This window comes from Chrysemys picta, chromosome 23 (genome assembly GCF_011386835.1).
Source record: "Chrysemys picta bellii isolate R12L10 chromosome 23, ASM1138683v2, whole genome shotgun sequence".
NCBI classification, from domain to species: domain Eukaryota; kingdom Metazoa; phylum Chordata; order Testudines; family Emydidae; genus Chrysemys; species Chrysemys picta.
Genome location: NC_088813.1, coordinates 16,477,430 through 16,714,906, shown reverse-complemented (window position 1 = coordinate 16,714,906; position 237,477 = coordinate 16,477,430). Strand labels below are relative to the sequence as shown.

General features: G+C 45.9%; 8 protein-coding genes and 2 long non-coding RNA genes across 38 annotated transcripts; 7 read left to right on the top strand and 3 right to left on the bottom strand.

The window, feature by feature from the left end:
- Positions 1-5,643: 5,643 nt before the first annotated feature.
- NCDN (neurochondrin) lies at positions 5,644-15,438 on the bottom strand. Its single transcript, XM_005298389.4, has 7 exons — positions 15,130-15,438; positions 12,811-12,950; positions 11,302-12,297; positions 10,163-10,404; positions 8,732-8,956; positions 7,734-7,876; positions 5,644-7,412 (listed from the first exon to the last, which is right to left on the bottom strand). The coding sequence occupies exons 2-7, from the start codon at positions 12,934-12,936 to the stop codon at positions 6,976-6,978; spliced, it is 2,169 nt and encodes a 722-aa protein (XP_005298446.2). The 5' UTR covers positions 12,937-12,950; positions 15,130-15,438; the 3' UTR covers positions 5,644-6,975.
- Positions 15,439-15,447: 9 nt separating this feature from the next.
- KIAA0319L (KIAA0319 like) lies at positions 15,448-67,832 on the top strand. 2 transcript variants are annotated; one of them, XM_008167124.4, is made up of 21 exons: positions 15,448-15,750; positions 18,231-18,376; positions 37,010-37,734; positions 43,364-43,658; positions 45,787-45,888; positions 47,694-47,791; positions 48,982-49,069; positions 50,804-50,896; positions 52,473-52,605; positions 53,795-54,023; positions 54,520-54,643; positions 54,938-55,070; positions 56,078-56,226; positions 57,712-57,863; positions 58,094-58,232; positions 58,715-58,874; positions 59,063-59,205; positions 60,059-60,181; positions 60,977-61,067; positions 62,096-62,187; positions 64,047-67,832. In XM_008167124.4, the coding sequence occupies exons 2-21, from the start codon at positions 18,256-18,258 to the stop codon at positions 64,232-64,234; spliced, it is 3,378 nt and encodes a 1,125-aa protein (XP_008165346.3). In that variant the 5' UTR covers positions 15,448-15,750; positions 18,231-18,255; the 3' UTR covers positions 64,235-67,832. The 2 variants fall into 2 exon arrangements, with proteins under 2 accessions (XP_008165346.3, XP_065432987.1); XM_065576915.1 differs by lacking the exons at positions 15,448-15,750; positions 37,010-37,734 and having other exon boundaries at positions 18,251-18,376.
- A 6,670-nt stretch (positions 67,833-74,502) lies between these two features.
- Positions 74,503-100,067, top strand: LOC135972086 (interferon alpha-inducible protein 27-like protein 2B). 6 transcript variants are annotated; one of them, XM_065576917.1, is made up of 8 exons: positions 74,503-74,814; positions 75,996-76,178; positions 82,858-82,963; positions 89,962-90,087; positions 94,566-94,803; positions 97,559-97,609; positions 98,530-98,691; positions 99,759-100,067. In XM_065576917.1, exons 4-8 carry the CDS (start codon positions 90,082-90,084, stop codon positions 99,854-99,856), a joined length of 555 nt encoding a protein of 184 aa, XP_065432989.1. In that variant the 5' UTR covers positions 74,503-74,814; positions 75,996-76,178; positions 82,858-82,963; positions 89,962-90,081; the 3' UTR covers positions 99,857-100,067. The 6 variants fall into 6 exon arrangements, with proteins under 6 accessions (XP_065432989.1, XP_065432993.1, XP_065432990.1 ...); XM_065576921.1 differs by having other exon boundaries at positions 74,506-74,814; positions 94,606-94,803; XM_065576918.1 differs by lacking the exons at positions 74,503-74,814; positions 75,996-76,178 and adding an exon at positions 76,355-76,371.
- A 515-nt stretch (positions 100,068-100,582) lies between these two features.
- On the top strand, positions 100,583-109,061 carry LOC135977231 (interferon alpha-inducible protein 27-like protein 2A). Of its 3 annotated transcripts, none has more exons than XM_065576927.1 (5): positions 100,583-102,509; positions 106,021-106,073; positions 106,795-106,833; positions 107,621-107,782; positions 108,716-109,061. In XM_065576927.1, exons 2-5 carry the CDS (start codon positions 106,067-106,069, stop codon positions 108,787-108,789), a joined length of 282 nt encoding a protein of 93 aa, XP_065432999.1. In that variant the 5' UTR covers positions 100,583-102,509; positions 106,021-106,066; the 3' UTR covers positions 108,790-109,061. The 3 variants fall into 3 exon arrangements, with proteins under 3 accessions (XP_065432999.1, XP_065433000.1, XP_065433001.1); XM_065576928.1 differs by lacking the exon at positions 100,583-102,509 and adding an exon at positions 104,368-104,759; XM_065576929.1 differs by lacking the exon at positions 100,583-102,509 and adding an exon at positions 105,074-105,127.
- Positions 109,062-109,213: 152 nt separating this feature from the next.
- On the top strand, positions 109,214-116,192 carry LOC112059393 (interferon alpha-inducible protein 27-like protein 2A). Of its 5 annotated transcripts, none has more exons than XM_065576922.1 (5): positions 109,214-110,322; positions 112,016-112,081; positions 113,201-113,239; positions 113,677-113,838; positions 115,983-116,192. In XM_065576922.1, exons 1-5 carry the CDS (start codon positions 110,202-110,204, stop codon positions 116,060-116,062), a joined length of 468 nt encoding a protein of 155 aa, XP_065432994.1. In that variant the 5' UTR covers positions 109,214-110,201; the 3' UTR covers positions 116,063-116,192. The 5 variants fall into 5 exon arrangements, with proteins under 5 accessions (XP_065432994.1, XP_065432996.1, XP_065432997.1 ...); XM_065576924.1 differs by lacking the exon at positions 109,214-110,322 and adding an exon at positions 110,347-110,917; XM_065576925.1 differs by lacking the exon at positions 109,214-110,322 and adding an exon at positions 110,347-111,040.
- A 6,606-nt stretch (positions 116,193-122,798) lies between these two features.
- Positions 122,799-183,703, bottom strand: ZMYM4 (zinc finger MYM-type containing 4). Of its 8 annotated transcripts, XM_065577026.1 has the most exons (32): positions 183,440-183,703; positions 179,643-179,940; positions 172,715-172,843; positions 170,340-172,627; positions 165,960-166,002; positions 165,309-165,833; positions 163,553-163,620; positions 162,700-162,870; positions 158,474-158,552; positions 157,807-158,059; positions 155,625-155,799; positions 155,313-155,525; positions 153,499-153,649; positions 152,055-152,170; positions 151,662-151,937; positions 151,017-151,167; positions 150,605-150,777; positions 149,811-149,961; positions 147,707-147,847; positions 147,316-147,353; positions 146,215-146,359; positions 144,912-145,030; positions 143,857-144,028; positions 143,407-143,460; positions 143,135-143,314; positions 142,444-142,538; positions 141,646-141,817; positions 139,631-139,782; positions 138,235-138,346; positions 136,277-136,525; positions 134,210-134,339; positions 122,799-132,213 (listed from the first exon to the last, which is right to left on the bottom strand). In XM_065577026.1, exons 4-32 carry the CDS (start codon positions 170,340-170,342, stop codon positions 132,006-132,008), a joined length of 4,515 nt encoding a protein of 1,504 aa, XP_065433098.1. In that variant the 5' UTR covers positions 170,343-172,627; positions 172,715-172,843; positions 179,643-179,940; positions 183,440-183,703; the 3' UTR covers positions 122,799-132,005. The 8 variants fall into 8 exon arrangements, 7 of the variants coding, with proteins under 7 accessions (XP_065433098.1, XP_065433097.1, XP_042709937.2 ...); XM_065577025.1 differs by lacking the exon at positions 179,643-179,940; XM_042854003.2 differs by lacking the exons at positions 170,340-172,627; positions 172,715-172,843.
- Positions 183,704-183,760: 57 nt separating this feature from the next.
- Positions 183,761-188,083, top strand: LOC122174062 (uncharacterized). Its single transcript, XR_006175362.2, has 3 exons — positions 183,761-184,536; positions 187,180-187,312; positions 187,961-188,083. It is a non-coding gene; the product is annotated as an uncharacterized LOC122174062 (long non-coding RNA).
- On the bottom strand, positions 188,063-192,094 carry LOC101950790 (uncharacterized). Its single transcript, XR_002888681.3, has 3 exons — positions 191,727-192,094; positions 189,606-189,728; positions 188,063-188,203 (listed from the first exon to the last, which is right to left on the bottom strand). It is a non-coding gene; the product is annotated as an uncharacterized LOC101950790 (long non-coding RNA).
- Positions 192,095-203,985: 11,891 nt separating this feature from the next.
- On the top strand, positions 203,986-220,491 carry SFPQ (splicing factor proline and glutamine rich). Of its 10 annotated transcripts, none has more exons than XR_010594618.1 (14): positions 203,986-204,705; positions 205,183-205,371; positions 205,472-205,773; positions 205,958-206,053; positions 207,350-207,546; positions 208,126-208,210; positions 208,609-208,726; positions 208,949-208,997; positions 209,074-209,207; positions 212,093-215,495; positions 218,784-218,831; positions 219,324-219,399; positions 219,567-219,845; positions 220,392-220,491. XR_010594618.1 is itself a non-coding variant. In XM_042854017.2 (11 exons), exons 1-10 carry the CDS (start codon positions 204,073-204,075, stop codon positions 218,805-218,807), a joined length of 1,827 nt encoding a protein of 608 aa, XP_042709951.2. In that variant the 5' UTR covers positions 203,987-204,072; the 3' UTR covers positions 218,808-218,831; positions 220,392-220,491. The 10 variants fall into 10 exon arrangements, 1 of the variants encoding a protein (XP_042709951.2); XR_010594614.1 differs by having other exon boundaries at positions 203,987-204,705; positions 219,327-219,399; XR_010594617.1 differs by lacking the exon at positions 212,093-215,495 and having other exon boundaries at positions 203,987-204,705; positions 219,327-219,399.
- A 9,769-nt stretch (positions 220,492-230,260) lies between these two features.
- On the top strand, positions 230,261-235,659 carry TMEM35B (transmembrane protein 35B). Its single transcript, XM_005298398.4, has 3 exons — positions 230,261-230,514; positions 233,459-233,639; positions 234,035-235,659. Exons 1-3 carry the CDS (start codon positions 230,407-230,409, stop codon positions 234,163-234,165), a joined length of 420 nt encoding a protein of 139 aa, XP_005298455.1. The 5' UTR covers positions 230,261-230,406; the 3' UTR covers positions 234,166-235,659.
- Positions 235,660-237,477: the final 1,818 nt, after the last annotated feature.

Genomic DNA, 237,477 nt, shown 5'->3' with positions numbered 1-237,477 from the left:
TCCTCATCTGCTGTGCCTAGGTGAGCAGCTCACCTGGCTTTGTCCAGCCCCTCACTGGCGCCTCCGAGAAGCCACTGCATATGGAAGCAGCGAGAACCCTCTCCCTCCGGCTGGAGTTCCCCTATCACTGGAATTGCAAGCTGCACATTCCATTCCCTTCCAGCCTACTGCACTGTCCAGGCACTTCCATTGCTGCACTGGTGTCACACCACTTCCCAGGGCGCTCTGAGCAGGTCACACAGAACTTACACGACGTGCAAGACTTGCAAGAGTTCCCATCGGCCCCTCAGGACGGCAGATTTATTTAGAGCATTTTCCAACAGCCATTGAAGTGCATCATTTAAACCAAACTTTAAAAACCGTTTGCTGCCCCACAGGCAACAGCCAGATTTCAAAATGTCGATGGAGATTATTATTTATGACTTATCCTATTGTGGAGTCCAGAAACCCCCGTCAGGGTGACGGCCCCATTGTGGTGAGTGCTGCACAACACACATGGAAACCCAGGCCTTGCCCCAACGAGATCACAATTGAATATGCTTCATTTTATAACTGGTTCAGACTGCCAAAAGCAATAGGACAGTATCATTTCAAATATCTCTGTCATCTAACTGCGGGTGTATACATTTCAGTTACACAACAAAGAGCCACATGTGTGTGTGTGCGTACACACACACACACACACACACACACACACACACACACACACACTGCAGTAATTTTTGCATTGGAAAATTTCCCTATAAGCAAAGGGCTCACTAATAAACAAAACTGCAATGTGCATGTTGTGATACATTGAACCAGCTGGGACTTTGATCCTACCAGTTCCAAATTCACTGTACAAATGGATTCATGGATACAAGAGTGAAAATGTGTCACCCTCTGCTGAGACCACCATTTACCAAGGTCCCATTGAAGTCAATTGGAATCTTGTTCACTTGTGAATATTGGCATCCAAATTAGCAATCCCTGAAAAACTGGTCACATAGTGGAGCTGACAGAAAGTTATCCCCAGCCAGGTCTGTTTACCCCTTGATGATGTATCACCATTTATACAGCACCATGCATGTGTGTGGTGCTTTATGCAGTCTCTGCTATAGGGCGTTTGCAGCCTAAGTTTAGACATGTCATCACCAGTGAAAACAGCTGGCTGAAATTGGGGGTTAGGGGCACATAAATAAGACTATATGGTCGCTTGGGTTTTCCTACAAAACAATGAGCTGATTCAGCCGACATTGATTCTCTGCCATTAGGAATCCTGTCCCAGCTCTCATCACATACGTGGGTGAGTCCTGGGCTGTTCCCACAGTGTCCATTTCAAAGATATATAGAGAATAAACAAAGCTAAATAATGACAAAGTTCATATGGGGCTTGAGAGGACTGAAAAGGGTTCAGATGAGAGGCACTTGCTTAACATGAGAGCTACCCCTAGAGGTGAGCTGGAATCAGTGCAACTCCTGGCACCACTGAGCCTCGCAAAACTAACCAACTTCATCACATTTTGCAGCCAGCCATTTGAACAAATGCCCTGGATGATTTCTGAGGCGGTGCAGCCGCCCAATAGCAACCTTATGAAATATTTAGTTTAATCACCAGTGCTTTTAGGGTGAGATGATGTGATATGAGTAAGCACTGTCGGATAACGTATGTTACTGCCAAACTGGCGCTGCACCTTAAGCTATACACATAAAACAAAACAAAACCTGCAGCAGCTCACTTGAGACCTTACCCCGTGTGATGGGGCCTTTAGAGTGCTCCTAGCATACAAAGATTCCCAACTCCGCCCCCTGTGCTGTAACCACTAGAAAACACCCCCTTTGTATCATCAGAGCACACTGGGCCAGGGAAGAAAAGAGCGACCTTTAAAGGCGTATTGCATCCAAACCCGTGTTATAGAAAGCCAGATCCCGGGATGGGGCTGCAATAGTATTTCACAGGCAGCCCAGTGGCTTATGCAATGTGTTTGCCCTGTGCAATAAGTCACTGTCAGGCATTGAGCCCCACCTCCTTCTAACCCCCAAATGACTACCGGGGATAGCTCTCTTTGCTGTCGGCTCATGGAAAGCCAGGGGGGTATATTCACTCTTACGCATACGTGAAGAAACATGTATCTTTTAAGCAAACTGGGGACTGCCAATGGCTTGAGCTACCACCCCCCTCTTTCGAGCAATGGACATTCATTCCCACATCCTGCCAGAGCAACAGTGTGCCTTCTCTGGGCTGCGGAGTACAGGAATCAGGAGTGTAGGGGACTCAGACACAGAGTTTAAGGGACTACTTCTAATCTAACGGGACTGATAGTTCCACAAAGTCATTGCCCTTGGATGGAGCAGTTAAAGGGCTGGTCTGAATGGAGACGGCGGCTCTTAGTATTTTTCCAGGTGGCACAAGTGTCCATATCACAGACATCACCATTGCCGCCAGCTACTGCCCTGGTTGGCATGAAAGGTTAAGGATCAAATGGGTCACAGGGACTCGATTCCCCTCCCCCTCTTAGAAGGGAATCCCACTAGCACCCAGCTAGGGCTCTGTCCAGGCACCGTGCGTGGGAAGTTTCCAGTCTCTGGGGTCATCAGGCTGGCACTGCTCAGGAGCGGGGAGGCGGAGAATTCTAGCACTGAGCTGAGGGGTCCAGTCTGCTGTGGGTGCAGGCACATACCTCCTATTGAGGATATCCTCTGCTAATGGGTGATCCAGGCCTAGTGACCAGAGGTGGAATAGCACATGGAATATAGAGCAGGAGCCACCTTTATGAAATCATTTGGCAGGTTTTGATGATCTGAAATGCATTTTAAAATATTTCAATTCCTTTTGCTGGTCCTCTTGTTTGCCGAGGGCCAGGCTTTCTTGGCAGGACGTGGAGCTTCACCTAATCAGCAGGGCCCATGCTAACACAGTGATGCACCATCTTTATCCCTGGCAGATTCATCCGCTTGCTGGGCTTGGACGATCATTCCTAGTGCTGCTTGCCTTTGTTTTGACTTGCATTCGGTTCCAAGCTAGGGAGATCAGAAGATACGCCTCTGAACGGCAGGTGACTCCAGGCAGCAGACGCCATTGCTTTGATTATGAAAGCAAATGCCTTACATAAGACTGGGAGTTTGAAAAAAACAATCCAGCTAAGACCTTCGTCCAAGGAAGCTCCTCTCTTCTTGTCCTCTCTATCCCAGGAATCTGACAGTGCCCCCTCACCAGGAGTTTTCAGGGCACAGCCACCCTGAACAGTTTGTTCTCTCCTCTTTGAGAGTGGCAAACACTAGCCGAAGAACTTTTTTTGTTAAAAGCTCTTAGGGTGACCCCTGGTGGTCATGCCTCAGAGTAGCTGGCTGGCCCCTGAACAGAGAGCTCATCTTCACTAATGAATTTTCTTTGGATAAAATTGCATTTAACTGGTCCATCTAGGCTATAGGTTTTTTATCCCTGGACTGATATGGTTATATCAGGTTAAGCAGCAGCATGGGCTAGTCTAACAGTAACAGCATAGAACTGAGCATCAGGAGAGCTGTGCTGTACTCCTAGCTCTTCCATAGCCTTACCTTGCTGCTGTGTGCCTTAGTTTCCACTTCTGTAAAATGGGTACAATACATTCCTCACCTCAGAGGGAAACCCTGAGGTTAAATTCACTAACATCTATAAAGTTCTTTGAAATCCGTATCCAGGGGGAGCAACAGAAGGATAAAGGACTTGCTGGTCCAAGAGCCCCTCCCTTAGCATGGAGAGAAAAGATCCCATCATCACAGATATATACAAACAAATAGCACACTGTCCTGCCTGTGAGTAGCATTGGGGTTTTATAGGGACAGCCTACGTGATGGCATAGGGTGCAATCAAGGGTTTATTGGCAGGAGTTTGGGACAACGTTAGTCACGAGCTGTGAAGCTGTGAATTATGCAAGTCACCTGACAGGGTGTCTACAAACCCTTTGTCCTGCTTCACAGCAACAGGGATTTGTTTTGTGTCACATTAGAGAGAAAAGTTATGAGGATTTTTGAGTTTTAAAAAAACTTTTGTCGTTCCTAGTTTTCCATCTCCTTCCGCTCATAAGGTCAAATCACCTCCATAACATGTACAGGCCCTGGAGCTACAGAAACACGAGGACACATGTTTAAACAGACTTCTCAACGTGGGAAGCTATTTTAGGTGGGCTGAATGTTTTTGAGTGTGAGGTCTGCTATTGAGCTTTGCAAGTTACAAATAACACCCCCTCCTCCAGGAAGCCCCTTTTTCCATAAGGCTAGAGCAGATGGTTTGATCATATCAGCCTTTAAAAGGCACTGGTCCAGCACTGAACTGGGGGGTGGGGGGAAGTTTCAATATTTGGTGGGGAAGGAAACTTTCCTGTGGTATTATCAGAAGTGCAGTTATCTGAAATAGGACCAGGATGTCAGAAGCAGCACTAGCAGAGACGGATCAGAGGGCAGGTGAGCCGGCAAAACAAACAGAACTTATCTCATGGCTGCAGAAATATCGTACAAGCATTTGTCCCGTAAATATAATTATCACGGGGTGACATAAAAACCACACAAACACGCCTTCCACCTCTTAATTCAGCCTTGAGTAAATTTGATCATCTAATTTTATCAAACAGCCAGGAACCAAATCATTTGAACTAACAGTCACACCACTCCCGCTCTTCACCTTGATCACTTTTGAACAGCATTGTTGGATCGGTCAGTTACTACCAGGCATTTCATTACTCAGGGGCCAATATACTGCATGAGACAGAACGAAGAAAAGATACGCAGGGAGCTTCATGTTAGTAAAAACCCCACCTGCGCACTGGGCTATTCATGCTGTTATTAGCAGTCTTGTCTGCGATGAAGTTGTGCTCTGCACCCTAGTGGATAAAAAGAGCAGCTGCTTATTTCAATGAAACCAGAGGAACAGGTGAAACTGACGGAGACCCACAGTACTGTACTAGCTGTTAAGGGAACCCCCACATAGAACATGAAACACGCAGTAATAAAGAGATTATTTATTAGTTCAGACAAGCAGCTCTGCCCCGCTGTGGATATACGGCTAGATTGTGTCGAGGGTTTCTGGGGATAAATGGATCTGAAGGCCAGAAGGGACCATTCCAACCATCTCATGCGGCCACCGACAGAACACAGGTCAGAGAATTTCACCCGGTGATTCCTGCATCCAGCCCACAACTTCTGGCTGAGGTAGAGTGAGTCTTTCAGAAAGTCATTCAGCTCTGGATTTAAAGACGCCACACGATGGAGAATCCACCATATGCCCTAGATAAGTTGTTCCAAGGACTAATTACCCTCAGGGTTAAAAATAGGCTCCTTTTACAGGCCCCCATGTGGTAAGAAGCTCTGGGTGGCATAGGCGTCCATCAGCGTAATGGCCCTTGCAAGGTTGGGTCCATACTTGGTTAGGCGGCCTGGTGAGGTCATCAGAGCCTTGGAAATGTTCGGGGGGTAAAGGGTAGGCGATTTTGGGGGCCCCCTAGCCTTACTCATCTTTGGAGCTCTCCAGTCCTCTTTCTGATCTGCTGCTGTAATCACACGCATGGTGACTTTAGGAGGCCCTGCAAAGTGAGTTCAAAGGAGAAAGGACGAGAGAAGCTCACCCACTTTCATAGAATTAAATCTCATTAGCAAAGGGCTTTGCAAACTGAAGCAACAAACAAATTCTTCTGTTGCAATTGGGCTTTTATTAAAACACTTTATTTAACATTTGAAATGCCAACGGCATGAGAGAAGGTCAAGCTCTTCTTTGGTTCTTTTGGAAAGGGCAAAGCCATCCCGCACATGGGAACACAGGGTTTATAGGCTGCATTCAAGAGCCCAGGGAGAGACAAATAAAAATCGTTTGGTCAAGATGAGAAAATATAAAATCAACATCCTGGGAAGTTGAAATCCCAGGATTCCATGTATCCATGGCCTGGGGGTGCTCTCCAGTGCAGTGCCTGGTTTAATGGGGAGATAAACGTTCATTCTTATAACAACGAAAGAGACCTGCCAACAATGACAGACCAAAATTAACTGCAGCTTTGACCCTTTTGAAACAAAAGCTGAGCTGCACTATGTACAATCACACCGCTTGATCTGAGAGCGTGCAGTCATTTCACCACCAGCTCCCAGTGCAAGGCAGGCTCAGGTCACAAGGGAACTGACTTCTGGCAGTCTTGGATCTGGGCCCCAGTGGAATTTTGCTCACATTGCATCATGGCACCATCAGACAATTTGACACAAGGGTGTCCCTGTTGCTCAGCTGAGACCTCAGGACTAGAATAGCAGGTCAGGACTGAGAGGGGGGCTTCATTTTAGGGATGAGATGCATTGGTAGGGAAGCCCCAGCTTGGCAGATCAGGGGAGGGCTGCAGTTCAGGGTGGAGGTATGTTAAGAGATCTGCGTGAGATCTCAGATTTGACCAGCAGGGGGTGCTGCTGGTCACAGGAGAGGTAAAGCCGTGTGGTGGCCCAGGACTGGAAAGCTGTAGGCCTGCACTGAGGTGTGCTAGCAGAGCTCTGCAGAGCAAGCTTGCTCAGTTCCTGGCTCAGGTTTGAGAGAAGCTTTCATTGGCCTTATACACAAACCTCCTTGGAAACCACCCCCAGAACATGGAATCCATGGAGAGTTGGTCAGCGGGCCACTTCCCCAGCAATGCCAGAACCTCCTTAGTCCTGAACAGAACACCATTTCTAAGGGCACCCTCACATCGGCCCTCTCTCCCGTTGGGACCCAACTCCCCCTCCCCTGCCGCCCGCCCGAATCTGTGAATGCAGAGAGCCAAAACGCAGCCAAGCAGCAATTATTCTGAACAGCAAGTGCTAGGCAGAGCAAACCCTGCTCCTCCGGGCCCTGCTGAGCTCTGACTGCACCTCTCTAATTTTACGAGGTGTTTGGCTACTTAAACACCTCTTGCCCACGTCCTGGCAGTAAACAGTTGAAAGGTGTGTGAGGAGCTAGGAAAACACCTGGCTTTCTTCCCCGCAGCGCGCGGCTGTGGGAGGAGGGGCCCTTCACCGCTCACAAAGGCACTGTTCTAATGCTGCCATGCCATAACGGTTAGCCAGCTCCTTGCCCTGCTGTAAGACCATCACCTCTCTGCATTGCTGGCTGGCTCTGTCCAGCTCCAGCAACACGCCCTGCAATGCCGTAAGGAGATCAAAGTCCACTGAGACCGGGGCAGCTTGGCCCAATAACTGCAAGAGGTTGTCTAACCAACGTGACTGGAGGACCGTTTGGGGCAGCCAGGGAAAGAGCGGCACGCAGCTGGCAAAGGCCTGCATCCCCAGGAACCACAGCTCACTGAGGTCCGCCCAGGCCGCCTCATAGGCTGGTGACACAGCCAGGACCAAGCACTGGCTGGTGGGATCTGCCCGGGCAGCATGGGCCTGAGAAAGGAAGCAGATAGCGGCTTCGAAGAAGTTCTCGGCTAGTGGCGTCCCCTGGAGACCTGAAAAAATGGGAAATGAATTAATTGGCCAGGCCAGCTTGGCATGCTCCCAGGAGTCAGCTTGCTACAGGGCTTTCTTCAGCAGGTGCAGAATAGGTGATAGGGGAGTTCCTTAATCCACGCCTTTCCAGCACCTCACAGGCGTACCGCATGTTCTTTGCTCCATGAGGTTTTGGTTTGTTCACTCAACACATCTTTCCAGGAACAGGACTCCTGACCCCAAACTGGGCAGGTCACCCCTGCTGTGCAATCTCCCCCGAGCCCAGTCCCGTCCCATTGACAACAAAAGTGCTCAGCTTCGTCACCAGGATCACTTCTTACCTGGAGAAGTGTCAAGGATCCTGGCCATCATCAAGCCCAGCGTGGTAACGTTGGCTGCTAGAACAAGGCGATCTCTCTGGGGCAGCAGAGCAGGGAGAGACTTCAGCAGCGCATCCATCAGGGAGGAAAAGCATCTGTCTCGCCTAGAGAGAAAACCAACCCAGAGAGATGTGCGCTGAGCGGAGCCGGAAGCACCCAGAGGTGCCAGGCTTAACCCCGAGGCAGGGAAGCAACACTGTCACAGTGGGAAAGTCCCAATCCTAAACCCTGGAGTCCTGGGCAAACCGGATGCATGTTTTACAGCAAAGTTGGTGCCAGAAAGTGGCTGTAATCAGGACTCCAGAGGGCGGTGACAACTCTAATTCTTTCTCTCAGTGATGTCCCAAACGATCACACTCCTGTTACAGGTCAAAAGGCAATTTCTTTCCGTCCTCGCACCACAAACTGCACCTGGGCCCTGAGGTGCCATCAGAGCTCTTTCTACCTCAGAATCACCCTGCTCATTGTCTATGATGTGGAAGGAAGAACAAACTCTGGCTTGTCCCAGTGGCTGGGTCTGGTCTGCAGGGCTAACACGAGCCCACGCCTGTTGGTGGCTGACCTGATTCACACATGCAGAATGTAGAAACCTGAGTAATGAGGCACCCTTCTAAAAAATCCCTTTTGGACGAGGTCTGCATTTTGAGGACCCAACTCCTTGCCCAGAAGGGCTGGATTCAGCTCTCTCTAATGCAGCTCAAAGCACTGGGCAGCGTAGCGCTAGAGCAGCCGAAGGGAAACCCTAGCTCTGTCACATGCCTCCAGCCTGACCTGAGAGTGAAATTCAGTGCCATGGCACATGGAGTTCTGGCCTCTCTTCTGAGCCTGCCAGTGGGGAGCCAATTAGTGACATGCTGGGAACTAGCCTGAAACCCACCAAACTCCTCTCTCCTGGCACCTTCTTTCTTCTTACTAAAGATCTTAAAACAAGTGGATTCCTGCAGTTCCAGGTTTGTTACCTGACCAAGTCTGGAGCGGTCACCACAAGGTTAAGGAAAACTCCACAGGTGGTTTGCAAACTGATTTCTATGCTGTCTGGAGGAGCAGAGGTCTGGGGGTCAGAGGCCAACAACTCCCACTGGTGCAGGAAATATTGACACAGCAATGCTGGAGCCCCCTCTGAGATAAGGATTTCCCGAGGTCGGTCCTCTGCCGTCAAATGGCACAAGCCAGGTAGCAGAAATCTGGAGAGGGGACGGGGTGGGAAATACAGTAAAGGAGATGCAGTTAGCTGGTTACAGGCTGACATTTCAATCTGTTAAAAACAAAATGAGTGCATGGGAGAATGGAACATAGGAATGATCAGACTGGATCAACCCACAGGCTATCTAGTCCAGTGTCCTGTCTCCAATAGGATGCTTCAGAATAACATGCAAGAAACCTCACAGCAGGCAGATGTGGGAAATCTGCTCCTAGGACGGTCTCACCCTAACACCTAATAGCTAAGCTCTGATGCAGGAGGTTCTGGAACCCTTCCAGAACTCTTTGCTGCATTAACCGTTACAACTCTGGCTAGTCTTGTTATCGGCATAATCAATCAATCCATCCCGGAATCTTACAAAGGGAGTTCCAACTGCCTCGAACAGCAAACGAGGAATCCATGTATGCCGCTGAACTACAGTCAAGCTGTGAAACACAAGGCTAGAAGCCTGGTGTGTGCACTGCAGTGCCGTCCAGGAGACCCAGGTTCAACTCCCTGTCCTGGCCCCTCGCAGTCACAGACTGGCTGGAAGTACTGTCAAGTTTATGGCATTCTGCCGAAGGTCCCCATCCCTGTGTGCTACTTGATCTCCAAGCGCTAGGATCACACCAGCAGGATTATTCAGCTCAGAAAGAAAAGGTGCTTTGAGACTACAGTGGCATGTTCTGTACAAACCCTACGACTGAAAGAGTGGGGTTAACAAGAGTGAAAAATACAAAATCTGATCGGCCCCCTTTGCTTTGAACAAGGGGACACTGGAAATGAATGGCTGGGAAGTTTAGAACAAAAGGAATGCTAGTTCCCACTGAATGCAGTCAACCTGGGGAACACTATGTTGCAGGAGGGGATGAAATCAAATATTGTGGCAGGACTCCTAAAAACATATGAATGATGATCTTCTGCAGTTCTGCTAAGACAAGAAGTGTCAGCTCTCATGCTCCAAGACATTGGCTGTTGCCCTGGGGCTCAAGAAGGGATTTCTCTAGCCACCTCATGCAGAGTTGCACAAGTACATAGATGTATTATGGGCTTTTTCCTTCCTCTGAGACATCAGCTGTGGGCTGCTGCTGGAAGCAGGATACAGACTTGATGGCCCCACAGTCTGATGTGAGCTAGGTTTCTGTGCCAAGATGTAGGAGTACCTCAGGCAGCAGCATAACTGTGTCTATCCTGTGCTTGAGATACTCACCTTAGAGCGTCTCTGGGCCACACAGAGCCCTGAGGGCTGCCCAGTCCAGCCAGCTCCGCCGCATGCTGGGATGGGCTCCTGGCTTTGTCCCCCTCTTGGAAAAGCGTCTTTGCGTACTGAATGAGGAAAGGCAGGAGGTCACAGATTTCCTGCTTGAGGGAGGAGGTCTCTTCAGCCAGCCAGGCGCCGAGGATTCGAACAGAGGCAAATATGAAAGGATCCTTCAGCTTCTGCTCTCCCACCTGCCCAGGGAACAAAACAGGCATGAGATGACGCTGCAGAGGGGAGCTCTGGGAGCAGAGGCTTTTCCCCATTTCAGCCTCCCCTATGAAGTGAGGCAGGAAACCCTGGATGGCCCTTCCCCTCGGCGCTGAGCAGTTAGTAAAGGACAGGAAAACACTGCAGGAACAGCTGGGCTCTGCAGCTCACTCCAGTGAGGTAAACTGATAAACGCATTTCAATTGAGACATACTTCCTTTCAGCGTTAAGTCTTGACACTCCCCCGAAAGCTAGCGAACTGGGCCACCTTGCCCTTCAGCTACACAGGGAATGAAAATTACACTGCTCCTAGGTCCAGGACTTGCTGTATTCAGTCCTGGACCAGAGTCAGCACTGCTAGACCAATGGACCAGGGACAGGTTTACAATCTCCTGGGATTTCTGATGCTAGAAAGCATTGATTCCTGATTCTGGCTGGTCTCTAGACAGCAGCTGACAAATATCTTTTTCCTTTGCAGGGAAAACGGAGGCACCAATATGAGGATAATCACAGTGTTCATGATTCTGAATGTCTCGTGACCTGTCAGATCTGAAAACACTTTGAGAAGACCAGTACAGATGTTTTTGGAATCAGTGAGAACTGTTCCAAGCGTCTGGGTGATGGGAACAGGGAGCAGAAAGGAGCACCTGGGGAGGGGATTATGTCAGATAGGGAAGCTGGGGATACAGCTTTTAAACTACATAGAAGAAAACAAAAACACGTAGAGGCCAAAGCAAACTCTCCCTGACTTCCATGAAAACAGGCATGGGCCTGTGTGCATTTGGGATCTCCCAAAACCCAGCAACAGCGAGATCTCCCAGTGACTGACCCCACAAGGCAGGCATGCCAGGGAGGGGGGCTATTTCCAGTCATAGCTTTACCTGTCTCAGGTAGTGTATTACAGCCCCAAATGCCTCCTCCATGATTCTCACTAGTTGCAATTTCTGCGCCTCCCTCAGCCGCGGTTTCTCTTCTTTCATGCACTCCAGGATCCCCAGCTCAATAAGGGTGTAACAGCCTGTTACCACCTCCTGCTTCCCATCCACATCTGCCGGGTCCAGCTCCTCCAGGGACAGACGGACCTCCACACAGGCCAGGTTCACCAGCAGGGCCAGGAACTTGCTCCCGGCCCTCTCCGTTGGGATCCATTCTGAGCCACAGGCCTGGGTGAGGCAGGCAGCAAGCTTCAGTGCAGGGTCTCGCTGGGACTGGCTCAGTTTGCTGCTCAGGATGCTAGCCAGGCCTCTGTAAAGGTTGCAGAGGCACTCGGAACCCTGTCGGTCCCGGGCGAGCAGCAGCGCTGGAGATACAAAGTGAGGCAGAACATCACACAGCTGGAATTTGGTCATGTCTTCAGCCTGGTGGAATTCCTCACTGAGCCTGCTCAGCACAGCCATGAGGTCAGGGGTGGCTCTCTGCCAGCACTTAGTCTCTGCTATGGCTAGAAGCCCCAGGAGCAGCTCAAGGGCGCGGTCACAGCCGTAATTGCGATTCACGTAGGCCTGGCACAGAGCTGACACGGTTCCCTGGGATACCAACTCTTTGGGGCCCCTGGGAGTGCCCATGACAGCGCCCAGACACTGGTAAACGTCATCGATCATGGAGCTCGCGGACAAATCGTCTGGATCAGATGGGGAAGCCAGGATGTTGTTGAAGGTCGGGATTTTGTTAAGGATCTGGGAATGGCTGGCTAACTCCGAATCAGTGCAGAAACATGCCAGCAGAGTGAGGCCAAGTCCTCGGAACATGTGCTCTGGACAGCCAGTTGGGGGCTCCCTGGAAGCAAGAAGCCGGTTTGGGAACGTGAATCCAACTGCATCAAAGATCCGGCGACGGGTTCTGGAGTCGACATCTCCCGCTCTGACCGCTTTGGTCACCTGCCAGACAAACCAGGGATCTGTGAGCAGCACAAGCGCACGGGCAGAGGCCTTGCTAGGAGCTCTTTGCAGGGCGGAGCAGTTAAAAAAAGAGACCAGAGGAACTCGTTCATTTATACAGTGAATATACCCCAACCATCCAGCTGCCCCGAGATCTGCACAGCAGCCTGGGCACCTGGACAAAAGGTACAGCTGTGAACACTCACAGCATCTTCCAGCTGAGCATCTCCGAGTGCTCTGCTAACACCCATTAACTCTCACAACAACCCCATAGGGACGTGTTTTACCCCCATTTTACAAACAGGAAGGTCAAGGCATAGAGATTTGGAGGAACTTGCCCAAAGTCTCATTGCAGGTCAGTGGCAGAACTGGAAATAGAACCCAGGAATCCTGACTCCCAGTCCCCTGCACTAACAATTCTCCCTGCAGGGACATCTAACCGATGGTGGCTGTTCCTACGTTTGTTTCTGAAGTGGCTGCACTCTATTGTGCCAGCCGGAAATGGACTCTTACCAAGAGCAGGGCTGCAAACTGCTCACTGTCATGTTTTGCGTCTCTGAGCACACTCAGGCACCGCTCCAGCGTTGCATTCCTTGTGCTTTCACTGGCCTCGGGAGAAGCTCCTGAATGGGAAGTCATGATGCCAAGTCCACCTGTGAACACAGAAAGGCAGCGTTTACCAGACCAGAAAGCACTGGGATGGGATGGGGCTGCCAGTCCCAATGGAGAAATCTGGTATGACGGAGAGACGCTCTAAGTAAGAAGAAGAGTCAGAGGGGAACGTGACCGAGATGTTTAAGATCACTGAGAACTAATGAGAGCCCCGTCATCACCCTGCCCCATAATCAGAGAACAAGGATTAAATTAATCACAAAAAGATCTAAAAGAAAAGGAAAATGTCCCTGCCCATGTGCTCAGTCTGTAGAATTCCCCACTGCAGACGGTCAGCATCTCAAATGCAGTGGCTGGATTTGAAAAGGAGCTGGGTTATTTTATGGCCCATAATAAAATCTGTAGTCATGTAAGCTACCATAAGGGTAATCAAACATCAGGCTTCAGGGCATAAGCTGATGAATGTAGGAATCAGGAAGGAATCTGCAGCATGGTAAAATTGGCCAGGTGTTATGGTTGTTGCTTTGTGCATTTATTTGAAGTATCAAATATTGATCACTGCCAGATCAATGGACTGATTTGGACTACATGGTCTATTCTTATTTAAATAAAGAGAGAAGAAATTATTAAAAACCATTTCAAACTAAGGGATGCCAACTTTTGCTCATTTCGAACCAAATTTATTTCTAGCTTAAATTGTAGGGTGGCGCCTTTCTCAAATGCGTATTCCACGCAGGCTGCTGGCAGCTTTCTTTTGTTTGGATAATTACATACCAGCAAGCTTCCTTAATTATAGTACGTATTCGAGTGGCTGGACTCAAGAATCTGTCATCAGCATTTCCATTACAAACCACAGTTTCAGAGAAGTTTATTACTCGGCTATAAACATTTGTTCCAGGCTCAAACATGGTACAGTGCTTCCAAACCCACACATGAAAAAAGCTTTTAAACCAAATTTGGTTTAAATTGTTGAGGCTATTTTAAAATTACAGAAGCACTAGACAAATAGAAAACAAGAGTGTGGATATTTTGTATGCGTGCTTCCACTGCTCAACAACAAACTTTGTTTTTTCACAAGGATATTTTGCAGAGTTGGATTCTTTTTGGCATTTCACATCAAAACAGCCACAATATTTGGGGGATGAAATCTGTGATTGTACCCGAGTCACTTTGCATAAAGCTTTTTAAATAGCCATTTGGTATTATGGTACCACAATATGTAAATCAGCATATACTAACATTAATGTGTATTTGCATATTACAGATGTACCTCCTGAGTCATAAATCTGCCTATTAGACTAAATGAAGGAGTCCTGAAACTACATATTACTGGAAGCCTGACTAAATTAAAGTGTGTGGATGGGTGAGAGAGTGCTAGTTTTAGCAGTTACATTTCCAGAGCTCCTCTCCCTCTGGAACAATGCGCATCACTTTATAAACTATTATATAGACATCATCCACCACAGAAATGCAGCCACCTCTGGGATGGCAGGCAGCCAGCGTTTCACAGTGCACAGCAATGCTATAGAACTGTGTCATGGTAGTAGGTGAATCCAAACCAAGGGGGTGACATTGTCAGAGGCCATAAAACAATTGCCTGTGTTGAAATTAGACCAGCTCTAAGGATCTTAATATGCACAAGTAACCAGGGCCTCCGCTTCGTGTCCCCCCCATAACGGTGGCACTCCCAGCAGCACAGAGTCCCTCGTCCCATCCAGCACAGATTCAGAGGGAAGGCTGTGCCATGACAGGCCAACACCACGTCCTGCAACCCCTGGATCTCCTGCACCCTGCAAGTTTGGGCATCACGACCCAAGGCTTTATGCATCGCCATGTGGCGGCATTTCCCAGGGCCCTATTAGTGGGCTTCTGGGAGTCAGTTGCCTTGTTAAAAGACTGGGGCACGACCCCCCAAAAAACTGTAGGGGTGGGTAGAAAGAGTGACCAAGCTTGACTGTCTGGTGAGATGGGCTCCTGTCCCTGGGGGTATCCTGCCTGTCCTCCCCCCATCCAGATGTGCCTGTCAACTCGCTTACATACCATGCCCCCCCATTCATCCAGGCCCTGGCCGGCCGGCCAGCCTCCCCCCCCCCCCGGGATCTGGTCTCAGAGGGGGCTGACTCGGAGGCTCCCTCCATTCCCCCAAAGTTCCCCTCATTCACAGCTATGAGAGCCTGAACACGCTGCCCTCACATCAGCCGCCAGCCCCAGGGCCCTCACCTCACAACCGTCAGCCTCTCCCTCCAGCCAATCAGCGAGCCCCACGCTCCCGCTCTAGCCAATCGCGTGCTGGATTGTTAGGCGGCGGGTGATGCAGCCGCCGCCATGCCGAATATGGGCAAAGTCCGGCGGTAGGACTCCCCCGCCGCTCTCCGCAGGCAAGATAGTCCCGCGAGGCCCTTTCCTAACCGGGCGGCTCCTACGGGGCAGAGGCGGCAAGCCCACGCTAGAGACACAGAAACCACCGCTCTCCGGCGTCGCCGCGTCTGTTTCCGCTTCCGGGTACCTGTGTGTGGGGGGGGTGAGGTTGTCTTTCCGGGTCAGAGGTGAACGAGTGCCCGCCCCCCGCCTGCTGCTGAGTGAAGCCGAGAGAAGGAGCCCAGTGCACGCCCAGCTCCTCGGGGATCTCCCCAGCCCCGGGCCCCCCATGGAAGCGGGGGAGGAGGCTGCGCGGCCCGCCGGCGAGAGGCGCTGGAGGCCTGAGCCCCCCCTGCCCTGCGGGGAGCGGCGCGGGTGAGGGCGCGGGGGCCGCGCCTGGGGCTCTCGGCGTCCCGCGCGGCAGCCCCGGGCCCGGGCCCCAGCGAGAGAGCCGCCCCTGGAGCTCCCGGTCATGTGCCCGTGGTAGGTACCGGCTTGTTAGGAGAGCCGCGGTCCGCGTGCTCGGCGCTGCGCAGAGCCAGTGGCCGGGAGTTCCGCAGGCAGCGGCTGCTGGGCTCGCTCCGCCCCGGCACCGCGGCGCCCCCTCCCGCCCCCGGCTGGCCGGGTTGGGCTGGGGGCCGTTTCAGTTGGAACTTGGCGGTGGGAGAAAGGCTGCGGGACTTGGGCTCGCCGGCTCGGGCGCTGATCGCACCGGTTCTGGGCCGCCTGGGGTGCTAGCCCCGGGGATGCGTTGCCAGTCTGAACGCTGAATTATTATTTTTTTAGTCGGTGTTCTTCAAAATAAAACGGCTAAAGGGATGTGCCTGAGATTAACTCTTTCCAGGACAAACGAATAGTGTCAGTGTCAACTGATCATCTCCCCAGAGCTCTCATTTGACTCTCCATTTTTTTCAGGAAATTATTTTCTCCTGTACAAAGCCAAGCTGGCTTTCGCATTCCTAAGAGTCAGGAAGGTATGCTATCTAGAGCTGCATGCAGGCGAGAGGGAAAAGGAGCAAACATTTGTTTTGTTTCCCTTCTCAGTTTGGAGTGGGGGAGAAAGCACTGCAAGTGAGATAATTTCAGGCTTATTCGGAGAAGTGTTACTTTATTTTGTACAACAACTTTAGGATGTACTGTTCCTAAATTATGTACAATTGCATAGTAGAAGGAAAAAACAAATCAAGAGACCTAGTAATGGGATAAAGCCTGTCAGATGAAAGTAGACACTGTAGGTATTTTCATTATTGAACTCAGTATCTGTGTACCAGTGTGACTGCCCAGACAAAGCTCACATGGTAATGTTTTGTAAAGTGTTATGTTTTATTTTATTCTCTTTCATCTGTTAAGAATAAGTTGCAGTTACAAACGCTCCCTGAAACATAACATTTTAAATACATATGCAAGGCAATGTATACAATTACAAGCAAAATATATACTTTAAAAGGTTATCTATTCAGTGTGTTTACTAGGTTGTCCGAGTTGTTACTTAAACAAAAAAAAATCCTGATTACTCAGACTGAATGTCTCATTTCACTGCTGTTACGATGCTGATCAAACACACTTTATTGCTGTGTACACGAACAGACTGCTACGTAGCTTGCAGACCGGATTATGACACATCTTCATCGATCTAAAGACGTTTTAAGTAAACATTGTCCCGTGATCCATGCAGAAAGCTGCAGCAGCAGAAATGGAATTTTTGGTTTTGGCTGTGCTTGTAACACGCAGGACAGAAGTGTTGCAAACTTTCTTAGCTTCCTAATGGTTAAATCCCCTCCCTCCAGCTCCCTTTTCCCATTAGTTACCTTGTGAAATTTTGTTGTTAAAAACTATGTTGGCATCAACAAGAATTATCTATTGTCCATATTCCTGTCTGCTGCTATCGGCCAGAATTCTCTCCCTAATTCTATAGAAATTTCCTTAAGAATATACTGATACTCAGCTCTATAATAATGATGATTATACTACTGAATCTCATCTGAGGAATTCAAGGTGGCTTACAGACATAAACTACATAAGCATCACAATACCCATATTCTGCCTTGTAAGGTAGATATTTGATATTATATTTTAGATCATTAACTTTTCATGTCATTCACATTTCTGAGCAATACATCTGATAGTTTCTTCCATTGATTTGGACTTTGATAACATATGATGTTATGAAAGGACTTGAGTGACAGATCTCTTCAGAGCTAGGTAATGTTACATCTGGACTCTTATTCTCAGTCTGAGAATGAGGCTAGTCAGGGATCGGAAGGAAAACTGGTCAAACTCCAGTTATAACTTGTTTTTTGTTTTGATGCCGCCCTCGTTCTTGGCACAGGTGAGACCTGGAAATTCAAAAAGATTGAACTTCTGGTTTGACCATTAGTGCCATCATCTGTGTCCTTAGAAGCAAAATTGGCTTTTAATTGGCTGTTTTATCAATGCTGCTGAACTTTGGTCTGTCTTTGTTTCTGGCTGGTACCAGCCAGCACAAATAGCCAAGTGATGACATTTTGTGCTGCCCGCCTGGCAGATGTGCTGGGCTTATTGGTGTTTGTCTTATCCAAGCAGCTCTGGCTGGGTTTCAGCTGCATGTTGCAGATTTGAAAGGGAAGTTTCCAGAGTGCGCGCACAGAATCAAATGGATTATAATGATGCAATTGGGGATTTTGCTTTTCATGCTTCAGAGATGTAAGTGATGGTGTCTAAAGGGCTTGTGAAGGAAAACCAAATTTCTTGACTTACTGCAGTACAAACACAAGAAACGAAGAGCTTTTCTGCTACTGTTGGTTTCATTTCAGATCTCTCATAATACTGGCAATTACTTCTCTGCAGTTGGTCTGAGTCATGATAGATAAGATTGAACACTCCTTTCCTCCCCCAACTTCTTTAGTGCTTTCACCTTGTCAGCTTCATGAAGAACCACCTATAAATTGTTTGGTGCATGATTTCTCTTTCTTGTGTGTTTATAGAGTCCTGGTTCTGCCCACGAAGGCCATGGAGAAGAGGTTGGAAGCCAAGTTCAGCATTAGCTTCTGGATTTTATCAGGACGTTGCCTGGGAAGTTTTCACCTGTTCTACATGTGTGCCTGCCTCTGTGCCCTCTCTTCATCTACAGGTGAGTATTCAGTTCTCTCGCTGAGCTATTTCTGTGCCTCAGTCTAGATTTAGCCCCTTGATTCATTTTAAATGTTTGAAGGGTGGGGTGTGTGAAATCTGTTAATTACCAGCCAGACATCCTAGCTAGTGAAATAGCCAAAAAACAACAACCCCCAAAACAACCCACACGCAAGTACCTGTGAGGAAGGGGGGGTTAACCACTGGTCTTCCTAGCAAAGTATGTCCCTAAGCTGTTAGAAAGGTAGGCTGACCAACACATTTTGTAGTAAAATGGTGATTTTACTAACCCTTTCTACAGCACTATTTTATTACTCTAAGGGCTTGTCTACAATTAAAACGCTACAGCAACACAGCTGATCCACTGCAGCACTTCAGTGTAGACGCTACCTATACCGACTGGAAGGGTTCTCTCTTTTGGCATAGGTAATCCACCTTCCCAAAATGTGGTAGTTAGGTTGACGGGAAGAATTCTTCCATTGACTAGCACTGTCTACATGGGGACTTAGGTCAGTTTAACAGCACTGCTCAGAAGGGTGAATTTCTCACTCCCCTCACCAAAGTATTTAAGCCGACCTAATTTTCTAGTGTAGACCTGGCCTAAGATGACCGTGCTGCTGACCTGATAATCTTTTAAATAAGGTAGTCAGTAGCAATCTCTCTGTAGCTCCCAGGCTACTAACAAAATTCTCCTTCAACCTGAAAAAAAAATTCTGTTCTCCACCTAGCTCATATGCATATGTGTGTCTGTCTTGCTCAGAGTTAAGAATCTTTTCCAAAAGAGAGGAGAAATGATACGGTGCAGAATCCCTTCATTTGATTCTGGGTTGAAAGCCAAAAAAGTTGGTTAACCTCGTAATGCTTAAAATCTCCACAAAGACAGTAAATCAGTTCAGTGACCTGAATTTACTTATAGAATCAAAGCAATGTAAGTTTGGAAGGGACCTCCAGAGGGTATCAGGTCCCACCCCCTGTATTAAGGCAGAACCAAACATACCTAGATCATCCTTGACCGTTGTTTGTCCAGCCTATTCTTAAAAACCTCCAGTGGCGGGCATTCTACAACTTCTATGGAAGCCTATTCCAGTACTTAACTATCCTTGTAGTTAGAAAGTTTTCCCTATAATCTAACCAAAGGCTCCCTTTCTGCAGATTAAGCCCATTACTGTTTGTCCTACCTTCAGTGGACAGGGAGAACAAGATCGCTCCCCTCTTTATAACAGCCCTTAACTTATTTGAAGACTGTGATCAGCTCCCACTTCAGTCTTCTTTTCTCTAGAGTAAACATGCCCAGTTTTTTTAACCTTTCCTCATAGGTCAGGTTTTCTAAACCTTTTATCATTTTTGTTTCTCTCCTGTGGACTCTCTTCAGTTTGTCCACATCTTTCCTGAAGCGTGGCATGCATATTGGACCCAGTATTCTAACTGAGGTCTCATCAGGTGCCAAGTAGAACAGGACAATTCCCTTCCTTGTCCTACATCTAACAGTACTGATAATACACCCCAGAACTATATTAGCTTTTTTTGCACCTGCATCACATTGTTGGCTCATGTTCAATTTGTGAACCACTATAACCCCCAGAACCTTTTCTGCAGCTCTGCCACCTGGCCAGTTATTCCTATTTTGTAGTTGTGCATTTGATTTTTTTTTTCCTTCCTAAGTGAAATATTTTGCACTTAACCTTTATTGAATTTCATTTTGTTGATTTCAGACCAGTTTCTAATTTGTCAAGGTCATTTTGAATATTAATCCTGTTCTCCAAAGTACTTGCAGTCCCTCCCAGCTTGGTGTCATCTGTGAATTTTATAGGCGAACTCTCCACTCCACTATCCAAGTCATTAATAAAAATATTGAACAGTACCTGACCTAGGACTGATCCTTGGGGGACCACATTAGATACGCCCTCCCAGTTTGATAGTAAACCATTGATCACTACTCTTTGAGTATGGTATTTCAATCAGTTGTGCACCAATCTTATAGTAATTTTATCTAGATCATATTTCACTATTCTGCCTATGAGACTGTCATGCGGGACTGTGTCAAAAGCCTTGCTGGAAATCAAGAACGTCACATCTACAGTTTATCCCCATCAGCTAGGCCAGTAACCCTGTCAAAGAAGAAAATTAGATTGGTTTGACAGTATTTGTCCTTGACCATGCTGGCTATTCCTTATAACCCTATTATCCTTTAGATGTTTACAAATTGATTGTTTAATAGTTTGTTCTAATATCTTTCCAGCTGTGGTTAAAAGGTTTTTGTTCTTATTTCCTGTTCGGACTTGGCCTCCCAAAACCCTGAAAATGAAAACTAAATTAGTTACTTGTGCAGGATTTTTCATTTGATGGGTTTTTGTGCATGTGTGTTTAAGATTCATGTTTGAGATTTCTAGATCGAAGCATTTTGTTGCATTTCAGGCTTTCCTGTTAGGAGTTTCCTGTTTTTAATAAAGTTTCAGAACCCAAAGCTGTTGATTCTGTATTGCTCTGAGCTTCGGGTACAGCATAGCAACATTTAAGGAGTAAATAAGAGTGTGTCTATATGAGACAGTGTTAATAGTATAAGCTAAGGTGTGAATTTAAACTGAGAGTTGTACCAATATAACTCTGCCCGCTGTGACACACTTTCTGAGGAACAAAAGTGCATTTTTTTCAGTTTAATTTACACACTTTGGAAGGGGTTTAAGCTAAATCAAACAAATTCACACTCACCCAAATAAGTGTTCACCTAATGAGTTATTGGTATAACTATACTGGTATAACTGGCAAACTTTTTCCATATAGACAAGCTCTAAATCATTAACCTGAACTTCAGTGTAAGAAGAAAAATCTGAGTGTGTTGATTATCTAAGTACCCTCACAGGATTGTAGAGCTTAGTGGCAATGGGCCCCCAAAAAAAAAAAAAGTCTAAAAGAGTTAACTATTATCTGGTATTTTTATAAGATAAAAACACTGGTACCTAAAACAGTTAAGAAATATTTATTACAGGGCTTGGTAACTTTAGTAGAGATCTACTAACTGTGGCCCCAGTTCAGCACAGCACTTAAACACATGCATCTGTGCTTTGCTGAATTGGGCCCTGGAGGACTAAAACCAGCAGATAGATATGAAAGATGAAGTTGGGGGCTCCACCAGCAAGGTCCAAGGGCAATGGCCTGTGAGAAGGCCAGTTTTATTGCCTGTCTTAGCTACTGGGAACGTAGAGGGTTCTTGGATTTTTAGTAGCCTGCTGTCTCTGGAGCCTGCTTGGGGGACTCCATCTTTCAAATCCAGCCTTTATCTATTTAGGGGTGTGATAAATGTAAATCTTCTCCCTATTCTATCAGGTGGATCAGAGAAAAGAAATTTCTCTCCCTTCTCCTCCACCGCACCTCCCCAATCCCAGAGCTTTCTGCCTGTTTGATGAGGTGAGGGAAAGTCTTCACTACTCTACCGTACCCCTCAGCCTCTTATTTTTTGTGCATTATCCTCCTCAGTAAATAACTCCAATACCTGCCTCTGTTGCCACTCACAGCTCTTCCTAGCAGCAGTATGAAATTGATATGGTTCTTGATAATTTCACACTAAGGCTGACTGACCAGTCAGTAATTTTACGCAGTAGAGATACTGAAGCTGTCTGTCTGCAGACTCTGGAGCGTAGCCATGGTTGACATTTGGAAGTTTGTGTTTGTAACCGTAAGCACTAGATGTTGTTTTTTTTTTTTTTTTTTTTTTTAATGACTGAAAGCTTAAATTTTGAATAAATTAATCCTTGTTCATCAGGAAGAACTTCCAATTCTACACTAGTGTATAGGCAATTGCTTGCTTTCCAGCTCCATTTTATTGCAATTAAAAAAGCAACAGCTCATTGTTAAGAAATGATTAAACAGTTGCAATATGTAATTATTGATAAGGTGCTTTTTATGGTGCCACAGTAGCTAGTTGTAGTTGTGCAATTACAGCAAGGTGTGAGAGGTGGATTTTTGGTTGACATCAAGATAACCTGAACAGTTTTCCTCTGGACTTATCTTTCTGCGTGTGCAGCAGATTGGTTCCAATTAACATTATTGTATCCCAAGAACATTTGAATTAAATGTTTAGCTGACTCAGCACCAGCAAGCAAAAGTAAATCTTGAACTAGTTCTACTGGTCCTGCTCATGCATTACTCCAAACCACTGCACTTTGACTTGATTGGCATTCCCTATTCAAGAGAAACCAGGATTGGAGTAGAGGGGATGCTGTGGGTCAGGACTGTAGAGCAATTGCAGTTGTGTGCAGTCACTTGACTGGAGTAGCAGAAAATGCTGTAGGTCAGGTTTGAGTTATTGCAGGGCGGTGTGAGCAGAATCTCGCAAAGCTCTATCCATGGTATAGCTGGTTAAACCAGTGCTATTAGTTGGTTACTGATTTACTGTACTGACTTTGATAGTAATCTGATTGCATTCAGACTGACCGTTCCTTTAGGGGATTCTAAATGAGGTCTCTAACAAAGAAATGGCTAGGGCCCAAGTATTCCCAAACAGGAGAGAGCCTATATCAATGAGTTCACTAATGTCAACAATTAAAGCACAGAGGGTGCACTTCTAACTCGTGGCCTTGAAGTTCCATGTAAACGCTGCATGTTCTTAGACCTCCTACAGAATTTGATGTTGTGTGCAAAGATTTGGTGTAAGCAGTGCAAAGTAACTCATTGTTGCAAGAGGTTGAATTTTGATAAACGACTGTTTAAGTAGTTTAACAAAAGAGTTCTGTGGTCAGGCTCAAACGCTGCTAGAGATCATCTAAAATCTGAGACTGTCTCTTTGGCTAGCAAAATACACACTTGGCTATTCTGTAGTGCCTTTCCTTGCACTATTTCAGAATAATTATTGATGGGCTATTTGAGGCAGCAACAGCTGTGACTTGCCCAAGGCCATTGGCAGAGTCAGCATTAGAATCCAGGACTCCTGATTCCCAGTCCTCTGTTCTGACCACCAAATCCTACTGCTACAGATACACACATGAATGTTGTTCTACAATGTACTAAGATTTTAGACGGCCAATTAAAACTCTTCTTGTACCACAACATGAAATTTCTTCTGTTTTTGTTTCTGTATTTCCTGCTCAGCTGGAGATAGTCTCCATGACTTCCCTCTGAGGGGAAATTGGAAAGACTGGGACTGTTCAGAGAGAGGAAGGAAAAAATGAGGTATAGCAAATAATGAATGGCATAGAGCAGATGCACAGGGTAAATAGAAGCACCCATTTATATAATGCAAGAACTAGGGGGCATCTAATGAATTTGGAAGGCAACACATTTATAAACAAACAAAAGAATATTTGTTCACATAGGCAGTTTATGGACTTCATTGCCATGCGATCTTGCTGAGACCAAGAGCTCAATAGGACCAACAAAGGATTAGACAAGGTGTATGGATAAGAAAATTCACAGGCTAAAAAAGCTATAAGCTAAAAAGCACGCGGCGCTGAGCACGCGGACCGCAGCTCTCCTAACAAGCACCCAGCTGCAGGCAGGCGAGGCCAGGGAACATGTGTTCTGTTTTCACTCACAGTTAAAAGCCAGGTAAGAGCCTAGTTTAGCCCGACTCCCTCCACCATCCACACAGAAACCTCTATCCTGGGTTTGCAGGTACATTACACCCTTCCCAACTGGGGAGGAGGGAGCTAGAGCGGGGTAGGCAACCTACGGCACGTGTGCCAAAGGCGGCACGCAAGCTGATTTTCAGTGGCACTCACTGCCCGGGTCCTGGCCACCGATCTGGGGAGCTCTGCATTTTAATTTAATTTTAAATGAAGCTTCTTAAACATTTTAAAAACCTTATTTACTTTACATACAACAATAGTTTAGTTCTATATTATAGACTTATAGAAAGAGACCTTCTAAAAACGTTAAAATGTATGACTGGCACGCGGAACCTTAAATCAGAGTGACTAAATGAAGACTCGGCTCAGCACTTCTGAAAGGTTGCCGACCCCTGGGCTAGAGCCTGAGCTTCATTTTAATTCAGGCTGGAACCTGCCCATTTTGCAGTGAGCATGCAGGCCAAGTCACTCAAGTGTTGGTAGTCCTCCAGCGCCCCTTCCACAATTCCCCCGAAGGCCAGACACATTCTCCCACAACTGACTTGGAAAGAGTCCTAGGAAGTCTCAGCACAAAGGACCCTGGCATATGCCCCCAGACACCACAGCAAGTGCAGAAACAGTGAGGACACAGTGACGTGTATAGGGCTGTGCTGAGGGAACACTTGTACCTGGGCTAGGCTAACCTGGGTGCCAGTCACCTAAGTTAACTGCAATGAGGACACACCCACAGAGACAGACTGCCGTGCTCACAGCAGGGGCTCTCGCTTTCTCCCAGCCAGAGATGGGGTTAGCTGGGCTGAGGGGAATTTACAACATCTGTCGAGGAAAGATCAAGGTGTAAGGAAGACCCTGATGTATTGGCCTTTTATTGTTTTTACCCTTTGCTCTACAAGCTTTGTATCTTTGTATCTTTGTACAATGCTTTGTTTCGAAGGCACTGTTTTTGAATCATTTTAATCAACTCCCTGGTCACAGGTCCCTGGAGTGAAAGGGCTGACCGATACCAAATGCAGTTGGGCAGGTGACATTAACACGGTTAGGAAACTGGGGCTGTTGCCCAGAGACCCAGTCCCAGAGTGGGTGGACTGCATGGGTCTGCCAGAGTGAGGTGCAGGAAGCCCTAATTTGTCACCTAAGAGGTGCACTTGAGAGGGGCTAAAAGTGATACAAGGCACAGTTCATCTTGTAACCATGACAGATGTAATTTCTTACGCTGAGGCTATAAATCAACCTCCAACTATTGGGGAAATGGAGACAAACTGCAGGGTTTCTTGTCTCTTTCTCTGAAGCAGCTAGTGCTGGCCACTGTCAGAGATAAGATACTGGGCAGATGCACCCCCGGTCTGATCCAGTCTCGCACTTCCTATGTTCCAGTATTCCTCTACTGCTGCCCAGTCTTGCATGGCAATCAGCATAAGGAAACTGGCAGGCGAGCATTACCTGGAATAATTTTGCCTGAAAACAGCTGGGTAATGCAAACATTTCCTGTCCTTTCCTCCGCTTTCTCAAATTTGGCAATACTGTTATCGCCTGCTGAGTGATGCTATAGTGAGGCTTTAGTCATTTACACAACAAAATGGTCATTGAATTCTGTCAGTATCAAACTCCAGTAACGGTCCAAAACTTGTTATGCCACAATTTAAATTGGCTGTGTAGGTTTAATAATATTTGCAAGAGACTCTGTCTGAAGAAATCACTGAGATCTGTTGAAATGAACCGTAAAAACTGGCCATCAACCCTCTCCGTTCAAGACCGATGTTGTCTGTTTTAAGTGCACTTCAGGAAAAGCTTCAGCTTTTAAGTCTTTATTGTAGTTACCATAAAAATACTAAAATTCCATTTTCAGTCGAAATATCAGAGCTTGCTCAAAGATGCCGGTACATTTGTGTGTCATGCGGAGATGTCATGACAACTTTGCGCTATGGGTAATGAGTCTAATTTCATTTAAAGCTTGCTTTAAATTACTAGCACCTCCGTTTCTTTCCAGGAGCTACCACAAAAAAGAAAATGGGTTAATGAGAGAGCCTTTTAATTGTACAATTTACTTTGTTGGATAATGCGTTTTATATTTTAAAGGACCAGGTGAGATACCCAGAAAATATCCTGCAGGAAATAATCCTGCATTTGCCACATGAAGCTGGACTAGACAGGATCTAATAGATCACTTCTGTGATTCTACAAACCTCATCTTATAACATGACACGTTGCTTGTGTGCATGGGTTTTGTGAGTCTCCTCAAAGATCATGAGAATTGTATAGTTAAAAACCCAGTATATTTCTATATGCCCTTTGCACTGTGTAGAGTACTGTAAATGCACTGTTTCACAAATGCAAGCTCTTTCCATGAGCTGAGTAAATTGGGTTTTTAATTATCCATGTGCAATAGTTGGAAAGCTGTGTTGGGTAACCTGATGCTGATGTCGGGTAAAATATGGTGCAGGTGAATATTAGTAGAGCTCTGAAAATTAAAACTTGACCAAATGCAGTTTTAATCTCTGCTTTGTATTTCTGCACCTTCCAAGTGCCAGCCAATTAAAAAGAAATGAAATGCTCTCTATGCAGTGCCCTGGGGTCATCTATGCTGACGCGATTGCACTGGTGTATCTAGGAGACGTTTATTAGGATTCAGACATGAGTTCTTAGAGGAACGTAATTTATTTTTTTTAGGGTGATTTGCCAGGGGAGATGTTTTCTCAGGAACCGTTTTTATTATGTTTGTTATTTTTAAACACCTACTGTTCATTCAGCTTTGGCTCAGGCACATACAGGAGTCTATGGACAGATACCCATGGATTTTTTTCAGTGGGCTTTGGTTAAAGCCTGAAATTCCTAAGCACAAATTTTCCCCTGCAGAAGTCCCAGTGAGCTAGGGATAAGATCATCCCAGGATAGGGATAGGTGAGCAATGTACAAAGGGGATGTGGTGGAGGGGTATAGTCTTCCAGAGGCAGGGAAAAAATCCATTGCTGCCCTGCTTTCAATTCACTTAATGGTTCTTTGGCTTAATTAGAGAGCGTTCTTCGCTTCCAACAGCAAGTGTATTTTGCACAGTTAAATAAAAAAGCCCTCAAGACAGGCAAAATTCCTCTTGATATTCACAATGATGGTTTTAGTCTTTAATCTCTGTAGTACAAATCAAAGGACTGAAAGCTTTGTGCTCGCAATAAACTTGTGAGAGCTGAGAATTGTCAATTTCAGATTTTAATGTGCATCCAATCACCACCCTCTTCTCCCCCCACACATTATAAAAAAAAAACTTTTTTTGCTCCCACCCTTCTAACATGACGAACACTTCAGGTTACAGCGGGGTCATTTCCCCTGCTAGACTCCCATGATTCCCTGTCAGTGTGATCACCATCCAAGCACTTCAAAGTGTAATGAGGTCATATGTTTCCCCCAGGCAGGCGGCTGGTCTGCTTGCTCTTTGAGAAGGGACTTTATGTTGATAAAGTGTGACAACAATGATGCTGGTTTAAAAGGTACTGTTGTCAATTTAGCCTTCCGTTGCATTTATTCAGTGTTTCATTTAAAAATAGCAATTGGACTCTGCTTTGTTAGAAACCTTCCCCTCCCCTTTTCTATCTTCTAAATGGAGGGTCACCCCAGAGTTGCTGCCAAAAGAGATTTAGAGCAAATTCTGTTGTCTGATGTTTTCCTTCACTAGTCGTGCTGCCCATTTATTTTCAATTTGCATTTGCTGGGAAGACAGTAAAAATAAGTTGGAAATAAAACAGCCTCTTCGTTCCTCCCTACCTTTGGAGAACAAAATCACCTTTCAGTTGGGTTGTTTTTAGATTAAAGTTACCATTTGGGGGGAATGGACTATTTGTTTGGAGTAACACATCCTTTGAATAAAACATTAACCTCTGTAGAGCAGAATTTAACTTCACTTGGTTTACCTATAATTCCCTGTTTAGATTGTGTGGAGGTCACTGTGACCAGATGCTTTCAATGATTGACATCATAACTGCAGAGTTGCTGCATCGTCGCAAAATTGCATGCACCCAGTTACTTGGGACAGTTGAGAAAAATATAATTCCCTTTATCATTGGAATAAGACTTGCCAAGGAGACTCTGTGCCTAGCTGCTAGATTTTCATGGTGATTTTGCAAGGCTGGGTTACTAGCCCTCTCAGTTAAACTGTAGTTCAGGACAGGGGTAAACTTCAAATTTTAGCACCCAAAAAAAAAAACAAAAAAAAAACCAACCCTTCTCACACACGAGTAACTTTGGTGGCTGTCCAGTATGTGGAATTTAGGTTTCCCTATACTTGTGGCTTTGAACATGACCCAGGTCAGCAGAAGGCATCAAGGAATTCTAGTTAGAACAAAGAAACACATGACACTTCATGTTTGTTTGCCTCTCTCATGCAAGGATCACAGAGCATTTTACAAAGGTAGATAAGAATTATTTTCATTTAATAGCTAGGGAAACAGAGGCACTGAAACTTGAACTCTTCTTCTCCCTTGCCTCAAAACACACACATTCTACCTGAAAAATCTTTGCCAAATGTAAAACCCTTGTTTTCTTTGGAGTGGAAAAGGAAGGGGGATGAACGTTTTACATGGGGGAGAGGAGGAAATATTTTCTAACCGTTCCCTTTTAAGGGAAGTTGAAAGCAATGTTAAGGATGGAGTAGTAGCCTTCTGCTTGTCGCAACTTTCCTGCTTGTCTAAGTTGCATCTATAACAAGCATCACTGTGTATAACGCAGTACGACCGTTTCTCATTTCTAAAGTGTCCATCCCTGTAGTAGCCACACACAATATGCAGATTCATTAGACTGTTAATATGTAACTCACACTCTTGTGTTCATATTTTAGGGAAAAACGCAGAATTTGTCATCCATTAAAAGAAACAGAAGTTATAAAGTTTCCAGCAGTCAAGAGGACCTTGCCAGAGAGGCAGGGAGCCTGCTTTTTGGGGTGTGTCAGTCTTTGCACAGTGACATGGTTTGTAAGGTAATCTCCCAGTGACCCATTATCTCTGGGGCATTGTCACAATCCCTTAGGCCATTAGTCTATTTTAGGGAGTCCTTAATCTGCAGAGCTTTGAGGATAGGGAGCCTTTAATCCATTGATCTGTGCATGCACTCTTCAATTTTTCATGCTAAAAACATCCATAGGCAAAGTAGTGTGTTGTGCGAGCTGTGTGTACCTGATCTAAGGATGAAATAACTTGTCTTTTTAAAAACACTTGAAAGAACCACAGTAGTTTACAATGTGGAATAATCACCTGTACAGTCAAAGTCACATAACTGCAATAAATAAACCCTGAAACTAGAAAACTGAGGCTTTTTCCTCGGCTCAGACTAAAAATTGGTCAAACTGACTTTCCCCCCTCCAAAATTTGATAATAAAATTTTGCTCCAGTGATTTAAACATCATAAGTCAGGTCTCAGCCTCAGGCAATTTTTTTTTATGACACAGAACACTCTGAAACGAGAGGTTTATAATGGGTAAGCTGACATAACCTTTACTATAGTGACTCTAGCTGCTGGAATCACACGTCCTGTTACCCTCTGAGGTATTTCCTGTATATTCCAATTTACTGCCACTTCATTTAATCCAAAAGCCCTATAAATGGGTCCGTTAAATAAATAGTTTTCAAACAAGTCTTACAGCCATTCATTCTCCAACTTTTTAGTTGTAATGTGCAATTATAATGTACACCTATGGCTTTTATCTGCCTTTATAAAGGGGAAACTAACAACCAGTTGGCTAGTGGGTAACTCCCAATAAAAGCCAGAAATGACAGATGATAGTTTATTAGGATTTCTTAAATCATCCTTGTGTTTCCTTCTCTGCAAGATTTAGGGTTTTTGTTTGTTTGTTTGTTTTAAACAACAATTCAACACTTTAATTTGAAAGTTGATTTTTTTTTTTTTGGCACATTACCAATACCCTGTCTTCACCATTCCGTTTTCACTGCAAGTAGGTCAATGAAAAAACTTTTCATATTTGGTTTCTAGTCTTTCTTTTTGTGGTTCGCAGTACTTCAGTGGTTAGGTTTCTGGTTGCTGTTTAAGAGAGGTTAACGTCTAAGGGCTGGTCCCCACTTAGTCCGGACTTCGGACTAAGGTACGCAAATTCAGCTACGTTAATAACGTAGCTGAATTCGAAGTACCTTAGTCCGGACTTACCGGGGTCCAGACGCGGCCAGAAGTCTCCCCCCGTCGACGCTGCATACTCCTCTCGGAGAGCTGGAGTACCGGCGCCGATTGTGGGCACTTCCGGGATCGATCCGGGATCGATTTATCGCGTCTTAACCAGACGCGATAAATCGATCACAGAACATCGATTGCGTGCCTCCGGACCAGCCGGTAAGTGAAGACTAGGCCTAAGAAAGCTGTCTTCATTAAATTAAAATATGTAATGCAGATATTACTAGTTCATTTTGCAGAATGTATTGTTTAAATCTAAATTTTAGCTATAAATTTGTGTCCTTTTATACATGTAAATACTCATAGTTGTCTTCATATAGGTTATTTTTTAAAAGTGCTTTCTTACTAGAAGCCATCATATTGTATAGTACCTAGTACCCTCTCATTTTAGAATTAATCCGGGTTTTTTTTGGTTTTTGGCAAAATCTTGTGTTGAAATCTCTGTGGTTTAGTTTCTTTAACAAATGACATTTTAAAGACTTTAATAAAATTATTCTTAATCATGCTTATTACAGCAGTGTCTAAGGGACAACCAAGAAAGGGACCCCATAGTGTTGAGTGGCGTACAAATTAGAGTACTAAGTGGTCCTTGCCCTGAGGAGCTTACAGTCTAATCAGACAAGGCAGACACAGGCTGGGGGAAGCGACAGAGGGTCCTGTGGCACCTTTAAGACTAACAGAAGTATTGGGAGCATAAGCTTTCGTGGGTAAGAACCTTGGGGGAAGGACTAGAACACGCAAGCAGGGTGAACTATGTGATAGTAGCAAACCTCATGTTAGTTTTGGGTGTGGCTTGATCTAATGGAGTTGTATGTGAAATAGAGATGAAAACCATGATGGACTGTCCCCCTCGCCGCATAGCCTCAAGAAAAGGTATTCATCTACTCCACTTGGAGAAGAAAATCCCACCTGCTTTAATAATTGCCCTCTGAAGCTGCTTTAAACATCGTAGCGTCCTCGAGGTTTAGACAGGTGGCTTTCTTAAAACATAGCTGATACAAGTCATTTCCATTCAGAAACCTCTCGTTATGCGTGAGTTATTTACAAAATGCTTCAGACTGAAATGTGAAAAACAAGGTCTCAGGCAGATGCATTCTTTATATTAATTTTTTCACCTTACCAAAATCAATATTTGTTGTTTTTAAATTGCGTGAAGGGGGAGAGGGACCGCCTCACAGACCTGTTGGTGGCAGGCAAGCTTTACGGTTTGTGATCACCAAGTTATGAAGTTCTTTGGGCACACTGCTGGAGAGGGATGTTGCCCCAAGTGATGAGCGGACCAGTCACAGAGAGACAACGGGGACTTAAACAGATACTGGTTCCTAATGCTAATTTGAGTGGTGGTGTGGGGTCAAAGGTTAAGTCTAAATCTTCTGTTTCCCATAGAGGTGGCGAGCATGCAGAAGGCGGTGCCTTGTCCCAGCTGAGAAGAGGAGTGTTTCATGTTGCTACTGTGGTGACAGGCATGCTGTCTAATTGAGGGAAGAATCAGCACTCCCAAGGGTCCTCCGCATAGACATGGTGTTACAAATAGCCTGATACAGGGTGGGACAACAGTGCTGATGCTGTTCCAGGTCAGGAAGGAGCAATATGTTAGGAAGGGGAAGATGGAATGTGTAGCCCGTTAAAAGCGGATCCCTTGCGGCCTAAATGGTATGCTGTCCAAACAGGAGGACATAGAGAGGTGGAAATCAGTTTGTGGAGGCCTTGTCTCCCCAAAAAAGTGAAAATTCCAGATCTCAGACGTTTCCCCACTTTGCTCATTTGTTTCCTAGCGTTGACCTGAATTTGATGGGTTAGTTGATCTGGCTCGCCACTGATCGCATCCGACCAGAAGATTGATAGGTTCTTGTCCAATTCAGACTACAGAGTCTGAAAACTCAGAGTTCTATGTCGGGAGAGGACTCTCAGGGTGCCTGGCAAAAACACTTGCACTGAGGACAGTACCAAATTGATAAAAACTTTATTGAGATTAACAAAAGGATAATGCTATGAAACTTATGACTGCAAAGCAGTAAAAGAATTCCAAAACTCCTGGTGGTAGCATTACTATTATAAGTACCTTAACCTAACAAACTCTCACCCTTCCTTGAGGACCCGGTAATAGGAGGTGAAAGACCAGCCTTACTCCTGGCGTGCCCGATAGTTAGGAATGTTGAGTAGTTATACTATACTACACAAGCTGAGCTGATAGCATGATAGAAGATAGAATGATAGGTAGATAAAAATATAGTCTATAGAATATAGGAGAACAAAGAAGAAAAAGCCCCCTAAGATATCCTTACATGGTACTTTATAGGATCCTGACGCTATATAATTCAGGCCCAACCTACTATATCTAAATCTTATTTCCGTACCCTAAGAAGTTTATGGGTACGCTTATCCTATAGGTTAGTGGATTATGACACTTACTTTCTACATATTAATAAGGATTATTTTACTCCAAAAACTGCCAACCTAGGCTTTCCTGGCGACTTCCAGGTTTGTGGTATACCCTGCAGTTACCAACCGGTTGCAGACGCCGGATAAACCTGTTCAGTGTTGTGTGTAGTTCCTCTCTTTGGTTCCCCAAAGTTCAGGGATCGTTTCTATCTGTGCCAAAGATTGCCAGCTTTTATGCTGACTTACTCTTAACGGATTAAACTTTTAGTTATTTAGCAGATCTTACCGGATACAGGCCGGTAGGCTTCTTGCATTTCAGCAAAACTTATTCTATGTATAATTATTAGGAAATACATCATATGCCTCGACACATCCTAAGTTCATAGGAATTACTACTGATAAAATATAAGAATCATGTATGAAATGGATTAATTCAGAAAGAGAAACATATTGTGTGATACGGCTGGCTGGATTAGTAGGATATAATAGCTAGCAAAGTAATCCTATGGGCTACACTAGTTAAAGCCAAAGTGGTTTTAATCAACTTCCATGAGGCTCTCTTGCCTCCTTTTTTTTTTTTCCTCTCCCCAGGGAAGCACAATGGGTGACTTTGCTAAAATGACTCAGTCCGACTTGAACCACCCATATCCGAGCAATTCCAAGTATCGATTCACACGCTACTTCTTTATTTTATTGCTTTGCATCAAGGAGGGGTCTGAGTCTTTGCTTAGGATTTTTTCCAAATCAGACCTTCTGAATGCAGGTTTCTCACAGTGAAGTTCTGCTTACAAGTCTTCTGTTCTCCCTATAAAAGTCTTAGTAAAAGTATCCACCTGCAGCTGTTGGAAATATTCCAACATGGCTTAGATGTGAATTGATAAACACTGGTGTGTCTGCAGCAACTTGTATTTTAACTTTGCTCAGTATGTTTGTTTCAAGGCAAGTGAAAGTCTGCGGGGACTTGGATAAATGGATTATTTTTGTTGTACCTGCTGCAGCTCTTTTGTATCAAATCAGAATCTTAGTTATCTTCAGTACTAAGTTCTGCCACGACACCTGAGAGGGACCAATGTAGGGTTGTTCCCTATCCTGTATTTTCTAGTAGATTATCCATTTTAATATTAGGTATATTTTCTTTCTTTTCTCATAGAGCTGGAAGAGACCCCAAAAGGTCATTGAGTCCAGCCCCCTGCCTTCACTAGCAGGGCCAAGTACTGATTTTGCCCCAGATCCCTATGTGGCCCCCTCAAGGATTGAACTCACAACCCTGGGTTTAGGAGGCCAATGCGCAAACCACTGAGCTATCCCAACAAGAGGTCTGGTCCTTCCCATGTGTAGAACTGTTCTGGATGTACTTGATTTTCACTTTCACAATTTCATTCCATTACTGTTTGTTATGCTCCCTTGAATCACCCTTCATAATTCCTCTCCATTCTCTTCAAATGTGTTCAGCTGGCTGTCGGCTCTCCGTTTGCATGCCTTAACTACGCTGTTGTTAATTGACATGCACGTTGAGTCCCTGAGATGCATTTTCGTAAAAAGCTAGCCCCTTACCATTTTTAGCAATATTATATGATGTAAATGGTACACTAGAGGAAGCTATTTCCTTTTCAGTGAGGGAAGCACTTTGGTGTTCCAAGACCGTGACAAGTTTCTGGCCCTCTGTATGTGATGCCAACCTACATTAGAGAGTTCAGCAAAGCATGTTGCCTGGCAATCTTTACCCTGATCCCAAAGCCTGGAAATCCATACACATTACCAGCAAACAATGCGCTCTCTAAACCTTTTCAGCTGCTGGTGGCTTTCTGAAAGTATGTGGTCCTTTCCCCATAGCAGCAAACTGTGCATAATCCTCAGTCATAAGTGAATACCGGCATATGGGGGTCCGTATATAAATTTCTCCGTATGTGTAGACTGCAGAGCCTGATGGTTTAAATCTAATCGACTATTCTCTAACAGAAAGTGCCTTCTAGACAGGCTAGTATATGATGTTTGAATCCTACCATGATATTTTAATCTTCAGTTTTAATCATTGTTCTGCATGAAGAGATGCAGACTTTAAGTTGTTGACTCAACTGTTGTCCCCGCCCTCCCATACAGGAAAATGTGACCGTCCTCTGATAACAATTGATACACAACCGTACCACATCCTTCTTGGATTACCAAGCGACTTTGTTTAGACAGTGGAACCTGCGCTTGCTCATGAGGAGCAGTGATTCTTTCACGTGACTTTGTATCTGGGATTCCTGTGGTTTTATTTAATAGAAATTTCACACAAATGTACTTGCAATAAAGCGGCAACCACTTATTACAAGAGAATACACATCCTAGAAGAAGGCAGCATGAACGCCAAACTACCTTGTGTATGGGGGAGAGGAGGTGAGGGAGGAGGTGTGGGAGTAATATTCACCACAAATGCATCTGCTCCCAGTAATCATCCAGAAACTGCTTCCAAATAAAATCATAACTGGGAATTTTCTCGCCATCTTGGCCTTGTCTAATGGAGCATTAATCAGCACCTCTAGACAACATGTCTTCTCTACCTCTTCATCAGAATAGACCTTTACTCTCTAAATTAAAAAGTTTGCTTCTGTGAAAGTGTAAATTTTGCAACATTTCTGCAAGTAATAGCTCCCCTGTGGGGAACCTGAGCCACAGATAAATGAAGCGGACCACAGAAAGAGTCATGGCACAGCCAGAATTAGGACTCTGAGAATCTGGCTTCCAGTCCCATTCTGAGTCCACAAAAGCACATGACCTCTCCTGAATACATTTTTATACATCATGTAAAGCTAAACCTATTTCTCATGTTGGCTGTAACTTTTTCTTTTTTTTTCTTTTTTCTTTTTTTTAAGTGAAGCTATATAGTATCGCTTATTTTTATTAGAAAAATTTAGCAAGTGTCTCCTTGTTACTTATGGTTGATGATGTCACCACACTGCAAAGTGGTATAGTGGATGGACTGAATATTTTGCACCTATTGTACTTGTCAAGTGGACTCAATGGGGCTGACAACGGGGAAAGAACTCAGTGGCCCAAGGTGCATTGTGCGGCTGATAACCTAAACTTAAAATATTTAGTCTCTTCAGTACAAGGTTAGAACATCTCATTAGCCAAGGCTTGTGCTGCAGTCAGCCAACCTAAACATTCTTGATGCAAAGTATCTGCAGCAGGAAAGCAACTTTGCATTGACTTGGGCTTCAGAGTCCTTATACACTGAGGTACCATATATAAGCATGCAGGCAGATCTGGATACAGAAGAGCCCCCATGTGTTTAAAATGTTTACAGTGCTATTGCCAGAACTGAATCTGTTTGCTACAGGTCACGCACCTCAGAAGGTGAGGGACATGAGTGTGTACGTCTTCATTTTGAGATGCAAAAGAGAGTATTAATCTTATTAATACTTATGTGGTGCTTTACAAACATTATTATAGCCTTAATGCACCTGTGACCTCGGTAAACTCTAATGCTGTTTTGCAGAAGCATATATTAAGGCACCGAGATTGAGCAGTGAATCCAAGGTTATGCAGCAAGTTAACAGCAGATCCAGGAATGGAACCCAAGATTCGTGACTTTGGTCTAATCACTAGACCACACTGCTTCTCATAACTCAACTGTCCACATTCTTACTCAAAGCAAATATCAATTGGGTTGAGAATGAAAGGTCATTTCAATTCTTTCTACCCCGTGCTATGCTGAAGTCTCAGAACTCAGCACTAGTTACTGTGGTTGAAGTTCCCTCATTCTGACAAGAATCTCTGGAACATGGCTGTATCCTCCACGGAGCAGTGGCCTGGCCAGGTTATCCCCCCAGCTTGGTTTGTCACCACATTGCCTGACATGACGATTTATAAAATCCCCTTCTGAGTTCTAACTTTTTAAGTAAAATGGTCTTTTAGAAAATCAAATGGGTGGGGAGTTAAAAACCCAGGGATCCTTAAAATAATAGAAGCTGCTTTTATACATCAGCTGTCAAAAGTGATGTACTCAGCTTTGCTCAGTCTACGGGGTTTTGCTGTTACGTTGGTGCAGCCCATAGCTGGTGGGGGAAAGCTTGATTCTGATGCTTTTGGTGACCAATAACATTTGTATCTATGTGCTGTGGGAGTTTTTTAATCCAAAAGGGGCCTCGGTGTAGAGAGCTGGACTTACCAGCCCAGACTGAGCACTGAGGCAACTCCAGCTCCTATCAGAAACTAGATGTGCTGCCTAGCATTACTTTGCCCTTCTGTGATACCTTCCAGAGAGTTACAAGCAAAGGAATTTAACCTCATGATGACCCTGTGAATTGAGGAAGTTGCCATTTGGATTTAGAGAGGGAAACTGAGGCACAGAGATGAAGTGACTTGCCTAAGGTCATATGCAGTCAGTAGAGCAAGTTCTAGAACCCAGGAGTCCTGCCTTCTGGTTTCTTGCTCTGACCCCACTCCTGTACTCTGAATACTCTTTGGAAGTGCTAAGGATTAACTGTTAGTCACTTTACAGCATTTTGAATTGTCTTTTCTTTTCCACTCTGCCTCCTTCCCAGATGCAAACTGGAATAGAGCCGTGTGCCAGCCAGAGAAGATCCTGTTTGGTGGCTATTTGAGATCATGGAGAGATCACCAGCTACAGCTTGTGGAGGGATTTCACACTGCCCAGTCATGCCAGGCTGCTTGCTGCCAGAGCCCCAGCTGTGATGCCTTTTGGCTGTTGGAAAAGATGTGTATCCAGGTGAACTGCATGATTCCCCATCAGTGTCAGGCAAGCAGGACTGACTCCTCAGATTCCATTTTGGTGTTTCTAAAGAAATCGAAAACTACAGAGCACTCCTTAAGCTCTCAACGTGACGGCGAGGTGGAGACTCTGCTTCACAAGTTGTTGGATTGGTGCGCGCCAGTCCAAGCCAAAAAGAGACTGCGAAGGTCCTTCCGGGAGCTGTTGACACAAAAACAGCACTTGGCAAATGTCCGGAGGGGCTTGCTGAAAAGGGATATAACAGATCTCCCCACCAGGGGGAATGTTGAAAATCTGCCAGCCAGTACCTTGGACAGCGCATCTAAGAGCAGCTTGAGTAATAATGGTCTAAAGGATAACTTGGAACCTAGGCCTTCATTGAGTGAGGTGTATGTTCCCAGTGACCATGCAACTCAAGAGAAAACTTCACTGCAAAATGGAACGGACTCAAGAGAACAGAAAAACAAAAGCCCTGCCTCTCCTGAGAGCCACAGTGTTAGTGGACTGAGTGATCCAGCTGGTAGCGGCTCTCTAGGGGTAAGTGTATGGAACGAAATGGGGACGTGAATGGACTGTCTGTTGCTAGTGTCAATCTTAACTTTAATCAGTTGAACATCCTTCTGGTTGTCATTTTATTATGCAGGCTTCATATTAAGAACACTTAGAAGGCACTTCAGAAATGTGCTTTCAGCCTCTTTGCAGGGAGACGAGGCAGTAGTTTGACTCTGAATTGGGGTAGGATTTGATTTGATTTCATTAGCCCTTTGGCTCTTGGAAAAAAGATGACTGGCAGACTGCTTCCTGTCCCGTATACTATGCACCATAAAAGTGAGAGGTAAGGAGGAGAGATGTCTGGTGGGTGTGAAGTAACCAGCAAAAGGCAGGGGAGTGCACGGGTGTTGGAGTCAGTTACCCATAATATGTCTGGTTTACCCACAAAATAAATTAAGTAGCTTTCTATAAGCAGAGTGTTGAATTCTGGAGCAATTCAGCATATTACTCTACAGACCTATACTATTTTGTCATGTATCTTCAGATCAGCTTTGCTCTGTAACTGATCTGAAGTCGTAAATTTTCTTTTTGTTTTAAGACTCATTCATACTCTGAAGTCCATAAGGGTTTGCATTAGCAGTGGATAAATGAGGATCATTTGGGTTTCTATTAAAAAAAAATAGGAAGTCAGTACAGTATTTCCAGATGTCTGATCTAAACAGAAATAGATGTGTTTGAAATACTAGGTGCTCTTTGTTATATGTGCAAAGGGTCTGATCATAGGCATTGTAGAGTCCCTAATAGGAGTGGTGTTGCAGAGTGAATCCTACGTTAGGAAGCTACGTTGCTTGAATATCTCCTGTCCTATTTCAAGGATTTGGGATTATTGCAGTGGGCTCCTTTCTCCTGTAGTTACATTCTGGCTTTGGAAAATTAAGAGAATCTGTTCCACTCCAGCTATGCAAATCTTATGGTGCTAGGTAGTGCTGTGATTGTTATCAGCCACTAGCTTGCAGAGCAGGATGTGGAGTGGAGCCAAAGGACACCACTGAGAATTCCAGAGCCAGGTGTGTGTGAAACAACATTGTGGTTTAACTTTGCATTTGCAAAGGTTTGATCTCCCAGAACCTCATGCTACTTAAGAGTGACTCATGAGTTTCCTTTTGTTTTCTCTCTCTCCTGCAATATTGCAGTATTTCTGGTCTGCCTGAAACCTTTCTTTCATCTAGCATTTCATAAGAGATTGAGACTTAAACAGTGATCTCATTCTCCCATTCCATATGCACCTGACTTCTGGGGAGACTTCACTACAGCTGACCTTAAACTTTTCTTGCCTCTCAGGCCTTGTCTACACTGGCAAGTTTCTGTATACACTGCCAAGCCACGTAGTGTGCAGAAACTGCGCACTTGCAACGCTGTAAAAAACCACCCCTATGAGAGGCGTACAGCTTTCTGTGCCTGGGCTACAGTGCCGCGGTGCCAGTGTAGACACCCTGGTTGATTACAGCGCTGCAATTGGCCTCCGGGAGGTGTCCCACAATGCCTGTTCTCGCCTCCCTGGTCATCGGTTTGAACTCTACTGCCCTGCCCTCAGGTGACCAACCAGGAGCCCCACACCATAAATTCTTTGGGAATTTTGAAAGTCCCCTTCCTGTTTGCTCAGTGACACATGCAGTGGTCTCAGCGCATCTTTCCAGGTGGCCATGCCTGCTCCATGTACCAGGCGATCTCCCGCTTGGAGCATTGCTGAGCTCTGGATCTCATCAGCATCTGGGGAGAGGAGGCTGTGCAGTCCCAGCTGCGCTCCGGCAATAGGAATTATGATACCTATGGACAGATGTTACGATGCATGACAGAAAGGAGCCATGACCAGGAGCACTTCTCTGCCCCGGAGGAGGCTAGCCAGTGTCGGAGCGTGGCAAAATGCAAACAGGAGACGAGGCCCCTAGTAAGTGACTTTGATTTTGGGACTCACTGAAGCAAGTTGTTGGGGGCAGGAGGGTTGCAGAAAGTAGGCTTCTGTCTATATGATGCACGTACCACCACATGCCTAGTCTGAGCGGCGGAACAGAGTGTTGATTGACTCCCTCACTTCACGGGAATCTGCCTCAGATCTCCACAAAATTCTCATGGAGATACTGGGCAATCTGCTGCCACAGGTTCTTTGGCAGAGCTGGTTTGTTTCTTGCCCCATTAAGGGTAACTTTCACGCACCACTCTGCCATTACTGGGAGGGGGACCATTGCTGCACACAGGCGAGTCGCATAAGGGCCAGGGCAGAAGCCAGTCTTGGAGAAGACCCTCCCTTGATTCCCTGCTCACCCTCAGCAGGGAGATATCTTCCATAATGAACACAGCCTGTGGAAAATGTGGGGACAGTAATGATTATAAGGCCCCACCCCCAATGCTTGCTCTCTCCAAGAGAGCCCAGTGTACAGTAGGGTCCTGGAACACTGATTTCCCCTGCCCCTAAGTTACTCACCATTTTGGGGGGTCTTGTGGCTCGTGTGTGTTTGCCTGGGGTAAGCCAGTTAGTGACAGGTCTGTGAATAGTGGCTGTGTTTTAAATCACTGAATCAGTGGTCTGTGTGTTGCAAACAATACTGCTTCTGTAAAATGTTGCATTTTGGCTTCACACATATGACCTTGGGGGCCCAGCCTCTCTCTTTGTTATCGCCGGCTGAACAGCTGTGCAGAATTAGAAAGCGGCCATGAAGAACTAAAGAAGACTTTCTGCATGATGTCATGATGCACTCCGCGGACGAAAAACAAGAATTGAAGGAGTGGCGAGACAGCGAGAAGAGGGACCAAAAGGAGAATGCAGTGCGCCAGAGCGAAGCCACGGAACGACTCTTAAAGATTATGGAGCGCCAAGCAGACACATTCCAGGCACTACGGTACTAGCACTGCAAACTGAGCAGTTGCGTGCCAGCCCTCCCCTAAAGCCGCTGTCACAAAACTCTTTCCCATGCACTCCCCAGACACCGCCAACACGCTCTGATCAACCTCCTGACTCCAGTCTATACCTGCTTCATTCCATCCTGCCCCATCACAGTCCAGCCCTGTGGACTCCCAGTACCCAGCTCTCTGCAGTGTAGCCCTGCTGAAGTACAGTACCCGCTGCACTGTACTCCAAAGGACAAGGTTGCATACGATACCTGGACATACACAAATCTTCCCGGGATCCCACCTCCTACTGGGACCCTCCCTTCCCCCGTTACCGTGCTGATGTGCTTTTTTGTTTCTCTCTCTCCTCCGGTTGTTGTTTATTAATAAAAGAATTGTTTTGGTTTGAAAGCAAACAGAGCCCTGCAAAGCAACAGGCAATTTTCTTAAACCTTCACAGTGCATCGTTTGCACCAATCACAATCACCTCCTAGCATTACAAGCACTGCACTCCCAAGCACAGCAACAAATATTAGTGGCTTTCAGCTTCAAATTGCTGCCTCAAGGCATCCCTGATCCTTATGGCCCCACACTGCGCCCCTCTAATAGCCCTGGTCTCTGGCTGTTCAAATTCAGCCTCCAGGCACTGAGCCTCAGCGGTCCAGCCCTGAGTGAAGCTTTCACCCTTCCCTCCACAAATATTATGGAGCATTCAGCCTGTGGCCATATGCATAGGTATATTGTCATCGGCCAGGTCCAGCCTCGCATAGAGACAGCGCCAGCAGGCCTTTAAACGGACAAAAGCCCACTCAGTGAGCATTCTGCACTTGCTCAGCCTGTTGTTGAACCGCTCCTTGTTGCTGTCAAGGTTCTCCATGTATGGCTTCATAAGCCACGGCATTAAGGGGTAAGCAGGGTCTTCCAGGATCACAGTGGGCATTTCGACTTCCCCTACCGTGATCCTCTGGTCCGGGAAGAAAGTCCCTGCTTCCAGCTTCCTGAACAGGCCAGTGTTCCGAAAGATGTGTGCGTCATGCATCTTTCCAGACCAGCCTGCGTTAATGTCCGTGAAATGCCCACGGTGATCCACAAGTGCCTGGAGAACCATCAGAAATACCCCTTCTGCTTATTGTACTAGGTGGTCTGGTGCCAGAATTGGAATATGCGTGCCATCTATCACTTCCCCCTCTTCCGCCCCCCCCCTCCCCCCTGCAGTTAGGGAAGCCTATTTGTGCATGTTAACAGAAGCTCCTGCTGGCCATGTTCAGACTGTTAATGAGGACTGTCCCAAGATTTGCCTGCTTCTTTAGTGCAAAGAATCTATAGCTTCACCAAAGCACGAGAGCCCATTAACTGGTAAGAAAGTGGAGAGAATCCTCCTTTGCACGTAATATTAATAGTGCTTTACCCTTGTATCTTCTGTCAATGGCGCTGAAAGTACTTTAAACACATGAACAAATATAGTTCTTCACCCTTGCATTGAGGGAGAGGAAGGACACTGAGACAGAGCAGGTACAAGTGACGTACTCAACACTGCAAGGAGTGTGTGTTTTGCAGAAAAACCTGAACCACAAGGCCGAGCTTCCTCCCCCGGTATTAGCATTGGCTGGCTGTTTCGGTGTGTATGTTCAAGGGCTTCGATTTTACCAGTGGTGTTAAAATGTTCTGTAGCCTAATCTAGCTACTAGGACATGTGGCAATGCACTTCTGCAGCATCCATTGCCCAGACTGAATGCCAGTGACGTGGTATGAAAGTCATGAGTGCCTTTCTTTGGTTTGACCTTTTGACCCAACTGTACCAGTAGAATTGGTGATGGAGTAATTCAGTTACAAAACCGATTCCAAATCAAAGATGGAGAAGTGCTGCATTGTAAGTGTTCAGCAGATATTATTGAAACAGCATTTGCTCAACAAAATATGCTGTGCTGATGTACTCTACAGATAAACCCAGTTAAAGTTGAAATGTCCGGGAGTTACCCTGCAGGCTACTACCCAGAGTGGAGCTAGGTGCTGTAGAAGGAATTTCTGATGAAAGAAAGGAAATTGTGTTTGTCTGCTTTGATTATTTGTAATAAACTGACTCATGCTGCATGGTATGCAGAGGGGGAATGTGTACACGCTTTCTGATTCCCTTCCCCAAATAGTTTGTGTTGTGACATACACTCATATAGCTGTTGGAGTGCCGGTCATTCAAGGCACGGGTTGTCTCTTTTAGGGGCGATCTAAAATCAATAACTCCCTGCTGCAGTGAGGGATTCTTAAATCAAAAAGATGCCGGTAGGATCCTCCTCCTTCATACCTGCCCACATCACAGCTTCAGAAATAGGACTATGTGACTGACAAATTACCAGAGGGAAATCTGGTTCCCTGCCTTAGTGTCTTTGGCGTGCTCTGCTCATTGAAGTGTTGCAGGCGCCCCAGCATCTTCTGTGGAGCCTGACATAGCCCCTTATATGCCGCCATGGCTGAAGTATTTAGATCTAAGGGGACTGAGCGGTATGCAGCTGAGCTGGAAACAACCTAGCTGTTCTGGAGAAAGAGCCAGGGGGAAGTGCAGGGTGGGCAAAAACAGATAGTAGTCGTGTTGGAAGAAAGAGGGAGCTGCAAAACTTCCGATCAATAGGAGAATAAGTATGGGGGGCTTCGTTCCTCCCTAATTTTAGGAGGAACGAGTGACTATCTTGTAGACATTTGATGCTGTGCAGAACTGAGGGGAATCTGGGGTCAGTTTGAGTTTAAAAACTAAGTTGGCATCCACTTTCAGACTGAGACGTTCTCTTCTTTCCAGGCTCATGCAGGACCATCCACGTCAGAACTCCCGGTGCTGGCTACGTTCTCCAGCCCCATAGCACTGGGTTTGACTGCCACTGGCAAAGCTGAGAAACTCAAGCAGTCAAACAACACTTCCGTCCAGCCTCTTTCCTTAGAGGAGATTCTCCCTACGACCAGTGCTCTGCTGGGGAAAAACACGATGAAGATGCAGACCGTTACCGCGGTGCCCACGGGTGTTCCCACCAATGACAGCGTTACCACAGTCCAGGCTATCCCTGCCACATCATCAAGCACCCCTACACCAGTGCCAGGTGAGTGTGTACTCCGCAGCACCTTCCAAAACCAGAATATCCCATTGAGAGACTGGTGAGACATTAAAGCACAGTAAAGCCACCACCGTGGGACAGCACCTGAATACAGTTTCTCCAAGAGAGTATTGAGGGGGCCTCTTCCAATACGTATGTCGGTTGGGGCCTTTGGCCCATCCTGGGGGTCCTGGTATGGGGGCTGGGATGGGTCTCATACCATAAACCAGGGATCAGCAACCTTTCAGAAGTGCTGTGCTGAGTCTTCATTTAGTCACTCTAATTTAAGGTTTTGCGTTCCAGTAATACATTTTAATGTTTTTAGAAGGTCTCTTTCTATAAGTTTATAATATAGAACTAAACTATTGTTGTATGTAAAGTAAATAAGGTTTTTAAAATGTTTAAGAAGCTTCATTTAAAATTAAATGAAACTCCAGAGTCCCCTGGACCGGTGGCCAGGACCCGGACAGTGTGAGTGCCACTGAAAATCAGCTCATGTGCCACAGGTTGCCTATCTCTGCCATAAACCATCCTGTGGGCTTCTGGTATAGGCCCATGACAGTCCCTGTACACCCCACTGGGGCTCCTGGCAGAGACCCTGAAGCTGTGGGATGGGATCCTGTATTTGGAATTGCAAATCTCTAGATGTCTAATGAAGCTGTTCTCCAAGTGCAGCTCAGAAGGAGTGATAATGTCTCCGGTACTGTAATGGGATTAGAGATCTGACACAAGATGTAGTGGCATGAAACCTTGTTTCAGCAACTATCTACAGTACTCTGCCCTCCACCAAGCTGAGTGAAAATCTCTCATTTTATTTTGTAAGGTGGTTGCCTATAATGGGGTATGACTTCCCCCCCCCCCCCCCCCCCCGGAAATGTCAATGTATAGTTCAGTCACGCAGAAACAGTACGCTTGGCCATTAGCCATGTCTCACTCTGCCGCAGAGTGTCATGTTTCTATTCACACCGGTGTTCCTAAAGGTGATCATTACAGAATGTGTAAAATAACAAAAGAACCACGAACAACACTAGGATAAACCAAACTTCACTCACTAGCTGCTTCTGTGAGGATCTGTGCATACACGCAAGGCGTGTTGCTCACCTAGTGTGACTAGCTGCACTATAACAAAATTCACTAAATTCAGTTCTTGGAAAGCCCCAAAGCTGAATTCTTGTACATTTAGGGTATATTTTGCCCCTGAAAATGGAACAGATGGTTCAGTGGCAAGGAAATGCTGTGTACTTCGACACTTGGCAGAAAGCCAATCGGCTATCTGAACTAACCAGTTTGCCAGTCCTTTTTTAATAAATTCCTCCCTCCACTAGTGTTGGAATTTATATATTAATAAATGTCTTAAAAGTGACCTTCATAGGCAAACATTTGGCTAGCGTCTCACTGCTCCTCTATGAAGTATAAAGAAGACCTGAAAAGTTATTTTCAAAAAAGGATTGGAGGTTTTATCTAATTGTTTTTTTCTGTTAGAAATCCAGATCTCTTTTTCCCTTGGGACACTCTGTGTGATTGGAGCACTAGTAGAATTATAACATCTCAAGAGGTTGAGTAATTGAGAGGGGAAGGAAGTTTTAATCACTCTTTTAAAACTTTTGTTCTTGTTTTCTTTGGTTAACTAAACTCCCATCTGTTTATTAAATATTCAGCCTCCCTAACTTTTTAAAATAGCTCCCAGTATACCTCTCTGAGATCCCAATAAGGTCTCGGGGAAGACAGACTTCTTATTTTTCTTAATGTTTTTTCTCACTCCCCCTTCTTTCCTGAAAACCTATCTGCTGAGTCCTTCTCATCCCTGCCAGACTGGGTTGAATAGAGGCCTCTGTACAGGGCAAGAGGGTCCCATTTCAGCTCTTCAGAAACGCAGCAGAAGTTACACAGCCTCTCCAAAGAGAGGGAGGTAACTGAATAATTCTAGGCTTCCCTCACACTTGTGAAGCCCCATTCGTGTTTTTGCATTCAGTATTAGACAGAAACCCGAAACGACACTGAGTGATGGGACGTTAGCAAAATACAGCCATTTCGTAGCTGGCTTTTATTCCACAAGCTCAGAAGCCAAAGTTCTCTTTATGTATGTAATTTTTTTGCTGTTCCTTTTAACGCTGTAATTCTCCCTCCCTCACAGTTACGAAGGAGCTGGTAGTTTCTGCAGGAAACAATGTCCAAGTGACCCTGCCAAAAAATGAAGTTCAGTTAAATGCATTTGTCCTACCTGAACCACCAACGGGTAAGACTTCACTGGGAGCTCTAAACGCACGGGATGATGAAGTGACAAACAAGAGATAAGTGCCTTGTTATATAGGGAAAATCTTGAAAGTCTCTCGCATCCAAATGTAGTCCTTCTCTCCAGTTCACAGGGCAGTATGGGCTGGGTCAGAAATGAGGAGACGAATGCAGTATGTTCTGCTGAGACTTGTTTTTGCTCAGCAGAAATGAGGACGTTCTTCTTTCTCCTGAATGTGTGGCAACCTCTCAGAGAAGACCATTGTTTTAAAGAACTGCTGTGCAGGCTAGGAAAACCGGGTTTCAGATTAATAGTTTTCCCCTTCAAAGGACAACGTGGTTGTTAACTTTTGCTGATTGACACACAAATATGCCTGTCACAATTTTCTCTTGTAGCCATACAGACTTAGGAACAAACAGCTGAGCCAAGCCTTAGGAGTAATTCAGTGAAGTGACAGGGTTTTTGTCATTTAAAAGAATGAGAAGGCAAGAAGCCACGTCTCATTTTCAGTTTAAGGTCTGATGTACTGATCAGGAATTTTTAATACGGGTCAGCAATTTACCCCGTGGGCAGTGAAGATATTTTACTTGTCTGGGCTGAGTTTTTGTTGTCCTGGGCTGCGAGACTGTAGGCCTTCCCCTAGCTGACTGCTGACATTACAGAAAACTCTGGAAAACAGTTAATCCAGAGAGTATTTTGCTGTTCACTGGGATGGAAGTTTGCACAGAAACGGAATCTTGCTTTCCTCAGAACTCGTTCTCCACTAAACTGAAGTCCTAAGTCTCTGACGACATAACTTTTACAGAACTCTACTGTGACATTGCATTACAGTGTTTGCAAACAGATAAGAGACGTGCTCCTTGAACTCAGCTGTTCTTGTTTTTCCCCACCTAAAATACAAACATCCTTTGTCCTAATAATAATAATAATGCTTTGTGCATACATATTGTGCTTCAGCTGAGAGTCTGAAAGTTCTACCTAAAAGTGATGCAGTTTCATCTCCATTTTACAGGGGAGTTAGCTGAGGCACAGAAAAATACAATTTGACCATGGTCTCTCAGTGAGTCCCTTGTCCTAACCATTAGACCTTGCTGCCTCCTATAATAGCAAGGGGCAGAAATACAGACACTACAAGTGTGTAGTCCCCAGAGAGATCAGGTTTGGGAGCCATTGTAACTTCAAAGTTTTCCATGAGGGGTTAGTGGGTCTTCAGTGCCAGCTGATGACCTGTGCAGTTAGGAATTGTACCAGCTTGTAGCAACTGACTACTGATTTGCTGGACAAGGCTTTGGCTTTTAGGGATTGCTACGCTGAGAAGGGGGAAACTGAGAAACCAAAAAGCTGGAGAGTCTGTTCAGCTGTGTGTTGGACCTAAGAAATGCAAATTCTTCTGAGCTTGCTTGTGATATGCTCATTTCTAGCCCTACCCACAATGACAGCAGGGAACCTGGAAGCAGAAATAGAGTGGGACTTTGTGTGACATGTGAAATAGAAAATGTTTCTTGTTTATGATGCCAAGGGTGAAATTTTCAGACAGGTGCCTACAAGATTTGAGAGCAATAAGTCTCTCTTCTTCCCTAGTACTCTGGAGTTGTGATCATTCTAAGCCTCCTTAACCCCTTAAAGAGGTGTGAGGTATCGCTAGCTCCCAGAATGAGTGTGGTGTTGAAGTGCAGACCAGCACTTCCCCATAGTGCAGCCGCAGGGACTGATGGGAATCTGAGCACCTGCTCTTGTCTCTTTTTTTTTTTTTTTTTTTTTTAAATGCTCCTTTAATTGTGTGGTCTCTGAAATTCTCCTTTCTTTAGGAACCAGCTACACCTATGACTGGGGGCTGATTACTCACCCAAAAGACTACAGTGGAGAGATGGAAGGCAAACACTCCCAGACCCTCAAGTTATCTAAGGTGAAGCTCTGATTCATCCTGCTGTGTGTCATGCAGGGTGACTCTCTAGCAGAGAAGGCAGAGACCTTGTCTGCCACCAAGGACTTGCGTGCTATTTCAGAATGCATAGGAAATGGCATGACAGGCAGGCTGCTGGTGTTTCAGCCAAAGACTTTTAGATAAATGTTTTATAAAGAGCTGAATGTAGTGCAGTAAAACCTGGGATGAAGAATGGACAGACTTAAGAGCCTCAACGCTGTCTACGAGCAGTATGTAAAACCCTAAAATGGCAGCTAACAATAACATTCAAGAGAACGCCTTGATTGCTTTTCCCCTGAAGCTGGTCTGTGGTTAGATTGTTTTTAAAGCTCCCTTTTACACACTTCCCCCATCTTGCCAGGATTTGGGGTGCTGCACAGTTGTTACTCATGACACTAGCTCCCTGGCCTTTGCTTTTAAGGTGTTTTTATAGTAGATTGAAAGGATCATTCTTTTCCACAGAGATGTGGGGAATTTTTAACAAGAGGGTTAGTTTAAACAGTGCGTGAAAATGTAACACGGCTTTTACTGGGCGATTCCTGTGAGAAACATCCATTCTGCTCCAACACTGCACTCAGAAAGACTAGAGCTTTAACCATAGCAGCATGCAGGGTCCCTCCCCGTCCCTCAGCCCCACAGTTGCCATCCAGCATATAACCTCAGCATTCAACCATCTCTGCTCCACACATGCCTGCAATTCCAGACTTTTGGGGGTTTAGAGAAGTGAAGGGACCCTTGGCTGAGCCATATTATGGGCAAAATCCATTTGTCCATGAAGGCTGAGTGGAGGAGATCCTCTATGTGAACTTTTTCTCTCCTCTTAAACAGGCCCTGTGTTTTGGCCAGGAGACCTGGACTGAGCTCTGTAATGCTTCTTCTGTTGGTCATCAGATGTTGCCAGAAAATCTAGCCTGGCTGACAGCCCTAAATCATCAGTAGCAATGGGAAATATCAGCCTTTTAATTTATGATGGAGTTGTTGAGACGAAAGATGCCTCAGGTTGCCTTGCAGTAGAGACCCTCCGCTTTGCATGTATGGATCAGAACAGAGTTTCCTCTGCTCTGTGCTGCTAACAGTGTGTCAGGATGCAAGATGGTAGTCTGACCTCTTAATGGCTCCTGACGGATTGTCACTGCCTTGAAGTTGTGTAACTTCTTCCATTTCCTTTCCAGCTCACCGTTGGTCTGTATGAATTCAAAGTGATAGTTGATGGGGGAAAAGCACATGGGGAAGGTTACGTGAATGTGACAGTGAACCCAAGTAAGTTCAGTGGCTGGATGGTTTCCCTACAAGTTTAATTCAGCAGCTGCATTATGGTATTTTGTTTGCCGGGCTTGGTTTTGGCTTAATATAGTAAGGTGTGTGTGTGTGTGTGTGTGTGTGTGTGTGAAAAATTACTTTCTGAAATGAAAAACGACCTCCTGTATACTTAGCTATGCTATACTGAGTGCAAACCTATTGAAAACTAATATCCTACGATGAAAGTACTGGAGTACTGCTGCAGAAATACTTAGCAAACACATGCTCCTGGGAAAAGCACCATTCCAACAGAGACTAGTTGCACCAAGAGAAAACCCTAGGGCAGCAGGGATGGGAGATGAAGGGAAGCTTGTGCTTTGAAGCTCCTTGGATTTTTCCCTTTATAGTAATAAGTATCAGCCCTATCTGCAGTCAGTTTAAATCAAATCTCATTCTAGGCGGCAGGATGCTTTACAAAGATTTGTTTTTGCAGCGGGCTTATGTTGTGTATACAGTAAACTCTGAAATATCAATTTCCAGATAAAGGGACTGCTTACGGGGGGGGCGGTGAGAAGTGGAGGGATGTTAGGTTGGGCTTCTGCAGATCAGAGTTTTGAACTTCCTGACCCATTCTTGCAAGTGCATTGAGCATTTGATGTCTCCCTTGTTTGTACAAGAGAACCTTTTCTGGAGCTTTGAAGACCTTTTTTCCTTGAGCTTTGTAAGAAAAAGCAGCATTCTCGCCTTCCCAAAAATGTGCAAGAGGGGAGATTTTGGGTTTTAAATATTGTTGGATGTCTCCTTAGACCAGGGAGGTCTCAACCTTTTTCTTCCTCCCCCAAACATGCTATAAAAACTCCATGGCCCACCGGTGCCACAGTAGCGGCTTTTCTGCACATAAAAGCCAGGCCTGCATGCCACAGGAGGCACCGTGAAGCTAAGTTGCTCAGGCTTCAGCGCTCAGGGCCCCAGGCTTCAGCCCCATGCAGTGGGACTCCGGCTTTCTGCTCTGGGCCCCAGCAAGTCTAACACTGGTCCTGCTTGGCGGACCCCGTGAAACCGGCTTGTGGCCCTGGACTCCTGGTTGAGAACCATTGCCTTAGACTACATATTTGCTCAGGTCAATTTGAGTGTAAACAATGAACCTGTAGCTCGCCTAGCAGATTTGTTAAATTGCTCCTTTTTCAGAGTAGTGGCTGAACTCTTCTGAGTGATCGCAGGTGCCAGCCTGTTAGAACACATCACAATCTGAATGCCTGATGCCCTAGAGGTGACAGTGACAAGATGGTATCATCATCCCTATGTGAGCACTGGCTTGATGTCATAGTCTGCTTGTTCCCTTCTTTACTTTAGAACCCTCCACCTGTAGCACAACGCCTCAGGTTGATGTGTAACTAATTGGATAGTGCCGTGTCCAATCCCAAGGAAGATCAGGGCTGGGAGCTGTAATCATTGCAGGATTATCACAGACCCGTTGTTGTTAACAGCAATCTAGGGGAGTGACCTTGCCTCGCAACTGTACTTTGGACCTCTCTTCTCTTGGTCTTTCTGAGGCTGGACCATAGAGGCAATTCTAGCCGCAAACTGAGCGGACTGGGCATAGGGTTGCAAAGAGTGGAGGGAATGTGCTGCATGTATTACTTTAGCAACCCCTGGTGGACAATCTGGACAGTTTTGCAGAGTTCCTTGGCTTATGTTTGTACCCTTGATCTGCCTGTAAACAACATTGTCACAGCGCTGTTGTTGTTGTTGCAGAGCCTCGTGTGAATCAGCCTCCTGTGGCTATTGTGTCACCACAATCCCAAGAGATTTCACTGCCGACCACCTCTACTGTCATCGATGGCAGCCGTGAGTACCCTAATCACATGTCATCCAGCGAGCTGAGGCTGCCTGGCCACCCTGGCAATGATCAGACTCTGTGTCACATTAAGATGGAATAGATGTGACCCTTTGTGCCACCTTTCTGTGGAAAGAACCAGTTCACAACCTGGGGACTTGGATAACTCATCCTAATTATTTTTTACGCTTTCCCTATAATTCCTGTTAGCTTGTGGCAAGGACAGCACAGCTACTGGTCTTCATTGCCGATTTCTCTCTCCATTCTGCACACATCAGCTTACATACAAGGTCCCCCTCCTGGGGGCACGTGCCTCGTGAGTCCCCTGAAACAGGAAGACCCGGAAGAGTTACAGCCCAACTAGATTTGCTGGTTTCGACTAAAGTACAAAGAATCAAACGAGTCTATTCAAAATTGGTGGTCTTGTGTGTTAAGCTGCAAGCATATCAATTAACCAGCAAAAGATCTATTGATTTTGTTGTTGTTGTTTGTCGTTGTTGAAGCTCTGCCAAGCTTTTCTTTTAAACTTGTTCAGTTTTGTCTCATTGTCTGCCCCAAACCAGTATCTTTTTCCTGGGAAAAATGGGATGTGTGTGTCTGCAAAAAACCAGTGTATGGCAGGGGTGGGCAAACTTTTTGGGCTGAGGGCCACATCTGGGTGGGGAAATTGTATGCAGGGCCGGGATTGGGGTGTGGGAGGGGGTCCAGTGTGCAGGAAGGGGCTCAGGGTAAGGGATTTGGGCAGAGGAGGGGTGCGGAGTGTATGAGGGGGCTCAAGGAAGGGGGTTGGGGTGCAGGAGGGGAGCGGGGTGTACGAGGGGGCTCAGGGCAGGGAGTTGGGGTGCACAGGGGTGCAGGGTGCAGCAGGGAGCTCAGGGCAGGGGGTTGGGGTGCAGGAGGGGTGCGGGGTGTACGAGGGGGCTCGGGGCAGGGAGTTGGGGGGCAGGGGGCAGGCGGGGTTCGGGCTCCGGCCTGGCGCCCTTACCTAAAGCGTCTCTGGGGTGGCAGCGATGTGCACCGGTGCCAGGGCAGACTCCCTACATGCCTGCCCTGGCCCCGGCCCAGCGCTGCTCCAGGAAGTGCTGCGGCCCCTGGGGGAGGGCGGGGCGGAGGGATCCGCGTACACTGTGCTTGCCGCGCCTCCAGGTACCTCCCCCAAAGCTCCCATTGGTTCCCCGTTCCCGGCCAATGGGAGCTGCAGGGGGGGCGGTGCCTGGAGGCAACACACGAGCCCTCTGTCCACTCTTCTCCCCCACCCCACCCCCCACCCAGGGGCCACAGGGAAGTGGTCCCGGCCGCTTCTTAGAGCGGCAAGGGGCCTGTGGTGCCACGGGGAGCAATCCCGCGGGCTGGATCCAAAGCCCTGAGGGGCCGGATCCGGCCCGCAGGCTATAGTTTGCCCACCCCCGGTGTATGGCATACACAATTTGACCAAACCAGCATAATAGAGAGAGATCTGCGGCTAGGGACTTGGGACAAGAAGCTCCACTCTCCAAACTTATGTGTAAAGAACAAATTAAAGCTCTTTATTTGAAATGTGGCTTCATAAAACCAGATTCCTAATGCATATTTTTTTAATTGAATTAGAAAGCACTGATGATTATAAAATTGTCAGTTTCCATTGGGAAGAATTGAAGGGGCCGCTGCGGGAGGAGAAGGTATCGACTGACACTGCCATATTGAAACTGACCAACTTAGTACCTGGGAATTACACATTCAGGTAAGTTTTGCATATAGCAGTTCATTAGTCCAGGTTCCATGTGAATCTCTTTAGTTTTATACCTGATTACATCAGTCTGGGTTGCAAAAGATAGCAGAACAAATCCTGTTTTGTGGTTTTTCCCTCTCTTGCTCCAGGAACTTTCTGGTCAGTTGCTAATGGAGGTTTATACTACGTTTCACTTGAGTAAAGATTAAAAAATAACTGGCTGACTTTTTTTTTTTTTTTTAACTTGTAGAATCAATATAAGACAAATGGCAGAAAAAGGAGAATTTAGTATAACAGAGATACTAAAATGTCTTTTAAAATACCAAAAATAGATTATTCTACATTCAGGAGGAAATTGATTGTTTAAATATTCTACTCTCTACATGTAATGTGTTCATCACCAGTGAAATTGTTTTTAGAATTAAGTATTTATACAAATCTCTGGATAGTTACGTAGCATTTGATTTTATTTTGACATCTGCTTGGAAAAAGGAGGGTATATTTATTTCCTCTGATCTGTAATTTGCTGTGGTGTCAGTGCTAAACACAGCAATGAATCTAATTAAATGACATATGATATAACTCATACGCACATGAACAGAACAATACCTTTTATATACAGCGGTGTAATGTGTGTTACCTGGTACAAACTGGGGTTGAAGGTTTAGTAGAAGACCGTCCCACTTTGAGCTTTTTTTCTGCTTAAGAAGGAATGCTGTCACCACAGGATTAATGATGGGGTGTAGTGATAGATACCTGAAATGAACATACGCTTTTAAAAGTGGCAGGAGCTCTGGATTTTCAGTACAATGGGTTTCAGAGTAGCAGCCGTGTTAGTCTGTACAATGGGTGTGACTTTAACAGGGAGTTGGAAAAATCTTGTTTCATGGGGATTTCTTTGCATTTGTAACTAGCTGATAGATATTAGGAAGGTGGTGGATTTGGTTGTGGAATGCCTTGCTCTGCCCTTATAACTACACAAGTTTTTGTGATACTCATTTTGCAAGTGCACAATTGACTTAAACTGTGTTTTCCCCACCACCACCACCACCATCCGCCCCCCAAGGGCAAACACTTCAATCCCATACCAAGGTAATTCTAGATTTCTAACCCCTCAGTTAAATTCAGACTGTTTCATCCCTTTGCATTTGAGCTCTTCGCTCATAGCCCTAACCTTTCCGTTTTCATTTTTGGTCTTTAGCCTAACAGTTGTGGATTCAGATGGTGCCAGCAACTCTACCACTGCCAGCTTGACTGTGAATAAAGAAGTGGATTATCCTCCAGTGGCAAACGCAGGCCCAAACCAAGTGATCACTCTTCCCCAAAACTCTATCACCTTGTACGGGAACCAGAGCACTGATGATCATAGCATTGTCAGCTACGAATGGTTACTCAGCCCCAGTAGCAAAGGAAAGGTGATGGAGATGCAGGTAAGTGGAGGTTTCCCACTAATACCCTACATGATGCTTATCCATTGTGCTGTGATGTTTGCTAGTAGCCATCTAAAGGTCTAGCTTGTATGCAGAAATGTGTCTCATAATCTGTTCAAGCCTATGTGTTGATTAGGTTTAAACATTTATTAATATTTAAATGCATTTTAAGATCACGTCAGGTTCGGTGATTGAACAAACAGCCAAGTTTAGCCTAAATCAAGTCTTCCCCGTTTCCTCTTGGTATGTCGCTCTACTACTATTCCATCGTGCTCTGAGGTGTTGAGGTTATGTTCACTTACAAGTTGGACACTACATATCCTTGGGCACTACGTATCTGTTTGATGCCATGCATACCTATGGCCCCATATATGTGATTAATTATAATAAACAGCCAGTTTCTACCCAGGATAGTTAGTTCTGGTTCTGGCCCTTCATATCTCTGATCCCTTCAGTGTAAGGAGTCATCATAATGCATTAACTTGCTTTCTCAAAGGGTGTGAGGACACCAATATTACAGCTCTCTGCAATGCAAGAAGGTGATTACACCTACCAGCTAACGGTGACTGATTCTGCAGGCCACCAGTCCACCGCTGAGGTCACAGTGATCGTGCAGCCTGGTAAGTTCCCCTTATTACTAAGCCGTGCTGTTGCAAGGCATGGCAGGCAAGATTGCTGTTGCTAACTCTCACCTCTACCAACATACTTCTGATTTGACTGTCACTTCCCCACCACTGTGTGCTGCACTTTCTCCCAGTGTAAGATGGGGATGATACTAGCTATCCGGCTATCTTGTCTGAGACGTCTATTCAACTGCGTATTTCTGGGGAAACAATCCTAAACTTTGCCTCACAGAACAAGCAGCATGTTTAATTCCATCTCCTCTTCTTTTGTTATTCACAATCCCTTTCCAGAGAATAATAAGCCCCCCAAAGCAGATGCTGGCCCAGATAAAGAACTCACCCTCCCTGTGGACAGCACCACTCTAGATGGCAGCAAGAGCTCAGACGACCAGAAAATAGTCTCCTTCCTCTGGGAAAAAACACGGTCGGTATCACATCCCAGAGCCTTCTGCTGGGAGTATCTGTGCCTTTAAACTGTAGTTTAAAAAAAATACCGGGGTCAAAATCTTGGTCCTATTGAATTCAGTGGGAGTTTTGCCAATCACTACAGGAGAACCAGGATTTGGCTATTAATTGGAGGAGAACCCCAATATAGCACTTGCTGGAGCCCTAAGCATAAGTAACATATGAGCCAAAGGACTCCAGCAAGGCCTACGCCAAGTTTTGTTTAAGCGTTGGAAATATCCTGGCCTTAGCGTTAAACTCTTTCAGCCCGATTCTCATGTATACTACGGTTCTGGTAGTGTAAAGGGACCTCACCCACTTCAAAAAGCCCCTTTATACCGACAGTGTCAGTGAGAATCTGGGATAACAGAAGTTCCTTTTTATTTTAAATGGGGTCCTCTTGCAACACAAGCGTGAGCGGAGATAGCATTTCTTCTCCTGCAGCCCTGTTAATTTTGATCATTGTGTCAGGCTTCCCCTAAGAGGCAACGATAACTTTTTGGAATTTAGGGCGAAGCCTATGGACAACTTTTAAATGTATAACTTGGTTTTGCGTTAGCCCAACAATGCAAGCTGTGTGCTAAGTTTCTACTGTAAAAAGAGCTGTAATTGCTATAATATTTTCATTGTTGTTGCTCATTGTGCAATTACCATGAAGCTGTTTTTTCTAGCAGTCCTCTGCATTCAGTAAATACTAATAAAGCACTTTTGGCCTAGGGAGTGTTTGGCACAACATTTAATTTGCACTAGACCCCCACAGACTGTGCAGAATATACTGCATGTAGGATTTACCCATTTTAGTGTCTTATTGCCTGAGTTTGGAAGAAATAAATTTTCTTTGTGCTTGGGTAGCTTGTCTCCTTCTGAGGAGCAGGGATATTACCTGGTAACTACACTTACTGTTATTAGTTTAACTCCGCTGTTCATTGGCATGAGACCCGATCCCAGGTCCATGGGCACAGACTAATGCTCTTTTGTTTTGGCTAGGGGCCCGGATGGTGTAAAACTGGAGAATGCCAACAGCAGCATTGCTACTGTAACTGGGCTTCAGGTTGGAACATACGAATTCACACTGACTGTCAAAGATGAAAGGAGCTTGCAAAGCCAGAGCTCAGTTAATGTCATTGTCAAAGAAGGTGTGTCCAGTTGTACTCAGAAGTGAACTGTAACATCAGAAGAAAGACCTGTGCAATCACGGAGTGCAATCGGTGAAGACCACTGCCCAGTGTGCAGCTGTGCTTTAAAAAAAAAAAAAAAAGGGGGGGGTGGGGGGGCAAACAAAGTGCTAAGGAACGGGATGGAGAATAATACAGGAAGTGTTCTAATGTCATTATACAAAGCAGTGGTTTGCCTTCACCTGGCATACAGTAGGCAGCACTGGTTACCCCATCTGAGAAAGGATATTGGAGTTGGAAGGGATTCAGAGAAGGGCAAGAACTTTTTTTGTTCTCTTTGTACAGCACCTAGCACAGTGGAGTCCTGGTCCATCTTAGGCACTATGATAATACAAATAAATGTCAAGTATCAGGGGGTAGCTGCATCCGAAGAAGTGAGGTTTTTACTCACGAAAGCTTATGCCCAAATAAATCTGTTAGTCTTTAAGGTGCCACCAGACTCCTTGTTGTTTTTACAAATAAATGAAAATAGTAAGAAGAAGAAAAGCTTAGGGGCCTTAAAAAACTCTCATTTGAAGAGATTGAAAAACATGGGAGTGTTTAGTTTAGAGAGGACTATAAGGGGGCATGATACAAGCCTATAAAATAACGAATGGCCTAGAGAAAGGGAGAGCAGGAACTTTTGTTCTCCCTGTCTCCTAATACAAGAATGAGGGGACTTCAACTGAAATGAAAAGGACTCGAATTCAAGCCTGATAAAATATTTTTTTCACACAAGGCATAATAAGACTGGAATTCATTGGCACAGGATGTCATTGAGGCCAAAAACTTTAGTAAGAGTCCGAGGGATTTATACAGATAACAAGAATATCCCGTTAAAATAGTTAATGCTATAATGAGAGGTTTGGAAGGGTAATGAAATCTCATGCTTGGTCTTAAGCCAGTCTCTATCTTGTAGGGGTTAGGATGAGACCTTTGTGGGGCAGATTGTCACCTGCCTACTGGGGGGTTTCCAGAACCTTCCTCTTAAGCATCTGGTGCTGGCACCTGTCTGAGACAGGATACTGCGCTAGATGGACCATGGGTCTGATCCAGTCTTGTAATTCCTGTTCCTGTAAATCAATATCCGTTTCTCTTGCTACTACTTAACAGAATTCACTTCCACAAGACGTAGTATATTGTTCCGAATTTGGCCAGGACCTTGCGGTTAACACTTATTCTTACAAAAATCGCCCTGGGATCATTAATATGAGCATAGTCAGGAACTCCTGTGTGTCATCTGAGCAGCACAGTGCCCCCTCCCAGCACCATACTGGGGCACAGATTCAAATCCGACTGAAGGAAGAACAAACTGCACTGAATCCTGCAGTATCTGGGTGAACCCCCATTTAAGCCTGGGTCCAGCGAGACCCTGCAAGTTATGGATGCCTGGATTACAGCATAGCTCCTGGTGCTATACTTAAGCGCTAACAAATTCTTGTAACAATTTTTCATCTACTTGTTTAGAGATGAACAAGCCACCAGTGGCAAAGATTGCTGGGAATGTTGTCGTCACCCTGCCTACCAACACAGCAGCCCTGGATGGGTCCAAATCCTGGGATGATAAGGGAATTGTCAGCTACCTGTGGACCCGGGACGAGGGGAGTCCTGCAGCTGGGGTGAGTGCGGAAAACGTGGTCTCTGTAATGGGAATATGCAGCATTGCACAAGTATGGAAGATGTAGTGGGGTTTAGCTAGACTCTTGGCAAATAGCACCTGGGAGAGTATAACATTGGTTCCTGCACACTGATTGCTGTGTGGCGTGATCCAGCTCAGTATGTGGTATAGGGGTCAAATCTGCAGCGGCCTTGTTTGTTTCTTAATATTAGTTTTGTTCCAAATTCCCAGGAGGTGTTAAATAATTCAGACCACCACCCTGTGCTTTTCCTCTCCAACCTGGTGGAGGGGACATACACGTTCCATCTGAAAGTGACGGATGCCAAAGGAGAGAGTGATGCAGATAGGACCACTGTGGAAGTCAAAGCTGGTGAGTCCTCGTGCTCTTTGCACTATGGAGATTCTTTCTAAACTGGAGTGTCCATGAAGGCACCTTTCCTGGCAATGGCAAAAGCAGGTTGCAATACTCAGGATCTTAGTAACAGTGAAGGATTCTCTCTGTACCCTGCAACAGAGGGTCCTGTGGCACCTTTAAGACTAACAGATGTATTGGAGCATAAGCTTTCGTGGGTGAATGCCCACTTCGTCAGATGCACGCATGCGTCTGTATTTGGAATGCGCCAAAATCCATCAAGAGCAGGAAAAGTCCATTCTCCATGTGGAGAGCCCCACTGCAAAGAGCCTTACTACCTGCCATTATGTATAAAGACCATGTCATCTCTATGATCCCCTCACTATTAGATGCTGCACTTTGTGTCCCAAATAAGTGTTCTAGGGAGGTACTAAAAATCAAGATTTTTTCACCCACGCTGTCATTTGGAAGCCCATGTGCTTGTTCTGTGTTCGTCCTAGATCCAAGGAAAAGCAATCTTGTGGAGATGATACTGGATGTTAATGTCAGCCAGCTGACGGAAAGGCAGAAGGGTATGTTAATCCGTCAGATAGGCGTTCTGCTGGGCGTCCTGGACTCGGACATTACCGTACAAAAGATCCAGCCGTACACAGAGCAGAGGTAGGAGCGATGAAGGGGTATTAAAGCAAGATTCACTTTCCAGTGGGAATCAGAATGGATAATGATGGCATGCTGAGATGCTGCTTAAATGTCTGGTTACTCTCTCTTTCTGGAATGTAGGGATGAACAGTTGACATGTAATTGTGGCCAGATTCTCTTGGTAATGTTTTCTCGTGTCTGATTTGCAGCACAAAGATGGTGTTCTTTGTGCAGAACCAACCACCCCATCAGATCTTCAAAGGGCACGATGTAGCATGGACACTCAAAAGTGAACTCCGGAAACAGCAGTCGGACTTCCTCATCTTCCGAGCACTAGAAATTAATACAGTCAGTAAGTAGGAGTAATGGTGGAAGGAGCTAACATCTGTTCCTCTCCCTCTACAGATGCTCGCGGGACCAGGGGGCCTGGCACAGGTTGTTACCCCCTCCCATCACCCCTCCCCCAAGAAAATATTCTAGGTCTAGCTCCAATAGTAAATGAAAGTGTAACCCATTGGGCAGCGAGTGTTCTGTCCCCGCCCGCGTGCACACCTGTGTCTGCTCCACAGAGCCTATTACAGCTCTCAGCTTGAGAGCTTGGCTCTTTAGCTGAAGTTTGGAGACACTTGTGCTTTTAGATCTGGAGCTGCCAGGTTCAATCCCCGGTGTTGGCCGAGAGGGTGATCATCACAAATGCATCCCCATTCCTACTCCAGGTAAGCTGTCCTGGGAACCTGCCTCTTCCCTTTTGGCCTGTTTATGGGAGAGCACTGCAGCACCACAGGGCAGCTTTGCTCTCTGCTTAACATGCTTGAAAAAGAAGACACGCTTGGCATCCATCTCACTAAAGCCACCTAGGGAGAGGGTTAATTATCCTTAACTTTCTCAGTGGGTCTGGAGAGGCTCAGACACAGCTGATCTGTTTGCAGCTCTAGCTATCTGATCTAGAGAGAATTTTAGCTCAGTTTTCTTAAGAAATGAAAACCAGAAATGAGAAATCAGGTTGGTTTCACAAGCCGATGAGAAAAGGGAAAAAAATACTTATCGGGTGAGTGGATTCAAGTTTGATCCCCATGGGATTGGGCAGCTTGGGAACTGTATTATATTCGCCATTTTATTCTTTTGTACTATACCAGTTCTAAATCATGTGCTGTCTGTTGCTTAAGTCTCAGTCTAACCTCACTCTCAGCCATTCCTGTCCACAGCATGCCAGCTGAATTGCTCCGAGCATGGGCGCTGCGATTCCTTCACCAAGCGCTGCATCTGTGACCCGTTCTGGATGGAGAACTTCATCAAAGTGCAGATGGGGGAGGGCGAGAGTAACTGTGGTATGTGCAGTCTGGGGGGTGCGGGGGGAAGGGGGATGATTTCCTTTCTTGAAAAGGGCTGCGTGGAAGGAGCGGAGTGCTGCCTAGTTGAACAGATGGTGCATGAAACCCCTGGCCGTGCTGAAGAGCAGTTGTCTTCCAGCGTTAATTCAGCTGGGTTTTTCCTAACATCCAGTTATCTGGATTTGGGGCCCAGTGTGGTTAATGGCAAAACTCTCATTGATTTTAATGGGAGCAGAAGCAGAGTCCTTATCCTGGTCAGTGAATATTTGGTAGGGAAACTGATCTCCAAAGCCCTCAGATGATAAACTCCGACGAGAAGAGTTGAGTCCATTTTCAGCATACGGCTAGCACCCCGGTCCTTTCCCTGGCTCACACAGCAAAGTGGACTCGCTGCCCATGCTTCTGCCTCCATTAAAGGAAGTCTAATGCCAACCTTTTGTGTGATTATGCTACAGAAGCAGAATTCACTGTTAAACCAGACCGATGCTTCCCTGCCACGGAGGACTAACTTTTTAATAAGTTAATACATAGTGGGAGAAGTGTCTTGCAAGTGGCATGGGCAACAGAGACACGAGCAAAGAGAGGGCCTGGAAAATCAGCTCTGAAATGTGTCGTTTCCCTAGAGAAGTTAGTGCTAGAGCTGGCAATAGAATGCTGGTCTCTTGAATGCTATTAAGTGATGAGGCTCCTTTTTGTGATGATTGACCGTCTACAGGAGGTCTCACCTAAAGTCCCAGCTATGAACTTCGTGAGATGCTAAGCTGTGTATCTCTTGGGTTTTTTTGGTCACAGAATGGAGTGTGCTGTATGTGATCATTGCGTCCTTTGTCATTGTGGTTGCCTTTGGAATCTTATCCTGGACTGTGGTCTGCTGTTGTAAAAGGTAATAACTTGAGCCCTTAAACCAGGGATCTCAAACTCCATTTACCTTAGGGCCAGTGCCAGTCCTCAATCCTCTCAGCGGGCCAATAATGTCACTCATGGCCCCCAAAACTTCACACACCCCCCACCTGCCTAAGGCTCTGGGAGGGAGTTTGGCTGGGGGAGGTCATCTGGGGTAGGGGATTGGAGTGCAGGCTCTGGGAGGGAGTTTGGGTGCAGAAGGGGTGAGGGGTGTAGGCTCTGGGAGGGGATCGGGGGTGTGACGCTTACTTGGGTCTCCAAGGCGGGGTGGGCCAGGGGGCTTCTGAGCGCTGCTGCCCCCAGGCCCTGCCCCCACAGCTTCCCGTTGGCCGCAGGGGCGCTCAGGGTGGGGGCAGCACGCACTCCGGGGCCGCAGGGAAGGGCTGGCAGACACATGGAGCGAGCAGGCAGACGCCGCTTAGCTCCACTGCGCTGCCGGGGCCCTGGGACATTTTAAATTGCCTGTGGGGGGAGCGCCCGGGGGCGGCAGGTGGGGCTAAGGGAAAGACCTGGCCCCAAAACTGCTGGAGCCATTGGGGAGGTTCGCTGGCCGCAGGTGGCCCGTGGGCCGCGAGTTGAAGACCCCTGCCTTAAACCCTCATCTCTGACACTTCAGTGCATGTAGCTGCCTCCTGAGTCCGAGGTCTTGCAAACGGATAGTCTAAGCAGTCACTTTACATAGACTCTGTTATTCCCGTATCTAAAAGTGTGTCATTTGTTTCCAATTTAGAAAGAATGGAGTGTGAACAATGGTGTAATGAGGGGAGAGTAGGGCGGAGGGGTACAGGTGAAACATAAAGGTCCTAGAACTCAAGATTCAATTTGAATGCAAGATTTTGATTAGCGTAAAATTGTGCGACCAAAGTAACTTTTTTAATATAGTGTTCTCTCCTATGGATAAAACTGGAAACAGGTTACACAGCTCTTACGTTTAGATCTTTTCCTGTTTTGGTTTGTCTAAATATGAACTTCAGCCTAACTTTTTTCCTCCTCCCCCTCCCCCTCCAGGCGGAAAGGAAAACCCAAAAGGAAAAGCAAATACAAGATTTTGGATGCCACAGATCAGGAGAGTCTGGAGTTAAAACCAAACCTCAAAGCAGGTAAAACATGACAGAAGATCTTAACGTTTGCAGAATGCTGACACGTACGCGTTGCAGCTGAGAAATGGAGCGGCATACAGGGTTTGGACTGGCCAACGAACAGCAGGAAGTAATTTTATTTCTCAAAAGGCTCCTGCACAGCCTGGTCTGTTCTTCTGACGATAGGCTCTGTGATTTTTCTCTCTCTTCTCCCCGCCCCCCCATATCCTCCAGCCTAAAATGTCCATTTAAAAATATCCCAAGAGTCTACGTCGAAGTTAATTGTTCCCTCTTGTCGTTGCCGTAGGACAACTAGGCAATGGGGCTGTGTGCAGAGAGGTTCTCGTAACTGTAGTGTGAGTATGAACTGGGGTGGGTGGATGGGAAGGGGCCTAAGCAAAGAGTTTTTAAACCTCTAGATTCCTTGGGATCACAGGTTTGAAAGCCTGCCATGCTGGCTAGGAAGACTGATGTCCCCCAGGGGAACAAGAGCTTTTAAAAACCCAGGTTGTGCATGCTCTGTGTAAACACAGAATCCATTGGCCTTTTCCACCAGGACAGGGTTCGTCCCTGTGTCCTGGGCCAGTATTTCCCTCCCCCCTCTCACCTGGTGCATCCTGCTGGTTGTCACCGTCCACCCCAGAGATGGCTGCATTTGTTATGCAGGTGATCAAGAAATGGTGTGTTTTGTATCTGTAGAACGCCTGCACCGAATCATTGCTGCTGGGGAATGTGGCTGAGGGTAGGAGGAAGAGGTTGCAAAGCATGTGTAGAACTTACACACACCCTCCAAAGAGTGAGAGAGATTTTAGCTCTTAAAATAATTCTTACTAATGAGACTCTTCACCTACTGTTTGTATGAAAGGGAGAGGTTGTTTTAACAGTGCATGGAAAATAGTCCTTAATCTTTGTTTGCTAGCTGAAAATAATTGCTCATCCTAGTATTCTCCTACTTAATGGCATTCCAGCAAAGTGAACAGTACCTAATGACGCAGTGGAGGGCCTTGCCATGTCTGTGGGAGCAATGCATCCTGAAAGCCAGTGAAGAAAGCGGGTGCTTCCCCCTCCCATAACATGCCCACCCAAGTTAAGTCTGACTATCTGGCAACTAGCACCGAAGAGCCTGACCACCAAACAAAGGGCTTATTGTGCCACCATCACTCTGTGGCAAATGTACCTCAAACTTTTACTTTTCACTGGTAACTAAATTCCCTCCTTGATGCTTCAGATATAGTCTGCTAAGCAGAATGTCTCTTTGCCCAGTTTACATATGGGAACGTTCCCACTTCCAGAGCAAATGTTGCATTTCACCATAAAGTAAAAGCTGAAATCTAAATTACTTCCTCTGTTGACAGTATCAGTAAACGTGTCTCTCCTCCGCCCTTGTGAATTTAATCTTAATTCAGCCCGTTAATTTACCTTCCTTCCCTGGCAGGCCAGAGGAGAAGCAGTGATATTCCGTCACACCCCTGCCTACTCTTTACTACAGCCTCTAACCCCAATAGAACTATATCTAGGCAGTGCCCTCTCCCAAGGGCAGTGAGGTGTGACAGCCCCAAACACCTCTCATCCACCCTGACAACCTCACCAATTTCTCTGCATGTTGTGTCCTGGAGCATCTCAACATGAATGTGTGACCCTGATTGTGTCACGATGCCTGAAACACATTCAGGGGTGGTTTCTTGTCCCGCAAGCTCGGTGGCTCTTGGAGGGAGTTGGGGGATAGCTCCAGGAGACTCCGCTGAGTTCTGGACGGATGATCTGTGCCTAATAGCAGCACCGAGTGAGGCTGCGATCCCTTCTCCTGTTCGCTCTAGTGTATGTTACTGAGAACGTTGAAAGTGTTTCTAATGTGGGATTCTCTTTGGCTTCTTTCAAAGGCAGCAGACAGAAAGCTCAGGTCCTCAACACCAGCCTGATGCACTCCGAATCTGAACTGGACAGCGACGAAGCCATCTTCACGTGGCCGGACCGAGAGAAAGGGAAACTACTCCGGAGTCAGAATGGCTCCCTGCGCAATGGACAGGTGCTGCCCAAACCGAAGAACCAGAGGGAAGAGATCTTATAGCCAAGCCCTAAGTCACCTTTAGCTAGGGGACCGAGCGAAAAGCGGGGCAACTCCATTCCCCTGTCCCAGGGGGGCCCTTGGAGACCAGCTGGATCGTGATAGGTCAAAGCTGCTAACTTATTTCATGGAAACTACCTTTGTTTTTGTGGTTCGACTAGAACTGGTTGTACTTGAATCCTGACTTCAAGGGAAATCAAAGGGAGGAAAAGGAACTATGAAATACAGACTACCTGGCATCTGGAATGCAACAGGACAGAACCACTTACCACAGCTGTGAAAGCACAGAGCCACCCCCCTCCTACTGCAATGGAGGCAAAATTCCCATGGACCTTCAGTCTTCTCCCCACTGGAGGTTTCTTCTCTCTGAAGGAGGGTCAGGGAGAACCGTGCTTTGGGCTCCCATCAGACCACCACAGCCTCCAATAGTGATGGCACACTGACTGACTGACCTTTTTAAAAAAGAAAAACAAACCTAGCTCACATGCTACTTCAGCTGCAGAAAAAGCTTTTCCCCCCTCTCTACCCCACCCCCCTCCACTGATTAAGCACCATTTTCTAAAAAATTAACCTTGTCCTTTCACACCAGCTAACCGCGTGGAGTGGGGGACATTCAAAATACCGCGCTCACCCAGAATGGGCTGCTTCCATTCACAGCTATGAGGGAGTTGTAATTGTTTTAAATTGTTAGTCTTGTCACTGGGAATGGAGATAAAATGGCACCTAATCAGATGCCGAAAACTTAGCTGGAGTGAACAGCCCAGCTCCAGAGTCTGTGCTAGCCAGCTGAATGGGGCACCCCATCCCTGCAGCCAGCCCTTCTGGGTTCGTACCAGACCCTGGGGATCATTTGCTAATGGGAAGGAGAGTGCCTGCCTTTCTGGTATCTGTGACTAATAGCTTAATTCCAAAGCCCTGAGATGTTTATTCAGCTCCACGGCACACTGTGTAGATTCTGAAACGCTTCTACGTGTGCTCAGTAACACTGTAGAATATCAGTACTGCCCTCCCTACTGTAAGATGCCATGACGCTGTCCTTTCTTCTAACACTTACACACGTCAAAGACAAACATGGGTGGATACCTTCACTCCCTGATGGCTGGACGTCCCCCTCCAGCTGGCACCTCGGTAGCCTTTTGTTGTGCTGTCATTGAGTAGCCCTGTGTATGCTCCTAGCATTGAATTGTTTTGACTGACGGCTGACATGCACACTTCAAATTTATTAACTGACTGAAACAGGGACCATTCAAATCCTCTTTGCCTGAATATCTGCAGGTGGCTCCCAGAGGCACGTCCCGGTATGGAGTGTGTCCTCGGTGGGCAGCGTGGTTCTGGACTACAGGCCCCTTTCAGTCAATGACAACGTGGAGTTGAGTGATTGTGTGTGACGCTCCCTCCCCATTGCCATGTCTGTCTCAACATGCTGCTTTCTTGAGCCAAACCTCCATCCTTGGCAAGTGTTTGCCCTTTTCAGTGGGGTGTCAGATGCCTCTGCCCCTCTAGGAGGAGTACTTAGTTCATGGCCTTTCTTTGTGTTTAATTAAACTGGTAACTTGTTTCATTGGCTTCCTTTTTTGGATACTGAAAGACAAAAGGCTTTAAACTCCTAAGTTGTATTTATATTGCTGCACTACTGACTTGCGTAGATTAAAGACACTATTTAATTTGAGGGAGTGTTCCCCATTGAATGTAGTCATGGCTGCTGCTAACTTAATGTTTCCGTGCAATCGGATGTCTTCCTTAGGCACAAGTGTTGGATTCTGTGTTTATTTCTACTTGGCTAATAAGACATGAGCATTTTGCCCAATTGACTTAGGCCAGCCGTAGTTCTTGACCTCACTCGATAGTGCACTGTAGCGCGGACTGCACTTCTAGCACACAGCATGTGTGCGCTCCTGTTCCTCTCTCCAGACTTCTGTGGTGGGCTCAGCCTGGCTGTTCTCCCCCTAGGTCATGGGACCCCCAACATGTTGCCATAATCCCACATCCACTCCTGCCTTTCCCCCACCACGCAGGGCGAAGGTAACACCAGACTTCTCCATTTAAAGGGACACAGTCAAGTTAAAAATCACACTTCTGTCTGAAATGTACTGTTGCTGTGAGTAGCACTGAAACCTATGGGCAGGGTGTCCTCCATGAAACTCTTTTAAATTGATGGTAGATATCCCTTTAATCCTTTGGGCACATACTTTAAGCTTGTCACTCCCCTTTCGTCCTGGGGAGGTCCTCCCTGCAGGGAATTCTCAGCCTGTTTGCAGCAGTGAAGCTTTTAGGGATTCTTTTGCTGCAGAAATCAGTACCTCTCACAGGAGATGCATGGTGTGCCTTTACACTGGCGCTCTGCCTTCCTGTGTCGGAAGGGGGAAGCATTCAAACCTGTCCAGCTATTACTTGACAGCACCTTGGTTTTTTCCTTCCTCCCGTTTCACTGTGGGAACTGACCACTTACACTGAAGTGCTTTAGTTGGCTGACTGCACCGTTGTCGATAGAATAGTTGTTTCCTGCCTGGCATGGAGACGACATGCATTTTGCAGAAGACGATAGGCCTTCTACCGACTCCTTGCTAACCAATTTTGGTAGGAGAGCTTCCTGTCCTTAGTCATTTGTCATCTCAAAATGCAGGCTTATGACCGCAGATCACAAGTCCCGAAAGTTATATTTCCTGCTTGCCATTAGTATTCTTTTATTGTGCAACATTTCCCCCTGTGCAGGAAACACCCCCTCAGCCACCTCCCAAAAAAACCCTGTTCTGCACTTCAGATATTAACCCTTTTGTGCCTCTAAATTGTTTCACCCTAACAGAGGTTACAAAGAAGTATGTACAGTACATACACATGCCCTCACTGTGCACTGATAAGTGTGAGAAGCTTTTCATAAATGAATTTGGAATCTAGGAGACTGTCAGTCAAGGGACAAGAGGTCAGTGAAAAACCCTGACAAGCAGGAGATGGAAGCATTAGTTGCCTTGGTGTGAAAATCTCCATTAGGGTGGAAGAGGGTGTGGGCAGATTGTCTGCTTGGAAAAAGACAACAGCCCATGTTAGAGAAGATCCTCCTCTGATGTAGGAGTGTGTACAACGAAAGCATTAGTTTAAAATCCTGTAACTCCCTTTCCTCCTCCCCCAGGGTTTTATTAATATCATTGCTCATTTGTTACCTAAGTACCCTGATCCTAGTTTGACCTTGCAATAAGAAGTCTTCTGCATGGCTATGCATTATAATTTCACAGTTAGAGACTCTATGGCTACAAGTTACCCATGTGTGGAAGTTAAAAGCTGAGACATCTGGTAGATGAACCATCCGCTGAATTTGATTTTTTTCCTCGCTCTTCAGTGTAAATGTACTTCAGACACACACTTGTGTTTAGTAAAGATGTTTGAGTCAGAGGCCAGAATCTCTTGCAATGTTGAGATCCAGTTTTAAATAGTTTGTTCTGATTTTTTTCCTTGTTCTGTACACTGGAGCTGCCCAACCTGTCTGACCGTTAATTCCATGTTTGTTTGATTGCAGTGTCACTTGGATCAAGACTGGAAAATGATTTTTTAAAAACCACGTTTCTTGCAAATAAAAGGGGAAGTTGTTTTGCTGCTGCTTATTTTCCTTCTGGCTCCTGTGTCTCTCTAGATATACTTTGAGGGGGTGTCTCAACCAGGCATCCCAAATGTGGGGCTCTTCCATTTGAAAAATACGCTGCCTACAGTCACTCAAATATCCTTTTGTTCCCTTTTCCCTGTCTGCAGTGTCCGCAAAGCCCTTTTGAACCATTAATAACAATGGTGCTGCCGCTGCCTTGCCCAGCTGAGCGTTGTATTTGCAACTTGTCAAGAACTGGATGCAATATTCTAAATGTGCAGATGGCAGAAACATGCTTCACCTAGAACTCAGAGGCTGCTCGAGACTGGCTTGGAGCATCCTGTGCTGGGTCTTGTAGGTCTTGCCTAGACACGGTTCTCTGTGTTAGCCAGGGAGGGCCCAGAGTCCGCAATATAAAACGTCATGGGTTTTATGAAACCCACCAAAGATGCTTTGGGTGCGTGCCCCTGCTTTAGTGCCAATAGCTACTGTCTGTTCATGAGCGTGACAGAGCTGCTGAGAATGATCTCTTCAACTCCCACCTCTTGTGCTAACTTTCCATCTGTTTCAGGGCGGTTACCTTGAGAGACAACCCCACTAACTGCTCTTGACTCGACTTCTTGCTTTTCAGGCTAGGACTGAAGAGGAAATTCAGTAAAGACAAACGCAAGCTACTGCTTCACTTAGGAAGGAAAAATCAAATGCACAACTACACAATGGGGAATAACTGTCTAAGTGGTAGAACTGCTGGCAGGGACCTGGGGGGTTATAATGGATCACAAACGCAGTACGAGTAGTCAGTGTGATGCAGCTGCAAAAAAAACCGTGACTATGATTCTGGGGTGTATTAACAGGAGTGTTGTATGTAGGACAGAGGAGCTAATAGTCCCGTTCTACTCGGCACTGGTGAAGCCCTAGCTGGAGTAGTGTGTTCAATTCTAGGGCCACACTTTAGGAAGGATGTGGACACTTTGGAAAGAGTCCAGAGGACAGCAACGACCATGATAAAAGACTTATAAAACCTGACCTATGACGAGAGTGTTTAGAAAAAGTTTGGTCTGGAGCAAAGAAGATGGAGGGGTGACGTGTTAAGGGCTGTTATAAAGAGGACAGTGATTAATCGTTCTCCCTGTCCATGGGAGGTAGGACAAGAAGTATTGGGCTTAATCTGCAGCCAGGGAGATTTAGGTTAGATATTAGGACTAACTTTCTAACTCTAGGGGTAGTTTGGCTCTGGGACAGGCGTCCAAGGGGCGTTGTGGAATCCCAGTCACTGGAGGTTTTGAAGAACAGGTTGGAGAAACACGTAACAGGGCTGGTCTGGGTTTACTTGATCCTGCCACCTCTCTAGGTCCCTCCCAGCCCCCCATTTCTGAGTCTGTGATTGCTCAGCCCTCTGCTGTGGTCCTTGTCTATTAGAGGACACTGCTGATCTACTCCAAAGGCAGCCTCTGTGCTGGTGAGCAATGCGGTGGGAGTTGATGCTGGTGGCACACAGGCTCTAGCCCTAGGACGCCCCCTCCCCCCCCCATCTCTGACATCCAGCCGTGTGCTTTAGCCGCAGAACCAGCCCTAAGTGCAAAGGCTGCCGCAGTCCCTGGCAAAAAAGCCCTGACAACTAAGATTTCCAAGGCTGGGCGTGGAGGGAGAGAGCTTCATGTGCATCCGCTGAGGGCTGCTCTAAGGAAGCAGGAGGAGATGCAAATGTGGACTATTGATTTCACTGGAAAGCAAAATTGCTGAAGCTTCAGGGATCGAGCTTCAGCAAAGTGTCCCGGCGCACGGGCTGTCTGTACCTCCTGATGAAGCTGAGGAAGGTTTATTAATTAGTGCAGTCCTTGAAAGAGATTAACGGGGCTGCCCTGCTGTCCCTGAAAGGAGTTGCTGTAGAGATTGCAGCAGCCGGAAGGAGCCTGTGTGACATTAGGGGGCTGGTTTGTTTCAACAAGTGGAGGGAATTCACCTCTTTCCCCCTCGCCAACCAGGTTACTGTACAATTTATAAACCGTGCACTGGCGTATACGCGCCTGCTGCTGCCAGCAGTCACTCCAGGAGATGACCGGGCCGTGCACTGTGCTATCTGGGCACAGACCCTGCTCCTGAGGGCAGCCTCTTCCCTCCCTTTGCTGGCTTAGGCTCAATTTCCAATTGGCTCAAAAAAAAAAAAAAAAATTAAATTTCTCTGATTGTCTAATGGTTCCAAATGGCCCCATCTGCCCCAGGCCCCCTTCGCTCTCCCCATCTCCTAGTCCCTGGTGCTATTGGGCAGAATCTGGCCACCTGAAAGCCAGATTGTTACCACGTGGCAACGGCCCTACCGCTTTTTCACCGTTTTTAAGTTACAGCTTCCTAAAATGGCCACCGTCGGTACTGGGCTGGCAAGTTAAAAATCACTTAGAAAAGTTAGATGCCTGCAAGTCACCCGGGCCTGATGAAATGCATCCTAGAATACTCAAGGAGCTAATAGAGGAGGTATCTGAGCCTCTAGCTATTATCTTTGGAAAATCATGGGAGACGGGAGAGATTCCAGAAGACTGGAAAAGGGCAAATATAGTGCCCATCTATAAAAAGGGAAATAAAAACAACCCAGGTAACTACAGACCAGTTAGTTTAACTTCTGTGCCAGGGAAGATAATGGAGCAAGTAATTAAGGAAATCATCTGCAAACACTTGGAAGGTGGTAAGGTGATAGGGAACAGCCAGTCTCAACTTTTTCCGCTCCAGGATCCTCCCTGCCCATCTAGCCAGGATCCCCCACCCACTTAGCACCATGGGCTGGCCATGACCCTGAGACTGAGTTCATGTTCTTACTCAACCCCCACCTGGGGTCCTGGCTTTTTACCTTAGGTGGGGAACAAACCACCCCTTAGCTCTGGGGCGAAAGCTTTGTAGCCAGCACTGCCCCTAGTGGAGATTCATCGGCATTGCACCCGGTGAGATCAGAGGTGGGGTCTAGTGGTAGCCTGCTGGATGAATCCCAACCCTGTCCTCTGTGCATTAGGCCATGCTGCCTCTCCCTAATCTAAGCGTCCAATGAGACAGCAGGTGCCTCCTGCTGATGAAGAGAGCTAGGTATTAGTATCATTAGCCTGTGGTGTGCATTGGGGCAGGGACTGACACTCTGTTCTGTTTGTACAGCGCCTAGCGCAAACGGGGCGTGGAACTCTGACGGGAGTCCCTAGTGCAACCTCAACACAAAGGAAGAATGACTAACCCTGAGGCTCTGACACCTTCTCTGCTGGACTGTTCATTGCACCAGTGCGGCCCCATTGATAGAGCTGCACCCTCTGCAAGCCCTCGGTATGGGGGTAAGCTGCAAATTGCAGGTTATTTTTTGCCCCAAGGCAGCAGCGCTGCACAAGGGGTCTGCACTGGCCCCAACCCCCCTCCTCTTGGGATCTTCAACTCAGCATCTGCTCTCCCCTCTCTTGAGAGGCAGCTACAGCTCACGTGGGGATGCCGTTAGCCAAGTCCTCCAGAGACCCTGCCATGGTCCTGCAGCACCAAGCCTGCCTCTCCTGATGTACCAGGCAAGGGGAGGAGCTATCCAAGGCCCAAACTGACAATATCCCTGGGGGGGTTGCACTCTGGTTCTGTCACCAAAACGAAAACCACCCCCTAGCCCTCTGCAGCATGTTTGCTGGGCTCCCTTGCTCTGCCTCTAGGGATGTGTGTGGTGCTGAGAGCCCGGTGTTTAGGGTAAGGTCTGCCAGCAGCCCCTTCCAGTTTTGCAGGGAGGCCAGGCCAGGAGAAAGCCCAAGGCCTGGCAGTGAAGCAGCCCCGAAGACTTTTCTTTCCCTGAGGGAAAGTTTAGACAAACATTTAAAAATCTTTGTACCTAGAGACGCTGTAGTGGTCATCTTGTCAGCAAGGTTCAATGTACCATCTCCCCCTGCCCAGCTCGGGGGTGCCCAGCTGCAGTTAAGACTCACCCTGGTTTCCACAGTCCAGGATTGCCTTGCTATTACCTTGGACGCTAGGTGGTGATTTAGCTGCACTTGCTAATGAATTCGCACTGACACCATTAAGGTTAACGACCTGCTCATTAACAAGAGAAGATGGATTTGAAGGGGAAATTATTCTAATAATTGTTGTAGCCAACTCCTGTGAATGACAGCGGCCGGTTGTACTGCGCCGGCTCCCACCCGCACGTTACATTAACAGCAGCGTAACACCAGCACTGCCAGCTGCTTCTGGAGCTCTTCAGATCCAGAGGACGGTTGTTATCCCCCCTGCATGGATGGGACGCGAGGCCCAGAGAGACGCAGCTTTCCAGGGCTGGTGCAGCCAGTCTCCGAAGTGGAGAGATTTGGACTTCGCTGCCCCAGGGTGCCCCCAGCAGCACCCGCCAGATTTGCCCCTCGCATGGGGAGATTCTGCTGCCCAGTGAAGCTTTTCCCCACGTGTCCTCCTGGCAGCACGGCTCTCAAGGACCTGCCCTGTCCTTGCACTGAGGCGGAGCTGGGCCCACATGCACAAGGCTCCCCTGGGTGCAGATTCCAGCACTGGGAGAGGCTCCCCTTAAATTCCCGCTGACAACCAGGGCAGCAGGAAGGGAGAGGCCCTGAGAAATGCTGGGGTGGGGAAAGTGCATCTTGGTATTTAACTATAATTCATTCATTAATTAGCGCCCCAGCTCTAGTTGTTTGTTATCTGCTCCCCTCCCAGCCCAGCCTAACAGGTGCTGAGACCCACCACAGCTCAGTCTCCTCTGCCTGGTGCTTCCCAAAGCCTTCCCATCGCTGCTCCAAAGCCGGGACCCCTCTGCCAGCGTCCCCTGCCCCAGACGTGCTGGATGTGTCACACCCCGGTGTGGTCAGCCTCTGGCTGCCACAGTCCACCCACAGCACGTTAGCTGTCCTCCAGGGGCAACTCTGGGCTTAGGAAGAGGGAGCTTATCACCAGCCTTGGCAGAGGGAACCCCCAGGACCCCGCTCTGCACAGCGGAGACACAGGGACTCAAGCAGGTGCAGAGGCAGCTTTCCGACGATACGTCCCACGGGGCCCCTCTGAGTGAGTCTGGACTGTAACGAACTGGCGTTCAGGGGAGCTCACGTGCCTGGGCACCGTGGCCCGCTCCTGGAGGGAATCGGACTGTGTCTCATAGGCCCCGTACTGCAAACAGAGTCTCCTTTAGCCCAGGAGCCTGTGCTTTAGGGGCAGGAGGATCTGAGGTCTCTCTACCCTTCTCTCTGTTGCTGTGATGTCCTGAGCGGTCGTGATGTGCAGTACAGGGCATGTCCTAAGGGGACATGAGGTTGGCTGTGAGTGTGGGACATGCCTCACATGCAGATGCTTTGCCATGCAGAGGGGGAGGCCAGGTAGGGCATTGGGGCTGGGCGTAGGCATCCTGCTGCTGGGGACGTTTCACTGGGGCAGGTGCAGATAATGCTGGTGATCAGTACAGCCCTGGCTCCCCTATGCTGTGAGAGCCCCATGCTCCTTAAAGACCTGAGCTGGGGCTGCCAGCCCATGGGATAGCACAAGGGGGCTGGTGACCCAGGTGTGTGAAACCTTCCCCATCTCTTGGGCTAAAGTGGACCCTGGAATTAATCCTATAGCAGGTTTCAAGCCCTTTAATTTCCTGGCATGTTTGCTGTAGTTTAATCTGGTATTTCAGGTGACTTTTGTTATGTTCACAACCCCCACACAGAGAAATTAGAGAAAGGCCTACACATGCTGGCTGGAAGGCTGCAGCGCCCCACTAGATTTCTTAGCATTCAGAATGATGATACTCGGGAACCCAAAAACAGAGAGAGACAAAGCAGGCTGCTCCCTAGGCAGAGAGGCCCAGCTACTCTGATCACAGATTTCCCTACAGAGTCCCCTAGGTTGCAAGCAGGACCAGGAACACATCCAGGTCTTAAAGTGAGCTTGCAATTCCAAGACAGTCCTCCACACCACAGTTCTAGCTGGTTTAGGGCCTAGTTTTCAAGCCCAGGGCCCCAGCTTCCCCTAGCGCATGTGTACACAAGTTGTTTGTGTGTGTGTGTGTGTGTGTGTGTGTGTGTGTGTGTGAGAGAGAGAGAGAGAGAGAGAGAGCGCACCTGCCTGACTCCTTGTACATCCAGGTGCAGGCAGGACATGGGTAAACATTGCTGTTTGCTTTGAATGCCCTCATCCGGGAGGTCTGCCGGGGGCTGCCCATCTGCCTTTGCTACTGCCTTGCATACTTGGCTAGCAGCATCCACTATGGAAACCAAACAGGGTGTTAATTACCGGGTGCGGTTTGGGGCTAGGAGTTAAGGCCAGAATCTCCAACAGGGCCCAGAGCTGGGGCCCGATTCCGCAGCCTATTGGGTGCTGAGCGCACCTGGGGGAATCCAGCCCTCGTTTGGGTTCCTGAAGGGGAGCCAGGCGGTGTGGCTAATCTCCCATGAAGCCCTCGCAAGCCACACGCGTGCCCGCAGCCTGGTGAGCAGCCCAGGGGCCTGCCAGGGCCTGCGCAGCCCCCGAGCAATGTCACCTTCCCACGTGCCAAGGCCCCGCGCTAGCTAGCAGTGAGTCCGTCTTTCCATTGTTCAAAACAATCTCTTTTCCACACCCGCTGCCAAAGCTTTCCCGCTTTCCCCGGCTCCGCACGCTCCAGTATATTTAGCTGCCTCTAGCCTGCTACCTTTCCTTATATAGCAGAGGCCAAACGAATTTCTCACTCTCATTATTAATAGCCTGTGAGGAGTTCTGAGGAGGCTGCCAAAAATAGCAGGCAAACAGTGCGCGGCCGGCCGGGAGCGGGGCATCAGTGCTGAGGGACGGGCGTGAAGGGCCCTGCCAAGGAAGTGCATTCTGCCGGGGGGAGACACGGGGGGGGACTCCTTGTTTTTCTCCTTTTCCAGTTGGTCACTAGAACAAGGTGTCGTGTGTCCCCCTCACCCGTCGACCTCCCCGATACTCCAGCTCGCGCCTGCGGGTGGCTGCAAAGCCTCCTCCTGCGTCTGGGACGTTCTGCAGCTCGGAGGAGCCAGGCTCAAAGCCCAGAGGAGGATGCTGCCGAAGGGAGCCGGTGGAGGTAGGAGCTTGGCTTTAGAGGCTCTCTAATCACTTCGCAGGCGCAAGGCTTTTCACGAATGGGGGGGGGGGGTCAATATACTAAGAGCAACCTGCATGGCCTGGGACAGCTTTGAGATGGGGGGTCGAGTCCTTTCCACAGCCCCTCCCCATTCCCCCTTCTCCCCACTGCTTTTCCGCCGAAGGCCGACGGAGCCCTGATCAGTGGGGCTTTGGCATGTCACAAATGAGGGGTATTTGGCCTCCCCACATCTCCCAGAGTCTGGGTGTCAGGGGCTCCAAAAGTCACCCCAGCCCCAGGCGAGCAGGCGGCCCCAGTGCCCGAGGAGCGCAGGCAGAGGGGACCCAAACCCGCCGACACGTTGCTGCGCACGTCAACTTGGAAAAGCCAAACTGAAGTCCAGAGCCGCTGGCGAGAGGCGAAATGCTCCTTGCAGCAGGGTCAGGAGAGCGGCAGCGCACGGCGGGTTCCCTTCTGGACCTTGCCAGCACGCGCCCGGCTACACCGCTGGACCCGGACAAGTCCCCCAAATCCAAAACGACCGAACCCTCATGTCTCCCCAGCGCTGATCAGCCAAAGGTTTTGGACGTCCTCTGACATTCCTGGACCTGAAGCCCTGGCTGCTTTTTGCCTGTCGTGCCGTGGATTGGTTTGATGGCAGCGTCTCTGGGCCCCTGTGGCTGCTTGTGGCCAGGGTCTCCTAGGGCTGCTTCCTGGCCTGCTTCAGCCACTTTGCAGCTCTCCGTGGGCGTGGGAGCGGGGCGAAGTCACTGCTGCAGCAGGGCTGCGGGGGGCTCAGAACTGTCCGGCCTGGACTTCGCGTCTGCCGGCGAAAGGGGAGAGGCACAGGCCTCTTGCAATTTGCTCACCCGTGACAATATTTACTGGTAAATAAAGAGGCTGGAGGATTCATTAGCGTCGATCTGTGCAGCTCCCTCGCCGTCTGCCTTGCAGCCGGGCATGGTTGTGTGTGTGTGTGGAAGGGGTGGGACTCGGCTCGGGATGGGGAGGTGAATTCTGCCTGCAGCAGCAGAGGAAGGGGAAGCCCCAGCAAGGAACGAGGCTCCTTTATACAGAAGAGGGGAGCATCTTTACCTATGTGCACCTGGAGGTGTCTGCAGGCCAGGCCGGGGCTGCCTTTACATCTCCTCTCTCCCCTCCCTCCCTCCCTCCCTCGCAAGGAACTTCTCAAGCTGAACTGCGAGGACGCTGCATGCTCCTCGGGAACAGAATGCAGACAAGCTGAAGGAGTTCTGTGGCAAAGTCAAGATGAGCAGGCAAGTGCCGGGAACTGGCAGGCGACACCACCGCTCCCGGGTGCCGGCGCTCCAGCCCCAGACAGAAGTGGAATCACCTTCAGGACAGTAAGTGGCTCAGCACTGGGGAGGGGGCCAGAAATCGGGATGCTGGGGACTGCAGGGCGGGGGAAGCTGGGTTTCCCTGTGCTGAGCGTTTAACCTTCACTAGAACAAGGCTGGTGCCTGGGCTCCCAGCTCCCACGCCGGAGATGCCTTTTGTTATTTGCAGCCTCTGCGCTAGACACTGATCATCAGAACCGTAATCAGCATTTTACTTGGGCTTTGACTCCTTGCAGCAGCTTTGCAGAGTGTGTGTGTGTGGGGGGGCTGAGTCTCAGCCGTGCGTGGGAGGAGAAGGGGCTTATAGTCTCAGCAAATGTCCTGCAGGGTTAGGGGTGGCTGCGGTCCTCCTGCTACCCCACCCCCTAATTTGCTTGGGCCCAGCGGAGGTGCCCTGGGATCGGCACCCCTGGCAAAAGCAAAGAATCAGGGTCATCGGCAAACTCTCCGCAGGAACGGGGGGCTGCAGGGCAGCACGAAGCGGGCTCCGCGCCACCCTGGCGCTCGGGCTACGTGTGCGGGCCCCCATAGTGTCTGCACGGAGCGGGTGATAACGGGCAATGCTGCTGTGGGGCCGGCAGCCTGGTCTTTAGAGACCCTGCGCCCGTTGTGGGGGAGAGAGCCTGAGCCATAAATTACCCGCCTGCAGTCAGCAACACGGCGGGGTCCCCCAGAATGGGGTGCGGGGCAAATCCTCTGGGGGCCAGGACAAGGAGGAGCATCCTCTGCGTTAGCGAAGGGATCCCAGCTCTAACTTCTGGGCTCCTGATCCCCACATTCTGCACACGCCCACGGAGGATTGTCATGGCAGGATGGGGCTCCTCCGGGCTAGCCGTCAATCAGGCCCCACCGTCGCATTGTCACGTTGGTTTGAAGCAGGGGGAGGAGGGGTTTCTCCTGCCATCGGCAGGTCACTTCGCAATTTCCTAGCCAAGCTGGTTTCTTCGGAGTGGGGGCAGAGGACCCTGAAGTGAGCATGGGGGAGGGGGGTGCGCCCGGGAAGGAGCTAGCCCTCTCACCCAGCACCCAGCTCCCTGCTGGGTTGTGTGTCTCTCTCTTTTTAGCCGCTTGCTCTGACGAAGTGGCTAATGCAGTTGGTTTACAATGGATCGATGGCCGGGGGAGGCGGGGAGCGGGGCCAAGCCGGAGCCGTGAACAGTCCAACTTGGAACCGGCTGTGTTAGGAGCGCCTGCCGAGCACGGCCGGGCAGCACTGGGGAGAGAGCAGAAAAAAGACACTTCCTTTTATAGGCCGGCTGGGGCTGCGCTGGCCCCGCAGGGAGGGTGGCTGGGTGCATGTGAATCCCCACATCAAAGCCACTCCTGGCAGCCTCCCCGGGCCCTCCATTCCTCGGACTTGTTGTTGCTCTCGCTATGCAATGGAGGCCTCAGGAATCCCCAGGGGTGGCTGCTAGCTGGGAAGGGGGGTGGAGCTCCATGGAGGGGCAGCAGCCGACAGGGGCTGAAGATCTGGCCCACATATGGGGGTTGGGGTCGCTCAGCAATGGCTCCCCCGGCCCAGAATCACAGGCTGGGCACGCAGACGTGCCAGCTTCCCCCTCCAGGGAGTGGCCAGATATGTTTAGAGGGTCAAATAAAAGGCACTTTGGAGCAGTGGACCTGGCCCCAGCCCCCTGGTTTGTCGGAGGGGGGTTGAAATCTGGCCATGGGGCTGCAGCCTCCTGCGAGTTTCAAACTGCAGCCCCGGCTCCCCCGGCGCGGTGCAGAGCTGAGCAGCTGCTGGCTCAGACACTCGTCTGCACCCGTCAAGGCGGCTCCAGCCCAGGAGGAACGATGCCACCCCAGAGGGGCTCAGGACGGAGCCCTGGCCAGAGGGAGGTTGGCAGAGAGGGCTGGGGCTGGGGCAGTGGAAGGCTGCCAGATGCAAACATCTGGCTTTGCAGAGTGGGTGAGTTCTGTGCTTAAGTCTGGGCAAGACCTGCCTGGGGGCCAGCCCCCTGCAAAGGATGCCACATCCCTGAAAGGAAGCGAAGAGCCCGCGCTGCTCCTCAGCTGCCCAGCCCAGCTCTCCTAAGCCACTCGGCCCAGGCTCCTGTCCCCTCCACGGTCACCAGGTCTCACCCCTGCTCCCACAGCCAAGGTCAGAGCAGGATTCCTCTGCATGGCCGGTGCTGGGCTCCGAGGGATAGCGGCAAAGCTGGGACAGCAGGCGGCTGTGGGTCGGGAGTGAGGGGCGACGGCAGAGGCGCGGGGTGCGGGTCAGGACTGAAATGCACTGAGCTGTGGGGGGAGCCCATGACTGGAACGAGAGGGGATGCTGGGGATCAGGAGTGAGGGGGCTGGGGGCTATGGAGGCCTTGTCTGCAGACTGTGTGGGGAGGGAGGGGCATTGCCACAGCTGCGGGGAGGAAGCTCAGGTTGGCCCTGCCCAAAGCGTGCCTGGCTCCCCCAGCTCTGGCTGCTCCCCACGTAACAAATCAGGTGGGGAACAGGGTTCAGGCCCAGTGCCTGTCAGTGACACACAGGCGTCTCTGTCCCTGTGGCTTTCCTGGGCCCCTTACAGAGCTGGGTCGAAGGGCCCCAGCTTGCAGGAAGCCTGTGCCAGAACTGAGCTCCCAAGTCCCAGCTCAGCCCCTAACCCTTGTTCCTCCGTGAGCCAGGCACCTAATTGTGGTGTCACATTCCCCTAGGCACCTGCTGCCCCTCTAGCCAGAGCCCTCTCGGGGCAGGAGCATGGCAGAGATTCCTGGGGCGGGAGGGGGCAGCCATCCCTTTAGCAAAACAACCGTGATCAGCTGGGGGACGGAGCTGTGAACAAATGGAAAGAAAGCGCAGAGCTCCCCAAACCAGGCTTCAATGCCCGGGCCATTTCCAGTGCCAGCTGGGCCATTGGGGGTGCTGTAGTGAGCAGACACAGAGACATCCCTGCCGTGCACTGCGCACACAGCGTCACACGCATGCGGGTACACCGACCTGGCCACTCGCGGCAGTGTCTCAAATGCACGCCCACCTGCGTCCACTAGAATCAATTAGCCACGGGGATCTTCACTAGTGCGCTCAAATGCCCTGGGCTGGTTCCCCTCGCACTCGCACCCAGGGAGACCTGCTGCTCACTTGCGTGTGCCCTGTCCTAGGCATTCTGGTATCACACCCTCCTCTTCCTCGGCCTTTGCAGCGCTCCTTTCCTGGGGGAAGGGCGGTGAGCTGAGGGCCTGATCCAGGGTGTGAATGGCTGCATTGAGGTGGAGGGGAGGGTCTGGCATTGAGCCTGCCGCCAGAGCAGTGTCAAACTCCCAGAGCTGGCGGCAGAGAGCTCAGCCCAGTGGGGCTGGGGAGGAGAGGGGGTGCACTGGGTTTGCTGCAGGCTGCCGTGTGTGTGTGTGTGTGTGTGTGTTGTGGGGGCAGGTGCTGGCGATGCAGGGCGGGAGGTGCTCTCCTTCCTGAGCGGCACTGCAGAGGCAGGCCAGCGGGAAGGGTTAAGCTGCTTCTGTCTGGGCAGAGTCAGGCCCAGGGGCCACTCCAAGGTCACAGCGTGGATCTCTGCCAGTGGGGTAGGGTGACCATAGGTCCCGTTTTGGCCAGGACAGTCCCTTTTTTAAGCCCTGTCCCGGCCATCCTGACTTTTGGCAAAAGCAGTCATTTGTCCACTCCATCAGTTGGGAAGAGCAAACAGGACCAATGCCCCTTTTTTATCAAAAAAATGGGGTGCGGAGGAACGGGGGGGAGCGGTGATGCCAGCCCTGTGCGGGGGGAAGGCAAAGCTCGGGGGGGGCAGGTAGGGTTCCAGCAAGCAGCGATGTCAGCCCCAGCCTCGTGCAGGGGGCAGGCAGAGCTTTGGCGAGCAGTGACGCCTGTCCCGTGCAGAAGGGGGGCTCGGGCCAGCCCTGTGGTGGGGGGGAGACCTCAGGCCAGCCCCATGGGCCAGCCCCACCACGGTGTCCTGTTTTCCCTTTGGGAAATATGGTCACCTCCTGTGAAGGCAGGAGAGGGGGAGCCTGGAGTGTGCAGGGCACCCCAGCCCCTTGCCTGGTGCAGGAAGAGCTGCCCCAACCCCTCTGCAGCTGGGGCTTGGGCCAGGCTCAGATTTCAGTCCTGGGAGCTGGGAGCCAACAGCCCAAAGACCACAGGGACTGCAGCCAGAGAGAGCCAGATCCCTCCCTGGGGTAACGCCAGCCGCTTGGGGCGGGGTGCACTGTCGGGATGGCCCTGGCTCCAGAGGCCGAGCAGCGTCTTGTCTGCCAGAAGCTGCTGCTCTCCCAAGCTCCCGGAAGCTGGGTCAGCCGCGCAGTAAGTGCATATTTGGCACCCGGCAGCTCCTTGCAGAGAGATGCAGCACGTGTGGTCACTGTCTGCCCGGTGCTGAGTCACTGCTCGCCTGAGGCCGCTCCGCCTGCTCCGGCGAACGTGCCACTGGGACCAAACGGTCTCGTGGGCCCACCTGCCCCGTCCCCGGAGTCCAAAGGGCTGCAGCCCTGGCTCTGGGCCCGGGGGGCTGTGCTCTGCCCATCTTCCTCAGCCAGAGCCACTGGTGCTCCTCATGGGGCGCTTGAAAACCAGCCCCATCAGACACGGGCCCGGCCAGGCCTCTTTGCAGGGGGAGGAGTGGGGCCTGTGTTTGGCTTGCACCCAGCGCTCCAAGGGTCTGTTCTCCAGCTCAGGAGAAGGGGTGTTTAGGGGAAAGCTCCCCCGTTTTGGTGCCATTGACTCAATCTCCCCTCCCCCCAATTCCACCTTGACTCTGGACCCCGCTCTGCGGCCTCCCCCAGATCCAAACGCCCCCTGCTCGGCTCCTCCAGGCTGGGGCTCAGACAACAATCCCCAGGCACCCAACTCCTCCAGCAGCCGGAGAGCCCAGCTCCTCCTGCTCCAAGGGTGGGGGCTGGGAATCAGGACGCCTGGGTTCTATCCTTGGCTCTGGAAGGAAGTGGGGTCTAGTGGTTAGCGCAGCGGGAGCTGGGAGTCGGGACTCCTAGGTTCTATTCCCAGCTCTAGCACCAATTTGATAGGTGACCTTGGGCAAGTCACTGCCTGTCCTTGGGAGATACAATGGCCAAAGAGGGGCCTGGGGTGACCTGCCATCTGGCAGAGAGCCCTGGCCCAGCAGCTGGTATTGCCAGAGGCTCCCTTCTGCCCGCCCAGCCTCTGTGAAGAGCCAGCTTCTGCTCAGCTAATGTGCACCACAGCTGAGAGCAGGAACCAGGGTGCAGGGGGAGGCGGCTCTCGGTCAGTGCCCTCGGGCAGCATGGCCCGCGCTGAGGGTGACAAGCCGTCCCTCTGCAGCCCTCCCAGCCTCCCCGCTAACTTTGGCCCTTCCAGCATCCCTGACCCCAGAGTGCCTGAGACCAGGGCTAAAGGCGCTGTTGGGGCAGGGAATGGGTGGGGGCGCGTGTATCTCTTAGTGCCGTCGCCTCCAGCCCCTCCTGGCCCGTGGGGAATAACGGAGGGGCAGGACCCCAGCAACCCCTCCCCCCATCCCGGACCTGCCCATGCTGGGGAGCGGGGGAAGTGCAGGCAGCTCCGGGCCGGGCTTGTGGGAGCCCACGCTGCACAGCGTTGTACCTCGTACCAGCCAGGAAAGCAGGGCGAGACGCTGTCCTGAGCGGGGAACACGGAGCCAGAGCCCTCCGCACCCCCTTTGCACAGGGGGGATGGGGTGCCAAGGGGAAAGGAGGGGGGCAGTGGTGGGCCCAGCTATAGCAACCCCTTCCAGCGAGAGAGAGACACACACACACACACTCAGTCTGACACACACTCACAGAGCTCTGCAGAGGCAAGGGCAGTCTGCTCTGACTTTCCCTTGCTCCAAAGTCCTCTGTGCCCTTTGCTCAGCGCTGGCAGGGGCCTCGGGAGACTGGCTCGGGGCAATGCGCTGTGTGACGAAAGTGGCACCTCAGCCTCTGCGCAGGAGCTAACGTCACCCATCGTGCCTTGGAGCCAGGGATTTATTTGCAAGGGGGGAGCGCTGGGGTAGGGGGTCCATCCCAGCCATCCATTCCCTAGGTCCAAACATTCCCAGCCCAATGGGCCCAAATCTCCCCTGCAATCAGTGCAACCTCATTGGCTCCAGCAGCATTATTCCTGATTTACACCAGGGTGGGAACAGAATTGGAGCCAGGGAGCAGGTCCCTCCCCCAGTGATTTCCACCAAGTTGCATGAGGCCCCCACCCCCTTGACCTTGCTCTGCTCTGTGGCTCCAAACCCTTTCCCCCCCCGCGCCGCCCCGGATGGCAGCTCCCCCTCCAGGAGTTTCATGAGCTCGTCAGTGCTCAAACAAATCCAGCAAGTGGCCCCTGGACCTGATCCTTGGCTGGTGTAAAGCAGTGCTGCTCGGTGGATTGCAGATTTACACCCACTGAGGTTCTGGCCCTTAGGGAGGAGGAGGCGTGTGAGTCCCCGGGATCTTGCAGTGCCCGATTGTCCTCGCGGCTGAACCCCAAAAGGCCGCACTGGGTCTGCAGAGGCAGGAGGGCCCAGTGGTTAGGACTCTAGCCTGCATGTGGCAGAGCAGCAGTTAGATCCCTGCTCTGGCCTGTATATGGGGTAATAGCACTTCCCAGCCTCATGGGAGGAGGGCGGGGCTGGGAGGCTAAGGCTGGGAGGGGCTCAGAGACTACGGTGATGGGCGCCACATTGGGACCTTGGCTAGCGTGGGATGTGGGGGGAGCATGAGCCCCTGGTGCCGTCCCCAGCCTCAATATTGAACTCCAAATGTTGCTTTGACAGGGAGAAGGCTCGAGAGGCCGAGTGAGTGGGGCCATGATGCTCGCGCCCCAGCTGTAAGAGGATCCCACAGTGCATTGGAACCGAAGTCTCAAGTCATCCCTGAGAGGTAGGTGTTTAAGTCATTCCACCACCACCCCACCCATTTTACAGCTGGGGAAACTGAGGCACAGAACAGGGCAGTGGCTGGGGCACAGGGTGACACAGCGAGTGGAGGCAAGGGATGGAGCTAGAAAGGCTGTTGTGAAACTGATTTTTTTTTTAAATGAGGAGTGGGTGTGACAGCGTGACACCAAGGTCTTAGGGTCGAGTCTATGACAAACCATGGAGGTCTATTGTCTACACAAACGTTAGGGGTAAACGGTGCAGCTGGTTTTCTCTGGAACAAAGAGTCTCTCGATTTGTCTGTCTGGAGGGTCACAGGGTGCTGTGGATTTCACGCCTAGTTCCCAAGGCTCAGCACAGATTTTTGGGAAAAAGCCAATAGACTTTTTGGGGGAAAAGCCACAGGGATTGCAAATGCCTCCAACTGTTATTTGTATTACAGCTGCGATCAGGGCCCCATTGTGCTAGGTGCTGTACAGACAGTCCCTGCCCTGAAGTGCTTACAAGACAAAGGAAGAACTAGTATCCCCATTTAATGATGGGAGAAACTGAGGCACAGAGAGACCAAGTGGCTGGCCCAGGGTGACACAGAGAGGCAGTAGCGGGAATTGAGCCCTGATCTCCTGAGTCCCCAGGTAGTGTCTTAACCACAAGCCCAGCCTTTGAGCTAACACAGCTCTATGTCTGAGCCATGTGACTCACAGGAACATTTGTTGTGCTCCCGGCAGACAGCACTTGGCCAGACTGAGGCAGGATCTCTCATAGTTACCAACTGAGGCAGAAAAAATGACCTGCGCTAGGAGTTAATTGTGCAAAGAAAGAGGAAATGTTTTGGGCTTTGAATTCTGTTCTCCTGGCCTGAGCGCCCCGGCTGGCAGAGCCAAGGTCTGTGTTAGGATAATAAACACACAATTATTGGGGGTTCTGCTTTTTATAATCTCACAGCTAAGGGAAGCTAGAAATAGGTCCCCAGCCCTGTTAAACGTGTGCCTTTCGCCTCACTAAGGCAGCCTTAAGAAATATGAAATATTTCCTGCACCCACATCCTGAATAAAACAGAGCCGGGGTAGGGGGTGTTGGTTCTTGGTTTTGTTTGTTTACTTTTAACCTTGCAAGCAGTGAAAGAAAGAAGGCAAATGAATCTCCCACCCCATGTGCCCCGCCTAGGCGTGATGTCAAAGAGAGAATTCAAATTCAGTATTTCAAAACTTCCTCAGCTGTGGAAGCAGGAAGAGCTGATTTAACACATGAGTCTTGGGTTTCTAGCGGTTCAGGAATCTCGGTGATTTGCACAGCTCAGACCGTAGATTCCTATCTAACTGGGCTCTGATTTAAGGCCAGCAGAGATCATTAGATCTCGTCTGATCTCCTGCATAACCCAGGCCAGAGGATGGATCTGACCCTCACCACCGTAGTCTCTGAGCACCTCACAATCATGCCCAGCTTTCACCCGTCCAGCAGCGTCCTCCCCATGTTACAGACGGGGAACCCCGGCACAGAGAGGTGAAATGACTTGCCCAAGGTCACACACAAGAGTCTGTGGCAGAGTTAGGAACTGGCGCCACATTTCTTGAATGCCCCTCTGGTGCTTTCATGACTAGCCCATTCTGCCTAGCTAGCCAACGAGAGAGAAACCTGGGTTGTGGGTGCAGTTTGGCAAACCAGTCTTCTGCTCGGTGTTGAGAGCAGAAAGGGGGGAGGTGGGATTGCTTTTCAGCATGATGCCTGCATCTGAAACAACCTTATAAGGAGGTGCAAATTTCAGTTAACATAGAAGCCTTCCGGTATGCAACATGCCAGGAGTACGCTACTAATAGCCCATGTAGTAAATCTCTGGATGTGTCTAGACTACAGACACGGGGTGTGACTGGAGTGCAGGGTGACAGGCCCGCGCTAGCGTTAATCTAGCTAGCTCAGGTAGTGGAGCAGTGCGCGGGCCAGCCCTACGAGTTATTAGCCAGGGTTCCGAGTGGGTTGAATCTCCTGTTGCTGTAGCTTCTCTGCTCCGGGCCCTGAGCTAGTTGGATTAAAGCTGGCTCTGGTATGTCGCACCCCGGGACCCCAGTGTAGGCGTACCCATGTTTTCCTTCTTCAGTCTGCAATGCAAGCAGTGGATAGATCTGGGGTCCTTGTTCAGTGGAACACTAACCCTACCCAATGCATTAGCACGTGGGCCAGATTTCCCAAAGAGTCCAGCGCATTGGGCGCACGCCGGACGTGGGGCTCTTGTGAAAATCTGCCCCAAAGTGTCACAACAGGAGCGTCTGGCTGCTGAGGGCGTCAAAACTCAGCCCAGAGGAAGAGACGCTCAGCTAATGTGAAGCAGCGGAGCTCCACCGGCGCCGATGGAACTCGGCTGATTCACCCCCGCTGAGGAGCCAGTCCATAAATCTGTCTATAACGCCTATAGAATCAGCGGGGGGAGGGGGGTGTTCATCGTTGTCATGTCTGAGCAGACAGTGACCCTGAGGTTGGATCCTGGAGGGGAGGGATTCGCTCCCCTGAACCTTCCCCTGGGCTGAGGTGTGACATTGTCCGATGGTCATCTCAGCCTCTGGGTTACAACTAGGTAACTCTACGGTGCTAAATATCCTAAGGGCCCTGTCTGATCCACACAGGAGAACCCAGTTCCCTGCTCCAGCTATTAAACTTCCCTCCTTCCCTGAGCCAGAAAAAAAGAACCCAGGAGTCCTAGCTCCCAGATCTGTGTTTTAAGCATCAGACCGGCCTTCCCCTTTATGAATAAGCAGCAGTGAGACTGGACAAATCCTGAGTGAAAACCTCCAGGAGAAACCCAGTGGCGCTGCCACCAGCCTGGGGATCTCGCTACAGCTCTGCTTCGGCCCAAGGGTCCCGGCACAGGACACAAATGACACACGGTACAAAGATTCCTGAGCCAGGAGGGGAACCTGGAGGAGCTTGTCAGCTCCGTGCTGGGCTCAGAGACAATTTGGGGTCCAGTCAAACAGGTGTAAACTGGCTCATTACTGGAACCAGGGAAAACCCCTCCCCACCCCCGCCTCCGAGGCTTGACGGGAGCTCCCAAGTCACCTCTGGCTCCTGGTTGAAACAGAGCCTGTTTCTCTGAAGTTTAGCGCTCGCCAGGACTTTCTAGGTCCCTGCTCCCTCGCTCGCCCTCCCCAGCCAGGGGCTGAGTGCAGGCTTGCATTTCGCTTACTCTGTGCATTAGGGAAACAAGGGAGCAGTTCTGCCGCATCCACATTTTCGTCCTGCTCTCCTTTGCCTCGGGGAGAGGAGGTCTCATGTGGGGATTAGGCCATGCAGGGGGCGAGGTTATCGTGTATGATAGCAGAGGGTGTTTGCCGGGCTCAACCAAGGCCTAGTGGTGGGTTTCTCCCACCCCTGCGGAACGGTGAAGTTCAGCAGGATTCCAGAGGTGCCCTGAGAGGCTCCAGGTTGGAATAGCAGGGGCTGTAGGTCAGGACTGAGGGGTATCAGCAGAGCTGGGGGGCGCAGGACTGGGGTCACAGGGGCTGTAGGTCAGGACTGAGGGGTATCAGCAGAGCTGGGGGGCGCAGGACTGGGGTCACGGGCTGTAGGTCAGGACTGAGGGGTATCAGCAGAGCTGGGGGGCGCAGGACTGGGGTCGCAGGGGCTGTAGGTCAGGACTGAGGGGTATCAGCAGAGCTGGGGGGCACAGGACTGGGGTCACAGAGGGGTGTGGGTCAGGACTGAGGGGTATCAGCAGAGCTGGGGGGCACAGGACTGGGGTCGCAGGGGCTGTGTGTCAGGACTGAGGGGTATCAGCAGAGCTGGGGGGCGCAGGACTGGGGTCGCAGGGGCTGTGTGTCAGGACTGAGGGGTATCAGCAGAGCTGGGGGGCGCAGGACTGGGATCACAGGGGGCTGTAGTCAGGACTGAGGGGTATCAGCAGAGCTGGGGGGCGCAGGACTGGGGTCGCAGGGGCTGTAGTCAGGACTGAGGGGTATCAGCAGAGCTGGGGGGCGCAGGACTGGGGTCACAGGGGCTGTGTGTCAGGACTGAGGGGTATCAGCAGAGCTGGGGGGCGCAGGACTGGGGTCGCAGGGGGCTGTAGGTCAGGACTGAGGGGTATCAGCAGAGCTGAGGGGCGCAGGACTGGGGTCACAGGGGCACTATGGCTCAGGGTTGAGGGGCACTGGCAGAACTGGGCGTGAGGGGAGCCCAGGGGCTGGAATAAAAGGAGACTAGGGGTTGGGATTGAGGGGCATTGGCAGAGCTTGCCAGCACACCCCTACTCTGTAGCTGGCTCTGTCCCTTGCTTTCGGGAGAACTGAATTCATCCCTTTGCTTTCCCGGGGGTCACACTAGCCCCTGCTCCAGCCCCCGGCTCCTTGGCTGCGCAGGGAAGCGCAGCTTCCTCGCACTGTTTGTCCTTCCCTGAATATACAGTATCTGCTGCCCCTTAACCCTGGCCTGCTCCCCCCCCCCCCCCCCGCGCATTCTGTAAGGAGCCAGGAAGAGAGAGAGAGAGCAAGGCCTGGAACGGGGGGAGCCCAGCTAACGGCAGGGGCAGGCCTCCCCCTCCTCTCCCTGGCTCGGGGAAGCAGCTCCTCCTCCTGCTGTGGGGAGAGACAATTTGCTTGGACCCTCAGCCAGTCCAACGGCAACCCTGAGCCCTCGAGCCTCCAGGAGTCTCTTTGGCTGCCCAAGCTGTTCCTCTGCCATTTGAGTCAAACGCAGCCAAGGCCCCTCGGCCGCCCCCGGCCCTGGACAGAAATGGACGCGGTTTGTTTCTCATGCCGATGAGCGGTGCCAGCCCGGCAACCCCAGCTCTGCAGGTGCAGTCGTGGCAGGGACAGTGCAGGCCACTCACCCCTGGGCCAGGAGGCAGCCCCTTTATGTCTGGCGGGAAGTCCAGTCTCTGGCTCAGTAAATTCACAGCCTCTCTGCTGTGGCAGCCAACGGATGGGATGGGCCACTTCGAATTGCATCCATCTCACAGAGCCACGGCAGCCAGCCAAACAGCTCCGGCTCCCCTGTCGTTTCTAGAAAGTCCATCTCTTTACTTCCTGTTCTAAACCACTGAGCGGGGGTGCCCTGTATTGCCAAGCTGCTGCTGTGTTCTTCCCCAGAGGTGGCCGCACTCACTGCAGTGTTGGATGAGGCCTACATCTCCCTGGCAGGTGTGCTGCAAAGCTTAGTTTGTTAATGACACAGGCAAAGTGCTTCGAGCTGCTCCCATGAAAGGCAGAGAATTAGCGTGAATGACAGTGAAACAGGCACTTGAGAACACCCTGAAAGTAACCGGGTGTCTGTTGGGAGTCCCCGCTCGTTATACCAGCGCCTAACGGACCGGACGGCAAGTCTGATTGGCCCCCAAAACCCAGGCACTAGGCTGCATGTTCCAGAGCGCCATCTGCTGGCACCGCGTCTATTTACAGCTGCGCAGACGGAGCACGCTTGTAACACTAGCATAAGCCACCTGCCCAGAGCCCAGTTAGGATGACCCTCCTGTCTCCACTAAGCGCCTCATTTTGCACGCTCACTGGGGTGGTACGATGTTCCAAGCTGCAGCCCACTGCTGCATTTGAACTCATGACCGAGAGCGTCTCTGTAGCCAGTCATTCCCCACCCCTAAGCCCTTCCCCCCAGCCTCTCCCACAGACAAACGTCAGACTCCAAGCACGTCTCACCGCCAAGCCCATCCTGCCCCCCTCGTCCCCAGGTGGGTAACGTAATCGCCTTGATGTAGCTCCAGTTACAGTCAGTGCCGCTTGGGCCAGAGTTGCCCTGGCAGCCTGGAGAGGTTACGCAGGAGACATTCCCTCTTTCTCTGCCTTTACAACCCGACTCGCTTGTCCTCCCCGCTCCGCCACCGGGAAGGAATCAATAGCATTTAGAGCTGACAAATGAATAACATTCCTGAGCGGAGAGGAGCTGGTGGGACGTGGAGCTTTTAGCGTGGTTGGTAAAAACATGTCGTCGTCCCATGAAAAATGAGGCTGGTTCAGAGAAGGGTTTTAATGTAGCCGGATCACTTTGGGGAAGTTACGTTGAATGGAGATGGTGGGGAGAAAGTAACACACGTTGCAACCAATCTCTGACCGGTTCGGGACCTTGGACGCCATCCTGGGCATTGCAGCTGCTCTCAGAGTCGGGGATAGAACTCAATCTTGCTCTGAAAGTGCAGGCCTAAACATCTTTGAGTGTTAGCGCTATAGGGACAATGAAACACATTGCAGCAGTCTGATTCTATTCAATGGGGGGCAGCGGTGCACATTTCCTACACATCCATGCACACGTGTGTGCACACACTGACACACCCACACCCATGGCAGCAGCCAGGCTGTAGAACTCCTTTGCATTTGTATAACACCTGCCAGCAGAGGATCCCATAGTGCTTTGCAAACGTTGAAAGAAGCCTGACAAAATACCACTTGGGACAGCAAGAAACCTATGATCCTCGTTTTACAGAGAGAGAAACTGAGGCACAGAGAGGGGAAGGGGCTGGCCCCAGTGGGCAGACAGAAAGGAACATGGGATGGAGACTGGGAACGAGGGATGGGCAAAATTGGCGCAGCGAGGCTCCCTAACCACAAGTACTTTGGGAGGAGTTTGGAGCAGGGTCTCCAGGGCCAATTCCCTTCGTTATTTGCCCTGTTTCCTAAGCCTGGACCCTCTGCAGCTCCCTCATCCTCCCCAGTGCAGCCCGGAGGCTGGCAGCCTGGCAGAGTGAATCAGCACCACAGGGTGGAGCCTGATCAGCCAGAGACATGCCAGAGCCAGATCTGAGGGGCACAGGCCCTGGGTTTGCCCCTCAGTCTCCCATGTGGCTTTGTTGAGAGCTTTGTGCTCGAGGGGGGGATACAACAGCCCCAACACCCCCCACCTCCAGCGTGAGCCCAAGGGCATTTGCCATTTCAGGGTGGGGGCAGACCCGCCATCAGGCGCTCCCGGCTCCCTCCTGCCCCGGGGGTGCTCACAAAACAGGGCAAAGGGACAGAGCCCCCCCATCCCCCCAGTCTCTAAAGCTGCTGTTTCGTTGCATTCTCTTTTCAGGGTCCAGAACAGGCCTCCCAGGGCAGGAGCTGGAGCAGGGGAAGTGGGAGCAGCTGCCTCGGAGTCTCCAGGAGATGGGGTTTGTCCAGACCAGGAGGAGCACTGGAAGGCAGCCTTGAGATGGTGGTAGGTGCTGATCCTGGGTGGCGAGCCCCGTGCATGCTACAGGGAGCCGGTACACGTGAGGGCTTGCCCCTCGGAGCATCAGCACCCCAGCAAGGGCCCAGAAAATGATTTTCATACACTCCCCCCCGCATCCTGCCCACGCAGCTAGAGGCCCGACTCACCCAGCTTAGGGGATGACAGCAGCAAACCAAGCACCAACGGGGGCTGCCGGGTGCACGGCCTGGAGGAGCAGCCCCTCCCTCCCAACCCTACATACTTCTTCATATGCCCATAGGGAGTCAGCCGGCGTTATGGAATGTTAAGAAGTATGTATCCTTGGGCTGGGGTCCTCACGTCCTGCAGGCACCGGCTCAGGACAGGGTCTGCACCCCGCCACTGGAGGAAGACCACGGGCTCATACTCGTCTAGTGGGGACAGAAGCCCCGACGTGGGACTGGGCCCTGGAGAGAGTGTGTCCCTGGGGCTGGTAAAAAGGAACCAGATCAACTTGGAACTGGATTTGGTCCCCTTCAACCAGCTGCAGTGGCGCATACGCCAGCCTCACCAGGCGACGGACAGCACGCGTGTGCGGCATGCAATGTACATGTGTCTTACGGGCCTGCTATGCTTGGGAAGAACCAGACGTGGGAGAATGGGGCAGCTTGGCGGCACCAGGGTATTTTAATAGGATCCAGTTTGTTCGCCTTCCCCTGGGGCAGGAAGACAGGAGCGCCCAGAATCATTGGAGGACAGTGGTTTGGGGTAAGATCTCTCCCTTTGCCAAGGGACCCCTCCTCTGGGACTCCTTACAAAAGCTAAACCTATGTTGAGGGGCGTGTGCAGGATCAGGGTCAGTAGCTAGCTTCAGCTTTTGACCTGGGAGCTTGGTTTACCCAGGATCTCAAACAGGGAAAGCTCTAAAGGAATTTAATGGTGACCTGCAAAGGGAGTTTCAAAGTTTGGTTTATGTTCCTTTTTCAGTTCTTGACAGTGGATAGAGATGGCCTGAAAGGATTCTCCCCTACTCCGTCTGCCCGCCTTTTATTTTTAACCTTAGAAATATCAGCCGTGTCAAGATCGGCTGTGATGGTATCACTGGAGGACTCCCTGGGGCTCTCAGGGATATATGCTGGGAACTGCCTCGTGTCTTTCGTTCAACACTTAATTGGACTGTGGAACTCACTGCCACAGGAGGTTGTTGAGACCAGGACCCTCACAAAGGATGATTGAAACAAAAATCTACAGAGGTAACATAGATAATGCTAAAACGGAGTTTTGATAAGAAAACCTCCTGCTTCAGGGCTCAAGCCAGTCTCTAACTATTAGGGGTTCGGATGAGAACTTCCTGTGGGGCAATGTATCCCACATCAGCCTGCTACAGGGTTTCTTGTCCCTTTCTCTGAGGAATCTGGGGCTGGTTACTGTTGGAGACAGGATACTGGACGAGATGGACCATGGGTTGGAGCCTACATTTAACTAAAGAGGTGGGGGTGCTGAATCTTTAAAGATGTCCTTTCTCCAAAGTGCTTATTGGACAATAGAGTTAAATAGAGAATTAACATCAAACAAAGTCTTAAGCAGTCTGACTTGAAATCTTTTCCTCTCTTGATTGCTAAACGGTTGCCCTCTTGCACTGTCACCTTTTCACTCATTTTCCAGTTGCACGTAGGCTAAACAAGACCTTAATTTCGAACGTAAAAAAAAAACCATGCAGAATTTGTAATCCTCTTAGCTCTTTTTATCCACCATAAAGAATGAAAACAAAGCACCATGTTCCTTTTCGCTTTGCAGGCCACCTTTGCACCATGTTTATTGGGCAGACAGCTACCACCTTAATCACTCACTATATAGTGCCCAACCTTGGAATTAAACACCTGATTAGAACATATATGGACTATACCATCTGGTCACAGGGGGGAGAGGTTCGAGAGGGGAGGGAGGGTTTGTGTGCTAAGGACATTAATGATAAATAAGTCCTGATAATTCTGTGTAAAGCAGGGAGAGGTTAAAGGGGTGGGGTTCCCTAATGATTTACTTGGCCTTCGGGATGGGTTGCGTATTCCTCTGTCCGTAGACTCCCACATAAAAGCCGACTCCCTGTAGCTGGGTGCTGGGCTCCCTGTATATAGCTGGAGTGTTTTCTCTTTAGTGACCAGCTGCTCCAGCGGTAAGTGAAATTTGCAATGATCAAGTGGCCTAACTAATTCCATCTGGGGCTGGGGCATCTTCTGAGCAAGGCTGTTTGGAAGGGAGACTATTTTAAACAGAAATGGAAGGCAAACTAACTGTCTTGTGTGAAAGAAACCCTCTTACACCTTATTTTAAGCAGACAGATTTCCTTATCCCAAGTTACTAATACTGCCTTTAATTATTAAACCTGAAACAGCGTTTTGAATCCAGTTCTGCCTTGCATTGGCTGTACCATTTCCTGTGTGTGTTCTCCCCTGAGATGGGCTGGGAAGCAGGAGCTAATGCAGTCAGATTTGTTATCAAGGCTGTAGGGTCTGTGCAAACTTCTCCAATGGGCTTGGGTTTTGTAGCAGACTCTGGTGTCTACCCTTGAGGCCAAACCTGAGTTGTGACACATCTCAAGGATCCTTGTGCTGTTACAGGATGTCTATCTCCTACACCCACCCATCCACCTCTGGCTTTTGGCGTGGACTGGTTGTCCGTGTTTCACTTGCCCTGATGAAACTGGGTTGTGTAGGGTTATTTTTACTCCATGTGGATTGCAGGCAGTTTGCAAATTTCATCTTAAAGGCCTGGCTTCCTGCTGTCCCTTTAAAGTGCCAGAAGCAGTATGAAGTATCAGAGGGGTAGCCGTGTTAGTCTGAATCTGTAAAAAGCAACAGAGGGTCCTGGGGCACCTTTGAGACTAACAGAAGTATTAGGAGCATAAGCTTTCGTGGGTCAGAACCTCACTTCTTCAGATGCAAGTAATGGAAATCTCCAGAGGCAGGTATAAATCAGTGTGGCGATAACGAGGTTAGTTCAATCAGGGAGGATGAGGTGCTCTGCTAGCAGTTGAGGTGCTAAGGAAGCTTTTTTTTTTAAAGCTCCTTGTTCCAGCCTTGCCGGGCGTGTGGGAGCCCAAGCACAGCTGAGTCACGTACCCAGGGCTGGGCGGGGGCCAAGTGCCGCCCTGGTTGCGCAGTTGAGATGTCATGAGCACCATGCCCAGTTCACGCACCTGCTGCTATGCACCTGCTTGCGAATGCCACCCGTGGATGGGAGTGGGGGTCATTCCTTTCTCTTGGGCTGCCCTGCTGAAGCATCAAACTGTAACGTGTCGCTTTGTCCTGAAATGTTTTTCTAAGCCTAGCAGGGAGAGAAAAGAGCAGAAAGGAGGGGGGCTGGGGGTGTTATCAGAGCCCCCTCCAATAGAGCTGTGGTTCCTTGCAACCAGATGGCACTTCACTCTACTAGCCGTGCCAAGCATTAGCAGCTCAGAGGCTGGACTATGATAACAATGGGCTGGGGCAGGGAGTTGTGCAGGTAGAGCTGTGGGGTGCAGGTGAGCTGTCCTAGCAACCTGCAGCCTGAGTAGGCGGGTTAGCCGTGCCAATGCCCTGTTGTGATAATAGCATTGGTGTGCGTGGGTGCCTCAGAAAGCACGTACTCGCTCAGTGGGAACTGACGGAGCTGGATCCTGAGAGACAGGGACACTGAGGTTGGATCCTGGAGGGGAGGGATTTGCTCACCTGAACCTTCCCCTGGGCTGATGTGTGACATTGTCAGATGGATCTCTGTCTCACAGACACATGCACCACTCGTCACTTTGGAAAGTGGAGGGAGTGGTGCACTCCAGCGGGATAGCCTGGGTTCATCATCACGTTCAGGTTCCGCAGGATATGTTTGCAGCCTCGGCCATGCATCTATTGTGTCTCCTCCCTCCATTCCTGCTGCCTTGTAGAGTGTGAGGCTCCATTAACAAGGTGTTAACCCTTGAGGGCTCAGCCGAGTGCTAGTTCATCATTTAGCAGTAAGGCATCCCCTGGGAAATATCCCACCCTCTGACTTCACCACCTCAACCAAGCTTCACAATCAGCATTGCTGTGTACAGTATTAAATGGTTTGTTTAAAACTTATACAGTGTGTGTGTGTGTGTGTGTGTATATATATATATATATAGAATGTCTTTTGTCTGGCAAAAAAAAATTTCCCTGGAACCTAACCCCCCCCTTTACATTAATTCTTATGGGGAAATTGGATTCATTTAACATCATTTTGCTTAAAGTTGCATTTCTCAGGAACGTAACTTCAACATTAAGTGAGGAGTTACTATAGCTTGTAGGCGGCCAGGATGCCTGTGGGCCCAGCAGAGCACCAGTGTTGCCAAAGGTTATCACCACAACTTAACCATTGATGCAAAGCAGTCCTCCCATGCCTTCCCACAATCCCGCTGGAATCTCCCCACTGGCCTCCACTGATTCCCATTTGCAACTTGCAAGTGGTGACCCTGCCTTGAAGTTCACAACCAGGTCATGCTGGCCATGCAGGTCCTCGATCCTCAGCTGCCAGTTCTGGTTTCTGATCCAGAGATGGAGGCCAAGGCGGGTGAATCACCATGTGCGGAACTGGCACCTGCTGCTTGGGCCCTGCCTTGGTCTGAGACGGGATCGCCTCCAGCTGGAGATCCTTCCCAGGAGGCAGAGGAGCTGTTTGAGCAGGCGCCGAACCAAGAGGAACAGGCTGAGACGGACACAGAGGAGAAACCAGAATCAGAACCAAAGCCCAGTAAGTCCCCGTGCTGCCCATGCCTCTGGGGGACGTGCACTGGCATTACTTGTTATGGGGGTAGGGGGGGCGACACTATGAACTAAGAGGTGGGAATAATGACTTATGACAGATACAGCTTCCCTGGTGGGCAGTAACTTCCAGCTTTCACCCTCTCCCCCTCCAGCGCGCACATCCCCAGATGGATTTGAAGTGGGGTGGGGTGGGGTGAAAAACCATTAGCAGACTGCAGAGGGCAAAGGAGCTCTGGTTCAACCACAGTATCCTGCTGTGAAATTAGCCCCCTCAAAAGCAGGACCCAGTTGGATTGTCTCTTTATAGCACACTAAGCAAAGCAGTGCAGGGTTTTTGCATGTTCACCAGTGCACAGTTAGTTATTTAATCTCTGCTCATAAACCAGGCACCCATCATGTATCCACATGTCCCCGTAAGCGTCCAAGGTTAGCCAAGCAGGCAGCAGAAGGGAGCATGGCCAAAGGTCAGGAATGAGGCAACACCTCCCTGGTGCACAACACGTTAGTCCTGCTCCTATGACATCCCCTCTGTGCTATGAGGAAGGCAGATGTGCTAATGTCACAGCAGTGGTACCCCATGCATTCACGCCCAGTGCAGGGGAGGGAAAGAGAGACCTTATTCTGATGTGTAATTTCACTACCGGTATCTGATTAAAACACCTACTTTCTGTCACATGCTCCATGCCACTTGGTGTTGAGAGCCGGGTGGGTTTCTCAGTATCCTGGCAATTCAAAAACTCCTTTTTTTTTGTTTTTGCTTTGGGAGAAGGGTTTGAGCCAAAATCCAGGTGGTGAGTGGTTTGTTTTTCTTTTGTTGTTGTTTTTTTTTAAATATCAGTGAATTTAAAAGTTGCAAAATTTTTGTTTTCGGGATGAATGAGACATTTGTTCTGATTGAGTTTTCTTTATATTTTTAAACAAACAAAATTGTGTGGAACTAAAAAGTCAAAACATCTTTGACTCTTGAAACTTTGACACACACAATTCTGTGAAAGCCACACAAATCTGCACATTTTAGCATGGCCAAATCTGCTGCTTTTTTTTTTTTTTAAATTGTAAAATAAATAATCTTTGGCGGAGACATCTGCCAGCTGCATTTAGCACACCAGTGCCTGTCGAGAGCTTGACTTGCAGAATTCAGCAAGAGCATTCGCATTGCTGCTGTCAGTGAGTAACCACCACTAACATTTAAACTGCTCCTTCCCTTTCATCTGGTCATACTGAACTACCTGGCACTTTTCAAATTCTGTTGCATATTGACGATGACAATCCGGCTGCTAATCCTTCACTAGAAAGGGGTTTTGAAACATCCCTCTCCAGGAAGACCTCACATTTTAGAAGAAAAAAAAATTGGCTTTTGCATGTATTCAATTAATGAGCTTTCTTATGCTGGTTTGTTCGCGAGATGTACCAAAACAGAGCCGTTTGCCCCAGCATCTATAAATCACTAGTGTCTCCATCATACAAAGCAAACGGGAGAGTACAGGTCACCTCTCAATGCCAGGGTCTGGAGGTCTAGTAGAAAGTAGCCTGTAAAGATTCAGATTCTTGAACCCACTCAGTCTAAAGCATTCCCCTTTATCTTCTTAGTTCTCTCCTGAAGCTCTGCGTGTAGCTGACACATTCTCCTGTCAACATCACACCTGGCCATTCTCTGAGCAAGACTGTTACTGGGACACCTACTGCTGCTTTCTGCTGTACCTGCTTCTCTTGCCTCTCGCCAAGACGTCAGTAGCTCTATAAAAACTGCTACTAGTAGCAGTGTGTCATTGCTCTGTGCAGGATCCATGCCACCACACCTGCTGGCTTCCTGGAACTAGGTGGAGCTTGGGAGTTTCCAGGTTTTGGATCTTTGCAGTCTCTGATCCCTGCCTGGCGAGGAGCAGAGTTCTCCCACAATGCCTAGGGAGAGCGGTGCAGTTTGTAGTGATGCTGTGAACCCTGGGACACACTCCCAGAAGCCTTAGCGTAACACAAATGGATGCAGTGCTAGTGCGGACACAGGGAGTCACAGCCTGCCACAGCACACACTTGTTGGCTTATGGCATGGTCACGTTGTCGCATGTTAGCCTGAATCAGGAGAAGTTCACTGAGATAGGGTCAGTCAAGGCAGCTCTGTAGAGTAGATACACTTCCACAGCAGAAACCAGTGGTGGGGTGAATTTGTTGGGACAGCTGGAAGAAAAAACATTCTAAGCTGGTCTAAGTGGATGGTTACTTCACCCCTCAGAGCAGACAATACTGAGGCAAATCTGCTTTAAGTGTGTAAGGACAGAAGGCCTCCGCTCCGAGTGGTGTTCATGGAGAGTGTGCTCAGTATGGGTTAGAATCCAGTGCTACTGGTAATGTATTTTCTGCAGCATCTGAAACTCTCTGCCTCTTTCCTCTGCTGTTTTTACCTGGACCACCGTTTCTGGAATGCCAGTAGAGTACAATCTTCCCACTCCTGCTGCTCCAGTCTCCTCCTCTGGGCTGGTCAGAGACCTTCCTAAACCAAGAGGACAAAGGAACCCTTCAGGAAGTGGATCTGCTGGGTAAATGTGTGCTGTTGGAAGTGCCTGCTTTGTGTGGAAGTACTTGCTGAGCATTGTAGCGGAGCACATTTAGACAGCGATTTAGAAACAAGCCTGGACCGTGGAGGTGGCTGCACCAGGAGCTGGCTTCTTCCTCCATGTGTGTGTGTGTGTGTGTTTAAAATGTGCTGATCTCATTGTAGTGATGCAAATCTTCTCCTTCCCTAGAATCCAGCAGCAAAGCGATGAGAGCAGCAATTGGAGCAGGTGTCGGAATAGGTAAGGGGCTAAGTCAAAGCACTTAATTCATCCAGAGTTTTGTGGCACAGCTTCTCCCCCTGCAGGCAGTGCAGGTGTCATGCTGAGTGATGGCAAAGAGACTCCAGATGCGTGAACATGCTGGCCTGTAGGGAGCAGGGACACCTCATTGGCTGCTTGACTCTGTCCCAGTGAGTGGGCAGCGGCTCCGGAGGAAGAGTGGGGTCACTGGCCGGGGGAGCAGAAATCTGCATTTGAACTCGTGTGTGTGCCCATGGGGGGGCTGAGTCTATTCTGCAGAACTGGACGGCCCTCCAGGCATGGGGTGTCCTAGCCATGCTGGTTCTAGTGATCTGCCTTGCCTGGGTTGAGTCTCCCTGTAGCCCTTCCTGGGAGTCTAGGTCAGGACATGCAGCTTGGTGGGAGCTGTGGGTGGGAGCTGGTTCATGGACGTTCTGGCTGGAGCCAGTCTAAGGGCTTGTCTACACACACACCGGTGCTGCTGTAGCGCTTTAGTGAAGGTGCTACTACACCGACGGGAGAGCTTCTCCCATTGCCGGAGTTCACCCACCTCCGCGAGAGGCAGGAGCTGTGTCGATGGGAGAAGCTCCCCTCTTGACATAGTGCTGTCTACAGAGCTGGCGTTAGGGGGTAGCAAGCAGGGCAGTTGCCTGGGGCCCCACGCCACAGGGGGCCTGGCAAAGCTAAGTTACATGATCGGGTTTCGGCTTCAGCCCCGCATGGCAGAACTCGGGCTTCGGCTCCTTAGCTTCTGCCCAGGGCCCTGGCAAGTCTAATGCAGCCCTGGCTGTCTACGCTGGGGGGTTAGGTCAGTAGAAGTACATTGCTTAGGGTGTGAATTTTTTTATGTAGTTATACTGATTGTTAGACCTGGCCTACCAGCCACTGCTCCGCTTAACACGGCAGTGTCTCTAACGCAGGAGTTGCCGTCATTGGGGCCCCAGTAGCAATCTGGGCAGCAGGCTTCACTGGAGCAGGCATTGCAGCCGGGTCGTTCGCTGCCAAGATGATGTCATCAGCTGCCATCGCCAACGGAGGAGGAGTGGCTGCTGGGAGCCTTGTGGCAACACTGCAATCAGCGGGTAAGCCTACGAGGTGAAGCCTCATTCAGACCCGTGTCTGGTGCTCTCCTGCCTTGCGATCCTGCCACTGCCACACAACCTCTGACTTTCCTTTAGAAGGAAGAGCAAAGTCTGTCTCTCTAGTGTTTCACCAAATGTGTTGCTAACATGTGACCGGCTGACTTTGCTAACACGTGACCTGCAGGGGCAGTGCTGCATGTACTCAACAGTATGCTGGTGATGGTGGTGGTCTGGGTAGCCTGGGCCTGACCTCATCGAAATAAGTAGCATTGATCACGTTGTGTATTCAGTATTTTACCAAGTATAGCTTTATAACTTCTGTTAAACTGTCAGGCCAGGCCCCATGCTCCATGCCTTCCAGCATTTGCATCTAAAGGTGGAAGTCCCGATTACCATGGGGGTGGGAGGGATGGAAGGGAGGTGCTTTCTTGAATCCACAGATCAAGCCATCAGAAATTAAGGCAAGGATGCTGTACGTATCCCAGCATTGCACTGGGGTGCGTGCTCAGGTCACCGCAGGAACAAGAACTAACCCACATGTTTGGGTTTAGACACTCAAAGGATTGATTTCCTCTAGGAAGGAGTCGTGAGGGGGAGAGGCGAGAGCTAAAACCCTGGCAGGTTTGTAATAAATACAGTACTAGGGTCACTGTACCCCTGATCAGGGACTCCTCCAATAATGGGTGATGCAAATGAACCAAGGCAGAGGCGCAGTGATCAACAGGTGATCAACCCACACGTGTCTTGCAGCTCTTGGGAAGAAGACTGCACCCAGCGGCCTTAAAATAGCAGAGTCCGTTGTGTTAGTGCAGAAAGCATTAAGGGTTAATTCTCAGATTTCACTGGCAGTCTCTCCCTTATCAGCAGAGGCCAGGGGCAGGGGTTAGCTGGTGGCTCTGGGCTAGATTCTATTCTCAGTCATGCTAGTGCAAATCCAGAGTGACTCCACTGATCTCTGGAGTCTCTCTGGACTTACACTACTAAGAGCAGTTTTCACTCCTCTAGGAGAGTCCAGGGACTCGTGCAATGTAGTGATCCTGACTAGCTGTTCCTCTGATTCCTTGCAGGTGCTGTAGGACTCTCGCTAGGTGCTAAAGCTGGGCTGGGCACTGCACTAGGATCTGTAGGGGCAGCTGTTGGCTCCTGGTTCTCTAAGGATAAATGAAAGCTATGCAAGTCCTGCTGGCATCTGAAGTAGACACTGACCAGTCCTGGAAACCCTTAAGCTGCAAAGCTGGGCCCATGCAGCAAGCTGTGTGATGTGGGGGGGTAATTACTTCGTTGTTGCCTGGGAAAAGCTACTGCAAACGTGTCGCTTGTTCTGCCTTCTCTTGAACGGTTGTTGAGCTGCTCTGATTATGGTGGGGGGGTGTGTGTGTGAAAACAATAAAGCTGGTTTTAAATGGACAAACTGGTTAGTTTGAAATTGATGTGGGGAGAGTCAAAGCCCTGGGGAGCGTCGGAGGTGGTGATAAGCATCTCCCTTGGAGTGAATTCTGTGCCCAATCCTACCTGGGTGGCAGGTTGCTGTATCAGCGGATCCTCCCGGTATCTTTTCCCTCAAGCACACCTAGGGTGACCAGACAGCAAGTGTGAAAAATCGGGACGGGGGGCGAGGGGTAATAGGAACCTATATAAGAAAAAGCCCCAAATATCGGGACTGTCCCTATAAAATCAGGACATCTGGTCACCCTACGCACACATATGCTGTCCCCTGGGGGGGGTTTGAGAAGAGCCAATATGCTGAATAGAGAAATCTCACATCAGATGCATTGTCTGCTCCTGAGTGTGGATGCTGCCAATCCCTAGCGAGCCCCATCCCTCGCTCTCAGCCAGCCTTCAGTCGCCCTCCTGGGTTTAAGAGTTTCTATCAATTTTACTCTCTTGCTGCACTTGAGTCAGCTATTTAGCCCTCCTTCTGAAATGCTGATAACACTGTTCTTGTCGGTAGCCTGCTAAGATCAAATCAGTCTGAGTGCCTGAAAACTGCTCCCAGCCCGTTAGACTGGCTAAGCCAGAAGTCTCTAGCTTCTTGGGCACTGGCATGACAGAAGAGAAGCACTAACCCCGTGGAGAAGAGATCTGATTCGCAGGTAGAAGTTAGTTCTGTGATGTAAACAGCCTTTGTCAGATGTGTTCATCGGGGCTGGTGTGAGAAACCTTCCTCTGAAGCACAAAGTGTTGCTTAGCTCACGCAGCTGTCCAACGTGGCAATAGAAACGTTATCCACGTCTACCCCCATATAACACGAATTCGGATAGAACGCGGTAAAGCAGCGCTCCGGGGGGCGGGCGGGCTGCACGCTCCGGCGGATGAAAGCAAGTTCGCTATGACGCGGTTTCACCTATACCACGGTAAGATTTTTGGCTCCCGAGGGCAGCGTTCTATCGGGGTAGAGGTGTAGTTGCAGTTAGTTGTCTGCAGACTGAACTATGTGGAAGTGGATCCGTGCACACGGGGAGCTAGTGTGAATATTCAGCCACCGCAGCGTGCTTCATTTTGGCTCTATTCCCACTAGTCCGACAGCCCCATGCCGCAACGGGAGAAGGAGCTAGAGTCCATCTCCACCTTGTGCATCGTCCACAGACTTGCTTACTGCGGTCCAAACAGTTGCCTCTAGGAAACCGGTTGAAGACGGACGGGCTGCATACGTGTGACTGGGGGCAGAACGCCACATGTGGCAGCAGTGGCTGGTGAGGACGCAGACGGAAGGGAGGTACAATGGCTCCCGAGCCGATGCTGTTACGCTGGTGGGTGTGGAAGACGCGCCAGGCTCAGCCTCTCACTGCTAGTGCCTTGCCTTCGGTTGGCTTTAGTGCCCACTATACAGTGAGGTTTAGTTTCAGTTCAGATCCCAATGGACAGTTCCCTGCATCCCGCAACTGCATTTAACTTGCTTCTATCCCTACCCTTTGGGGGTAGTTGCAGCAGAGAAACAAAGGACTGAACGGACCTCAGACAGGTTTCTGAGTAGCAGCCGTGTTAGTCTGTATCCACAAAAAGAACAGGAGTACTTGTGGCACCTTAGAGACTAACACATTTATTAGGACCTCAGACTGCGCTTCCCTCTCCCTCCAGCCCAGGTATGTTGGCAGAGGGTCTGCTATGTGAGGACAGCTTCCAATCCAGGGCTGCCAAGCCACTAACCTGCCTTTTTACAAAGGGCCCCTTTTCCTGTCAGGGGAAGAGAAAAGAGGAGGGGGGGGGACGACTGTTCAGGGAGACTCAGGAAAGTTTCCGTTTTAATTCTGCCACGTTTCTCTTGAGGATCGCCAGTCAACTTGCAAACCAAGGAAGGAAACCTCACCAAACCTGTCCCCGTGAGGCCGGGGAGGTGTCATGCCAACAGCCCATAGAATAATCTTTTGAAAAGGGTTTTGGGCCCTTGGTTATCCACCAGGAAGCAGCAAAAATAAAGAAAGAGGCAGAACTCGAGTGGCGTGTTTGCTCTGGGCCTCCTTTGGATAACCTTTGTCAGACAGGCAGACCCATGAGCAGGACAGGAAACTTTCAAGAAAATGTTTTTTGTTTTGCACACAGACTGTACCATCTGGCTCTGAATCGCAGGGGCGAGGATTTGGAGGGGGAGCGAGGGGTTGAGCACACTTGGACTGCTCACAAGTGAATCCTCCCTAAACCTGTGTTTAGAAGGGAGCGTGGGGACCTTGGCATTTTCCCTGCCTTCGGGGTGGGCTGCTTGTCCTGCGGTCTAGACACCCACCCAAAAGCTGGTTCACTGTATAAAGCCGAGTCCAGTGCTCCCTATATATAGCGACGTCCCTCGGAGGGTGCACCAGTCCTCTGTCCCAAGGCTGAAGGTAAGCTGCTGCTCTATTGATAAGAGAATTTTACCTTGCAATGGTGGGAGGTTGCATTTGCTAAAAACAAACAAATTGAAAATGACAGGAACATGCAGCTCCATAAATTTTACTCTTTTCCCCCATAACATAAGTAACATTTTTAACTTTGCCTGGGCTTCAGGTGCCTCCTAACTAGGATTGGAAGGGTTAGATTTTTATTGGTAAATGTGGATTGCCTCATAGGCACCCCCATCAAAAATATTTCCAATAACTGAAGTTTATGGATAGGCAAAGTAAGACAAATGCTGCTGGAGAACTTAGAGTTTGAATGAAGGATATTTATTTACTTTGTATACACCTCTACCCCGATAGAACGCTGTCCTCGGGAGCCAAAAAACCTTACCGCGTTATAGGTGAAGCCGCGTTATAGCGAACTTGCTTTGATCTGCTGGAGCGCACAGCCCCGCCCCCTCCCGAGCACTGCTTTACCACGTTATATCCGAATTCGTGTTATATCAGGTCGCGTTATATCGGGGTAGAGGTGTATTTTGATATGTGATGTTGACAATTCGTCGTAATGGTTATAAGGCTTTAACTTTTTGAATTACGTCTTCTGCCATTAAAAAATTATTGACACACATACACACACACACACCCCTACCCCAGTTGCCTGCCCATCGCCAATAATTTTCTGCAACGGTGAAAATTAAAATCTATAAAAATGCTTAAAACCCACAATTTTGCACAACTGTGACCATTTAAATAGACACATTTAAAAAACAATATTGTTTGTTAATGTATTTTTAAAAATTTAATTCTGCCAACCTTATCTCTGTGATGCTCTCCCTGGGGCAGACAATATTTATAACAGATGTGGAAAGAAGGCTTCCAACAAAGTAACTTCCCCGTTAGTAATCTGATTTCCTTCCCGTGCTTAGCCGCACTTCTAAGAAACCTTGTACAGTAGAACCTCAGAGTTACGAGCTGACCAGTCAAACCGCACACTTCATTTGGAACCAGAAATACTAGGGTTACCATATTTAGTGCCTCCGAAAGGAGGACACTAAAGGGGCCCCAGCCCCGCCCCCGCCCCAACTCCGCCCCCTCCCCAAAGTCTCCGTCCCCTCCCCTGCTTCCCGCGAACATTTGAGTCGCGAGAAGCCTGAAGCAGGTAAGGTGGGGTGTGGGCGGAGGAGGCGCGGCCCAGGCTGGCCCCTGGCACCGCAGGTCCCCAGCCCGTCCCCCGTCCCGTCCCCCGAGCCCCTGGCCCGCCCAGCACCGCCGGCCGAGCCCCTGGCCCGTCCCCTGAGCCCCCGGCCCGGCACCGCCGGCCAGGCCCCCGAGCCCCCGGCCCGGCCAGGCCTCGCTCCGCCGGCCCGGCACCGCATGTCCGATTTTCCCAGACATGTCCGGCTTTTTGGGATTTCCCCCCGGACGGGGATTTGGAGCCCAAAAAGCCGGACATGTCCGGGAAAATCCGGACGTATGGTAACCCTAAGAAATACGCAATCAGGCAGCTGCAGAGACAAACAAAAGCAATTACAGTACTGTGCTGTGTTACATGTAAACTACTAACAAAAAGGGAAAGTTTAAAAAACAAAAAAAATGTGACAAGCTCAGGAAACTATTTCTGTGCTTGTTTCATTTAAATTAAGATGGTTAAAAGCAGCATTTTCCTTCTGCATAGGGACGTTTCAAAGCTGTATTAAGTCAATGTTCAGTTGCAAACTTTTGAAAGACCAACCGTAACGTTTAGTTCAGAGTTCTGAACGTTTCAGCGTTACACACAGGCCCCGTTCCCAGGGGGGTCGGAACTCTGAGGTTCTACTGTATTTTTTAAGTCCAAGTTTGCTTTTAGTTTCGTTTCTCGCAGCTTGGGCTGGGAAATTGAAACCTAGGGATCCTCTTTCACCTGCCTGTCCTCAGTGATTATGCAAACTTCTCTAATGCTCTTGAATTGTGGGGTGGGGTTTGGTTTGTTTTTCTGCGGGGCGGGAGGAGGGAAGGGTTGTCTTTGATTTTTGGGCCAAATTTCACGTGAGTACCCCCTGAAGAGCCTCCCAAGTCTAACTTAAGTGCAGAGAGCTTTGAAAATTCTTAGTGGATGCATTTGAGTCGATCTCAGACAATCTTCTGGGACTGGGAGGGGGCAGTGAACAACACTGTTTGAAAAAATAGTCTGGAAGGGTTCAAGGCAGGGGGATCTGAAAGCTGTTTCCTTTGAGTCTCTCGCTAATGCACAGCGGAGGGAGAGCACGGATGGAAGAGGTTAGTACAGCGAAATTGCAGGGCAGTTAGGGCAGGGGTGAGCAAACAATGGCCCGCGGGCTGAATCTGGCCCGCCAGCTGCTTTAAGCCGGCCCTCGAGCTCCCACTGGGGAGCGGGGTCTGGGGCTTGCTCCATTCCGGCACTCCAGTCGGGGAGCAGGGTCGGGGCCGCTCCACATGGCTCCCAGAAGCCGCGGCATGGCCCCCCTCCGGCTCCTACACGCTCCAATGGCCCTGCTCCAATGGCCCCTCCAGTGGGAGCTGCAAGGGCGGTGCCTGTGGACAGGGCAGCGTGCAGAGCCACCTGGCCACACCTCTGCGTAGGAGCCAGAGAAGGGACATGCCGTTGCTTTCGGGAGCTGCTTGAAGTAAGCGCCACCCAGAGCCTGCACCCCTGAGCCTCTCCCCATGCTCCTGCCCCAGCCCTGATCCCCCTCCTGCCCTCCGAACCCCTAGATCCCAGCCCAAAGCACCCTCCTGCACCCCAAACCTCTCATCCCCAGCCCTACCCAGAGCCGGCACCCCCAAACAGAGCCTGCACCCCTTCCCGCACCCCTTCCCACACCCCGATCCTCTATGTGCCCTCGGTCCCAGCCCAGAGCACCCTCCTACACCCCAAACCTCTCATCCCCAGCCCTACCCCAGAGCCCACACCCCCAAATGGAGCCTGCATCCCTTCCCACACCCCAAGGCCCTGCCCCAATCCCCCACCTACCCTCCAAACCCCTCAATCCCAGCCTAGAGCACCCTCCTACACCCCAAACTCCTCATCCCCCAGCCCTACCCCAGAGCCTGCACCCCCAGCCGGAGGGGAAATGTTCAGCAAGAATTTAAATTACAATCTGCCCAAGAATGAGAGGGGTGAGAGGCAACCCCCTTAGCATGGCGCAGCGAGGGCAGGTCTTGCATGGGTGGGGACAGTCTGGGCAGAGAGCGAAGCTGGATGTGTGCTAGCACAGAGCGATGCATCCCCCACGTGCAATTGGAGGGGTGCACTCAGGAGAGCCAAGCGGGGGGGTGGCTAGGAGGGTAATGGGGTTTGGCGAGACAGCTTGCAGATCAGCTGTGAGAATGGGTTACCCCTGGACACTAGCTCAGGCTGCATGTGGGGAAGGAGCTGAGGTCTAGTTAGTGACACTGGGGCATGTACAAACACCAGCAATTACACGGGTAGCCCCACACCCACGGCACTGGCCCCCAGGGGCTGTATTTGGGAGGATGCTCGGAACTGGACTAACTGCGTTTCCCACTTTCTGTGCAGGGCCAACGATACCCAGGTGACAGACTCAGAGCCACACGCAGCAAACATGCTTGGTAAGAGCTTTTTATTTACCTGCGCCTTGAACAAGAATTGCTCCCCGACGAAGTCCCCATGCCGTGCTGGCAGCCAGCCACTCCTCGAAAGCCAGAACAGGGGGAGGCCCTGGACACTTCCCGTGCAGCCCCAGCGCGTGAGGACGTGTCTGCCTGTGGCATGAAGAGAACAATTCAGAACTAGCCTCACTGGCTGGGTTCCTTCTACCTGGCGCTGGCAGTACTGAGACGAATCTGCTGTGGACTCCTCACCACCACAGGGCAAACAGCCTCCAGGGTGGCCCTGCTCCCACGGATGGCTGGGGCGGGGGCCAGGATGGGATGGAGACTTCAGAGCCATTTCTTTTTTAAATGCTCCTTTTGCAACAGACTGGAGCATCCCCAAATCCCTTCCCTCTTGCTCTGCTATTCTGAGCCTTGGTTACATTGTGCTGAGGCTCTTCATGGCTTCCCTGGCCTTGGCCGCAGCCTCCTGGCCAGTGAGATGCTGCTTTACAGAGACAGGGAACCCATCAGGGAATTCCCCAGCCTCGCTCTCCTTATCAAACCCTTCACATTGGACACAGGCACTCCAGCTGCTTTAGATGCAGAGGTTCAAATAATAATAAAAAAAACCCTGGGGCTCACTAAGGGCACCGACCTCCCCGGCTTTGCATGGTTACGGGTTTATAGCATGCGAATGTCTTTGCTGGGCCACTAACATGAGATTCTCATTCCCTAGACAGTCTTGTTACTTTGGCTGGAGCAGGCGTTGCAGCAGGTAAGGGGCTAACCCATGGCACTGATTGGTTGACACTTCACATCTGTACTTATCAAAGACTTATTGAAGGGGGATGGACTAGATCCCTCCTGAGGTCCCTTCCGACCCGGAGATTCTCTGAGTCTATTCGGCCAGGGATTCTCCTGGCTCACCAGCTGCCCCTGCAGTGCAGGGATCCCTCCTAGTGCGAATGACCCTCAGGAGTCAGGCATCCGTGTGGAGAGCAAGAACTCTGCCCCTGTCTGCTTGACTTCTTCCCCAGCCCACATGAGGCCGCAGGGTCGCCGTGGGAGCAGGGAAAGGGGCTGGAGACAATCCCTTTGAAACCCTGCAAGCCCACAGTTCATTTTGCTGGTGTGAAAATGGAGAGCTTGTACCCACTGGGCTATACTGAGCCTAGGCCTTGGTGAGAGCTCCATCCCCAGCCATCGCCCCGGTGCTGTCCTTTCAGGGGGCAACCGGCCCCACGGGGATACGGCAAGGTCCTGTAGCATCAATGCACTCTGCTGAGCAGAGCTAGGAAGGCAAGATGCTGCTTCTGAGCTCCACTTGTGCACCCTGCTAGGGCTTGCTTTGCAGATTAGCAGAAGTTCAGTTCAGGGCGTGGTTCGCATATGGCTCTGACCCTGTCGCCCTTCCTGGTTGCTAACCACACGATCCATTGGACCACCCAGGAGAGGAGCTGGGCGGGTGGACGGATGCAGGTCCATGGAGGGCTGGATCTGGTGCAGAAGCAATTGCTGTAGGAGCCTGGACTGTGCTTAACCTCGCTGTGTCACGAATGCAGGCGTGGCATGCGTTGGGATCCCGGTAGCACTCTGGGCAGTCGGCTTTACTGGAGCAGGCATTGCAGCTGGGACCCTTGCTGCCAAGATGATGTCAGCAGCGGCCATAGCCAATGGAGGAGGGGTAGCGGCTGGAAGTGCTGTGGCAGTGCTGCAATCCATTGGTAAGTAATGGGGAGCTAACCTTTCATTGGAATGCATGTGTGTCTGGTAGTGCTCTCCTGCCTGCATGGAGAGAGTCTGACTTTCCTGTGGTGGTCCTGATTTCTCTTGCCTGTAATGAGGAATAAGTCTCTCCCCTGACTGGCCAAACCTGCTCCCCACAGACCCTGCTAATAAACTGCTAAGCACTTAGATGGAACATGCTCTAGTTTCTCTCTTCACTATCCCTCTGGGCTCTGGCTAGCTGCTCACTCCGGACTCGCTTCCATTGTTGTAGCGCAGGGGTAGGCAACCTATGGCACACGGGCCGAAGGCGGCACGCAAGCTGATTGTCAGTGGCACTCACACTGCCTGGGTCCTGGCCACCGGTCCGGGGGGGGCTCTGCATTTTCATTTAGTTTTAAATGAAGCTTCTTCAACATTTTAAAAACCTTATTTACTTTACATCCAACAATAGTTTATTTATATTATAGACTTATGGAAAGAGACCTTCTAAAAACGTTAAAATGTATGACTGGCACGCGGAACCTTAAATTAGAGTGACTAAATGAAGACTCGGCACACCACTGCTGAAAGGTTGTCGACCCCTGTTGTAGAGGAACAGATGGGATCTTCAGAGGCGCTCAGGGTTCACCCACCTCACTCAGTTCTCCCTGGGGATGCGCCCCATTGACTTTAAGGGGAATGGTGTTAGTGCCCTGTTTGAAAATCCCACTCCTGTTCAAGGCTGCACCATCAGGGCAGGTCAGCAAAGTACAGAGCTGGCCTCTTGGCTCCTGGTAAAAGGGACTCTACCAAGCACCAGTGTAACCTATTGCATCCATACAGAAAGCACAAAGAGTCATGACTTCTCTGGTGCCAGGACATGGGAGGGGGATAACTGGCCTGCTAGCAGCGTCGTGATACTGACTAGCTGATTCTCTGTTTCCTCTCAGGTGCCGCAGGCCTTCCTGCAGCTGCCAAAGCTGTGATAGTAGGTGTTGGGGCAGCCGTCGGTGCCTTAGTCTGAAAGCTACAACTGCTCCTTTATGCTCTAGAAGACGCAACGACTCGTCCGCTGGCAGTTTTTCAATTGCACCATCAGGCTAATGCAACAAGTAGCAAGTTAGAGAAATGGCTTTGTAGTTGAATGCAAAAACAAGTGGCCTGTAGAAACCACTCCCGCACGTCTGTTGCTTGTTCTACCTTCTCAACAACAGACGTCAAGTTCTGTTGGGATTATGGCTGAATTATTGCTGTTGGCTGAAATGTGACAAATCAATAAACTTTTGCAAATTTAAATGCCCTGAGTTGTTATGGCTGAAAATGGTTGATTGTGTGTCAGTGAAAAATAGCTCACCGAATGTGCGCACACACTTTCACGCCAGTGTATTGCCAGGACCAAGGCAAAGTGTTGTCAAAGTGAAAAAAGAGCTAGAAGATCTCGGCCTCTGCCAGAGGTAGATCCATCCAGTATCCTCCTCTGAGCCGGCTTTGCAATAAGCCTGGGGTTTAATCTTGTGGCCACTCACCATGGCTACGGCTAGCCATTCCTAGCTCAGGGGCAGGTTACTCGGTAGAAAGCTGCCACCTCTGCTGACTGTCCTTCTTGTTTCTTGATGACTCAGCTCTAAGACACGCAATAAAGCTCTAACAAAAGCAACCCCTACTACTAGGGCCCTCGGGGAGTGGATTGCTGGAGCCGGTCCTCCAAGCCCCCATTACTGTGACAGGTTCAAACCAGGATGAAACCATTCCCTGTCTAGCCTGGACATCAGAGTTACGTGGGCATTAAAATCAAATCGGAAACAGAGTTTTGGGCCATGTCACTAAAAATCCTCCTAATTACACACCTTTCAGCCTCTTGTGATGTCACCATTTCACTTGCGTCTGAAGAAGTGAGGTTCTGACCCACGAAAGCTTATGCTCCCAATACTTCTGTTAGTCTCAAAGGTGCCACAGGACCCTCTGTTGCTTTTTACAGATTCAGACTAACACGGCTACCCCTCTGATACTTAACACCATTTCACTAGTTCGCCTTGACCACTGGATCGTCTAGGCTAATGTAACAAGCAAAAAAACCCCAACCAAGCAGAATTTTAAACCACAGAGGTCCCCTTTATCCCCTCTACAGCCGCACAGAAGAGGGCGGCACCGCGGGGGGGTCCGTTGTTTTGCAGCTTATATCTACAGACTGTTTCTTGGGCCAGGAGACGGGTGGGTGGGACTCTGCCCGGCTAGGATGTGGCAAGGACGGGGTTTGCTGTCTTGGCATAGAAGGACTGTACCACCTGGGTCTGGATCACAAGGGGAGGCACTTCAAGTGGTTTTATCTATTTGGGCCCTAAGAATGTTAACATGCAGATGCTCCGGAGTCCGTGTGTCCAGCGGCAGGGAGGTTAAAGGGGAGCAGGGCGTGGGATCTTGCCATCCCGGCTATTAATGGGGGATGCGACGTCCTCTCTGCACACACACCCATGTAGTGGCAGATGCCTGGAAACTGGGCTCCTGATACAGCTGCATCACACAGCAATCAATTCATTCTGCTCACCGGACGCTGGAGGTAAGTTGCTGCTGCTCTGAGGGCAAGAGACCCTTCATTGTAACAGCACTGACATACCTCTTCTACATCTGCTCAGGGCTAGGGCATTTGCATGCAGTGGGTGATGAGTCAAGGAGAAGTGAGGGGATGTCTATAAATGACATAAAGCATTGGGGGGGGGGGGCCTTAATTTTGCTTGTTTGTTTCAGTGTTACAAGGGGTGGATGGGTCAGTGGGTCTTGGCAAAAATCACCAAACTATGTTGTGTCATTTATAGACAGTCCCTGAAAGACGAACTGCCGGGGAAGTGACTGATGCCTTTAAATGAAATCCTAATTTGACGGCCCAGCGTTCCTGATTCATGTTACTAATCGGGCTTTGGAAGAAAGATTCTTTCAGGGCTGAATAAAGTCCAGCTTGGGCTGGAAAATAGAAACCTAAGAAATCAGTTTCGTTTCCTGTGTTGTTTGCGCACATAGCTGTAAGCGGGCCATCTGTTTGGGCCAATCAGCGTAGAGAAGCCCTGTTAGAGCTTGCGTAGCTACAGCCGAGAGGGGGGCAAATCCTTCCTCAAAGCGTCTGAATCTGTCTTCTACCAGCTTTTAGGGGAGACAAGGTGGGTGAAGTAATAGCTCTTACTGGCCCAACTCCTGTGGGTGTGAGAGAGGAGCTTTCGAGCTACACAGAGCTCTTCATCAGACCTGGGACAGGTACTCCGAGCGTCACAGCTAAAGGCAAGGTAGTACAGATTGTTTAGAATACGGAGTTGACACCTAGTCTAAAGGACCAGTCCAGGTGATGTGGCCCATTTAACACCCCGGCAGTCATGGGACAAAGGGGTGAGTGGGTTACGGATTGTTGTCATAAACCAGAAATCCAGTGTCTTTATTAAGACCAGGATTTTTAGTGTCTAGCAAAATTATGAATTTCAGCTTCCAGGCTTGTCTTTTGAGGGTGCTGGTTTCCTTTGAGGACAAGGCCTGAGACAGAGAGATCACAACAGAGGGAGCCTTTGGTGAGAAGTGTTTGCCCCCCGGGTGATAGCATGTTTTGTCTTTAATCATTTTCATGTGTGAGTCCATTCGAGAGCGCAGCGACTGGCTGGCTTCACCCACATAGGGACCGGCAGGGCTTTTCCCCCAGCTGGCTCGTTATATGGTTTTTAGAAGCCTCATCCCAGTTTACACAGCAGCTGCTATAGAAGGGGAGGAATTCACACATGCCAAGGGGGCGAGGGAAGGAGACAGGGGCAAAGACGACCCTATGCTGAGGTGGTGACAGTCCAGGCAGGGGAAGGGAAGAGCAGACAGAGGGGCTGGGATGTGGTTGTTACCCTAGAATTTTTTTGATGCGTGTGCTGCTCCCCAGCAGATCTGTGCTCCCCACACGTGCACTGGGCATGACTCCTTGCAGCTAGGAGTTCACTTGTCCGTGAGAAGGTCCCACACACTCCATGTGGGGACCAGCTATGCAGGAGGAGGATGGGGTGCAGGTGGGGTTACCCCAGCTATTAGCTCAGGCTCCACAAAGGAAGGGGCCTGTGCTGATGTTCTCTTGTGTTAGTGGCTCTGGGACACCTCCCTGGACGTTTGCTAGGCGGGAGCTGCCCTGTCTGCGGCAGACATAACCCCAGGCCTCTGGCACCGGCCCTGAGGCACGGGGCGGGGGTGGAGTCTTAGAACTGATCTAAGTGTTTTTCTGGCTTTTTGCTCAGGGCTGACGAAGCGGAGCTGCTATCCCAGTGATCAGGGTGTGTGGGTCAGAGTCTCAGTCATGGTTGGTAAGGTCCTTCTCTTTCACTAACTGAGCGTTGACCCGGAACGGCCTCCGTCGCAGGCACCTCTAATGCGCCCGTGTATTGTATCGGGGGGAGCCGTGTTAGTCGGTAGCCACAAAAACAACAAGGAGTCCGGGGGCACCTTAAAGACTAACCGATTTATTTGGGCATAAGCTTTCGTGGGTAAAAAAACCTCACTTCTGCCCCAAATAAATGTTAGTCTTTAAGGTGCCCCCGGACTCCTTGTTGTTTTTGTATCCATGTATTGTGCAGGCAGCCAGTAACCCCACAAGCCCAGAACAAGGGTTCTTGCACTGTCTTCTCACGCATCTGGTTCCAGCCCCTGTAAGAGGCAGGATTCTGGACAGAGATGGACCTCGGGTCTGATCCAGTTTGTCAGTTCCTATGTACATGGGCAGGCCCAGGAAACTTGCTCTTCTAATGCCGCCCAGTGGCCCACGGCTTGCGTGAGGATCTATTTGCCATTGAACTAAGGCAGAGAAAGGCTTCCTGTGACAAGCATTAGCTTGGAAAGACCGGGAGGGGGCCAGATTCTGGTGAGGTACAGCAGTATAAATCAGGAGTCCTTCCACTGATCTTACTGCTCCCTTGGTTCTCCTTTATTTGATCCTTTTAAATATCCCTTTTGGAGCATCTGAAACTTCATTTCCCTTTTCACTGCTGTGCCTACACGGCACTGAGGATCCCAGAAGCCATCTTCCCAGCTTTGCTGGCCTCACCGGGAGCTAGGGTGACCAGAGGTCCCGATTTATAGGAACAGTCCAGATTTTGGGGGCTTTGTCTTATGTAGGTACCTCCCCATCCTGATTTTTTACACTTTCTGTCTGGTCACCCTACCAGGAGCCCTGGGGGTGGTCAGTGCTCTTAAATCAAGAGAATGAAAGAGCCTTTCCGAGAGTGGCGCATTGAGTACATGGCTCATTATCAAGTAGAAATGCTCAAAGATGATGGCAAAGTGGAATCCAGCATGTTTAGAGGCAGAGAACTTTCAAACAAAATCCAGGTTACTGCGGCACTAGCCTCCCCCCCTTTCTATTCTCATCTGCTGATCATCTGCTAAAGTCTTTGATGGCTCACTACTATAAACATCTCCTTTCCTAGGATTTATCCCCATTGCGGTTGGAGCAATTATTGGATTAGGTAAGTTGCAAGCTCAGGACAGTGGGTCAATATTGCAAAACACTTGAGATTGTAACTGAGATTTATTTTGCCTTGGGTTTACTTGGCTCATCTGCTCTCCCGAAGCACAGGGGTCTCGCCTACTGAGGATATGTTGGCCCTTACGGCCTGTGCCTGCCCCAAGCCATGCGAAGCTGCAGGCGCTCACAGGAGAGCCGGGAGAGTGGTTGGAGACAAGTCCTTTAGACTTCTGCTTGCAGCAAGTTTGCTTGGAAATGTTCAAGCCCTGTACTGAATTTTGCCACTGCACAAATGGAGCCATGGGTGGTGGTTCAGAGCCTGAGCAATTGAAGCAGCGAGGGAGTCGGTCTGGGGGTGGCTCTGGGGACCGAAGCTGGAGATGCGGTGCTCTGGGATCCCATTTTGTAATTAACATCGCAGCACTTTTTGTCATGCAGGAGTTGCCACCGTTGGTGTCCCAGGAGCACTCGGGGCAGTCGGCTTTACTGGAGCAGGCATTGCACCTGGGACCCTTGCTGCCAAGATGATGTCAGCAGTGGCCGTAGCCAATGGAGGAGGGGTAGCCGCTGGAAGTACTGTGGCAGTGCTGCAATCCGTGGGTAAGTCTCGCAGGCATTAGGAGCTGAGCTTCATTCGTGCGCATCAGTGTCTGATCTTATGACTGGCAAACAATTCTGCAGTGAAAGATGATCTCAGTATTTCCACATTTGCTCTCACTTCTCTTGCATGTAAAGAAGAACTGTCCCTCCATTGTCTTGGCAAATGAGCTCTGCTCCTCCCGACGCGTATGGTCCTCCAAACTCTACTGTTATCGGTGGGCTGACGAGTGGGGACTTGGGCTCACTGTCTAACGAACACTGGCCTTATCCTGCACTCACCTAGGATCCTGTTCACGATCTTCTTACATAGATCCATTGTCTACAGCCAAGCTCTAAGATATAACCGCATTTGCTCCAATCCCTCGGATAGAGACAAGCACCTACAAGATCTCTATCAAGCATTCTTAAAACTACAATACCCACCTGCTGAAGTGAAAAAACAGATTGACAGAGCCAGACGAGTACCCAGAAGTCACCTCCTACAAGACAGGCCCAACAAAGAAAATAACAGAACACCACTAGCTGTCACCTTCAGCCCCCAACTAAAACCTCTCCAGCGCATCATCAGAGATCTACAACCTATCCTGAAAGATGATCCTTTACTCTCACAGATCTTGGGAGACAGACCTGTCCTCGCTTACAGACAACCCCCCAACCTAAAGCAAATACTCACCAGCAACCACACATCACTGAACAAAACCACTAACCCAGGAACCTATCCTTGTAACAAACCCCGATGTCAACTCTGTCCACATATCTATTCCAGTGACATCATCATAGGACCTAATCACATCAGCCATACCATCAGGGGCTCGTTCACCTGCACATCTACCAATGTGATATATGCCATCATGTGCCAGCAATGCCCCTCTGCCATGTACATTGGCCAAACCGGACAGTCTCTACGCAAAAGAATTAATGGACACAAATCTGACATCAGGAATCAAAATACTCAAAAACCAGTGGGAGAACACTTTAACCTGTCTGGTCATTCAGTGACAGACCTGCGGGTGGCTATATTACAACAGAAAAACTTCAAAAACAGACTCCAACGAGAAACTGCTGAGCTAGAATTGATATGCAAACTAGACACAATCAACTCCGGTTTAAATAAGGACTGGGAATGGTTGGGCCATTACAAACATTGAAATCTATCTCCCCTTATAAGTATTCTCACACTTGTTATCTAACTGTCTGTCTGTGCTGGGCTAGCTTGATTATCACTTCAAAAGTTTTTTTCTCTTAATTAATTGGCCTCTCAGAGGTGGTAAGACAACTCCCACCTGTTTATGCTCTCTGTATGTGTGTATATATATCTCCTCAATATATGTTCCATTCTATATGCATCCGAAGAAGTGGGCTATAGTCCACGAAAGCTTATGCTCTAATAAATTTGTTAGTCTCTAAGGTGCCACAAGTCCTCCTGTTCTTCTTTTTGCTTCTTACATAGCGTAGCCCCGCCGATGCAGGACCTCTAGCTGCAAATGCTGTCAGGCAAGAGGTGGAATTCCACATTGCCATGGGGCATGCTTCCTCAAGCTCACCACTCTAGCCAGCCAGGAGAAATTAAGCCAGGGACGCTAGCCACATCCCAACACCGAACTGGGTGTCCGTGCAATTCCACTCGGCTGCCACTACAGTGCAGCGGAACACAAACAAGCAGATGCTTGAACGAAAGTGTTTTGGTTTTCTAAGTGCCCAGGAGAAGGGAATGAGGGGAAGGGGAAGGGATTAGAAAGTAGCTGCGGCTACTCATATAAATCCACAGAAGGCCCTTAAAGGTTATGGCAAAAGAAAGCCAGACGTGATTAACTCCACTCTAGCTTTGGACTGGCCTCACTCACTATTCTGCATTAGACATAAATGACCCAAGCTAGAGGAACGCCGATTCCAATGTGTTCTGTGAAGACAGGTGAACAAAGCACACAGCTGTCTTACTAGTCCCGGGTGACGGCAGGCCGATTTAAGAACGTAATCAATTACATCCAGGCCAAAAACTAAGGAGGGTTATTTGTTTTGTTGTGCCCCCAGTCAGATTGTGCTGGCAGGAGCTTTGCTGGAAATTGACGCACCAATGGCAGGGGTTAACTGGCCTGCTAGGAGAGCTAATGAACCGGGGTAACATTTCCTCTGTTTCCTCTCAGGTGCTGCAGGACTTTCTCTTGCTACCAAAGGTGCGGTGACAGCTGTTGGGGGAGCACTTTCATTCTTCTATCCAAAGTGAAAGCTACGACTGCTCTGGCTGCTGCAGCCTGCCTCTTGCTTGTCCTGCCTTCTCCACAAACAGCCCTTACACTCGGTTTGGCTGGTGGCTGAAATGTGAGAAAACAATAAAAGCTTTTTGCTGATTTAAATGCATCTGGTTGTGACATAGCTGACAGCTGTTGATTGTGGGCAGAGTGGAAGTTAATCACTGAGTTTGTACACATGTGTCTGTCACACACACACACACACACACACACAAGCCGAGTGTTGTCCAAGTGTGACCACAGCCCCGGTCATTTGGAGTCTGCTCATGCCCAGCACCTTCCCAGAAGAGGGCGCTGCAGGGCATTTGGGGTTCCAGCTCGTGTCCATTCCTGACTTGGGGCAGGGTGCTGGAGAGCACGATGCTACTTCTCTTTCCGGTCTCGTGGGTGTCTTTTCTTTTGCTCAGCACAGTCCACCTATGTGCAAAGCCCCAAAAGGGGAAAGCTCCAACAAGAACTAGCGTCTGCCCCTGTGGAGTGGAGATCACAAATGGTCCCCTGCATCCAGGCCAGTGTGCTGGTGTCTCCAGCTAGCCCAACAGCACAAAAACCATTTTGCATCCCGATTGCCACGGGCGCTGGATCAATGTGTATCGTGGGGGGGCTGAGAGCCATTGAACCAAACTGTAAACCCTGGATATCATGGAAACCACTTCAAGCCGGGGGGGGGGGGGGGTGCAGCAGCACCTCCAGCCCCCCTAGTTCCAGCACCTGTGCTGAGCGCTATTCACCTGCCGCCCCACGGGAACAAAGCTTAATCTGATCATCAATTCTGGTCGTCTACATCTTGTGCTTTCACTTGCTGCAGCTGAATCAGAAGCCGCTGCCTGGCTTAGGATCCCCCCCCCCCCTTGCTGAAATGCTGATACTACCACTCTTTGCATGTAGCTGGATAAGATCAAACAGTCTGAGAGCTGAATGCTCATGTAAAACAGCTCCCAGTATCGGTTCCATGGATTTGAGCCAGTGATTATTGGCTCAGCAAATCCCAAAGACGCTAAGGAGCCGCGATGGGGAACCAGGGACCTGAGACAAAGGTAAAAACTAGTTCTGCGGTCATATAAAAATATTCTCCACCAGTTGCCTCAGAGAGAGCTGAATCTATGCTAACATGGCCCATTAGCCTCCCACACAGAACCTGAGTTTGCTCAGCTCCTGCAGCTGGCCCTGGTGTGCACAGAAAAATGAACGGGCGCTGCAGTTTTCCTCCAAGAGGCCAGTTCAATGGAGAGTGATGGGGTGAACCAACCCCACCCTGGGCCAGAAGGGGTTAATAAGAGCCTGGAGGCGCTCAATCAACCCTGCCCTGCTACACCTGCCCTGAGTGTCAAACCCAGAGGGAGGCATTCAAGGGCTGAACCTGGGGCAGGTGTGGCTGGCTAGGAGGGAGAGCAGGTGCTTGGCTCTCACTCAAGGAGGGAAGCTTGGTTGGAACTAGAGTCGTCCTGAAGGTAGCTAGGCCTACAACAGGGAGCCCAAGGCAGTTGGGAAGGACAGTGGCAGGGAATGAGGCTGCCCAGGATTGCTTGCTGGGTCAGAGACTGCCCTTCCAGGGGGAGAGAACTCCCCTCCTGCAGAATCGTCTGGCAGGCAGGCAGCTCTGCAGGGAGTCTGGGGAAGAGGCTTGGAGAAAGTGGACCTGATACACCAAGAGTCTGGGAAAAGGCTGGGAGAGAGGCCCAAGACAGCAACGTAGGAAGAGATTCCACAGAGACAGCAAGGGGTCTGCGTAGTCAGGCCTGGACTGCTGATTCAAGGCTCCCTGGACCAGAACCCAGTGGAGAGGCAGGGCCTGGGTTCCCCTCTCTGCCCACTGAGGAAGGTGGAGTAGAACCCCCCCCAACAAGGGGTGAGAACCGATGAAGTCCCCTGATGCCATGTGCAAGGACTAGTGGGACTGGAGTCAGACCCAAGGCCCACTGCAAGTTGGTGGACTACTTGTCGGACCCTTGGTTTACCGTGGAAGGAGTGGGACTATGCGTGACCCAGCCAGAGGGCCGAGCCGCAAGCAGAAGCGGACCAGGGCCCCGGTGGCTGTCAGCAAGGGGTGCAGAAGGAGAGCCTGATGTCCCATGAGCAGCTCCCAGGGGATGGGCTGGCTGGTGAGTCTCACTTGTATCTGCAGTTTTATACAAACATGGCCCCCTTCCCCTTGTCCGCTCCCTGGGTGAGGTCTGAGTCGCGTGCGCTTGCTGTGGTGACCATGTACCTTTTGATGGCTTTTACTCTGAGCTCTGCCTCCCCAGCCAAGCTGCCGATGCGTGAGCAGGATTCAGCTCCTTCTGATGCGCGCTCAGCAGAACTGCGTACCAGGCTCCAAGCCTGCGTGTGACTACACAGGTGTCGCTGTGAGTTGAATTTGGCCTGTCAAACCTCTTGCAGGTGACGGCCCATAAGAAAAGCCCCCAGCTCCACTCTCTGATCTGGGGGTGGGGTGGGGTAGTAGGGCTGGAAGTTAAAGGCCTCTCTTTAACTTGCAGCCTGACCACATTTAGTCTTGGAGTCTGGTAGAATGACTACCTAGGACCCCAAAAGGCCAGTTTCGCAGAGTAACACCCCGCTTGAAATCCCCTTTTTCCTTGTATAAAAGGAGAGCACTTTTCCCTGTTGCCTGTGGTTATTCTGTGGGTCACCAGTCTACTTGTAAATGTATCAGAGCCTAGTTCTCCAATGTATGCACCAAGCTACCAGCCTGGGGCCAGAACCAGATCCTCGGCTGGTGTAACTGGAAGTGAGAATGACAGCACTCTGATCTACACCAGCTGAGGATTTGGCCCATGCCATTTCATCTCTTTGACCTTTTAAGGACAATGGTGCCTGGTGATAACCTGTATTTAGCAAAGCAGGAATTACTGTTTTGGTGCAAAACCTTGTTACTTGCATTACTGCATACCGAAGCCCTCTGTGCTAGGCACTGTACAAACACAACACAGAGAGGGTCCCTGCCCCAAAGAGCAACAAGTGACAACACATGGATAGAGACAGACACGAGGAGATAATATTGGGCTGCATGATAAGAAGTGGTCTGAGCACACCAGAGGTCGAATTTAAGGGTTTTTTTCATAGGCATCACAGAAAAGGAGAGTTTTAAGGGAGGAACTCAAGGCGGACAATGAGGTAGCACTGTTTATATTTAGGGGGAGCAACTCCAAACCTGAGGGGCAGTGGCGGGGGGGGGGGGGAGAGCACAAAGTGGCTTGTTTGAAAATGTAACAAGTGGGCAATGGAGGAAGAGCTGATCTCCCAGTAGCAAATGACTGATGATGGGTGGGGTGGGGAGAGGCTATCAAGGGCTTTGAAAGTAAAGACAAATCGCTTGGGGGGGGGGGGGTAGTTGGAGAAAAGGATGTTTTTGAAATGCTAATCACTGCTATTGAAAGGCAGAGCATTGCAATGATGGGGAACCCTGCACTGCACACTCCAGAGCTGAGGGCGAAATATTACAGCCTCCTGCACGTGCTCAAAGCTGGTTTGTTGCCAGTGAGAGATTCTCTCCCCCACACACGTTCTAATATTTGCATAAGTCTCAGTTGCATTTGGTGCCCCCAGTGTGGAAACCTGCTGACTCAAACTACTCCTCTGATTAATCCTGGTGGAGTCCAACAAGGTCATGCCGGCACTCTCTAAAGAGATCCAGGGTTTCCTTCCGCTGGCAGCACTCCCCTCGGGATGATTAGAGGGGGTGGTGAGAGCAGAGACCCAGCACCTGTTCAGGCTTTAAAACTAAGGAGGTTTGCTCAGAGACACCGCTCGACTGACCCTCATTTTATGGGATGTCGCTTGTTTTTTTTGTCTCAAGTTGCTCCATGCAGATTTGGGGTTTTCTCACTCTTGGCACTGAAAGTTATTTGCGTCAGCCCTGTAGAATCATGAGGCTGCTGGTGATGGCAATAGCCCTTTCTGTAAAGGAAGGCGTCCAGCAGCACTTTGAGGTTCCTGCATGAATACATTTTCAGGTCTGTCATCCAATGTCCCACATTTGCTTACAAACAAGCAAGTTACCCAGCCAAGAGGACCAGCAGCACAGCACCTCCCCAACCTGCTATTCATCCCTTACTTCATTGTGTGTGACCAATTCATTTTTTAAAAGTTTGATGCCGACTTTCAGAGCGTCACAAAGCTCTTCACCCCCAAGTAACTGGAGCTATTTTAAAACAAGGCAAATTGTGGTGTGTTGTATATTCAGTTCAAAAAGTTTTGCATGATTGTATAAAAATGGAACCTCTGTTCCTTACCATAATTTATTCAGACGAGGAGGAGGACAATATTTAATTGGTGGCCAGATGCCAGCGCTCCCCTAACCTGCTCCAATCCATGAGTTCAGGCCATAGCCAGCTGTTTCTGCCAGAGAATCTCAGCTCTTCTGATTTGGAAGCAGCAGCCATCAATGCCTAGTGCTTTACCTACATGTTTAAAAACCACCAAAAAGTCCTTTCCACTTTACAGTCCCCAGCAGGTTTCAGCCAGTGATCTCTCCATAAAGCACCCTACTCCCCAGGGATAGACGTAGGAGCAATAGAATGAAATTAAGGGAGAGTTGGGCTCAATATCAATAAAATCTTCTCAATGGAGAGAGAGTAGCCTAGGAACTAGTCTCCAACTGCTCTTCAAGAAGCCCCGTCCCTCAAGCCTCACCCAGTACCCTGGAGAAACCACGCAGCTCCCCAGGTCTCACTGCTCTGCTCACCTACAGAGGCCACTACACAAGTTACAGGTTGACTGAGTGCAGCCTATTGTAGTGTTGGGTGTGTAGAGAGCAAGGGGACAGACGGGTGGCACAGGGCATTTGGCACTGAGGTTATTCCAGGTCACTTGCATTAGGGCAGCATGTAGAGGATTCCAAACAGAGATCAGGGCCCCATTGTGCTTGGCCCTGTACGGACATAATGAAAAGGCAGGTCCTGGCCCAAACAGTTTATTTAGAATCCAGCCTGGGTCAGCAATGGCCAGAAGTCATTAACTCATTGCTTAGAGATTGCTGATAACGAGATCAGGCCAGTTCCTGATGCACAGATGTCCACAAGAGTTAGTCTCCCTGCTCTGTCCTGACCCTCTGGGGTCCCAGAGACTGTCACTTTACCATGTGCTTGGATTAGGGTGGCTGCCGATTTAAAGCTTTACTTTAATTTCATGCAGGATATGCGGGGTCCTGGTTTGGGGCACTCCCAGCCACTCCTGGTAAACTGGCCCGTGGGCACTCTCTCTACTGCATTCAAGAGGGCAGCTGAGTTTAGCCCGCTCCTGCAGCAGTGCTGGGAAAGCCTATCGTTCATTGCCAGATCGGTTGCCTTCTTTCACGCCCTACAAACAAGCCTGCACACCAGCTTATTCCCTTCTCACCCCAACCCCTTACTGTCGGACCCCCTGCCTTGGAGACAGGTCTGAGATGGAAAGGAGTGAAGGGGCAGAGGTTTTGTTCTGCAAACAAGTGATGGGTCGGTGTAAAAATGTATATTAAAAGGCTCAGGGAACTTTCCTACATTTTCATGGGAAGGTACTTTGCTCACCCACTCATCTGCCCCCATAACAAATCCTCCCCTCAACCCTGTTTTTTAATTCTTAAAAAGAGCCTGTCAACCAGCCTTATGATGTTAAAGCCGTATTGGCGCACACAGCTCTCAAGTGACCCCCCAAAATCAGAGCACAACCTCCCAGCCCTTGCGGACCAGCTCTGTTACAGCAGCAAACTGGTATGGGACCAGATGTCAATGCTAAGCTTCTAGGGGAAGCCTGTAAAAGATAACGTCCCCTTGGTCAATGGTAGTACGATACTCTGATGCAGAGAAAAAACAAGTTTACTTCCAGACGCCACAGCTCCGGGGGGGCTGAAAGGACCCCAGGTTCCTCTCCAGCAACCCCAGGCTGCAACCCCCTACCTCTGTGTGGGAAACGCCTCATCTTTATTACCCACTTGGTTTTCACCCCCAACAGTAGAGAGCACGTGGGTCCCCGTCTGAGCCTTGCTGCAGTTAAGCATATTCACATGACACCTGATGTAAAGAATCTCAAAGCAGGACAATCTTACCTCACCCTGTTCACACCAGCCCAGCAGCTTCGCTGGGCTGTGCAAGCGGCAGGTCCAGCATGTCACGCTAGCGGTAGAGTCTCTCCAGCATGTCCGCCGGCTTGACCTTCATATTGGCAAAGGTCACCTTTACCAAGCAGCAAAGCGTTACAGGCTGCAGAATATAAAGTTCTCCCTTTGTTACTGTTCCTAAAAATGGCTGACCTCCTGCTGAAACCTTCTCTGTGCACCTCCAAAGCTCACCCGCTAATATAAGGCACCTGGTAGAGAAGTAAAGGCTACCTAAGCACCATATAGAAACCAATTCCTTTCAGGTGGGCTTAAGAAAAGGCTCTTTCCCCTTTTCCTACCCAGACTAAGTCAACATAGGGCAGACGTACAAATGAATGTTAACTTATGCAGAGCACTCTCTATGCAACCTCAATACGTTAATTCGGGAGTGGTCTGCATGATTCCATCAGACACAGCTTTGGGGGTGGAATGGGTAGGGAGAGATGGTTGGCTGGACACACATTAAACATGCAGGGTAAATGGGGAAGAATACTTGGGGCCAGGTTCTGCACTTAGTTACAGCAGCGTAAATCCTGAATTCCTCAGGATTCATACTGGTGTAAGAGCAGAATCTGATCAGCCCTTGTTTCCTTTTAAAACTTTCCACACACACAGATGAGACACTGACAAAGATGTAGGTAGTTTTATTATAAACAGTGTTTAATTCAAATTGTACATGGTGACAGATGACTGACTGGACTGATATGTGAAATGAGAACTTTTTATCGGCACAATATTAAAAAAAATACAAATGCAGTAGGTACTTAATATACACACACTTAAACCTGCCACTTTCCCCGTAACCTCCTCACCCCACTGCAATTCCTCAAAACATAACTACTACACACACGGATAGCAAAGACCAGACATACAACCGTTGGTTTAAAAAAGAAAAAAAAAGTCACTGCAATATGGACCAGCCCAAGAACTTGTATGGATTTATCATTTAATTGCCTAAACACTTCGTTATAAAGAAAGTAGACTAACGCTTAAATCAGATTTGTATATACTTAAGGCCCTGATCCTGTGAACACTTATGCACATGCTCAATTTTAAGCACTTGAATAATCCCATTCATGTCTAGGGTTCTATTCACAAGTTTAAAGTGAAGTCTGAGTATCTCTGGGATTTGAGCCTAAATCCTGGGGAAAAGAAAAATATCATTGCAAGAGCAATAATAAACATTTACTACCTAGAATGGATTTGCTAAAGTATCTTAAATTCTTTTTATATTAATGTGAGCCTTTTCCCTGGGGCAGAAAAACATCACTTGTGTTCCTTTTGAAATAGAGTTCAGAGTAGTTCTGCCTCCGAGGTCAGGAATGTATTTCTGTGCCTTCGCACCAATACTGATGCCCTCCCTAATGTCTAGGTGTAGCAAGCACAGGATTAAAAAACAACAACAAAAAAACCTCCCCTTTTCTGTATTTTGAAGCATGTATAAAAAGGGAGCCTTATCCAGTGTTATACACGTATAATACATTAGTGTGCAAGGTGGTCCATTGCAAACGTTTGTATTCCAGTTACTAGATCTTCTACAATAAACTACCTAGAATAAATGCCTTAAGCAACGGTACTGGTCATTGGGCTGCCATTCCCATAGTTTTGCTACTACCTTTTCAAACCACATGCCATTATTTTTAACAAAAGTCTTGGTTTAACTTTTTCTGTCTCCTTAAGTGAACACCAGCTGTTAAAGCTCATGTTTGGCTCCCTTAAAATGACACTACAAAGAGACCAAAAAAATCATACAGCGCTTCCATAACGTGTTTTGATAGATTTGGCTTCCTAAGAACCCCAGGTTACAGCTTTGGAAGTGGGTCTAAAATATCTGGTCACTCTTTCTTTGGTCTACCTAGAGGAAAATCCTGTAGTTCAGTAGTTTGCCACTAAACAGCATTAGTGCAATATTTAGTGCTAAAAAAATGGGTGCGTGTATATAAATACTACACATACTCTATCAGGACAGGTATTTGGTGTGGCAAATGTTATCTGCACTGTTCTAAATTTATATCTTTATCTAAACAGAAATGTCACCAGTGGTGTATCATTTCTCGTATCTATTGCGGCACTTAGTCGTGTTCAGCAAGTTTAAATTGAACTGTCATTCGACTTTAAGATGCTTTTTGGGAAACAGGAAGGGGTGCTAGTAGGCTGCAAATATACCACATAGGTCCCAATCCTGCAACTGCTTATACACATGCTTACGCGTACTCATGTGGGTGCACCCACTGAAGTCAGTGGGACGATTCATGTGTTTCAGGTTAAGTGTTTCTGCAAGTTTTTGCAGAATCAGGGCCTTAAAAACACTCCCACTCGCCTCCCACCCCCAATGTATCCAAATACAAAGGGGAAATGGGGATCTAATTAGAAAAACAGGAGAATTTCACTGCACACATTAGAAGGCAGAAACCACATTTTGGATTGATTTTTTCCCCCCCCAGCTAAAGTGATGTTAACATCAGAATGTAAAAACAGCCAGATTGGGTCAGACCAAAGGTCCATCTAGCCCAGTATCCTGTCCTCTGACAGTGGCCAATGCCAGGTGCCCCAGAGGGAATGAACAGGACAGGTGAGCATCAAGTGACCCATCCCGTCACCCATTTTTCATTACAGCTACATTATCAAGCTGATAAGATAAAACTGTAACTGTAGCTTTTCAGGGGCAGCAGCTAAATTCAGTTGTCCTGTACCAAGGAATCTAGCTGGCCGTTAAGGATTATTACACGTCATTCATAGCAGCAGACCGGTAATGCCAATTGTGCTCACATGCAGCTGTTGCACTTATGTCATCAGCAACTTTATTTTTACAGTTACCATCAAGCAAAGTGATTGATGGCTTATTACAATGGCAGGTGGCCTTATTCTTTTGTAAATCTGTCCACATAAGTAGTGTAAAGATCCCCAAAGCCTTCAGGGACAGAAGTTAAAAATGGTTATAATAGGATGTATATGAAAATTCTTTTGTGAAGCAGGGAAATGGAAAAGGAAAACTAGGACTTGGGCTTAGCTGTACGTAATTATAGAAGAATAGGAGGAACAAAGTGATTTTTTTCCCTCAAGTTTTGCTGGTGCGTGCCACAACTTTTGAAGTTTCTTGATATAATTATGGTAGCAGTCAGACATCAAACAGGATCGAGTCCCATTGCGCTAGGTCCTGTACAAAACACATAGGAAAACATGGTCCTTGCCCTGAAGAGCTTAAACTTTGGATTTTTTAAAAATAAAAACAGGTTACAAGACATAACTTTAAACTGGGATCCTGCCATTATATGTGAAACAAGGATTTAACCTTTCAGCCAGGTTGAAAAATGTTTAGTCATTTTTCCAGAATACAGATATTGTGGATAAACAAAAAACATCCTTAGCCAGCCAGCCCATCTGGCGAGTGAATAACCGGTCTTTTAGGTGCCACACATTTAACTACACCAATCTCCACTTTTTTAAAAAGCTGATTTTTATAAGAGGTATTTATTCACTACTTACCCAGTTAGGCCTTTTAAAGTAATGCTTTGCAGTTGCATAGCACCTTTCATCAGAGGCCTGCAAAGCACTTTACAGAATTTAGTCTTGTAACACCCATGAGGTAGGAAAGTATATCTAATTGACAGATGGGGAAACTGAGGTACAGAGGGGCAAGTGACTCAAATAAGGCTTTCATCTACAGGACAGGAGCAGTTTTTATAATGTAGCTATGTCTAGGGCTACACAATGAGTCAATTGCAGAGCTGGAACTAGAATGCAGGAGTCCTGTTTCAGTCCTTTTGTCAAACACGCAGAGAATTTTGTTAAGATCACTAGCTGCCCAACAGATCCAGACTGTGCCCTTTGGTATATTCTGGTTGTTAGAGTTATACACACATGTAGAACTACTAAAACGTGAAGCAGTTCCACCCAAGATAGTCTGTTCATTTGTTGATAAGGCATGAGAGCCTTCTATTCCATACCCAATCCAGCTGCTGTACACACGTAGTCTGGCCACCAAGAATGCAGGCTGGATTTTGGTCAATGAAATGGACTGTACCTTTATGATGATCTGATTTTCAATGTTTTAAAACTTGACCACTTTTCAAGAGCTGCCCTTTGCATTTTATTGTTTACCCCCCAGTCAACAGTGAGATTGGGAAATTCCAGTTGTTAAACACAAACCTCCATCAATTAGCCCCGAAAATCCTTAGCTGAATGTTACCATCTTATCAGTGTTTCAGAACTAGGCATCGGCGAATCCAAGGGGTCTGGATTTTATGAAACCATTAAAACTTTTAAAACCATTCTAGAATTTTTCAACATGTTGGGCCAGATCTAGAGCTGGTATTAACAAGTGTAGTTCCATTGATTTCAATAGATGTGGCCTCTAACTTTTATAAATTAAAAAAAAAAAAAAATTGTTGGCCAGAATACCATCATAACCCTCTTCCTCAAATCTAAATAGCAAAAAAACTTATTAGACAGAGGTTGGAATTCTAGACCTATGAACCTGTAAATTAGGACTACCATCGACTTGTTCCATCTCTGCTATAAGTGCATATGCACATCATGTTGTTGATTAGGTTGGATCTTCTTTGAATAAGAAACACTGCATGCAGAATGATGGAACGCATACACCTTAAGCCTATCTAACCTTATTCACCTGCTATACAAAAATCACTTGTCCGCATAAACTGACTCCAAAACCAAACATGATAAAGTATTTGCAACGCAGAGCTCTTGGGAATACAGTGCAGCAGCGGTAGATTCTCCACTTTTATTTAAATATTCCATTACCCCTTGGCAAGTGCAAAATAACTTCCTTCTAAGGCAAAACAACAGAACAAAAAAACCCCAAAAGCATCAAGAGACTTTTTGTTGAAAATCACACACAAGATTTTACACATGCTCAACCAGACACTGTGGGCTTGCGGGGGAATTGCTGGGTGAAATTCTATAGGCAGGTGGTCAGACTAGATGATCATAATGTTCCCTTTTAAACTCTCATCTCTGAGATTTACAGCTGGAAATCCCAGTTTTAAAAGCAAACTAGTCAAAACAGTCATAATACAACCCTATTGTGCACAAAGTGTGTACCCTCTTGTCTTCCAGCTCAGTTTTCCCTGAGCAAAAATATATTCATATTTCTGGTACATGGATGGGTAGGGCTAATTCCTGGCCATGCTTTCCTTGGCTTTACTGAGCTACAGATGGTTCTCAAGCTACTGACCCTAATAGAATGAGGGATTAAAATTATGATGTAAAATAGTGTCCTGCTCAGTCATCTTTCAATGAATCTATGAGCAGAGCCATAAAACGGCAATAGACTGCTCGTCTTTGGGTATGCCTACGATTAAACAGCCACAATGCTTCAGTGTAGACATAGGTCATCCACCTCTCGGAGACGCAGTAGCTTGGTTGACAGAAGAATTCTTCTGCCAATCTAGCGCTAGGTCCGTTTAACAATCTCAGGGGTGTGGATTTTTCAGAACCCTGAGAAAGACAGAGCTATGCCCATGTAGATGAGCCCTAACAAGTACAAATTTTACTCCAGTGGTAATACTTGTGTAATGCAAGCAGGGTTTGGCTCTAAAGTTGCAGCTCTTAAGGGCAAAACTGGACTCCATGATTCAGCTTTACTACGGCAGAAGAAAGATAAAACTATCGTCCACAGTACATGAAATAAGAAACCAGCAGCTGGTCTGCCACTTCTCTCCCAGTAATCCATAATCCAGTCTGAAATTGCCATGCCTTGACATTGGCTGCACAATTTCTCTTGAGAACTGAGAAAAAAGTCTGATTCATGTTGCTCTCTGGACACATGATGCAATTTACAACTAGAGAAGGATTCGATAGGCTTCGAAAGTTTTGTGACTCCAAAAAAGATTTACAGTGGGCTGGTCTACGCTGGGAATTTGCATTGGCATAACTACGGCTCTCAAAATCCACACCTCTGTGCAATGTAACTATGCCATCTTAACCCCCAAGGTATAGACAGTGCTAGGCTGATGGAAGGATTCTTCTGTTGACCTAGCTACCGCCTCGCTACCTATGACGGGAGAACCCCTCCCCTCAGCGTAGGTAGTGTCTACGCTGCACTGCTGCTGTAGTGGTTGAGGTATAAATATACCCAGTATATACAGTGAACATAGGTAGATTCCATCAGTCTTCTGCAACTTGTCTGCTAAATTGGCTGCTCAAAACTAGCTCCTTCTTTCAGGCCTGCAAAGATGTTCCCTTCTACTTGGAACATACTGTAGAGCAGCAGCGGAGGAGAGCAAATCCAGATTCCGAATCCACTGGATTGATCAAGAACATTAAATAGGGTAACACATAAAGCAACAAGAGACTGCAACCCTGCTTTAAGGCCAGCCAAACTCCGAATGCCCTCATTTTATACATAAAGCATGGAGACTGAAGATGAAAAAAGCAGCACAGTACACAAGGTTTTATACACGGTCGCTGTTGTGTAAGGCAACAGTTCATAACCCTGCCTCTAAAGCTTCCTCCGTACTGCTTGGCCATTATATTACTGTACCCTTAGGAAATAAGAAACTGATACCACTGCTGCCATTTTATTTTAAGCTTGTGAGGAGACATTACTGAACTGGAGACTGTTGCCAGCTGAATGCAGATTTTTTTTAGATCAGTGGCTAATGAGGTCAATGGAATAATTAATGAAACATGCATCTTCCCTTTGTGCCTGATTCTGAAGTCAATGGAAGCTGGAGATCAGCACATACAGGATGCATCCCACTAGAAAAGGTCAGAATTGTGCAGCGGACAACCACGCCCCCCAAAAGGCATTTTTAAAATCTTTGCAAAATCGACAGTCTCAAATTACTGGCTCTAGCTGTAATTCACTATGTCATATACCCTGTAATATATAACTGGGCAGCCTGGCTTCCAGGCCCTCAAGCGAAACAATCAGGACAGCATAGCTGTCCTATCTGTGCCCAGAAAAGAAACACTTGAAAATCATAAGTGTCATTGGGTTAGGAGACCTAAAAATAAGCAAATAAACCTATTGGCAGGAAGCAGCATCTTCTGTTTGTCCTGCTTGCACTCACCACTGTCATTTCTTTGCCACGTGCAGACTAAAAAAGGGATTTGTTTTCTCCTTAAATAGAACATTTCAAGTTACGAAGAGTATTCCCTGGGCAGCACGCAATACGATAGAACTATTTATAATAAAAATAAAGGAAGTGTTTTAGGATACCCAGTAACTTTGAAACTGTGTGTGTAATAATATATATTGAAATCTTCAAGGCAACAGATCTTGCCTCAGTGTTGAGTCCAATCAAAACAACCACAGATCTGAGAGGCTGAGGCAGCACTGGAATAGCGAGGAAATGCATATTGTCTCTTACAAAGAACCACAAAGCAGAAGTTGTTACACTGGAAAAAATTGAACTATTGTCCTGTTAACGTGACAAAAAGAACCAAAACGGCAATTAACTGTTTATCATATAAAAAATTAAATAAAAAGACAAATACAACATTCACCAACGTTGCTTTCAATCAATCAGGCTAAAGTAGTATAGATTTGTTTGCTAAGAGGATATGAGGGGTAATTATTTTTCATTCCAAGAACCTGGAACAAACTGACATTCTGTAGTTCCATACACAACAAAAGAGTGAGGTTCTCCAGAGAGAAAGAAAAATGAGTAAGTCACCCATCATATACAAATATACTATTTTATTCTACGGGAATATTTCTGTAACTTCTATCCAGGGAAAACCAGAAATTTTTGTTTAAAAACAAACCTAACAGGATGTCTTGACTGTTTCCCTTATTCATTGAAAAAATTTCACACAACTCTCTAATAGAAAGGGAAAAAAACAACAACCTGACAAAGACATTATAGCTGCACTCATGAGGAATGTCCAAGAATTACAATAATTCATGGATATTTCCTGTGATGTGAGGTTCTGGGTAGACCTGCATGCAACTGAGACACTACTTGTTTTGTTTTTTAGGGGCAATAGGATTGTGGGTTTTTTTGTTTTTTTCCAACCATACAGTATCTGTTGTTGTCAGTTAAAGGCATAGGGATATTTTTTCTTCCTGAAACACATCAGCTGTCCAAATACAAACTGTGTGTTTGCTATCTAACTACTTTTAATATTGCTATAGGGAGAAGGTTAGTATTTATATACTGTAAAATTAATGTAATTGAGATCATTAAGCCTCCAAGTCTCTGGGTAGTTTATTGATAGGGTAATAATGGCCAGGGTATTTTCCCCCACAGCTTTAGGACAAGATGTGAAGTAAACAGTCTCCGATCAGAAATGACAGACACAGATGGACTTGGATCATACAGAATCAGGGGCAGGTTTACTTTTCACACAGTTTTCTGTATTAAAAAATACATCAGTGAAATCTGTTACAGGCAGGGACAGGACTACCGAGTACACAACGTCAATAGACTACTTTCCAATTGTCTTGTTTAAATTACCTTTGTTGCTGCTAAAAGTAAAGAAAATTAAAAAAAACAAATTTAATTCAAGGCTGTTGATTTTCAACTCCTGAAACTGCAGTGAGAGGGTAAGATATCAAACCCCCGTTACAGAAGTTGGGCAACTACTGATTTTAAAAAGAGTACAATTCTCGTTAAAAATAGTCTCGTATGACCTGTCGTCCTTAGAAACGAACATCTTAAGCTTGAGAAAATGGAGAGACAGATGTTATCTAATCAGTGTCCTGTCCTCTGGATACAGTATGGGAGATTCCCCTTTTAAAAGATACAGTAACAGCCAAGCCATTGAAAAAAAATATTTCAATTTCCAACACTATCACTAAATTTCTTTGGGTGGGGTGGGGTAAAAAACCACACAAGGTACTTTTCTACCACAGTTCTGTTGTCAAAAGTAATACTGCACGCGTTGAAAGGGTGGAAAGAGTATCTTCACTTTGAAATGACAAGGCCCTCCAGACTTGCACTGTATAAAAACAAAGAATTAGGTGGGAATGTGGGGGGGGGGAAAAAGGGAAGGAAAGCTGCCTTATGCCCAAACCAAAACAACTCCCTCCAAAAGAACTATTTTTGCGCACCACAGCATTTGCTCGATTACATCAGACTGCAGAGGCTATTCAGGGGGTTTTCTGCACACAGCCCTTGACCCTCGTTCTCCTATATGTATTCCAGAGATTTTTGTCCCATAACGTGATTGCTCTGATGCTTGACTTACAGCATCTCCCCCACATCAGAGATCCAACAGAGTCGTAGTTGTTAGCATGGACTAAGAGCTAGACTCTGAAGTCATGTGACTGTTTGAACGCAGTCCAGGTAGTCATCCACTAGGGTAGTAATCTGGCAGATATAACATTGACTTCTGGCTTAATATCTTTCTTAATCTTTGATCCCAGTAAAAAATAAAATAAAACTAAAAAAGTGTGTGTATACATAACGGAAGGTGTCTATTTGTCTAGACCTCACTGCACTGTGTCTCCTGTCCACATGCTCTTTGGCAGCAATGGCTGCCAGCCATCGGGCTGCAAAGTCATGTGAGCCACAGTCTAGTTCTCTATGCCCATGGTTACTATGGTAGAATTTATACAACAGTTTTGCTTAAAAATATTTCACAATTTTGTTTTAATCCCAAACAAATGAAGGATTTATGCACCGCTTGAACAGGTTAATTCATCTTGAGTTTGTTTAGAGGATTTATCACTGCACTGGACACTGGCGTTTCTTGCAGCTTAAAGTAGTTTGCTTCCTTCTGATTCCAGTTTGCACATCCATTGTGGTTCAAAATATGCCTGTGTAGTGACGTTAACTTGGCTTATTTGATACACAACATTTTCTGAAGGCTGGATGTGTTCACAGTTTGGTACTTGCAATGTGTATTGAAAGGAAAATACCCCACTTCAGTTAGTCTGACAATTCAATATCAGAGTCCTCTGATCTGACTTTGGCAAGTTCTTCGTGTACCTCCCTCACCATAAGAATACGTGTTAACATGATGTCCAAGGTCCCGGGGTCTATTGGCAACGTGGAGTACCACATAGGGCTATTAGGTACACAAGAACGCTCAGGTTGAAGGTAAAACACATCACTTCTCTGCTTCACGCTTTCAGAACTGTTAGTGTAAAGAAAGGAAGACTATGTATCAGAAGGCAGCATTAGCAGTCCTGTTTACAGCACAGTTAAAGAGACAAAGGGAAAGCAGCTTAGACCTACTACCTGACATTACCTTGAGACTGGAATAACTACAATTTAAACAGTAAAATTTGGATCTCCATTCTAGTGCCTCAATCTCTGCCCTTCATTGTAGCGAGCTGCCAATCCATCTCCAGCTCAAAGGGCATTAGCTATTTATAGAACCAAACAGAATAGCTGCGTCTCCTTATAGAGGTGGTTCTTCAATTGCAGTTTCATCCCATTACATGGCATCACCATCTTAACACAAGTAACGTTCAATCTCAGAACAAAACTGGTTCTAGTGTTCAAGGCGACATGGGAGCTCCGGCTAAGTCTATGCAGACTAACGGCATTACTGGTATTTCCTGGGACACTCGATAACTTTTAAATGTTCTTTGGGATTCTGAGGGTACAAGAGCCAGTGATCTACAAAACCAGAGCCTCGCCTGCCTGTTAGTGATAGCAGAATGGTGAACCCATCCACTTGAAAGACTGACCTTCAGAATCAGAGAGTGCCTGGCAGTCTTGCGGAGCAAGGAGTATAAAGCCTCCGCTCCCTGCTGGGCTTTAGAATTGTCACATTAAAATCCAGAAAGTGAAAGAGGCTTTTCACTGTCACTTGCCACTACTGCAGAGGCTGAACTATGATGTCATATGAGGTGGTGTTGCAAATGTGGGATAGCTCAGAATGACACCAGTGAACACAAGGAATGTGTGTGAAAGGAGCAGAGAGTGGAGAGGGTTGCCGGACATGGCTTTGCCTGGGCAGGGCTATTTTGCCCTAGTTTGGTTGTGTGTGTTTCAGAGAATGATTTACAGGGCTATTAGCGGGCACTAATGCTATGTCACTCTCTGGCATGTATGTTCTTTTGAGAGAGAATAATACTGAACTCCATTGCTCAATGATCTTAAGTGGAGAGTGGGGGAGAGACTGAATGATTTATACCAGGGGTCCCCAACCCGGTGCCCGCGGGCGCCATGGCGCCCACCAGGGCGTCTAAGTGTGCCCGTGTACTGGCCGGCGGACGAGCATCTACCGAAATGCGGCATTTCAGCGGCGACGCCTCTGGATGCTGCTGCTTGTTGGCAGCATTTTGGTGGCGACGCCTATTGACATTGCCGCTTGTTGGCGGCATTTCAGCGGATGCTCGTCCACCGCCATGGTCCTCCGTAGCTCGTCGTCTGGCGCCCGCCAGACAAAAAGGGTTGGGGACCACTGATTTATACGTTCATCCTTGTTCTGCGGCTTCCTTTGTGACTTCTGGAGTAAAATTAATCTCATCTTTCAGCAAGTAAATGTCAGCATCTCTAGTTGTTACCTCTAGTCACACTCTTCCACCCTGCTTAACGAGGAAAGTGCTACTGAGATGTTGCTTATCTTGCGCGATGGATTACTGCATTGCAGAGCTTGGCTCTACTTCTCGGTGCACGGGGCCAGATTGCAATCATTCTGCAGGGGCCAGAATCCGTGAGCATGAGGGCAAAGGAATGGTGGGGGTTACTGCATCTTCCTCTACCCCTCTTCCCCCACCCAGCCCGGGGAACTCTTGGCAAAGTTAATGCAAACCACAGCGGTATTACCATGTGACAGCATTTCCCCATCACTAGTTGAACCCCGGAGGATCTGCTGGTGCCTGGCTCCATTTGAGTTGTGATGTTGTTGAGGAGGAGTAGGGAGCCTCAGTGCCTGTGCAGAGGCAAAGGGCTGGGTGACCCTGATCCTCCTGAGGGGCTCAATAGGGACTCGGGGATGGATAACTTCCTTGCTTCTTTGCAGGGTAACTGCGTGTGTGGGAACCCCCTTCTTGTGGGGTGTTTGAAGAAAACTCCCCCAGAGGAGCTGCAGAGTTGCCCTACCCCACCACAGGTTTCCTTGCAGGAGGGCACAATCTGGTCCAAGTATAATCCAAAAGTAGGTTGTGCCAATCACTCACCATTTTGACAAGTAAAACTCATAGAGTCGGACTGGACATCTCAGAGGGTTATCTGTGTTTTCAGCCATTTCCACTGCTGTTGGAACCTCCTCGTCCTCACTCCGTTTCCTTTTTCCTACAGATAACTTATCTGGATACAGGAAAATGACACATGAGCTCAGTGGAGAACAGTCCTCCTCTGTGACAGTAAGCTGAAGCTGGTTGGCTTAAGTTCTGCACCCTGATGGGGCTTTGCGCAGCGCATAAATGACGTGCTGTTTGAGAGGATTATTTTTCATGCAAACTGGCACTGCCAAGTCAAACACTGGAAACAACTTTATCAAAGAATGCCATCATTTGTGTCGCTGAGAGTTAAAAAGGAGCCCAACATAACAGAAAGGATCTGTTTCTACACAGATTGAAATGCTGGATCAGGAAAATGTAATTGCTTAAACAATATTTAGTTTCACCTTCTTAATGCCGGTTTACAGTGACTGATACGACCCTCGCCCCCATCCACAGCTCAAATGCTAGAACACCATAGTACCAATGCATGGTCATCCTTGGTGTGTCTGTTCCCCATCTACCTCAGAGTGCGTATATCCTTTCCACGACACGTCCACTTACCTGCCACTATGCTTTTCTCCACCCATCTCCTTCTGCTGCACCTTCAGAGCATACACCCCCACTTCTTTTAACAGTAGTTGTATAAAAATGAAATCAAGATCTACCCGCAGTGTATCTTGCTTATGCAAATGACCTTTCCCAGGACACAGAATGAATTTTTGATAAGTTCCAGAACTAAGGCTATGTCTGTATATGCAGCAGTACCAATACAGCTGCGGCATGTGTGGTGAAGATGCTGATGGGAGAAGCTCTCCCACCGACATAAGCGTTTGTGTGCACAGTGCTATGACGGTGTAACTTATGTTGCTCAGGGGGGTGGAATATACACACCCCTGAGCGACATAAGTTTTGCCAACATAGGCTATGTCTACACTACAGCCTAAGACATAGTGGCCCAATTCTGCACGGACTTGTAACACTATTGGAAGCATTTAAGAGAGACTTTATGGTCACTCACTTAGAAAATCAGTAGTGCATGTTATCAATCTTATCCAGGACTTCAACTCTAGGAGGGAAGAGTAGAAGTGTTACTCCCCTCCTGGAGAAGGTAAGAAGACCTAGCACACAACCAATAGCATTTATCTTAATAGAGAGAATTCATAGCTTATCAAAATTAACTCAAGTAGGCAGTAGCTTGATGATCCGGCTTGCTGTCCTTACGAAGGACACTGTCTGATCAGTGGCAGTCAGAACGCTTCCACCGAGTTTTCGATTAACAAACAAGTCAAACACCACCACCACCAACTCCTCTCCCAGGGCTCATTGCCACCCCTCACAGAATCGGATTGAGCTTTAACATTTCCCAGCTTACCAATAAGCTGCTCACCCACTACCGCAGCGAAGGAAAGCTGCATTCTCTCGCTCTACATCTGGGGCCTGCAAAAGGAGAGTTTCCACTTCCTCCTCCTGAATTTCATGTGTGTCAACAGCTCTGGATGGCTTGGCTTTATCTGAACTGTTGTCCTGTGGCTGGTCTGTCTTCGGGCCTGCTCCAGTGCGATAGGGTGTGCATACTACAAAGCAGATCCTACCTAAGCAGACTAACTTCAAGTGCCCCTGACTTCCATGGGGGTTAAAGGTGCTCAGCACCTTAAGGAGCCTGGTCCTTCGAGCTATCAGCTCTCCAGGAAGGGAATGACTCTTATTCTAGGTTTGAGTGACTGGATGTGCTTAATCTGCTCTAAAAATGATCAGTGAAAATCTTTCAAATATTTTGGGCATCTCATCCACAAGTTTCTATCAGCTGGTGGGGCTCATACAGAATTCTGGTTTTAAACCCAGCTAGAAGTCAAAAAGAAAGGGGGGGGGAGGACAAGGGGAAGGAAGTTAAAGTATCAGCAGAAGCCCAAATATTACTAAATGCACGTTTTCCTCATTTTAAAATAAAGCATTGGCAATGCTCCTGGGGCTATGTAAATCCAAATTAAAACCACCTCAAGTAATTAGAAAGCAGCAACACACCTGATTCTACCTCTTGTTTTTGAAAAGGTGGGAAAAAACGCAGGTATGTCATCTTGGTGTTGTATTTCAGAGTCCGGGTGCGTCTCATAACGTGGGCAAAGGACAGCTTCAGATGCTCACTGACATTCTTTAGTTGGAAGTATTTGGTATTGAAGAACAGAAGTGTGTTCAATAAGACTATAGGGGAATATGCACCGAGCTGTTTACATTCCCATAAATGTTCCTCTTCGATTCTCGAGAACATGTAACCTGAGGATAATGGGTAAAGGAAAAGGAAAAATCAGCTCTTTCCTAAACAGTCATCTCATTGTAAGGGCAACTCTCTGCCCTCAGCTATGAGTAAACAGCTTCAGCAGTGACTTGAGGGCACAATGTGATCCCTGAGGATTTTCATAGGTTTAAGGAAAGTAATAAACCCCTGTTGGATGGGGGGGGGGGGGGGGGGAGGAGTTGCATTAAAAAGGGAGGTCCTGCCAGACAAATTATAATATAAATGAAATCCTCCTAGATAACCTGATGCGTCGATGAACTGTACATCAGCTCAAACTCAGAGCTACAGCAAGTAGATTTAACTTGACTGAAATCAACAGAACTGCATACACTTATACAAGGGATAAATATGACCCATCAAGCATGAGAAACTGATCAATAGCTTGGTCTGAGATTTTTCAAAAGCAAATGGAAAGCAGCCTTTATTTATCTCAGTAAGACCTCAGCACAGTTTCATGTTGTATAGCTCAAACAAGTGCTCAGACATTACACTTCTTGGGTGTAGAGCATGGATAATTGTGTGATACCTCCACGTGGAGATAAACTGCTGTGACATAGTGAACCTGAAAGCAGGTAAAGAAAAGGTATTATGGAGGTTAATCACAGGGTACGTCTTCACTACCCGCCGTATCGGTGGGTAGCGATCGATTTATCGGGGATCGATATATCGCGTCTCGTTAAGATGCGATATCGATCCCCGAACGCGCTCCCCGTCGACTCCGGAACTCCACTGGAGCAAGCGGCGGTAGCTGAGTCGACGGGGGAGCCGCGGCTGTCGATCCCGTGCCGTGTGGACCCCAGGTAAGTCGATCTAAGATACTTCGACTTCAGCTACGTTATTCACGTAGCCCAAGTTGCATATCTTAGATCGATTCTCCCCCCCTCCCCCCGGTGTAGACCAGCCCACAGATGTGTTAGGAAACCAGAGGCCTTGGTGGATGTACCACCGTGTAAATGTGTGGGTTTTTTTTGTTTTGTTTTGTTTTTTTTAAATTTATTAAAGGAAATACACAGAGAGATGGTCATGGATCCAGGTACGCAATCACCACAATCACTAAAGCTTCTTTGGTATCCTGAAACCCATCTCCTCTATCCAAATTACAGTTTAAAAAAAAAAAAAAAGTGTTCAGCTGTTTTAGTTGTATTGATAAAATTACCACCTTTGTTTCGTTCAGTGCCCTTCCCAAGTATATCAACCAGCCAACTCTGCAGGAAACAGAGGGAGGATTTATAACAATATTTTGAAAGCCTCCAATGAAAGATGCTAGATGAAGAGCACTTCAAACATTAATTCATGAAGCTCCATGACGTATGGCTAAGGGAAGCGTTATACCCATTTTACAGAGGCATAACCTGAGGCAGAGAGATGGTTAAGTGTGTCTTGCTAAAGGGCCCATAGTAAGTAAGTGGCAGCGTTGAATACAGAATCCAGAATTCCCGTCTCCCACAAATGACTACATGTGGTGGAGAGCGGGGGAGGAGGAGGATAGCACCTCACAGTACAGATCATTCTCCTAATCATGGTAGACTTAATGGAGTAGTTCAATGCTGCTGTTCTTTGGTCACAGCACTCTTCAGATGACCTATACTGTAAGGCGCACCCCTGAGAACTCATTCATTTATAAAGATGGGTTTCACTGTCATGCAGGTACATAAAAACAACACAGTATGAAAAATAATTGTCCTACCATTTGGAAGTATTGTAGGTTCCCAGATTTTCAATAGTTTTGTAAGTTCAATCATAAACCTGGAATAGGGCTCGGTAAATATGTTATCTATTCTACCATTCTCAAACAGGTACTACAAGAGAAAAGAAAGGAAGAGATACAATTCACAGTTACATAGAAGAGTGCTGACAGGTTACAGGGGGTCAGATTTATTTTGGTTCTCTCCTACGGTATTTCTCTTTGCCTTCCTTTACAATTATGCTCAAAATGAACGTGCATTTCCAAATGTGTTATGCTCCAAAGCATTTTACTGGCATCCCAGGTATGATAAACAGAGGGGCAGTGGCCTCTCTTATTAAATGGGAGATGCAGGCGAGAATAATTATTAATGCACAGATCTAGACCAGTGTTCTGAAAATTCACCATCCGTGAACACAACAAAATACATCTCCAAATATGGCTCTGTCTACAGATGCCGGCGTAATCATTTTAGCATCTTTCTAATGAACTGGGCTTAAATATGTTAATACAACGTCTCTTGCCAACACAGACAGCATCTTATATAAGCCTACAAAGGGCACAACCACAGACTTATTATGATGTCACAGGCAGGCTTGTTCTCAGTAATCGGAGTGGGGGAGAGTTCAATCTTCATCATGAATGTATTGTCCTTTAATGGCTAATGGACTAGGATACAAACATTCTACTCCAGTCTGGAAAAAGAGTTTGCTTGAAAAGAAAATGCAATGCTAAGAAATTTCTGATCTTCCTGAATGCTGGTCACAGGCAAACCAAATTTATAGCTCTTCTTCCATTCTGTCAAGCATGTCTGGTGAAAAAAGTTAAGGTGACAAATCAACAACCAACCAAATGAGGTTTAATGCCCGGGAAAGCATTCGATCCCTAATCTCGGAATGGTTACTGGAGACCGTGAACAAATATGCTACCTAAGGAAAAACTGGTCCCACCCTGAACTGAGTCACTTTGTGTTTTAAAGAGCTAGTTATAAGGTTCTGGGGTTTATCATCATTGTTTCAGCTTACAGTAATCAAGCAGACCACAATAACTAGTTACATTTTTTGTTCCTATTGGTTAATTCTAATTTGATTGTTCTCATGATATTATTTCTGTAAGTGGTATCTCTGTGATAACTGTCTAGCAATGGCAGTCCAAGACTTCTTTTCAGATTTGCTAGCATGTTAAGGAAGGGTGTTCCTTAACCACTCATGATAGGGCCTGCCCTTGCTGCCAGACAGGTTTTAGAGGTATGTGTGAGGGTTTAAGAATAAGCCTTAAAAACGGGGTAACCAAGTGGCCCTCATCTCCAAAATAAATTCCCAACAGCTACCAATGACTACAGACACTACATTAAAAACATCTAATTTACACTTGGCAATGCAGTAGTTCAATGAGTTACCTGCTGAATTCCAAGGCACAAGTATAAGATGCTGTCGGGATCATATTTTTCACCGTTTGGTCTCCGCACCTCTTGGATAAACTGGCACAAGCCAAAACTCAGCTCAGCAAAAGTGCATGAGAGAATATCCTCCTTGAGTTTCACAGGCCGAACTGTGGGGAATAGAAGCACAGGAGACATAAGACTCCATTCTGCAGGTCAGTCCTTCTGTACTTCCTGGTCCCGTACATCACATGAGCAGAGTTGTTACAACATCCATCTCCAACACACAACTCAACTCACGCCTAAAATAACTGTTCATCACTTTCCCATTTGTTAGTTAACAATTATGCAGCAGTTATTGTTTTCTGAATATTTACTAACAACCTTAACTGCCACCATATGTAACCAATATAAATTTTAACTGAGCAATAAGAAAGTGGGTACTTAAAACTAAGCAAGACTGTACAGTAGTGTGATCACTGAACCCAAGGAATAGTGACTTATACTTTAGGCTGGCTGTGTAGGTTTCATAAATCAATTTCATTTCTACAGCTGGATTCAGGGGAATATTGAATGGGAGAATGATCTTGAGCATTTCCTAGTAGTTCCGGAAATGAGTTGGGTGCAATATGTTTGACTCATTTACTTAAAGAGAGGAAGGAATTAAAAGTTTAAAGGGCCAGGATATGGAGGGTGGGAAGAAGAGCAAACATAAGAGTTGGTTCCAGAATAAATGGTCAGAGAACTCTTGCACTGGGCTTGCTCCCTCCATCCCATAGGCAAGTTGCTTCTGCAGACTAGACAGAAAGCCTCTGTGGGGTAAGTTTGGGCATGGAGGTGGCTCCTGGGTGTATGCAGGAAGATGAGTGAAGTTCCCTCACCCGCAAAAAATAGGATAGACAAAAAAACTTAATGGATTGCATTTCTGTGGGGACCTACAACCAGCTATTCTCATATAACAAAAAAATTCCAAAGGAGCACAGGGGAAGCGTTCTCTTCCTAATCAGAAGATTTTTCCACTTTCTTATATAAACCCCTCACATTCTGTTTCAGAAAAATGTAAAAAAAAAAGTTTATTTCCCCAAAAGTATTTTAAAATCTATGAGTTTCTTCACTTCCCTGCAACCAAACCACTGGACAACTCCCAACTATTATTTCTAAATTAAGGGCCAAATTTTCAGTTGGCCTCTGAAAGCATGCCCATAAAACTCTTGGAGTATTCCTAGGTCAGACTAGGGAAGAGGGAAAAGGAAGCAATGACATTTGACTCAGACTCTGCCAGAATTACTGGATGCTTCTGTTAAAAATAGTCACCAGTGAAAACGTTAACACAGTTGACATTTCAGCCATCATTATTAGGCTCCAGAGCCAACATACCAATGGTAGGAAAGGAATGGTTCATGCTTTTCTGAGCTAGTTTCAGGTTGGCTGTAACATGGCATTGGGATGCATTTGGAAGATTTTCTGTGTAACTGTGAGGGCAAGAAATGAAGGGTCCGATTCTCTACTTCATCATTCACTATAAAACCAGTGAAGAGTTATGAAATTGGCATATGAATGCTTAAATTCTGGAGAAACAGATGGGGACAACACAAAGGTCAGTACAGGGTCCTACCCGATGCTAGCTCAGTCAGAACCCTGCACTTTATAAACACACCTGGGCTTCAAATCAAGTACAAATGTGCATAAAATTAACACCTACAGGGACATGAATGACTAATATTTATACTGTTCAACTTCCAAATTTCAGTCTGAGTCCTGCTTCAACAGGTGACATAATAGATTAAAAACAACAGACAGACAAGATACTTAAAAAAAAAAAAATATATATATATATATATATATATATATATATATATATATCTCAATAGCCATGAAACTTGAGACCTGTTTCCTATAATCCTTACTCCACTCAGAGGGACATGGGCCTCAGTACCAATGGCATGCCTCAAACTCCATCCTGAAAGCTACATCACAACAGCTGCCCTCCAAGTAGCAGGTTTTGCTTCAATAGAAAGCAAAATTAAAATTACCTCCAAATTTTAGTTCCCCTTGGTCTTCCTGTGCATTCTTCCATTGGACCCAATTCCTCCAGGCATTTACCCCATACATGTACTTCAGAGTCATCCCGGAAACAGAGCAGCCTGGATAGGAACCCTGCATAAGATTCCGAGGCTCCACAGAAACTATGGACTTCTTCCTCCCCTGCAGGAAATCCAAAAAAGCTCATAACACAGTGTCCAATTCTGGACCCCTTTTAACCTGATCTCACAGGAAAAGTGCATTACACTTTGACCAGCTACTAGACGCTTACACTCCTGATGCTCCTGTTATAACACAGTGTCAGAGGACTTCACAAAGAGTGGAGAAATATTAACCTCGTTTTAAAGACGGGACAACTAAGGCACAGGGAGGTTCTGCACACACAGCTAGTCAATGACAGAGACAAAACAAAAAACACAGGTCTCCTTGCCTAATCCCCTGCCCTAATCACTGGACAACAATGCCACAGCCCATGATTAAAATACATAAACGAGTAAAACGTGATAGTTTTCTCTACATTATTATACAACTAAAAATATAGGCTCCAAAGGAGTTGCTTTTAAATGCGACACACTCTTTAAATGCTACCCCATAAAAAGAACACTGATTCCCCCTAGCAAAAATACCTAATTTTATAGAATAAACATAAAATGTAGATAAAATATTTCCAATCCTGATCTTTGTTTCCTTATTCTGTTTGTTCAAACTCAAGAGATGTAAATATGCACGTAAGATTAGCACCTTAGATACATGGAGTTTTTAATAAGATGGAAGGATGCTTTCCTTACCCGTCTTTTTGGCTGTGGGAAGCCATCTCTATGTCTCCGCCTTGCTCGCGAACGTGAGTGGAGACCCAGTCCTTTATTGAGCGGGTCAAATGAGTCTAAAGTCAAAACAACATCAGCACAAGTTAAATTAATTATATGATTTAACGGGGCCATCTAGAAATGAGAGTTTGAGTCATTACTAAGCATCTTAAAATTAGAGATGCCACATCTGGATATTCCTATTGCATTACCACTGGATAATTAAGCAGTAAAAGGAGCTCTGTCGATGTCAGCTAGAAGGAAGCTCGGAGATGGAGGACTCCCATGTAAGGGACATGGAATTCTCAGGGTAGGGGGAAAAACCCCAACACACTGATGTGCTTCTGTACATAAACTGATATCCTTTGTACTCATGAAAGACTCCCACCAGGACAGAGAGGTGACAAATTCACAAGCAGTCAAGGAAGAGTAACCACTATTCTCTATCAAATCATCTAAACTATGTTTTTTAAAGTGTAAACAAACGTGCTCTATCTTATTGGGATCAAGTATCTCTATTAGAGAAGATGTATTTCAGCTTTAACAACATGCATTTGCCCTCTGTGGGCAAATTAACTTCTTGCAATAAAGATACTGGAAGGATAGTTTCTAGCAAATCATGTATATATTTTTTTAATACGTCACAGTGTGTTTTTCTACATGTTACACAAACCTGAGGGAAAGTCTGCCTCCAGGTCCTGCTCCACGTCCCCTTTGGAGAACTGCCTCAGCTCGGGGTCTGGATCCTGCATGGCATTTGATCGTAAGGCATAGTGATTCAGCTCATCCTCCCAGCTGTGTGGAGTTGACACTGCTTCCGATTCTAGATCTCCACTGTAAGTGCTGCCTTGATCTGTAACGAAGAGGACCCATATACAAAATGCACCAAAAGGAAAAAGAGATGTACAGTAGGACCAAAGTCCTCTCGACAAATGAAATACCAACCTTTCTCAAATATCTTAGGGTCCAGGAACAGCTCATGCTCAGATGTTTGGGATCCTTAAGAAAAAAGACAACAACTAGAATTCGTATGGACATGAAGTATTTTACTTATTTAAAACAGTAGCTGAAATGCAGAATTTCTTAGCTCATACAATTGATCCAAAAGGTCAGGAGACTAACCGGTCAATCTTGAGCTAAGAATAGTGGACTGTGTTTAAAGTATTCAAGAAGGCATCCTGGCTTTGAGAGAGGTAACCAAAATCCCTTATGGAGTAAGACCATTTTCACTGCATTTGCCCTTGGGAAAATAAAACAACAGCTTGCTGATGGGGCAAAAGGAAGGCTTATCACAGCATGATGCAGGGGCATCTGGTCCGATGCAGGGAAAGCTGACATTTACCTACCTTTCACAGGAATGCTTCCTTTAGTATCCTTTTTTAAATGATCACATACCTCCATGAGAGTGCGTTTTTTCCTTCTCTTCATCTTCTGCAATCATTTCTGCCATTTGAAGGAGATCAGCCTCAAATGGATTTGTGGGAATCTTCTCCTTGATATCCTGAATAGTCTCTATGATCTTATCGGCATTATCCAGAGTAGTTGGGATAAGCATGGGAACTGGTACCTAAACACACGCAGGAAAGTTTAGATTTCTGAGCAGGACTTGTTTTATCGCACATGAAGTAGTTTTTTGCGTACCAAATGCATTAAAGAGGATCCAGCTATTTTTCTTCCTCTGGCACTTAGACTAAAGGGGCAACACAGACTATCTGCAGATTGGACACCTTGCTGTATCTCTGCAATAACCTGAACGATTCCTTTTACCACCACCCCTTTCCCCTGCTGCCCAGCTTTATGACCCTGCATAATGACCAAAATCAATCAAGCAGAAGAAGACCGGATGGGATTCCCTCCAAACCCCATAGCTGACCAGAGATTTGAGTGCCAGAAGAACTCAATGTCTGAATACATTGTCTTTGTGGCACTTCCAGCCTCTGAAAACTCTAGGACCGACAGACCAGGATCTGAATCTGCACCTGAGATTCTCACACTGGATTAGCCTATGCTAACTCTTTTCCTAAAAGGATGTTTACAGTACTTTCCTTGCTAGAGGTTCTGAAAGCTCCCCGGGAGAGTAGTAGAAATGCTACATAACCAGATATTTGGTTATAGATAAGAGAGACTCAGGCTGAAGATTTTAGGAAATCTCTCTCTAATTCAAATCTTTTGATGATGAAGTTGGAACCCCTGGGTTATAATTTAGGGCACAACAGCAGAGGAGCGTTTTGAGGATGGGTATTAAATTTTAAGTGACCTCTAAGGCAATGTGACATGACTGTAGCTCTTGCAACCATCTTTTCCCCCTGAATACTGCCTACTGGGACATGTTTAGACAGAGTAAGAACAAATATAACCCTCACGGTTCTTTGTTCTAGTGAAACCAATCTTTAAACTGCAGGCCACTGAACATAACCATGAGTTGTCAGATGAGCTGAAGGGTAACTTACAGGTACTGGGACCCCAAGTGGAACTGGCGTATACTGGGTGAAGAGGTGAAGGGGCACTGGCACAAACACTGGTACAGGAACAGGCACCACAAGGATTTGGGGTCGAACTTCATCTTCCTCTGTCATGTTAAAAAAAATGAAAGTGGTTTGGTTCCCAGAGGCAAGGGAGCGTCTGACAACTCCGTAATATCTTGGAGTGGTCCATGAAGAATTATTATTAATAATTCCATTAACAGTGACTTCTGCTTGTATCTCCCCATGCACAACCTGGTATGTTCATCCCAGTGACTGACACGTCTACATAGCTGTGCGCACACCTCCTGCCCCTAGCTCTTAACATGTCAGGTAATAAGACAGATTTACCTGAAACAGGACAGGATTCCTGTCAAGACAGATAAATGTATGTATCATAGAAAGTCAAGAGCTATGACTTAGACCACTCTTCACTGGACTAGGTCCCACCCCCTTTGTATGGCAAGGGCTAAATCCTGGTCGCAAAGGGTCAAATGGGAGTTTTACAATTGATTTCACTTGAGATGGAATGTAGCCTTAAAATGTTTAGGCCAATTATTCAAAGAGGATGCCAAATTTGTGCCTGTGTCTGCATCAATAAAAGCCAGCATTTTATTTAAAAATTGCACCTACACATGTCAAATGGATTATTCCATATCTAACTATTTAATTCACCCACACTGGATTTAAGTTTGACACTCCACTCTTTCTATGAACTTATTCTAGCAAATCCCCTGCATCTTCCCTGGAAGTGACTTTTAACTTTAGTGCTGTTATTAGAAAGTGCTAGGTATACAATTCAGATGTAAACAATATTGTGACCATATACATGAACAATGAGGGAGAAAGAGGTATTTCATACACTGTTCTGTATATCAGAAGAAGGATGATTGCAATGAATACTAGACTGTGTGATCTTGTGTCTTGTAGTCAAATTGGGAGCCAAAAACTCCTTAATTCTAATCCTAGAGCAACACAAGCTCCCTCTGTAGCCTTGAGCATGTCACTTGACCTCCCTGCTTCACTTTCCATATCTATAACCTGATGATAGCACCCTTGTGAAAGTTTGAGCTGATTCCAAGATGCATTCCACATGCAGTTTTCATGGACTTCAAGAAATGCAGACAGAGATTGTCTTATATAGTTATAACACAAAATGATGCTTAAAAGTACTACGCAATCAAGCAAAACCCTTTTATTTTAATATTAAAAATCCTTATCACACACTACGTTACTCATTCACCTGCAATACAGGCCTTTTTTAAAAAAAGGAAGACAATCTGACACATACCTGTCTGGCATTCCTTATTCTGGGTATGAGGTTTGCAAGATGTGGCCTTGGTCTGGGTGATCGGCTTGCACAATAATGCTTTGTTTTTTAAAAGCCTTGGAGGTTGTGATGGTGGTAGTTTCAGGGCGTCTGTCTGAGTACTAGCCTGGTTTTAAATACAGAAAAGAAAGTATAGTAAGTTCAGTTCATTTGGCTATGGTATTTTGTTACAATATGAGATGCAAGCCTCCTGCAATATAATACAGATATAATTTAAAAAATGGAGAATTTGGTATGCAACATGCTTTACTGTTAAGTGTGGTAACCACAAAAAAAATTGCAAAAATAGTATCTTATTTGCTCCTCGTGTGTCTTCACATCTCTCTCTTATTTCTGTCAGTGAAGCAAAGGGTGTTTTTGTTTATTACTGACAACACTGCTGAGAATAAACCCACAAGAGTGTCTGGTTTTAGATAACAAATAATGCTGGCTAAGTTCTGATTTTGAAACCTTAACTGTTTAACAAATATCTAAGACCCAGAAAGAACATAGCTTAGTTTTCAGATGCCATGTGGGGAATGCAATTAGAAATATCCCATCAACTAGGCAAACTGCTGTGAAGTCATTAAAAGGGAAAAAATATTAAAATAGAACAAACAAGCCCGTCAATTTTAGGATCACTTTTTTGACTGTAAGCAAACTGATTAGTTTTGCTTCTAGTTTCCTGCACACTGTGCTGAATCTCTCTCTCTGTCATCATCTATTCCAACAGCATGATCAGATTATAGTAGAGACTCCACTAGGGGGGAACATATATTTGCATTAATGGGCATACTGTAGTTTAGAACATCAAATCAGCAGTTTACCAGTGTACACCAGAAAAGAGACTTCTCTATGCAGTAAAAATTCTAGCTATCTATGAAGATATTAGCAAGTTGGATGTATTTTGAATCTCAGTCACTGTCAGAAAAAAATCAGTTCAAATAACCGCTGTAACACTACATATGGAACAGATATTTGATGTTTGGATAATATCTCTAACAAATCAGTGTGTCTGAGCAAAGCAGGGGGAGGGAGAGGGGGGGCAGGAGGAAGTTTAAAGGTTCTTTTGCAAAAACTTACATCTCCAATGATCTTTGCTGTCACAGTAGGAACTGCACCTGTTAATTAGAACAACATAAACTTAATTTCTGTATTGCCTAACAGCAATCCTACAGAGGTCAAGTATTAATCTCCAGTGGGCCCAATTCTCTGTTGAATGTAATTAACATTGTAGTTATTTACACCTGTGCAAAGTGAATGTGACAACCTCGCCATTCTAATTTGGTAGCATTTTACATTCGCTCTGCAGTGGTGTAAATGAAGGCACAAAGTACAGGGCAATGAAGAACTGGGCCTGTTATCTTCAATGGGAGCAGGACCTAATGCTGCCTATCAGACCTATGAACAACCAAAATACAAGCTCAAGAAAAAAGATGTAAAGACTTTGAAACTGTGTATTGAGGAATTCTACCTTGTAAGACGTTGTTGGAGTTAACCGTGGGCTGGGCAGCAGGGGCACTTGCTAGGGATACCACGTTTGCTATAACCGGAGTTGAATCCTTCCTTAGAGAAGGAGGGCCTGATGAAGAAGTTGGTGTCATGGAAAGGTTTGCTGTTTAGAATGAACAGAAGAAATCTAGTGTAAGCATTAATATTACTGATAACAGGGCGTATTCATAGCTGTCTAACATATTATGCAAGATCCACCCTCCACTCCAATACATACACTCTTATAGTTAAAAGCTTGCGTAAATATCAACTGCAGGTTTTTAATTCAGATTAAAAAAATCTGTTTCTTTAAATTCCATATGCAAACCATGCTACCCAGTCAGTGGGACATCTCAGAAATTGATCACAGCATCAAAGGGCCTATTTATATTATGTTTTATTATGTAAGTACCATGGGGCCAACTGAGAACGGGACCCCACTGTGCTAGGCACTGTACAAACAATAGTATGAGACAGTCCATGCCCCAAAATCCTTATAATCTAAATAACTCAGGTGAATTGTAACACTGCCCTACGAGACTCTTCACTGTCAAAGGCTGGTTTAAGTCCTTGACATTCATAATCCCCATGTTTACCATATTTCACCAAAGGTACTGTTCCCAGAGTCTCTGGTACTACTCCGGACACATGAGGCCAGATTGTCAGAAGTGATGCACACCTGTAGCACATCTGTTTCAGATGAAGTTGCAGGTAACCTGAACTTCTGAAAATCAGGGCCATGGTACCTATCACTATCCTTTCTGCTTAAAACACACTAACTGACAAACTTCACACTAGACCAGGAGTGTCAAATGTTTCTGTAACGGCGTGAGAGTATAAATTAATTACTGAGTTACATATTACCCTCAATCCACAGCAAAAGTCCCACTGCTATGAATAGGAGATTTGCACAAGGATCAAGGGTAGAATATGGCCTAGAAGCATACAATACACTAATATTATTTATTATCTGGTGAGTAACTTAGTGTTGCAGTCACTATCATTCACTGGCAGAATATGCCCCTCTTTAGGACCACTACTATTTCTCCCCTTTGTTTCTCTTCCTCTTCCTCCCCTCTAACACTTCATTCCCTACAGCAGCTCACAGTTCCTATTCCTTTGGGACGAATTGTCACCATCCTTCCCATTCCATCTGTTCAAATAATCAGTGAGGAATAGCTACAGCTTACATCAAGCTTAACACTAATATTTTAAGAGTCAACACCTAACGAAACTGGAGCTCAGAGTCATTGTTTCAAAATGTCTGCACATTTGGGAAGACAACTCAGCACTGGTTAAACTGAGTTCACATTTGAAAGTTTGTCTTCAGAATCATGAAGTTTACAAATGTGTATTTTTTAATGAATACTTAGATTCTGCCAAATATGATGCTGCCATGTGGGCTGCTTGAAGAAAACCAGGTGCCTGACATCTCTGCAACAGATATTGCTCTAATCAAATGTGCTTTTGCAAACAGTGACACTCAAAAGTAATTTTTAATTTCTCTCGTTTTCTCTACATTGAGCATTTGCGTCTACTTAACACGTAGAGAAATCTTGTTTCTCCGCTACAGAGGATTAAAGTCACAAGAGGCAGAAGAGCCCTAGATCAGTGTTTCTCAACCTGGGTGGGGAGGGATCACAAGTACAAGGCCGGCATTAGGGGGTGGGAAGCAGGGCAACTGCCCAGGGCCTCACTCCACAGGGGGGCCCGTGAAGCTAAGTTATATGCTTCAGCCCCGGGCAACAGGGCTCGGGCTTTGGCTTAGTAGAGGGGGGGGTCACAATTTTTTATTTAGTTTTTGTAAAAGACCAAAGGAGGTTGAAGGAAAAAAAGGTTAAGAAACACGGCCCTGTATCATAGAATCGTAGGTTTAGAAGGGACTGCTAGGGTCATCTAGTCTAACCCCCTGCCAAGATGCGGGATATACCTGAGTCCATCCAATGGCTATTCTCAGTAGGGGATGTGTGTGTACATTATATGATTTATGAAAAGGTCCACTGAACTGAGTTTTCCCCGAAATGGTCATACTGCATTATCCAAAGCAATTGTTCTGTTCTTATGTTCTAATTCACATCCTATTTTACCTGTGTTGTTCTGAGGTGGGGGTTCAGACACAGTTTGCTGATTACAGAACATCAAAATACAAAGCAGGTTGCAAAAATGTTTGATCTCCCCTTGCCATTTCATAGACTCACTGAGTTTACCTTGTCTTTTACAACCATCACACTTTGCCATCTAAAAAAAAACAGCACGGGGAAAAAAAATTAAAAACACTCAAATACCAAGATAACAATGAATGCATATAAGTGAGCCCCTTCCCACCTACCTCCAAAAAAAGCTTTCAGCTTATATGCTGGTACTTTTAGAATAGCTGCAACATTTATTGGCGCTGCCACAAAACAGCCTAAAGAATGAGAGCATTAGATTGTGTTCTCCTGTAAGGTTCCTTTATATGTAGAACTGGTGTTCACAACGACTTGTGGGGGGGTGGGAAGGACATTCAAAGGCACAAAGGGAACCTGGGCATCCAATTCCCCTTTCTACCTTTGGCTATCTCCCCTGCAAAGCCCAGGAGCAGCACCAAAGCCAATAAACAGGATTTTATAATTATAGAGGCACAGGGTGGTGAGCTGAGTGTGCCCCAGAGTGAGACAGAGAACAAGCAGGGCTGAAGACCCAAATAACCTGACTAATTCTGACAGCAAATGCAAAACACCAAAGAGTGAAGACTTCCTTTTTCATTCCGCTCCCACAGATATGCAAGACCTTTAAAGGAAGCAGAGGTCCACTGCAGACAGTTTCATGCAGCTCTTGGGCTTCAGAAGTTCTTTTGTTATGGCATTTACATTTCAGAAAGTGATGCATGAAAGCTACTTACCTGATAAAACAAAACCGTAAATTTAGACATGCATTCTTCTGAGCAGAACTCCTCCATCTTTCCCCCAAAGTGATTCTGGACCAGTTTGGGGGAAGCCTGTAAACAGTAACTGCACATTTTACAGTGGTTTCCCCAGCGTTTAGCCAAGTCGTGTTTATAGAGCAGTTTACAACCTAAGACATCAAAGGAAGAACAAAAACAAAAAAAATGAATATCAAATTAAGGTGTTTGTTTAGTTCTTGCTGTTAATTGTGACTTTACGATAATTTATTAAAATTGATCATGAAAGTATAAAGTATGGACAAAGACCTAGTTAGGTAAACAGATGAGATTTCTCATTTTATTGCTCTAATTTTATGGCAGGATGCTTTCTGATAGGATTTACCTGACACACAGGCCTGCCTTTTCTTACCTTCACTACAGAATGGCTTGTCTATTCCTGAGAATCGCACGGTCTCCTTGATAATCTTCTCAATTTTGCAGTATGCACACATTGCCATTACACTACTTCTCTTCTTGTATTCATCACAGCAGGTCTTCCCACAAAACTGAAACATTTTACCCTGTAATTACATGAGACTAATTCAATTATGCCAAATCTTGTTTTCCCCCCAAAACCAGTATTTTTAAATAGTTTAAAAAACAAAACAAAAAAAACATGTAAGAGATTTCTGTTGCTGGTGAAAATCACCATTTGATAATGCTGGAGAATAAAGTCCGCAGAACAGGTGCAGCACAAGGAGGGAGTGGAAAGGTTCCTATAGATGCACCTACCAATGTGCTTCACTCCTGACCAAAGGGATCATCTCTAGAGGCAAGAAGGAACGCTGCCTACATAGTCATTTAATCCTTCGCCTTTCTTCTGAGGCAATCAAAAAGGACGCAAATCAATGCCAATTTTGATGGTGGTATTGCTGTACCGAACCGACTACCCAAATCCCAGGATAGCTGGCCATAGCAAGACACCAAAGGACTGTTGCCAGATTGCTCCACGTTATGGTTTTGTGCCTGTTTCTGATTCAGAAAGATCTGCATGCAAAGCTCTGATCTTTATTACCTTGTAGTCAAGCAGCTCCGGTTTGGTTGCAAACAGTCGGTTACAGTGCTGACACTTGAGTTTCACAACAGTGCGGGCGAAAGTGACTTGCTGGGACTGAGCAGCGAGCCTCTGGAGACCAGCTGCAGCCGAGCTGCTCATGGAGCTGGGGGAGACAGTCGAGGTAGTGCCACCTGATGCGGATACCGTTGCCCCCGAGGGAATGCTTACAATGACTTGACCCTGCGACAGGGGCACCACAGAGGAGTTCATTCCTGCAGGCTTGTTGAACAAGTTCTGTCGGAAAGCAATTAGGAAGGTATATTTTACAACAGGAAACCCATCTCTTGGCGATTATAGCACTAGTCTGCCATTCTATTAATTGAACTTTGAAAGAAAGTCTAGACATGATACCTGAAAAGCTACAACGCAGCTGTAACTGCAGAAATTGCGTATACTCCCATCTGACATAGCCAGGTGATACTGAGGGATTGCTGAAGTTTTACAGCTGTTACACTGAACTTGGACACCTGATGGAAAAACAAAGAAAAAAGAAAACCCAGTGAATAAAGCCACACAAAAGCATTGCAAATGGCTTTATACTGTGTGTACAAAAAACACCAAGGACTCTGAATGACCAAGTTAGATATATCCAAGAAAGAATATGACCAATGTCCTAGAGAAGAAGAAGCAGCAGCCAGAGTAGATTGAGCACTTTATGATAGGTTGACATGAGCACTGCAATGGTGGTACATAGGTGCCTGCATAGTACTTTATAGTTCATTAATGCTCACAGTATTGTTGGCAGGTCAGTAAGCATTTGCCCATTTTACAAGAGAAGCATCTGAGGGACGGAAGCTGAAGCCAAAGGGGGAATGAGTGTCAATCTGGAATATTAAAATGCAAAAGTTCTGGGGCCCACACCTGTCATTTGTGACATGTAAAACCCCCAATCCGTTTAAAACAAAAAATAAAAATACAAAAGCTGCTGTTTAAACAATAATACATTTGAAGGGCTTGGCAGAAACGTGATCACCTATGTACAAGATACAGGAAGCAGAGTACTAGAGTGATTAAAGTCCACCCAGTGCTTTTGACTATATGAAAAGCTATAATTTTTTAAAATTAAAATTGTAGTATTGGAACACAGTGTACACAGAACGTGATAGAATGTATGTTCCTTGATAAAATCCCATGGTTAACTGGCTGAGAAAGAACTTGGCCTGCAAAGAACTGGAGTGTTTTACAAACAAAGGCCAACAAACAAACCATGCACTGGTTATCACCTCAGAACCATCATTTATGCACAATTTCTGTAGGCATGCCCATGACAAAACAGTGCACCAGACTAGTGCACCCTGGCACTCACACCACACCTGTCTGTTTCATGCTTGTGAAGAGGAAGTACATTAAGATTTACAGGTATCTCCCTGCTCTCTGAAGTCATAGGAAATTCTGCACAGGTTGTTATTCTAGCAGACAGGGAACAGGATGTGCATTAGATACCAACACAGCAGACAGATCCACTTTTAGGGCTATCAGCATTCAAAGCATGCAAGTAAGTTTACACCCAAGTGCACAAAAAGAAAAAGAAGGAGTAAATGAAAAGTTGATAAAACTTTAGCTTCTTATTCTTTTTTCTGGCAAAACAAGATAATATTTAAACTGGAAGCACTGCAAAGTTAATAGTTGTATATACAACAGGAAAAAAAACATAGCTCTTATTTCAGTCTATTATTCAAATTATTTTTTAAGCTTTGTTTTCAAGATAAACTAAGTTTGATCTAAACTAGATGGAACTATGGATGTAAAACAAAACAAACAAACAAACAAAAAAGCCCCAAAGGAATAAAGTTACCTGCAGATGTAACCATTTTAACTCTGTAGGCTGACAAGCAGTTAACAGAGCAAAAGAGTTCGGTCTTTCCTAAATTATTTGTGCTCTCTATCATCTCAGCTGAAGATCTCAAAGACTTGCACAGTGCACAGGGTGTAATTTTTGCTGATTTCTGTGGAAAGAATAAAATAAGTCACTCGTTTGCAGGTTTGATGCAAATTTTAAGCTCCAAATTAACCACTCTAGCACATAAAATGTACATAAAATATGAGAGCCACTGTATATGACGTTTGATTTCTTATGAAGTTATTGCAGTGTTTATTACTTACAATATATTTCTTCACTGTAACCTTATGCTCCCTCATGTTTGTTTGTACTCCTTGTTTTATATCTAGGTTGTAAGCCCCTCTTTTTATGGGTTTAAATAGTACCTAGCATAACAGTTCTGGGGCCTCTAGCCACTGCTGCAGCACAAACAATTCCATGCATCTAGTAGCTTTTGTTGGAGTGTCTCAAATATTTTGCTAACGTTAACTTTCAACACACCAGTGAAGTAGGTACACACTACGGCCATTTTTGCAGATGGAAAGATGAAGGCACAGACAGGTGACGTTACTTGCCTAGGGACACAGAGTCAGTGGCAGGGCTGAGACTAGAGTTAACTACCATCTCCTATCCTTAAAAATGCATTTTGTTCTGTAATCAAGTAATATCAGAATTGTGTGGAAGGACACAAGGGAAAGAGACTATATACAATTTGAGGATTTAAAATATCACAGACAAGCGGTTGGTTAGAACTGATTTATCAGTTGCGATAAGTATTATTAAAAAAAAAAAAAGTTAAAGGGATCAGAAAGGGCAGTGAATCAAGCAGGGTTGGGAAGAGAGGAAATAAAGCCCCTCAACTCATTGTCATATGAAAATATTTGTGATACATGTTCGTAACTCATTTATGCAGTACGACTGGGTTTCCTCCAATGATATACAACATAAAACTTAAGTTTGAAATTATTCTTTCCTAGATTTCTACTGCATAACGACACATTTTCTCCCTTTTCCCATCTAAGACCTGTTCCTTGCTCTTTCATCCAGGTTTAGGCTACAATTTTCAGCAATGATCATTGTTTTTGAAGGTACATTTTTGCATCTGCACATCAATTAACTGCAGATACAAATGCCACCATTTAATCAGCCAAGTACCTGATTTGCAGGCAGAGTCAAGTATCTTGACATCTTAATGGTGATACCTGAATGGACAATGCAAAAATGGAGGTTACATTTAAAATATCAGGGCCTTAGTATTTATCTTCTATACAATGCTACAAATCTACAGGGTACCATATTGTGGTAGGTAGGTTTCAAACAGGTAACTGGTCCCTACACTTAAGGACTTACAACCTGAAGACAACAAAACAAGGGGCATAGCCATTAGAGCTTGAATGTTCAACATAGGGTTTTCTTAGAGACGGGCTTGAGTTATAGTTTGGATGACAATTTGAATTTCTCCAAAGTTGGTGGTGTCTGGATAGAAGACTTTGGTTCAGGTCTATTTCTAGTTTATCAGAGGTGGAGTCAGAGGAAGCTTAGCATATGCTGGTAGCTGTTCTAGGCATACAAGGTGGCATGAAAAAAGGTATGGAGACAAAGTGACATGTTTGAGCAGAGCTTGAGAAATTAAAGGGCAGAGAGGTATTTAGGACAGAGTTAATGAGAACTGAAGCCTTCTATGAATAAACCAGGTCTATTCCTTAAATGGTCTATTCTAAAGTCCACACTTACCAATTAAAGTAACTTCTCAATCAATGGGACACGAAGTTTTATAAGTATCAAAGTACCTGTTTATACCCGGTAACACATGTTGAACTGCAGAACTTCTTTGACTGTCCTTCTATTTGAAGAACGTGGCATTGGCCAGAGCCACTGTAACAGTAGCCCCCACAGTTCTCACAGCAGTTCATAGTCAAGTTATTAGCAGAACGGAACTTGGAGAAGCAGGCATCACTGCAGAGTTTGTGTACAACATTCTGATAATTCACTTCATGTCTAATCTAAAAGAATAAAAAGTGAAATAGTTGGTGTCCGAGACATTAAACTGTTCTGATCTGCAGGCAATTCAAACTAGAAAGTAGAAGTTAGGTATAAATTACCACTGCATTCTTCTGGCACATGCTGCACTTGGTTGAAATGCTGTTAGTATGAATAGTAACAACAGGTTTCCTTTTCAATTCATATGTAGAAAGACATGACTGGCTGCAGAAATCCTTGCTGGAGTTTGTATTGTCAAACTGTGCAGTGATCACATCCTTTGGATTTAGGATCTCTCTATTTAAATTAAAAACAAACAAACAAAAAACCATCAGCTTGATACACCCATGGCCCTTGGCAGACCAAACACATTATCTGTAATGGTAGTAGTGTAGTACTAAGAGAGCATGACAGTGTCTCACTCCCGTGGCCTTTATTTCAATAGTGTAGCCTTCCTCAACTATAAACCCAGCAGAATACACTGAGACAAACTTCTTTGTTTAAAAAGCTTACTCTCAAGGTGGGTTGTGTTTTTGCAACTACTTTACTCATTAACTTAGACAATCTGGTTTGCTTAGATGTCACTAAGTAACTCGGTTTTTAAATGCAGTATGGAAAATAAGGTGATGTAGACTGTGCAAGAGAAACATTTGTCAAAACCTTCAGAAAGCAGGATACATAAATTAAATTCAGAAGAATGTTCCTTTAACAAGGAAAATACTCATCAGAGGGGAAAAACAACAACAAAATACACCTCCTGATCACTGTGAAGCCCATCCCAAGATGCTTTGATGGTGCTGTTCCAATCCTTCCTTTTTTCACCTCTTGTGCTGCTCTATTTGATTCTTAACTGCTGAATTTGACAGAGACGAGTTAGTTTTTAGTCTTATTTCCTACCCTGCCTGCCCTCTTAATTACTGCAATTCTTTTGGCTAAAATGTTTTAAAATTCTTAAAGAGCAAATCTTCTAGGCCAATGCTCTTGATGGAAGGCTTCTGACAGTAAAATCAAGTTTAAAATAACACTGCACTTATAGCAGATGAGAACTACTTTTCTGAACACAAATATGAACAGCAGACAACTGAACATTGTTGCATGGATTTTTCACAGTGATGCATTAAACAAACCAAAACAGCAAATTGCAGTTTTATATTTAAGCTCAACTGACCCTGTAAATCTGAAGGTAACAAATCTGTTGTTGAGGGAGTCACAGTGATATATAAACAAAGCAGAATTCACTTTGCAAAGTGACTTTCGTAACTAAAAATACCACATATGAATAACTATACATATGAATAATATATTAATTAGATATTGATGAAAGCTTGAACAACTACACCCAAAATTTCTCTTGGTTTAGTTTGGAGATAAGGACACAAAAGAAGATATGGTTTATAGGAATTAAAACTGCTTCTGAAGCAGTAGACAACAAATGCTGGCTCAATGCTACTTTCATATTCAGAACAGGTTTTTCAAATTATGCCTATAAAGGGCAACGTTTCTTTTTCCATACTTGACAGAAGTTGCGAGCATCTGATTTAGGTCCTAATATCCCCCTAAACCAGAAACTTATTTCATGCTCAATAATTTCATCTCTTCAGCTCAGCAAGGGTTAGATATTATATAATGAAGTGCCACCAGCGTGCTCTCAGGTGGCTTCTTTGGCCAAAAACTTAATGGACAAAACCTAACCTTGCAAAGTGGAGAGACTACCCCTATTGGTAAATTTGATAAATAGCTTAGAGAGCGAGAATTTGTAGGGAATCTCATGAAATACAATCTATCAATTACATTCAACTACTAAAACTTGATTTTACTTCATTGACTTTAGTAATTTGTTTTCAGTTGAAGAGCATCTGTTAAATGTATTCTCAAAATATATTTAAAACTTAAAGAAGAGTAAGTCTAATTTTGTATAGGATTATTTTAAGAATGGGGGAAGGGGACCAAGTACCTTTTGAGAGGCAAACTTTTATTTCCTGTTGATTTTAACTGGAAAAAAAGAAGGTGTGCATATCAGGGTAAGCGTTTTAAAAATATATATGTAGTTGCATACAACAGCCCATTTGCAGTGACGGAAAACCAAGTTCACACTATCATTTGCAAACAGCTAAATCAGCAGAGGCAGAGAATGAAATGTATTTCTGAAAGAAAAGACTGGTGGTAAAAGTGGGTACTGGGGGGAGGGGGAGGAAGAGATGTAAAATAGCGATCCCTAACAAGCTAACTTTTCTTCACAAACAAAGCCTTTGATATTCATCTGAATGTTAGTTATTACTAGAACTAGCTAGAACACTGCTTTACTTTGAGCAGCTTGAGCACGTCTTCTTTGTAGAAGCTGGTGGACGAGAAGCGGGAACAGTGTATCCAGTGAGGCACAGTGTGGAGCAGAAGAGCTGAGTAGACCCTTTCCTCTGGTACGCTGTTTGTCCCTTCTGGAGGATTTTTTTACAGCCAGAACAGGAAACCCGAATGGCTGTGGTTGGAACTGAAGGCAGCATTTTACTCATGCCAGAGGATGCCACAGCAGGCTGGAAACCTGATGTCAACTGTGGAGCTAGAAAAACAAGAGGAAATATATGTTAACAGCCAATACGTGCTGGGTGAAATTCATGCTGTACAGAAGGCCAGCCTCTGCATTTGAGGGACTAACTGGGACTTCAGTAATGCACAAGCTTTGTCCATACATACGTATATATGCGTCTCGTGCTGGCCTTCTGCACAGGAGCAAATTCCACCCATTGTTATAACTAAATACATACTTTTACATCCCTTTCAGATTTAATTCTCTCTTGGGTTCTGCAATACAAGCATTTGTAGGTCTACACCTGAAGAGTGTCTAGAAGCTGAAGCAGACTTCATTTCTGCTGCAGTTAGACGGCAAATGAAAAGCATGCTAACCCCTGGAGTCATTTTTTGAAGTTGAAACATGTGGAAGATTTAATTCAATTTGGTTGGTCTTGTTCCTTACCAAGAGGACTGCCACTGACTGAAAATACAGCACTGATCTTCAGCTCCCCTTCCTGAGTTTTTGGCTGCTGGCCATACTCCTGAACAAAGGAAAAAGGAGACCAAATAAACAAACCTAACTAAAAGTGACATTAAAACAAATGAAATGACATCAATTCCTTCATAATGTGCTACTGAATACAAGGTCCAAGAAACCAAAAAATGAGAACTCTTCATAAACTTCTATGTCAAAAATCAAGGCCCACTGCATTCACAAAGCTCACATTGGTGTATGCAAATTGTGTAGTGGTGTGTGGAGATTTCATAGCACAAATTATATGTTCCCTTCCTTGGTTATATTTTCAAGACACTTTGATGGCCAAGCCTTAAAACATCTCCATGCTTCTCCCCAAATAATTAGCAGTTATTAGAGAGCTTTTCATCTACAAAGCACGTTGCAACTTATTGTTCTTGACCTTGTCTTGTAAAATAGAGGCAAGTATAATACTTAATCTCTGTTTTCTCATATGTAAATTGAGGAATTTCCTCATGTCCATAAAGGGAGTAGGTGTCAGAACTAGAATGAGGCGTTCCTGTCTTCTGTTCAAACCATGCTCCCCTATTTGCTCTCTCCAGACATTTAAACAAAACAGCGGCCACCACGCAGAAGCAAGGCACATTCTATATGCAGAGTCTAAAGTTTAAAAAAATAGTTTCATGGAACTATATATATATATATTATATATGTTTAAACAATTTTCAAAACACACAATACATTCAATGTTTTATAACAACAACGAGGAGTCCGGTGGCACCTCAAAGACTAACCAGTTTATTTGGGCATAAGCTTTCGTGGGTTAAAAAAACCACTTCTTCAGATGCATGGAGTGAAAATTACAGATGCAGGCATTATTGTACTATATTAGTTAATATATATAATAATGCCTGCATCTGTAATTTTCACTCCATGCATCTGAAGAAGTGGTTTTTTTAACCCACAAAAGCTTATGCCCAAATAAACTGGTTAGTCTTTGAGGTGCCACCGGACTCCTCGTTGTTTTTGTGGATACAGACTAACACGGCTACCCCTCTGAATGTTCTATAACGGAATCTACAAGGCAGATAAAGTTTATCCTATTTCCAGGCATGTGGGGGCAGTAAAATCCACATACTGTGTATAATGTCAAGCTTTATATTTCTATTGGGGCTGGAGGAAAATTTCCAAACTTCTTTACTAAGGGCTTGTCTACACTATGCAGCTTTTAGCGACAAGGCTGTGTCGACACAGCCTTGTCGCTAAAAGTCAGCGTGTGAGAACACTCTCTGTTGGTATTTTGTCGGCACTTTTGCCGACAAAATATCTCCAGCCCCGCAAGCGGCATAAGCTTTGTCGGCAGGAGAGCGTTCACACTGCTGCTTGCGTCAGACAAAAGTTTTGCCTTTGGTGGTGGGGGGGGGGGGGGGAGAGCTTTTTAAAGTACCTGCGAAAGACAAAAGTTTTGGCGACAAAGTCGCAGTGTAGACAAGCCCTAAGAAAACTGAGTTACATCTCTTAGAATTTCCCACAAGAACACCCAGGGATACTAGTCCCCTTTGGGAACTGATGGACTGCAACATTTAAAGTTTCTCCTCTTTTAAAAGTGAAGATTTATCTGCGTGCAACAGAACAGAGCTTTTTTTTTTTTTTTTAAACTATAAAAAACTTTAAAACAACTGGAAAACACTATAACTTTTAAAGTTTACAAATCAGCTGTAAACAGATATTTTAACAATTTTAATTATAGTGTTAGCTGCAGGCATTGTTGGTAATGGGAATAGGATCACACCCTGATGTCCATTATGCATGATTAGGTCCTTAGAGAGCAAAATTTCAAAGCAATACAATTGAGCTGAAATCTAGAAAGCATCAGCCTTAAAAATCACTTGCAGCAAAGTGTACTGTGTATTTCAGACTGGAGGGAAAAAAAACCACATTCCCAACTTAAAAAAGCCAAATTAAGAAAATCCTCACTAGCTTAGATATTTCTCCTCAGTAACAAATAAAGATGATTACTATAGGATTCTTTTACCCAAGGAATGTGTGTGTCTAAGAATTTAAACTTCATATATCTAAGTTTCCAAGTCTTCACTGACATTCATGAATATGACTTTTGATAAGCAGAGGATATCCTGCATTAAGTTCTGCTTTCATAGCCAAACCCATGCAGCCTGAAATAAGAATCTGCAAATTATTACATACAGGAATGAATGTTTAATTACAGTAAACAAAATAAATAAAACAACAACAAAATCAATGTTGTATTCTCCAACCAAACACTGACACAGATACCAACTAGCAAGTCCTAGAGTAAACAAAATTCATGAAATATTTTGTCAAATAATTTGGAATCATACACATGAGAAAAAAAATATCACAAAGTATTCATGAACGTTGCACAAACAAAGTGAGGTGAAATTTGAATAAATAGTTGTTACAAATAATATTTCCAGCTTTAACCAGTACACAGGAAACTTTTTCTTTACATTTATCTATGAATAACAACTTTGTTTACTTGGACCCAGAAGGCACTGTAGTGCAAGTTTATAAAAAATTTTAAAGAAAAAGAAATGGAAAGACTAAAAAGGGCAGACACAGAAGAGTACAAAAAGGTACAGAAAGAACAAAAAATCAGAACAAAACAAACCCCACCACTACACAAAGACACCGAAACACAGGCAGCAGTGTCAATACTGTATTTACAAACACTAACTTTGTTCTCCTCTTACCTAGGGAAGAATTACACACACACACACACACACACACACACACACACACACACACACACACACACACTTTATTTTGAAAAGCCTTAGGCAAACACTAATTAACCATCATAATACCCTATGAGGATATTATACCCATATTAGGAATGAGGAAGACTGAGGCACTGTCAAATCAAATGATTTGCTTAAGGCCACAAAAAAAATCAAGTGGCAAAGATAGGTTAGAACTTTTAAAATCCTGCCCACACCTCCCTGCCACCACATTCAATCCACTAGCCCAGTGGTGCCCAACTTATTACATAGGAGGGCCACATAAACCTAAGCACAATCTTGTGTGGGAGGCCAAACAGATTATTAAAATGTGTAGAAGATTTAAACTCACCTGTATTGATTTATATTTTAAGTTCAGTTTGTTTTGTATGTATTTAGATAGACAATACTGTATCTAGAAACAACCTATTTATACATTTGTGTAATCTAAAATGATGTAAACATGACAAAACACTAATGAATCGGCCATTAGTATATTGTGCTGAAGCAGGCTGCGGGCCTTATGAAATGCTCCGGTGGGCCACGTATGGCCTGCTGGCCGTCGGTTGGGCACCACTGCATTAGACCAATGGTTCTCAACCTTAGAATCATGAAACTTTTTTCTGTATGGTCACAAAAATTTCTATAAAGCTCAAGAATCCAAGAAAGCATTTAAGCATACACTTAAGTGTTCCTATAACTGAAGTCAAGTCAATGGGAGTTAAGCATGTGATTAATTGCTTTTGTGAATTAAGGCCTGTACGGGTACGTCTACACAGGGATAAAAGATCCGTGGCACAGTTGTAGCTGGCCCAAAGCAACTGACTTGGGGTTTATGGGACTCAGGCCCTGGGCCTGAAAATACTGCTATGTAGATGTTTGGGGTCGGGACCCGCGAGCCTGAGCCAGCTAATCTGGGCCACCCACAGGTTTTTTATACCTATGTAGACATTCCATAAGCTTTATTTCCAAAAAATTGTTTCTAGCCTTTATGCTTGTGAAGGTAACCTTTAGGATGTAAACAGCAGATATAGTCTATTTTTATATACAGCTATGGTGTGACAATTCACAAAATAGTCAATAAAAACCATGAATTATACTTTAGATTTTTTTAAACAGGACATAGACACGGGCTGGACCGAAGGGTCTACTTTAGCCACAAATGACATAAACAACTTACTTGCAGTGCTATGTTTTTAAAAAATGATGTATTACAGCATTTTGGTTTTTACCTAACAAACAGTATGAAACATTCTGAGATATGGGGTCATGGGAGGAAAAAACGTTGTTTGGTTTTGGGATTGGGGCTGGTAAAAGATAGAGAATCCCTGCACTAAGCTGTAACGCCTGTATGGTTGAAGCTTCAACCACCAACCAAGTGCAAGATTTAATTCATATTCAGTTTATAGGACTGAATGTAAGAAACCAGAATATAGAAAGTAATGGCAGACTTACCTCAGAGTTATCAGGTTCATCTTTAATTTTGTCTAACAGTCCCTGCTGTGGTGCCATAGCTTTATCATATTCATCATCCAAAGGCTCTTCCTTAATTCTAATATTTGAGGCAAAGGAATTCCCCAGCTCCTGACCAATGGATTCCTTGCTAGCAAACAGGTAGCTAGGCTCCTGAGGCACAATAATATGAAAAAGAATTTACACAATATCCAGTGTTTAGATGACCACTTCCTATATGTCTGTAACTATTACCTTCCCTCTTCAAATGCTTTGGCTCTTATAAACAAAGCAACAGACACTTAAAAACAGTAGGCTCTACAAATCTAGGATGAAATCATGGCCTCACTGAAGTCAATGGTAAAACTCCCACAGACTTCAGCAGGGTCAGGATTTCATCTATTAAGTAGTTTCTCCCGCATAAGAACAGCAATAATCGGTCACCAAAGGTCCATCTAGCCCAGTACCCTGTCCTCCAACAGCGGCCAATGCCAGGTGCCCCAGAGGGAATGAACAGAACAGGTAATCATCAAGTGATCTATTCCATCGCCCATTCCCAGCTTCTGGCAAACAGGGACACCGCAGAAGACTCACCAAAAAGCAACTACTTGTCTAGTAGTTGGTCTCTAAATTATGTGTACAGCAACTTTACTATCAAGGGCCCCCATCCAAAGAGGGTGGGCAAAATTAAAATAATCTGCATTTGATCTTTCAAAGTAGTAAAAATGTATATGGAGACAAACTGCAGTTATTTTGAAATACCCAAAACAAACACATTTTGCTATATCTATATCTATATAAAAAAAAAAAAAAAAAACACAAACACCCTCACACATCTGAGAGTTCCATAACTTACCCTGAAGTTAGTTTCTGGAATCTGTGGTGCTAACTGCGTCCGTAACGTTTCTTCTACTTGATTAGTAACTGGGGAAAACGTATATTAAATAGAAGTTAATACAATTCTTAGACAAAACTGCTTCAAACCGTCTAGGGTCTTATACCAATGTCCATCAGCATAATATCTGAGTATCTCTTATGTATTATATTCAAACTTTTCCTCCTCTTCCTTCCCAAAGCAGGTCAAATATAATGCTCAAACAGAATTAAGATTTTTGTTCTTCTATTAGATAATTTATTTCCCGACATCAGTGAAATGGTCATAAAATTCTGAAGCAGATACCCCTCCCTGTGGGTTATCTGCATCTGAATAAACTGGATCCTGCCATGTTTCTGCATTTACATTTATATCTGGCTATTGATTTTTTCAAAACAAGGAAGCAAAGACGACTCATCTATTTCTTGTTTTTCTGCCCCTCTCCCTCGCTCCATAAGTACTAGCAGCTAATACATGAAGAGATGTATTCAGTGCATGCTCTTCTTAAAACGTTCAAAGATACTGCATTTGTTACATAATTAACAAAGCAAGTTTGTGAACATTTATTATAGCTGTCACAGTTAGTGGCCACTTTACTCAAGGTTGCAAAAACAGTTTCTGAGAGTTCAACTTTAAGCTCATCATAATTTTCCAAAATATGCCCTTCTGGGGCAGAAATATTTTGTGCTTGGTCTCTGCCCAACGGTTACGTGGTCTGGGGAAAAAAATCCCATTCACTTTTTAAAATTGCCCTTGTGTTGTTCCCTTTACATATGCTGAGATTGTAAAACATTGATTTTAAAATTCTTGTAGAGTTACAAGCCTTTGAAAATGCAGGATTGGGTATGCACAACAGTAAATACCGGAGTTGTAAGTTGTACAGAACACTAAGAGGCAGCAATCAGAAACCTCTCATTCCAGGGCCAGCCCTACAGCCTACTTTCTCCCCATCCCCCGAGATTTCTGAACATGATTAGATCATATATTAATTCAGCTTGTTCTGTTACTGTCAAGCTTGGCATCCCACATTGTACTGAGGCTTCCAGAGCCTGGGAAGTTTGAAATAGGTACATGGGTAGCAGGATCACTAGGCCACTTTCAGGCTTCCTTGAATGAGGAGAGGATCCCCAGGCATCCCTTTGGCCCTGTCCATGATGGCTGGAGAGAGAGTCTGGGAAGCAAATTCCTTGTCCCAGTAGACAGTGTGTCTCAAAGCTGCTCTCTAGCTGACTACTTGGAGGCACCAGTGTACCTTTAATAAACCTTCCCCCAATGCCACCCTTGAAGGGCACACATATTAATAGCATGCATTTCACAGAAGCATCAGTGCATTACTGACAAACTTTTAAAGACAAAAATCATAGAAGAGAAGAATGGAAGTATAAAGAGACTGCAAAGCACATGATCAAAAATCACAGTAAGAAAGCTTAAAGTGACATTGAGCTCACTTAATAAAGCCACAATAAAAAGGTTTAGGTTGAGATATTCAAAGAAGGCTAAGGGAGTCAAGCACCCGATGCCTAAAAGGCTAGAATTTTCAGAAGAGCCTAAATATATAATTTCTATAATATGCATTTGTCATATTTCAGGGTTCAATGTAAAATGCTTTCCCTGCATTCAGGTGGACACATTACCCTCCCCAAGATAATGGGCTACCTAACTAACTCTTCGAGTGGTCTGTATCTAGTTCTCTTTTTCCCCTCTCCTGAGCGGTTATTTCTGTGGGTTAAACGGTTACCTGCTTTATCCAGGAAACTGCTTTTCAATCTGGAATCCAACTCTTTAGGAATTTTTTCCAAACGTTTTTCACGTTCTTGGAAAGGTCCTTCTCTGCTTTTCTCTTTTGTTGAAAAAGTCTCTTTACCATTATCTCTTGCTATGCTAAAATCCTTCCGAATGGGTTTAAATATAGGGCCCGGATCACACGATGAAGTGATGTCCTTTTGGATTGCATTTTGTATTTGCAATTCTTTTTCACTGTCCAATTCATGTTCTGTAACTCTCTTTCCGTCCTCCAGGTTATCTTCAGTGTGAATCGTAGACGGGAGACTGTCTTTTGGAGTAAAATTTTGATCATCCTCATTGTCACTCCCAACAACTGGAATCCCTGCAAGATCCCCTGAGTTCAGAAAATAATCATCTTCATCCAGCAGTGAGTTTTCAGATCCTGTTCGATTCTGCATTTCATAGGATATGCTTTCAAGGGCAGGTATTAAATTGTGATCCGCGTCCTCAGACATTTCTGCATCCAGAATATCACCACCTATGAATAAGGAAAAAGAGTGCAGGTCTTCAAAAACCACCATGTTTGGGTTTAACAGAGAATATGCATACAGCATTACACTTTAGCTTACTCATAAATACATATATAAATAAAAGAAGCACTTACATTTCTCTGTAATGTCAAAAACTGCATTAGATTTGTCTTCAAACTGTAAGAAGGAAAACATTACATGATTATCCATGGCAAGTGTGATGTATTGTGGTGTAACTTACCCTACAACAAAATTCACCACCCACCACTACCAAAATTGTCAATATAAGATTTTGTAAATTAGGATTACTTTATTCTGCAATATAACTACATTAGAAGTTGCAAAGTGACATTTATTGTAGCTGCTTTCGTAGTGTACAGAAAAGCACAGCATGGAGGTTTAGAATTAATACTGCCTCACTTCAGAAAAAGGGTAAAAAAAAAAATTTAGTTTAATCCCTCCCCACCCCCACCCCCAAATAAAACCAACAAAAAAAACCCACACGCCCAAACAAATAAAGATCAGGGATTCCACCCAAGGGAAACTAAGGCCTAATGTAGACCAAATTGGCCTTTTTCATACCCAAATACTAAGGTGACCAGCACACTACGAATATAGAGACACCAGCACACAGAACTTCCATTGACCTTATGGGCTGCATAACCACATTTGGCCAGGGAATCTTCCCTTTTCCATAACGCACATAGAAAGTACGGTAACACCTTCTTTCCTAAGAGTTTTGACAGTGCATGAGAGTAAGGCACAGAACTGAAAAGTGCTTGTGTTTATGTATTGTACGGAACATGTGTTTTCATTACACATTCCCTGACAGATGTTAACATTGATAGCATCCTTTGAGGCTTTTCAAAGCCAAAACGTGCACCAAGGAGAACCAGAAGGTCCAACAGAATTCTTATTATTTCTTCTGGTGACATAACTTCCCTTTCAGTGGAAATGGTAACGCTTCCGTTTTAAGTCATATCTGCTTTCTTAAGGCAACTGTAAGAGGTAAAGAAATTAAACTTCCCATCGAGGCTAGAATAATCTTTGCCTTCCTCATCTGGAGCACAAGCAATGTGTAGATCCTGGAAGGTTTGAGCTTTCTTACTGCTGCAATGAATTGGGCAATGTCTGGTGAGATGCAAATCTCAGGCTGGTCTATGGGCGCAATTCTCTCCTCAATTACACTAGTGTAAATCAGGAGTATTTCCACGGAAGTGAACTGAGTTACATTAGTGTAAACTTAATGTGAGAATAAAATCAGGATCTATAAACCCAGAACTCTTCCTAGCGCTGGTACCTAGATGTTGAGAACTCAAGAGAGAAGGATGCAGTACTGGAAGTGTCCCTGGTAGCAGAATCTCAGTAGGCACTTGCTGCCATTTCCCCAGGGTGTGCAGGTATGTATCCAGACTGGAAGTCTCCTGGAGATACAAAAAAGGGACCAAGGTTCAGTTCTACATCCAGGTCCAGTAGCAATGTTTTCACTCTTCTTCATGAGGACAAAGAACATACCAGAGAGAACTTGCTAGTGGGGCATTGTAAGTTTCCAATGGAGGTGAGGCATTAGATCAAACTCATTCTCCTTCTTGAGTTGCATTAAGATCTTAAGTGATTCTTGGGCTCGTTTGAGATCTCTTGAACATCTGAGAACTAATTTTTAGGATCCACCATAGCCTTTGGTGGTCATCCTACATGTGTTCAGAATCTAGCTCCCAGAATCTTCCTCCTCTCCGGGTCCCATACGTGCTGAAGTCCTGTAGTTACTGGAGGCTGGAGTGTTAGAACCCTAATTATTTCTGCTCCATGGAGGGGATTCAGAACCATAAAGTGTTATAGATGAAGAAGGGGCCAGAGAGATATTTGCTTTATGGCAGATTTGCAGGATGTGTCCTTTATAGAATTCAAAACTTTGTCATGATCAATCTGACATGGAATCAGATGATAATGGAGTCGACATGGAGGATGTTGAAGCTGGAAAGCTGCACTTCAAGAACACATCAATTTTTCCATCACTGAAGTCTTTTGGAAAGAAATCTCTGTTAAAGAGACATTTATCCTGTAGAGGACCTCCCTAACTTGGGCGCTTCGACGTAGTACTGTACAATCCTTTGTCACTTTATAGGAGGTGAGAGATCCTGTGAATTGTCACTGTAGGTTTTGCCCCTTCAGTAAACTAATTGCTTCATTCAGGGAAACGAGAGGTTCAACTTGGATTGTAAGCAATGTTTGTACAGCACCTAGCATGATGGGACCTTCGGCACCAACATACAATACCAAGTTCTTTTTCTGAACAGGTTGAAAAATATTTGCAATTCAGACAGCTTGGAATGGCTCTTTAAAGTGTTTACCACATTTTCAACCATCAGATTGTCCTTGAAGAAAAAACCTGTTTTGGATTTCTTGTCTCTTTCCTCTATGGAGCTGTCAGAATGAGAGGTGATGTGTACGTTTGGCTTGGGCGTTATTAGATCCTTTTGGATTTATTCTTTTTACAAGATTCAAGGCATACATGAAAACATGAATAGATCACTAGTACGTTTTTATTTCTACTTTGTTTTACTTCTGCTGGCAACCATTGAAGGCCCTAGTTTTATATACAGTATATCACACAATCCACCTTAGAATTAAATATCCTTCTTGATAGGTTCCCTTCTTTGGACCCTTAGCAGACTTGGAGGAGCCTTCAACCACAGCAGGAACAAGGAGTAATTGACCTGGGAAAGACATACTGGAGTGTAACTGCTTAGATCTCAGATCAAGATCTTGCAGAAGCAAGAACTGGGAACAGAGGTACCAGGTCTAGATGTACTGGAGAAGCTTCTCTGCCTATTGCCAATAAGGCCAACTATAAAGCTTTAGAACATAGGAACTATAATACCTGATCAGTCCACCTTGTCCCGTATCCCATTTCTGATGGTGGCCACCACCAAAACCCTCACAGGAAGATGCAAAAATCCTCAAAATGGACAACTCAATGACCAGCCTATTGGGACTGGGGAAAACTTCTCCTCCCAATCAGTGGTTTAATTATGCACTGAAGGTGAGGGTTTATATCCCTTTTTTTCTAACTAATATAACTGTGGATATTCTGACTACTCATATACATTTCTAATCCATTTTTTAATCTTATTAAGCTCTATGGCTCCATGTTATCTCTTGGAAGTAAGTTCCACATGTTTATACATTTTGTTGTAACAAATAATTATCTTTTAGCAGTTTTGAATTTGTTGTTTTCAATTTCTTTGGGTCCCCTCACCATTCTTGTATTATGAGAAAGGGTAAATAAGAATGCCCAACTGGCCTTCTCTATACCTTCTTTACTTTGTATACTTCTATCATGCTCTCTCTTAATTGTCCTCTCTCTAAGAAGTCCCAATATTTTCTCACGTGGAAGTTTTTCCCTGTCCCAAACAAATGTCATCTATCTCTGAATGGCCTTTATTTATTCTGCTCTAGCCTTTTAGAAGGTGCCCAGAAATGAACAAAGTATTCCAAGTTTGGATATATATTTGACTTGTACAATGATATTAAACATATTTTTTCATCCCATTCCTTATGCATCCCAATATTGTTTAGCTAAACAAAAAACACTGCTGCATATTGAACAGGAATTTTCACTGAACTTCCAAGGAAACCCTAATAATGGCTTGGCCCCTACTTGTTGGAGAGCAGCCCTGGTTCTTGACCTATCCAACCTGCCTTAATCTATCTAAGCTCCTACTCTTCTTTACCATCACACTGTTGCATTGAAGGAACAGACCCCAAGAGCCATTTGGAGGCACGGACTCAAATTGCTCAGATTGTCTCCGGAAGAGACTATGTGTATATAAAGACAACTTCTTCATTTTTGCTGCACTGAATAACTACCTAGCAAGTACAGCACCTGCATTCTCTTTTTTCCCTTTTCAGCCACACCCCCCCAAACACCTCTGACCTTCCAAAGTTGAGGCTAGACTGCCTAATTTTCTAAGAGCAGAACCCTGTGACATGATGAGAACCCCCAACTCCCACAGAAGTCTTTGAAGGTTGAGGGTTCTGAGCAACACACATCATCAAGTCCTAAAAACATGAGTCTGCAGATTGGCTATTGCTTTTTCAAAAAAGGCAGATGTTTTGCTTGTCATAGTGCAATCTTGGGAGGCTCACCCTTCAAGTGTCTGATCTACCACCAGTGTAGCTCTGATGAGAGGTGCACAATCCTTTAGAAACACATTTCTAGAAAATTTTAGGAGAAAAATAATATATTCCTATAGTTGCATAATGGGGACAAAGAGCTGGCTTCAGAGTTTGAGGTTATTTTCATATACAAAATAGTACATAACCGTATAGAGCAATCTGCTCACAGGACAGTATCCCACTGATTGCAAGAAGCAGTACACAACTACTTACAACCTGGGATAATGAGAACATAACCACCTTATAGGAAACAGAAAAAGTCAATATCCAAAACCAAAGTGTTGTTGCATTGAGTAATATAGTGAAATTAAAATAGCAAGGTTTTTATAAATTACCATATTATGCTAATACAGATGTTCTGGTGTGGTATTGTAAGTAGACTCACAGCAACTGCAATTAACAAACAGGAGGAGGAGGGAGGAAAGTTTTTCCCCATAAAAACCTGCTTGACCTGCACTGTCCCAAAGCAGTTTTAAGGAAGCTGGCTGCAAAAATTAGCAATAAAATAAGATAAATGAGTGTTCTTGCTATTCACATTACTACATCACTTTGTAGTCCTGACTTGACTGCACATAGTTTTAATAGACGACAGCACAATTGACACACTCCTTACCATTGGATCATAATACTCTCACACTAGTTACCACAGGCCTTATTTGGTGCTTCTGCATGTAGTCTTTTTCCTATACTGGAAAAAATGCTGTGTTGCATTTAAGGCAATGTTCTGATCCTCTCTCCTACTACAATACTTCATGGTAGCTCTACTGTAATTTCTACAGCTCTAGTCAACATGATAAAATTGTTAGTCTATACCACTTTAAATTCTTCTGAAAACTGCCTTCACTTTGCCCTAAGTTTGGTCTCCTGACATCGCTGGCACTGTGTTTTAGTGAATCAAAGTATGGAACTGGAGTCCATGAATTTCCATCACGGCTCAACTGCTGACCCACTGCATTACCCGGAGAAAGTTAATTTGAACATTGCACCTCAGTTTCCCAAACTAGCATGAGGATGCCAGTACTTCACAAAGATGTTGTGAGGATCACTTAATATCTGTAAAGCTATTTAAACATGCAAGTTGCTATATAAGTATCAAGTATTATTCTGGAAACCAGATCGTACTGCTTATAGGTCTGATCTTGCTGAATATCTTCAACCCCTATTCAAGATGGTGGGAATTGGGGGCACTCTGCATATCACATGAAGTATCCCACATATTGCAGGGCAGAGATCCATGTACTGTATCTATCACCCACACTTCTTTATGATGCACATTTATTATAGCTAGAAGGACCTGAGAGCAGCTGCCTCCAGATTACAGACCATGTTCTGGGCCAGTGATGAGGAACTGTAAAAGAGGATGGAGCACACCAAAGTCCAGTAGTCTGTGCCTGAAGTTCCAAGTGTATTCCCAAAAGTGATCTTAATAAATTAAGGCAAGATGTAGGATTACTGTACCACTTTGCTAGCCAAAGAGCTTTTTTCTAAGTGAGGATGTTTTATTTTGCTATGTATTCATGTCACATCATTTCTATAAAGTGCACTTAGTGTGATAGGTATTACTTAAAGTATGCTTATGACGGCTAAATTTTGAAACTAGCAAAAGTTACATGTTACTATTTTTCATAATGGAGATGTTTTAGAAGACTATAGGTTTTAGGTATTTTCTCTAGTTTGAAGATTATATTAGCTTGTATTCTGCATACCTGAAGTGCAAAGAGAAAAATGCTCTTCAGCTGTGCACACAAGAAGCCTGGTTAGGTGTTAGCTTGTCTAAAGAAAATAAGGGTTTTGATAAGCTGGGCACCAAAATATTTAGCAGAATTGTCAGATTAATTTAAGTAAATCTGATATGTTGTGCTTTAGTTTAATTCTTCCAAGTCTAAGCATCTAAACGACCACACTGCCGTGTAAAATGTATTTTACTCAAGTTGCAAGGCACATCAGAATTATTAGACACTAGAATGCTTACCACTAGCCCCTTTTTTTGCCTGGCATGGGTGACAGAAGGGTATTAACTGTAGTTTAGTATTATACACTTTGATTTGTAATAATTAAAAACTTGCTCATAATTACAATGGCATTAAAAACTGTAACAACATCCATACACCATTAATAATAATTTTTGTACAGTACTAAGAGTAAGGCTGCTTTGAGGCTGACAATTTCATTTTTTATGCAAAACAGGTAAGTATAACATTTTTTAAAAAGAAACCATTAAGGTCCCTCCCTTGTTCCTTTGTAACAACCCCTTGGAAGCTTGAAATATTTTTTCCCTTCACCATTTTTCACCACATAGGTTTTAGGGCTGATTATGAGCAGGGATGCTAGGTCAACTGTAATATATATTATATATATTTTAAATCACAGATTCCACATTTTCCTATCTCCTATGCAGTTTCCCTTGTGCACACACACCACAGCCTACGCCATCGCTTTGGAAAACAGACAACTTTTACAGAAGACAACATTTTTTTTTTTAAAAGGTCATTCAACATTTAATTAATATTCCTGAACCCAGGTGTAATGAAGTCAGGAAGTGCTCCCTGACCCTTGGTGCATGACATCACTGGAGGGTTGTTAGGCACTCAGCCAATCACATTGCCCCTCCTAGATTTGAAACCTGTACAACACAAATAGTTAAAATTAATCAGTGGGCCATTCTTAGGGCTCCTTTTGCAGAATAACAGAGAGACCAATTGATTCATACCTTCAAAACACCTAGAGAGTGAGGAGAGCAGAGGGTAACAAAGAGCCAGCCTGCTGCAAATACCTGCTACAGGAAAAGAAGCACTTCAACAGGAAGAGAACCCCTAGAGGTCAGAAGAGCCATAGAGATCTGTGAATAAGAGAGCCACAGAGTTGTGCATTAAAGACTGCTATTTAATTCTACAGAGCCCCCTAGCAGCTTCAGCAGTTTCAGCTGCCTGTAGCTAGTGTCTTATTTCTGCCATTCAGTTGCAGTGGGTGTGTAATGTATTTCTGTGTTATTTCTGGAGATAGTTGAAATAAAGTTTCGCTATAACATGTCTCTGGGATTTTAATTTCTACTACATTGTAAGCATTTTTAGATACAAATCTATTAAAAAAGACAACTAAATTTAAATTTAACAATGGGGAAGTATCAACAAGTTGCTGCAACAAGACCCTACCATTTATCCACATGTATGGGGGGAGGGGGGAATTATATATGGGTTGTCAGTGAACATGCCGATTTTCTTTTTAAGTCAAAGAAACTGTATTACAACATGCATTTTAGAGAATAATTGCAAAGTACATAAATGTGCTAATACTGTGAGGTGTAGCCTTTAAAATCAATGGGACTGTAAATACTCAACACCTCATAGGACTGGGCCCAGTTGTTTTTTTAAATCAAAATGTTTTGATTTAATCTAGTCTAACCTTGATAATGTCCCTTTAATTACAGGGTTTTTTTTTAAAGCATAGGCAATTTCTAACAATTCTACATACATGTTAAAAAATACTAAGGAAGACATTTTTCTGTTTCATATTGCTTCTGACCTTGTTGTTCACAATAAAATGTAAAGTTATACTTCATCCAAGGATATTAAGCCATCTAAGCACCAAAATAAAATTCTCAAAATATCCTTAATAGATTAACAGTGAGTTGCTAGCATCTTTACCCAAACATCTAGGCTCCTACTATACATGAAACCTAACCCTGCATTATGCTGCACAACCCCCACCCACCCAGAAATCTCAGTTGCAGATTGCAACAAAACTATAGGAGGTCCGGCAAATGGTTTCCTCGCTTGCATACACACACTTTATTGCATATTTTTTCAAATTATTTGGTACTCTTAGTTTGTATCCAATAAAAGCAGAAGGGGCTCCTACCCCCATAAAAAAAAATCCTCACCAAAAAAAATGCAATAGTGGGGGGGAACCTTCCTACCTGGCCCAATGGCCCCCTATAGGAAGGTTGTGGTTTGCAGCAGTTTTGTGCTGGTTGCAAAACCAACAGCCTAGTGCACATGGAGCGGAATCCTGCCAGCCTAGATGCCTGGAATCTACAACCATTTAAAACAAAAACAAAAAAAGCGGGGAGTGAGTGAGGGGAATTGGGGGGTTGCATCAGTTACATGCTGAACATCCTTCCTCCTCCTGCCATTTAAGTCATTCCACACACATCCCCCAAATTCCTGGATTATGGTGAAACACATTTGCAACTTACTTAGAATTTTAGAAGAACTTTCACTTACACCAGTGTAAATCAGGAGGAACTTCACTGAAGTCAGAATTATAATGGTATAAAAACCAGGATGAAATCAAAATCAGGCCCTGTACATTTTAGCAGCAAATGTTACTGATGTGATATTCATTAGATGAATTATTCCAAACCAAGATTCACTTTACATATTTTATTAACCCATTAGAATGCTTGTATTTTCCTGATTGAAAGTGTATGCTTAGAAGGATTTGTCCGCAGCTTCCAAAAAATTAACATTTTTTCAGTTAGGAGATTCTATCCTGCAAGGTGCTGAGAGCCCTCTGCTCCCATATAACTCAATGTGAGTTGAGGAGGTCACTCAGTATCTCACAGGATTGAGATTTTGATCACGTTAGAAAACAACAACAACGCATGCATTTAAAAACAGACTATCTGAGTCCAAATAATACAGCCAACTGACAATGATGACTACAAATATACTGTTTGGGGCCAGAGGACCAGCATACCAGAATCTAAGAGTCACACTTTCCTTTGCTCAGTGTATCTCCCAAGAGGTTAACTAGTTAACCACACTAACAATTGTTTTGTCAGCAATTTATATTATTAACAGTTTTGTCAGCAATTATATTACTAACAGAACATACGTTGTTTTATTAGACTTACGACAATAAGTCTTTGAAGACAGTGATGGAAACAGACTCTAGATTTTTCTGGTTTTGGCTCTAGTCCACCCCCAAATAAGAGACCTACAAGAGGGCTTTGCATATAAATTAAGACAATACGGGAGTGAGGTATCCTCTGGTTGCTGAAATATTACTTCGGGGGTTCTCAGACTTTTTCACCATGTGGTCGACATTATATTAATAGGTTGGTTAGTGGACCAGATAACAGTCCTGTGGTCTTTGCCTACAGTTGCCTCCCTTCCCATAACTGTCCTGTGGCAACTACAACAGTTGCTTACATGGAAGATAGGAAAGCCTTTATTTGTTTTTAGATATCTCTACTACAATGTGTTTTGTCCTTACTGAAACAATGTAATCAGGACATTGACTTTAGCTCTTTAATTCATCTTCTGTACTGATGCTTTCTTTTGCCTGTTCCTCCTCGCCCTTTTACATGGTGCCCTGCCACCTGATCCTCTCCTTCCCCTACTCTCATAATCCTGAACATTCCCCTCCAGCTGGTGGCTAAAATTCCAGTCCAGCTTGTGGTTCTAGATCCCATGGTTGGCTCCGATTTCCTCTTCTCCTCCTACATAGTTGTGGCTCTTAGTAGAGACAGCTAGACTGGATGCTCCTCCTTGTTTCCAATGTCTGTTATATGTAGTCTGGATACCTCCAAAAACAGGTGGAAACCAGAACACCAGTATTATGTGACCCAAAAACTCTCAACAACCCACCAGCAAATGCTCCACAGGACAGTTTGGAATTGTTGCACCACATAAATAAATGGGAGCCCAAAAACAAGATAGTCTGTACAAGATGCCCCAGTAAAAATAGTCAACATAAATTAAACATGCTGGAAACAACTATCCAAGATGAGGACCCTAGTGGTAAAGATTAGACTGTTTCTCCTGTAGCATCTGGCTCCTACGACAGCATTCAAAATGACTGTTACCAGCTGTCTAGAACACCTTCATCCATTGTGATACTTTCCAGAAAACTCACTCCATGGTCGACAGAAGGAATGAAGCAATTTTAGGAGACATAAAAGATATAGACATTCATACCACAATGCAAGCACATGACGCTCCAATGCCCTTTCAGAAAAATAAGAAAGTGTTGGTCTACATAGCAGATATTTTGGAAAACAAGCTAAAACTAAACTCAATCTCACTCAAAAACAAAACATTGTAAAACTTTAGAGCCTACAAGTCCTATATCTTATTCTGCCAATCGCTAAGACAAACAAGTCTGTTTACATTGATGGGAGATACTGCTGACTGCTTCTATTTACAATGTCATCTAAAAGTGAGAACAGGCGTTCGCATGGCACTTTTGTAGCCGGCGTTGCAAGGTATTTACATGCCAGATATGCTAAACACTTGTATGCCGCTTCCATGCTTTGGCCGCCATTCCAGAGGACATGCTTCCATGCTGATGATGCTCATTTAAAAAAAATAAAAAATAAAAAAAATAATGCATCAATTATTTTTGTTTCTGTACTCCTTGGGAGGAGAACTGTATGTCTCCTGTTCTGTTTTACCCACATTCTGCATATATTTCATGTTATAGCAGTCTCAGATGATGACCCAGAACATGTTCATTTTAAGAACACTTTCACAGCAGATTTGACAAAATGCAAAGAAGGTACCGATGTGAGATTTCTAAAAATAGCTACAGCACTCGACCCAAGGTTTAATAATCAGAATTTAAGTGCCGTCCAAAATCTGAGAGGGATGAGGTGTGGAGCATGATTTTAGAAGTCTTAAAAGAGCAACACTCTGATGCGGAAACTACAGAACCCAAACCACCAAAAAAGAAAATGAACCTTCTTCTGGTGGCATCTAACTCAGATGATGAAAGTGAACATGCATCAGTCCGTACTTCTTTGGATCGTTATCAACCAGAACCCATCATCAGCATGGAAGCATGTCCTCTGGAATGGTGGTTGAAGCATGAAGGGACATATGTATCTTTAGCGCATCTGGCACGTAAATATCTTGCAACACCAGCTACAATAGTGCCATCGCCTGTTCTCACTTTCAGGTGACATTGTAAATAAGAAGCAGGCAGCATTATCTTCTGCAAATTGTAACCAACCTTGTTTGTCTGAGTGATTGGCTGACCAAGGAGTAGGACTGAGTGGACTTGTAGGGTCTAAAATTTTACATTGTTTTATTTTGGAATGCAGTTTTTTTTTTACATAATTCTACATTTGTAAGTTCAATTTCATGGTAAAAAGGTTGCACTAGTTTTTTTGTTTTTTTTCCGTGCAAATATTTGTAATAAAAATAAATATAAAGTAAGCACTGTTCACTTTGTATTCTGTGTTGTAATTGAAATTAATATATTTTAAAATGTAGTAAACATCCAAAAATATTTAAAATAAATGATATTCTAGTGTTGTTTAACAATGCGATTAATCATGCAATTAATCATGATTTATTTTTTTAATTGCATGATTAATCACGATTAATTTTTTTAATTCCTTGACAGCCCTAATAAACATTGGTGTTAAATTTTAGTAAATAGCCTGAGTATTTGTATATATGATTTCAGATCTTTTTAATTCAAACAGGTAGATGAACTTTATGCTTTCTAGTTAGAGAATTAAATTTATATGTAGAACTCTGTTGTGGCTTTTCCATCTAAACTGAAAAAGCATAGGTTTGATGTTTGCTGTAGTGCCATTTGATTGGGACTTTTTTCTGAACGGTGCTCTAAAAAGGATTGTTTGATTCTGAACTGAGAGAGTCTGGGGTTTAATTTTTCTATTATTACTGTGTGTTTAGTACAGAGGCGTTGTACTTTGGCCTGAGGAATAATGAGGCTGTTAGTGGTTCATATCCCAGACTCCATTGTGCTATACTGTCAGTGTTCAGTTGGACCAGCCTCCGCTGTCTCTGGAGCATGACTGGAGATTCCCCTCAGTGATTTATGAATAATTATGGCTACAGCTCTTAGGGGGAAATTTTATGAATGCTGTACATGTTTAATCGGTCTCAAATGCTAATTTCGGGAATTACCTTTTGTTACTGTTTGTACCTAAACATTTCTTGGTTTATTTTTATTTACACAGTGAATATTTTTACATTATTTCTACTACCTATATTTCACTGTTTACTTGATATTAACCTAGCTTTAGATGGGAGTCTTTTGAACATTAACATAGTAAACACTGAAGTAAAAGCTGATTATATAATCTTCCCAAAGACCGATGATTTTTTTTATTTGTTTTTTCTAAAACCCTACTGATTTCCCTAAACAATTTTCTAGCTAATGCTACATTTTTTGTCATGGAAAAAGTGTCATTTTTCATAAAGAACCATGGCAACTTTCACAGGGTAACATCAAATTTCATAAACATTCATGTTAATAGCCAGTATCGATTAAACAATACTTCATCATGAGCTGAAATATTTCAGTACGTACCAGAATGAAGAAGCAAAGAATTTCCATTTACTTTTAACTTGTTGGAACTTTGAAAATATTCAAGAATCAAAGGGAGAACTTATTGAAAAAATAAAAATAAATTTCAATAAAAAATGTAAACAAAAGATACAGGAACATCTGCTCTAGGAAAATTTTTGTTCAGCTGAGTTCATCCTGCCACAATATTCTGTGTACCACATGCATTACGAGACTTAAAGTTGGTATAGATATTATTTACTCTCATTTTGAGTCCCTTTGCCAGAGTAGTGTAAAGTGCCCTATTATAAATGAGAATCTAGCCCAAATTCTCTGGTCTTATGCTCCCATGTTTAAAATTCTGCAGCGCAACATAGTGTGAAAAGGTTTTTCCAGCACTTGCATTGTGGACTGGCACACAAAGACAACTGCAACATTTGTCAAATCAGAAAAATTATCGACGTTCTTATACTTTGCCAATCTCAGTCTGGTGAATTATGGCCTAAATAAGAGATTTTCAGAGGATGTGGGGGGAAAGGCGGGACTGCTGGACAGCTAGAATTTTATGTTTTTGAAGCAAGTGATAAATTCTATGATTTCCATAAAATTGAAACCACGGTTAAGGAGTTTTAATTACAATGATATTTGAATATCATATATATTTTTCAATGAAAATTAAGAGTTACACATAGACACTTTGAAACTTCAAAATGTGTTCCAATTTGCATATGCTTCTGAAAGGCCACTTAAAAGTTTCTAAATGTGCAATTTCATAGCAGTGTTATTGAGTTAGAGACAATACTATTGTCAGAGCATTTCTAGAATCTGACTGCTAATTCTCTCTGGATAAATTAAAAAAAAACACAACCAAAAACATTTTTGACATGTGACCAACTGTGATTTTACCTTTCTAATTTATTTTTTGCCAAAAGCCAAAGAAAAGCAATAATTTTGCACTGATAAATCAAATATTACATTTGAAATTTGCTTTCTAATATGTAGCAAAAATGTATGGAAAATACAAAGCAGCTATGGGTTTCACAACACTACCAGTTCTCAACTGGTCTAAACAAAAGGCAGTAAGTAGCATGCATTTGTTGAACAAACAACATTTTTCTAACCTAAAGCTACAGATAAGAAGTCTTTAAAAAACGAGTTGCTTTTATTTTTGTTTCCCTTGCAGTTTCTGGGAAGTAGCATTTGCAGAAAGCCGGCACTAAGAAAAAGGAAAGGGTAAATAGAGAACGAGATGACATTTAAATTATGAGGTGAGCACCATTCCCTAACCTTTCTTATGGCTTACATGGGTGTCCTTTTCCCTGAGAGGGCTAAACAGCAAATCAGGGTAGCAGACCTCCTATCTCTCTCAAACTCACCTGTCATGTGGTCTTTGCTTCAGCGTGAACTATGCTGCTATCAGTGCAGACACTACCTGCTGGTGGAACCAGTTCCACACAAGAGGCCAACTCGACAGACTTCCTACTGCATTCCTGATATAATCCATTTAATCTTCCCTGTGGCACAGATCAATTTCTTCTCCAGGTAATTCCCCATATGGATCCTTGCACATCCTTTTTCTGTTCCCTTTAGACATCTGACATTAAAAAATGCACTTCTGTTGCTGTTCTCTGCCTGTCTCCCTTTTTCACCAGTAGAGACATGATGTTGCTTTCACTATAGAACGGAAAGCAAAAAATAGGCTAAGACACTAGAAAGCAGGAGCAGCTGCCACCCTAATGACAAGTGCTGGATGAAAAGTCTTCTACTGGAGAAGTCTTACTTTAACAGGTATAGACGATTACAAAGCACAGATGTTATCAGCAAGATAGCTCTGTTTCTATGCAGCTAGGAACTTGTTATAAAACGGACAGACGGTAGCCATCTGGATAGAGGGGGCTATTGACGGGAGTCCTTCACGTAAATTCAGTAAATAGAATCAGCTACAATATTATTTAGACATTATTAGAAGGTGAAGATGGAAACAGGTCCATTTGAAGAACGTTGGGCATGATTCTCACTGCAAGGCCACTTTACACAGCTCTAGTTGTGTGAAGGGCCTTAAAGTGTCCTTAAGTATATTTTACTTCCACTTGAAGACCCCTTTACACTGCTCTGGCAATGTAAAGTGGCCTTAATGTATAAGAGAATCAGGCCCATTACATTCACATATAGCAGCCAAGTGTGGAAGGATAACGGTAGCAACATGTTCTTTGAGAAATGGATTGTGACAGTAAATGCCTTTGAGAATCATAGACTCATAGGGTTAAAAGGGACCACAAGTCTAACCCCCTGCCAAGATGAAAGGCTGTTTATAATGTCTTTGCACCACTGAAGGAGGTTCAGCAATAGCAATTCTCAAATGAGAGAACATTTCCTTCCATTTTCAATGGCACAAGAATCATACTGAAGTTAACAAATGTTTGAAATATCTGCCTTATTAATGTAAGATGCCAGCTTGTCTGTCAGCACTAATTTAAATTTCCAAGGCCCCAAGGCTGCCCAACTTTACACACACTTAGTACTTTACTCCACAAATAGTCCCAGAGTGACAGAATAAGAACCTAAATAAATACATGCCCTGTTTAAGTTGTAATCTGTTCAAGAGAGGGACATTACAGTTAACTAGGAGGAAAGTGCCATGCGCATTTGAGGCACTTAAAAAAAAAAATTCACTTCTTAGTAGACGATATATTAGTGGACAACCTTCAACTTAAACCTTTAGCATTTATAAATACAAAGTAGTTTTATAATAATTTAAGTAGGTTTATTTATAGTCCTTATAAAATGTATCAGTGTTGTTTTGGGGAGAACACTAATCTCCTTTGATAATGATTTTTTTAATATTAAAAGTTGCAGAATATTATTAAAAAGCAAATAGAAGGGCAGCTTTTTGGTTTTTTGCAATGGCAAAGAGTTAATCTTTCCTTCATTTTTTGCAAATGTTCCTGGATCAAGTTGCAAGATTCATCCAATGGATTTAGCAAGATGACTATTTCAACATGTACAGAACTATCACTCTGGAGTGACAGTCCTTGCAAAAGGTATGGGGCGGGGGCATGGAGGAGGTTCATAACACAGATCAGGGCAATTTTTGAATATGCAAGCATTATAACTTATTAGGCTACCAGAAAGTTTAAGGATAATTAGGATATCCAGAAAGGAAAGGGATTCACGATTTTCCTCTTTTCACAATACATTACCACTGCGTATCCCAAATATCTCCTCTCAAAGATGGAATACATTTTGCAATAAACACTGCATAATGTACCTAAGAGAAATATACGGTTCACAGAAGAGCTATATTACTAACATCTGCATTGAGTGGAAATGAAGTTTTGCTTTGTATTTTCTAATGTATTTCTCTCATCAAGTCCCTCCCCTCCCAACTTCTTGCTAACATCTGAGAGCTTGAGCCCACATTATATATATATATATACACACACACACACATATACATATATAAAAACTTTACACTTCTGGGCAGTTGCACCAAGTTGAATGGGACTGCTCCTGAGTATAAAGCTACACAAATGTATAAGTGTTTGAAGGATCGGGGTCTAAGACAACATTATGATGTTCCATGACCCTATGGTAGTTGAGCAATATAAAACTACTTACACAGTGTCGCCAATTACATCCAGAAGATTCACATATTCTACCTAACAACTAACCAGTCACAAGGTTCATGTTATTTGAAGCAAATTAATTAAATTTATTCTCATTGAGTCTAGCGTCCAGAACTTGAAAGGACTTCATCATAAACAGCATCTCTCAGACAATGGAAATGGGACAGCTCAGAAGAATGGTAGTGGGATATGGAACTTTCATTTCTAAATCAGAAGCTCGGATCCGGGTTAGTATTGATTTACTTATTACTGACAGTTTTCAACTGGAGTTATACGAGTGCAGAAAAGAGCCACTGACTTGCTGCAAATTTATTTAGAAAAATGCTTTAAAACTTATTTTTATCAGCTATTCTTCAGGCAACGAAACATAGGGAATAAGAAATTTATTATTGAGATCTCTTATCACTGTGGTAAAACAATATGCCTGATATTCATGCAGACTTAACTGTGGAACTGAAGGACCATGTCTCAGTATTAGCTGGGCTAATATAGTGGAGTCTGGTGGCACCTTAAAGGCTAACAGATTTATTTGGGCATAAGCTTTCGTGGGTAAAAACCTCACTTCTTCGGATGAAGAGGTTTTTACCCATGAAAGCTTATGCCCAAATAAATCTGTTAGTCTTTAAGGTGCCACCAGACTCCTTGTTGTTTTTGTAGATTCAGACTAACACGGCTACCCCCTGATACTTATATAGTGGGTGCAGTCTGAGTAGCTAAGAACTGGATGAGCCTGCCATGCTGAGAACTCACTTTGGTTTGACATGGACAATTAACATAACTTTTTAAAAACAACTACAGTGTGTGCTTAAACAAGGGAAAGCCAGACAATTAAATCCCGATGATGAAACCTAATAAACTTGAATTGTGTTGCTTGAATAATGACATCCGGAGGACCAACTGACACTCCCTTACAAAATTTTAAAGAGGTACTATCACTCAATTGATTTGCACCGGACAATTTTAGGGAAACCTAGAAAATTTTAAACACTTGAAATGCACCTTAGCTACCGGGATTCCATACCCTTAGTTAGTGGGGACTTGTTGGGTCACTGCATTTATATGAATCCCAGCATGCTTTATGATGGCATCTCACTCCCCACCAGGTCAGGACCTCCAGCCATAGACTACCTAGGCTTTAGCACGGGAGGTTGGCAGGGGAAGAGAAAGAAGGATCGTTTCCAGACAGCCATCTTTTCAAGACCACTATTAAAAGGTGCCTCCTGCTCTCCCACCATCCACACGCCAGGTCCCGATCACCGCCCCCATACCACCCACCCTCCCCAACAGCAGAGGCGGGCTGCACGATCCCTTCACCGGGGACAAAGAGGAACGGACGCTGGAGTCCCTCCCACCAGCTCAGCACACTCCAGATACCCACCCCGGCTGCCCCACTCCCTGCCCCTCTGCCTGCAAGCGCGGCCCCCTCCTCTGCGGGCCGGCGCCCTCCCCTTCCCCAGGGCGCCTCCCACACACCCCCTCCCCCTGACCCCCACCTGACCCTTCCCCTTTGACCTCCCCAGCCTCCCCCGGGCCCCCCCTCCGCTCACCCTGGCACGAGCTCCGGGTCCCTCCTCCTTTGCCTCCGCCATGTTGGGCCCCCGCAGCCCTCACACCCCGGGGGGGGGGCTCTGCCGCTCGCCCCCTGGGGGAGGAGGTGACACGGAGCGGTGGGGGTCGGCCCCGAGCCCTGCTGCGGGGGAGGGGGCTCCGACCGGGCTCCCCGGGAGGGGGGGTGTCTAGGCTGCTCCCTCGGGGGGAGGAAGGGGGGGGCTGGTCGGACCCTCCAGGCCGCCAACCTCTTAAAGCTGCAACGACAAGCCCCAGCGCGGGGGGACTGAGTGCGCATGCGCACAGCGCATGCGCTGAGGCTCCGCTTCCCCCGCCCCCTCCCCGCGCATGCGCGCTTCCCCCCCCCTTGCTTCTTCAGGTCTAGGTTGGCCTCCTCTTAAAGGGCACCGCATCCATGTCTGGGCTGAGCTGGGAACACAGCCTGCAGCCTCAGTGGAGACCCCTGGTCTCTGCTTTAAAGGGAGGGGGGTGGGTTGGGTATCATATTAGGGGTTGCCTACACCAGGCAGCACTATCCGCCATGGCCTGTCTGCAGGGGGACCATGGCACCTCATGCCAAGGCGTCCCCGGGAGCCTTAGCACAGTGCCGCAGTGGCCTCCCCCATGCTCCAGTACCCCAACCTCACGCCTCACACCAGGGTGCCCCAGTACCCCCCTCACCCTCTGGCACTTCCGCCTCCCATTTTGCACCGTAGCACTCCCCACCTCACACCATAGCACCCCGGCCACGTCGCCACAGCGCTTCCTTGCACGATGACGCTCATACTTCACACTAGGGCACCCCCACCTTAGGCCTCACATCATGGCATCCAGGCCATGATACCAGTGTCCCTGCCTCTCCTGATACAGTGCCCCCATCACACACCACAACATCCCCACCTCATGCCATAGTGCCCTCCCCTCTTGTACCTGGGACCAATTGGCCTCAATGAAGACTGGCTGCATGTCACCACCCTCTGTTGGATTGCCTGATGCGGTAACGCAACTTTGTTCCAGTGACCAAGCTGTTCACAAGCCCCCATCGAAGTCATGCTTGAAGTCACCTCGTGGTATCATGACATTACTCTTGGAGGCAGTATGTATTTGTTTATTTAAAGGAAGCTGGCAGGTTAAAAATAATATATTCTTACAAGCAAATTTCCTCCCCTATGTTGCTCATGACATCTTGAGTTCATTAGCACTGAAAGGATGTTGTTTATCTTTCATCTCTGAGGCAATCTATTTTTATTATTAATATTTATATTACGACAGAGCCCCGAGGTGCATCTCTCCCATCCTGGGATTAGCACCCCATTGTTTCAGAGACAAAAACAGACACAGTCCCTACCCTGATGAGCTATTTATTGTTTGCACTTCACTTGCACTGGCCAGTGAAACTAGATTACTCAGTTTTGCTTTTGTTTATAGTCCCCAGGCTATGTCAGTCACTAATAATTAATAATATCATAGTCAGTTTCTAGTTAATTTCACTTTTTATCAGTGCAATACCTGGATTGCAAATATGTGGAGGATAATTTATTTGTTTTCATTGGAGTTTTTCTAATTTTGCAGAAAGATTTCTATTGGTCATAGGTTCTGCAAAGATCTGTTTCTACAGAAACTAATCCCTCAATCCTGCAAAGATTTGCACATTTAACTTTAAGCACATAAGAGGTCTCATTTTAAGTACATGAATAGTCTCACTGATTTTAAGTTAAACTTAGGCATGTGTATAAATCTTTGCAGGATCAGGGTTTAAATCTTTAAAGTTTTGTAATGGTGGTCATCACCTTGATACCTCCCACCGGTAACAGGATATGCCTTTCAAAAAAACATGAAGACTGTATGTCTTTCATCCTAGAGACTGTCATCAGTTTTTACCTGGTATAGTGTCAAACACATTGTCAGCACCCAAGGATAATAATTATGAACAACATAATCCCAGTTGTTTACTAGTTAAATAATCTAATTGTTAATTACAATTTTAACTAAATAGTGTATTCTTCATTTCCTATCCTAATCTCATGTGCACTATTGTTGAACAGCTGTTAAACAATAGCCACATTCTTTGCCATAGATAGCTGCATTTCAGTGGTGGTTGAAATGATCCCTGCATAAACTGTATCCTTCACTTCTTACCCTAAACTGTTGTGTCTTGTTGTGATTCATTATTAAAATGCTGTCAAGTCTCTCTCTAGAGGTGGCTGCATTCCAGTAGTGGTGAAATAATTCCTGTATCTAATAATCATTAATAATAAATTATTAATTATACTTTACTTTTCATCCTTAAGTGAATTAACTATTTAATAGTTAATATATCAGTTTCTTACATCTTAAAGTACTTTGGGATCCTTCACAATGAAAAGTGCTATATAATATAAACAATAAATTTGTTGTGAGACTTAATTAATATTTATAAAGTTCTTTTAAGATTCTTGGATGGATGGAAGTGCAAAGTATAAATATTTATTAGTGGCCCAAAACAATGGAGTAACAATATTGTCAAATCCTGAAATATGATAAAGTTGTGTTAAAAATTATTAATTAAAAAAATGTGAAGTTCTTTTTCTTTGACTTTTGGTTTCTGAGCCTGTAAGTTGCATTAGGATCACATCTTCAAACTTTGCTCCACAATCATGAGGGCTAGAGCTCCAAATGAAAGCTGAGATTTTTATGTAATCACATGACTCCAGGAGCTGGGGCTTTAAGAAATATCACCAGACTCTCAATGAAATCACAAGTGTTTGCAAAACTGATGTTGCACACTGTCATGTCTGGAACAATGTTGTAGAGTACTATGACACTTTTTATAAGTTGTTCAGCGCACAACAACAGGAACAATAAGCTTTTTCTTCTTGTGTTTTTCTCATCAAAGAAATAAACTGAGGAGCTGAGGAAATGTCAGCATAAGCCCCCAGATTTGACAGTATACTGAAAACACATACAAAACACTGAGTAATATTTTTTGTTAGCAATAGGCCCTGTCATTCAAATTGAATGTTACAAGACAATGTGCTGTTAACAAGTACGCCTGATAAAGGATTTTCTTGTATTGGTACGGTGTTACTGATAGTGAGGCTTATTATTTTGTGGAATAATCTCCCACTGGAAGTAGGGAAAATCATGTCACCTGAGACATTTAAAACTAGATCAGGCAGAGCCCTGGAGCATAGATTCTAAAGTACAGTCTTGCATTAGCCCCTGTTAGGAACGGAGTAGACGAACTGATGGGACAAATTTTCAAAGTTGCCACAACTTGGCTGAATCTTGCACCTAATATAAACGATGTTTGTATTACAATTGGTATATGAGACTGTGCGTCACTCTGTTCTTCCAAAAATACTGCAGGACATGTTGCTCAGCTATAGTAAAACTCTAGCTTTGCTTACACACAAATTTGCACTGGGTTAATTAAACCAGTGCCAACCCCCATGTGGACACTCTTATTTTGGTTTAAGAATGACTTAGATTCATGTAGCTTAGACTTGTTATTAATTGATTTAAGATAAACTGAAACAAGCCCTATTTCAACTGAAATAAGGGTTTCCACACAGCCTTTGGCACTGGTTTAACTAAATCCGTTTAAAATCACATCTTAAGTTAACCGTGTGCAGCAGCATATAGGTAAGATTGTTACCAGAGTAGAGTGAAAATCCTAAATTACATCAGTACATTTCTGTGGTCTTTCTCTCTTCTTATAATGAAGCATCACTCCATTAATAGTAATTTTTCTCTCCAGTGTGTTCAGATGCCACTCTGCGAAGTCCTCTGGAATACAGCATTTTCCACCTACCAGATAGATGCATTCCAAAGAGACTACCATCGCCCACTCCCCTGCTCTAGGGGCCTGATCAGCACACGGGAGTCTATAGGTATGTCTGTATTGCATTGTATGCTCAGATCTGTGACATCTGTGCTTGTGGACTCTGTATTTCCAAACACATGAGCCATCGGTGCTAGAACTAGGGGTGCTGGCTTGAAGTGGTTTCCATTATATACAGGGTTTGCAGTTTGGTTCAATGGCTCTTAGCACCCCCACTGTACAAATTGTTCCAGCACCACTGACCTGAGCATCCACACTCCATTGTAAACCTGGGTTTACAATTGCTGAATACAAGTCTCATAGCCATGGTAACCCATCGATACTGAAGTAGGCAGACTGTGTGACTCAGGTTTGTGGATTGAGCTGTATCCACACAGCAAAATGACGGGGCTTGGACTTCAGTCAAAGAAAGATTCAAGCTCTGACCCACCACAATAGCAGGATCCTAGAACCCGGGTACTGTGCGCTTGCTGACCCAAGTCAGACTGATTTTGTGTGTGGATGGAACGGGGGCTTAGGCTCAAATCTGAATCAGAGCCTGGACTTAGTGTGCTATGTAGACATACTCTGTGGGAGTTAAATAGGATTTGGATCAGGGCTAGGTGATAGAGGAGGGTTAAGAGAAGTGGACAATATCCCATGGCAAAAGGCTAAAATGACATTCACTGACTCCCACTCTTGGTGCATCTGTTTTTAGGGTGGATTAAAAGGAACTGGATTACTCTTCCCACAGCTGCTTCCCACTGGTAGCAACAACACACAAATGACCCCCTAAAATGCAAGGGGTGAAGAAAGCCCTTGCCATTGTTCCTGGGCTGAGAAGGCGGGAGCAATAACCAGGTAGGCTCTCTCCTGTTATAGCGAAACTCCACTTAACTGTGACTTTTCTGTGTGAAAATAAACACTCCACTTCAGGACTTAGATTATGTGGTGATGGACGCTATAGAAAGAAAAAAAATATAAACAGACAGGTAGATTAGACAGGTAGACAGACAGTTGTATACTGATTTATAGTTGATTTTAATTTACAGAAAGAAAAAAACCCCAAACCATAGCCTATGGCACACCTCCCTTTAAGAGCATTTGTCTTTAAATGATTGACATTTTTTTAAAAAGTGATTGTGAAACTCCAATCGTGTGCAGGCTGCAGTTCAATGAATTGAATGCATGATCATTCCACATACGCGCAGGCATGAATAGCTGAGTGTGGATCATCCAAATAAACCCCTCAGCATTGCACGTTCTTATCTACGCACTCCTTCCTCTATTTTAACTCAAGTCTATTCAAAGAATTGCAGCTGCAAATTCTTGGACCATTTAAAATTGTTAAATACAAATAAATAACAATAATAATGTTTTCAACCAAATTTGGAAGCAGATTCTGTAAGCATCTTTGTTTTATTTTGTGGGATTACCTGGAAGGAACATGGCTAGCATGGCTCTGGAGCACATTATACACAAGTTGGGAGCTCAGTTTTGAAACGTTGGGACCTTAATAGGACAATATATTAACAGCTCTAATTTAAAAAAATGGGAGTTTGGAATTAACAGAACTGTATGTCTCCTATAGAATAAAACATATATTGCTGTATTAGCAAAGAACCAGGCCAATTTTCAAGGGATGAGAAATAGGTCCGGGAGAAAAAATTTGGTCCAATAGTTTATTCAGTGAAAAAAGCAGCTTTGTGGCAAATTAAACTATTAATGAATTTGGTGAATAGTTTTGGTTGAATAAAAAATTGAATTTTTTAAAAAAGTCTAAATAGTTAGTTTTGACATTTTCACAAGGAAATGTTTTCACTTTTTGTCTGAAACAATGTTTCCTTTCTAAATTTAGCTACATTAAAAAAAAAACATTCAAAGTGTAAAAAAAAACCCCTGAAATGTAATGAATAAAACAAAAATTTCATTTCAGGTCAAAATACTTTTTTTTTTTCCTTCCAGATTTTTGGTTCAGCCACCAAACCAAAAACTCAATTATTCGCTCAGTTCCAGTGAGAACTCCTTTCCCACAAGTTTATAGAATAGAGACACTCTGATATGATGGTGATGAGCCTGAGACACAAGCCTAGACAAATTACATTAGACAGAAAAGTTGCTCAGCAAAGACCTTCCTTTAGTCACCTCCTGTTGGAGTGATCTGGAAAGCATGTTTTGAGTTTGGTCTCTTAGGGTCAGTGTTAATGAGGAGGGTTCAGCTCCATTTTACTTATTTATATCAAACAAGTTTTTTTCCCTATAGTTTTTAATAACAAAAATAATGACTTTGATTTTCCCTCTGATGGAAACCTCTGAGTGAGAGAGAATCCCCTTTAAAGAGATACGTCCTAAGCTGTACTCACTGTTGCTTGTCCTCGCACTGCGGTGCTCTTTATATTCCCGACATCTGCCCCGGGAAGTTTGGAAACACCTGGACTAGCATTCTCATCCGCAAGCGCAGGATCCACCTCTGCATTCGTGGATGGCTGGGAAGTGCAATATGGAAATGTTACGTTGGAGTCTTGCCTGCAATAGGAATAATTCCTAAACCGTTTTTGTCATGTGGCTTGTCACAATGAACATACACCCTTACCACACAAAAATGCTTCCTATTGGAGCTCAGACTTCTACTCTCTGCTGCCAGCCCTGCAGTTGCTCGTATTCTCAGTTTGGGGACAGCTTTCTTCTTCAGAGGGTTTCTTTTGTATCCACAGTGTCATGCCATGTCCACCATCATTGAGAAATCACATTCATCAAAGGGATCTTCACAGAGCATGCTATTTTTGCTTGGCTTTCAGCTCATTTCCCTTCTGCAAGCCTCAGTCCATGCTGCTCTCATTTTCCCCTTGGAAGGGAAGTGGTAAAAGAATTTGCCACTACTCTGCCCATTAGTACAAAAGGGAAACACACAATACACCATCCTGACCAGGTATTTGGTTTGCTTTCCAAACCAACTTGCCGGACAGCTCAGCTGTGCAATCTCTTTCCTTCTCTTCAAGTCTGCCACCCTGCGCAAGGCCTTCTTTTTATTCACAGCACTGCATTTCCCCTACCTTTACTCCTCCCACTACCAGCCAGCAGCCAGTTTACTCGATCCATTCATGCCATAGTGTCCAATTGTTTCTATAACCACCATCACTCCACAGTCCAGCAGGGAACTCTTGGGGTAGGAAACGTGGGGGTTAGCCTGGGACTGTTTTGTCTCCTTTCAGGCAACACAATGGGTTGTGGGATTGGCATTCCTGGCTCCCCCTCTCCTTTCAGCATAGCAGTAGGGGCGGGAGTGGGTGAATGTTAGGGAAAATCTGTAACTATTAGTGGGGATGCAAATGGGAGTGTGGGGAGGAGCTAAGGTTTGCTCTGCCAGTGAGAGGGAGATGAATGAAGTACCGGGTCTACATTAGAAAAGATGTGCTGGTTTAGCTATACCAGCCTGGCTATACAGGCAAACCCACCTAGTGTACACACAGTTGATACCAGCAAAAGAGTGCTTTTGACAGTCTAGCTTATACTAGTTCAGCAAGCGAAATAAGCTATGCCAGCCAAAGCACTTTTATGCCAGTATAACTGTGTCTGCACTAGGACTTTAGCTGGTATAGAAATGTCACCAAAATACTATATCCCTAATGGCTATTACTATATCGCTAACGTTTCTAGTGAAGACCGGACCTAAGAGGATTGCTGGGCAGGCACACCTGGCAGGGGAAAGCACCTATTCACAGTCATTTCACCCGGGGATGGTGCCAGCAAGGTACTGTGGGGTCTCAGGACTGGATCACTTGAGAGGAGGGGATGGCAATGCCCAGAGGCTGGGCCTTCCTGCCTGTGGCAGGATGTGGGGAGAGGACAGTGTTCACGGGCTCTGAGGAGGATGGCAGCAGGGAAAGGAGAACTAAGATTGAATCAGGGCTCGCTCCCTAGGCAGAAGCTCGTGGGATCTAGCAGCTGAAGTTTAGACTGCCTGTGGATCTTGTAGCTTTTGCTCCTGTCTAGCTCCACCAGAGTAGCTGCGGTGGCAGCTCTAGTGTAGACAAGGTGCTGGCAGTCTCTGTGGGTGGGGCTGCATCACTGTTAGCAATGGAGAGCAATAGTTCAGAAAAAAACCTAGTGTAGACACAACATTTGTGCCGTGGCAGCCCAGGAGGGAAAGGAGGAAATTAAATGCAGGGAGCAGCCTAAGTTTGTTTTTCTTTTACACAGTTACCATTGTTTTATCTCAGAACCCTCCCAGCACAGGGCACCATTGGTGGGGAGAAGGAAGCTGGCAGACTGCGGGGACAGCAGGAGTTCAGATTACAGTGCGGTGATTTGCATTTCCATGGCACTAGTGATGTCACGGGCCTACACTAAGCAAGGTCTCCTGAGGCTCTGAAGACAAAGGGGAGCGACAAGAAGCATGGAAAGGAAACAACATAGACTTAAAGGACAGAAGCCAAGTTTTTAAAAAAGAAATGAATTCAGCAGGCGCTCAGTCATATACTCACTAACACAGGAGTGATGGCAGGGTCATAATTTTTTTCTTTGCAGTTCACTTTTAAACTCCCCAGGCACAAACGCCTTCCAGACTTGCAGGGCTGGATTTGTCACTGAGATAACATCCCCTTCCCCCAACCTTCCACTGATTAGCGAAGGAGCCCGCCTTGCAAAAAAAAAAAAGGCAGCTGCTACACTCTCCCTGCTAGAGAGATGCCCAGGAAGTGTCTGATGGTAGGTGGATCGAAAGGAGGAAGCGGAACTCAAAAGGGAATATTCTAGTTTTCCCTCCACAAACAGATGCCCTTCTGCTGCTGCATTTTAGTCAATAAGGTCTTGTGACAGGGACTTTCTGTAGAGATGCTGGCCCAGGATGGGCTATTCACTTCTAGATCTGTGATGGATTTGATTTGCTTGTGCCACACTACCCCCAAAACACTGCAGGAACTAGAGGGTGGACTTATGCGAATAACTAGGGAAGAAAAGCAACCATATTTTCATCAATCATCCAATAACATTTTTTTGCTGTGGGAATGATCAGGTGTCAATCATCAGATGAATTGTTCTATGGATGGACCCGACAACCGGAATTTGACCCAGAATTTAAAATCAGTATGAGCATGCTTTTATAAAACCTAAAACCAGTGGAATCCTTCCACTGTTTTTTTTAATTCCAAAGAAAACAGCTGTTTTATGAAATATGCCAACATTCAGTGTTTGCAACCCAAACATGGCAGTGTTAAGATCCCGAAAGGGAAACTGACTGTAAGTACAAATTAGAGAAACTGATTTCAATGATTTTCATTGTCCAGCCAGAGAAAAATGCAAAAAACTAAACAAGGAGAATATAAACAGTGAGAAGTACAATGGGTTTTTAAAAAATCACAGTCGGTAACTTTAAAAAATTAACTAGTTTGTTTACATAACAAAAATTTTAGTTGTCGGTGGCCAAAATGTGCAAATTTGGGTGTCTATAGTTAGGCACCTAAATCCATGTTTAAAACACCGGAGGCTAGTCCAGGCTAATGGTTATGCAGGTCTATAAAATCATGAATGGTGTGGAGAAAATGAATAAGGGAATGTTATTTACCCCTCCACTTAACACAAGAACCAGGGATCACCCAATGAAATTAATAGGCAGCAGGTTTAAAACAAACTAAAGGAAGTAGTTCTGCATACAACGCACCATCAGCCTGTGGAACTAATTGCCAGTGGAAGTTGTGAAGGCCAGAATTATAACTGGGTTCAAAAAAGAATTAGATAAGTTCCTGGAGCATAGGTCCATCAATAGCTATTAGCCAAGGGGGTCAGGGACACAACCCCATGCTCAGATGTTCCTAAGCCTCTGACTGCCAGGAGCTGGGACTGGATAACAGGGATGGATCACTCAGTGATTGCCCTGTTCCTTCCATTCCTTCTAAAACATCTAGCATTGGCCACTATTGGAAAACAGGATACTGGGCTGGATGAACCATTGATCTCACCCAGTGTGCCTGGCCATTCTTATGTTCTTGTGTTAACCTTTCTTGGTCCACACACCCATTTCCCCCTCCCTCCCCCCGGACAACAAATCATCCCATGACTCACCCATTCTTCCACTAATTTGCAGCTTGTTTTTTACATTAGAAATTCAGGTCTCATCTACCTTGGAAAACTCTGTGGCAGGGATGTCAAACTCATTTGGAGGAGAGGGCCAGATTCCATATTTAATTATGGTCCATGGGTCAGGATGTATATTGAAGACTTCATATCCTCTCAATACAAGCAGGTCTCCCATTGATGTCCGAGGGAGGTCTGAATAGAGAACAAGAGAACACAGCCTTCATGCACTAACTCAACCTTTATTAAGTATTAGAGGGGTAGCCGTGTTAGTCTGTCCACAGAAACAATGAGGAGTCCGATGGCACCTTAAAGACTAACAGATTTATTTGGGCATAAGCTTTTGTGATAAAAACCCCACTTCTTTAGAAGTCAAATTTTATTATTTATGATTCAGTATATTATTGTCACACTCAGACCTTGTCTGCACTAGAAAGGGTTTGCAAACGCTCCTAGTGGAGACACAGCTTTTGTCGGAATAGCTTATACTAGTTCCCTGAACAAAATAAACTATACCAGCAAAAGGACTTTTTTGCCAGGGTAACCATGTCTACATTAGGGTACGATTTTTTCACACTGCTAAGCAACATGGCTATGCCGTGAAAACTTTAACGTGTATGTCAGGTCTGAGTGAGAAAGTCTGCTCCTCATTAGGCCACTGCTATTTCCGCCCTTCGCTTCCCTTCCTTTCACTGTTTCTCCCTCTTTTCTGCCTTTGTGCATCTCCTGTTTTTTTCCCTCAGCTTTTTCCCTGCAGCCATTCCCAATCCCCACCCCTCAGAGGTTTTATTCCCACCCCGTCCCCCATTCCATCTGGTAAACTGATCAGCAATGGAATAGTTAATATTGACATTGATAGATCTTCATTGGGCTTTCCAGGTGAGGCTCCAATGAGATTAATAGGATACCGGAGAGTTCATCTCTCTGATTCATTGTGTCAGGCTGCTTGCAGGCTCAGGCAGATATCACGGCATCAGGTCAGGGTATCTCTGCAGTCATGAGAAGGGTGCAATGTTGTTGTAGCTGTGTCAGTCCCAGGATATTAGAGAGAGAAGGTGGGTGAGGTAATGTCTTTTATTGGATCAACTTCTGTTGGTGAAAGAGACAAGCTTTCGAGCTTGCACCAAACTCTTCTTCAAGTCTGGGAAAAGTGGAAGCTTACATTTTTTTAAATGAAACTTGATTTTGCACAATCTGAGTATGTCTTGAGGGCCACAAAAATACATCATGCAGGCCAGATCCAGCCCCCGGGCTGTCTGTTTGATAGCCCAGTTATGGTGACTGGAATTATGACATCTAAATATACAAGACTGACAGCAGGCGATTGAGAGGGGAAAAGATTTTACTCAAGGCTTATCTATATGGGGAAATTTACCAGCAGAACTATACTAGGATAGTGATAGCACTGTAGTTATACCTGTATAATTCCCAAAATGGGCACCCTTAGGGCATGTCTTCACTAGCAACATTAACGTGGCTGTGTAATCGCGGCACCTCCACGAGGGGTATAGCTACCACTGCTGGGAACCTGGCTCCCGGTGCTGGTGCACTGTCTACACTGCCACTTTACAGTGCTTATGGGGGTGTTTTTTCACACCCCTGAGTGAGAAAGTTGCAGCGCTGTAAAGTGGCAGTGTAAACAAGGTCTTAGTCCAGAATAGATTTGTCCACATGGGGAGTTATACAGTATAGCTATAGAGGTATAATTATACCAGTATAGTTCTGCCGGTAAATTTCCCCACGTACACAAAGTCCTTGGACTGTTTTAAAAATCTGCTGTTTGTTTTTGTTAACACTTACTGAAGTCCAGTGATTAGTGAACAATTGAGAGAAAGGATGTCTTTGTTAAGGATCCAACCCTCTTTCCTTCAGTTAAGGTGTGAGCCCACAGTACACATCTCTGACCCCAGCTTCCCCTTCCACAAGAAAGACTGATAGCAAAACCAGGGAAGATCAGATTGATATTCAATTCCTGATACTTCTAACATAAATAACAAGTGTGCAGTGTGTGTTTGAAATATAAGAATTGCTGTACTGTATCAGACCCGAGGTCCATTTAGCCCAGCATCCTATCTTTGACAGTGGCCAGCTTCAGAGGCTTCAGAGGAAGTGTAAGAACAGCGCAGTAGAAGATGTAGGATAATCTGCTCCCCCCATTATTCTCATCCTGATCTGCAAGAGTTAGAGATCAGCTTAAGGCCTGAAGCATGAGGTTTAATATCCCTTTCAAATTGTTATCACCATTGGTTATGATAACTCCAGACATTCTTGTTATCTATACAGATGTCCAATCCCTTTTTGAATCTTGCTAAATTCTTGGCCACAACAACTTCCAGTGGCAATATATTCCACAGTCTAATAAAGTGTTGTATGAAAAAATATTTCCTTTTATCTGTTTTGAATTTGCCACTTTTTAATTTCAGTATATACAAAACAACCTTTCAGGCCCTCTTATACATCAAAAAGAAGCAAAAAGAGGGCATACGCCCAATTTTAAAAATACTCCTTTGCAGGTCTCCTTCAATGGACCCTATGTCCATTGAAGAGCACCTGAAAATTGGGAACAGCATTATCCAAAGGTGCCTTGGGACAGTACTGTTTCTTAAAAATCTGTGATGTGTACTTTCTTGGGTTTGTAATTCTCTAGTCTTGTGTGTGTTTTTTATGTTCCATCATTTCATGCAAAGTTTATATTTTGGAAATATTTTTTTTAAATTGAAAGAGAAAATAAATCACTTGTCCTGTAAGATTCTCAGAAAGATGAGGCAGTGTGGTATAGAGGGTAGGGCGAGAGATGAGCCTGCACATCCCTGCTGTCCAACGAACCCCTTTGGACAGGCTGACATTGACTTAAGCAGTAGGTCAGGGCTGCTGGAGCTTCTGCATGGTTGATATATCTGTTTCCCCATCAGCCCTTGACTTGCTCAGTAGGAATGTCATTATTTTTGATAGCTACTTTTACACTTGTATAGCTTATTTCTTTTTAGTGACAAGATTTGAAGTTCTCCTAGCAGAAGAAATGGAAAGAGCATTAACTGCAGAATAACGATATAGTTTATATTTCTAAAGCACATTATGTCATGGTGGCGCTCAAAAAAATTTACAAATTGATGGCCCACTCATGAGTGCTTCCTACAAGATGTGGAGCACTCTTAATACCAGTTGCCTTGACTGGAAGATGAGGGCACTTCCACCCTCCCAGGAGGCACACTCATCATGCTGGAGTGTGTCTTTAACAAACAGTCACAAGAATCATTCCATCCATCAGTAAAATGCAGCCACCTCTGGTGAAGAATGCACACAGCTGGAAGGAAGGATAATTTATTTATTTATTGTAACAGCTAGGCACTCCAGTCATGAGCCAGACCTCATTGTGCTACGCGCTGTGCAAATACAGAACCAGACAGTCCGTGCCCCAAAGAGCTTACAAGTTAAGTATAAGGCAAGAGACAACACATGAATACAGACAGACCAAAGAGGAAACAATGAGACAGTGAGTACAAGGAAGCAATAAGACAATACTTGTCAGGATGATAGGCAAGGATGGTCAAGCGGTTAGGCTGTTAGACTAGTGCTTGCGGGAGCTGGGTGCAATTTGCTGCTCTGCTACAGACTTCCTGTGTGACCTTGGGCAAGTTATTTAGTCTCTCTGTGCCTCAGTTCCCCATCTGTAAAATAGGAATAACAGTACTTTCGCCTCCCAGGGATGTTGTGAGGATGAATACGTTAAAGGAAGAAAGGTACTCGGATGCTGTGATAATGGGGGCCAAAATAAGGACAGTAGATAAATAGGTCTACCCATGAACCTCTGGTTATAAAAGCAGGAAATAATTCTCGCTTCTTTGTGGCTGGGGTTCATTCCCTTTTAGTCCCAATATATCTCCCACTCCCCCCAACCTCACAAGCTAAGCCCCAATTCTACAAACACTTAATCCCATAGTCTCAGTGAAGCCAATGAGCAAGTATAGTTATGCCGGTGTTTAAACGTCTATAGGATCAGCTCTTAGGGCTGGGTTCTCTGATCCACTAAGCAGCTCAGAGTAAGTGTAAACCAGCCAGAGAGTCCCCCTGTGGACTCCAAGACTAATTGCACTGCCCAGCCCACCATGAGAGAAGGAAGATGGTGGGGAGGGAAAAGGAGGGAGCATGGCAGAGCAAGATTCTCTTCTGCCCAGTTCCTCACTGGTGTAATGTCCCTAAGTTAAAGCTGTCCCACTGCATCTTTAAACTACACAAGCCCAATTTTTCCTCCTTTGTAAATCACTTTTATGGCAGCTTTGAATTTTCACTATGGATCTGAATCTGCTGCCACTGACAGCAGCAGCAAATCTATCAGTGACTTCAGTGGGAGCAGGATTGTATCCAGAGAAATTAAACACAGGAAAGTACTTAACTCACCTTGTCCCTCCCCTGCCCAGTGTCCAACAGAATGTACAGTCCCTGTAATGGCAATACTCATACAACAGTTTCCCTTGTAAATCTAAGATTTTCTTTCCTTTTTTCCTAGGATGTGGGGCCTGATTCTGATCTCCTTTACCTCAGTGTAAATCAGAACTAACTCACAGCAAAACCAGTGTCAGTGAGTGGAGAATTAGGCCCCCGATCTATGTCTTTGCCTTACTGTCACTGCAGTCACCTAATCAGCCTTTCTGGTTAACAACTGACCTGCCGGCATGTTTGTTATGGTGCACAGGAAATACCACTGGAGAGCAGAGTTAATCAGTGCTCAAGCCAGGAATTAAAACTGTAGCAGAGGGGAAGGAGGACCAGGAGGACTCCTATTCTCAAGTGACCTAGGAAAGTTGCTCAATTGATCGGAAGGGCCTCTAGAGCAGTAATTAGGCACTGCTGTCTCTTATCTCTATGTACTGTATGTTGCTGTATGGGTGTTTTTCACCCTCATTCATTCTTTTTATTTAATAAAAGGGTCAATTTGGTGTTCATAAACTGGGCTTGAGCCCTGGCATAATATGGATAAACGTGCAAGCTTCCCCATGTACACCCCTGACCTGCAGCTCCCCTGCTATTCCAGACATGCCCCCCTGCACTAGTACTCCCACTGTGCACTTCAGTTCCGATCAACAGTGCCATCTGGGCATCACATCGCCAGTTCACTTCACCGCAGCAAGTGCAAGCTTCTTGTCCTCACCTTCCAGGTTCTTCATAGTCGGGTGTCCCCATTGGTCCACTCTAGTCTCTTGTGGCTTGATTTTCAGAGGTGCTGAGCATGCACAGCTTCCCTTGACTTCAGTCGGAGTTGTGGATGTAGCACTGGACCATTCTGCACTGTAGGTCAGCCTGGTATTGGTAATGCCCAAGCATAGGATTGTTAACCTATGGGTGTGCATACACTAGCTCCTCTCAATATGCCATTGATTATTTAGTTATTATGACATATTTGTCTTTGGCATATTTGTCTGGAAAATGTCTCACCGTTTTCTTCTTGTTTGTTTTTGTGTTTCAGCAGCACACTCCCTATTGTGAATAATTACAAAATCGGGCACTGTCAAGAGAGGTTATTTTGTAAAAATTCCCAACTGCTTAGCCAATGTGTCTTTGATTTCAGACCCGTCAAAAATGCTCACAATGCACTTATAATGTCATGAGACATTTGGTCGTATCCTGCTCTCTGTTAGATCTGCGCAAATCCAAAGTTACTCCATAGACTTCAATTAAGTTAGTCTAGATTTATATAGGTCTAACTGAGAGCAGAATTAACTCCATGGAAAATCATGGCTCTAGGTCTCAGTCATGGTAATTGGCTGTAATGTGGTAATTGGCTCATGAATTCTTGAGACTGGAATGGAATTAATCTGTGTCACAGGTCACTTGTGCTATGCACTATGGCCCCAGTTCTGTCAAGATTTACAAACATGCTTAACTTTAAGCACATGTGTAAGTTTTTGAAGGCTTGTGGCCTATGTCATGTATATGAGGAAGTGGGGGAAGGTGCAGGGAGAAAGCAGGGGTTTCTTCCTGACCTAGATGTCAACCTTCTTATGTGCTGAAGCATGAGGACTGAGAGCTTTATAATAGTCATCCATGCTTCTGTCACTGCAGATGCTGTTCTTATTCATATAAGTGTTTAACCATTTTATTTAGTCTTTCTAAGATTATACAAATTATTACCAGAAGAAAATTGTTAAATATATAGAAGAAACATAATGTGTCAAATTAATTCCTAGTAACTCCAGTGAATTTAGTAGAGTTACACAAGGGATAAATTTGGACCATTGCACTTACACACAATATTTCTGTTCCTCCTCAAATGCATGAGCACTTTCCTAAGAACTATTCTCTGCAAAGATTTCCTGACAAGTCTTTGCATACAAATAGTTGGCCACTTCTTCAATTTGGCTTGTTCTCTGCACTTCCCGTGCAGAGATAAATGGTAATTGGGATAAAATACAATATGCCTTTACAAAAGGTAAATCATGTCAGACCTATCTGATCTCTTTCTTTGAGAAGATAACTGAATTTTTAAATAAAAGAAATGTAGTAGCTCTAATCTACCTGGATTTTAGTAAGGCATTTGATACAGTTCCACATGGGAAATTAGTAGTTAAATTGGAGAAGATGGGGATTAATATGAGAATTGAAAGGAACTGGCTAAAGGGGAGACTACAGTGAGTCATGCTAAAAGGTGAATTGTCAGGCTGGAGGGAAGTTACTTGTGGAGCTCCTTAGGGATCAATTTTAGGACCAATCTTATTTAACGTTTTCATTCATGACGTTGGCACAAAAAGTGGGAGTGTGCTAATAAAATTTGCAGTTGACACAAAGTTGGGAGGTATTGCCAATACAAAGTAGGAGCAGAATATCGTAAAAGAAGATCTGGAGGACCTTGAAACTGGAATGAAATGGGATAAAATTTAATAGTGCAAAGTCATACGTAAGTGATAATTCCCTGAAAACTCCATGAGGCAAACAGCATAGAGTTTTCAATCTCTTCTGCACCCTTCCTGTGGATAGTCCTTTGAGGTGGGATAATCTGGCCACATTTATTTCTTGTTGGTGACATTTTAAAAAGCAGTTTATTATCTCCGCTATTTTCAAATCACTAATTTAATCCCCTTCCTCATTTATTTATTAATGTACTTTCTTTCTCCCTATATGCCATGTTCCTCTATATTTGTAAAAGCCCTCTTAGCCCATTCGATAGCATTAGCTTATTTTGCTGTTTTTCTATATTCCTTGAATACCTTAACTGATTTTGAGAATTCTTGTTTGGTTGCCTCCTCCTTTTCTATTTCCAGTTCATATGGATATTGACCTCAGAACACCTTGGGAAGCCGTATGGACTGATTCTTATTCCTTGTATTCTTTTCAGAGAAACTGTAGTTGTAGTGCCTCATTTATAGTGTCTTTTAGGATTCCCTAGCATTTTTTCACACACGTGGATTTTAATAATTCCTCTCTCTGCACCTTACTCACCAGATTTAATAATTGCCTAAAATGAGTTTTCTTGAAGTTTAATGCCTTGTACTACAGCGTTCTATGAATTCCTTCTTTACTATGCTCAATACAAATACTGCGTGTGTGGTCACTGGTCCAACCTTCCCAATTATTCTCGTATTCCCAGGAAGTTCCTCCCGATAGAGCTAGGTTGAAGTCTTCCCTAGTTGGAATCCCTGCTTTATGGAGTTATAAAATTGTTTTTTATGCAACTCAAGGATGTCCTTGATATTGCCTATTTAGCTGTCTTTGTTAGTCACAAGATATCTTGTTTACATCCCACATGAACACAGCATCCTGACACTAAAAATACATTGAGTGTTGGTCCCAAGAATTGCCCCTTGTTTCCATGCTCCTCTTGTCCTGTAGGCTTGTAGCCAATGATCATAGTTGTTACTTTGTATCTAATCCAAAGAATGTTGTCAAATTGAAGCTCCCTAAACTAAAAATAGTTTTCACTTAAGACACAGCAAAGGCTGAAATTGACTATATATTGAATATTCTCTGTTTTCACTGCCTACTGAATGGAAATAGTCCAGTGTGAGGGAGAAAATGACAATTATTTGTATTTTGGTTAGACTGAGTTTAAAAAACGCTTTCTCCTGTCATACAACCACTGAGACACCTAGCGGTGGAAATGTTTACTGCTCTTGGCAATTGGAACTCACATTTCAGGAGAGCATCCATTTTAAAACATCGTTTTGGGTTCCATCCTGCTGGAATTAAGTCGATTGAAGTATCATGCCTGTTATGTATATAATGTTTTGAAAAATAATTAGAGCTGTAAGAAATCTCTCTTAAAAAAAACCAGAAGTCATAGTGGAATCCATGAAACTTTGTTTCATGTACAAATTCCATGCTCTGCCTTGGATCATCCAAAGGGTTAACAAACAATTTCAACAAACCTGGGTCTGCTTTAGAATTTCACACCAAAACCACATGAATGTTTTAGTTTCGGTGTGAGATCAAGCAAAACTTTTGGTTTTGATTGAGTTTTGCTTTGAGTTTTGGGTCTCCTAATATTCAACCTAATATTGAATGTGAAACGGAGGGGAGAGGGAGAGAAATTGCAAATCCTCATGGATTGAAACACTCAAAACTAAAACTATAGAATACCTCTAATAATAGCAAACTAAATGAGTCCATGATGTAACTTCATTGCATTAATGGTGCTATCCACCTTGGCCTACTGTCTATATTGATCTGCAGAATGTTGTGACAGCAGTATTATGGAGTAGTGATCTGTGTAGTAACTCTCTAGTGGGGCTCCCCTGTTACTATTTTTGGGTCCCAAATCTGCTTTTTCCACCAGCTAGTTGACATGGGTTTTTACCGTACACCCATCTTGGGGCTGGTACTAAAATCTAGCAGTTGGATAAAATGGATAAAAGCTCAAGGTCACAGCTTAAATGTAATGACTAGTTCTATATAATAGCATGGGTTCATTAAATGGCTTTATTTTTCTAACTTGAAAATTTTCACTTGTGATTAAAATTGGGTGAAATTTCTCACACTAAGCTTTTTTTGGAGTGAAAAATGCAGATTTGGTGACACCAAAATGTTTTGTTAATTTGTGCCAAATAGTTCATTTAGGAAAAAACAAAAAAATCCCCTCCCCAAAATATCAAAATGTTTTGTTTGACATTTTGAAAGGAAACATTTCAGTTTTCCCCACAGAGATATTGAAGTATGGTACAGAAGGACCTATTTGGTACAAAAAGATGTTGCCTAACATGTTCAAAAGTGACTTCTGATGTTGGGTGCCCAGACACCATTTCCTTTTATTTTATTTAAAATAATTTTAAAATGTTTAAAAATGGTCACAAGGAAATTTGACCTAAAATCAATTCTTTAACTTTTTGATTTGCTGGACATTTTCCAATCTGAAATGATTTTTCAATATCTCAAAATTGCCAGCAAACCAATAATCTGTTATTTACCCAGCTTTACTTGTGATGCCTTCCTGAGCTGTAGATCAGGTTAAATTTAATAAAAATGTTAATGATTGCAATCCCCTACATTTTCCCCAACCAACTGTTCCGTGGATAAATGAAAGACTTCCAAACCACCCACCTTCAATAGCACTAAAAACTTACATAACAGATGTCTAATTAAAATGTTATTACATTCTGATGCTTTTTTATATTGTGCCTACAATTATTTCACCATTTATTTATTGTTTACGTTTATTTATAATCTCTTCTATGGACATGTAACTGTAGTTTCAGAGCAACTCAGACATACACATTCCCCACTGAGATAGTATTTTACAGAAGGGCCTATGATCTAGTTTAATATATTCAACAGTGGCCTCTGATTTTTGGGTACACAGATACCACTGACTTCAGCTAGAGCTGGGGATATTCAGCCCCTGTGAAAATCAGCCTAAAGTGGGGACCAAGAAATGGACGAATCCCAATCAGAAGTTGCTTTTGAAGGTAGCAGTGAGTCTGTCACAGAATTTTCAGCATTGGCCTGCTAAACCGAGGGTTGTGAGTTCAATCCTTGAGGGGGCCATTTAGGGATCTGGGGCAAAAATCTGTCTGGGGATTTGTCCTGCTTTGAGCAGGGGGTTGGACTGGGGTCCCTTCCAACCTTGATATTCTATGATTGACAGAGAATCCCACTAGTCTGAGTGCCAGACCAGTGCCTTATAATCACAAGAACAGTCTTCCTTGGTTATTATAGGACCTCTTGTAGCAATCAGTGGCCGCCCCTCTATTTTGTGTGGGTATTAATTAGCCATTGACACAGCCAGAGAGCAGACCCCCTCCTCCACACCACACGGTATGCGAGCCGGGCAGCTCAGGGTCATGCGCACCACGTGGCTGAGGCTGCATGGCGGATAGCTGAGCCCTTGGTTACATTGTGGCAGTTGACGGACTCCTCGTCTTCCCTGCAGAGCCGGTAGCTTAGTAGCATGAGTGACTCCGCTGCCATCCAATCGTAATACAGATTGGCTAATATCCGACCCGCCTGCCAGTCAAATTGTCCAATCAGCACACAAGAGTATAACGGATCATACCGTCGGGTATTCGGAGGTCAAACGGACCAATCAGCAAGGAGCAGATTTCCTACCAACGGGAGAAAAGATGTGGCATAAGACGTGCGGCCTATTGGCTATTAGACCTATCAGTCTTTACCAACTCGGATCTCTATTGGTTACTTGGGGATAGAGGGTGGTTTCCGGGGGAGGAGAAGGTATATAAGGGGCGGACAAAGGCGCCGGCGAGGCCGTTCGGCGTAGCCGCCATTTTGTGCGCAGGGCTCCGAGCCGGAGGAGAGACGAGCAGTAGCGGCACCATGTCTCGGGATCGGTTCCGTAGCCGAGGCGGTGGCGGTTTCCACCGGCGCGGAGGGGGTGGCGGAGGCCGGGGAGGCCCCAACCATGATTTCCGGTCTCCACCGCCCGGCATGGGTCTTGGCCAGAACCGCGGCCCCTTGGGGGGCGGCCCGCCTGGCGGGGGCCCTAAGCCCGAACCCCCGAAGCCGCCCGTCTCGACCGCCACGCCGCCCGCCTCGTCCTCTTCCGCCCCTGCCGCTACCTCGGGCCCGTCCGGCAGCCAGGCCGGCTCCGGGCCCCCCGCGGGGCCTACACCGGCCGCGGGACAGCAACCGCCGCAGGCCCAGGCGGCCGCCGCTGCCGTTCCCCCTTCCACCCCGTCCGTCCCTGGGGCACAGGCGCAGCCGAAGCCGAGCCCCACCCCTGCCGTCGGCCCCAAGAAAGGCCCGGGCCAGTCTCCGGGCGGGGGGCCCAAGGGCCCGGGGGGGCCCCAGCAGGGCCCCGGCGGCCCGCACCCCAAGGGGGGGCAGGGACACCGCGGCGGCCCGGGCGGCGAGCAGCGCGGGCGCGGCCAGGGCCAGCAGCACCCAGGGCAGAGCCTCAATTTGCAGCAGGGCTCGGCCGGAGGCAGCGGCGAGAAGGCCACGGACGAGGTGAGTCGAGTCGAGTCCCTTCCCCTCCCCCGCAGCTACAAGATGGCGGCGGCCGCGCTCGGACTCCCCGCGCGCCCGACGCCATCTTGAAGGGAGCCGAGGGGAGGGCGAGGCGGGGATGGGCTGGGCTGTCGGGGGTGGCGGCGAGGGCCGGGGGGCGGGAGGACGTGGCCCTGGGGAGGGATGGTGGGATGGTCCCAATTGAGCGGGGCTTTTCCCTGCCCAGGGTGCCTGGCCTTGCCTAAATGCGGGATTGACAGACCGCGTCGGCACAGGTTGGTGACTAACCCCAGTCCCACCTCCAGGGCTGGCTGAGGTACCTGTGGTCTCTTGTTCGTATTGGTTTGTGCGACGTGGGATTGGCGGGTGGAGCCTGTGCCGTGAGGAAGAGGGTGGGCATCTATTTTGAGCGCCTTTGATTGAAGGCTTGTAACTGGTATAAAAAAAGCTTGAACTGGTCTCTGTTTTTTTTTGTAGGGCTTTAAAGCAAATCTCTCTCTTCTGAGGCGACCTGGAGAGAAGACTTACACCCAACGTTGCCGTCTGTTTGTGGGGAACTTGCCTGCTGATATTACAGATGAAGAATTCAAAAGATTATTTGCTAAATATGGGGAGCCTGGAGAGGTTTTTATCAACAAAGGGAAAGGATTTGGATTCATTAAATTGGTGGGTTCTCATACGATAGCCATTTAAATCTGTTATTGTTCAGCTAAATTAGAGCAATAGAATTGTTTTGTTGAAACTGGGTCTCATTACATTTTTCCAGGAATCCAGAGCACTGGCTGAAATTGCAAAGGCAGAGCTAGATGATATTCCTATGAGAGGCCGACAGCTTCGAGTTCGTTTCGCCACACATGCTGCTGCTCTGTCTGTGCGTAACCTTTCACCCTATGTGTCCAATGAGTTATTGGAGGAAGCTTTTTCACAGTTTGGTCCAGTTGAAAGAGCTGTTGTGATTGTAGATGATCGTGGCAGATCAACAGGAAAAGGCATTGTTGAATTTGCATCTAAGCCAGCTGCAAGGAAGGCATTTGAACGGTGCACCGAAGGAGTATTCTTGTTGACAACGTAAGCTGTTTGACTATATAGAAATATAGCTTATTTAAACATGGCAGTTAGAGGTAAATGTTTATTTAGTCTCTTGCTGTTTTATCACAAGTTAGCTTAAGTGATAATAGTTATAAACAAATTTTCTTCTAAAAGCTAAAACCCGCATTCATATTGAAAAAATCTGATTTTTGTTTTTGTTTAGTACTCCTAGGCCAGTTATTGTGGAACCACTTGAACAACTGGATGATGAAGATGGTCTTCCAGAAAAGCTTGCTCAGAAGAATCCAATGTATCAAAAGTAGGGGCACTCTTTGTTTTCCCCGCATAGAGATAACGCATATTGATCTCAAATATATTACAGTACATGCTATTTACAATATGATAGCATATGTATCTTATGACTTTTAAAACAAACTTTGTATAAGCACTATACCCAGATGTACAGACACTCGTTTATTAACCTGTGTATTATATAATTTTTTTAAACATTAGTTTTAATAAAAATTTTCAATGTGAAGCCAGCATTGAATTTGACAACCTCTCATAGGTTTTTTCTTTTTATCCACTAAAAGGATGTTAAGTTAAAAATCACCCTTCTGTATTAAAATGGCTTACTCTACTATTTTTACAAGGAAAACAAAAAATATTTTTCTTTGCTTGCTTTGTGCACTTCACAGCACTTTGGCAGTTTTCACACAGCAACAGGGAAGAAGGAAATTAAAAAATTGCAAAACCACAAACATTGGAGCAGTAGTTTTGTAGATATTTAATGCTGGGTAAAATGTTCAGGTGTACCCAAATCATTATTGAAAATGGGACTGGACTTCTGAAAAAAAAAATTAAAAATAATGATTTCAAGTTGATGCCACTTTAATGAAATGTTTTAATATTAAGTCTGAAGCCAACACATTCAGAAAAGTTTAAAGAAAAACAATCTTTCAGAAAATTGCAGTGATGGTGTGGATATCATTTGACTTTTCAATGAGCTGTGGGTGTAAATACCCTTTCTTAGTCCAGCTACTAAGTGACTTTTCCTTCTGGGCAGAATCTTTTGTTAACTGTCAGACATAATTTTTTTTAATTCTAATATTTAAAAAAATGTTTTGGACCTAGCTGACAATGTGTTCCTCCTTTGGTCATTAATTTTCTGAAAGAAATTACTACTGCTATTACTGGGGGTATGTCTACACTACCCGCTGGATCGGCAGGCAGTGATCGATCCAGCGGGGATTGATTTGTGTCTAATCTAGATGCGATAAATCGGGTCCCGAGTGCTCTCCTTTCGACTCCGGTACTCCACTGCTACGAGCGGTGCAGGCAGTGTCGACAGTGTTGACGGGGGAGCAGTCGACTCACCACAGTGAAGACACCACGGGATTCTCTAGATTCTTTGTTCTGAACATCTGGCCTGTGGTAGAATATATAGTGTCAGCAGCAGCATTTTAAAAAGGTCTTTAAAACTTGAAAATACTGTGATTTAGGAAGAAACTGGTTAATTTGGAACTGAGTATTTAAGTGAACCTGTTACTCAACTTCTGTCTTTTAACTGTCTTTTAAATTCATTATTAGTGAATATTTTCTATTCCACTTGTAGGGAAAGAGAAACTCCACCCCGCTTTGCTCAGCATGGCAGTTTTGAATTTGAATATTCCCAGAGGTGGAAATCATTAGATGAAATGGAAAAACAGCAAAGAGATCAGGTGGAGAAAAACATGAAAGATGCCAAGGACAAACTTGAAAGTGAAATGGAAGATGCCTATCATGAACATCAGGCAAATCTCTTGCGTCAAGGTGATTGGCACTAATTCTTCTGTTGCCATTTGTTTTCTAGTTGTGTGTGCTATCTATACAAATAGTCCTATTATATGGATGTTTGTATTTTAGGTTTTCATGAACTGATCCATAGTAAACAGGTGGAGCTTGAGAATTGTTTTTAAAAAGTAGCTTGCAACTTACATTACATCTTGCTTCCTGCTCCCTGTAAATTTTATTTTGCATAAAAATAAGGGAGCCTAAAAATTGGCTTTGTGTACTCTGGATTTACAGAGTTATTGTGGCTCTGAGAGACTGGGAATTCTCGTTGCTCAGTAGGATGCTATGAGGAGAAAAAGCTTCCCACAAAGTTGTCAGTTTTTCAATTTTTTTGAGCATAGCTCAAATTCTGTTTGGCCAACTGTAATTTAAAAGGGGAATGGTTTATCAATGACTGTAATTGATGAGAAAAGCGGTCACGTTTCAGTATCAGTTGTGTGCCATGTAGAGCTTAAATGGGGCTAGGGTAAATGGTTGAGGTGAGGTAACACTTTGTGATAATAACTTATAAACAGAAGAAGTATGTACAAAGGATATATTGACAAACTAATTTTTCAGACCTTATGAGGCGTCAAGAAGAATTGAGGCGTATGGAGGAACTTCATAATCAAGAAATGCAGAAACGCAAGGAAATTCAGTTAAGGTAGGCCTGAGTTTGATAAACAAGATTTTGTCACTAAAAACTAAATTACAACAATGTTCTTTGTGCAAATGACAGTTGGGCATGTGCTGATACAATTTCAAGTTGAGGTTTGCATGTTAAAGCTAGCTTATCTTTGTAAAAATGCTATCATTTTTTACTTAAACATTTTGAAATTTGAATCATGTTATATTTCTCAATGGTGTCCTTCAACTACTCTTAGCACCACGTGGTTAATCTTTTGTAGCGCTCACTGAAGTTGAATTCACTTGTTAACCTTTTCATCCACCAATCACCAACACACATTGTAAGGTGCTAACTTTGTTGCTCATGTTGGTTATATACATATTAAAGGTGTACATATTGTGCTTTTTGAGGTATAATAACACACAAATTATCAGGCAGGAAGAAGAACGTCGTAGGCGGGAAGAAGAAATGATGATTCGCCAGCGTGAGATGGAAGAACAGATGAGAAGACAAAGGGAAGAGAATTACAGTAGAATGGGTTACATGGATCCAGTAAGTAAACAAAATAAAACCTTGTGGTTTATGGATAATTAAACTGATTTGAGATGCTACTGGGATTTTCTTAGTTTCAAAAAAAAGTTCAAAATAACAAATGCTCAAATAGTTTTGGTAGGTGAACGGATACTGTTAAATGGTGCACCTGCTTCATGAAATGCAGGCCTTCAAAGGGGGACAGAATTGATTACTCATTCTGATCTATTTTTGCCTTTGCAGAGAGAGAGAGACATGAGAATGGGTGGTGCCAGCACAATGAACATGGGAGGTAAAGGATTGCTAAATATCTTTACGTGGTTAACATATAACTTGGCAGAATATGATTATGTATTTTTCTTTCTTAGATCCCTATGGTGCAGCAGCTCAGAAATTCCCACCTATGGGTGGTGGTGGCGGTGGCGGTGGCGGCATAGGTTATGAGGCCAGTCCCGGTGTTGGCCAACCAGCCATGAGTGGTTCTATGATGGGAAGTGACATGGTAATGTATCCTGTGATGGCTTTACTTTAGTATGTGGGGAATTAAGGCAGGAAATTCTGAACTCTACCAGTTTTTGAATGGTAGATGGTTTAAATCTTTCTTGAGTACTGACTGCTTTTTTTTTTTTCAGTCAGTCTATGTAATAGCAATATTAAGGACTAGTCTGGCAGTATGTACAGTAATAGCTCAGTTCTTATGAGTATGGTCATTTAGACAGAAGTTGTCTGTAAACCAATTCAAATGTGCTACTAAGCATGTTTGCTGTTAACCCTGTTACTGGTTGGGTTTTGAGTACCTGCATTATATTTAGGCTTGGAAGGATTTTTCATGAATTTTGATGTTTCAAAATATTGGATTGATTTCCAACAGCTTTTGCTCTAACAAATAAATTTAAGGGTTATTTATCAAGATGTGATTACCATAGAAATTAATTTACAACAAATTGACACAATTGACAAGCTGAAAGCTCTTCTATCTAAAAACTATTTCATAATTGTATCAAATGTCCGCAAGTGTTATGTGGTTCTACTCTTGTTCTCCAAAGTGTAATTACTGAGACCAATTAAAATCTGATCCTTCCAAGCCTAATTACAAAATCAGTGCACCCTTGCATTGATACACTGCAAAATGCAAATCTGTACTCTCATGTATCTTTATGCAACAGATTACTCATCACTGTCAACTTGTGAGTAATCAAATGGCAAACAGTACACCATATGCTGTGTGCTAATGTTTGCCATAATATCAAAAGAGCAGAAATGCAGTTGTTAGCTTTAGGCATGTTTAAATATTCCCAGTACTCCTTGACCTTAGTCATTTTGTGACTCCTATTTGACAAAGGAATAATGATAGCCTGTTCTAACTTCTTGTTTCCCACTTGTTGGGCATGACTGTAGGTGCAGGTTCTTAATCTACTGCATACCTCACGTTTAGAGGTATGTTTCCAAACAATACTATTTTTGGCACACTACATGTGTGCATGGGGTTGGAGTCTGCTTGGTGCTATCCCACTGGAGCAGTACTGACAGCAATGCTTTAATAGGATGGAAGTCTGTTCTGGGTCAAGTGGTTGATGATGGTATGCTTCCACCCTCCTCATTGAGGGTACACACCCTCTGGCACAAAATGCAGAGAATCTTTTTCTGGGTGGGTTTAAGGTTAGACTGTACTCAGGCCTCTGGCTTCATATGGTGTGCTACCACAGTAGCTTGCCAGGTATCTTCTTTTTATGGAAACCATACCTATGGTATTTAACTTTGCAAAGCATTGATTCAGTAGATGATGCTGCTGGCATTAATGCATCTATAATCTACTGATAACATTTTTAAGCAATTCATAAGCGTTTAGTGAACAGTTAGGTAGTCTGTGGTGAATGCTGTGTACATTTTTTTCCTCATTCTAAAAGGCTTGGTACAGGTGCATGTTGAACTTTGTGTAATATTTTAAACAACTTGATACCATCAAAACGTGTTGCTGTTAAGATGGTTTAACTGCCTAAAGTTCCCTAGGACGTGGCTCTCTATGCCACGCAGTGCTGTCCCTGTTATTAAACTTAAGAATTGCAATTAGGTTTTAACTGGTGTATAAACTTTTGTAAAGAAGACACAAATTATGGAGAAGCTAGAAACTCCTTATTTTCTGAAAATTCCTTCCTCAGAAAGATTGAAGCTAACTTTCAAATAATTGTATACCAGTAACTGGAGAAAAGTCTGAATTAACCCATGATCGGTATTTACAGACTTAGTTTAGTAAACTGAAATTACTATTGTTCTTTTAGGGGGTAGTGAAACTTTTATTTGAAATGGAAGTTGAAAGCTATCTTTTGACTTCACAGTATTGATGTAACTTTTAGAGATCTGCTACCAGCCACACCTCCTTATCTGGTAGCTTGGTAGAAATACGTGCAGCTAGATGCATTAGTAAAGATATTTGAAGTCTCTGCTTTATTGCAGTCCAATTCAGCGCTTACAACTCTGATGGGAGACAGTCCATGAAGTCTTTCAATAATTGTAAAGTCTTAGTGGACTTTCCAAGAGCTTGTGGTGAAGTTGGGAAGGGAGGGGGGCTTTAATGGGTGCACCTAGTGAAATGCACAAAGGGCAAACTTGAAACACTATGATAAAAATGTAGTTCTGTGAACCCATTTTTACATTTGGTTATATAGCAGTAGACCTGAAAATGTGAGAATAAATGAAGGTCTTTTCATCAAGCAATTGTGTTGGTTAGGTAAATCACTGCTTATTAGTCTTTCACATTTTTCATTCTTGTAATCCAGTAGCACTGTATTACAGTTGTTTGTTTTACTACATAAGGCTTCTGCAGTTTAGTCAGCAGATGTAGTCTTAAACCCATCTTGAAAAGCACATGGTCTCTAATGCAGCACATGCCATTAACTGGTGAGTAGGCATCCTCTTTACAATGACATTTTATTAATGTCAACTCCTACTTCAGTGAACTGAATCTGCCTTTTCTGGCTAGGCTTATTTGGAAATAACTTATTGACGTAAACAAAACTTGTACTGAACTAAAGGTGAGAGTTTGCAAGCTATTTGCGTAAACTTGGTTGAAAATTGCTAGAGCTCATTTTGGAAAGGGTGTAAATTCACATCTGCACTAATGCTTACATTTCTAGCACTGCAGGGAGTATCTGTTCTTTGTAACAGATGTATGAGAATGCATCAAGTTGGGAACATACCTCAAGGCATGTATTACAATAAACTAATTTTTAAATTACCCTTTTTTCCTTTCTATGTTCCCGGTACCTGTGGATCGGCTCAATGGTGATTGTATCGACGAACCTTGACTACGGAACCTTCTAAAAATATATACTTAACACACATGGACATCAACTACATAATAATGAACTGTTAATACTGTTCCAATAGCGTGCTGAACGCTTTGGGCAGGGAGGTGCGGGGCCTGTGGGTGGCCAGGGTCCTAGAGGAATGGGACCTGGAACACCAGCAGGATATGGTAGAGGGAGAGAAGAATATGAAGGCCCAAACAAAAAGCCCCGATTTTAGATGTGACCAGTAGTTTCATTCCAGTTTGTTTTTGTCTGCCTTGTTTAGACACCAACTTTTAAATTCTTGCATTTTAGTAAGAAAGCTACATTTTTATGGATGTTAGAAACTAGTGACCTAATATTTGTAAGTGGTCTGTTTGGACAAGTAAAATTTAATTATGTAATGCAGTGTTTCAAAAAAAAAATTTAGCTGTTTTTTTGATGTATAACATCCCTAACTTGATGGCAGTGTACCAACTTTTTTTTACTGTGCTTCAAATAAATAGAATACTAAATGTAGTAACTATTCTGATCATAAACTCGCCATTCATGGTTCTAAATATGAGGCTAAATGCCACACCTTTCAACATAATTGAAACAAGTCTTGGATTTAGAGGTCTGATTTAGACCAGGATGCGGAAAAGTAGCTTAAGGGTGAGGCCTCCTCCCATTATGCCTCAAGCTTTAAGTTTGGGTCAAATAGTTGTAGACTGATACTTGATCTTCCAATGGGTACAGATTTTCAGAGTATTCGTTATACTGCAATAAGGAAATAAATGGAAACTTTGCAAGTGTTGTAAGATGCAGTAATGGAAACTAAACAGCAAATGATGCTGCTGTCATGTAATGAGTTTTAGATTTTAACAATGGAGGGTGGGATGGTGGCAGAGATTTTTCTTTGGCATCCACTGCTTGAAATCTTCTAAAGAAGTTGAAAAGGTCACTTTTTAAAATAAATCCACAGAATGGCTTGGATTGACTGACTTCCCAATTAAAGGGCTGTAAACGTGACACACGTTTGTTTTATACGTAAGCTGTCTGCCTGAGATGCAGGATTGGCTTGGTTCAGTATTTAATACCTAACTGAAATTGCTTGGCAAGAAGACCAGGGAGTATTACCTAAGTAAAACAAGGAGATTTTTAATTTGTGCTCTAAGTTGCTTATGTCCTTATGCTAAGTGAGTGGACTAACTCTTACAGTTCAGAAATCAACTGGGGTTAATTTCAGGGGTCTGTAAAAACTGAAGTCTTCTTTCATAGACCTTGTAGTACTTAAATCCTAAAATACATCATGTTAAATTCAGATAAATAAATAGCCTCTTGCACTGTAGCAGGGTTCTCAGCTTTTTTTGAGTCATGTCCAGTCTTAGCATTTCTTTTTTACTCGGAGCTTCTGCTGCCCATGTGCCAGGTCACAGTGCCACTTAAGTTTGGCTCAGCTAACCGCACCTCCTGGTTGAGAACCCCTGTTTTGATATTGTCAGATATCTTAATGCTGATGTTTGGCAGGCAAGAGTAGGACTAAACCTGGAGTTCAATAGCTAATGCTACATAATACAAATAAAACTCCCTCTTAAGATTCTGACGGAGGAAATGGTTTCATGAATTTACAGTTTGCTGTCCACTTAATTAAACCCCATAAGAATGCAAGGTATTCTGGACTCTGTTATTAATGTAGTTACTTCATTACTGTGATTGTACCTGACAAGCTGGGAGCATAGCTTCCCAGTGTAAAATGCCTTGGTATTAAGACAGGATACATCAACCTGCTTGTGCAAAGTTGGCAAACTTATTTGGTTTGGTTGTATTTTTACCTGACTCCCAAAATGTTGAGCATTCTGTGAATAGTTTTAATTGTTAGAAGGTCTTTCCACTGTTTGTGTTAAGCATTGGCTAATCCTAAATTCTGTGTATGGATAAAAGTTTTAGGGCGTAGATTTCATTACCTTGGAATACAAACAGTCTGTCTTCAGAAGTGAGCACTGTTTAAATGCTGTTAAACTTTAAATGTAATACTGGCAAGCTGTGAAATGTTGATAATCAGGTGTGTGACTAAATATTAAGTGTCTAAATAGAGACTCAGCCAGTTTGGCAAATCTGTTCCTATTTTCCCAGAACTTTTAAAGAGGGTAGATGACACTTTACCTCTATGAATTGAAATGTAGGAAATCTTGGATCGGCAGTTCTTAAACTGTGGAGATCAAGTGTCTGGGATCCTTTGTATAGGATTCTTAGTTTAAAATCAGCAGTCCAATTACAACTTGTATGAATTTTATAGTAGGGGCTCAACGCAAATACTTTCAAAAGGGTGTTCGTGGACACCCACAGAGGGTGAAAATGTCTGAGATGGGGAACTCTGACAGTAAACATTAAATTAATTTTTTTCAGTTTATTTTTCAGATTACATGTCATTCTTTATTAAAGAGATGCTGGCACATATCCCAAAATGCTTTCTTTTGTAGTACTGTAACTTTGAAGAGTGAAGGATGCTGATGTCCTAATCATTACCTTGCAGAGGTTTTCTTTTTAGTGCCCCTATTTGTATGTAAGCTGTTGCTGGGTCTTAAAAATAGACCGTTTGCTAAACTGTGTTTAGCAAACATATACTGAAAGATTCAGCAGTTTCTACAACATTTGAAATAGTTTTATTAAACAGTGTACCCTGTGTTGTAGTTGCATAAGCAGACTTTTTAAAACAATCAAGTCCTGCTTTGAGTTGCATACAGTAGCTTCTGGCCAATTTGATTTCAGAACCTTTTTAAAGGTACTGTCTTAAAAGCTGACGGACAAATGTCAGAATTTTAAAATGTTATACCCAGTTATTAAGTTGGTGGGAGGTATTAAGGAAGTTGTCATGTTCCTTTGGTCTTTCCCCATGGTTCTGTGGTTTTGGAGTATTCACAAAGTCAGGTGACTTACATAACTGAAGAAAAGGGTTTTCAAATCCATTAAGAAAAGTCCTTGGTCTGGCAGACCCATTTCCAGATGGTCTAGACCGTATAGAACTTTTTTTTGTATTGGACTTAGAGAAAATATTGGCTTTTGCAATTTAGACTGCTTTAATTAAATTGAGCCCATTTAAACTTTTAATCTGTTATGCAGCATATAGAAATGGGTGTCCTTTTGCATGTTTTCACACTTCCTTAAAAACGAATACAGAGCATATCTACAGTACTATGTAGATACATCACACCACCTAATAGAAATACAGCTTATGAGAAATTGAAACTGCTTTTGTGAGATTTTGTGGTATTTTTATGGTAGAAAAATTCTTGGCTTCTCCTTGGCGTCAACCACTTACTGTGGCAGCAAGTTTTTGCTGGAGTTTTTGAGACTGCAATTTTACACTCTTAAAAGTAGTGGCCTGCTACATAACTGCACTTAGCCAGCATTTCTGCAGTTCATAACTGTGAGGAACGTAGTACCACAAATGGCAATGGACATTAGGACCCGGATGTAGTATTCCTGCTTGCTCCGAGATTCTCATTGCCGACTGCGTACAGGTAGGTAACAAGCAATATAATATAACTTGGTGACTTTCTGTGTAACCTTATTCTGTGGGTATTCTGACATCACACTTCCGACTATGAAATTACAGTGCAGCACTCTTCATACTTGTATGTTTAGCTTGCATCAAAGTTGCGTGGCTTTCGGTTTTAAGCTGTATCTTTTTCAGCAGCAATAAGCAACTTATTGCGATTCTTAGATAAGTATCACAGACCCGATTCCTTTGTACATATATGACTTGGCTTGTGTGGATTTTCTTAAGTACATTGTAATGAAGATATTCTTAGGTGAGCTCTGTGGGGAAGAGGGAATGTGATTTTTAGAATCATTTAACTAGTCAACTAGGTGCAAATTGCACCTAGAAAACCTGTCGCTTGTATTAACTTTCTGTAGTAGCAAAATATCCCATCTGCAGTGCATCCCCTTGTAGAGTCTTGGCTACTTAGAAAATACATTGGTAATCATTGCTCTAGCCTTGAATGAACTAGGCGATAAAGATGTAAAGCTCACTGGTGAGCTTTAAGACTTGGGTGTAAGTACTTCTTAGGTCATAAATTGTGTTCAAATATCTCCATTAGTTTTCAGGGTTTATCAACTTAAGATATGTTTGTTTTTAATTTCTAGGTGGCAGTGATCATGATATATGTTCAATTAAAGGCAACTGACTATGCTGGGAATCTATGGATTCCTGTCTTTAAATATTCATCTTGGTAGTGAATGTACTGATCGAAGTAGCTTAATTTTTCATCAAAATATCTTTCAAGTGTGTGCTTATTCTAAATTCATCACTGCTAGAAATACCAGATACGGTATTTCGAAAGGTTACATACCTAAATGTTTCCAAACTTCCGAATGTGTTGACCTTCAGCTCCTATCTGCTTTGTTGTGCTAGTTAGCTGTAACTCCAGAGTCTGAATGTCATACGTTTCCTTATTTCATCCCCTGATCTGGTTCTTGGCAATGCATAAGAAACCTTTTTCAGAGGTATTGCAAGGGTTTTTCTACTTGAGATGCAAAGTTTTACTTTGCATACTTGTTTCTGGTGTACATTTTTGTCAAATTTAGACATTAAACTTCTGTATTGTATCTTCCAAGAAAGAATCTTACTCATTGGTAAGCAGTTTATAAACTTAGATAGGCTTGCCCTCTGCTGTTTGTATTCATGTTCTTTTGAAAAATCAAAGTAATTTCTGCACTTCATAACTCAGACAGTAACAGCTCTTTAGTTACATTGAATGTGTAGCTGAACTTCAGCTATTCAACCTGTGACACCATTCGTATCTAAGCCAGTTTGTCTGTTGCCATTGACTTTAGAGCTTTTCTATGAATAAAATTCAGTAATGAAATCGATGGCAGTATGTTTGCTGTGAAACTGCAAGAATTGGATTATTAGGTATCTCTAAACCAACAGTCAGGTCTGTTCAGTTTTGCCAGTGTGCTGAGTATTTACTAGACACATGACTTGCCTTCAGGACTATCATGGAGGGGTTATATGGACACATCTACCTTCTGCATATTTGGAATGGTAATAGGCTTTTGACACTCTTGGAGCAAGCAATTTGTGACAAAGCAATGGGTTTCATACTAGCTTTGAATTGTCTTCAGTAATGAAACTTGGTGCAGTAGGTCTCTTAAAAACAAATAGGCATGTCTATTTTAAGCAAACAACTTGTAATAAGTGGGTATGAGAAATAACAGTACACTGAAGTGCTTGCATTGTGTTTCATCTTGGTTTTATCTTTTTCTCTATGAATTATACTTTTCCCAAAAGTTTATCTGAAGCTCGGAAGTGTGGTGCCAGAATACATATGCGTACCTGTTAGATCAGATTCTGGTGCTGTCAGGGGAGAGCACAGCACAGTGTAGCATATGGGGGGTTTTACTGTAACATTAAGCATACCAAGTCTTGCTTGCAGTTTCCCCAATAGCAAAACACTAAACAGATAAATATTGAGGCCTGTGAGTAGTTTTAGGACTTGAGTGGTATTGGGGTTGCATGTCTGTTAATCATTGCCAGCTGCAGTGACACGATCAGGAAGGCCTGTGTGTTGTAACATGTTAAATGAGGCTAAGCATGTTGGAGAAATTGCATAAATAGTGTGCTGTTTGGACTGTTACTTGGCTTCTTCCACTACTAGCAAGGCTGGAATCAACTGATCAGCTTCTGATTTCTCTCATATCAGCTAGTGGGGTTTTTAAATGGCTGCCTACTGGAAAAGAAAAAATGGGAGGATTGGCCTTCTCCCCCGTCTGTCATTGCTGCTAGATAATGATTGACAAGTTAGGACTTGATTGTGCAATCCCACAGTGGGCTGTGAATACCCCATCTATAAATGTTGCTTTTGAACACCAGTACTGAAGAGCTAACTGGGGAAAAGGGGGGTGGCTACAAGTGCATAATCTGGAGTGTTAAAAAGATGCACAAAGATATAGTATCCCTTATGCATGGTGTTTGGTACCACAGCATAGAAAACAATGTGCATACTACATTTTTGTCGACTTATAATTTAGTCTCAACACTGTACCAAGAGGTTGGTTTGATACTAAATTTGGGTGTCTGATCCACTTGGCTGGCTAAGTAGCATTGTGAAGGCAGTGTGCTTTGCCTCCAACTAATAGTGTGCACAGAACTTTGTACAGACTTGTCCCTAGTTGCTGATGAGTAGATGATCTTCAGCCCCTTGCAGTTTGCCCTCAACAAAGCTGTAGTGAAAGGCTTAATATGCAGAGGGAGGAAAAGCTGTGACATAGAACAAAGGTAATAAGCGCATGACAAACTCTAGTATCTTCCTTTGGATTGCAATGCACTTGTAGGATTCTTGGGCTGGGCACAGCTAGTATCAGGGACACTTTGCTTCATCCATATGGAGCATGTAATATTACTACAGATAAGCCAAACTGTGGTTAAATAACTAGTCTAGTTTCACAGTTACATACCTTCACATAAGGGATAGTATACCTCTGACTGCAATCAAACTTCATTGTATTCAGACTGGTGAAGCTAGCAGTTATGCCTTGGTGTTCAGACTAGGTGCAGTTCTTCACTCAACCACCTGCATATTCTTTTACTTTCTTACAAGTGTTTAGACTAGCCTACTTCTGCCCCTTATACTACTTCCACCTAGTATTTTGGAATAATTTGTAAATTCCCTCATAACTAATCAGTCCATGTATCTTTTAAACTTTTACTTTAAAGGTTAGAATTTTGTAATGGGTTAGAACTTTGTTTTCAGAAACTTTCTAGTGTGTATATTTTTATAATAACTTCAGTTGTTATCCTTTAGGTGAAGATGATGCAAGCTGAGTGAAATCAACGTGCTCATCCATGTGAAGTAAGCATATCTGTTAATCTTTCATTTAAAAAAAACGTTCAGAACCTGGTGTAAAGGACTGTGGAGTAGTGCTGGTGGTGGTTGTTTCCAGTAGCTAAATTGAGTTAAAAAGCTAAACTTACATTTTTGTGTAAGCAATTGATAGTTGCCACAGGCAGCCCATTATAATAGCGAATGAGGGGGAGGGTAGGTAAGTCTCAAACAATCTTGTTGAAATGGTTCACCCTCTGAATACGTTTTTGGGAACCCCTGCTATACAGTTAACGTGCTTTTTACACCTCCAGATAAGTAGTTAGAATTATGCACACTGTCATTTTTGCTTGGTCACTTTAGACTCCAACTTCCTCTTAATTCCAGGGCCTCTACTTTGCTGAGATGCTGCACCTCATAAAAGGAATGGCCAAACTGAGAGTCCCCAAATAGTGACTTATATTTGGGGGTATAAAATCATTTTATGGAAGACATTAACTTAGGTAGTTTTTCCTCATACAGCAGTAGGGCCTGAGCACAATCCAGAATGTGACCTGATGTCCAGTGATGTGGAGTAGCCAGACTGCGAAGTGAATGGGTGAGTAGTAGATTAATCTTGGGATACTGAATTTGTAAGAAGAAATGACCCCAAGTGTACTTAGCAGTTTCCACCTAAAATTTGACCTGATCTTAATATAGATTCTTAAGATCAGAAGTCATTCTTTAATGGATTTTATATAAAACCTTTTAATCTTTCTTTTGTAGAACCAAGATAAGCATTGTTTGAGGCTTTCCGGCTCTGCAGCATCAATAAACCCTGCTCATTGAACTCTACAGATGCTCAGACACACACAAGGAACCTAACATGTTAATTTCAAGCACCGTAAGAAAAGCATGGTGCATTAGGAGGAGAAAGGTCTAGGGCAGATAGCTTAACACTTGAGTAAAACAATTACATAAATTAAACTTGATATAAAAATATTGGTTCTGCTTTTCATCTTCAAAACATTTTACAAACAATTGAACTTCACAGCATCCCGCAAGGTAGGTGAATCAATATTATATGTTTTTATATGTGGGGAAGCAAGCAGACTGGAGGTAGTATGCAGGGACCATAAGGAGGAATCTGCAGAGCTGGAATTAAACTAGAAAAATCTTTTTTCTCCACCATTTGACCCAGACCTCAGTCTAAAACACTTACAAAATATTATGCCAGTATTTAAAACCACAGGCCTCGGGGAAACTTGCTAAATATTTTCTTTTGCACTGTTGATGGTTGTATGCATCTGATCTATCCTTTAGGCAGAATGAACACTTAAAATTTGAAACCAATGATGTAAAGATCCTTATGATTTGATCCTAATGCTATGTAGTCCAATTCAGAACTGCTTCTATGTCCCTGTTTCTATGCTATTCACTTCATTCCAGCTGTATCCTGAAAGCTCATATACATTGCTAAAGAATGTTTGTTCCAGATGCATGATTTTTTTTTGTGTTCATTCAATATTTGTTTTTTAAAGTGATCTATGTATGAAGATTGCTGGTAACTTCTCTAGATTTTGGGCTAACTTTGTGTTTTTGCATTCACAGGAAGAAGCAGTGTATGAAGTCCAGAACCCAGTGGAGAGGAGCCAGGGACTTAAGTGGCAATGTTTTTCTTTCAATAAAATATTCAATTGCTTATACAGATGACACTTGTTTTCTTAAGTTTGTTACTCCAGAAGTTCATTTAGTTGAACATATTTATGTACTTTGGATATCACTGCTAAAAATGAGGTGGCGATGGGGGTGGAGCATAAAGATAGAATCTATGAACCTCCCCTAAGCTGCATCTGTACTGAACAAGGCAAACCCAAGACCCTAATGAAGCATAGAAAGAAATAGGCAGCTGCATGAGCTGGGATGGGAGCTTGCCTATCATGCTTACAAAACTAGAAGCCTGATCCTGAAAGTTCTTACTAGACAAAGCATCTTGTTCCAAAGTGCTCCCTTACAGAGATCAGGTTCTTAATCAGACCAACTGCTTCTCCAGCAGTAGATCTCAAAATTGCAGTTACTCATTAGCCAGGGTCAGCTACTTTCTGCAAAATAAGGTTGGTTGTGGAGCAAGCATGAATCCTACAGCGGTCCAATCCTGCTGTGATGCTTTATTACTTCAGTGTGTGGATAAGGATTTAAGTCTAGCAAAGGCGGCCTATCATGTCTTTACTTTTCTCCAAGGAAAGAGTCAAGCTAGCAGCTAAGTTTATGCTCTCATGATGACAAATCACAAAGGTGTGTGGCTTCATTGCAGATGAAGCTTCACCTGGATTGATCTGTCTAGGTCCTTAAAGTGGTTTGGCTGGACATTCAGTTTATCACTGGTAGTCTTGTGCCATCAAACCTTTTGGCATCCATGTGATTGCAGACCCTGTAGCAGCAGTCCTTGGTGAACACACTTGGGAATTTGTTGGTCTTCCAGTCTAATATGTCTATACCAAGAAAGCTGCCACAACCAAATCAGTGCTGGATGGAAGGTGGTTGCTGTGTTTAGCTTTGAATATCCATATTTCTGATCTTGTCCTGCCATGTAATATGGAACAGCTGATGAAGTTTATGCTCTGCCAATAGCCATTATTACATGTACACCTCTACCCCGATATAATGCTGTCCCCGGGAGCCAAAAAATCTTACTGCATTATAGGTGAAACCGCGTTATATCAAACTTGCTTTGATCTGCTGGAGTGCGCAGCCCTGTGTGCGCCCCCCCCCCCCCCCCCCCCGAGCACTGCTTTACCGCGTTATATCCGAATTCGCGTTATATCGGGGTAGAGGTGTATATTCCTTTGCTAGCCAAGGCTTGGGAGTAAACATTACAACAGCGCAGGTTACTGTAATTACATTAATCCACACTAACAAAACCAGCTAAATTTTCCCCATGTGTAACCAATCTTCAAATAAAAAGATCAATCATAAGTTTCTACAATGCTGTAGAAAATTTTTTAAAACAGCTTGATTAATGGGTTACAGTGGAAGGGTGGTAGCGGGAGAAGCAGCCTTTTGTTTCATTGCTCATGGGTCAAACTGAACAGCAGCCCGACAAGCCATGGGAATTTGAGTAGGAAACCTGCTGTCAGCCCCATGGAGGCCAGTCTAAGTTTTAAAAATGGAGTTTAGTGTCTTAAATGTCCTGGGAACATTCTTGGCAGTTCTTGGGGTGTTACTTGTGAGGGGAGGAGAGTACTGGATTGGAGAATGTACATAATTGTGGGAAGTGTAACCATGCTGTAAGTGAACAATCAGCCATATGTACATTACAGGTGCTTGAAGTGTAATACCAGCGACTTCTGTTTTGGCTTTTGGTTTCCTAACCTCGCTCCCAAAAGTAGTACATCAGCAAGTGGGACAAGAAGTGGTATAATTGAGCTTCCAATCCTGTGTGCTCAGTCAAACTTACCGAACCGCCCTGTTTAGTATGGTTAGCAGTACCTGCTCAACAGGCCCAGAGCTGGGGGCTGCAGGCCAGTAGTGAGGTATAGTGGCAAAGCAGCAGTGGGAATCTAGCCCCACAGTCACAATGCGGAGTTTGCCATCAGGCTTTTGTGCATTGAACTGAGCTGATATTCAGTTATCCATACAATCACTTAAACATTTGTTCAGATACCGGACAATCTGCCCAGGAAAAGAGGGATTTCAGTCAGTTATTTGGCATCTCCTAAAAGTCATTGCTCTTTCGTTCAAGCAACTACAAAATATGAGGGTTTCAGATGCAGAGGGATGTCTAATGTTGCATTTTCTGTGTTAACGCAACCATTTGTCTGGCAAGATTGTAGGCAAGTCCTCATGTTACATGCACAAGCTAACGTCCCTTTAGGTTTGGGTGGTAATTAGGTCCCATTTTACTCATCACTTATGAATATTACATAGTTCAACAACTGAATTATTCATGTTAATTTAGACCTGAGCTAAAATGGAAGCGGGCAGATGCTCAGGGAAAGAGGCTTAGAGAACTCTTCCAGGACTAACTCTCACCACCGCCTTTGGGAAGTTACTCAGTGAAATGAATGAACGTGGCAGAAGGTTACACTTAGCAATGCCAAAAATATCCTTGGGACTGAGCAGCCCACTTGTTCTGGACTTGCAAGCAAGGAAAGGGACCCCGGCTCACCAGAGACTCTCTGAATCCCCCATGAATCCTGCTCTTCCAGATGCGGAGTATGTGGCTTTGTTGCCCCAGCTATCTCGCAGATGCTCTAGCCTTAATCAGCAGCAGAGCAGTTGGAAATTTCACTTTGAGAGCAGGTGAGTTCCCTACCACCTCCTGTGTTTATTGGTGTGTAACATTTTCTTAAATACTTGACATCTCTTTACTGTGCCTGATTAAATCCTAGGAATTAGAAATGGGGTAGGGGGAGAATAGGTCTTATCTTGTCTGTCTGGTTGGACTGTGGTTTTCTTCTTCCCACCTCCTTCAGACAAATACTCTATTCTGCAGTGATTTGTTTTAGCTTTGTCACCCCCCTAGTGGGGCTTCTACCACTGCCTTTGTGAGATTATTCCACTATCTAAGGCCTGGTCTACATGGGCGGGGGGTGTGGGGGGGTCGAACTAAGTTATGCAACTTCAGCTATGTGAATAACGTAGCTGAAGTTGATGTACTTAGATCAACTTACTGTGGTGAGTCGACAGGAGAGCGCTTGGGGGTCGATCGCTGCCTGCCAATCCGGCAGGTAGTGTAGACACACCCTAAATGTGATGTTAGAATCCAGGACTTTCAATTAAAAGAATCCAAACTCAGCTGTCTCGCTGCAAACCACCTTGCAAAGTCAGGTCATGCACACCCGAGGCAGAAATGTGGCTTTAGCACTTGAAGCTCAGCACCCATGCCCAATGGGAAATGACTGTCTAGGCAGCAGTACTGCGGAAAGGGATATGGGGGTCATAGTGGATCATAAGCTAAATACGAGTTAAGTGAAACACTTGCCAAAAAAAACCACACCCCCCCCCCCCCCCCCACACACACACAAAACAAACATTCAGGGCTGTATTAGCAGGAGTGTTGTAAGCAAGACATGAGCAGTAATTCTGCTCTACTCTGGGCTGATTAGGCCTCAACTGGAGTATTGTCTCTAGTTCCAGGCACCACATTTCAGGAAGGATGTGGACAAATTGGAGAGTCTAGAGAATAACAAAAACGATTAAAAGTCTAGAAAACATGACATTTAAGGGAAGATTTTAAAAAATTGGGTTTGTTTAATCTGGAGCAGAGAAGACGGAGGGATAGAACAGTTTTCAAGTACATAAAAGGTGGTTACAAGGAGGAGGGAGAAAAATTGTTCTCGGTAAGGACAAGGTCTGAGGATAGGACAAGAAGCAATGGCCTTAAATTGCAGCAAGGGCGTTTAGGTTGGACATTAGGCAAAACTTCCTGTCAGGATAGTTAAGCATCGGAATAAATTGCCTAGGGAGGTTGTAGAATTTCCATCATTAGAGATTTTTAAAAGCAGGTTGGACAAAAACCACAGGATATTGGGCTCAATGGACCATTGGTCTGACCCCATATGGCCATTTTTTGTGTGTGGCTCAGAAATGGGACTACAAATTGTGGAGGGAGGATGCAGTGAGGTGGGAGTGGAACTGCCACGAGCACGAGAAAACTAGCTCCAACAGCCAGAGGAGCAGGTAATGCTGGGGGAAGATGTCTGGCGGTGGGAGTGGGGAAAGTGTGCCAAAGGATGGCAAGGGAGACCGAGCCATGAGTTGCTGCAAAGAAGTGGGCTAGGGGCTTCGGTAGTGCTTGGAAGAGAGGAGCAGCAGTTGAGGTAGATGGGAAAGGGGGGACTAAGGCCATGGGGGTAAGAATTAGCTGAGTTTGAATACAGCGCTGCCCCTGGCTGCAGGACACAGCATTTCTGCGATCCGCAGGGAATAATACCCCGAGTGTCTCCCTGCAAGGGGTAAATTCCATGTCCTCAGCAGCTGTCCCTCCCTCTAAGGGCTTGTCTATACTTACCGCGCTGGTTCGGCGGCAGGCAATCGAACTTCTGGGTTCGATTTATCGCGTCTTGTCTGGATGCGATAAATCAAACTCAGAAGTGCTCCCCGTCAACTCCGGTAATCCTGCTCGCCGCGAGGAGTACGCGGAGTCGACGGGGGAGCCTGCCTGCCGGGTCTGGACGGCGGTAAGTTCGAACTAAGGTACGTCGACTTCAGCTACGTTATTCACATAGCTGAAGTTGCATACCTTAGTTCGATTTGGGGGTTTAGTGTAGACCAAGCCTTAGGCTGTGTGACCAATCACTCCAGCCATAGGGGTGAAGCCATTACAGCTTCCCCACTTTAAAGGGAGTCAAGACTGGAGACTGTAAATGTCACCCCTGCCCCCTCCACCCCGAAAGCTTTGAATGGAATGAATGGTCTTTGTACTCCAAAGCACTTGATTGTCCTTTTACGCAGGTGAATGAATTAACCTGCTTGTGACAAAGCCCAGCTTGCCTGTAGCAAACGCCTAGCTCCTCTGGCCTTTGTCAAGGGTGTCCAAAGCAATGGGCGGTCAGCTTCAGGGTGTCACAGAGAGCTCCCTAGGGCTCACGACACCCCCCCACGGCTATATTACTACAGCAATGTTTCTCAACCTGGGTTCTGTGGGCCCCATGGATCAACTCCTATCCCTCTGGTGACACTGAGGGGCTAAGGCAGGCTCCCTCTCTGCCCTGGTCCCACACTGCTCCTGGAAGCGTCTGGAACGTCCCTGGGGAGGCCAGGGGTGTGTCTGCCCGCTGCCCCCGCCCTGAGCACCGACTCCGCAGCTCCTATTGGCCGAGACCCCGCCCTGGCTCCCCCACCTAGGAGCCGCTGCCAGAGAGATGTTGGTCGCTTTTAGGAGCTGCCCAAGGTAAGTGCTGCCCGGCCGGAGCCTGCACCTCTCATCCTCTCCCAACCCCCTGCCCAGCCCGGAGCCTGCACCCTTCACCCCATTTCCCTCCCAGAGCCCACATCCCACACCGCTACCTGCACCCAAACTCCCTGCCCAGTCGAGAGCTCCCTCCCGGAGCCAGCACCCCAAACCCCCTGCTGTACCCCAACTCCCTCCCCCAGCCTGGAGCCCAAACTCCCTCCCAGAGCCCTCACCCCCTTCTGCACCCAAACGTCCTCCCAGAGCCTGCACCCTGCACCCCCACCCTCTGAAAGTGAGTGAGGATGGGGGAGAGCAAATGACAGAGGGAGAGAGGATGGAGTGAGCTGGGGGCAGGATGGGGTGGGGGTGGCGTCTTGGGGGAAGGGGTGAGGAGCAGGGCTGCTTGGGGGTCCCCAATTTTTTAAAAATCAAAATGGAGGTCCTCAGGTTGCTGAAGTTTGAGAATCGCTGTACTAGGGGGTTTCCCAGACTACACTGCATTGTACCCCCAGGAGGGATGGAAGAGCTTGAGAAACCACTGCTCAAAATCACCAGTTCTCAGACCTTGGGCTCTGGTGTCCCACATCTCAGCTGTACAAGTACCTGGCATGTCATGCTCATGGATTCTTGTTCTGCCACCAACCTGATTTTGACCGCATGCCACCGCTGTCTGAGACCCACTCTCAGAACAGGAGGGAGACCTCTGAATCTGGTGTAGGCAGTGAACTCACCCCCAGGGCTGCACTTGGCCCACTCAGAGGACTCCACGGAGACCGGATATGAGGCAGGGGACATCATGCTGTACAGGGGGGTCAGGACACCTGGGTTCCATGTCCAGCTTTGCCACTGACCTGCTGTGTCATTTCACCTCTTCGTGCCTATAACGATGCTGACCCGACCGTTATAAATCACCTTGTTGTGGCAGAAGCGGGATAGTACCTCTCGACTTCTCCCTTGTGCGCCTCTTGCTGGGCAGAGCATTTCTGAGAGGGGCAGCAGCAGTTGGAACCCGGCCCCTGCTGAAGGCAGCTCATGCAAGGACCCTGACATTTCAAAGGGGTTGGTGATGTGGGAAGAACCCCACGCCAGCACAGCCCACCCTGGAGTGGGAGTCATCCCTGACCTGCTCACCCAAGTGCCAGCAGCAGAGAGGGCAAAGGGGGTTGCAGCTCCAGACTTTGCAGAGCGGGTGAAGGGGAAATGGGCTCCAGGCTTCCAAATTGGCAGGCAGCTGGGCCCTGATGGAGTCTTTCACAGGACTTCAATGGGCGTTGGATTGGGTCTTTAGCTTGGGGTTTGAACTCTTGCTCTCCTGTGTCTGCTCCCTGAGCTAACCCCTTGTCTTGTTTTGTCTTTAAAGCAGGTGCAAAGCTTTCCTTACCAAAAGTGAACGCTCTGCTCTGCAAGGACTCCTAAAGAACAACAAGTTACCCTTCCTAAGACCTCCTCCAGGGCTAATCTACTCCACAGGTAACAGAGCACAAGATGGCGGCATTTCCAACCTGAGGGAGAGGACAGGAACCCATCGAGGGCCGAGGAAGCAACAGGCCTACATGCACTTCTCCAGTCCCATCCGACCAGTTGTCAAGACATCTCCCAGCAAGTCGAAGCCTAATGGGAACAACCTCCCAGCAGGAGCAGTGGCCCAGAGGAATATGCAGCCAGCAGCACTGAAACCCTTTCCTGGTGCTACAGCGCAGAGTTTGCTGGTGTGTGGGCTCACTTGCCTGCCATTGGCCTGGGGGGATCTGCCTTTGCTGCCCCAGATCAGAAAATCCAGAGCAGAGATCCACGTCTATATACCCAGAGGGGAAGACAACGCAGACTGTGAATCGCTGGGTGAAGATACGGACAGTAAGCTGAGTTCACTGAGCTTGCAAGATGAGAAGTGAGTTAGTTCACTGGGAATTTAGTGTCTGGCCTTGAATGCACTAGCAATACAGTCTCAGGTGTGGTTCTGCTGTATTGCAGTTTGGCATCCCTAGCATGTAACCATGGATTCTGTTCCATTATAAATCTAATGATGACAGTCGGTGGGAGGGAGGGGAGAGGGGAACCTTCTTGTGAGATCCTTTTCTCTAGGGAGTTTAGGACAGAGGGAAGGATTCCTGGGTTGTATCCCTAGCCCCACTGCTGTGTGTCTTTGGGCAAGTTACTTAACCTCTCTGCGTCTGTCTCTATATAATGGGGATAACACTGACCTGCTGTGGGGTTTGATTCAGTAATACTTGTAAACTGCAATCAAAAGTTGCTGAAGGAAGTGTTAGGAAAAAATACCCTAGTATCCTCCAGTAATGGTCCAAAACGCCACATGTCAGCGTCTCTCCAGCGTTGATTGCTCCGTGCAGCACCCAATTGGCACATTTCTGCTCTCATGCTATTGAAGTCATTGGATTTACAGGGGTGTGGTAACCTATACATTCCCAGTCTGGATCAGACCCATGGTCTACCTAGTCCAGTGTCCTGTCTGAGAGTGGCCAACACCACGTGCTTTAGAGGAAGGTGGAAGAACTGCCCCCTCCCCCAGACAGGTGTGGAATAATCTGCCCCTGTGACGGTCTCATCCTGATCGCTGATAGAGAGAGGCTTAAGCCCTGATTTTTAGAGCACAGGCCAAAGTCAATGCAAACTGGGCACACTCAGCTGCTTTGAAAAGCAGGCTCTGTGCCTCCCAAGAAGAGGTGGGGTCTGCACAGAGCATCTTTAAGATGTGCTGGAATGTAAAGCTGTTGGGGTAAATCATAACCTAGGAGGTTATCCCCTCTGTAATCTCCGTTTTTAAACGTCTCGGGGGTGAATTCAGGCCAAGCATAACCCCACCAAGCTAGGGCTGTTACCGCAGCAAGGTATTTGATCCTTATGGCACTTGAAACGGACATCTTATGTTCTTGGGTGAGGGGGAATTAAATGGTTCTTGCAGCACTTTAAAAATTAAAAGCAGGCCTCTGTTTTGCACACTAAGCAGTCCCAGCAAGAGAGAATTTGGATCAAAGTTACCGGGAGTTTCCAGAACACATGAAAGGATTGGGGTGTAACCTCTTCTCTATTTAAACACAAGCAGATTCTTTTTCAGCTGAAGTAAAATGATTTCCTCAGGCTGGCTTCTCCTTTCGCTCTTCTGCCCTCTCCTGCTTTAACAAGAGTCCTGGGAGAACTGTTTAATGTTTCATGCAGTGATGTGCAAGGTATTAAGGACACAAAATCCCATCCTGAAAGAAGGGAACGAGGTTGCCTGATGCAGGAATCTATTATTTAGAAAGGATTTTTTAAAAGGCTTTCACAGAAAACCCCACTTGAATTCTGTTCTTGTTCTCTGCCGCATTTCCAGTTGTTGATTAGTTTGCAATCCAGAATAGCTCAGGGTGCTGCAAACTAGCCTGCTGGTGCCCTGTCTGACCAGCTCTCCACCCTCTGAAGGGTCGGGGAAGGAAAATACGACTGACAGAACTGGGCTGTGTTTGTTCCATACTCAACAGTGCCATGTGCTAAACTCTTCAAAGGAAGGACTGATGAAAAAAACTCGGTGCAGAAACCTGACTCTGGTTTGACCCAAATAAATACCTGTAAAGGCCAGGTGCATGCCCTGAAGCTGCCCGCTTGTCTCCAGAAGCCAAGTGTAGTAAGATGAGGCCCTGAAACATAAACCCTTATATCAGAGGCCTGAACTAAAGTAGTGGTCACGACTTTGCTAACATAAAGCAAAGTTAAGCTAAGAGCCAGAGGCAGGCCCTGCTCACAGAGATTGCCAAGAAGAAGGCTGCTAATTGCATGTATACATGTGCCAGGGTGGCACCAGAACATCCCAGTACGAACACATTCCACAGAGATAATGAAGAACGGGCTGGCCCATCCTAAAGGCAGGGTCAAAAGGATAATATGATGGATAGACTTGTTTGTTCAAACCAACATGTACCAGGAGAGAGGCAGCACTCTAAAACAGGGGTAGGCAACCTATGGCACGTGTGCTGATTTTCAGTGGCACTCACACTGCCTGGGTCCTGGCCACTGGTCCGGGGGGGGGGCTCTGCATTTTAATTTAGTTTTAAATGAAGCTTCTTCAACATTTTAAAAACCTTATTTACTTTACATACAACAATCGTTTAGTTATAGATTATAGACTTATAGAAAGAGACCTTTCTATAAGGGATAGGGGGGAGGGCTAGCTCAGTGGTTTGAGCATTGGCCCGCTAAACCCAGGGCTGTGAATTCAATCCTTGAGGGGGCCACTTAGGGATCTGGGGCAAAAATCAGTACTTGGTCCTGCTAGTGAAGGCAGGGGGCTGGACTGGATGACCTTTCAAGGTCCCTTCCAGTTCTAGGAGATGGGATATCTCCATTCTAAAAACATTAAACTGTCTGACTGGCAGGCGAACCCTTAAATCAGAGTGATTAAATGAAGACCGGGCACTTCTGAAAGGTGGCCGACCCCTGCCCTAAAACGTAGAGGGGTTGAACCTCAGTGTCACCCTGGCCAAGTGGCTTAAGCGCTCGGTGTGGCCGGCGGGGACCCCCCATTCCCGCGGGGCTCTGGCGCTAGGGCGGGGGGTCGCAGGGCGGAGCCTGGCTGCAGGAGACACCCACGGGCTGGCGGGGGAAGCCCGGGCTGTGCCCGCCGGGACCCGCCGCCTCTGACGCGCTTGGCCCCGGCTGCGCCCAGGGGTGGGGCGGGACTGGCCGGGGAGCAGCCGCCGGAGCCGCGCCCCAGCCCGGGCTGTGTTTCCCGCGGCCATGGCGCTCGTCTTCCCCGCCATCCGGGTGCTGCTCGGCCTCTTCTTCCTGCTCACCGGGGCGGTGAAGCTGACGGACCAGATCTCGGCTGAGCTCTACCAGCAGCTGGTGAGTGCGGGGGGCGCTGGCCCCGGCCCCTGGGGCTGCACCGGCCCCTGGGTTTGCAGCGGGCTCGGGCCGGGGAACCGCGGTTCCTGCAAACCCGCCGCGGCGGAGCGTGGGCCGGGCTCGGCTCCGGGCTCGACCCGGGGGCGGGGTGTTTGGGCGCTTGCAAGCGGCAGGTCGGGGTCGGGCTGCGGCCGCGCTGGGCGCTGGGTCGGGTTCGTTTTCCGCCCCGGGCGGGAAGCGGGCTTGGCAAGCGGGGCTCGGATGGGACTCTGGGCAGCTGGCCTGGCAAGTCCCCCCCCCCTCCTCCCCAAGGGGGGCTCTGGGGGTATTTCCATCTCCCCCTTTCCCATTGCCACCGGGCGTTTAACCCCCCCCCCCCCCAGCACGCCCGGGTTGTGGGCCGGTTCCCCCCGAGTTGTAAAGAACAGGAGGCCACTGACCCCTGCAAATGAAAGTGCATCGCAGATGCAGGCCAAGGCTCTTCCCAGTGTTGTGACTGGTGCTTTGGGTTCTCGGAGAGCGCCAGGCATGGGGCAGCACCCCATTGTGCGGGGGCGGGAGTCGGATCAGGGCCACAGAGGGAAATATTTACCACCCAGCGGTAAACCCAGCCAACTTACAAACATGTATGGAGAGCTCAAAACCTCAGCTTAACATTGCGCTCTGCCTGAAGGCTCGTTACCTTCCTTAGTTACACATTAAACCCTAGGATGGCAGACCTGGCAGGGACTGGAGAAATTATCTTTGCTTTCCCGCCAGTTTGTTTCTTTGTATGGCTAACAGCATTTTGCCTGTAGTCACTTGCCCCGTTCCCTTGTCTAGTCAGGAAGTTCTCCCTGTTGGTTGTGTGGCTTTTCACAGCAGCAGGGGAAAGCAACTCCCCCCAGCCCCCAAACAAAACCCAATGGTATTTACAAACCCAGAACTGGTGGGGGACTCTGGCCTGAGGTGCCACCTGAAAGGGCTGTAACGGGCTTGAGGTGGGGGGGTCCAGTGGCTAGAACACTGGGCTGGGGGGCCGGCGTACTGGGTTCAATTTCTCACCTCTGTCACTGGGGTCAGATTTTCCAAAACAGCTCAGCACCAACAGTGAGAGCTGGGGCGGGCGCACAGATTTTCAGAGGAAGCTCTGATCATGGGCTACACGTTGGATGCGGCACAATCTGGAAAATCTAGCACCGTCCATGGCTGCAGGGCACCTGCATTCAGCCCACCCAGCAGGCGCAGGGATCGGTTATAAACCACAGTTTGGAAAGTGCCGGGGCTACGATACACTGATTCTACGTTACTTTCCATTTAAACGTGGTTGAGCCCCAACCCGTGCGGTTATCGGGAGAGTAAGCGCTCTCCGGAGTCACGTAGGCACGGACTGTCCAGAGATCAGCAGGTTGGGTGCTGAGCCGGATGTGGGTGCTGAGCACTTGAAAATAGGGGTCCTGATTCTGTTCTCAGGTCCACCGATGTCCATGAAAACTAACTCCATGGAGTGACACTGGTTTTACACCGGTGCAGGTGAATGCAGGATCTGCCTCACAGCCCTTACTATCTGTTGCTAGTAGTGTGGGATTGTTATGGCAATTTTTCAGGAACTGCCAATGTTGCTCTCTAACGCCCTGCCAAGAGGCTTTGCAGAAACTAACTGACAAGATAAGAAGATAAATAATCTGCCAGTGAACTTTCCCTGATATAACACACACATAAATGAACTTTGATTTAAGCTGAGGCCAACAGGGAATAAAGGAGCAAAGAGCAGAGGTTTCCAGTTCTCTGTGGCTAAGGAGCAATATTGCTAGCTGGCAAAAACTATCATGAGAGGAGAGTTTTAGCACTGGAATGTCACCTAGAGCTGCAGGGAAATAAACTGTCCATATCAGCGCAGCAAGGCATTCTCTGCCACCTTGAAAAATTCCACCTGTAACCTCACCTGAAGCCTTGATGATGATGATCTATTAGGGTCACGGCACAGATACAGTCTGGATGCACTGGCGTTGTATGCTTCTGGCATAGTAACACTTAGTCCTTATATAGCCCCTTCCATCCAAAGAGCACGTAGCTGCCCACAATGGGAAGTATCATTAGCCCCATTCTATAGAAAGGGGAAGTAATTTGCCCAAGGTGACCCACAGATTTTGTGTCAGAGCTAGGGAGAGAACCCAGGAGTCCTGGCGGCCTAAGCCACCCACTCAATGCACTGTAAGAACCGTATAATTAACATTCCCTAAGGAGGTTGTAGGAAGGATTCTTAACTACGCCCCCCCCCTTACCCTCCCAGAAAGACCCTCAAGCCAGTCCAAAAGCAGTCTGGGAGATGCAGGTTGGAGCCATGGAGTTCCAAGTGCAGGAATGCTAGGCTGTGACCCTCTTCTTCAGGCACAGAGGGGGCACCCCAGGGTTGAATTTGCTGTTGGATTGAAAGGTCTGGCTGCTTGTTTCACAGCCTGGCTGGGCACTGAGCACTTCAGAGAGCCTGGCTGGAGGTGTTGGGAAAAGAGGTTGGGCTGGCAGCCCGGGAAAGTGAGATCCTACGGGATGGGAAGGTGCCGGCCAGAGGGTGGGCAGAAGGGGGGATTTCAGGCGGGGTGAGAATTTGCTACGCTGCAGGGCAGGTTGTTGTTGCTTAATCAATAAATAATACGTCCCTTCTAGGCCTAGGGCCTGATTTCTGGCAGTGCTGCGCCCCTGCTGCCCCATTGACTGCCCTTGGGGGCACCTAGCACTACTGCAGACAGGCCCTTTACTTGGGAGCCCCCCAACTGCCTTTCTAGACCTCAAAGCAACGGGTGCCCTGCTCCTTTCCTAGCCCCCCGTGGGCTCCAGGCTGCCCATCTCCTCTCTCCCATGCACCGTGACTGAGCCCCTGCCGTGCCGTGAGCCCAAACGCCCCGTTCCCGGGAAGGGAACCGCCGCGGCCCCTTACCCGCTGAAGCTCCCTTCCCCGTTCCAGAAGTCCCAGTTTGTGCAGTTCGCCGACGTCTTCCCTCTGAAGGAGTTTGGCTACAAGCCGGAGCCGGGGCAGTACCTGCAGGTGGTCGGCTGGATCGAGGTGGTGGCCGGAGCGCTGCTGGCCTTTGGGCCCCAGCTCCTGCAGGAGATCAGCAACTTCGTGCTCACCATCGTCATGATCGGTAGGTGTCGGCCGCCGGGCTCCTGGGTCGAGCTGGCCAGCGGGACTTGTTACTGAGAGTTCCCCGGCCCTGCTACCCCCTCTCCTCCCCGCCCACCAGGGAGTCCCGGCTTTCGCTGCAGGAGCTCCAAAATTGATCTTTTCTCCTTGGTGGTGATGCCACCCCGTCCTCCAGAGCTCCCAGCCCCCAGCTCTAGACAGTAGCTCCCAGAGGTGTGAATTGCCCACATCCACCTCATGGGGTCTGTTGACTCTGAAGTGTAATGACAACGGTTCAAAGCCAGGGGGCCACCTTTTGGAGCCGGGTGCTTTGGGCTGATGGTGAAGCGGTGGCTTTGACCTTTCATTGGTCCATCTCCTGACTCTTCCCCAGCATGTTTTCTTCTGTCTCCCCAGGTGCCATCTACACCCTGCTAGTGCTGAAGGAGCCCTTGGCCATGTGTGCTCCGGCTACAATCTGCCTGGGCCTCCTGCTGCTGCTCAACATACGAGGAAGAGGGGGCAGGGCCAAGTCCAAGTTTGAGTGACTGGAATGAAATGGGGGGCCGGGGCGCTGGATTGGCAGGGAATGGTGTCCTCCCCCCAACAAAGTGTTGCAATGACATGGCTTCCTGCCAATGAACTCGCCGCTTATGCGCAGTACAAACTCAAAAATCCTGGGGCGGGACCAGCAGAACTGGGGCCCAGTGCTGACTAATCCGGGGACCTGGGGGACCTGCTGCGGTTGCGTGGGGAGCAGCTGCCTGGCTGGAAGCTTTGCACAGAGGCTGGGAAGTTTCTCTTTCTGCCCTGGCTTTGAAGGCGGCCCATCCTGACCTGCCAAGTGGGGCAGGGTAATTGGAACTGGGTCATGGTGCATTGTGCTGGGACCTCATGGGGGGAAGCTCTGGAGTGTGCCCCAAATGGGTAACAGCTGTGTGAGTTCCCACAATGGGTCACCCTCCAGCGTGACCTGGGGTGAGTCAGGGGGGGAGGGGTCAAGCTCCCATGGCCTAGCGAGCCCTTCACCTCTCTGCCAGCTAGTGCTGGGGGGGAGAGTCCCCCTAGGAACTGAGCTGAGACCCAGAAAACTCATCTCACGTCCAGACAGCTCCTGGCTGGATTTGAACCACTGACATCCCATCACTGATCCCCATCCAGGCCCTGTGGGGTGTTCTTGATGGGAATCTCTGCGGCTCCCATTCCTTGGGAGCCGCAGACAGCTTGGGTTTTCAGTGGGAGCAGCTGAGGTGAACACAACCTTTGGCTCCTGGGGGGCCCACCCTTCTCCGCTGGCCAGGGAGAGTGGTGTGTAAGGACTCCGTGCAGCGGGAATGAAGGAGGAACCTTCCCACCCTGCAACATCCTTGCTGCTCAGAGCCAACGGAGATGCAGCTTGGTCCTCCGAGGCGGTGCTGGAAGGCTGCGGATCTTGCATTGGGTTCTCCAGGGTGGATGTCGTGAGGTCTCTCCACTCCGACACCTCCTCCATTCAGGTCAGCCCCAAACCTCACTGAGGTGCCACCATTGCCAGCGAGACGTCTTGCCCCCTCCGTTCTCTAGGCCTTCTGGGCCAAACCCCACGGAGCCGCTCCCTGAACTTGGACATTGGCTCTGCAGTCTCAGTTCTCCCCACACGCTCTTCTCGCCCCAGGAGCCAGCCCGGCTTCTCTCGCGCTGATTCCTTCAGGCTGCAGGGCTCCAGGGCTGATTCCCAGCAGCTGCCCGCGTTGCTTTTCCCTTCTCCCCGCTGCCCACCCCAGCTTCTCCAAGGAGAGCCCAAGTCTGCTCGGTCCTAGGACCAGCCAACCTGGCAGACACAGGGCAGGGGGAGCCGCCTGGCACTGCACTGGATGTGCCACCCGCCTGGGATGCTCTGCTGGGGGTCAGGGACTGCCCACTTTGCTCTATCGCTAAGAATCGTATCGTGGTGCCAGTGCCCCATGGAGCTGTCTGGCCAGGCCTCGGGCGAGGAGGTGGTGCTGACTGCTCTGGACGGGGGCCACATAGCGCTGACTTTTAAATAAAACCTCGATTTCCAACTGGCTGCCTCTTGTTCTGTCCCCGCTCTGGGCCTCAGCGGCTGCTGCAAACGGGTGAGTCGCTGCCATGGACTGTGCTATCCTCGCCGCTGAGGAATGGGAATGGGGTGTGGGGGGGTGCTAACCCCATCCTCAGCCCTTGGTGGGCAAGGCATGCGGAGGAGGAAACAGGCCTCTGGGGAGACTCCCTGACCATGCCGTGGATGGGCGATGCGTGCCTGCAGATCCTGCTGGGATCAGGGGATGGTGCAGGTGGGTGGGGCTGGGGGGGGAGGGGAGCAGCTGGGTGGAGCTTGCCCATGGAGGGGCCATCCAATAGCTGTGACACTCCCCCCTTCCCCTAGAAGGGGGGCTGGGCTCTGAGTCACACCTGGCGGGAAGCAGCCGTGAGCCCCAGCGGTCAGAGCTGGGGAAAGCCCCAGTGTGTAGCCGTGGCCAGAGTGGTGGTGAAGGTTCATGAAGGGGCCTGTTCTACAGAACTGTTTAAGAAAAGACGTACGAAGGAGACAGACGGACGGACTGAATTAACATAAACAGAGGGGGTCTGCGGCTTGCCCCCGCGGACTGGGTAAGATTATGACGGGTAACCAGGCGGAGTAAGGGATGGGAAATTAATGGACTAAAATTGGTGCGTTGGAAATTAGGCCTAATTGGTAGGCAAAAAATGAGAGGTGGGACCATTCTCCCTATCACCCCTTTTGGGGCCCCTCAAAAGAGGCTTGGGGAGAAAGGAAGGGACTTCTTCCACCACCGCGGCTGGGGCAAGGTTTTTACTGCCACGCTCAGACCTTGATACTCCAGTGACGATGCTTGACCATCTTTGCTGCACCAGCGAGGACCCCAGCCTGCTACATGTGACATCCTGCTCTGTCTGCCCCCAGCCCCCTCTGTCTGCTTTCCATCCCTCATGATCATCCTGTTCTCCTCTCTTGGCTTTTCACCTGATCCTGGGAGCGGCTGCACCGCAGGCAAGATGAGATACCCCAGCCAGCTCTAAGGAAGCGCAATGAAGCAGAGGGACCTGCCGTGATCAACCAGATGATGTCCCCAATTGGGGAAGCAAGCCAGGGCCCAGAACAACAGCTGTCACTGCCGGCCTGCCAGTCCAGACCATCCATTTGTAACTGATCAACCACCCTGTATCCTGCCAACGTCAAAATCTGTATTTCCCCCAACTGCTATCCTATCTCTTCTCTTCCTTCAGCGTCTGTGTGTTTCATCAAACGCGAGGAACTGACGTTACTAACTCAAAATTGACCAGAACTACCCATTTCTTCCCCAGCTGGGAGGACTGTTTGGCAGAATGAGACTCTCACCCACCATCACCCTCTCTAGAAAGAGACTTTGAACAGGTTTCATTATTTGTGTTTCATAATCTTTCAAGTCCACTTTCAGTGTTTGCCTTGTTTTGATTCTTTTCCTTTCCTGGGCTTCAGTCTGTAAATTTCTAGCCTTTGGCATGGATTTCCTGCGGTGTTTGCTGTAGTCCGGAGCGGGCAAGGTCTCCAGCTTACCCCCACCCCATTTAGCGCTGTTTACTGTTGGACAGTGACGGGGTCGTGTTCATGCTTTGGGCCTGCAGCGTCCATCCAGATGAATACGACGACATGGGCTGTGCCACAAGGCCCCTGCAGCCTAGTTCAGTCACATGCAAGCGGGCAGACCAGCCTAGCTTGTCCTGCCCTGCTGCTGCGGGCTGGGGTCTGTAATGGACACGCTGGACAGCGGGTTACATTTCCCTTTCCTCTGGGCATGCTCCGTGCAGCTGTGACTGTGTTGGCATCAGCCTGAGGCTGCAGCACCATGGCGGGAGGCAAG

Bases quoted from the DNA above. Each gene is read 5' to 3' on its own strand.
- LOC112059393 (XM_065576922.1), top strand. From the start codon at position 110,202: ATGGGGGATGCGACGTCCTCTCTGCACACACACCCATGTAGTGGCAGA. The intron at 110,323-112,015 runs GTAAGTTGCTGC...CTTTTTGCTCAG, and splicing joins CTGCTCACCGGACGCTGGAG to GGCTGACGAAGCGGAGCTGC. The intron at 113,839-115,982 runs GTAAGTCTCGCA...GTTTCCTCTCAG, and splicing joins GGCAGTGCTGCAATCCGTGG to GTGCTGCAGGACTTTCTCTT.
- TMEM35B (XM_005298398.4), top strand. From the start codon at position 230,407: ATGGCGCTCGTCTTCCCCGCCATCCGGGTGCTGCTCGGCCTCTTCTTC. The intron at 230,515-233,458 runs GTGAGTGCGGGG...TCCCCGTTCCAG, and splicing joins CTGAGCTCTACCAGCAGCTG to AAGTCCCAGTTTGTGCAGTT. The intron at 233,640-234,034 runs GTAGGTGTCGGC...CTGTCTCCCCAG, and splicing joins GCTCACCATCGTCATGATCG to GTGCCATCTACACCCTGCTA.
- KIAA0319L (XM_008167124.4), top strand. From the start codon at position 18,256: ATGGAGAAGAGGTTGGAAGCCAAGTTCAGCATTAGCTTCTGGATTTTA. The intron at 56,227-57,711 runs GTGTGTCCAGTT...CTACTTGTTTAG, and splicing joins TAATGTCATTGTCAAAGAAG to AGATGAACAAGCCACCAGTG. The intron at 58,875-59,062 runs GTAGGAGCGATG...TCTGATTTGCAG, and splicing joins CAGCCGTACACAGAGCAGAG to CACAAAGATGGTGTTCTTTG.
- LOC135977231 (XM_065576927.1), top strand. The intron at 106,834-107,620 runs GTAAGGGGCTAA...TCACGAATGCAG, and splicing joins TGGAGCAGGCGTTGCAGCAG to GCGTGGCATGCGTTGGGATC. The intron at 107,783-108,715 runs GTAAGTAATGGG...GTTTCCTCTCAG, and splicing joins GGCAGTGCTGCAATCCATTG to GTGCCGCAGGCCTTCCTGCA.
- SFPQ (XM_042854017.2), top strand. From the start codon at position 204,073: ATGTCTCGGGATCGGTTCCGTAGCCGAGGCGGTGGCGGTTTCCACCGG. The intron at 205,372-205,471 runs GTGGGTTCTCAT...ACATTTTTCCAG, and splicing joins GATTTGGATTCATTAAATTG to GAATCCAGAGCACTGGCTGA. The intron at 208,211-208,608 runs GTAGGCCTGAGT...ACAAATTATCAG, and splicing joins CGCAAGGAAATTCAGTTAAG to GCAGGAAGAAGAACGTCGTA.
- LOC135972086 (XM_065576916.1), top strand. From the start codon at position 90,660: ATGCAATGTACATGTGTCTTACGGGCCTGCTATGCTTGGGAAGAACCA. The intron at 90,829-94,605 runs GTAAGATCTCTC...TTTCTGATCCAG, and splicing joins TTGGAGGACAGTGGTTTGGG to AGATGGAGGCCAAGGCGGGT. The intron at 98,692-99,758 runs GTAAGCCTACGA...GATTCCTTGCAG, and splicing joins GGCAACACTGCAATCAGCGG to GTGCTGTAGGACTCTCGCTA.
- ZMYM4 (XM_005298394.4), bottom strand. From the start codon at position 183,481: ATGGCGGAGGCAAAGGAGGAGGGACCCGGAGCTCGTGCCAGG. The intron at 162,871-163,552 runs GTAAGTTATGGA...ATTGTGCCTCAG, and splicing joins TTCCAGAAACTAACTTCAGG to GAGCCTAGCTACCTGTTTGC. The intron at 146,360-147,315 runs GTAAGTTTTTGC...ATTTAAAACCAG, and splicing joins CAGCAAAGATCATTGGAGAT to GCTAGTACTCAGACAGACGC.
- NCDN (XM_005298389.4), bottom strand. From the start codon at position 12,936: ATGACTTCCCATTCAGGAGCTTCTCCCGAGGCCAGTGAAAGCACAAGG. The intron at 8,957-10,162 runs GTGAGTATCTCA...TCCCCTCTCCAG, and splicing joins TGGCCCAGAGACGCTCTAAG to ATTTCTGCTACCTGGCTTGT. The intron at 7,413-7,733 runs GTAAGAAGTGAT...CCATTTTTTCAG, and splicing joins GATCCTTGACACTTCTCCAG to GTCTCCAGGGGACGCCACTA.